A 223380-nucleotide genomic window follows, 5' to 3' on the forward strand; every position below is an offset into this window, starting at 1 on the left:
AATATGGCAAAAAAAATGCAGCTTATCATGTTATTGAGAAACTGTATAGCATAAACTCCTCTGTCCTGAAGACTCTCCCATGTCAGAAAACTCACTGACTGTTACAAAGTGCTGACAGTGCAGACTAATTCCATAAGTATTAAAGAAAAGAAAGAAAGAAAGAAAGAAAGAAAAATGACTGAGGAAGGGATGAAAAAAGAGAGGACACTGGGTCAAACAAGGTTCATAAATGGACATATTATAACGGTGAAAAGATGAATTGCTGTATGTTTGAATTATCACCCCCTGTCAAGCAACTCCCAGTGTTCACTGGCTTTCCAGTGACATTCAAGGATGGTCATTTTTGTTCCAGCCTGGCCTGAATTAAATTAGTCCAATAAAGGACATTGTTACTGGTGCATTTAAGAGAGTCTTGACCTTTCGACATCTTGTATATGACCATAATCATACTTTCTAGGGCCTTAAAAAATAAAGACTTTTAGTTCTGCCAAAATCTGTACATCCTGTGAAAGTCTGGCAAAGACATCTTTTCATATCTTTCAAAAGCCTTTGTGGGTTATGCTCTTGAGCTGTAAAAGGAGCGCAATAAAGAGTATCTGGGTGATCAAACACTACAGGTCTGGCTTGCACTATAGCACAATGCTTAACTTAGTTTCTTTCTTCTTTGTTAAGTTATGAATCAAAGTCATGAAAATGAGGAATGGGATGTTTTGCTCATTTTACGACTTGTAGATAATAAGGTGAAAATAAATCTTGGTTTGTTGTCTGTTGCGTCTTTCTTTAGTTTTGGATATCAAGCCACATCCGTTTTTTAATAAGCAAGTAATAAAACAGTTGGGAATCATCTGTTATAGGAGAATAACCAACAATAAGATGATGTCAATCCAATGTGAAGCAGAGTTACTGTTACCACTTCGAAGTCAATTATTTGCTAACAACATCACATCCCAAGTCTTTTACTCTTATTATACTACAATAATCTGCCGATTTTTGCTAACTTTTTATTTATCAAAGGATGACACATCATATCAATTTATAATTAAATTTATTGTTGTGGTATATCTGGGAAACAGGTTAGTTCCTGTTATCACTTATGTTATAGCAGCCATCATTCCCTCACCAGCCTCTGATTATTTTTCTCTCCCTTAAAGTTAATAAGTCAAAAAAAAAATGCAGCTTCTCACATTACTGAGAAACTACAAAGCACAAACTCTTCTGTCCTGAAGACTTTTCTGTGTTGGAAAACTTAAAGTTACAGCTATAATTCTGACTGTTACAAAGCACTGACACTGGAGACTCCTTCCATAAAGGTTAAATAAACATTGCCTTACAGTAAACATGACCATATCAATGATTACACATATTTTTTCATCTGTTTATGTAGAGTGTCAGCCATATACGCATAATCTGCTACTATAGAAATGATAATGTTCTATAATGAGTGCATTAATATAAACTTGTCACTTGCACCTGCAATACTGTCAGAGCTGCTGTTATTGAGAATTAATCAATACCTTCTGACCAATCAGAAATAAAAATTCAACAGCACTGTGGTAATTTTATTAATATTTTAATTGAAAAAGTTTTACATGCAAAGAAATATCTATGATTTCTTACAAGGGCATTTATAAAAACTGAATGAAGAAAGAATGTGAAGGTTTTGGAATGGATTAAAAAAGATATTGGATGAGACTCAGTGTAATTTCTGGCTACACTTTTGCATCAGCCCAAAATAAAGAAGAATATTTATAGACACCAAACCATCTGGGCCAAGAGAGAAAATTAAATGTAACCCTTAATGTGTGACTCATTGTACTTACTGCGACTTACTGTCAGCCAGCAACCGAAATATACAGTAATGAATATCAATTGCCGAATAAAACAAACATAAATTTTGTCATTATTGAAATATTGAATATTAAAAATTGATTGAATTGTTTTAGTTGAATCTGAAATGTACTTGTTGTACCTGAGTTATTTCCAAACCCAGATTTATTTATCCTAAAAAAAAAATCAGGAACAGTCAAGCAGACCTACCCAGGGATTACTCTGGACATTCAAATATTTCAATAATTTGATATACTTTATGTTTCAGCAATGAAACAGAGACAAGCTCTGACACTTGACAAAGAGATTTAAAGTGAACACTGGAAAACATTCACTTAGGCAAAGACAGAATGAGTCACCACAGTAGAAAGAAGGGTTATTGGATACATATTGTATAGTCTGTCATAATAAACTTCAGGATATATTTATGCATATTTATTATGATATGAAGCCTTGAACCACAGTGTTTTGGATATATATATTAGAAATTGCTTATAATATATATATATTCTTTTTTTAAACTTATTCTTTAGTTTGAGGGCATCAAAACCATCCAGACAACTGTTGGCTCTTTAAAGCCTTGGTTCTCAAAATCCATGATTTTGTTATAGTGCTAGAAATCACAACTTAGCACTGTCAAAGATATTATGCATATAAATCTATATAAATATAGAACTATTTTAACAAAAAACGTGTTCTATTGTGTTTCCAATATTAGAGTTTCAATTCCCAAAATAAGTAATGTGCCAAACTCTGAACCTGGCTCTAAAATGTTTAAGCACCCCTGCTTTAAAGGAGAAAAAAATTATATTTACCCAAATGTAGTAGATCAACCAAGATATGTTCTGTGTCTGACATTCTATACTCTAGCTAAATAGTTAGCTGTTTAGCCTAAAATGGGCTAGCACTTAGCATTATGATTATGTCATGATGACCATGTTAAGATTTGTAGTATTCATGAGTGATAGAAATTATTCAAATTTGATAGTTTACAATGATGTAACAATGTTCTCAATATGGTAGAACCTATGGAAATTTGGTGAGCATTGAATGCTAAGTGCAATTAGCGTGCAAATTCAGTCATACAGAGTCTTTTCTTAGTCATTTGCAAACATATCTGAGGAAAATGTTGACATTCCTGACAGTTCTGACATGTTTTATTTGTATAAAATACATAAAAGCTAAATTGTTAGCCTCTACTGGCTAGCCTATGAGTGGAGTCCATAATTCCTAGTGGTTTAGCAACAACAACATGGTAACCAACCATATCATGCCCTAAATTGCCATGTTCAAAATCATGAATTCATAACTTATATTTGAATGCTTCACACACGTCATGTTAGATAACTTAAGTAGCATCGTAGCATGCAGATATCTTCATTATGAAAGAAATAGTTTCAGATGTGAGCACAATTAGGCAATTATCATAAAAATTTTATAGTGGTTCAAGTCAATCTAAATGTGCTGAAATATCTCTGATCAGGATTTTAATGGTTGTTATAAAAGCCAAATTAGTAAGATGCTCTTGTGCCACCTGTGAAACCCTGTACAGTTTCCTCATCATAAACTAAACTCTAAAAAGCTGTGGTGTGTGTGTGCGTGTGTGTGTGTGTGTGTGTGTGTGTGTGTGTTAAAAGAAACCTCCCTGTCACAGTGGCTTCAAATGACACTGAATATAAACTGCTCAATCGTGAAATAATCTCTTGGTTAATCCATTTCTCACTGTGCCACCAGAACAAACTCAGCCAAGCAGGTCGACATGTTTACAGTAGGCTGTGGTGAAATGAATGCAACTGGACTCTGGTAGCTGTCCTTCAGCAGATAAAGTACAAGGCTGAGAGTAATGTCACTGAGCACAGAGAGATGATGTAGGCAAGAGTGCTGATGGCAGCAGCAACCATAACGTAAAAATCATTAGACCGAGAAATGGCATTGCACATCCCTTACTTGGACACAACACCCTGCAAGAAAGTAAACTATGATTCTAAGTAAATGTATTGCTTTAAATCATCGCATTTAGCTAAGAAAGTTCATATATATACTTATACCACAGCGCTGCTGAATTCTGGATTCTGATTGGTCAGAAGGTGTTGACTAATTTTCTATAACAGCAGCTCTGACAGTAGTGCAGCTGCAAATCAGGTTTATATTAATGCACGTGTTCTAATATGTTAGACATTTCCATAGTAAAAACTCATTCACAGGACTTGTATGGCAGGTGCTTAATTAAAGAATAAATTAAGATCTGGTGAGTGGTTAAGCCATTAAAGTACACTGAGCTCATTGTCATGTTCATGGGGCTAGTTTGAGACGATTTATTCATGATCCAAAACATGCAAGCTCATCGGACAAGCATGGTGGAGGTAGTGTCATGGCTTGGACTTGTATGGCTGCTTCTGGAACGGGCTCACTAATCTTTATTGATGATTTAACTCATGATGGTATCAGCAGAATGAATTCAGAAGTCTACAGAAACATCCTGTCTGCCCATTTACAGATAAATGAATCCCATCTATTTGGGAGGAACTTCATCAGCAGCAAGACAACGACCCAAAACACATTGCCAACACAACAAAGGAACAAACAAAAGTGAAAGGTTTTAGACTCATGAAGTCAGTTACCAGATCTTAACCCAACTGAGCATGCATTTCACCACCTGAAAGGAGACTGAAGGGAGAAACCCCCCAAAACTAACAAAAACTGAAAGAAGCTGTTGTACAAGCCTGGAAAAGCACCACAAAAGAAGAATACAACAGTTTGGTGATGTCAGTGGGTCGCTGGCTTGACACAGTTGCTGCAAGCAAGGGATATGCAACCAAATATTATGTATTATTTACTTTAGTTACTTTAATCTGGGTCCCCTGGAGGACTAGTGGTTAGGTCACAGTGCTCTCACTGCTGTGGCCCGGGTTCAATTCCCAGCCAAGGAACCGACCTCAGCCACTAGAGTTGCATATGACAGTGCACTCCCAATACCGGTCCCAAGCTCAAATAAAATTGGGGAGGGTTGCATCAGGAAGGGCATCTCTCGTAAAAACTGTGCCAAGTTAAAATGGCGGACCGATGATCTGCTGTGGCGACCCCTAACGGGAGCAGCTGGAAGGAGAACAATAACAACAGTTACTTTAACGCTATTTGTTCCTATACTCTTGCTCGCCTAATTATTGGGTGGTTTGCTACCAAAGGTTCCATGTTCCAAGTTGTTTAATGCATCTAGATGTATATATCAGGAAAGCTGAAATTCTGATCTCTTGTCTGATATTCCTCTTTTGCTCTCAAACCTAAATGTCTTCAGTGTATAGCAAAAACAAAAGAATTGGCTTTGCTGTTCTAATAATTTCAGGGGGGACCAGCTACTGTCATAAATTAAACTTTTACATAGATACTTACATACGAAATGTCTTGCCATGACACCACAAATGCACATATATAAATTTTATTAGTATATATATACAGTCATCATTATACATTTTTGTAGGTTTTGGTAAGCAGTTTCAAAAGAATAACACACACACACACACATTCAAATAAAAACCAAAACCAAAAACCTAAACACTTGAGTTTTGATAAAGTAAGAAAGACCTGAGGTGCGCTTGTCTGTTACAAAATTTTCCACTCAGCTCAAATATAGTCGATCAAACCTAGCATGATAGCTCCTTTAGCCTCATTGCTCTAAATAAGCAAATGACAGACAGCAAACAGAGCTGACTAATCGACTACATTTTGGATAAGTGGGAAATTGTCTTGTTTTGTTTTTGTCTGAACTATCCTCCAATAAATTTCCCACAGATCTGTGTACACCTACTGATCCTCAAGCTATTGTTTCTCACTAATCTGCACAACAAAGTCTACATCATGAGAACATGCTGCAATTTAGCTGCGTTTGCTGAGTGAATCTCTCTGGCCGTAGAAAAGCAAGGACCTGTGTGGTGCATCTTAATGACACAGCACTGATCACACTGAATTTAAGTTGGTATCAAAGGCTTATTTCTAATGCAGGTGCGTCTCTGCAGCGGGGGTAATTATCCCCATTATTCAAATGACGCAGAGGAGGTCGAGCAGCCCTTTCATATTTCACGGCCTTTTTGTTTTTCAGCCGCCTGTCGCCCAAGTGCATGGCTCTCCCAGCGCTCCACAAAGGCCCGATTCTGCTCTCCTTCGCCCGCTGCTCTTTTTTTTTTCTAGAGTCGCCCTAAGGCCTCGCTCTGTTTTGCAAGCAGATTGACAACAATCGGTGTCCCTGCTGATTAATTAGGCCTCGAATTGTCACAGCAAGTCAGTGTCAAAGTGCCTGCACCATACGGTGACTTCACATTGCATTAAAACCACTTATGCTTTATTAAAATCTCAGACCATTCATCGCTTTCATCAAGAAAGCTACTGAAGAGATATGCGATATGTCTTGCAGTCAACATTAGCTCAAGGAACAGAGCGGTGAGATCTTGAGGAAAGATTTGCCCCAACCAACAGCACCCTAACACCAAAGCAACCACTATACATGCAGGATAAATAATTTGTAAGCAAGCTAATTGAATAAGGGTACTGTAGGTTAAATTTCACAACACTAACTGTAAAACCAAGGTTACATTAAATTGGAATCAACTGTTTGCCAAATTTAGAAGAAAATTCCATATAAATGGCTCACTTGTATTTCTGATAACTCCTAGTTTTGATGCACTGGTTAGTGGTTGATGCTACCTGTAATTACATTGTAATTTATTAAGAAATCTGAGGAAACATTCTTGATGTTTCACCCTTGTTTTCACTGCCAGAATACCTTTACATTGTCCGTATTTAAAGACTTATCAGATAAATTATTATCATCAGTCATTATTTTGGGCATGGTGTCCTTATTTCCCAGTTACCGAGCAACAGTGTTCTCACAACTTTAACCAAGCACGCTGAACATGGGAAGGTTCATATCATCTCGGGGAGTTTTTCCTTGCCACCGTCGCCACTGGCTGGCTCATTAGGGATAAATTCACAGTGATAAATTCAAATATTTACAATATATTTTTGTGAATCCATTTATTTCTGTAAAGCTGCTTTGTGACAATGTCCATTGTTAAAAGTGCTATACAAATAAAATTGAATTGAATTGAATTGAATTTCAATGCAGCAAATAGCTGTCTAACTAGAGCAAAAAAATCAGCAATGTCAGCAAAAAAATACAAAAATAGTCTACAGCTTAATATGAAGATCCCAAGCCAGCAAGAAATAAAACAGAAAAGAAGACTATTACATTTAGAAGACAATTTCATCATCTAGTAAAAACCTCACGCTTTTTGTAAATGAAACTGCATCGAGATAGGTAACTTGGCTAGCTAATAAAGACCCTAGCTAAGTGTCCATTATCTTTGTAAAGAAAATGTACTCTTAAAATGTTTTTTATATGCACATTTTACCACTTGCACCAAAATCAACTTTTTGCATATGTATTTGATATGTAATAGTTTCTTTAGGCGAGTCATGTGATGAAAATCCTGTCACATGACACTAAATGTAACCATTTTCACTAGTGTTGATTTCACATATCAACAAAGAATTTATCTGCTAAGGTCAAATAGCAAAGACAAAGAAGTTTCTCAATATGTGTAAAAAAATTTGCTTAAATAAGAAACTGTCTTTGAACGCTAAAATTTTTCACAGCTGGATGGAAACCTACATAGTCTCACATTAGCTAACTGTAGCTAATGTTAAAGTGCACATAGCTTTGTAAGATTTGCTAGCTTGCTTTGTTCATCCACATTTAGCATTACTCTCAAATGTGCATATCTTTGGGCCATAATAAATTATTTTCCATGTTATGTATTCCAGTTTATACAAGTCTTCATATGTCATAAACATAAAGTATCACCTACACTAACATATCCGGCACATTCGGCATCACGTATGACGTCACGTAGTTGATTGATTCGACCAGGCCGCAATTATGTAAACTCAGACAAGATCAAGGCACCTCATACATACCATTAGACCATCTAATCTTCCAAAGCAGGAGTGAATCTGAAAGCCTATTTCCATTTTAATGATAAGGATCACAGCTGTTATGGATCAGAAAGGATTGGATGTGTACAGTGGATTATTTCATGGGAAGCACTGGATGAAATTATATGTATTAATGATACACAGCTATGAAAATATTTCATGATCACCAGCCATGTTTCTAAAGATCTATAAATATAATGAGATTCGTAGTAGCAGGGTTCTCAAAGTGGGGTCCAGCGACCTCCAGGGTCTGTGAAATATAAGCAGGGGGTCTGTGATTGTTTAAATTTAGTTAGAGTGGTGGAAATCACAACTCACCATTATCAAATTTATTATATTTATTATTACTGAGTTCTTATAGTTATTAGCCTATTTCACTGCAACTGAAATTGAATGGCAGTGTTAATGAAAATGTGTTGTGTAATTGAGGAATAAGCTGAGGAATAGAAAGTTGTATGGTTCAAACAAATTGTCAGAATATTATTTTACACATTTAAATGATAAGCCTAATATTGTGTTACAGTTAAAAGGGTCCCTGGCTGCAAAGAGAGAGAGAGAGAGAGAGGGAGAGAGAGAGAGAGAGAGAGAGAGAGAGAGAGAGAAAACCCCTGGGATAAGATAATGCAGGAACACAGTTTGTGATCACTGATAAAAATTAATGTGATTTTTGTAACCAGCAACTTCTTATGAAAAGGAAATTGATTCTAATTTAAAGGCATATCTCCATTTTAATGCAGTTTGTACACACCCCACCTCCGCATCCCACACACGTTGTAACGCAGCGCCCTCTGTTGGACACTTAATATAAATGCCATGTCATAGAGCTTTCACAGTCATCTGTGTCTGTCTGTCTGCCCTCTATATACAGTGACATCAGGCTCGGTGTAAACAGGATAGAGAGGCTCTATTATAACTCTGAAGCTAAAAAAATTTAAATAATAATAATAATAATAATAATAATAATAATAATAATAATAATTTCCCCAAACTCCTGCTGCCTAAAGATTTGAACAGGAATGAATAAGGATGAAGCAGGACAGCTGAGAGCTACACATGGTCTGGATATTCAGTCTTGGGTCAAAAATATTTCATCCCATTTGAATCTCCTTATAGTGATGAAACTTCTGTCATTATAAAGACAGTTAATCCACTAAAACCCCAGTAAACCTTAGTGAATGTCTGAGATAATATTATTAGAAGTTATTTTAGTTATAATAATAAAAAATAAATAAATAAATAAATAAATAGTAATAATAATAATAATAATAATAATAATAATAATACAATTAAGTAATATTGTGAGAGGTTATATTATTAGAATCTGAGGTTATATTATTAGAAATAAAGTTATTAGAAAATTATTAGATAATTAGCTTATATTATTAGACGTTTGCATAAACATCATCACTTCTCTGTCATCTTATGATGGAATTTACATAAGATGTAAGATAAATAAATAAAATAAAAGATTTAATTTTTTAGGAGTATAACAAAAATTAGTTTGCACTTTTATTATTTTATTATTAAGTCCTTTTCCCTCCAATATTTAATGAATTGCAATTATTCTGAAAGACCATTTTGCACCTTAGAACCGCTTATATGCATACATAAATACCCATATGAATAATGTAATTGTATGCATTCATATACAGAATGTTATCGTTAATAACTTTAATCACTTCTCTTTTATCAAAGGGGTGTTTATGTGGGGAATAAAACATGTTGGGGTTGGAAATAGTTATTTATATTCTGCATTACAGTTATAACAAAAACATGTAAACACAAAAGTCACAATAAAGGTAGTTTTCTCTGGTATATTTACGAATATTAATTTATACTATTTATATAGATATTTATGTATATAGTTTGATGTTTAGAACTTATTGTGTGTGTGTGTGAGAGAGAGAGAGAGAGAGAGAGAGAGAGTCAGCACAGCAAAAGCAGCCCTATTTTTATATATATATATATTTAATTTTTTTAGTATTTGTTGTTGTTGTTGTTGTTTCGGTTGTTTTGTTAAAAGATAACTGCTGTGGCACTTTCAGATGATGGGTTACTCTGCATGCAGGCTCTGTCTCTATCTAAGTGGCTTTATATCGATTATATGGCGATCATAAACAGATTATAAGCGGCTTACATAACTGCACAATTTACAGAAGCGTGATTATGGGATATTAGCCTGAAAGCCCATCTGAGCAATATGTTAGCCTTGTTAATTAGTGAAGAAAATGTAGCTAGATTATAAAAGGCTTCTTAGCACCTTAGATGGATTGCGCCTGCGATCTTTGAAGCTGTGTGTGAGGTGGGAAAGCTGGAGTCGGAAAGTGTCCGAAAGCATCGATGAGCGAGGTATAGAGCCTTTAACCACAAAAAAAAAATAATAATAATAATAAAATTAAAAAAATCATTAGGCTGCTCTAAACCATTTTCCCTCCTCGTCATCTAATAAGGTGAAAAGTGATGATTGCACAAAAAAGAAGAAAAAAAACCGACTTCCTTTATTTTCATTCAAAATTCAATTGCACTGGATTGACTTTTCTCCCATTAATCAGAGTAACGCGCATGAATCCATCTGCGCCGCTAATGGTATTGTTTACGGCGCAGCAGAGCGTCAGTGCGTTCACACCTCCGCGCGCTCTAAAGGCGGCTTGGTTTCGGTGCGCGATGACCTTGACATGGATCACACGCGGCACTTCAAAGGCAGCGCGCGCGCTGCGGATCATCAAACGGCGCTGTAGTTTCTGTAAGTTTTGAAAGGAGCTTAATTAAAGAGGCTCTGCATCAGCGAACCCAAGTCATTCCCTCCGAGGAGCGAGCAGAGAGCAAGACCAGACCGCGGAGCTGTCTGTCCTCGTTCTCTGTCCTCTGCCTTATTCCTGCTGGTATTACTATGAAACACTTGGTGTGCGGGATTTTGTGCGTGGCGCTGTGGGTGCGCTCGGTCTCCGCCACTGCGCTCGTCAGCAGGAAGCGCGGATCCGCTAAAGGACCGTATCCGCTCTACATGATGCACCTCTACCGCACTTTACTGGCCGGAGACGCAAAGAAATTAGCGGGGACTTCGAGCGCGGGGATCGGATACGAACATCCATCTCTGCACCACTCCGACTCGGTGCTCAGCCTCGTCGCCAAAAGTGAGTATTTTTATGTATATTCGAGGGTTTGGAACCAGAGAGTGACATCTGACACACTGTGCATGAGGAGGGAAACATAATCCGAGCTTTAATCCTTGCGTTTTGAGTTATGGAGTTATAGGGCTAAATATTAGATAGATAGATAGATAGATAGGATTACATGATGCAGCGTCAGAGGGAGAGGATTTTACGCATGCCATCAGGATGTTATTCTGCTCCATCTGCTAGCTAGCAACTGACTTGTTATTTACCAAGTCGTTTATTATGCTCAGGGTGTGTATTAGCTACAAACTTCACGACGTCTGCTTAAAAGTGGGAATACACAATTAGACAATATGAGTCTTCGGCTTTATTAACTGCGCCTGGCTGCAGATGTGTGAAGGCTGTTACCCGCCAAACATTAATTAAAGATCTTTGCGCGTCTGAATTTGCATTGTTTATGATGTTTTTGACATGTCCTAATGTCTGTATTTCTGTTTTGTTTTTTTTTTAAGGTTGCTACCAGGTGGGTGACAAGTGGGCCGTCACGTTTGACATGTCCTCCATCTCGGCGAGCGACGATGTGCAGCGCTCAGAGCTGCGCCTGCGCCTCCCGGACTTCTCCGCCTCTGAGAACCCCGTGGTGGACATCTACCACGCTCCCAAAGGCGCCCAGGAGCGTCTTCACCTGGGTCGCATTGACGCCGCGTCGAGCACGTCTCCATCCTCACACTCCTCTTGGAGAGTCCTGAATATCACCCAGCTGCTGAAGTACTGGCTGCACCAGGGGGGTCTGCCTCCCACCCAGGTTCACTGGGACGAAGGGGCACCCCAGGACCTTGAGAATGCCATCCAGCATCCGACAGCCAACAGCGTCATGATGGTGGTTTACTCCAAGCAGGTGAGGACAGAAGCGTCTACGCTGATCCGCACAGCTGAGCACTCCAAGTATGTGGCTCAGGATCGGGCGCTGTCTGAGCCCGTGGCCCGGAGACACAAACGCAACCACCGGGCGCACAAGAGGGTGAGCGAGGCAGCAGGGGACAGCGCGATCCCAGCACTCACACAAGTCGAGGGTGAAAAGAAGACCCTGTGCCGGAAGGTGGACATGTGGGTGGACTTTGACCAGATTGGCTGGAGTGAGTGGATTATTTATCCAAAGAGATACAACGCATACCGCTGTGAAGGTGGCTGCCCTACGCCGGTGGACGAGTCGTTCACTCCGACGAATCACGCATACATGCAGGTAAGGAGAAACAAACAAACAGATTTATGCCTTGTGTCCAAAATGGTGCCCTACTCCCTGTTCCCCTAGGACATAGATTCCCATCTCTGGCTCTGGAGAATCCCCTGTCCTGCACATTTTAATGTTTTCCCTGTCCCCAGTGTTCCCATCTGATTCATCCACTCGTATTAACAGCGCTTCCTGAGTTGAAGTGTGAGATACAGCAGGGAAAACATTAAAATGGGCCCTAGGCAGAATATCTCCCCCATACCTCCCCCAACATACAGACTTTCATTAATATGATGTTTTATTACTAGCTGTGATGTCAACCTTATCTCTTCTTGTTACTGATGTTATTCTTCATCTCTTTATTACAGAGCCTGTTGAAGCTGCACCAACCGGACCGCGTCCCGTGTCCATCCTGCGTACCTACACGCCTGGCTCCTCTCTCCATGCTCTACTATGAGAATGGGAAGATGGTGATGAGGCATCACGAAGGCATGGTGGCGGAGGCATGCGGCTGCCACTGATCTAACTCTCAAACACCGAGCCAAATCGACTTCAGCACTTACGGCGTCTTTACCTGCCCATCCCCAACAACGAGAGACTGCCAGAGAACTTTAGCACTAAGCAGAGAGACAATGTAGAAATGTGGACAATGCACAAAAACATTTCTTCACCATTGGTCAGAAACTTAGCCCTTTCATACACCAGTGATGGACGATTCGTTCCTTTTAAATGATTCAGTTAAGTGAATCGATTCTCAGGGATGCATGAACCATTTTTTAAAGATTGACATTTGATATTGTATCATGCTCAGGGTTTTAAGACTAGCCATTCTGACTGGCTAATAAATTTATAGATTCACTTGAACAGCTAGTTCAAAAGAATCGAATCAGTTAAGTGAATCACTACACTGTGTTATACTTAGAATAAATAACTGCTCCTATGAGTTAGATACTCAACAGCTAGATATTATCTCCAGTGCCTTACTTTTTCGTGTTTATAAACTGTATAATGTTTGTACATATGGGATCTGACAAATGTAATGAAATATATTTTATGCATATTTAGTAAATCTTGGTTCTTATTCAAATGTTGCTTTTATTGTGAGTCATTATCACATCATCAAAAAACACTGAAGCCAAAAGATGAATGAATTCTCTGATTTTTTTAACTGCTCATTCACTGCATTTTTCCATGTTTGGATAAATCATAGGGGAGGATTTATTCCTTAGAGATTGTATAATTGACGAGATTTACACAGCATAACCAAAACCATAAAAAAAAAAAAAAAAAAAAAGACATTTTACATTTTGTTGAATGACACTTTAGGTGAAAAAGAAACAAATTCTTACATTTTCATTATAAAAAGGTAACACTGTCACAGGGCAAAGGAAGTGTGGGAAATGTTTTCTTTGTTATCTGACTCAACACTTTGACCCTCTCCAGCACCAGGTACAAAAATCAAAATCAAAACGGACCACTGCTCCTCCCAGTGGTCATGTTAGCAAACTACACAAGTTGTAGCAAAAAGTGTTGGATTTCACACATCTTGAGCAGAAGCTTATGCAGCAGCACAGGCAGTAACTCAAGTGCATTTAGGCACAGCAGTGTGTGCTGGTGTTGAGGCTCGATGGCAAGTGTCTTGTGCGTGTCTGGAATGACAGCATCGATACAGAAATAACGGGGAGGAAAACAACAGCAGATAATGAAAGAACATAGATGACAGGAGAAATCTTCTGTTTCATTCATCCTTATAGGACTGTCATCGCCGTAATGTTGATGTTTGAGGTTACTAGATGTCCATTTCAAACTGGGCGTCTTCACCTGGACAGAACAGACACAATAAATCTACATTATAGTGTGCATTATATTATTATATTGTGCACTGAATTAGTGTTAGCAGAGCTGATACAAGATTACAGTGACTTGTGTTTATATCATTTTCCATCAATACAGAGCTGATGCTAGTTTCGGTTCTCCTGTCAACACCACTCTATCAGATATGAGCATTTTCCAGTCACTGAACAATTACAGCAGAAGAGCTGCAGGCACCAGCATAAATGTAATCTTTATTTTTATAACAGTGCTGTTGAATTCTCGATTTTGGCTGGTGTTGAACAGCAGCTCTGACTAGCGCAGCTGCAAATCACTGTTTTATACTGATGCATGCTTTCTAACACATTATCGCTTCTATAGCAATAGCTCATTCATAGGGACTTGTATAGAGGACGCTCCACATAAAGAGATTTGAAAAATGTGAGTAATATGGTGAAGTTTTTTGTAAGGAGACATTTATTTAACATTTATGGAAGGAGTCTCCGGTGTCAGTATTTTGTACCAATCAGAGGTGAAGCTGTAACTAAGTTTTACAACACAGGGAAGTCTTCAGGACAGAAGAGTTTATGCTTTGTGGTTTCTTTATAACATTATAGGCTGTGATTTTTTTTGTCTTATAAGAGAGAGAGAGAGAGACGAGAGGCTGGTGAACATATGACATAAGTGATAACAGGAACTTTTTGTTTGTTTGTTTGTTTGTTTTTCCTCCTGTGGACATTCCATAACATTAAATACCATTGCTGTGATATACGAGAAATAACACACTTCAGGACATGCTGTTATAGGAAAATAATCAGCTTCGGTGTGATAACAGTAACCCCACTCATCATGATTATTTTTAATTTCCTCACTATATATAAAGGATTAAAAAAAAATTCAAGAATTTTTGGTAAAAGCACTTTAGCAACAACTACAAATCTCAAAGGGAAGACTACAAATTACAAAGTGGTGATAAGAAGGAGGACCTAGGGCAAACAATAAGTCCAAATTAAACATGTACAATTTTAATCTGCATTTCGAAACATCTACAGAGGTAAAGACCAGTCCTCCCTTTTAAAATTTTTGTGTGAGAAATACTTTGCAGGGCAGAAGTCGTGAGAGAAGACTGAAAGGTATGAGTTTACAGGACCCCTGAAAGAAGGAGTATGCATTTACCATCTAAATCTCTGGCAAAAATGGACTTTATTTTTAGATGGAAAGTACCCTAAAACTGTACTGTAAATAATGTATTATTGTGTCCTATATAAAGTGCAAGCTAAGAGGACAACATGTACCTGTGGCCTTGTCCACAGGGGCGATGCTGTTGTTGCTGACGCTCTCTTGAGGGTGGGTTTTGTTGTTGGTGACAGTGTTTGTAGGAGGGCTGGTCACTCCAGGGATGTCCGGCAGGCAGGTGGGGGGCGTGTGGGCCAATGGGGAGCTGCGACAGTCTAGCAGGAACTTCCGGTCATAGATGATTCGGGTTCCTGCAGGGCCAAATCAAGAGCTGAAATCAGTTCTCTGGTTACTGAATACCTTCTATTACAGTTTACCCACTACTGTCAGTTAAAATAAGGACAAATTACAAATTAAAGAAGCATTCCCACACCTACAAAATCCCTAAATCTTTGTATTTAAGGTCTTCTTAATTTTCCACTCTGATATTGGAATGGGACTCTATATGAGTGTTTGATTAAAGCTGAGTATACCCGTTTAGTGAAGTTGTTACTGTAAGGTGAGATTTGTCTTACAGACGATATTAGACAGTGTTAGTACCAACTGTAACAAATATATGTTGTGTGTTATGAGTGACTAATTAAAGCAATCCAGATCAGCCTTTTCAAGTTAGAGGTACATTTTTTCCCTAATAAAATATAAAAGTCAAACATTTCTCAGTTCACTTATACCTGTTTGGTGCTTTTTGTTTGACATGGTTTAAACACTGCACTAAATAAACAAAAAGCAATGAACAAAAAGCAAAAAAAAAAGTCTCAAGGGCATGCAGGTCTGAAAATATACTCATTAAAACACTTTTTCTCATTCATTGGTCAGAGACAAGATGATGGAGAAAGGTGAACACAACAAAAGGGTGCAGCATTTGCAGTGTTTAGTCGGTTTGAACGGAACCCTGGTGTGTTCTCCCCTCAGAGCGGTTCTTTAGGCAGGTGAGAACACAGCAATCACACTCGAGAGTGTCTCAGTGAGGTGATCTCAGCCCGCTCTAGTGAAAAAGTGATTCAAATCTGAATTGAGCCAGCTGCAGTAAGTGACCAACATGCCGTGTGTTTGAGTTGCAGCAACTTTTTGTAGATGTGTGCTGCTAAACTGAGCCGTGAGGCGCGAACTAAGCCAAAGAACAGAGCTGGAGTTCTACAGAAATGCCATGTGTTCTGGAGATTAGAGTACTGGATTAAGAGAAGAATGCTGGATGTGATATACAAAATGTTTTAAACCAGACATTTATATAATTATCTAATCATTCATTTAACATCGGCTCTGTGGTCGCAGTGATTTAGTCAAATCCATGAGAACTTGGTGATGGTTTGTTTACCTTTTCCAAATGAATGAAAGAGTTTTACAAGTAAGTTTTCAGTCCTCCCTATTCTTCATACGTTTTTTCCTCCTTTAATGTTCCTTTAATAATGTGGAGTGTGAAACGAAACCAAATATCAAACAAACTAAAAGTATCAACTGATGCAGGTTTAGGTGCAAAAGCACACAGTACCTCATCTAACACACTTGATTCAAACAATCAGCTCAATCAGCATTATCACAGCATTTTTGTGAGACCAAGACCAAACTGTGTTAAGGCTGCTGTCCTCCAGGTCCTGAATGTGACACTGCCCTAAAGAGAGATACTGTCACATGACACTCTGACAAGAGCTCTGCATGTCCAAACATGCCCTGAAGGTGTGTTAAGCTGTGGTATATACACAGCATGTTCAGCTTTTACAATTTCTTATAGTGTCTCGTCAGATACTATGTTTGCACCACTTTTTACACCACTTTTGTGACCCTTTTTTAAGGAAGAGTACAGTGACACATTTGTCCATGTGTGCAATTCTTTGTTCCTCATTTTAAATACTCTTGGCGATATTTACAGTAATAAAAGCAAGTCATTCCATCTGTAAACATTTACTTTGTGTCTGTTTCCTAACTCCTCATTACCAGACTACTTCATTTTGTCTGCATTCTTGATAGAAAATGCAGAATTTTGTTAATATGTAAATAGCTATTTTGTGGTACTGTGACCAAAGCCAACTTCTAAATAAATTCTAAGAAAGAAGTTACAATCTATTATTTTCTATTTTGATAAAGCATTTTGATATGCAAATGGTCACGATGAATCGGCAAATTAGTCTAAGGTACAGCACATTCTGGCTTTTACATTTTCTCATTTTCTTATACAGTATCTCGTCAGATATAACTCTTTCAGTCTTTCTGCGAGCACTTGAATGCTAGCTATGTTTACTATACACTGATCAGCCACAACATTGATTACCTCGTTACAATGGCACCTGAGCGACTTTGACAAGGGCCAAATTGTGATGGCTAGATGACTGTGTCAGAGCATCTCCAAAATGGCAGGTCTTTTGGGGTGTTCCCAGTATGCAATGGTTAGTACCTACCAAAAGTGGTCCAACAAAGGACAATTGGTGAACCAGCGACAGGATCATGCGTGCCCAGGGCTCATTAATGCGCTTGGGGAAAGAAGGCTAACCTGTCTGGTCTGATCCCACAGAAGAACTACTGTAGCACAAATTGCTGAAAAAGTTAATGCTGACTATGAAAGGAAGGTGTCAGAACACACAGTGTATCGCAGCTTGCTGCGTAGCCGCAGACCGGACAGAGTGCCCATGCTGACCCCTGTCCACTGCCGAAAGTGCCTTCAATGGGCACGTGAGCATCAGAGCTGGACCATGGAGCAATGGAAGAAGGTGGCCTCTTCTGATGAATCATTTTCTTTTACAACACGTGGATGGCTGTGTGTATGTGCACTGCTTACCTGGGGAAGAGATGGCACCGGGATCCACTATGGGAAGAAGGCAAGCTGGTGGAGGCAGTGTGATGCTCTGGGCAATGTTCTGCTGGGAAACCTTGGGTCCTGGCATTCATGTGGATGTTACTTTTACACGTACCACCTACCTAAACATTGTTGCAGATCAAGTACACTCCTTCATGGCAACAATACTGTTGGCAGTAGCCTATTTCAGCAGGATAATGCGCCCTGCCACACTGCAAAGATTGTTCAGGAATGGTTTGAGGATCTTGATAAAGAGTTCAAGGTGTTGGCTTGGCCTCCAAATTCCCCAGACCTCAGTCCAATCGAGCATCTGTGGGATGTGCTGGACAGACAAGTCAGATCCATGGAGGCCTCACCTTACAAGGACTTAAAAGATCTGCTGCTAACATCTTGGTGCCAGATACCACAAGCACACCTTCAAAGGTCTTGTGGAGTCCATGCCTCGATGGGTCACAGCTGTTTTGGTGGCACAAGGGGGGAACTACACAATATTATGCAGGCAGTTTTAATGTTATGGCTGATCTGTGTATAAACTAATAATATGACAATTTGACTGACTGCTCAATTGAAACAAACAAACAAAAAAAAAACCTTTCAAATACAAGTGTGATTGGGCATAGGGTGAAATGACTCAGGTCATTAAATTTTCAGCTCAGCTAGTGAAAACTCAGTTCTGTGAGATTTGCGGGATTTATCACCTTTGGCTCTTTTAATGTCTCTCGATAAAAGCAACAGCTATGTGAATAAATATAAAATGTAGATATTTTTGACAGACCCAAGCGAGGTCATCAGGCATAGAACAGCCGGTTAGAACATGATATCAGTCATGCGGCTATCAGGCAGCTGAGTTCAGTGTCAGGCTTCCCACCTCCATCTCACACATATTCTCTCTCTCTGTCACACACACACACACAATCTCAGGTCCTAATGTACCAGTAAACCAAAAACAATCTGCCTTACAAGGCCAAACCTCCCGCATTTACAGCAGCTCAAATAAAATATCCAGTGCAGATGTGCAAGAATTGAATCCTTGCATTGACATCAGTGCAGAAAGAAAACCAAGGGAGTGTGAAATGAAGGCATGAATTTAGAGCAGCACAAAATAGTTTGTTTACAACATGCAGGCTGTTACTCTGCCGTTGCATCAATGCAGTAAATTCTAATAAAGCACTGTCCACATTTATCACTGTTTATAGTTACACAGCACACCACGGGAGAATGTGAAGCCTATAAACAGATGAGCAGCTTATGCATATGACACATTACATACACAAAAGTAGGTGTGTTTATTTTGTGTATTGATGTCCTATATTCGTCCCATATTTCTTCCCATATTCATCCCATATTTTATTCAAGACTAGATGAAGTACAACTGCACAAGACCATGCTGGGAAAAACAGAAATTCCTCTTGCATTTATTTTTGGGATCCTTAAAAAAACTACATAAAACTGAAATAAAACCCCTGCACTGTGCAGAGTGAATTCTGTTATGACCAGCGCTGCATGAAATCCCACTCACAGCTTAGAGTCAGCTCAGTGACGCATGCTAGCTCAAAGAGGTCGATCCAGACTTGTTTTCCGACACTACTGAGGCTGGAGTTGAACATGGCAGGAAAACCTCCCAGATGCTGCTGTAGATTTTCAGTCCACCATTAAGCTATATGGAGCTTCTCGGTTTCAAAATCAGCGATTTCATTTGAACCATCAGTTTGTTCAAACAAGTGCGTTTTAAGCATTGGTACGTGTTTGAACAGTGTAATATGATGCACAGATTTAATATTTTGCACATTTATTGCACCAATTTGTTTACTTTCATCGTTACCAGTGTAGCCTAAAAGAGCACTGAAGCTGGAAATTTAGTCTGTGTATAAGTGTTAATTGAAGTGTAGTATAACACATGTTCTTAAAACAGCCGAAAAATAGCAATGACCAGAAACAGTTTTTACTTTAACTATGGAAAATATTGCCTATTACTTTTCTGAGTGACTGGTAAAAATTAGTACTGCAACTCCTAGTGTGTATGTTTGTACCGTCAGGTCCATGAATATTTGGACAATGAGAAAGTTATTATTTTAGCTGTCTACAACAGCATATTGGAATTGATATTAAATAATAAATATGAATTCAAATGATGAATATGAGCTCGAACTGCATCTGCAAAATATTTGAGGGTATTTACATCCAAATCAGGTGAACAGTGTAGGAATTACAGCACTTTTTTGTGGTTCCCCCTTTTAAGGGACCAAAAGTAATTGGACAAACTAACAATTATAAATTAAATTGTTATATTTGATACTTGGTCACAAATCATTTTGACTTCAGCGAGTGAAATGCATGCTCAATCAGATTCAGGTCTGGTGATTGCAGAACATTTCACTTCTTGGCCTTAAAAAAAAAAAAAAAGCCTTGGGTTGTTTTCGAAGTATGCTTTGGATCATTGTCCATCTGCACTGTGAAGCGCCGTCCAATGATTTTTGAAGCATCTGGCTGAATCTTAGCTTATAATATAAGCCTATACACTACAGAATTCATCCTGCTGCTTTTGCCAGCAGTCACATCATCAATATATACAAGGGAACCAGTTCCATTGGCAGCCACGCATGCCCACGCCATAAGATAAGGTGGCATGCTTCAGATCGTGAGCAGTTCCTTCACTTCTGCATACTCTTCACTTACCGTTTCCCAGAAGTTGTCTAATCTGGTCTTTCTGTTTTTGAGGCTTACCAATGGTTTACGTCTTGTGGTAAACCCTCTATATTTACTCTGGGGAAGTTTTGTTGACACAGATAGGCCTACCTCCTGGAGGGTGTTCTTGATCTGGCAAACTGTTGTGAAGGGGTTTTTCTTCACCAGGGAAAGAAGACTTCTGTCATCCACCACAGTTGTTTTCTTCAATTACTTTTGGCTCCTTAGAAAGAAGGGTGTAGGGCGGGGGGGCACATATTAAAAAAAAAAGTGCCGTAATTCCTACAGTGTTGGATGTAAATACCCTCAAATTATTTAATTTAAACTCCAATATACTCTGGTACATAGCCTAAATAACTTTTTCAACGTCCAAATATTTATGGATCTGACTGTATATAGGTATAACAATAATAAAATGTAAGTAATAATATAATTCATGGCATGGAGATAGAAGGGAAGCAAAGTAAATAAATAAATAACAGTGCAAAAAGAAGAAGTGAGGAAAACCATAATGCATCACATGCCACCAACAGTCACCCTGTTGGTCTCTTATTGTTAAATGTTATTTACAAATAAGTAATGTAGCCATCTTCTTACTTTACCACAAATGTTCAGTGTTCAGCATTTGTTTCTTTAGTTTTGCACTGGAGAGAAGAGGCTAATGTTTCTAACGAATAATGAAAGTCTGTCTCATGCAAGTACAAAGTGTAACTTTGTCATCAGCATCATCTTCAGTTTTCAGCTACAATTCAGTCTTCAATCTTGGAGGTGGGGCCTGGAGGGGTGCAGTGTAGTAACCATGATAACTGTGGTGTTCCTTCATGCCAATCAGGTTACCCTCTGACCTCATCTTTACACTTGACCCTTGAGGACCTCATCAGAGCTACAGTCTTGAACTAGCTAGATATGTAGATAATGTTTAAGTACCTACATGAGGTATTAACTGTATAATGCTGTTGTTCTTTCTGTTCGCTACAGCGGATCATTGGTCTGCATGCTTGATCTGGCACAGGTTTTATGCCGGATGCCCTTTCTGACACAACCCTCCCATTTAATCCGGGCTTGGAAGCGGCACTAAGAGTACACTCCCAGTGCTGCTCAGGAATGATTAATTAATAATGAATTATTTTATTTCCATGTTACAGCACAACTGTTGTTTACTATTTATGATCAGCTTATCCAATAACAATCCTTCAGATGAATGTTGGACAGCTAGCTATAATTAGTAGCTACAGCACTATAAGGTAGCTATAGGCCCTTGTTGCACCACTGTGTGTCACTCTAATACAATACATTTGCAAAGCCTGATGATTTTTCCTGTTCTCTGAACAGTGATGTGTGTTGACAATAAGCCAGGCCCCTGTTCATGTTAATGTCACAGCACGAGACTCAAGTCTAACCTTTTTACTTTTACTCATTGGGCCAATGCTTTTATCCGAGACAAGATACAGCTACGCAGCTGAAGGTTGAAGGAAAACTCCAACCTGAAACACATTAAACAAGTTTATATTGAAGTGTGCGTGCGTGTGTGTGTGTGTGTGTGTGTGTGTGTGTGTGTGTAGAGATTCTGGAGCTAATTTTTTAGTCATTATTACTGTGAGAAGTTGGTGGTTGTGCGTCATGCAGACGTCACAGGGCAACATTGTTATTCCTAGTGCAGTTACAAAATTTCAAACACGAGAGATAATGGTCTGGTTTTGCTGTTGGCTCCCAAAAATAAAAGAACATTAGCTTCTTTTTTCACCCACCATTTTCCAGTGAGGCTGAGCTATACGATGCAGTTTAACTGAGTTACAGCAGAGATTTGGCTCAAGTAGTTAGTGATTTACAAGATGATGACCTATCATTGTTAGTTTGGCACTGCTGGGATTGGAAATTGAAAGCTTCTGATCAGCAGCTGTATTAAGTGAACTGTAACCTATTTTTTTAAAGAATAAAGAGATGATAAAGTTTTAGGTCTTTCATTGGTGTTGCTCTTGAAGCTATTAGCTCTGTGCATGAGAATGGTCGGGCTATTCTTGGCTCTGAAGATTGCATGCAGGGTGAGAAAGCTGCTCCTGCCACCAGGCTTTGATGACAGCGGTCACATTCCAGTGTGCTGTAATCACTGAGCGTGTGAGAAAATGGGCACAGGAATAAACGTAAAGGACAGGCAGGATGAGAACGTGCAAAACATGCAGCAGCAGTAAAGGACGATGACATACAAAATAAAAAAAATTAAAAAAACTAAAACAGAAAGCAGGAAGGATACAACGGGGAAAGAGTGCAGAGAGGAACTAAGGAAACACAAACAATGCATGTGGCTAAGCATGTGACAGCCACTCACTGCTGCAGTGCAGTCATTTGTAGGTAGATTAGTAAAGAATAAAACACTCAGTGTTGTGCTGTTCTAGGAAAATAATCAACGGTGAGCTGGTGCGATGAAGCACAGTTACTGTTACCACCTGAAAATGTTTATTTTCCTAGAACAGCACGTCACCATGTGTTTTATGACAAGTCATACTTTTTATCCCTCTATAGCTTAATTTAATATTTGGAAACATCTGTGAAACAAATAATTTCCTTTTATCACTGACGGTACAGCGTATGTCATGTTATAACAGTCGTTCCCTCACTAGTCTCTCTTTTTTCTCTCTCAAAGTTAATAGGACAAATTTAGCCTGTGATGATACCAAGAAACCACACAAGGAATAGGTCTGTGGTGAAGACTTTCAGGTTTAAAACAAACAAACAAACAAAAGCAGCTTTACCTCTGACTGATACAAAGCACTGATACTAGAGACTCCATCCATAAAGGTTAAATAAACGTTTCCTTACAGGACACTTCACCATATCAAGGATTAAACACGTTTTTAATCTCTTTATGTGAAGTTTATCTGTAGCATAATACATGTCCCTGTGATTGAGCTGTTGCTATAGAAACGATAAGGTATTAGAAGGAGTGTATTAATTTAAACCTGAGGCGAGGTGCTGCACTTGTACAGAAAATTAACACTTTCTGACCAATCAGAGTCGAGGATATGAATGTGTACCTCCGGGAGTGGTGCTAAACAGAGTTCCTCCAGGTGTGCTGGAGTAATCATGGGGTAGATGGGCCGCGTCGCTGATGATCACCCGTCTGGTGGCAGGGATGGCGCGGCTGCTGGTCTTCTGTCTGCTTAAGGACATTTCTGAACCGTGTTTACATCCAAAACCTTCACCGCTCTGCTTTCAACCCTAAACCACAAACACAACTTCAACACCGCTATCCACAACACTGGCTGTCAAACGCTTTGCTAGCTCGCCAGGAATCTGTGAGCTTCTTAGCACCTCAAATCTGTTTACCTTCTCCGTCTTCTTTCTATAAAAAAACCCCAAATATGACCATATACAAAATACAACCAGCCGAGATTTTATATCATCTCATTCACGCGCTCACACTTTCACGCTAGCTAAATATGCTAAGCTTCTGAACAACCACGCTCTCACTCACACTTTCTCTCTCTCACACACACACTCCACACACACGCCACACAACACTAGGAAAAGGCTATTTAAAACAGAGCCCGTGACGTTATCATGGCGCCCTAATTATGCGTCACGAGAGTGCCAGGGCATGACGGGAAATGTAGGTGTATGGCTAAATACGCTAAGCTTCTGAACAACCACGCTCTCTCTCTCTCTCTCTCTCTCTCTCTCTCTCTCTCTCTCTCTCTCTCTCTCTCTCTCTCTCTCTCTCTCACTCACTCACTCACACACACACACACACACACACACACACACAACCCTAGGAAAGGGCAATTTAAACCAGAGCCCGTGACGTTCTCGTGGCGCCCTAATTATGCGTCACGGGAGTATTACTAAAAATTAAGCATGAAAAATGATAAAGTTTACTTTGAATAATTTTGTCTTCAATGTTTGTCATTAATGTCAAACCCAGATAGCAAAGGCACATTGATTCAACATTGAATCGTTGTCAATCCAACAACACAGAAGCGTTGATTCACAGTCAAAGCATATAAGCTGTAATCAAAAGTGTACTTTTATTCAACCCGTTTTTAACCATTATCTAACCATTAAACTAAAGTCTAATAAATCCTCAGAATATCAACCATATTTTATGCACTCATACACTATATGGCCAGAAGAATGTGCACATCCATATGTGGGCCTTCACCAAACTGTTGCTGCAAAGTTGGAAGCACACAATTGTCTAGAATGTCTTTGTGTGCTGTAGCTTTAACTGGAACTTCATTAAAAACTAAGAGGCCCAAACATGTTCCAGCAAGACAATCCCCCTGTGCACAAAGCAGGGTCCATAAAGACATGGTTTGCCAAAGCTGGTGTGGAAGAAGTCTGACCTCAGTAATGCTTTTGTGGCAGAATGGGCAAATCACCACAACCACACAACAAAATCTAGTGAAAAGCCTTCCCAGAAGAGTGGAAGTTATTATAACAGCAAAAGGGGACTAAGTCTGGAATGGGATGTTCAACAACCACATATGGGTGTGATCGGTCAGGTGTCTATAAACTATAAACTGGTAAAATGAGTGACAAGTTTACACACCCCAGCATGCATTATTTTCATACAACTGCAGTCTGTCATGTGTTTGTATCTATTTGGATTTTTTTTTTTTTACCTTACCACTATATGCTGTGAACACTTACAAGCCCTTAAAAAAACAGGTCTGATGGAAAAAGAAGTTATTTTTTATTCACAAATCATAAAAAAAACATAGCAATTTGCAGAGCATTGCAGAAGTTTACTCAACTCCTGAACCAGAAGCTTTCTATCTTCTATTTAACATAACTAAGTAAGCAAGCTAGCTATGTTTCAAAGCATTGATATTCCCAAATAATTTTATTATAATGACCATCTTATATTCCAAGATTGTCTTTTAATAACAAAGGAGAACAATCATGACACGTGCAATGAACATACGATAAGATTTAAAATTAATATTTTTACTGCCCTGTGCACAGTCTGTTGGCTATTTTTGTAAAGACCTTCTGAAAGCATATTTCTTTTGTTTTAGGCTACTGGAGGAAACCACTGATGAAAAAAACAAACAGGGTATCTCCTATTCTTTCTTATGTTTCATGTTCTTATGTTAATGAACCTGGTATTTGTCCCTGGAGCAGGCCAGGTTACATGCACAATGGATACATATTGCAGATACTGCAAATTAGAAATGCACACCACTGTTAACTTGTTTCCCACAAAAAGACTGAGAAAAAGAAGAAAAAGCATCTATGAAAACAGATACGAATATTTTGAGCACTAAACAGAAACAGATGCAGATACAGACAATGGCATTGCGCTTCACCCCTGAAACCTACCCTGGTCTCAGAGATCACAGAATGCCTGGAAAAAAAATAATATGATATTAGGCATAAACAGTAGGCCATATCATTGGCAACAGATTATTCTTGTTATCTTCTCGCAGCTCCTCCAGCAGTGATCAATTTAGGAACCTAAAAGTATTAATAAGCATTTCTTATACATAATGCTTTGCTTGAGCAGTGACAATTGTATTTGAAAATATAATAATATATAATTTGGGTGGTGAACCGACAACACATAAACCAATATGCAAGAGAAACAAGCTTCGTTAAGGCTTGGCAGTGCTCTTTACAGCAGTTCTGCAATGACAGACTCACAAATTGTCAAACATACACTGAAAGATTTTATTCCACATTACAGGGCAGGACTATCAATCATTCCAGATTCACTCATCTGCTGTTTTTTTTTAAATGAAAAAAGTAGGCTGATGTTAAAATGTGGAGCTCCTACACAAAATGTGTAAAGGATCGCCAGTCCGACACAGTCATTTAAATATTAATTTTTTGGTAAATATATCAAACCCTTATCTGTGTCTCCCCCATCCAACTGCCTCACGGTATGAATACCTCTGGTCTATGTTGTTTTTTAAGGCAGTCAGCGCAGTGAACTTGTCCACTTTGAACAAATGTTGAATTAACCACCATTCTACGTTGATTCAGTGCCATATTTTCAATGTGTATGCAACATTAATATTTCGACCATGATTCCACATTGATTCAATTGTGACATTTTGTTGCCAACCAGAAACCTATGAGGATGACCATGAATGTATGTTGAATCATCATTCCTTTAATATCTGGGAAGCTTTTATCCTTTATAAGTAAGTAGAAAGTAAGTAAGTAAGTAAAAAAATATGTAATAACACAATATATTTAACTTTCCTGCACAAAGTACACACTAACTTAATTATGGATATCCAAAAAAACTAGAATTATCTAAACTGAAAATGAAACATATCAAAAGTAATTAGAAAACTTAAAACTATATGTTAATGTGTTGTTGTTCTTTAAGCTGATCCCATTAGGAGTCACCACAGCAGATCATTGGTCTGCATGTTTGATTTGGCACACATTTTACACATTTGGCACACAAACCCGGGCCATGGCGGTGAGAGCACGGGAGCCTTAGCCGCTCACCAGGGACCAAAACTATATGTTAATACAAAATAAAAATTTAAATTAAAATATATATTGCATGCAAAATAAACATTAATTTTAAAAATCCAACGTGTAATAGCACTGACACACATTTACACAACACCAGACCACATCCAGTATGTCACATGTTTCTTTATTAATTTCTGTAAATGGTCTGAGCTGGTGTGCAGGATAAATGAACTATACATATCCTTATGTCAGAATGAATCTGATTAAAAGGCTTGTGTACATATTCAGATTTTATTTTTTTTCTCTCCATAACAATAAAAAAAGAAAAGAAAACAAGTTCAAAGCTACAAAGCCTCTACATTCCCCATGTTCATGTATGGGCATGTTCTTGTTCTAGATAATATGCTTAAAATACATCCATAACAACTCTAATAAGGGTGCATAGCATTCTAATCAATGTATATAATTAGATTTCTTGTCATATATTTGTACATATATTCTTTATTTAAAAACATATTTTCTGTGCATGTGCGCAGTTGCATTCCTTAGTACAGAGTAATATGATATTGCGTTAATATTGTCATTTATCCACTCTAAAGGAGTACAGGTGAACTCTAGGGTTTCAAGAGTAACATTTTACATAAACTCATCATAATACACTGTAATGGTAACGTCCTTGCGTATTTATTTAGTGGGTGCCCTTTTTTAAAAGGACACAGTGTGCGCAGTGTCCCCCCACCTTCCTCTCAGACTAGCTCAGTGTCCTTTCGGCTAATAAGTCTGAACGTTATGGATCTTGTTTTATCATAACATGGTTGCTGTCCATCACCTCACACCCCAATGTCCCTGAACATCTGTAGACAGTTATACTATCAGAACGATCACTGAACCCTGTCAGAAAATGATGCTCAGGTACAATTTTAATTCCCTGAAAATAAACAAAATAAATATTTACTCACTGGAACAGTTTGACAAAACACCAAATTTGCACATTGTTTTCCCTTTAATGCAAATGCAGTCTATCAGATAAGACATGTTTGGTGTCCAACAAGTCCAAGACTAATGTAGCTCTCAAGTATTGGAAGTCTATCACAGCCATTTTTTTTTAATATTCACCTAAATCTTTATATAATTGCTTCAAACAGATTTTTAAGATCTATCATCTAAATATACAAAATTAATTATGCAAAAAAACCTTTAAACTTTGCTAATTCGGCAGGGCCTAGAAACCGCAAAGACAAAGTGCGCATAGATAAAAAAAAGTGATTTTGTTTGTCCAAGATGGCCAACTAGATCTTTGACAAGCTCTCTTGACTAAGAAAAAGAACAAAAATACCCCCTCAGCTCAGTATTCCTACTTGTATACTTGAGGATAGCCTCTTCAACCCCAAGACCAACAAGTGATGGCTGCAAACAGCATCAACGGTAAACAAAGTAGAACTTCTTACCTTTAAATGAGTTACGCTGTATATACAAGCATTTGCTTTAGATAAACCAACAGAAAGATATATTCGCTTGTTAAAACTATAACACTGACTCTACAGTTCGCTGTCTTGAAGAGGTAAATATACATGTTAGCTACATTAGCCTCAAAGCTTGTTGGACACTATAAATGTCCTGACTACAATTTGGTGAGGGGGGAAATTGAATGAATTTGATTTGTCACTGAACTGCTACTTTAAAGTTCACTTATGTACATTATATGAGTTTTAGAGATTATTTCGAGAACTGACTGTGGAAAACGGAAGAAAAATCATTGGTTAAAACACAAAACCTGAGTGAAGTTTAAAGAGTTAGGAGAATCGGAGTGAGCGGAGGTGAGGGGTATAGAGAATACGGGTTTCACTCATCCACAGAGAAATCTTTAACAATAAATATACAATCACTGCTTTTTCATTACTAACATATTCACTGATTATTTACTTCGCATCAATACAATCATTCATTCATTTTTGTAATCATTCATGCCAAAGAGTCATAAATATATATTTTAAAACCTCTTTTTCTTTTTAGAACATAAATAACATATAAGATTGTGTGCTACATTTGAAGTGAGTCTGTCAGACGTCAGTCAAGCATCAAAGATTGCAGCTTTCAGACAGCGCCCCTGGAGTTCATTTTGACAAACTTGAGTTGGTTTGAATGTCACACTCTTGCACACAGTGCAACTTTAATACTTATAATGTCTATTTATACTCATATGTAATGTATATACTCATATTATATCAACAGAGTCGAATAGAAATGCTACTAGGGAAAACACTGAACACACACACACACACACACACACACACACACACACAAATGCCAAACTGTCACCATAATATTGATATTATTTGATATTATTGCTTTGGTAGTGGAAGCGTAAATAGTTTCAGTCTGATTGGGAATTTGTGCATGAACATAAAAATAAAGATGATTAAAGATGCGCATAGATATTAGTGTTGGATATTTACTGTAAATTAAAAAGTATTTATATATGTATGTGTGTGTGTGTTATATATAAAACCAACAGAGGACAGACAGTTGTCACAGTTCAGGGGTCAATTAATTTCAAGGTGGACGATCACAGTGCTGTCTGTATAGATTTTATCTGTCTGTGCTTTACTGTACACCTATAAGGATAAGTTTAAATGTTTAATTTTTTAATAGAATTAAATGCCATCCTGTGTCAGATGTATCGCACCAGCAGTAACTCAGAGTGTAATCAGTAAGGGGGCAAATTGGATCAAACGCCCTGAAAATTTAGAATGAACATAAACAGGACAGCAAAATGAAAGCAGCATGATGTGCTACATCATTCACCAGGAGTCCAGAGTGGGCGGGGCTTTAAAAGAGGTGGCGCTATAGACATAGAGAACATAGAGTAAAAGATAGAGAAGATAAAGAGTGGGTGCTTCCCAGTGTCCTAATTGATGCCTCCTTGATCAGTCAGTTCTACTGTCCATCTTTACGGACGTATCAATTCTTTAAACATTTCAGATAAGCAAAGAGGCTTCCAGAACAAGTATAAAAAAAAAACATGTCCAATAAATGATACAGAAACAAGAAGTAAAGGAATTAAAAGTGTAAAGTATAATATGTGTACTTGTATAGGCTAAAACAGTGATATTTAACCATGCATATGTTCAATGTTTTAGTTACTGGTTGGTGTGTGTATGGAAGTCCATTTTAGTCAGTGACGGATAACTCTATGTTCACACTAAAATGTGACAAAGGGACAGGCGACCATTCATTTTCTACATGTGTGTGCAATATGAAGCCACAATTTCAGTGAGAGCGAAGCGCGACAAACAATGTCTGAATTAAGAGTTTCTCAATTCTATGCAAATTAGATATGACTCTAGCTCGAATGATTCCTCGGCCCAATCCGATGACGCCTGTGATCGATGCTTCTTCAGTTACACACTCACAACTTCAGTTCCTACCTGCAATTAGCTCTAAAAGTTTTATTCATCTTATCTTGTCATATATGACCTCTCATTAAGGACATAACAAGTAAGTTAAACTACCAATTTTCACACTTATTAGTGCGTTATTTAATTTCTAGTTTAACTAGGTGGCTTTAGAAGGTTTATCTCTATAGTTACCACTGTTTCACACAGGAACTAAAAAAAAGGCCAGACATTGCACCCCTACAAGAGACAACAATAGCGGTCGCTACACGCCCACGAGCCGCTTGTCACTTGCTAGTGTGAACGTAGTGTTATATGGCTGCGCAGAAATTCAGAAATACATTTGCTACAGATTTCCCCTTTCCGAGTTTCCTTTTCTTGCAGCCTTTCCTTGTATCCTTAGAGGAAGAAGCCAAAATATTAGGAAGGGAAGCAAGGAAAGGAAACGAGGAAGCACACAATTTAATAAATGGGAAGCACGAGTGTGTGTGTGTGTGTGTGAGAGAGAGAGAGAGAGAAAGAGAGAGAGAGAAATTTTCAGAGACAATTTTTCAGTCAAAGGTCCTCAATTATGTTTGCAAACAAAGTGCTTCTGCAGCTATAAGAGGTGAATCCTGTTGATATTTGAAATTAGATGTTTAGATGTAGAAAATTCATTCCATGGGGTTTTAATACGGATGGCCAATATGCAAAGGGTGATGTGATGTGGCCCAATTATTTTTCTATAACAACAAATCCCGAAGTGTTTTATTCCTCTCATAACACAACAATATGCCAACAATTAAACTGTTTTAAATTACAGAATGGCACGTCATATCCACGTTTTTATCCAATTATAGTGACATTTAATGTCCGTGAAACGTGTTAGTTCCTGTTCTCACTTAGGTTATAGCAGCTGTTAACAGTTGTTCCCTCACCAGTCACAATTTCTTGGCTCTTTTGAAGTCAATAAGACAAAAAAATGCAGCTTGTCATATTACCGACAAACCGCAAAGCATAAACTCCGCAGTCATGAAGACCTCCCTGTGTCGGAAGACTTAAAGTTACAGCTTTACCTCTAGACCCTCCTTCCATAAATGTTAAATAAACGTCTCCTTACACGAAATATCACCATATCAAAGATTACACATTTTTAATCGAGTTATGTAGTGTGTCCACCTGCACATCCCTGTGAATGAGCTGTTACCATAGAAACAATAACATATTGACATAGAATGAGCGCATTAATACTGTATAAACCTGTGATATGCAGCTGCACTATCGTCAGAGCTGCTGTAATAAACAATTAATCAACACCTTCTAACCAATCAGAATGGACAATTCAACAGCACTGTGGTATTAAACTATATAATATTAATTATATCAATATACACACCTCCTCTCACAGGTCTTTAATCAATGCCTAAATAGCAATTGCTTTCACCTCAGCTTTAGGAGCACTTTGCTTACACAGATTCTAAAGGATTTTTGGCTGAAATGATCTGTTTCTCTGAATATGCAATTTTTACCTCCTCTACATATTACTGAGCACACATACATACAGCATGTCTCTAATAGAAGGGACACTGGGGTGTTGCGCTGGCACACACAGACCGACAAAAAAAAAAAACACAACCTCCAGCTGGAGAACCCGATTTCTTGAAATATTCCCACTACGCAGGGGGGATCCTCCGATTCCTCCCGGAAGTGACAAAAACATGGAGGACTGTTTAAGGAAACACAAGCACATTTCACAACAAAGAACAAAAGTCCATAATCTCTCACACACACAGACACACACACACACATACACACGCACACATACACAGCAGAGCACAGCAGGCTTGCTCTCAATCTCCTTCACACACTCAAGAAAAAAGTGTCACAGCAGAAAAAACAACATTCAGCAGCCGGAAGCGAGTACACATGCATTATATACGGACACACACTCACACACACACACGACAACGTTCGCATAGCATAGAGTGCATATATCACATTTAAGAACAGGATAAAGGGCCTGTGGAGATGAAGCACTGATGGGTTCAGCGTAAACTTTACGCTGTGTCGTGTTGTCAAACTGTTGCTTTTTTTTATTTGGCTGTGTTGTTCCAAATCCTTAAATTCTCCCCTGATCCTGCGACGGCCCTTTTCCTCATCCAGTTTTTAGTTGATAGATAATGACAGCTCAAAGGTCATAGGGCATGCACCAGCAGTCGATCATGCGTTTACAGTTGACAGGAAGCACTTTTTGTATTTTTTTTTGTTTTTTTTTTTTCATTGTTTTTTCATGAACTTTTATACAAAAAAGATCATGCCCTAAGCTAGTTGTCCTCTTTTAATCACTGTTGTTAAAAATGTTACAAAAGTACAGGTAGATCTCCTTAGTTTTCTCCTCCCTTTTCTCAAGTGCTGCTTGGTCATTTCTGTTGTTTTTTTTATTTTTTTTTTTCATGTGTTGGTGGAGTTGTGGTTCATTTTCATTCGCCGCCTCCCATTTTCTTCCCATCATCTTGCCTTTCGTGCACCTCTTGTCTCGTTCTGTCTCCCAAGTGTATTTGGGTGAAGGATGGTTTGGCAGTGAACGTCCGGCCCTGGAGGACAGCAGAAGAGAAAAAAAAATACACATTATACAAAGAAGCAGTTCATCATGCTGACCTGAAAAACCCACCCTGATTAATGCTCAAGTTACAGGTGAATAATTATCACATGCTGTCACCTTTATTGCCTTTAACTTTGTGCTCATATATTGTGCGTGTTTTTTCTCCTGTGCTGCTGAATTCTGGAATCTGAATAATCTTCTATAACGGTAGTTCTGTCAGTAGTGCAGCTGCAAATCACAGGTTTATATTAATGCGCTCTTTCAAATACACTATGATTTCTATGGTAACAGCTCATTCACAGGGAATTGTATCACGGATGCTCCACATAATCTAAGACTCATAATAAACAGATTTTGAAATTGTGCTTCACTATTTAACAAAGAAAAAGTATAATTGTTGATATGGTGAAGTTTTCTGTAAGGAGACTGTTAACATTTATTAATGGAGTCTCCAGTGTCAGTGCTTTGTAACAGTCAAAGATAAAGCTGTAATTGTAGGTTGTCTGACACAGGAATGTCTTCAGGACATGACAAGAGTGTTTTTGACACTTCACTACAGTCGACATCCTGAGTCAATGAGCAGCAATTAAAATCAAGTATAACCCCAACCGAACCCAATCTACTGTTCAGAAAGCCAGTAAATGCTCAGGGATGTGTAAAAATCACTTCAGGCATTACTGAGAAGCCAAAATTGCGGAATATGACTCAGGTCCTGCTCTGTCTATCCCATACCTTTAGGACAGTGTGTGTTAGTTTCAGTGCTTTACACTCCTCAGACTGGCGTGCTTCACTGCCTGCACTCCTCTCTTCACATCCACACCCAGCTGGAGCAGGGAAGGAGGGAAGAGAGAGGAGGAGGAGGAGGAGGAGGAGAGGAAAGAAGGCCTCAGAAACACTGATTCAATCCCTCTAAAGCTGGGGTGTCAAACTCATATTCTGCCCAGGCCACATCAGCATTCTTGTGAGCCCTTGAGGGGCCATTATTTAAGACTGTTCATATTTTATTTAAAAAGAATTCACCCCCCCTGGAATATATCAGATTTATCTGAATAATAAATGATAAATACACATATTCTTCCTGTCATTATTTAATTGCAAACCCATGTTCTCTCACAGTGAATTTTCAAAGTCAGATGAAAGATATTGTCTTTAATGAGGATACAACTCACTTATGATTGGCCTTCACATGTGAAATATTAAAAAAGCTCCCATTATCTGAACAAAAACCACCTCAGTTGAACTGTCAGTGAAGCATCTGTTGGTCTGAATGAAAGGAGTGAAAATGAAGGCTAAGGAGCATTCAATGGAAGTTAAAGATAAGGTAATATAATTTCATGGTATGAAATTATATCTAAAAGGTTGGACATCCCAATAAGCACTGTTGGATCAAGAGTGAATAAGTGGAAGCTGCATAACACCACCCAAGCACTATCTAGCTCAGGCCATCCCTCAAAACTCAGTGCAAAAACAAGACAGAGATTGGTGAGGGAAGCCACAGTGAGGCCAACAGTTACTCTGAAGGAGTTACAGAGTACGGTGGCTGAGAGTGGATTGAAGGTGCACTAGACAACTATTTCATGGGCTCTATACAATTGAGGACTGCATGGCAGGGTGGCTAGAAAGAAACCATTGACCAAGAGGAGCCATATGAAAGCATGAGAGTGACCCAAAGAAGATGTGTTTTTTGGTGTAATGAGGCCAAGATTGCGATATTTGTTTGAGACAAGTTTCAAAGTGCTATCTGTGGTGCATACCTAACGCAGGGCATACCTCAATTAACACCATCCCTACAGTGAAATGTGGTGGTGGAAGCATCATGATCTTGGGATGCTTTTCATCCTCAGAACCTGCACTTCTTGTCTAAATTGAAGAACAGATGGACGGGGGAAAATACATGGGGATATTACAAGAGAACCTGCTTCAAGTCTGCTAAAAAAAAAAAAAAAGAAAGCTTGGGAGAAACTTCACCTTTCAGCAGGACAATAGGACTTGCAACCCGAAGGTGAACCTGAAGGTTGTGGGTTTGAGTCTCAGGTCCGGCAGGGATTGTAGGTGGGGGGAGTGAATGACCAGCGCTCTCTTCCACCCTCAATACCACGACAGAGGTGAGACCCTTGAGCAAGGCACTGAACCCCCAACTGCTCCCCGGGTGCCGCAGCAAAAAAAAAAGGCTGCCCACTGCTCCGGGTGTGTGTTCACGGTGTGTGTGCGTGTTCACTACTGTGTGTGTGTGCACTTGGATGGGTTAAATGCAGAGCACAAATTCCGAGTAGGGGTCATCATACTTGGCCACAAGTCACTACACTCACTTCACTCAATAAACAATAAACAACATACTGGCTGGAATAATCTGTGTATGTGCGATTTGTAATCCAGACGAATCTGACAACTTTTAAGGGGGTTGAATACTTTTGCAAAGCACTGTATATATTCTCGATTAACACCAATAACTGGGTCTGAAAGTAGAATAGGATGCTCCTAGGAAAAAGAATTGCTAACAGAAACTATTCAAATGTATGCACTTATAGGTCTAGGTGATAACATTTATTATATTGATTAAGTATTTTTAATATAAATATGTATATAATATAATATAAATCTGTCATCAAAAATATATAATGAACGAGATCAGTATGCTATAGTTCTGGTGTGTAATTTAGATAGTGTAAATGTTGGGTGGTAAGTACTATGAGCTGTTTCACCATCATGTTTTGCAAGTTTGCCATGGCTGAATGTAATGTGGCAGGGCCGTGAGTTTCACACCTGTGCTCTAAAGTGAATGGGATCATAACACCAGCGTGTTCACTGAAGCTGTAACCGAGTGAGGCACCCACCTTGGTGACCACATTTCCGTGTTCGTCAGTGAACTGCTCCTCATTCAGACGCTCACTGGGGAAATCGACTGGCTCGTCTTTCTGTGAAGAAGAACAATGACATGTCACATTTCTCATCAGTGAACAGAAATACAAGGATTTATATAAAGCTGGACAAGCCAGAGGACACGATGGAACGTACCTGTGCCTTGTGTGCATCCTGATGGGAGAAGCCGAGCCCCTTCTCAAAGGGTTGAGTGCCCATAAATCTCCCACGCAGGAGCTCTGACTGGCCCGAGTCGCGTACCGGAGTAAGCAAGGCTTCTTGGGCCACACGGGCCTGGCTCTGCTCCATCACGCACTCCATGGCCTTCTCCTGGAGGAAGGGCTGAAATGCACCGCTACTTAACCTGAGACACAACACACACACGCACATGGGTGAGATTGTGAATATGCCTGGAATAAAAACAGTAAGACAAATATTATTCCTTTAATCAAAATTCCCTTTAACCAATCACTGCCTTTTTATATCCACAGTGTCCGCAAATCATACAGCACTGTGTTTTTGAGTGCATTAAAAGAACATAAAAATTAGAGCAGCTCAGAGTGGGCGTGGCCACAGGGTCATTGGTAATGAGTGGGCGTGTCTTTGAGTCCATCTATGGAATCTTTGAGTAGGAAGAAGGAAGTCAGCGGCATTCATTCATATACAGTGGATTCAGAAAGTATTCAGGCCCCTTCAGTTTTTTCAGGTTTTATTGTGGATTAAATTTACTTTTTGGCCATCAATCTATAGCCAATAATCCATAATGAATAAGTGAAAACAAGTTTTTAGAAATCTTTGCAAATTTTTTAAAGATCAAAAGTGGAAAGATCTCATTTAGCTGAGCATTCAGACCAAGCATTCAAACAGGGTGAATCCTGTTTGCTTTGATTATCGTGAGATGTCTCTAGAGTCACTTTGTCATTATGGATTACTATGTGTAGATTAATAACCAAAAATAAATTTAATCCATTGTAAATTATAATACAATAAAAAATGCAAAAAGTGAATACATTCTGAACTTACTTTATGTGTCTGTATGTTCACAGACCTTATTATTTAGCTAGCAAATATGAGCTACCATGGATTTAAAGTCAGTATAATGTATGTTTATAATCTTCACTTCTAACCTTAGCTAGCTGGTTATATTAAGCCTGAAAAAGGCTTAGTGTTTTGCAGCACTTAACCTGCTGAGCTAGGTAGTGCTAAATATAGCCAGCTACACATACAAGCTATTAATCTGTGGTCACACTGAGTGCAAATAAAATTTTCCTAAAGAAAAAGCTAAGTGTCTGAATGGGAATTGATGTAGTAATATGAAAGAAGAATAGCGAGGCAAAAGTCCAGTGTGGCTCCTGGTCAAGAACGCTCAGGTTAATTATTCAAGCGCAGGTGAAATATGCTCAATGTTTAATCATTTGAACAAATAAACAGAGTTGTTTAATTATATGAGTGGAAATGCAGAGTGACAATACTATTACTTGTACTAGGAGGCACACACTAAAGACATCCCATGACAGTGAATGGTTAAAAAAATGTAGTTCCAGGAATACGTTCAACATGTTCAACATGTTCAGTGTTAGGAGACGGTGAAGTGGTCTGTCACATACCTGTCTCCGTTGTGCTCGAGTGCTCGTGTCAGGCCAGTTTTCTCACGCAGCTGGGCATAGATCTGTTGCCCTGTAAGAACAGAAAACTTTTCCCCTGAGCTTGCGCCTAATCCAATCCCTCCACCTCCTATTCCTCCTCCTCCTCTAGCTCCTCCTGCCATGCTGCTGCCTGCCGCCACCTCCACCCTCCTGTTCTCCGACCTCTGACCTCCAACTTGCCCATTGTGGTTGGCTTTGGGGATGGCACCACTGGCATGGACCCTCTCCTTGTCCAGTTCATGTGGCATGTCCTCTTCATATACCTCCTCTTCCTCCTCCTCTTCCTCTAACTCCATGATGGAGCCGCTGGCCCCACTAGCTCCACTGCTGGGCCGCCCCAGGCTGCTGCTACAGGGCAGACTGAGAGTGTTAGGCTCCGAGTCGTCTGCTCGACTGCTGCCCTCTACAGATGAGTCTTCCACCGTCACCAGGGACGGGCTGATGCCTGCCGGCCACACCTGCACATCTGACATCTCCATCATGGTGTCCTCCTCGGTGGTGGCAATTGGCGCGCACTCCAGACTCGACACTTCCTGCCAGTAGGGCTCGGGGCCGAGCGGAGAGGGCAGGCTGTACTGCACTGAGGCCGGAGACAGCAGCTCCTCCTGCGCCAGCCCATAACCTGAGAAACGGCCACACAAAAGAGGCAACACTAACACCACACAGACAAAAGGAGGCGATCTGGACCTCTCAGTGCTGTGATCGATGTGCTTACAGCCTGCTAATATACTGTATTATGTGCACATGCTTTGAAGGGAAACTACAAACACTCAGAATATCAGCGGTGTCTAATTCATCACACATGCAAGTGGCCTCAAATAGCTTTTGCGGATTTGCTGGTGTGGTTTCTGACACTGTATGATACACTGGTATGCATAAACATGTACAAAATGTTGACTCCAAATCACTTTCTTCTATAGCACATAGCTTGGTGTCACTCCACACTAAGCTTGTGCATTCGTGATTTTTCCCTGCTTGCAATTTTCCATTTTTAAATATTGCAGTAAACGATATAATCGTCCAGAACCACAAACCACTAGCCTTAAAAAAGACAGGAAAACTAGCATTTTAGGTTTAAAAAGAGTATGGGAGGGTGTAATAACATATCATACTAGCTTACTTCAATTTTAAATTGAGGAGCGCCTCTGTAAAATGCGTAAAGCTTGGCAGTTCTGGTAATATAATATAATAAGCATATGTGACTTTATATCTTGCCAGTATAATATCATGTATGGATGATAAAATTGTTATATCGCACAAGCAATGTAACCATGCTAAACTGGTAGATTCATTTAAAGTAAATTCCATTACTTGTTAGTAAAATTTGTGTCATAGCTACAGGGCAAAACAAAAGAAGGAAACTTCCTACATCAGATATGACTTGGCTAATCAACTTGTGAAACGGTTTAAATTGAATTTGCTACTTTAAGTAAAAAGTGAAAATGTTTTTAATCCTAAACAAAAAAGAATGCAACCCAACTCACAACACAGACATACCTAACTCACAACCTCATATCATTAACATACCAGTTAATCCAGATCGCAGCAGCCCGAGATCTTACTAAAATCAGAAAGTTTGATTATATTACAGATTCTATCCACACTACATTGATTCCTAGACTATTTTACTGTAACAGCACACCCGCAAGTGTTTTATTCCTATTATACCACAGCAATTTGCTATTACAATTCTATATATTTTTAAAGAATGCCACATCATAGTTTTTATCTGTTTATAGGTACATCCGAGAATTCCTGGTATCACATAAGTGATATCACCTAAGACAGATAAAAACTGTCTTTCCAATATAAGCTTGTCATTTTACAGAGAAACCACAAAGTATAAACTCGTCTGTCCTGAAGACTTTCCCAAGTCAGGAAACTTAAAGTTACAGCTTTACCTCTGCCTAATACCAATCAAAATCACTGGAGACTCCTGTCATAAATGTTAACAAAACTCCTAACAGAAAAGACATTAACAAATGGCCCTATTATCATAAGGCTAATATAAAAATAATATAACAATAGTCATAACAATAATGATGATAATAATAATAATAATGAAAGCACTGTAATAACACAATGATGCACAAAAGTAATAACATGAAGGCAAGATAATGCAACCCAAGGGGGTTTCTATAATTAAAGACCTCACTAATAAAGAATAATTATGTTAGCTTAACCTAAATTTATTAAATATAAAATAGATATTAAAATATATTTTTAAAAAATATATAAAAAATATATATAAAAAAATATAAAAAGTTAAATATCCTTTTAGTGAAACTTGTTTCTGCCACTAGTTTAATTCCAATAGTGGTTCTTGGAAATGTAATTAACTTAAGAATATTAGCAGTGTTACATTATACTGCAACTCACAGGAGTCCCACAGGGGGCGATGTCTGACTGAAAGTCTGCAGTCATTTAGTGTTAGATAAAAGTATAAGCTAAATATGTGCATGCAGGTTTGGGTTAAAGGTGCCATTTGTAAAAGTTTTTAAAAGTTTTTCTATTTGTTTCAAAAATACCTTCAAAACTTTCAAAAATACCTTAGAAGATACTTTAGCTCACAGGTCCCTTGGAAAAACTGATTTCCAATATCACCATGCAAATGACCATACAGGCTTTTTTGACAGTTTTTATTATTATTATTATTATTATTATTATTATTATTTTAGACTTTGGTTTACAATTTTCTGGCCCAGAAATTTGCTCCAACCCCAGCCAGAACTGACCCGCCCAGCTCCTTCCTTGAAAGGTCATTTGAAAGGTCATTTCAAGGGTGGAGTCAGTGGTTTCACTGCACTTCATCTTACCATATTTGGTCTTGTAGGGCTGCAAGAATTCCAAACTGCTCTTTTAAAATGTTGTAGGATCTATTTATTTTTAAATTGTAAGATTGACATTACAGGCTGTCTGCACCAGTAAATAAAGAATAAGCTCTATTCTCATTTAAAGGTGCAATAGTCGATATATTTTTATTTCTTACTAGTAGACCTAACCTGGGAATATATATTGAAAATTATTTTTAAAAAACGATGGTGATAGGCCATGACCTTAGCTACATGGCTTAGAAAACCCGTTTAGAGAACTGCTTTCTGGTCTGTAGTGCTTGATTGTGTTTGGATGGAGCTCCTGTCAGTCATTTTATAGAGACTCCCCATCTCAGGCCCCATTCACACCTGGCATTAACATGCGTCTTCAGTGACCACTTGTGATCAGATTTCATATATCGTTTCACATTTATAACATTATTAGTCTTCCACTGCATTTATGTTCAGGTAGAAATGTCCCATGAATCATATCTCATCTACCTGTATGGACAGTTTTAATCGCATGGTCTTCCGCTGTGTTTATTTTCAGTCAGAAATGTCCCTCAATTTCCGTCTCAATCTCATGTTTTAATCATGTTGTCTGCTAACGAAACTTATAAATGAATGAGAGATGAGATGAATGAAGCTATGAAAAGCAGCTTCTTTCATCTCTGCTGTTATGAAGTTGTCTATCTATCTATCTATCTATCTATCTATCTATCTATCTATCTATCCATTAGCTTAGCAGCAGAGGACTCTACCATTCAGCATGATTTCCAAACAGTTTTGCAATGATTACATTTTTTCTGGCTAGGGCAATGATGCAGGTGATTAATGACACAGTCCAGTGTGCATTGAGACACATTCACATTCACAGTACAAATATGATATGGACAGATGCGTCCCAAACCACCTCTGAATGTGGTCTCAGTGATCGGCTCACAATGCACCTTTGAAACGCATTTGACCCCATTCACACCTGTACTTAGCGCTGTCCTCTTGTGATCCTATCTCCCAAGATGCATTGTAATGCCAGGTGTGAAAGGGGTCTCAGTGTGAAATTGGCAAGAGCCCAGCACAGCCAGGTAATTCTCCTGTGAGCAAAAAAATCACTCTATGCTTCAAAAAAAAATTTATGACAAGAAACATAGATAAATTCAGAATAAACACTTGCCCAAGCCTGACAAATCTTGCCTAATGCACCTTTAAAAAACAAACAGTAAGATTTATTCATGAAAGAGAACCACATTGAAATCACTGTCAATCCACTGACGAAAAAAAAGAATAGTGTGCCTTCAAATCATGTCATGTTAATGAACTTGGCCTTTGTACCATGAGCATCACTTGCACCGTTCAAGCAAGAGCCCACATTGCACAAGTAAAAACTTCCTAAAAATAAAAAAAATTGTATGTCTATTCCTATTCATATCTCTATTTGTATCTGTTCATAACATGCTGTCTGTTCAGTCCGAATGTATTCGTATTTGGTTACACCTTTAGGTAGAGGCTACTTCACTCCAGTTCATAATTTGTCTCTATAGAAATATACACAGAGCTTTTTAATCTTGCTTGCACAGTTATTACATGTGTTTGTACCTGTCCATGATATTTTGTAATGAATTTAGTTGGTTCCATTTCCCAACATATAAAATAAACATATAAATATAAACTAGTAGCTAAACTGCACAACGTGACCTTGACCAGTTAGTAAGGACCGCTTCAAGCTGTGTACTTGCACTTGCCTAAGCCCACATCACAGGAAAGTAAAAACCTCCCATCCACTTGTGCAAACAATTTGTTGCTTCACGGGATAAATCATGATGGGATCTAGTCTGCCTTTTCTGAAAAGCTTTCCAAAAAAAAAAAATAGTGAGCCTCCTGTTCATATCTGTATTTGTATTCATTTATACCACATTATCAGTTCAATAAAAGTCTTGTATTCCTATTTGGTTATATCCCTTATCTGCACGGTTGTAGAGTGACATTGTCTTATTTTGTGTGCTCACGAGCTCTTAAGCTTATTTGCTGTGTAGGTGCAGGACAGCTGTGAATTGTGATTGGTTGGCACATATTTCATTTTAAAAATGTTTGATTACATCTACTATTTTTAAACATGTACATCTTGTTATTAGTTTTAGCTGAAGCAGATTATATTAGTTGACGAAATTAAATATGACTAATTTTATGCAGTCCCTTGCCATCCCCCTGTGGCCAGTTTGCAAACTGCTAAGTTAATGTAACTGTCTTTAAGTAGAATTAGGGTTCTGCTTAAGCCTGCTTCATTTAATGTGGAATTACAGCCTACATGTCCCTGATTTTTGCCATGGTACATCATTCTTACAGTGGCTTGCATAAGTATACACACCCCTTGAACTTTCCCACATGGAACTGAAATGGACTTATCTGGCATTGGGATGTCATACATCTACACAAAATAGCACATCAGGTTGAAGGGGGATCAATAAAGCTTTCAAAATTATTGACAAATAAAAAGCATAGTTGTGATCGTGTGATTGTGTGTTCTGGTAAAACCCCTAAATTAGTTCTGGGGCCATCAGCTACCATCAGACGTTACATGATTAGTTGAATGAAGTGAGCTATGAGCAATTAAAGTGTCATGTGATCTCTATAAATTCACCTGTACTCGGAAGGCATATGCATCTATTAGAGAACAGACCTAAACAAACAGCATCATGAAGACCAAAGAGCTATTAAACCAAGTTCCAAGTTTTGGAGAAGTATAAACCAGGGTTTGGTCAAACTTTGAACATCCTGCATAACACCATTACGTCCATTATTAAAAATGGAAAAAAATATTGCACATCCATGACTCTACCTAGAGGGCGCTGACCACCAAAAGTAAAGGGCATTAGTCAAAGAAGCATCCAAGAGGTGAAAGGTACCTCTGAAGGAGCTGGAGAGATCCACAGCTCAGATGGGAACAGTTGTTCATAGGACAACCATAGGCAAGACTCTCCAAAACTGGGCTTTATAGAAGAGTGGTGAGAAGAAAGCCACATTGAAAAAAAAAACATATGAAATCAATTAGAGATGCAGCAAACATGTGGGAAAAGTTCTCTGATCTCATGAGACCAAAATTAAATTTTTTGGTCTTGGTACAATGCGCTATATTTGGTGGAAACCCAGAACTACTCATCATCGTGAGAACACCATCCACAATGAAGCATGATGTTGGCAGCATCATACTGTGGGGAAGCTTTTGATCAGCAGGGACTGGGAAACTGGTTGGGGTTGAGAAGAAAATAGATGGAGCCAAATACAGGGTAATTATAGAAGAAACCCCGTTCTAGTTTGCAAGAGACTTGAGACTGGGGCAGAGGCTTCTCTTCACTTTCCAACAGGAAAACAACCCTAAGTATGCTGCCAAAGCTACACTGGATTTTTTCAAATCCAGGAACTTGAATGTGTTAGGACGGCCCAGTCAAAACCCAGATCTCAATCCAGGTGAGAATCTGTGGCAAGACTTTTGCCTGTTCACCTACAGTCTCCATCCATCATGACATATTTTTGCTAAGAAAGATCAGTAAAAACAGGCTGCTGTAATTGCACCTAAAGTTGGTTCTATCAAGTACTGGCCCTGGGCAGGTGGGGGTGCACCAAGAGTGGAGCTTGTTGTGTAAATCAAATGGTAAAAATCCCAATTGAGTCCTATTCATTTCCAGGTTGTAACATTACACAATGTGGAAATGGACAATGGGGTGAATGCTCCTCTGTATTCAAACACTGAATATTAGTACTAAAGAAATAAATGAGGAGAAACAGAAACGGATGTATGAGGATGAGGAGGAAGAGTGTGAGATTCTTTACAGAGACCTTCAATGTCCTTCCTGTTATGACAACACACAGGTGAGCAAGAAGCACTGCATGGTGTGAGGCACAAGAACCTACGTCAAATACTCCACTAACTCGCACCACTACACTTTAACAGACACCATCACACACCTCCACACACTAACACGCACACCCCTACACAGTAACATACACCATTACACACTAAAACACACCATCACACAATAACACACACCACAATATGAGGGTTAAAGCATTAGTGTACTTGTGAGACTCATTACAGAATTCACTCAGTCACATTACTGGTCTTTAAATACAGAAACACACACAAACACAACAACATTATGGGGTTAAAAAGACACAGGGCACACACCACACCCACCCACACACCCACACACCCACACACACACACACAGGGCTGTATTAACATGTCACTGTATTTGTATCAGGCTGCTTTAACAAAAACATTGTGGTATCTGTAGGTAACCAATATTTTAAATAATTTTCCTAATTATTTTCATATAAACTACACAATAAAGACCAATACAGACCAAGCACCGCATTTTAACAGCTTATGACCCCAGGATATGACTGTCAGTGGTTGCCCCCTAGTGGCACATCTAATGTTTTTGGCAATGTTAAACTGTCCCTGGTCAGACAAAGAGTAGATCCTGGTCTGGGGTTGGGTTTCACTTGTCACTCTCATCCAGAGCCCTGCTCTGAAAATGTTCTGAACATTTTCATTTTTTTCATTTACCATATTAATTGAAGATCCGAACGAATAAATGTGATTAAATGATACACTGACATAAAATTTTTTTGGATTTTATACAAACATTTTAACAACTTAAACAGCATGTTATGTTCTTTATTTAGTCGTTGTGTGTACACAAAAACGAATGTGAAGGAATTTTTTTTTCTAACAAGCATCCAAGTATGAATCAATTTAAATAAAATTAGCAAAATAAATTATTACATTTTCTAATGGACACCTAAACATCCTTATAGCAGGATAGCAGCTTCAGTTTGCAATCTAGATTTATAACTAAACAGGTTTTATGTTGTTTCATTCAGTGACCATGTTAGTACAACCATGAATATCAGCTTTGCTACCCTGCTTTCTAAAGCATGGACACACACACACACACACACACATAATGTCAAAACACATCATCTTGCACATAATGTTCTCAAAACGCTTCTGCGACATGAACTGGTCATACAGAGAGGCATTTTTGGAGAGCGTTATGCGCCGTTCATATGAATCACGTCAAAATGTTCACTGATCGTTAATACTGTTCATAATCAGACATTTGACAAAGTCACTATACACGAAGAGAATCTCATACATAGAAAGCATGCCATGCAGAGCCTACACAGGTTGGCTACAGAAAAAAAAACAACAAGAACAAAACATTTTTATTTGTAGTGGTGTTTCCCTGCGACATAACACGAGTTGGTTCAAGCAGCATGCACATGCGCACAGAGGAGGAAAAAAGGCCCTTCTTTTCCACAACACAGGACCAAGAGAGGAAAGCAAAACTGAGATGAGAGGAAGGAGGAGGCCCAGAGGAGGTCAGCATGAGGTTGTTATGAGGTCAGAGGTCGTAGAGGAGAGCTGTGAGGAGGAAAAGTAGGGCGGCTGGGCTGCAGATGACATGTCAGTAGAAACATAGAAAGAGAAAGAGTGAGAGAAAGAGAGAGCGGCCTGCCTCATCATCGTATGTGCAGTAGAATATACACTGAAGTGCCTGTTTATCAGGTCCAGATACCATATAGGTCACTTTGTAGGTGTACAGTTACAGACTGTAGCCTGTCTTTTACTATACTGTATTATATTAGCTGAGGTTTTAGCACATTCGGAGGAAATTAAACAACAAATTTGCTGACATCATATGATTTATGGTCGTGGTTTATTCTGAGTAACACAGAACAAGCCTGAGATTCTCCTGCTCAACCTGTTGGCCCATGAGACTGCAGCTAGACACTACTTTTGGTACTGGGTCAGAGCTGAGGGGCCGTTATAGACATTCAGTCAGTCAGTGACAGGCTCCTTTCGCTGACCCACTGGGCAGCAGTAGCTCAGTTGTTAAAATGTTGGCCTACCGATCAGAAGGTCATGCGTTCAAATCCCAGCACAGCCAAGCTGCCACAGCTGGGCCTTTGGGCAAGGCTCTTAACCCTCAACTGCTCAGTTGTATAAAATGAGATAAATGTAGTTCCTTCTCGATAAGGGTGTCTGCCAAATGCTGTACATGAACCCCTATAACACTATGTGCTCATGCTAGAATCAGTCAGTCCAGAATTCTGCAAGGCTGAAAAGAACTTGCATGGCAGAGACCATCTCCTTCACATCACTAATTTGTTCATAACATCTCTGGATGCTTTCACATGTGCAGTGTTTATTCTGTTTGAATCAAGCTCTCGTGTGTTCTCCCGCTCGGTTTGAGTCTTTAGGCAGGTGAGAACACAGCATCCACACTCAGCGTCCAAGAGCATCTGAGCGAGGTGGTCTCAGTCACTTGCAAGTGAACTCTAGTGAGAAAGCGATTTAATTCTAAATTGACCCCACTGCAGGAAGTGAACCAAATATGCTGTGTGTTTGGAGTTGAAGCAGTTTTTTTTATAGCTGCTAAACTGATCCACGAGGCGCAAACTGTGCCAAAGGACAGAGCCAAAGGAAAAGAGAAAATAAACACTCGGTGTAATACATAAAATGTTTTAAACTAGTTATTTATACAATTATCTAATCATTTATTTAGCTCCGCTCAGTGCTAGGGTGATTTTTGCATTGAGAAAAGGTTGGCTTAACTTTTTCTTTTGTCATATCCAATGAATGAACAAGTTTTTAGAAGATGTTTTCAGTTCTACCTGCACCTCAGATATATTCTTTTGTTTTTTGCTTCCTTTAATTATATAGAGTGTGAAACCAAGCCAACCCAATCAGCATATGAACCAAATTTATTAATTTCTCTGATTCAGACCCTGCCAAAAGACTAATAGGTGTGAAAGCGCCCCCTAGTGCTTGGGGACTAGAGTGCCCATGCAGATTCTGACCCAACACATGCACTTTTGGTTAAGGAGTAGAGCCATGGACCACTGTACTGAGTATAAAGCACTGTGGTGAGGAATCAGCTCACTGCGCAGCCTGTTCTTACCATTAACGACACTGGGAGAGAGCAGGGTGGAGTCACGCTCGGCCAGCCTGCAGGCCCCCTCCTCTCCCGCCTCGGGTATTGCCTGTGGCACTGGATCCTCCAGGGACTTCACAATGTCCAACCGGTCAATGTTCTTCAGCGCACCATACAAGTTCTCCACTGCTGGAAACATAAGTCAAGCAGGTTACACATACAGAATCCTGTAGTATGTGTTAGCGTTCAGAGAGGTAGTAAAGAGGATGAGGAAAATAATGTAACAATAATTCTGTATGTCAGGATCTGTACTAACCCCTGAACATACACACTGCCACTGCTTTACAAAAAAGTCTCTTTTTTCTATATAAAAGATTAAGTTTTGAAAAGAAACTGCATAATATTTTTCATCTGTTTTTGGCATCAGTATGTCACAATTTTGACTTATTATATGTTAGGAGTGACTTATTATCTCAAAGTAATGATTTATTATGTAAAAATAGTGTTTTTATCTCAAGTGATTGATTTTTTGGTATAATAAAACATTTTGACATAGGTCAAGATTTTCATTTTGATTTCAATATTTTGAAACAGTGTAATTATTTTGAGACAAAAAGTCAAAATCTTGGGATAAGTTTAAAATTTTTTAGATAATAACATTTTGAGGCAATATAAAAAAAGATTTTAGAGATAATAGTCCAAATTCTGATTATTATTTTGTTATTGTTATGTTATTATTATTTTGAGAAAGAAATCACTGCAATATGTTGAGATACGAAGTAAAACATTTGCGATATTAAGTCAAACGTTTGACATACATCACTTCATGAAAGCATCATATATTACCAGCCTACAGTCAGAAATATAAAGATATACCCATGTGGCCACTTTTAGGCTGAGGTTCAGGTGTTACAGGGTAAACAAACAGGGAGATGAGCAGTATAATGAGAGATGCTCACTCTGGGCTCTCTTGCCCTCTCGGCTGGTCCACAGGTTGAGCAGAGCTGTACTCTGGTCCAGGAGGGAGTTGGGATTCTCTACTCGTATCCTGTTAATGTCATCAACACCAAACTGCAGCTCTCTGGCCAGTTCTGCAGAGGCAGAACACAAAGAGAGGAGATAAGAAAAACAGTGATAAAGATAGGGAGAGAGAGAGAGAGAGAGAGAAAGGGACACGGACATAAACACACACACACACACACACACACACAAACCCATACCAGTCCAGCTTAAACCCAGCTGCTCAGCAATCAGTGTGATCTTCAGCTCTCTCCTTTCGAAGGCATTCACAGCAGCTGAGAACAAAAAGACAAATGTTAATTTATTACATTTATTTAAATTAATCCTAATTATAATACTATACAATAATTAAAATAATAAAATTATTATTCACATACACAATTATACACATATACATTACAGTTAATTATATATGAAATATTGATTCATTCATTCATCTTCATGAATTGCTTTATCCTGATCAGGGTATAATTGTTATTATTATACATCATATATAATGCATATAGTGTATATACCACATATAACGTATACATATTTATAAACTTAATTTAATGTACGCAGTAAGTTTTTAAGGTTTAGCCTACAAACTGTGAGCCTGAGTTACACACGGCATGTTCGGATTTTCCCAGATAACAGGCATTCCTGAGTAACAAGGGCAGAGCTTAAGTTTTTTATTAAGTTAAATATATAATGTAATTACTAGCATTTTTTTCCCATTTTTTCCATAGCATACTTGCTATCTTGTTCATTAGTGACTAACTATTCTATTTAAAAACAAAATTGCATGAAATTATATACTGATATACATAAAAATATAGTAACAGCACTGGGTTATATTACAATTAGACAGGTTGAAGGAGATTTTGACTGCAATTCAAAATTCTGAATTTTGCAACAAACTTTTTACACAATATTCAATAACACAGAAAGCTTTTTTGTAATGATATGACAAATCACTGAAAGCTAAATAAATAGTGAATGCTTTAAAAATGTAAGTCTTTGGGCCTTTTATTCTGTGATAGCATCATACAGGATTTTAAAATTGTCTATTGGTTTTACTTATACAGTAAACTGTGGTTAAACTGAAATGGCTTCCATTTTGATATATGCAATACAAAGGGTGTAAAAAGGGGTTAGGTCATATGTAGTGCACTATATAGGAAGAAGGAAGACATTTTATATCCAGACATAGTTTAGTTGCTGGATATAAAATGCCTGGATAAAAATTGCTTAGCTGGCAGAACTGAATAGCTACAAAACAGGGAGGTACAAAAAACAGGTAGCTGGATAAGGTTAGTCTATATTGCATTTAGGAAGCTAGCTATTTTAGTTATGCTGCTAAAATATGATATTGTATAAATACAGCTGTGCTAACCAACATGTTGAGCTGAAGAAGAGAAAAGAATCTGATCAAATTCAACTTAAGCTCCACCCTTATTAAGTAAGGGACTACGGGACATCTGTTAAGCCGGTTTTACACTGTGCGATTTTAGCTGTCTTTTGAGATTACTACTGGTCACACTATGAGATATAAGATTAATAAATTCTTGGCTGAATTCTATAAAAGACTGTGAGATAACATGTTTCTTCATGGCAGATTATATACTATATGGCCTAAAGCATGTGGACACCTGACCATCACATCCATATGTGGGTCTTCCCCAAACTGTTGCCACAAAGTTTGAAGCACACAATAGTCTACAATCTATTTGTATGCTGTAGCATTAAGATTTCCCTTCACTGGAACTAAGAGGCCCAAACCTGTATCACATTGCCCCTGTGCACAAAGTGAGATTCGTGAAGACATGGCTTGGCAAGGTTCTAGTGGAAGAGCTCGAGGGGCCTGCACAGAGCCCTGACCTCAACCCCACTGAGCACCTTTGGGATGAATTGGAACACGAGTGAAGTCACTAGCCAGGCCTTCTTGCCTGACATAAATGGCTGACTTCATTAATGCCCTTGAGGCTGAATCCCCACAGCCACATTCCAAAATACAGTGGAAAGCCTTCCCAGAAGAGTGGAGGATATTATAACAGCAAAGGGGGACTAGATCTGGAATGGGATTTTCAACAAGTGTATATAGGTGTGATTGGTCAGGTGTCCACATACATTTGGGCATATAGTGTACAATGATACAATAATAATACCCTAATAATAGATCCACAATTAAAGAAAATTACTACGTTCTGCTTACATCATCAACGTTCTGCTTACATCATCAGTGTGATCTGGGTTCATGCTGAAAATGGGCTCTCATAAACACAAACATTCTTCAAAGTGACCTTAAGGTAACAAGGATTTTTTTTTCTGTCCATTAGCATGTTTCGTTAATATTTTGCCATCACAACTACCGTATTTGTGGCTGTCCCATGAGTTTGACATCATCCTATGCCGTCATCCTTTTGGTGGCTTTTATACAAGTGTAACAGCAAAGCTCACACTCTGAGATTTTAATTCAAAAATTCCTCGTGATCTCTTCACATTATACATTCTAACACTGCCGATCTCACGATCAAAGAATTGTTTTACAATGTGTGATTTTCGTCTACAACAGCAAAATCGGCCCAAAAAATTTTCAGTGTAAAGCCGGCTTTACTCACTTAAAAGCACCGAGGCTGGAAAGTTATCAGTAAAAAAGGTAAATATTTTTTAAATGGTTCGAAGAGTGCTAGATAATCTGTACTTACCCAAACATGACTTGTAAAGACTTGTATTGTCTTCATCTGCTTTAACCTGCTATTATATAGCCTGGCCTGTAAAGGGTCCTCACCCCCACCCCAATCCATCCACCTACACCCTTCAAGTCTGTCATACAGCTGTGCAGCTTCAGCTTCTTTACAGCGGGCATCGTAGCAGCCCTCTCCCCTCGCTCATTCTCTTGCCATGCTAATTAGGAATTCTGCACTTGGACCATATCAGATTCAGCAGCATGCACTACATTACTGCTCATTCTCTGGGTGGACGCAGGGAAGCCCTGACCCCACGGAGCTACCTCTGATTGATTACGATTGGCCCTGCATGGCAGAGCGAGGTGTCGAGGACAGGGCTTGGCATCCAGAGCTCAGTCAGAGCCATGCATGAGTTCAGTAGGAGCCAGAGAAAGCAGGGGATACGGCATTCAGAGAGAGCGCCCCTGTGTCCTCCCGCAGCATGGGGGCGCTGTGTCTTACCCAGGCCCGACTCGCTCAGGGCGCTGTACCTCTCCCTCAGGGCCAGTGGCGTCAGAGTCCTTCTGCGCTCTTCACCACCTGCCACCTGAATTATACAGAGCACAAAATGCAGGTTACCTGCTTTTATCTGTCCTGCTGAGACATGAATCCTATTTGCCTGACACTTCGAGCTTGTTGTTGCTAGAAATAACTCCAGGATCTGTCATGGAGGAAAATAATGAGAAGACAACTGGAGTTTTAAAAATGTCTTTCAATTGTTTGTCTGCCCACCTTTGTTCGACAGAAACTATTACTCAGCAGTTTCGTGACAAGTAATATTTTTGGGGAAAATATATTAATATAGTCAGTAGTTTTGCTCAACTGTGGTAGAAACTGTATTTGAAAATACCAGTTCCTAAATTTTACCAGTATTTTGACCATCACTAGAGTAGTCACAAGGAAAGACACGTTCCTCGTCAGTCACAGAACACATCAATTCAATGTGATGCCACAACTACAGTCAATAAAATACACCTTTTTCAAAGTGAAAAAATACATGACAATTTATTCTTTCATCTTCAGTTGGTGGTTTATGCCGGTCAGGGTCATGGTGGATTCAGAGCTCATCCCTGGAAGACTGGGCATAATGCAGGAATATACACCCTGAATGGGACACCATTCACACACACCCATTCACACACTCATTCACATCAAGGGGCCATTTATCTTAACAAGTGGCATGTTTTTTTGGGAGGTGGGAGGAAACCAGATAACTCAGAGGAAACCCTTAGATGGACACGGGGAAAACATGCATAAGTTCACACAGACAAATCTAGTCCCTGGGGCTGTGATGAGATAACACTATCCACTGCACCACCTTGTTGCCCCAATATGTGACCAGTCAATTCCATAAAATTAAAGATCACTCTTTTTGCCCACAAAAAGGTGGTGGATCTATACACAATGCAATGCAGCAAGCAATAATTCAGGCAGCAAGACAAAATATATTTTATATATAGAGCTTTCTAGTTAGCCTTATAATTTTAGTTTTTCAAAGAATAAGCTGCATCTCTCTTTCTCACTTGAAGAACTGAGATGCAGCAATGCTTTAAAGCAACAGGGATTCCATACCGGCAAGACTTCTGGGTTAATATGTTAAATCTCTCAGCTGAATTAAATGAAGGTTAGATTTTATAATGGGTCTCGCTGGAGTGTTCAATTAATTCAAAGGTGAATGTATAAGCTTACTTTAGACATAAAGTACACATACATAAGTGCATGCCTGCAATGCAGTCAAAGATATTTAATGTTGATCAACTGATTTATTTTGTTCAATTGCAAAGCAGTATACAGACTTTAACCAAAAACTGGTTATATTACTGACATGAAATAAACAGGTCAATAAATCAATTAACTTGTCTGTCTAAATAGAAATATAAGTTACTTAATAATTGAAAAAATATATTCAAAAGAATATTAAGTATACAACAATGAAAGTTATTAAATGGTGACACACAATTCACCCTGTAATTGTTGGTCGACAATGAAATGCAAAATACTTTTGCTCTTTATAAATAAAGCACATTGCTACCTTTTTGCATGCAGTTAATATAGTCAAATCTATTTCAACCTTTTTTTAGTAGTGCTTAGACTAACTGACTATGAGAATATAGGGGTAGCATTTCCTATTTTAATTTTTTTCAGATATGTGTCAAAGCAACACTAAAAAAAACAGCCAAAAATGCTGTCCATTTATTTTTACTGACCAGACTGAGGCTCATGAATTCACAGGTTGAAGTTCACCTACATAAATTCAGTGTGAAGCAAATATAACCACTACTAAAAACAAATGAGCGTCTTTCAAGTCCCAGCGTGAATCTTATTCACAGTTGCTTTAGCTGAGAAAACAGAAAAGAGTAGCTTTCGGGTGTCTCCTAACACCAAAACAATGGGTCAATAATCATAAACTCTATGCCTAAATCATAAATGTTGGCAGGAGTAGCCTTAGGAGTAATAGAGGATTTCAGTAAGTGAATCTATCCTGGATAAGTTAAGTGTGTGAGAGACTCCTCCTAGTATTTGGCTTGGATGGATCCCAAAATAGCACTAGCTATTTTTCTGGGGCTAAAGCCACCCATATAAGCTGTGCGGGCGAGTTGTGTTAGCTCCTTAATTTTAACCATGAAATGACTGCTTGCAATTTACAGGTATTAGCTACAAGACAACTAATTACTTCTAATCATAATACCTAGCAATACCTAGTATTACTAGTATTACATAATACTTAGTAACCATAACCATAACCATGTTTGGAGCAGCCGTTTGATTATAGGGTTATAGGAGGTCATGGGGATTGCTTTTTCCAAGAAGAATACCTGCAATGCTGCCCATAAATTTGGACAAACTAAGGAACTCAGAACAACAAGGGAGCAAATACTGCCCCAAAGAATGCTGCCTTTTCATTGGAATACGCTTATGATAGAGTCATTTGTGGAAAAGTACCATAATCAAAGAAACAGTACCTTAACACAAGGAGGCATGGTGATGTTGAGGTTACACAGCACATGCTGTGCATCCTCATATTTGGTGGACTTTCGGAGGAAAGACAGGAACCCCGTAGCTTCCTTGTTGCTGTCTCTCACCTGAGAAGCCGAGACAAGAGGACAGGGGGAGGAATAGATGGAGAGAGAGAGCCAGACACCCAAAAAGGGAGGGAAGAGATGTCCGAGATGACAAAAGAGTGAAAGGATGTGACAGAAATGGACAGAGAGAGAGAGAGAGAGAGAGAGAGAGACAGTAAAAGGCATTAGACAGGTCAGCCGCACGGGGATGACTCATACAGGTAGACGGGGGACAGGGGACGGGGAAGGGATGGAAGCAGTCCATAGGCAGGCCAGAGAGAGAGAGAGATTTACCTTCACATTTACCTTGTCGTCTGTGTGATCAGACAGTAAGAGAGTAACCGTGAGAGAGAAAGAGAGAGACAGTAAGACAGACATATCGACAAGCAGGCAGAAAGGTAGGCAAGCAGGCAAGGCAAGACAACGTTTACAGCTACACCATGGTCACTGAAAGTACCACAAGAAGCCACAATAACAGACAGAAATGGACAGGGAATGTCACAGAGAATGAAGCTGGAAAGAAGGATAAGGCTGGTGGATGAAGAGGGTCACGATAATAGATGGTTGTAAGAGATAAGAAATAAAAGTGTGCGCACAAAATGAATGAAAAAGATAATTCATTCATAATAGACAGGAGATATGCTGTTGGGATATATTAAAGACCTTTCTGACACAGACAGAAACAGATAAACGGACCTTCACTGAGACGGGCAGTCTGTTGTCTCTGAAGGCCTGAAAGCTGAATGTGCGAGGTTGCTGCGTGGCCTTCCTGACTGGCACAAGGTTTCCGGAGCATTCCAAGTGCAGCGGCATCCCCTCCATTACCTGTCAGAAGAGAAACAGAAATAATAAAGTAAAAAAAGCAAAGAGAGTGTAGCGCAAGCCAATGTGAGTCAGAGACTACGTGTGAGTCACCCATTTAATATATATAAACACACAAATACTGCCAACAGACAAATATGATTCATATAATTCATCCTGGAATTGCATAGCCATTTATTATATTAGCATTTGACACCCATTATACAAAAACGATCTGTTTGTATAGCAACATACAAAGTGATGGCTGTGCCACAATAAAATACATTCATTCTCCTAAAGTTGCTTGAAACATATCTTACAGGAAGAAAATCAGTGTTGTTAGTCTATGCCAACACAGTGTTCTTTATGGTGCACCACAGGTTTCTGGCGCTAGGACTATTTTCACTGTACAGGGAACTTTATTAAAGAGCATGAGTTAGATTTTAGTTTTTCTGTCCTATTTTGTGTGTAAGGAATAAAACACTTAGTGCTATTATAGAAAAAAAAATCAAAGATATCCACATAGTGTGTAGGTCTTGCTTTTTATTTTTTCATGTTTTATGGATGTCACTCATGAAAACTGCATGCTACATTGTTCTATATAGCGACTGTAGTTTAATGTGCCACATTTTCTCCTCTACACCAAAAAACATGGCAGAAGGTAAGTACTAGTCAGTAAATAGGCCATGTGTATTATAAATATGACAAAAGCCCTAAGCAATTTTCTAATCCCACATTGAGCTGACCTCTATGTCTCGGCTACGTGCCACCTCAGTGAAGTTCTCGTGCAGCTCCAGGGTTTTGTCCATTTTGTCATCGGTCATGCAATAGCAGCGCAGGCGGCCCTCACGCGCCTCATTCATTTTAGCAAACACCACAAACTTGGCCATGTAGGGCACAGCCGTCAGCTCACGGTACAGCAGATTGGCAAAGGTCACGGCCTCTGCTGTCCGAGGACAGTCGGCCAGCCAGAACCTGCAGCAGAGTGGAGGGGTAAGAGGATATGGAGCTCCGATCTTTCAGAGCGCTCAGCTCCAGTTTGTTTATTTCTATACAAATATAACAATAAGCACACAGAATTTTGAAAACAAAAGATTCTTCTTCTTAATAAAATTAGCAGATGAGCTAACTGTTATAAATCTGGAATGACTGACAGCTCCATAGGTCTTTTCAACTCTCTGATTTTAACTGACCCCCTGGAAGCCCTGTCCCCCTCCCCCACATTAGTAATCTTTCAGCCAATACTTTTGCCTTCACTTGATTTTCCTGCTTGAAAGCTGTGGCTCCCTCGCTGTCTGTCATGTTAAATGGAGAATGTTTTGAGATCATTATTGTTTCCACATTAGACATATGATTTGTAAAAAAAAAAAAAAAAAAAAAAAAAAACGAAATAGAAAATGTGGTGTTTTTAATCTGCCCTCAGCAGGTCTACACATTATTTCTCTTCATGGTTGGCAGGTCTGGCTTTAGTTCAATGCCTTCTGTCAGCTATTGAAGTCTCCAAAATTGATATCTATAGACTGGTTGTATTTACTGCAAAATGCATAGTTGATCTAGTATCAGTGTTTCTAAGTGAATCTTACCTTGCTGACACATTGGTGGTGAAGTTGGCACAATTGTTGGAGTACATGAGTTTGGTGGTGCCAGTGATGTCCTCCCACTGAGCTGGGGCCGTACCACCTGCAAGAGGGGTTCACAGCTTTTTCAGAAAGTCTGAGCATTTTGTATCATTCGTTTCACAACCAGCACCATCTGGAATCACTGTGTGCAGGCTATCTTTATCCCTGCACCCTTTTCCAGGCTGGATGGCAGTCTGTTTCAGCCTCATCCAAAGCCTTGGCAGGGTGAGCACATCAAAGCTGGCTAAGGCTGATACACACTGGAATACAAGCTAATCTTCCGTTCATACATCCGCAAATCCTTTTAACAGAGAGCATAACATGGGAACATATGTCAAAAACCAGACTGTACCAATGACGCTGCAGAGGAGGCGCAGACTGGTGGTGTCCCCTTCACCAGCATCGCGTGGACTTTCCCTCCAGGAGGGGGGCAGGGGGATGCGCAGGCCGATGGGCCGATGGAACTTGCGTCTGCGCGGCTCCACCGTCACCACAGGGCTGAACGTGGCCTGGTTCCCTAAGTGCCGAGTCAGCAACTCGTCTGGGATGGGCTGAGCCTGGAAAGGAGAGGAGAGAAGAGAAATGAGAAGATGAGATGAGAAAAAGAGAGGAGAGGAAGAGTAGGGAGGAGATGAGAAATGATCAGATCACATGAAAGGCACCTTGGTACAAATGAAAACAGAGAGAATGTGATTTTGTATCCTTTGAGAGTGAAGATAAGATAAAATGTCAAGTTCAGTATATTATAAACTATGTTAGTTGTATAATGTATTTGACTTTAGGAAATGTATTTTTATATTGGATTATGTTGGATAAATAAACACAGAGTTTCTGTATTAAAAGTGTACAACATGATGATGAAGAGCTTTTCCACCATGTTCCATGTTCACCTGAAAAATCATAGCTTATAATGAGCAAAAGACATAAAGACTTCCAGTTTAATGTTCCTGATGAAAGATAGTAAATAGTCAAGCTGAGAAATGTAATATTCAATACACAAAAAAGCATACAGTAAAGAGACTTAGTTAAACACATATATTCCTTCACTGTATTCACATACTGTATATTCACATGTATTCTGTATTCCTTGCTCACTGACATTTATTTGCATCATGTTTTGACAGAAGCAAACAGCCAAACTGCTTAATGGAGGAAGCGAAGGGGAAACTATTATGCAAGCAAAAGTTATTACATCAATGGAACTGAACAAAGCAAATTAAAAGACCAACTAGGCTGATTAAACTTTTCAGCACAAAATGGAGAATGGAGAAAACAGAGATGAATGAATACACAAAGACACATATTGTGATTGATGCGAAGCAGTAGTCCTCCAGAACCCTCTCTACACACAGCTGAAAGGCCACAGACTAAAAGGTCAGCACACTTACATGAAAAATCCACCCTGAATGACCAGCATCGTAATCTTTATAACCACATGTGAAGTTCAGTGGTGTCCAAGATTTATTTTGTAATAAAAATTATTCTCTTTTGTTTGTTTTAAACTGCTTTGATCTAATGTTGGTCTGTTTTCACTTTGTTTAGCAGTAACGATGCAGTTGAACTACCTGCAGTGTGGGAAGATGTGATTTAGCCTTCGCTTCATCTCTACATAAACAGAGTGATGCAGCAGTGCCTTAGCCTTTTAATGTATCCAGGTCTCTCAGCTCCTCATCTGTACACTCTGCTCAGACAGATCAGCATCCAAAGCTTCAACTTTCATCAATGCAATCAAAGGTTTCTTGAATGGTTCTTTAATGGTTTCTTAGCTTCCTGTTGAGTGTAATTCATTTGAATGTAAACCATTTTAGGTTTCTACATGGAATTTGTAAGGGCTTGCCCAAAGGCACAAACCAAAGAAGCCATCAGGGTACTAGACTGACTGTAGTTCACCAATACACTCTTAGACAAAAATGGCAACTCTTGAATGGTTCCTTCCTTTCAAAAGAAGCTTTAAAGTAGAATCCCTTTAAGAAGTTATCAACACTTATCATAAGAACCCTTGCACGGCAACCAATCCAAAAAATCTTTTCATCTCACCTGCAGGCCCAGTCGCACTCGTTTGGTGACTGCTGTCTCAGGGAAGATGGCCTGAACCTGGGGTACCAGCTTACTGATCAGCTGACCACCCTCTGGACCAATCAAATCACTCTCTTGCTGGACACGCGACACCACCGCAAAATAAAGGGGAAAGTCGGTGGAGATGATTCGGCGGATTCTCTTCTTCTCTAGCTCCTCCTGACTCTCCAGATCTGAGCAAGAAAGTCAGGACATAAGGTCTGCACTGATACATGTGATGCACTACACTCAGTGTTTCTCTGGCATTCTTTCTACTTGGAATTGTTTTTAGAGAAACCCTTTGTTATGCAGGGGTCTGCATACAACCTTTATGGATTATCCTGGCAAAACACACTTAAATATTCTTTAGGGAGTTAGATGAACAAGGCTGCAGTGGGGATGCATAAATAATGAGTGAGTCTTACCTTCATCCATACCATTCAGTACAGTCTCCAGGACGTCATCACCATAGCGGCAACGGTGCTCTTTCCAGACTGAACCATTCTCACTGCGCAGCACCACCAGTTCTCGATCGCCCCTTCCCAGTGAAGCAAAGTGAGGGATCTCCACAATCACTGGCCTGAAATGCAGAATCCTAAGCAATGCACCTATGCATATTGTGCCAAACATTTGCATATATGTAGCAATTTTAATGATTTTTTTTTTAGTCCATCTTTCATACTTGCTAAGACATAGCTCTATTTCTTATGAAAGTCAGGCTCACCCCAGGAACTGCATGCTGGAGGGTCCCAGGGAGATGATGCGGGAGGCAAGGCCTTCTCCCTCCACCAGGGGGGGAGGGGTCGTTAGTTTTTGTGGCTTGACCAGACGACAGGTGATGCGTGTAGGGGCAGCACAGGTCCTAGGGGGTATGATCACCCGGAGGCCATTGTGTCTGCTGCCACGCATAGACCCGCCTCTTGCATCTACCATAAAACTCACCAGAAACCTGTCAAGCAGCAATCAATCAACCAATGAACAAACTGGTCTACTTTTTATACCACTATAGCAACATATAGCAACATATAGCGTTGTTAAATGTATGATCCAGTAATGTAGCATGTATCCACTGACCCAGTGTGGATAGGGCTGGCCACTGGGCTAACGTTGTCTGAGGTTTCTGTGGCAGGACTACTGGGGATAAGAGAGTCCTCATCATACTCCTTAGGCAAAGGGATAGGGGTGTGCTGCAGAGACACAACACAACATGCATCACATACACAGCAATAAAGAAACCGACTACAACTGTACAAGTAGACCTGGATCAGTCAGACCATCCAGTCTGAAAATGAACATTTTCTGCCAGTGTCCACTCTTTTTTTGACCCATGACTCCTACTCTGTGAAGGAGTGAAAAAAAAAGCAAGCAACTGATAATGCTGACATGGACTTTCTCAAGTGGCCACACCTACCATTTATGATATTTATTTTTTATTCTTGAAAATGCATATTTTAAAAACTGAAAGTCAGTCAGTTAGATATAGTCAACTACTCACCCTAAACGTTAAATGCACCTAGAACTTTTATTTATAGAAACTTTTTCAGAGCAGAAATTATAATGATTGATCTATTCTATCATTATAAGTAGCTACATCAGCTACATTGTGCTCAAAGTAATATGGGTGATTTTAAGATTGGCATCAACCTCTGCCTTCATTCCACATAGTGCACTCGACAGTTCTAGTAGTGTGTTTTACAATGGAAAATTCAATAAAGATGTAGCGTACTCATAATATCCACACTACATAGCAGAATGGGAGCCATTACAGACCACCAGAACAAGCAAAAATGCAAATACAATGCCAATAAAGATTATAAACAAAAAGGTTTGAGTGTCCTGTTTTGGATTTTTAAATCAGTAGTTAGTTTTTGTGGATGCTGTTCTGGCGCAGAACGACACTGTGAGGTACCACATGGTATTTGTCATTTACGGTTAGTGCAAAACAGTAGTGTTTGATCTGAGACAGTAATTCCATATACCTCATATAGTCTAAGAATATAGTGCAGTGTGTGCAATTTAGGTTAAAGCTTTGATCTAGTAATAGAAAAACAAAGTTTCATTTATGATCATTACTGTCAGCTCCAGAATTATTGGCACCCTGGGTAAAGATGGGTAAACAAGGTTTGGCACCATTGTCCTGGCACCATTAGGACGAAGCAGGAGAATTCACCCCAGTCCATCGCACAGGGCCATTCACATATAGTACATTCACATACTCATTCAGACCTAGGGACAATCTAGTAGCCCCAATCTCTCTACTTGCATGTTTTTGAACAGTGGAAGGAAACCAGAGAATGCGAAGGAAATGTGAAATTCCACACAGACAAAAATCCCACCTTAACAATACTTAACATTGGGGATTAGGTTATTTTCTGTATAAGCATCCATTTTACACCCTGAGAGTTAGTTGCCAAAGAGCTCAATTTTGATTGATCTAACCATAGAACCGTATTCCAGTCAAAGTTCTTGTAGCATCTAGAAAACTCCACATTTGTGGTTAGATGAAAAAAGACTTAATATTTTTACCCATCTTTATTAAGGGTGCTCATAATTTTGGAGCAGACTGTAAGTGTTAATTCCAAAAAGATTTACAAACCAGTACCTGGTCAAGCATGACAGTTTCTGGAGATACACATGGAATTCTGGGAATAGCAGGTGAGTAGGGTCTAAGGAGAAGTAGAGATGTTACTTTTGTTATTTCTAGCATTAATATGGATCAACATGTGTGTATTTTATTAACTAATATTAGATGTCACAGATCGATCTTATGCTTTTTTTTTAGCTGCTCTTTTTGACTCAAAGCTTACGTTGTGCCCATCCCACTCTCAAACTCCCGTAGAGATTTCTTTGGTGAAAGGAAGTCATCATCTTGATCCTTCAAGTCATCCAGCTTCAAGTAGCGAGCGCCATCCATTCCCAACAGCTCATCACCTACAAATTAGCACAACAGCAGACGTCAATCTTCTAGAGGAGTGAAGGAAAAGAGGGCAGGAAGAAGACAAAAAATGAGAAGACTAGCGAGAAAGGTGGAGAGAAGTGAGAGCCGTGATTTAAGGAGAGCTCAGTTGTTATTCCAGCATTCACCACTCGCCATCTTTCAGACACAAGCACACAAGCAATGGAGTCATACACACAAAGAACCAATGAAAAACATGGAGAAAATCAAGACACTGCATTCAAGAGAGATTAGTTCCTGCTAGAGTGGTTTAATCATGGAGGTCCATAAGGATGGGAATACAGCCACTTGGTCTGTTCAATTCCTAGGAGCTTTCTGTTGAGTCAAATGAAGACCATTAGTCAATTAGGCATTATATGTTCATTAGTAGATTTACTGTCGGTCCTGCAATGGTGAGATAAGAGGCAAATTTTGAATGATGGTCCCACAAACAGGTGTTAGTGCTGACAAAGAAAAAAAGCAAGTCATGACCACATGGTGATGAGAAACCCACACTGTTGTAACACCGAGCGATAGATCCCAAAATAGAGCAGCTAAAACTCAGCGCCAAACAGAATGAGGGTGCTCAAGATACAGTCACATAACGTCACGAACCACCGACAACTGGACAATCAAGGCAGAGACGGTTAGACAATCCTACCTAATGTTAGCTGTGCAGCTCCTGGAGAAGAGATGGAAACAGCATGGTTCAGAGTAGATCATTAGCATAGAATATCCTGATACTGTACACTAAGTATAAAATTCCACTGTGTTTGCTGGCTGCATTTTTAACAATAGTCTTCTCAGGCAGCAAATGAGAGATGGTCCAGTGCTCGTGTGGTGATCATACAGGTCCCATTTGCCGAGATGGTCTGGATGTTGAAAAAAATACCTTTCCATTCATACTTACCCTAATTTGCTCACAAAAATATCAGATGTTAAATCATTAAAAAATTGATTAACTATTTACAAATGCTTCCAGTAAGTTTCCATCTTTTGAGTATTAGCATTAGCACAAGCATAAATAGCTAGCATTACACCAAGGGGTTGTCACTGGAGTAGCTAAACATAAATGTGTAGCGGTTTTAGAAAACTCTTCATATGATGACATTTTCTACTATATAAAGTTTTGAAAGTGACAGGTTTTCCAGGACTGAAATATGTTTCTCTGGGCTATATTTGGCCCAGATTCCAGACGCAGTGAAACACTTCTATTTCTAGAAAGTGTTTCTAGAAATGTAATATTCTAATCATTTCAAAGACAAATGACTATAGGCAGTTTCTTTATTTCAGGCTTCTCTTTACATTGTATATTTAGGGCCCATAAATGAGCTCCACCTCCAGCCAGAATAAGGCTGCTCAGCTCCATCCCTTCCCCAATCAGTCAACCCACAAAGGCATGCTTAGTTCAACAGAGCAGGTGGAGTCAATTTGTCATGCCTTTGTTGCATTTGAAATGTATTTTGCAGGCAACAGACGGCGCTAACAATTTCAGAATCCTCTTTTAAATGCTTCTGGTTACAGGTGGGCCATTTTTGGCCTACAGTTACACTATGGCCCATTGCCATAACAGACCCTTGCGTATCTAAAGCAGGGGTCTTCAATCTTATCCGCAAAGGGTCGGTGTGGCTGCAGGCTTTCATTCCAGCCAAATAGGAGGCACGCTTGATAGTTGATTGGAGATCAAGATGAACTGATTAAACAAGTGAAATCAAGTGTGGCTCCTGCTTGGATGGAATGAAAGCCTGCAGCCCCTCCGACCCTTTCTGGATAAGACTGAAAACCCCTGCCCCAAAGGGACCCAGGCTTTAAATCAGGGGTCTTCAATCTTATCCAGAAAGGGCCAGTGTGGCTGCAGACTTTCATTCCACCCAAGCAGGAGCCACACCTGATTTCACTTGTTTAATCAGACTGCAGCCACTCTGACCCGGGGATCCGAAGATTGAAGACCCCTGCTCTGAGGCATCAGTTCGGCTGAGGCCCTGTACGAAAGCACTGCTTTACCAGTATTGGGGAGTAGCTAGCTACTAGTACTCCTACTACAACACTACTAGCTTAACGATTGGTTAGTGTCGCTCTGATTGACAGGGAATAGGGTACCGCCATTTGAAAAAGCATCTTGAGTAAGTATCACTAATTTGCTAACATTAACTGGCTGTATTTAAATAAGTTAACCTGTTTTCTTACTAATGCCAGGTTAGACTAGTATTGATTCCATACCGAGATTGAACTATGTTTGCTGTTGCTTATAAAGGAATAGCTGCTTATAACAAGTTTAGGTAAGTAATAAAAGTTTGCTTTCACATGAAAACATGACAATACTTAATTTCGTCTGTTAAAAAGTTTTTAATACTTGACTAGCAACTTTTTTTTACTTTTTTTTTTACTTTAACTTGAGATCATTTTCGGCTTGGATTCTTCCACTTTTAACTGAGTGAGATTTTGACACATGATCTCTACTTTCATTTAAGTATAATTTCTCAGTATGTTTTCCACCCCTGAAGAGTGTTTTACAAATAGAATACCAAAATCTCTTTGTTATGGGATACCCTGTACAAAGCATGTACATTTTATTTTGCGCAATAAATTAGCTGCACAATAAAATGAAAATATTCTTCACTTTTACAAAGTAGCTTCAATGTAGTTAGCTACTTTTTCTTAGTAGCTTGTAGTGTAGCTAACTACTGTATCAAAAGTGTTGTTTTTTTTTTTCTGAAACTTAGCTAAATCATGAGTAGATTGTAGCTTGACAAGTTACAAATGCGCAGTAGCTTTCCCAACACTGTGCTTACCACCTTGCTAGCCTAAATCCATGTAAAGCAGCAGCTTTACTCACCCTCATCCTCTGAGACATCCAAGATCTCATCCACCGTCTCTGGGAAACTCATGCGATGCTTATCAGTGGTGATCTGAGAGAAAAGAGAGAATAGAGAGAGAGTTCTAAAAAACAATGGAGTAGAATTCACAAAAGAGGACAAGATAAGCAGAGATATGTGGGACTTTTCAAAATCACAGCAAGTCACTGATGGAATAAATAACTTCAAATAACTACTCACTACAGACACAGATTCCTCAGTCACCAGCTTGAGTACATCAATAACAGAGATGTAGCCCAGCCGCTTAGCGATGCCCAGAGGCGATGTTCCGTTCTGCCTCAGACAACACACACACACACACACACACACACACACACACACACTGGTTAGACACTGTGTGGCCGTCTCTGATAACAACTCATATAGCAGCATCACACCACACCACATCTCTAAATATTCAAACCATCTCCACTCGCTAATCAAACCCCATCAAACTGATGTAAAATCATGGAAACCCATTTCAGAATATGAAAAAAAGTCAGAATATCCAACAGAGGCTCTCTAGTGTACTGGTGTTTGCTGAAATCTAACAGCTTTTCAAGCATCTTTTTTTTCATCTAAACACTAGAATATTTTATAGTCTAAAGTCCAGAACATCAAGCAGAATTTTCCAAAATCTGACAAAGTTTGAAATACAGCATATAGCATGATGACTGCAATAAGATAGTAGCTAAATTGTGGGGAAAAAAACACAAATCTAACAAGCCCTTACAGCTGTGATCTCATTGGGCAGGGCTCCATGTTTCAGGAGGAGAGTGACAATGTCTGTATGGCCTTGCTGGGCTGCCTGATGGAGTGGTGTATATCCCACCTAAGAGACAGAGAAACACAGCAAGAACGAATATAAAAAACACTAAGAGGCTTTTTAACTTGAGTCCAGCTTCCAAGTAGTAGATAAAGTATTATGGATTAAATACATTAATTTCTTAGTTTATTCTGTTTAAAAAATGATTGTTTAATCTACAGCAGATTGTAGCCAGATAAGATTTTACACACAGAGATGTGTCTAAAGTTAGCAGGATTGTAACCTGTTTGCTGTAACGTGTAAAAAAAAAAAAAAAAGCAAAATGTTGCATTATTACATAATCTGTTGGGAGGTTTTGATGCAATGTACTGGGAGGGGTTTGAATTATGATATAGTGTATTGGAAGGGGGTTGAGGTATGACGTATTGGGAGTGGTGTGAGTCAGAATGCAGTGCATTGGAAGGGATTTGAGTTATGACGTAATGTATTGGGAGCGGCGTGAGTTAGAATGCAGTGCACTGGAAGGGATTTGAGTTATGATGTAATGTATTGGGAGCGGTGTGAGTTAGAAGGCAGTGCATTGGAAGGGATTTGAGTTATGATGTAATGTATTGGGAGCGGTGTGAGTCAGAATGCAGTGCATTGGAAGGGATTTGAGTTATGATGTAATGTATTGGGAGCGGTGTGAGTTAGAAGGCAGTGCATTGGAAGGGATTTGAGTTATGATGTAATGTATTGGGAGCGGTGTGAGTTAGAATGCAGTGCATTGGAAGGGATTTGAGTTATGACATAAAGTATTGGGAGTGGTGTCAGTTATAATGTGGTGTATTGGAATGGATTTGACTTATGACGTTGTGTATTGGGAGGGGTTGAGTTATAATAATGTAAATTAATGGAAGGAATTTGGGTTACGATGCAATGTAATGGGAGGGGTTTCAGTTATAGCGCAATGTACAGGAAAGGGTTTGAGTAATGACGTAATGTCTTGGGAGGGCTGGAGTTATAATGCATACAATGCTGAGTTATAATGTGTGTTTAATAAGGTGCTTCAGCGAGGCCACAAGACTTACTCTGGTCTTGCTGTTAACGTGTGCCTGCTGCTGTAGAAGGAACTTCACCATCTTTATGTTGCCATAGTGACATGCTACATGTAAGGGTGTGTATCCCATCTGAGACAGAGATAGTAAAAGAAAGGTTTATAAATATAACATATAAAATAAAAATATACAAAAGAAAAAAGCTATACAGACAATTCAGCAAAGGAGAGAGACAAGGAAAAAGTAAAAAAGCAGGAATATCAGCCGCCACATCTCAGTCTCTCCAGTGAGGAGAGACAGTGGAAGGTCAGTTTTGGCCGATATGACAGCGCCTTAGGCGGGGCTTCTATTTTGAGACCATTGATCGAGAGGTCAGGGAATCCACTAGGGGAATGAGAGGTGTCTGATAAAGGGTCAGAGGTCAAAGCTGAGCTACTGCTGCTTGTTCATCAACTCCAAGTTTCACTGAGCTTCTTAAATGCTGCACTGACTCAGGGGCTCTTTCTCACAAATTTCATTGCTGAATGATACAGGTTTGTGAAGGCAACACTTTGAAATGCATTGTAGATTTGTGTGTGTGTGTGTGTGTGTGTGAATATTTACCCTTGAGGCTGCATAGACTGAGGCACCCTGCTTCACCAGCATGTCTGCAATGCCCACATGCCCCTCCTGAGCCACCAGGTGCAGTGGCGTCAGACCGCTCTACACACACACACACACATACACACACACACGCACACACACACACACACACACACACACAGATATTGCATTACTGCTACAGCAACAGAGCATTGACTTGCATTGAAATGAACTTGCAAACAAACAGAATATTTATGCAGACATTGATTTTAGGCAAGAATTTCTCAAAAACACACATTTTTATAATCAGCTAAAGAAAACACTTCTTAGTTTTAGACTTTTGGACACCATATGAGAGAAAGACACCTAAACTTCACATTAATTACTTTTTTCCTCACTTACTTTTTCACTAATCCTGTTGGGCCAAGAACCAGCTTAAAATGGACCAAAAACAATACTGATGACAATTTAAGATAGGGCACTTGGAACAAACATGTACTTCAACAAGTAGAACTCGTCGCCAAAGGTATCACTGGCGATGCCTCCACCACCAATAAGTCTAGTGCTTCTTGTTACTAATTTGTATGCCTCAAATACCCTTATAATATAGAAAAACAGACATTTGGCCTTGCTGTAACCTTGACCCTGTTTGTATCAATTCTCAGCTCTTCTGCTGGTTACAAAGAAAATTAGACATAAATCCTACAAAAAACGTTCAGCCACTCCTTCTTGAGATGGACTACCAACCACACTAACAGGAATGTAGGACAGATGTACGGACAACCCAAAAACATACTGTACTGCCTCCGACACCTAGTGAATAAAACATTTAAATAAAATTTTAAAATTAAACAATCAGTGAGTAAAAAAAAACAAAATAAAAAAAATTTATGTGAAGTGATCAGCATCACAGTGAATCAGTAAATATCATGGTTAGGTTTGGTTATACATTCATGGAGCACCTTATTAGGAACACTACACTAATACTGGGTAGTGGTTATACATTCCATAAGATGTTGGAAACATTCCTTTGAGATTCTGGTCCATGTTGACATGATTGCATCACACAATTCCTGCAGATTTTTCAGGTGCACTTTCATGCTGTGAATCTAACATTCTACCACATCTCAAAGGTGTACTATTGAATTCAGATCTGGTGACTGGGAAAGCCACTGAAGAACAGTGAACTCTTTGTCATGTTCATGAAACCAGTTTGAGACGACTTTTGCTTTGTGACATGGTGCATTATCATGCAGGAAGTACCCATTAGAAGATGGGTAAATTGTGGCCATGATGGGATGCACACGGTCAACAACAATACTCAGATAAGCTGTGGCATTCAAGCAATGATTGATTGGTATAAAGGGGCCCAAAGTATGCCAAGAAAACTTTCACCACACCATTACACCACCTCTACCAGCCTGGACTGTTGACATGAGGCAGGCTGGGTGCTTGGATTCATGCTGTTGGTGTCAAATTCTGACCCCACCATCTGTGTGCCTCAGCAGAAATCGAGATTCATCAGACCAGGTTACGTTTTTTTCCAGTCTCCAACTGTCCAGTTTTGGTGAGCCTGTGCCCATTGCAGCTTCAGCTTTGTGTCCTTGGCTGACAGAAGTGGAACTCAACATAGTCTTCTGCTGTTGTAGCCCATCCACCTCAAGGTTCGATGTGGTGTGCATTCTGAGATGCTTTTCTGCTCACCACAATTGTACAGAGTAGTTATCTGAGTTACTGTAGCATTTCTGTCAGCTCGAACCAGTCTGCCCATTCTCCGTTGACCTCCCTCATCAACAAGACATTTCCAAACAAAATGTAAATGTGATAAAATGCTGCTTAAGCACCAGCTGAACTTGCTGATCAGATCAAATGGGTCATAATGGGTGTGGCCCAGTACTATAATAAGTATGCTTGACTGACATGCATAGTTTTACTAAACCAATCTGGGTGAGACAACACATCTATCTCATGACTTGTGAAGAGAGATTTAATTTAATCTAGATTAGTCCCACACACTTTACACACTGTAAGGAGAACTTTTGACATCTGAAATTCATCAATTATTCTAACATTGTATTGCATATTAAACATCAGACCAAGACAGGATTTTATCTGTAATTGGATTAAACGTTTGCACTCTTCATTGTGGTTTGGTGGTAAACTAGACTGGTGTGTGCTGAGACCTTGTTGCCGAGGTTGACGTTGGCCTGTTTGGAGATGAGCAGGGCCACCATGTCGGGTCGTCCCTCTTGAGCAGCCAGGTGGAGTGGCGTGATGCCTTGCAGGGACTCTGCATTGGCATTGGCTCCGGACTGTAGCAGACTGCTGGCCACCTCCAGCTGGTTCTGCTTAGCAGCGATGTGCAGCGGCGTGTAACCATTCTGAAAAAGAGAGAAATGTATTATGACTTAACATCTGTGGATTTCTGGATTTCGAAATAAATTTCACTGTTTGAATACTTTTTGGATTTTCATATTACATGTACATATATATATATATGCAAAGTATATTTTCAATGTCTTTACCGAGACTTTTGTTCTGTGTTTTGATTTCCTGATTCTCAGTATTGTTCTGTTTCCTTGTTAATGCTCTTTGGATTACCTAGTCTTTGTTGTTTCCAAATCGCCTGACCCCTGCCTGTTTCCTGTTCCCTGAGATTGATTCACATTTTGGATTTGTCTGCCTGCCTCTCTAATAAATGCTTTGAACAGCACCTGCATCCGCCTCGCCTCTCCTACCATGACAATTTTTAGCTACCAAACAGAAGTCTATCAAAACACATTTGCTAAACCTTTTGGCTAAATGAAACTTGTTGCAGTAAAAGGGCTCTAAATAAATACATGACATTTTTAGTATTCTCACATGTATTCAAAATCGAGCTAAATATCAGCACCAAGAAATTAGCTTTCTGATACGAACACACAGTGTAGCACTACTATTAGTGTTCACTCTGTGTCTATTTAAATTTACAGGCTTGTGCATTTGAATACTAAATCTTTCACATAAGCTTATTTTACTTCATGTGAGGTCAATGTTATGTACAGCATGTAGTGTGTGTGTGTGTGTGTGTGTGTGTGTGTGTGTCTTACTCTAGCCGTGCTGTGTGGAGATCCGCCCTTGCTGACCAGCAGCTTGACCACATCCAGGTTGTTGTGATGGACAGCTACATGTAGAGGAGTTAGTCCATTCTGCGAGGATGGAGGACAGACACATGTTCTCAGGCACCTACTGCTGTCGGTTACAGGTTATACACACACACACACACACATGCCGAGTTCCTTGACTGCATTACCTTTCCTGCTGCATTTGGGTTTGCTCCTCTGTCCAGAAGCAGCTCTGCCACATCCACTTTCCCATATTTACAAGCCACATGGAGAGGAGTGAAGCCTTTCTGTTTGACCAAAAGGATGAGAAAATAATAATTTTAAAAAATGCAAAAAGAACCCACCCTAACTTTAATGCCCTAATATAGCAGTAAAATATGTTGAATTGATCACAATTAACTGTGCAGTCACAATGTGAGTTAAGGGAAAACAATACATTTACAACATAATTAAATCATAAAAATTGAAAGGAAGGGGAGATGTGTGTTCTGTGAATCCATAAGCAGATATAAGAAAAAAAGAGTATAGACAGAACAAGGCTGACCTTAGTCATTTTGATTTGCTGAGCATTGCCGTCTAAGAGAATGCGTGTTGTGTGGGCGTGTCCCTCGCGGGCAGCGATGTGCAGAGGGGTGTGGCCAGCTGTAGTAGCTGAATCAGGATTGGCCTTATGTTCTAACAGCAGCTTGACCAGCTCTTTATGTCCCATCCGAGCTGCACAGTGCAGTGGCGTCTGATCATCCTGCACAGAAAGAAAGAAGTTGAAGGAGATTTATAAAATCTGTTCTAGATTTTATATAAAGTAGCTATTCGAAGAGAATTAATTAATGATGTCCTTCTTTGTGCTAACCCTTGCCTACCTTAGCCTTAGCGTCCACCTGGGCTGAGTTTTGCAGCAGGAACTGAGCCACCTCACAGTGCCCTGCCCGAGCAGCCATGTGCAACGGAGTCTCCACCTTCTACAGGGACATAAACATTGCAGTGCAATCAATAGTACATAAATATGAAATTTAAGACACAACACTCATTTGTTTAGTCAGTTGTCAGTTGTTTAGTCAGGTGCTATACTGCCCCCACTAGTTACTCTCGTATTGCACCACACAGACAATCGTGGAAAAATATGGAGAACCTGCAAATGATTTAAGCCATGGCCAGAGCAAAAGTGTTTTAGGTGGCTGAATAAACGCATTTGGAAAATGACTTCCAGTCCAGAAGGCTTGTTTGGATGGGCCTCTTGTCATTCATTTTATAGACACTCACTCACAATCACTCTGTGCTTCAAAAAAAAAAAAAACTTAAGGACAAGAAAAACAATAAAACCAAAATAAGCACTGGCAGTGCTTTTCCAACATGGAGTAAGTAATTTACCTCATTTGGCTTTTATCCAAAGTGACTTAGTGACAACTGAGACAAGACACAACTGAATAGTTCAACTTTTGTACACCATCAATTTATAAACTTTTGGCACTAGGCCAGAGTTCTATGTAAGCTTGTCGGCCCAAACCTTTTTTCTCTACCAAGGATTATGTTTCCAACTATAAATAAACGTAACAGTATTTGTGTTTGTAGATTGACAGAAGTGGTTTCATGGCTATATTTAACTTCACAAAAACTGTTTGTTAGCTGCTACTTACTAGCCACTACAACTAATTTGCTATATGATTCAGCAAACAGCAGTCTAGTGCAGTCTAGCAGACTAGTGCATGCTAAATAAGTATGATGCCTGATAAGGAAGGCTCCTTTTGGTTAAAATGCTGCCCATTGAGAGAGAGAGAGACCTTCAAAGAATGAGGATACTGAAGCAGCTGCAGCAGTTTGTACAAGGATCTTGATACATCATGTTTATATGTGTGTAAGAAGTTACTAATACACTGAGACCTGAAGAACCTGCTCACCACATTAGACGCATTTGGAGAGGCTCCTCTCTGCAGGAGACACTTCACTATGTTGAGGTGCCCCATAAATGCAGCCACATGGAGTGGAGTTAGACCAGACTGAAAGAGAGCACAAACAAAAAAATCCTCACTTTTGAGTCCTACAAAAGGCCTCTGCAGGTTTTAGTTCTATGTCAAACAGCATACACTAGAAGGTAACATTACTGTTGCAAAATTATCTCCGCCACATCAGTGCAATTTAATATCTTCAGAATTACATCATAATGGTCTAGATGATGTGGCATTATATCATATTGTTGATATCTGACCTCAGTCACTGCCTCTAGAGACGCTGAGTGCTTGAGCAGTAGGTCCATGGAGCGCATGTGGTTCTTTTTGCAGGCAATGTGCAGGGGTGTGAAGCCATTCTGAAAATGTAAGCGATGCAACTTAGATGGGGTCGTCAAGGAACTCTTTGTAAAGTCCCCACACAGGTATATATAAAAGGAACAGGAAATATATAGCACAACTTACCAGGGCACGAGCATTGGCCTTGGCCCCCTTGTCCAGCAGCACCTTGGCCATGCGGTGGTGACCACAGTGTGCTGCTACGTGCAGCGGCGTCAGGTGGTCCAGAGTGATGTCGTCAATCTCAGCATTGTACTGCAGAAGCTGGCGGACACAGTCCATGTGATCACCTTGTGCCGCCATGTGGATGGGAGACAAGCCATTCTGCATGATGACAGCACAGACAAACCAGATCAGTGGAACACAAATACTACCATCAGCTTCTCAAATGCAGAAGAACCCTAATCTATCACCATGTAATACTTTACACTTTTCCAAAGGGTTTATGGTATTCATGCACCATCAGAGCCACACATATACGCTGATATCATTGTCATTACCACAAATTCTTCCTTTTAAAAATGTTCAAAATGTTGAATTATACAAATGTATAGTTTTATTTACAAGAATTTTAGAAAAATATATGAAAACATTTGACAAAAATTTTTCATAAAGAAATGCCCTTCCATTATGCATTTAATAGAAAGTGTAAAAGTGTAAAGTGTAAACTTTTTTCAGTATATAGTGTCAAAATTGTCCCCACCCAATTTTTCCCCAATTTGTTCTTGCCAATTCCCACCAACTAGCTAACTCTCCCTATTGCAATACAGCTACCAACCGGGGTAGGCTGGGGCAAAGATGTGAAGCCATCTTCTGTATCTTCACAAACTGCTGCTCATGTTGCGTCACAGGGCAGCATAACACACTCAGAGGAAAGCGCTCTCTGTCCTCTTCTGCATACATGAGTTCACAGATGCTCGCAGAAAATTTGCTATTGTCCTAAAGACAGGACAAATGCTTCTTTTGTCTAAATTCTTGACTGTGGTAATTGCACATAGACTACAGATGTGTTCATTAGAGATGAGACGGAAAAACTCTAATACGAACACCATAATGGTATAACTCATGCAGATCCAGAGTCAATCCCATGAACACTGGGTGCAAGGCAGGAATATACACCCTGGATGGAGAGTCAGTCCATCACAGGGCACTGTTCACACACATTTACACCTTGGGGCAATTTAGCATAGTCAATCCAACTCCTAGCATGTTGGGAAGAACCTGGAGAACCCAGAGGAAACCCACACAGACATGGGGGAACATGTGAAACTCCACACAGAAACCAGAGCTCAGGATTGAACCAGCGACCCTGGAGTTGTGAGGCAGCAACTCCACCTGCTGTTCCACCATTCTGCCCTTAATGCCTATAATGAAACACTAAAATTGGCTTGCTCGGATGAAGCTTTAATTTCAAAACATTTATGTGTATCATGTACTGTTTTCACTCACCCCAAAACTTCTGCACAGAAGGAAAATTTTTTGGTCATATAAATGAAAACATGCCTACAATATACCAATAAGTGTTAGCAATAGATGCCAGATTGTCCTTGTGAAAGCAGCTTAGTCCTGGATTGGATGCAACCATCAGTAAGGAGCACCTGATACTGAATCACCATATGCTCTCCCTGCTGAATCACCTTAGTTTTGGCCTGGATGGGTGCTCCCTGGTCCAGGAGGATCTCGATGACCCGTACATGGCCGTTCCTGGCAGCACAGTGCAGTGGGGTCAGCTCATCCTGACAGGAACAGAAAAAAAGACTGATGAAGATATATATAGCTATATGCTGCAGTTCTCCTTTACAGTTCCACTGCACCAGTTTCCTTAAAATAGTTTGTATGTAAACCCATTGACAGTATAGTCTCAGAAGATTTCATGGTAAAGGAAAATGTGAACTTAATTAATCATCCAAACACACCATTTGGCATTTGAATACCAGCTTGAACCGTACATACAAAATACCTGATTTACTCTCAGGAGAACATAAATAGGCCATCCTCTGTAAGCAAGACATAAATAACCCAGCAGTCTACTTTGCAGAAATTTCATACTGTATCTGATAAATGAACCCTCTGCAAGACTGCCATTGTTGGAGGCATAAGCAAAAATGAGCAAATAGATACTGTACCTTTGTCCTGGCATCTATCTGTGCTCCTCTGTCCAAGAGTAGTCGAACCATAATCACGTTTCCCCTTCGGGCAGCTATATGCAATGGAGTGATGCCATTCTGAGATCAGCCGTGTAAAGGACATAAGAAGTTTCATTTAGTCATCACTTAAATCAACTTTAATCGAACAACAGGGTCTATCAGCAGATTGTAGGCATTTTTCTGAGTTTCATATACGAAAATAAAAAGATAAGAGTGCACCTCAGGTAGGAATGTGGGTGTGTCATTTATCCATAAATATAAAATGAAGATGGAAGTTATTGGAATTCATTTATCTATTTATCATTCAGAAATTCTCTCACATTAGCTTATGCTAGCTAGCTGTTTTGTCTAATCCTGTCAGCTTAGCTCAAGTTATAAACTTGTTATAAACTTTATGAATATGACTATAAATTATGTACCGCACAGTAAAAGGTGTAAAAGCCATTATATCAAGCCACATGTGAAATGCATTCCTAAACCCTATATAATTTCAATTCAACCACAGATTTTGTTAGCCAATTAGCTAAAATGCTCTGACAGGATTTCTAAGAGAGTTCTAAGTCATATTCATAAATGTTTATAATCTTCACTGCTAATGCTAACTAATAACTAAGCTACCTTTACAGGATTTCTGAAAGGCTTTTGAAATCACTTTCAGAAGTGTTTATAGTCTTTGCTGCTAATGATAATTAGATGAGTAACAATAAATTCACAGCCAGACTAGCCAGCTAACTAATATGAGCTAACATGACAGGATTATCATAATTGTTCATAAACGTAATGCTGAGCTAAACTGACAGGACATCTGAGAGAATTTACAGGCATATTCATAAATGTTTGTAATTTACACTGTTCATGCTAGCTAGCTGACATGAGCTAACTTGGCACCCTGCTGAAAAAGAATAAATAAATAAAACAGCCTGGGAAAGTTAGCTGTTCTCAGCTGGTCCTCAGCTGGTCAGGTTTGATGGATTTAGAGGGGTTTCAGGCTGGTTCTAGCTGGTCAGGTTGGTTCTAGCTTGTCAGGCTGGTTCTAGCTAGTCAGACTGGTCAGGTTTGATGGATTTAGAGGGTTTTCAGGCTGGTTCTAGGTGGTCATACTGGTTCTAGCTAAGTAGGCTGGCCAGATTTGATGGATTTAGAGGGGTTTCAGGCTGGTTCTTGCTGGTCATACTGGTTCTAGCTAGTCAGACTGGTCAGGTTCGATGGATTTAGAGGGTTTTCAGGCTGGTTCTAGGTGGTCATACTGGTTCTAGCTAAGTAGGCTGGTCAGATTTGATGGATTTAGAGGGGTTTCAGGCTGGTTCTTGCTGGTCATGCTGGTTCTAGCTAGTCAAACTGGTCAGGTTCAATGGATTTAGAGGGGCTTCAGGCTGGTTCTTGCTGGTCATGCTGGTTCTAGCTAGGTCATGCTGGTTCTAGCTAGTCAGGCTGGTCAGGTTTGATGGATTTAGAGGGGTTTCAGGCTGGTTCTTGCTGGTCATACTGGTTCTAGCTAGTCAGACTGGTCAGGTTCGATGGATTTAGAGGGTTTTCAGGCTGGTTCTAGGTGGTCATACTGGTTCTAGCTAAGTAGGCTGGTCAGATTTGATGGATTTAGAGGGGTTTCAGGCTGGTTCTTGCTGGTCATGCTGGTTCTAGCTAGTCAGACTGGTCAGGTTCAATGGATTTAGAGGGGCTTCAGGCTGGTTCTTGCTGGTCATGCTGGTTCTAGCTAGGTCATGCTGGTTCTAGCTAGTCAGGCTGGTCAGGTTTGATGGATTTAGAGGGGTTTCAGGCTGGTTCTTAATGGTCAGGCTGGTTCTAGCTAGTCAGGCTGGTCAGGTTTGATGGATTTAGAGAGGTTTCAGGCTGGTTCTAGCTGGTCAGGCTGGTTCTAGCTGGTCAGGTTTGATGGATTTAGAGGGGTTTCAGGCTGGGTCTAGCTGGCCATGCTGGTTCTAGCTAGTCAGGCTGGCCAGGTTTGATGGATTTAAAGGGTTTTCAGGCTGGTTCTTGCTGGTCAGGCTGGTTCTAGTTTGTCAAGCTGGCTCTAGCTAGTCAGGCTGGTCAGGTTTGATGGATTTAGAGGAGTTTCAGGCTGGTTCTAGCTAGTCAGGCTGGTTCTAGGTAGTCAGGCTGGTTCTAGGTAGTCAGGCTGGTCAGGTTTGATGGATTTAGAGGCCTTTCAGGCTGGTTCTAGCTAGTCAGGCTGGTCAGATTTAATGGTTTTAGAGGGGCAGGATTTATTAGAGGATTTTAACATCATAAATATTAATTTTCTTCACTGCTAATTTTAGTCACCTAGCTACCATGACCTACTGTAACTTAACATGATTTCTGAGAGTTTAATCATACTTAGAATGCACTACTAATGTTAGCTAAATATCATGTATTAAACCTGAGAGAACGTATAAGAGGATTTTTAAGTCATAATCATAAATGTCCAAAGTCTTCACTGTTAATACTAACTAATATAAGCCATCTTCAAAGGATTTCTGAGAGGATTTTGAAGTCACATTCAGAAATAACTATAATTCTCACTGCTAATGCTAGTTACATGGCTAATACAAGATAATGTGACAAGACTAATGTGAGAAGACCATAGAAAATATTCATTATATTTCCTGATCACACTAATCAGCCAGCTTACATGAGCCAACAGATATTACAGGATATCTGAGAGAAGACATTCATAAATAGTTATAATCTTCATTGCAGATGCAAGGCTAATATTGCCTAACATACCATGATTTTTGAGAGGATTTTTTCTTCACTAGTCACCTAGCTACCATAAGTTAATATAACATAATTTATAAATAGTTATATTCCTTGCTAACGTTAGCTAACGTGTGCTCTCATGGGAAGATTTTCTATAATGGGAGATAGGGCAGTGGTAGGCCTCTTGATTTTTTTACAATCAAAGCAGATGAATGGTAACATGAGATGAGAAGAGAGAAGAGCACCAACCTTTGGCGTGAAGTTCACATTAGCTCCCCTGTTTAACAACAGCTGTGCAACACTCAGATTCTCATAATGTGCTGCGATGTGGAGTGGGGTAAAGCCAGTCTACAGGGAAGAGGGTGAGGGAAAGGAAACAGACAGACATAGAAAGACAAAAAGTTCATAAATACTTTAAAACCAGAACCTTATGAGATCGGGCTAAGGACGAATATCAAATGATACTGTTTCCTAAATTCCTGCATCAGCAGCTATGATCAAAGTACACCTGTTTAGAGGATCTTGATCAAGGTCATAGTTTTTTATTGCCAAGCTCTCAAACTGTCAAACACCTGCAAATGGATCCACACACAGACTAATGCTACCTTGCTAAGAACGTCGGGGTTGGGGTCATTCTGTAGCAGCACAGCTGCAGTGCGCGTGTCGTCATTGCGGGCGGCGATGTGGAGAGCAGGCAGGCGCACTTTTCCCTTGGTGCCATAGTTAATGAGAAGAGCCACCACGTTCTCGTGACCTTGCTGCAGAGCCACGGCCAGTGGTGTGAAGCCATCCTGCATGCCACAGAGGAGAGTAAAAATCATGTATGCATGGAAAGTCTTAAGAGAACCTACTGTGTTGCCAGCTCATTTTAGGTGAAAGTAGCAAATGTATGCTTAAAAAAGTAGCTAGAAGTAATGAAGTAACATCATATGCTAAGTTGCATATTCAATGAATCATAATGATCATTTACATATCAAAGAAATATTTTCTGAAGATCCTTGAAGGATTGGTAGTGAGGAGTCAGGAAATAGACACAAAGGACACAAAGGAAATTGTTATGGATGGAAAAAATCTCAATTTTATTACTTGTAAATATAGTCAAGAATAGAACAAAGAAGTGCACAGGTGGACAAACAATGGTGATCAGTGGTTGCTCATTGGGAACAATGGTAATCATTGATTGGTCATTGTAAAATAATGGTAATCAGTGATTAGTCATTGGGAACAATGGTGGTCAGTGATTGGTTGTTGGGAACAATAATGATCAGTGATTGATTGTTGGAAACAATTGTGATCAGTGATTGTTGGAAACAATGGTGTTCATTCATTTGTCATTGCAAAATAATGGTAATCAGTGATTAGTCATTGGGAACAATGGTGATCAGTGATTGATCACTGGCAACAATATTGTTGGAAACAATAATGATCAGCAATTCAGCTCACACAAGCACAATGCAAGAAAGTGGTAAGTGCTTATTAGGATATTGAGGTGTCTCTCACCTCAGTAGGGAGGCTCTGATTGGCTCCGTTCTCCAACAGGAACTTCACTACCTCCAAGTGGTTCTCCTGTGCTGCCATGTATAAGGGACTGAAACCTTTCTGAAAGATTGACATTAAAAATAAAACAAACATCAGCACCTCATATATTGAGACCAGCCCAGAGGCACAGTTAAATTAGTCTGGGACTTTCAGAGACTGACCTGAGACTGGGCATTGACATTGGCACCGTAGTGTACTAGCTCGGCAACAACCTTCTCTTGTCCAGCCAGTGCAGCAATATGTAGTGCAGTATTCCCTTTCTATGAGGAAGAGAAAAGTATCATGTAGTCATACAAACATACATCATCAAACTAAATGCATATGCAGTGTAATTACCGTATTTTCCAGACAATAAGTTATGTTTTTATTGAGCAGATTTTACTTGTGTTTACTGCAGGCGTGCATATATAGTACTTGCCACACTATAGCATGCCACACTAGTAGTCACAGCAATTTGCCCATTTATTAGTAGTTTTTGGTGTGTGCACTACTCCGATAACATGGTAATTTCTTCAGTTACAGGGCTTTTAAGGTGAATGTGCTAGTTCAGAAGTTACAATAGTTTACTTGTCACTTATTGTTTTTTTCAGTAAGTGTGCTACTCAAGGATTTTTTGGGGATTTTTGGGGGATTTTTACAGTAGATGTGCCATTACACCATTTACAGTAGTTTGAACATTGGTTGTCATTTTTATGGCAGACATGCCATTCCACCAGTTACATTAGTTTGAGTTGTTATGGCAGGCACTGTGCTCTACCAGTTACAGTAGTTTGCCCATTTGTTAGGGTTCTACAGTAGGAATACTACTCTAGCAGTGACAATATATTGTCCATTTGTTATGGTTTTATGGTAGGTGTGATACTCTAGCAGTTACAGTAGTTAGGTATTTATGCTATGTGTGCCATTCCACCAGTTATTATAGTTTGCCTGTTTGATGGTGCTTTACAGTAGGCATGTAATGTAGTTCTACCAGTTACATTAATTTGCCCATTTGTTATTAATTGCAGGTATGCCCTTTCACCAGTTATAGCAGTTTGCTCAGCAGTCAGGGGTTTTAGTGTAGCTGTACTACTCTAGCAGTTTCTTGGCAGATATACTTAATTTAAGACTTACTGTAACAATGGGACATGAGATAGAGTAATACATTTTGTTTTACTCATATTGCATGCTTTATATTTATTAACTGAGCAGTGTTAGAATACCTTCGTTGTGCTCTCTAGGTCAATCCCATTGTGCAACAGCTCCAGCACCATCTTAACATGACCTTCTTTCGAAGCCAAGTGCAACCCATTAAGTCCATTCTGTCAACAAACAAAAGCATATCTGTTTAAAACCTGATCCGTTCAGCAGGATGCATCCTTACCTCTGCCACTGTGCCATTTAGATATCATTTGAGTCAGAGTCAAAAAACATCTAGCTGTGGAAGTGAGGGTTCTCATTAAGTAGTGAGTAGAAAAGTGCTTCTCTCTGAGATGGAAAAGACAGATGGATGAGCCTGTTTTATGTATAGAAGGTGAGTGAAGACATTTGGCTCTAACAGGTTGTGTGTGTGGTGCTGGCTGGCTGTAAAGGAGCCCTGCTCTGCTGACTGCACTAGAAGCTCTTCATACCGCAGTGTCTCACAGCACAGACAAGGTCCATACAACAGCTGTGATGCGTGTGTGTGTGGGTGTATGTGATCAGGCTATGGCCACACGCACTCATCCATTCACCAAACCATGATTGTCAACCATATCTGTGTGGATGCCAGGGCATGGCTAATTAGTCAGGGGAAGAAGACGTGCTTATATCATCATTAATTACAGCCATTTCCTCATTACGGCACAGCAATGACATGGTAAACACAGCTGCACTCATACAAACATGAATACACAAATACAGAGACACACATTCACACACACAAGCTGATTTTTTTTAATCCTGGAGTTGATCAATTAATAATTCTTATTGCTCATTTTGTTCTGTGCCACCTGAAAAATTAATTACTGTCATTAAATGTGCCAATATAGCTTCAGTTCTCAATATTCTCATGAGCAAATCAACATTTCATCCCATGAAGCAAAATCGCAGCACAGCAGCTATGCACATGCAGGTTGGCATGATGCTGGGACACCTGCTCCTACCTGATTGGCTGTATTGATGTCTATCCCATTTTTGATGTGATCCAGAGCCTTGTCCAGATTACCTGAGCGTGCTGCACGCAGAAAACTGGTCGCTGCATCCGCCTGAGGGAGAGAAACACAGAGGGAGTAAGTGAATAAAGAACAAAATGCATCACTGCTGACATTCCAGCAGAGTCAAGGAATTTAATAGTAGGATCTGATCAAAGGTATTACACTAAATTGCAGTTATTCACAATAAAATTACTGCAAACTTTCTCTTTATTCTGGACTTTCATGGCTCTTTTAGTTATGTAGCTAAGGGTCAGAGCACTTGTCACTGAGACAAACTCCACTTGACCAACAGACAGCAGAAACATCAACATGAATATCTCTATCTCATGTACATCTTGTCTCAACAAGCTGTACTTTCTGATGTGTATTTTGTATAATTTCTATAATCTACTTCCTGTCTAATTCGTCGATATTTCCTTTCCATCTGGTCTCAGGTCCTGGTTTAGGTTCTCTGGACATCCTTCTCTTTTGTTTCTCTTTATCAGTGTGCAAGACAGTTAGAAAATGTTGGATTGTTATGCTGCTACATACTTCAACCCTCAGAGATCTGTGCCTGCATTTTTTGCCTGTTTTTTACACCTAGGTTAACAATCAATAAAAATGCCCCATTTCAAATAGTTATTTTTTTGGCAATTTTTTCCCATTATGCCATATATCTCTTTGGCAAAACACAACTGAAAGTATGCAAAATTTATTATTAGGCAATATACAGTATCTAAAGACATACTTCCTGGTGTGGGTGCCATCACAAATGTTTAAGGAATAATCAGGCTTTGTTAAAAATTCAGCAGTCTAGAGATTTCATCAGAAAGATTTTATGATTACCAGTTCACCACTGCTTGCTGCATTCATGCATACACACTAAATTATACCCTGCTATGAGTGTTCCGTCTGATCTTGTGCAGTTTCATATCTTTACTCTCTGCCCTGAGTGGTTGTGTCGTTCTGGCTGGAATAATAAGATATCATTCAGCAGCACGATGAAATCACAGGTGAAGCTGCTAGTGTGTGCTTTCTTTTCTTCTTGAAAACTACAGCAGGAACACAACAGAATATCATTTTAGCCCATTGTCTGCTGCCTTGCCATGTCAGTGATGGTGATTTTCTTTCCCTTTTGCTTCTTTCTCTCTCTCTCTCTCTGTCTCTCTCTCTCACTCACTCACTCACTCGGATGTAAGTCTATTTCATGGCTGTTTATCAGCCAGTCATTTATAATTGTTATGCGTAACTGGGCTGTCACTTATGAGCTTTTTTAGCTCCCTCTTACACAACAGTTTTGCTTCACTCCTCAGCTTCCGAATGAATGAACGAACCTTTACATTTGTAAGCCCCAAAGACCCAAAGTAATATGTGTTTTTTCAGCAGGGATGAACTTTCATATCACTCCATCCCTTATGAAGGTATTTATAAAGAACAGCCACATCTAATCTTCTCATGAGGATGAATCATTGGAATCGAAGCAAGGCAGGAAGTTAATAAGCAGAGGGAGGACAGAGTTAGCCCATATCAAGTCAGGGGGAGGTTATGGTCAATAAAAGCTGTAGTGGCTAATTTGGCCAGTAAGGTTAGTCAACACCTCCACATTTCATGACAAATATTGTGAGATTTTAGAAAAGCTTAGTGTGTGATAGCTGTATTTGCTGTATATTACACTCATTCACTGTTAAGGGCTCCAAATATGATTCATTCCCATAAGGGTTTTTATGCTAATTTTCACTCAAACTGAAGAACAATACTTTGGATCATGACCAAGTTTACTTGCCTGGTGAATGCATCATGGTGGAGTTAATTCCAGAATTAATCCCAAATTACATTTTTTAATCAGGTGTTAAGATTTTAATAACCCATGTTTAAGCTGTGCAACACAAAATTTCTAACAATTAATCTTTGATGTAATACATGCAGACTGCAGGCACAAACGGGAGAAAAAAGCGTAGTCATGTAGAGCATCAGAAAAACCCACTGAGCCCACAGACAATGGAGACAGACACGATATTCACTACCCAAATAAACCAAATGCTATCTGTCTCATCATCATTAGACTATATACTGTTGTGCTGATGTGTGCTTAAAGGCACAGTCAACTCATTTTAAACCCACCAGGCCTTTCTGTTTCATCTATGAGTCACACAGAAGGCTGAAAGAATAAGGAGATGAAAGAAGGCCAACTGCAGCACAATCAATCAGGTAGCCTGGGGGAAATCTCTGAGAAAAGCTCTAATAATACACAACTTCAAGTGCAGGAGAAACACAACACAAACATCAACAACTACACACTGACAGATAATTTCATATCAGGACACAGATTCATACAATTCACAGTAACTGACAAGTTGTGTAGGGTAGCAAGCACATAATGACATTATGCTTTTAATGACTAGCTCTTAATGACACAAGTGAGTAAACTCAATTCGTTTTTCATTTTGGGCAATCCAGATATCGTAGTCATTGTCTGTACCACTGGTCAAAACACAGGCAGCAGGCTTTACACAGAATAATCAATAATCAACACACAAACAACAAGCATGTGTTAGAACCAGAAAATAGAGAACTCGAAAAACAAGGTTTGAACTTAATAGGACAAAAATCAACATAAAGCTTTGCAACCCAGAACTGAAACAACAGGGCAGATATGACCAACTAATCAAGGTGAGACACAGAAGAGGTGAACACAGTAGGGTAATCAACCTGGTAAAAATGGAGTGGAGGCAGGACTAAAACCAAAACAAAAGTCATAACATAAGTAAAGGCACATGGACTGAACTCAAAACAAAACAACATTCATGCTGGGAAATGTGCCACACGCTGAGAGAGAGAATTCATGACATTACTGTATTTTATAGCCCTGTGAAAAAAAAGGCCTATGGGACTTTGTTAGTATAGGGCCCTGGAAAAATAGAGCTAAGAGAACATACAACTAAGGAAAGCTAGTTTCTTGTGAATATAGCCTATAGGGTCATGGGACCACAGAGAAAACATATGGAAAACATATGGCTCCAGGTATACTGTATGACTTACAGGGCCTTGGGTTAAGGTCTAAAGTGCCAGTGGAACACAAAGCTAAAAAAAAAAACTACTGCCTTGGAATATAACCTAACCTGTCCTAGCTAAATAGGGAACATGAGGCCTTGGGTAAATAAAGCCTAAAGAACATAGAAACCTGGGAGGATAAGGTTCTGTGAATATAGACTATAGTACAGTTTGACCATAAGAGACTGGGAATATAGGACTCAATGATTGACCCTCTAAGGATGATAGCCTAGTATATTCATTAAACACCTTTTTACACACTATTTTGGTATTTGCTATAAATAAATCGGCTTAAATATACAGTCAGGTCCATAAGTATTTGGACAGTGACACAATTTTCTTAATTTTGCCTCTGTACACTACCACAGTGGATTTGAAATGAAGCAATCAAGATGTGATTGAAGTGTAGACTTTCAGTTTTAACTCAAGGGGTTTAACAAAAATATGGCATTAACCATTTAGGAATTACAGCCATTTTTTTGCAGTCCCAAGTAACACAAGTAACTGGGCAAAGTAATTGGACAAACTAACATAAACATGGACATCACAAATGCTGTGTTTCCTCCTTTAAGATGCATTACCAGGCCTTTACTACAGCTGCCTGCTTGTTTGTGGGTCTTTCTGTCTTCAGTTTTGTCTCCAGTAAGTGAAATGCATGCTCAGTTGGGTTAAGGTCATTGGACATTTAAGAACATTTAATTTCTTGGCCTTAAGAAGCCCTTGGGTTGCTTCCGTGGTATGTTTAGGGTCATTATCCATCTGTACTGTGAAAAGCTGTTTTGCAGCATTTGACTGAATCTGAGCAGAAAGTATAGCTTTATACAATTCAGAATTCATCCTGCTACTTTTATCAGCAGTTACATCATCAATAAACACCAGTGACCCAGTTCCATTGGCAGCCATACATGCCCATGCCATAACACTGCCTCCACATGTTTGACAGCAGATATGGTATACTTTGGAACATGAGCCCTTCCTTTCCTTCTCCATACTCTTCTCTTCCCATTATTCTGGTACAAGTTAAACTTGCATGAGAACTGGTCATGCTTTTTTATGGCCTTTCTGTTCTTGAGTGTTACCAGTGCTCTGCATCTTGAGGTAAACTATCTGTATTTACATTCATTAAGGCATGTCTTGATTGTAGATTTGACAGTGATACGCATACCTCCTCGAGAGTGTTCTTGACTTGGCTAGATGTTGTGTAGGGGGTTTTCTTCAACAAAGAAAAAATTCTGTATTCATCCACGTTAGGTGTCTTCTGTGGGCTTCCAGGCGTTTTGGTGTTGCTGAGCTCGCCAATGCATTCCTTCTTTTTAAGAATGTACCAAATTATTGATTTGGCCAGTCCTAAAGTTTCTGGTTTCTGGTTTTTGTTTTTTCAGCCTAATGATGGCCTTCTTCACTTACATCAACAACACTTCTTTGGACCACTTCTTGAGACTTCCCATGAACAGCTACCAAAAGCAAAAATCTACTACCAAAGCTACCAAAATCTCCTTAATTTGTCATAAAATAATGTGGAAACAGGCCACACTTGGCCATGAAAATGCTTAGGAGTCAATTGTCCAATTACTTTTGAGCCTGTGAAAATGGAGTGACTCTGTAAAAAATGGCCATAATTCCTACATGGTTAATCCAATCTTTTTGTTAAACCCCTTGAATTATTGCAGAAAGTCTACACTTCAATCACGTCTTCATTTCATTTCAAATCCATTGTGGTGATGTACAGAGGCAAAATTACAAAAATTGTGTCACTGTCCAAATACTTATGGACTTGACTGTAGGTAATAAATAATGTAATGAAACTTTTTTCCCAATTTACACACATGTACTGTCTCTGTGTATGTGTATGGAGTATAAACACTAAGCAGACAGGCATGGTTTGTATGACAAATCCACACACTGGTTGTGTGATGATTCCTGAAACTGTAAATATGCTGATGTGGCCCAAGCTTAGATTTCTCCAGATGATTCAAGCGAGAATGAAACTCATCAGGGCTCTGGGGAGGGGTGATGTGACACCAGCTTCTCTGACTAGGCAGATATCTGTATATGCCTATAAATATATGCTAATTGACCAGTGCTGTTATGAGGAATCAGCTTGGTCAGCTCTACCAAGAGAGACAGAAAAAGAGAGAAAGGTATTATCTGTAGTGTATAAAATAGAATAAGAAAATAGAACATACAGAATTGAAATATGCTTTCAAAAATGTCTATTTGTGATTATCAGAGACATTAATTTAACATTTAACAGCACACCACCAAGTGTTTTATTCCTTACTCAATATGCTGGTAACACAAAATCTCCTCTCTGAAAAAACAATCCTGTCTCTAAAAGGATAAATTATCCAGATTTATTTCTAAATATCTTTGACTAAAGAGTTCATTGAAACATTCTACAAAAATATGTTTCATATAAATCTTTATTAAGAGGATTCGACAACTGCCCTTAGACTTCATTATGAGTGGGGTTGGAGTTTGGAACAAGTTTTCTGTTCTTTTTTCAGAGCAGGGGAACATGTTAAGGTTATTACCTGTGGTAATCACACATATTGATGTGGTAGATACACAAAGCTAGACTAAGGAAGGATTTGGGGGAATTATCATTGCTCACAGGCATCTTCTGTACAAAATTATGCTATCTGCCAAGCAAGAAGTATTTAATTAAATTGTATTCATGGTATGGAGACTGAGTTCCATGACAGAGGAATTACCTTTCATGTCATAACTCTGCCTGTGTAATTAAGATAATGTTAATCTAACCAACGAGCAGCCCAGCTGTGAATAAAGATACATTGCTACAAGATTTCACTTAAACACACATGCACACACACACACTAAAAATAGTGGCCTAAACGTCACAGCTAAGCAACAGTAGAGTGAGTGTGATGAATCTCAGTAATGAACCCTCCTGGGTTTAACAATGAGACCCACTTCTACAGAAAAAGGCACCTCAGTAGTTCACACACACACACACACACACACACATCTGTATCTTTATTTAAAACACGGCTGTCTAGATGGGTGTTTTTTTTTCCATGGTGAGCAACCGCAGGCCTGCAACAGTAGCATAGAGACACAGAGAAGGTCAGAGCGTTCAGCAGATCTATAAATACAAGATCTATGATTATCCCCACTATCAGCTACCACCTCTGTAACACACAGACACACACAAACACACACAGCATGCTGTGCCCATTCTGTAAGAACACTAGGGTATAACATCACCTTTGTGTAATCATGTTACTCTAATACAAATAAAAATGTACAAATAATGATATATACCTATATTTAAATTCCTAATAAAATACAATTCCTTCTGGAATATGCAATGTTCAAAATGAAAATTCAATTTCAATAATGATATTTGCATGTGTCATTCTGTATATTAATACTGACATTTCATTTACACAGAGACTCAGACACTTGGTAATGAGCTTTATTTAAATGAAAGTACAAACCATAAAATTAAAACCTATTCCGCAAACTACGTAGATGTGTTTATTGTGATTGTGCAGTTACAGTTTTAGAATGATAACTGAAATGTCATTTAGTTTTTGCAAACATTTGCACCATGTTGGATTTAACTTTTTTCTCCCAAGGTTTTCTTATTCAAGTGTGTTACAGAAGTGTGTTATAGACCGGCACAAGCAGGAAAAATCAGGATTGTTTAGCTGATGTAAAGCCTACAAACCTAATAAATTATTTACTCTTAAGGAATTATTTTCCTATAACAGCATGCCCCCATGTGTTTTTATTCTTCCTATAGTACAGCAATGTGCCAGATGTTACATTATTATTATTTAGTAAAGAATGACACATATGTTTTTTTTGTGTGTTATTAACTTCAAGAGCGAGAAAAAAGAGAGGCTGGTATGAGAAAGACTGTTTATAACTGTTATAGCATAACTGATAACAGCAACTAAGTTGTTTCTTGGACATTCCACAACATTAAATGTAACTATAAATGGCTAAAAAGTATGATGTGTCATGACTATGCCAGGATTGGTACCTGATTACTGACTACTTTCACCTGGACTCAATCACACAGGCACACACACACACACACACACACACACACACTATGTAAAGGACTCAAACACACGATCACCACAAAATATCGACCAGTGTTTCTTGTAGCTTGATATACCAAGCCTTGTATCTCATGATCGCTTACCAGGGTTGTGATCTCGGTTATTGCTCTCTGGTTTTTGGATTTTGGTTTTGTCTTTTCAAGTCTATTTGCTAATCGCCTGACCCTAATATTGTTTTTGATCTAGCTATTGTCTATCAAATTGGATTTGTCTGCCTGTTTTAATCATAAAGCCTGTACCTTCAACCAACCATCTCAGCTGCCTGACAATATGTCATTCATTAAAATTTTTTTTAAATATTGGCAAATTGTTATGGTATAAGAGGAATAAAACACCTGGGGATGTGCTGTTATAGGGGAAAAAAATCAAAGCACCCCGTCGTTGATTATTTTCCTATAACAACATAAACAGCATTCGAGCATAAACATGTAACACTGATAAGTGAGTGAACAGAATTGTGATTTGGCAGGGTGTAAAAATACAGAAAAAATATACTTAAATGAACCTAGGTTTTACTGTGTCAAAACCTCAAGAAGTGAAAGTCAAAATTACACTTCAGTGAAACTTTGAAAATGTTCTTACTTGCTGTGCTCACACCCTGGCAAATCTATAAAAATTTGCATCACTTAGTCTGTAAGCAAAGTTATAAAGTATAGGATTAGGGGTGGGGTTGGCATTCATATTTTTTCTTGCCACTCTATATGTAAGAAATTCCAAACCTATTAATTTTATTCATTTAAATTCCAAAAAAAAAGAGAGCAGCTTCATGCAGATCTGATTGGTATTTTCAGTAAAGCTGGAATTTAGAGAAGGTTTATTGAGGTTCAGGAATTAGAAAAGATTTATTCAGGTTCAGATACCAGAGCAGAATTACTATTGAGCCGGAAGTGTAGAGGCACACCTCGAGACTTAGAGAGGGGAATCTCTCAATAAGATTGTGACTTGGGGAGTCAGTGACCAATAACACTATCCCTTGTTAGTGGGTGTCTGCAAACACCATCACCTAAAGGAGCATTTCAAGTTTGTTCCCCGCCTCGCCACTGAGCTGGAGTGTTCGAGCATAAGCACCATCACACTCACACTCACTATCCCCCTCAGTTTGTCCAGTGGTTAGTGTAGTGGGACATGGAGCCACAGCTCCCCGGTTTTGGATAAAGGGTTTAGTGGCCAGAACGCACTTCTCTGTTTGCTCCAGTCCCGCACTTGGTTCCGACACGCTATATATGTGGGCCTTATTCAGCACTTCCTACTCGGCATGCCATGCCCACCATAACAGTATGTCCACACCAGAAAAGGGACCGGCGAATCTGGAGCGGGTAGGGGAAACTGTGGCCTTGGGAAACTGCCCTGGGGAAACAAGAGCAGGCCTTGGCGGTGCTGTTTGCAGATATTCAAGGAGTGTCTGAATGTGTCAGCCAGATACAGGCCCTGTTACAGCCCCAGCCCATTTCCCCCGTGGAGTCGAGTCGTGTATCGGCTCGTGACTCGACTCATCAGGTCCGATCCATGTTACTCCCTCCCTCTGCACACGCTGAGACAAGATTACCACCCCCTCAGCCCTACGCAGGGGAGGCAGGCAGAGGTAATTCTTTTGTAATGCAGTGCACACTGGTATTTGAGATGCAGCCATCCCAGTACCCCACGGAATGACTAAGTACCCCACGGAATGACTAAGTGGTGGAGTTTAGAACCCTCGCAGCGAGCTTGGGCTGGGATGCTAAAGATCTCATAGCCATCTATGTACAGAGCCTTTTGGAGGAATTAAAAGATGAGCTAGCTACTCGTGGTCCCCCCGGGGGTTTGGAGGCCCTGTATGAGCTGTCCATCAGAATTGACAACTGCTTGCAGGAACAGAACAGGGAGTGCTGATGGAACAAGGTGGACCTGGACCAAGTCTGACCGTGCCGCCCTGACTTGCCTCAGTTGGCCCGAACCAGAAGAGCCACCACCCAAACCGATGCAACTGGGCACCACTGCTCTCTCTCTTCGGGAGAGGGAGTCTCGGAGGTGGGAGAACAGGTGTTTATATTGTGGGCAAACAGGTCACTAGCGTTCGTGTTGCCCCCGTCTGACGCCAAAAGGAAGGGGTTGTCCCAGGAATGGGGATCTGTGATGGCCCTAGACCCTGTCCCTTACCTGTCTGTACTTTTCCTGCACTCACAATTTTTTGGGCAGCTGGAAAAGAAACTAATTTGCAGGTCTTCATTGACTCAGCTATTAATTTTATCTACGAGACCTTGGTTTGAAAGATAGGGTTGCCGGTGAAAACCACTCTCCCATCCATTACCAATCTCTGCACTTGATGGACATCCATTACGCTCGAGTCCCATAGCCACTCAGACGTCTGTGGTCACCCTTCGCTTGGGTCACCATACCAAGCGACTGACCTTGTATGTGACCCTGGTGTCTGAGCTACGTCTGGTCTTGGGATTCCTGTGGTTACAGCAACATAACCCTCGTATCGACTGGTCCACCGGCTCTATCTCAATTTGGGGTGCCCAGTGCACCCAGAGCTGCCTTAAAGGCATGGTCGCCCCTCCGCCGACCAAGGTGGAACCGATGGACTTATCCCATGTGCCTCAAGACTATTGGGACCTCTGTGAGGTCTTTTCTAAATGCAGGGCCCAAACACTACCGCCCCACAGGTTTGATTGTGCTGGACTAGGGAGGTGCAACAGGTGTTTGAAGCCTTAAAGGGGAGATTAACATCAGCTCCCGTACTGCAGATGCTGGACCCTGAGGTTCAGTTTGTAGTGGAGGTCAATGCCCCGGGGAAACGGGTGGCACCGTTCTCTCCCAGTGTGCGGAACCCAACCAAAAGTTGCATCCATGTGCATAATTCTCCCACCAAGTGACCCTGGCTCAGTGAAATTACGACCTGGGGAACCGAGAACTCCTGGCCATAAAGTTGGCCTTGCAAGAAAGGAGACACTGGCTGGAGGGGGCCAAACACCAGTTCCTCATTTAGACGAACCATAAAAACCTGGCCTACATTCAGGGGGCCAAGCGTCTGAACCCACGGCAGGGCAGGTGGTCGCTATTTTTTACACGCTTTGATTTTGTGTTGTCCTACAGGCCAGGTACTAAGAACCTGAAGTCAGATGCCCTCTCCAGCCAGTGGGACCCACCCTTACAGGAACCCGCCCATGAGCCTATAATCCCCTCCCTCCAGATAGTGACTCCATTGCGCTGGGGCTTAGAGGAGGCCATCTGCGAGGAACTCGTCTTGGGGCCATACGTCCCCATTTGCTGGACATCCCAGGGCAGTCAGAACACTGGAGTTTCTCCACCGACACTTTTGGTGGACCAATATGGACAAGGACATCCGGGCTTACGTAGCGGCCTGTCAGGTTTGCACCCATGATAAGGAGCCACGTACGTGCCCACTGGGTTTGTTCTACCCCCTCCACGAGGCTTCCCACCCATGGTCACACCTCTCTTTGGATTTTGTTACAGGCCTGCCTACCTCCCAGGGTAAGGTGGTCATATTGGTCATTGTGGACTGATTTTCGAAGGCCTGTAAGTTTATTGCCTTGCCTAAGCTCCCTTAGGAGCTTAGGGAGATGGTGGATCTCCTGCAGCACGTGGGTAGGGTGCATGGTTTTCCCACAAACTTAGTCTCAGACTGAGGACTCCAGTTAAAGGACTCCAGAGTCTAACGGTCAGACTAAGAGGGTCAACCAGGATCTGGACCGTTGCCTCAGATGCCTGGTCTCCTCCAACCCCTCCATTGGGTTCAGCATTTGATATGGGTGGAGTAGTAGGAGGACTTGTGGACCTTATTCGGTGCTTCCTACTCGGCATGCCATGCCCACCATAACATCCAACATGCCTAACACAACCAGAGCCATACCAGCCTCCACAGTGACTAAGGCTGCAGCAAGCCCCACTGACACCATCAATGCATGCTCAGTGCCACTGCCACTGGTTGCTTGCACTGGTCTCTGGCACTCTGCCAGATACTGGTCTCTGATGCGGTTCAGTTCAGGAATTACATAAGTGCCTGAGAGCGTGTGTTCTTTGAGAAACAATGGCACATGTTTTCCGAAGGGGAAAACCAAAAACAATATAATTTAAAACATATATTTATAAAGCTGTGTTCACATGTAATCACCCGCTTATACTTATAGCATACAATGGTGTGATATAACCAAGAACATGGTGCAGTTATGTTGTGAAATGTGAAATATGCATCAGTAACTTTTGAATGCATGCAGTGTTTCACACAAACTCCTGCACAGACATTCAAGCTGCCCATGAATATTTGAACATCCCCCACTCAAGAGCACCTCTTATTGATTTTATATTCTCTGTGTGGAGTGAATTTCTCCAGGCTGGCTCATGGAAACTAGCTTTCTCAGAGAACAAGAATGAAAAGGTAAGTCATGCCATTTTATACACGGCATGATGTAGAAATGCACTGAATTTTCCTGAGTATTAGTGCAGAGATACAATCATAGAATGGACACCAGTACCTTGCAGGACACTATGCATACACATTCATGCACTCATTCAAACCATACAGATGGGTGACAAATTAAGAGAAAAACCAACCAGAACTTCAGTTAGTCTTGGCACAGATAATACAAGTCCAGAAACTGCACTGGAGCGATGAACACCATTGTTCCAAAAGATATTCCCAGAGTTAGTGCTGTAATGATTGTGTGGAAAGTGCTGTCTAACACATCACTACAAAAGTTCCCACGGGTGTTCAGATCTGGTGAATTTCATCAGTGTTTCATAATAGGATATAGGTGATCAGTCTGAAGATTTGAAATGATGCTTCACTTTGAGTTGACAAGTGGAGCCAAAATAAATGCCCCTGCAGCATAACAGAGCTATCAATGCAGTATGTAAGTTCTTTAAATGCAAAGTGAACTCAAAACTGATTTTTTAAAATTTTTATAGCTCATGTTAATTATAAAACATGTAGACCCAAGCTTCCTCTTGTTTTCTTTACTATTTTCCTTTTCGTGTTTAAATGAGAAGCTCTGAAATATTGATGGTATGCGTCATGCCCTTGCATTTGCAATCCTTTAGAAATATGGTGCACTTTATCTTACTTTAAGATCTAGTGGTCTGCCTCAAGTCTCTCACAACACACTCTAAAGACAAGAAGAGCCAAGCTGAAACACACACACAACTGAAATCACACAGTCACACACTGATACTCATTAGATGCCACATTCAACTTCAATAAGAACCACTTCATTAGAAAACTAGTAATCACTGGATTACACATTTAAGACACATGGAATTTGTATGTTAGATAACTATAAGGGGAATGAACAGTAATCAGCTGGCAGGAGAAAGAGCAACAGCTCACTTTGATTTGAGTGATTTTGAGCTCACTGTTTGGCATCTCCAGCATTCAGTTATCAGTTATGGGTAGTTGAATTTTCTTCAGAGGCTTATTAACAACTTGATGTTTAATATTTAATGGAATAAGCGTAGTTTGATAGCTGCCAAATCCCCATCGAAAAACCACGCCCCCTCTCAACTAATTACTGGCCAATCACTTTACTAATTACAGAAACATTTTTGCCAAACTGTCCTGAAGAGGGCACTAACACAACAGGCTGATTGGTAAGCACCCAAAAGAAGGAAGTCACATTGCTCTCATTTGCTCCTGACTTGTCTTTCGTAAGCTTGTTCTGCCAGCTGTAATTACAATACCTTAATATGTTACATGAGACAGTGGGACAGTGAATTAACAGTATATTTGTGTTTGTTTCCTCATGATGGTATAAAATGAGTATCATAGCATACAAACACTTTGCTATGCAGCTACAGTTTGCACAATAATGACATCTTTGTAGATGTCAAACTAAAACCAAAATAAAAATATTAATGGGTCATGAAAACAAACAAAAAAATGGGTGGTGAGACTAAAGAAAATGATTGGTGGGGAGACTAAAAAAAGATTAACAGGTGTTGAGACCAAAGAGATAACAAAACAATAAAAGCAGATGAGACCGAGCAAAAATATATAACGGGTGGTGAGACAATTGTTTTAGAATGGGTAGTGGAAAAAAAACTCAAATGGATACTGTGACCAAATAAAAACTTGGTGATGAAAACAAACAAAAGTATAATAGGCGGTGATGCCTAACAAAAATGAAATGGGATATTTAAACCAAACAAAGCAAATATAACAGAGGGTGAGACCAGAAACAAAAAAATGGGAGGTGAGACTAAAAAAGCTATTTATGGTGAGTCCATAAAAATATGATGCATGATAAGCCCAAAAGCAAACAAAAAAAAATAATCAGAAGTGAAACCAAAAAAATATATATATAATGGATGGTGAGACCAAACAAAAATGTGAGGTGAGACCAAACAAAAAATATTGGTAAGCTCAAACAAGAAAAAGAAAGAAATTGGGGTGAAACCAAAAGCAAAAAAAAGTAATAGGTGCAATGTAATGTTGAGACCAAACATCAAAAAAATACTTGGGGTGGGGGGAAACAAACATATTGTAGGTGAGACCAAACAAAAGGCCAATCAAAAAAGATTAATGGTGAGACCAAACAAAGAAATATAATGGGCACAACTGAAAGCAGGAAGTGGGAACAAGACCTGAGGCAACAGTCTGGAACTTATACAACACAAAAAAATAAAACAAATGGCATATTAAAGCTAACTAAGATTGACTTTATAAATAAAATGTGTAAGTCAGGCCTTATTGGCCTTTATAACCATAACATATCAGGAGATACAGTACTTTTCCCTAAAAATGATCGTTAATTTCAGTCTATGGCCTCTAAAAGAAAGGTAACTGAAATAATGCACATTACCACCAGAGCATAATCATGTAAATTATGTAGTTATAATGTTTACATTTTTATTTTAATTAGTAGCTTTCATTCACATCAATTTTAAATGCCCTCCCTGGGTCTTAACAATGAAGTCTGGCAATTACAATCACACTCCCTTCATTCAGATTCTCCTTGTGTTTCTCCAGCTTTCTCTCACACCTCGTTCCACACCTTAATCTCTTCTCTCATTTCTTTTATAGGAGCAGCAGCTCTTCTCAGTCACATTGCAGCAGTTGGATCTCTCGCTTTTCAATATTTATGAGGAATTCATAGGGCCTAGGCTGCTAAACATGCTGAAGTTCTCCCAACTGGTTTAATTTCCTAATTTAATTTCATTCCATGTTAATATCATCCTCTATTATAGTCTACACTATTAGCACCGTGCATTTTGACATTTAAATTAGTTTGCATCTAAAGTGCAGTACACACCCCTCAATCTTTTCTTTACATATCTCTTAATCTTTCCTTCCCTTATTCTATTTTCTATTATATCTATAATATCTATCTTTTATTCCGTTATTATACACATTCTTTTATGCATCATACATTATACATGTTTTTCCTTTATACATTCATTATTATAAATTTTTTTCCTTTATGCATCCCCTAATCTTTCCTTTACATATAATATTTTTCTTTTACAAATCCCTCAATTTTCCATTTAAAATGACTTTTATTTACACATTACCCTGCATTCACACTAATAAGCCACCATGTCCCTTATATTTTGTCACTTGTGGGATTTTGCTCTAAAAACATCATGTAATATGTGACTTTATACCAAAGTACTGTTAAATTCTGGATTCTGATTGGACAGAAGGTGTTGATTAACTTTGTATAACAGCAGCTCTGACAATAATGCAGCTGCAAAGGTTTATACAGGTTTATATTAATTCACTCTTTCTAATAATTTTTCATTTCTATAGTAACAGCTCATTCACAGGGACTTGTATGGAGAATGCTCCACATCATCTAATATTAATAATAAGCTAATTAAAACATGTGTTGTTATTTAACGATACACCCCCAAGTGTTCCTTATTCAATATGCTGGAAACACTTAAACACAAATTCTCATCTCTGAAAAAGTAGTCCAGTCTTTGACCTCAAGTCTCTATGGCAGATGCACCATAGAACCAAACATGTAATTCTTGATATGGTAAAGTTTTCTGTAAAGATACATTAATTTAACATTTATGAAAGGAATCAACAGTGTCAGGGCTTTGTATCAGTCAGAGATAAAGCTGTAAATTTTAAGTTTTCTGCCATGCCAAGTGTTCAGGACAAAACAATTTGTGGTGTCTCAATAAAATGATATGCTGCATGTTATTTGTCTTATTAACTTCAAGACAGAGTGAACAAAGTTCTGTTTATAGCTTATATAAACATAATAGATAACAGGGACTGTTATAGTTTATATGTTATAACATAATTGATAACAGGAACTAACTTGTTTTGCAGATGTTTCAGAACATTAAATGTAACTATAAATGGATAAAAAGAATGATGTCATTCTTTAAGAAAAAAAAATTGTAATCATTGGAAAACTGCTGTGGTGTAAGAGAAAAAAAAATTCGGGATGTGCTGTTATACAAAAATAATCAACTTTGGGGTGGTAACAATAACTCTGCTTCATCACGTCAATCTGTTGTTGATTTATTTTCCAACAACAGCACATTCCAAAGTGTTTTATTCCTCTTATACCACAGAAATACGCCAACGTCTACACTTCAATCACATTTACTTCCTTTTTATAGTTTCACATTGCTGTTGGTGTCATGTCAGTTATAATAAACTTGGCAATTTACCAAAAGACTGTACATTTAATTACAGTCAATGATATCCTGCTGTCATTGCGCCCTCAAGTAGGATGTGCAATGCCAGGTCCTGGAGGGGTGTCCTGTGTTGCTGGCATCAGTAAATCACCTTGGGCCTCAACTAAATGGCAGTAATGGGTAATGTGGTGATTAATTAACGATGGAATGGGGAAAATAAGTGGGCTAGAGAAATTTAATGAAATGAACATTTTTCCTGCTCATCCCAAGGGATAGAGGGCTAAGGGAAGTGTATAGCCACCAGTTTTGCCAAATCACATACTCGTCTTAAAACGTGTTGAATTGTTCATCATCTCAAATGGACAATCTTGCTAATGTGGTTCCTGACACTGTATGACAATGTTATTTATAAAATGGATAAAAGGATGTCTCAGATTTAAAAAACATTCCTATCTTCATTTTGAAGACAAATAGGAGGAATCACCTAATTTAAAGGTGAAATTGTGCATTAGAAGAGGCTCAGATGATAACATAGTCCCAATATGATTTCTATATTTAATACCTTTTAATAACTTTTAATAGCTATCTATCTATCTATCTATCTATCAACTCTCTGAATAAGGCCATTAATTCATTCATTTTCAGTAACCGCTTCATTCTGGTTAGGATCCAGAGTTTATCCTGGGAACATTGTGCATGAGGTGGGAAGACACTATGAACAGATGCTAGTCCATCACAGCGTACCACCAATTTATTGCAGCCAATCCACCTACTGGTATGTTTTGGGAGGTGGGAGGAATTTATAGAACCTGGAGGAAACCCATGCGGACACTGGGAGAACATGTGAAACTCCATACAGAGAATAACCCAAGCTCAGGATCAAAACAGGGACCCTGAACCTGTGAGGAGTCAATGCTACACACTGAACAACCATGTGAATAAGACCAGCAGCTCCCATTATGTGTCTGTGAAACACGTTGAATGCAAAAGTAAAATTCTAAAACTTGTTTATAATATCTCATCTTTTCTGCTTTTACACTTAAATGAATTTTGTCTCTTCTCTGGGTGAATGTTAAATTAAAGCCAAAATACCAAAGCAAGGCCTTAAAAGATATACTATTATAACCTGTACTAAAAGTCTTTTCCATTAATCTAATTCAAGACCAAATTATCAGCTTTAGCTCAGTTTCAAAACATTGAACATTAAAGCTGCATCTTTTGAGGTGTCTTTTCATTCGTGAAGAACTCATTCATAGCCACTGAGCCATGCTGACATTTCCTGTATGAGTCTTTTCACCAGAGTGATTCTCTGTTTAAAAAAAAAAAAAAAACAAACAAATAAAAACCTTAAGAAATGAAAAATAGAAAGGCATACATGTCCAGAAGGGAAGTGAGCCATTAAAGGAAGCACAGGTCTGTAAGTCCTGAGGCTATCAATACATTTTCTGTGCACAGAAATAGAGCTACATGAGTATGAATAATAAAGTTATAGTAGCCTTGTGCATATACAGCTATCCTCTACCCCAGTAGTGTTTCTAGAGTCCACATGTTTCCAGTATAAGTCTTGGGCAGTTTGACTCAAACAGCAGGACTTGAAAGTACAGCCACTGATGCAGTATTTGTTAGTTAGCTAGTTATCTAACCAAAGAAGTAAGTAAGTAAGTAAGTAATTTTAGGCCAATAATGTACATGTAACACAACTTCAGTGACATATGTGACACAAAAGGGGCTTCATACTGTAAATCTCTCCAGGCTACCTGTTCTTGTCAAGTTTCCCCACTTTCACATTGTGGCTCCCACAGCAACAGATGTTTGCTCATGTTTATTTTAGTTTTACAGTTTTATTACTTATTTATTATTTTACTTTTATTTTAGGTTACTGTCTTGTCACTGGTTTGTTGACTGATTGTAATCACCTGTTTCATGTTTCTCCCTTATTAGTTTGGATATTTATTTATGCTGTAGTACATTTAAACAACATATGTGGCTCTTCTGGTGGAGGTCAACCAGCCTCCAAGCTCCAAGCAGACAGTTGGCTGGGATCAGGAACCCAGGAGAAGGCACCACCACCTGTGTTCTCCAGAACACCACCTGCCCACTGTGACGTCAACTCTGAGGCCTCTATTGCTTCACCTGAGGTCTGCACCAAGACATTTACTGCTCTTCCTGAGGTCTGCACCAAGACTTCTACTGCTCCACCCAAGGTCTGCACCAAGACTTCTATTTCTCCACCCAAGGTCTGCACCATGACTTCTACTGCTCCTCCTGAGGTCTGTACAAAGACTTCTAATGCTCTTCCTTAGGTCTGCACCAAGACTTCTACTGCTCCTCCTGAGGTTCACATCAAGACTTCTACTGCTCCTCCTGAGGTTCACATCAAGACTTCTACTGCTCCTTCTGAGGTCTGCACTAAGATTTCTACTGCTTCTCCCAAGGTCTGCACCAATACTTCTACTGCTCCACTTGAGCCCCACAGCAAGGCTTTTCTGCTCTGTAAAATGATTGGATATAATTTTTATCCAATATAAAATGATTGGATATAATTTTTTTTAAAAAATCAGAATTTAGAGGCAGGAAAAGGTCGCTGCACATTATTGGACTTTTATGGACAAAGAAGAATTTTGTCTTTTTTATTACAATAAGCAAGTCAAAATTTTACTTCTTCAAAAGTATTTTTTACCACAGGGAATTTATTAAATTCTTGCTGTGTTTTCCCTTAGCAATTCTAGCACTGATAAGCAATCCATTACATTTTGTAATACCCAAAATATATATTTCAAATATGCATAATATTTGTAGATCTGTATCCCACAGACAGTGCAAGTAACAAAGCACATTAGAGTAATATGAGAATCAGACTCCATGCATCAGAGCCATTGATTTGCCTGTAGGTGTGCCTGAAGTGTGCACACTCAGCCCAACATGGACTATCTAACATTTACTAACACAGCATTTAGATACCAAATGAACATGAGTAAGAAGACGTGTAAAAAAGGACATGCTGGAGGACACGAATGTATGAACATCATCCTGCTCTGTGCTGACACTGACTGAGTCTGAAATCCACCCTGTCATGAATCAGCACTGTCAGGGCTCTCTGAAGCTGACACATGCAAATGCAAATGCACACGCACAAACACACACACACACACACACACATTTTTCTTACTTACCTTCCACTGACATAATCATTAATGCAGCTAATTAATGCTATGCTACACATAACTCCAAACTTAACCTTAACCTCAGTAATGAAAAACAAACCTTGGCTCTTTAACAAAAAGAAAAAACAAATTCCTATCATTGTTGGGACACACACACACACACACACACACACACACGCACACACCATTTTGCTGTGTTGATCTTCGTCACTAGGCAGACTCTGTTTATAACATATGTCTCACACGGCATGGCTGTTTAAGTGTGCCCAAGTGCGCAATAACTATCTCTCTCTCACACACACACACACACCCAGTGCTTTCTGCACAGTTAGCCGGAAGTATGAGTAAACGTGTCCTGAGGTGTGTGTGTGTGTGTGTGTTATTGTGTGTGCGAGGCTGGCAGTCGTGTGCCTTCACTCTCCGTCCCTCCACCTCTCCCTGCTCGAAGTCCCCGCTGCATGACCTGCTGGCCTGCATGATGAAAGATAGCCTCGTTAGTGTCTCCTCAAATGAGCCACAGGGAGAGAGGAAAGTGCACAGTTTGCCTTCATGGATGGACCACTAACAGGGACGAGTGCTGAGTGAGAGAGGGAGGAATGGGCACAACTGGATGTGTAAGAGTCACAGCTGGAGGAGTACAGTGTCTGAAGTACAGTACATTCAGCTAGGACTCTGTCCCAAACCACCATTTAGTGTTCTTGCTAGAACACAGATTCTGAAATCCATCCAATTATATACCATGTTTTTAAAGACAACCTGAAATCAAAACAGACCATTAATACATTTTTGAGCTAATAGAAAACCATGCATGCTGTTTCCTTTCTTTCTACTGACAAACAAACAAAAACCCTAAAAATTTTGTTTTGGCAGCAAATGATAGATCAGAGAATATACTGAAGAAAAAGCACTAAACCTTTTTTCCCACAGGATATAACAGAATCTTTACCAATGTTTTAATTCTTATGGATATATTAACTGGATACTAAGTATAAGACAGAATATTCTTTCTAGACATGGGAAAATAAATAAAACTAATCCAGTCTGAATAGGACTTAAGATGGTGGAATACTATTCATTAACTATAAACAGTGTAAAACATTACAAGTACAGTGCAAAAAAACATTCTCTCAAATCCAGCCCTTTTCAAAGACCAGTGCAAACACTGGCTCACAATGCTCACACATGCTCACAGATACGAGGATGCAGACGTGTAAATCAGGACTTCAATCTCATCCGAAACCGAAGGCCATAAATCAGTGGAAATGAGTGTGTTCTTCAGTGAAATAAAGGGCTAAATAACACATGAGTGTTCAGACCCCAGAGCTGTGTTAAGGCTAATGTAAGAGGAGAGAATTACTAGAAGAGTGGTGGATCTCCCACAGAGTGTGTGTGAAGCTCTGTCAGCAGGTCATCTCTAATGCCCCAGAAGGAGCCGGATACACCACACACAGGTTCCTGTCCCCCCCAGTCAGCGGTCTCCAAGCAACACACACTCAGGAAAGATGAAACAGCACATACACAATTATTTACTTTACAAAAACACAGACACAATTATTTACTTATCACAACCTTCTCTTCACAATTCCTTCCAAAGTGGCATTCTTTTGACTGTGAATTAGCAAGACTTCAGTCTTTGCCTCAACATTCAGGGAAGCTACTCTTACCTTACCAACTGTACCTTACCTCAGAGTGCTACGAGGGTTGAGACAGACGTTTGGGGTATATATGGTTACATTCATGAATTATTAATTTCATTATTATTTTTATTCATTTAGTAAAAGACAAAGAAAAAATCAACATTCTATTGGATGATAGAATACACTCATTATTTATTATTTATTATTTAAATTATACAACTCTTTGAGGTCATAAATTTAGTTTCCCAATTTCATTTAAAACAATCTGTTCTTTCTCAGATTTGAACTCATATGTTCACAGAATTTTCTCCATATTCCTCCCTGTTGAACATTTATGTCCAAATCTATTCTCTAATTTTCATTATGAGTGTTATTACACTAGAGAAAAAAGAAGTGTATGAATATATGTTTGTACAGAGAATATGTAAGTAAAGACTATTTTTTAAATGCTCTCAGGAAAAGGGAAAAGGTCATGATCTATATCACTGTAAATATATAACTTTTATATCTAACAGAATAAATGTCCATTCAATGTATGCAGGAGTTTATTGAACAACAAAAGAAAAAGAAAGTTTCTCTTTAGACTTGTCTCCTCACACTACTCTTCACTCACTATAATAACATTATATTACATTACCCATTACCTACCATTATCTTATGGGAAAATAATTTGCAAGTTAAATGCATTAATCCAGACTGTGGCACATCATGTTTGCAACCTCAACAAGCAAATATTTGGCTATGAACTTTTGGCAAATGCTTCAGCTATGAGCTATGGTGTTCTGTGCTCATGTTTCATATAAAAGATCTTATTAAGATCTAAGTAAGGCTAGTGTCTTTATTTTCTCTTGATATGGTTAACTGCGAGGTGACGTGTCATGCTAGAAAGAGAGTAATATGACAGCTTTTCACTGTGCTTTATCTTTCTGTTTTGTCAGTGTTTCCACACACCTGTATGTTCATGATTCTGTAATTAAGCCGAATAGTAAAACCATTCTACTGATATCAGTTCACACCTCAGCCAATGTTTGTAGTGCAGCAGATGGAGGGATTCAGAACGAGTAGTTTGTGCAATAGTTGCAGCATCGAGATGTGTCACATCACTATGAAGTATATTAATTTTAAAAATAAATACCAAACCAAAACTTTTGTTTTGTGAAAGCAACTATAAATAAAAAAAATAATATTCTGCACATGAAATCTGCTGAGGCTAGTGATTTGTCCATGCCTGGTTCTGAGCCTTTGTTTCCTTTTCCTCTGGTTTTTAACTCCCTGTTTTACAATTATGGATTAACCTTCTGTTTACCTCCCTGGCTATGCATCATGAATAACTAAGATGCCATGAATAACTATAGATGACCTACAATATAAATGCCTCGACATATACTGCCTTTCAGCCTTCCATGTTACATCTAGTTGTTGTCATGGTGATAAAATAACCCCACCCACTGGGTACTGATGTCACCAGTTCCAAACAAGCCATGTTTGTGTGACAGAACGGAAATGATTTTGGTACCTAGGGCCCAGTACAATATGATCTCAGAGTAATAATCGCCACTCAATTTTTTTCTCTAAATTATTTTTATACATTTTCTTAGAAGGCCAATTATACCACATCTGCCCTGGTCAGTGAATAAAGAAGGTATTGCAATGGACCCAGTGTTGAAGATGAATTAGAGCAATTAGTGGCTTTTTCAGTGCTGAAAGCACTCTGAGTAAGCTTCTGGCACTTACGATGAATATGGAGAAGTGGGGTGAGTCAGAGAAGGAGTGAAAAAAATGAGGATGACCAGGATGAGTCAGATTCATTATCCTACAGTAGTACTCATACCAGCCAGTATATCCACAGCTTAATCCTCCAGACATGGACACAGAATCCTGAATGTTCATTCCCTACACATGAATCAGGGAGAAATACTCACAGCCAACCCACCCTGTTCTCAAACCAAGCCATGTACATCCTTTAGCGTGTTATAGACGTAGGCTAATAAAAATAAATAAATAAATAAATAAAAAAGTCAAGAAGCAACATTCACATTTTCATCATGAAAAAGTGACAACATATTACATATTTAGTTTGTTATTTTTCCCAATCATCCATACAGAGCCAGCATTACATACAGTGTTAGCTTAGACATAATCATGTGTTTGTGAATCATGTGCAATGAAATGAAAGGAAAAGTGACTTAGTGAGCTAACAAAATACAGCTTTTTTAAATCTGTTTATTTGAAGTTTCTCAATAGTAAAAAGTTTTGCTGAAAAGCACTTGGTCTCACATGCTACATGCTGCTAGCCAACAAGTTTATTATTGATATGGCGAGTGGAAGCTAATATTAGCTCTAAAGCCAGGTTAGCTATTATGGCTAAACAGACTACAACTACATAGACATTGTAGCTTCCATGTTCTTAGCTAGTTGCTAAACATCATGATGGATTAGCAAATTAGATTTCACCATTTCTCATTTAGCTATTTATAGCCATTTATAACACAGCACTGCTGAACTCTCAGTTGTGAGTTTGCTGTTTGTTAATTTTATATAACAGCAACATTGACAGTAGTGCAGCTGCAAATCACTGGTTTATATTAATGCACTCTTGTTCTAATATGTTATCATATCTATAGTAAAAGCTCACTCACAGGGACTTGTATGGTGAACATGCCACATAATCATAATAAACTAATTAATAATAAACGGATCTGAAAATTCTTGTGTTGTTATTTAACAAAGACATATAATTGTTGAAATGGTGAAGTTTTCTATGTGGAAAATTATATGGAAGAAGTCTCCATTTTCAATGCTTTGTAACATTTAGTCAGTTTTCTGACACAGTAAAGTCTTCAGGACAGAGGAGTTTACACTTTGCGGTTTGTCAGTTACTTGACAAGCTGCACTGAAGTTCATTAACTTAAAGAGAGAAAATGGGTCATTAAACTTGTTAGATAACTTAGGTTATATGTTACGCTATAAAACATTGTTTTCTAATCTCTTTCTAGTCCAATTTAATTTAGCAAAAGAATATAAACTATTATGGCTAACTGAATAAGATGTATATGAAATTGCGAACAACAGAAGGTTATCGAATGCATTTTCACAACAAGAAATATATGTTCGCTTTATTGCCGCATAACATGTGCAAAGGTCTGATTGCAGGGATTTGCAAGTTGCAATTCTTACAGTCAGGTCCATAAAGAGGAGCCTATGAAAATGGAGAGACTATATAAAACATGGCTGAATCCTAAACGGTTAATGCAATATTTTTTTTAAACCTCTTGAATTAAAGCTGAAAGTCTACACTTCAATCAAATATTGATTTTTCATTTCAAATCCATTGTGGTAGTGTATAGCTGCAAAATTACAAAAATTGTGTCACTCTCCAAATACTAATGGACCCCACTGTATAAAGCAAAGTTTGTGAATCATCATTTCACTATCAAGAAATAAAGTGACTATGGCATGAAATAAGGATTTTTTGCACAAATATATCACAAACTGGGATGATACTTGGTTGTCGTTTTGAATAGTCTTTGTTTAGCTGTTGACTGATAATTTAAGCTTGCAAATTAGCTTGCTAGCTGTGTTGATCCTTGCTGGAGCTAGCATACCTGTTAAAGCATACAGGAACATGCAGGTTCTATATTAGTATAAACTCTCTTTCCAATTGGATTTTAAGATAAATGTAACAATTTTTAAAGTCACCATTGAAGAGAGAGAGAGAGAGAGAGAGAGAGAGAGAGTGCAAGTCTGTATCAATTTAGCAATGGCTAGGTGTCATTTTCACCTTCGTTGTTTCCATGAGGGCCTGCTGTATCTGGTGACCTTCTGCCACAGGCAAAAACAGCTGAGTCAGACAGAAAGAGCGAGATAAAGGGCAAAAAAACGTATGTTCTTTTCCCTTTTCCTATTTGCATAGTTCAAATTAGCCAGCAGATAATCCTGGCTGCTATATTTCTGGCCAAGTAACATAGCTAAGCACACTCAGAGTAAAACAGCCATAAAGTTAGATTCCTGTAAGGTTCACGATCTTACAGTGCATAACACATTAATAATATATGCTATAGAACGAGTCAAACGTGCACCTAACCTTGGAACAACACTCATCAGGCTATGACTGGCCTAAAGAATAGCATACACTTAGCATCATACCTTGTGGCTTCGCGCAATATTTGCAATATATTTCTTTCTGATTATGTCACCTTCACAATCCCTGACCTTGATATACTCTCAAAAAGAGTCTATCAAAAAGACTGTAGAATACTAATAGAATATTTAAATTTACAAGCACATTTTTACAGCTCACAGCAGTTAGGCAACAGATTAGCACACACACTCACACATCCAATAAATTAATGCATCATCCATTTTTATTCCTCTATCTATTCCATCTTTGTCAGTTTCAAAGTTAAAGAAGGCTTTGTTAAGTCACAAAAGCCTCTATTACATTCCTTATTATTTACCAAATCCCTCTCTCTCTCTCTCTCTCTCTCTCTCTCTCTTTCTTTCTCATGTATACAAAGGCAGAAAAGGAGCAATGATACCTATCAGCGATGTAACCAGCACAATAGAATGACTCACACCACATTAATCTTATTTTAACTCTTACTGCTGTATTTTTCAGACTATAACTCACATTTTTTCCATCTCTCCTGGGTTGCAGTTTATATGCCAAATTTGGGATAGTTGCAAGCAGGTTCCAAAAATGTCCACGGGTGGTGTTTCAGATGTCCAAGGGGTATTTCAGATACTGCAAATGAGATGTGTGTGCAGCACTGTGAACTTGTTTCCAATGCAAAGCCTGAGAAAATGAAGAAAATCTGTCTCCAATTTTCCAGTGCACAAACGTTTTGGGCTACTTTCAGGTATATTTGTGTTGTTTTTGAGATGGAGTTGGGCTGGAAAATTTGCTGAGACCTGGCAACTATGCCTCCAGCAGATGCACCATATCTGTGGAGCTTAATTTTAAAATACCCATTTAGTAGTGTATTTACAGTATGGTATATTTATGCCCTTCAATTTATATGTAATGTCAAAACCCGTTGGGAGGGCAGAACTTTTTTTTTTTTTTTTTTTTTGACTGCATGGCAAATCTTTTAATTTTGATGCCATGTGAAAAGACTAGAATCTTAATCTTTATGTATTATCAAAAATATGAACATGTTTATTAGTGGTTATTGTTAGTGGTGTTAATCTAGAAAACTGCTCAAAAAGCTGCCTAGCCTCAAGGTATATAAACCATAAACTCTTTTCATTGCTAACATCAGTTTGTTAGATAGTCGAATCGTTTTCTGTTTACTAGAAACATTCTTGATAATTAGCATGTTCATTCATTTTAGTAGTGATGTTAAACTGCAAAACTGCTCCGAAAGCTACCTATGCTTCATACGGTATATACAGGTATACCATAAATTCTTTTGATTAGTAACATTAGCTTGTTATGTAGCTAGTTAGTGTTACAGTAGCTAGAAACTTTCTTGCTATCTAGCATGTTTATTTGTTTTTAGGAGTAGTGTAAAACCAAAAAGATTACTGAGCTACCTAGCGTGAAGGCATATATAAACCATAAACTCATTTCGTCACTAACCTTGTTAGCTTTCTAGGTAGGTTGGTGGATATTTAGTGTTACTTAGAATCTTTCTTGATAACTAGCATGTTTGTTCATTTTTTAGTAGTGGCGTTAAACTAAAAATTGCCCAGGAAGTAAGCTAGCTCCATAAGTTATATACACCATAGTGTTAGCTTGTTAGCTAGCTAGGTAGCTAGCTGGCTAGTTCATTTTCGCTAACGATTTTTTGGATATGTGTCTTGCTGGTAGTATAAACATTTTATTGGAGAAATTAAATGGTACTAGTGGACCAGTTATGCTGCGTCTGAGGCAGTTTGTTTTAAAAAGCTCCACCCACAGGTTGTTCAGTTATCTTCAGTGTTGTCTTCAGTAAACGCTTTATCCTGGTCTGGTGTGAGGTGGGAATACACCCAGGATAGGACATCAGTCCACTGCAGGACACTATGCACACACCTTCACACCCATAAGCAATTTAGTGTAACCAGTGCACCATCTGGCATGTTTTAGCGGGTGGGAGAAAATCGGAGAACCCGGAGGAAACCTATGTGGACATGAGAACAAGTGATACTTCACACAGACAGTAACCAGAGCTCAGAGTTAACCCTGGAGCTATGAGGTAGCAAAGCTAGCCGCTGTATCACTGTGCAACTCCTTTTTTAAAGGTAAAAGTAGACTTTATTACATGCTATATGTTTTACCTATTGAAACCTTCTATACATGCACATAAGAAGGTGATGTCTCTGCAGTTCATAAAGACAGAGCAAATGAGTATTTCTCTTTGACTCTAACACCTCATGTCTCGCTGTACTCCACTGAGGCAGTGAACTGGAAAACCCGCACTGCACTCCTATAAATCCTTCATCCTTAATTCAATTTTAGACTCAGGATGGAATAAAAAATGAGGTGCCTTCTCCTGCAGCTTCACTTTACTTCCATTAGCCATCATTTGCACCCCTCTTGAAGTCCTCTCCCCTAATGGAAGAAAGCCATATTGGAAAGCCTGTTTCCCAGGAAGAGGTTTCCCCAGTGGATGAATGAAATGGGATATATTGCATTAACTATATTTGCTCTCATGGAAATCCTGAGCCTGTAGTTCTCCTGAAGCAGATTCATCTGAGGAAGTAAGGGTATGTTTCTACTCAGCTCTTTAGTCAAGCCTCAGGATGTGACTAAGCCTTCCAGACATGCTGCAAATGAGAATAAAACTTAGACATCTTTAGGAGCCTGTATTTTTCTCTGTAGTGATTTGATTTTAGTGATGTTTGTCTTCATGACTATCTGGCTTCAGCGGTTCAACATGGAACCTGATTCTAAGTGCTTCCTAAATTACGTAACTAAAATATTACATATTATTTTGTATTTTGTGGACAAAGAAGTTGGTCTAAAGTATATGAGACCATATAGCACCTGCTACATTACAAAATAACATCTTATATTCTAGAAAATATGGCAGATAGTTCATCTAAAGAAATCTAATAACTACAGGTTACTTAATAAATGCAAACATCTTCCCTACAAAATGTTGAAATAAAGACTGCTGAAATATTTTAATAGCTTCATACTTTAGAGGGCAACAACTGTTTAGGAGTAAGTGAGAAACAAGTTTTTAATTAGAAAAAAGTAATAATTAATTGAGATATTTAATAATATAATATATAGGAATGCTTTTCAATATATTATCATACAGTTATATTACATTATTGTTAATGTTATTTGCTATATTATAGAAAATTATAGAATTTATGTCACTTTGCTTTGTAAGTCTCAGCTCCTGCTACATTACATTACTACACACAAATAATACAAATAAAAAGGGTCTTATAGTCCAGGAATTACGTTAAATGGTTAATTTGAAGAAATTTAATACAACTATAACCATGTTTTTAATAGCGTTTTTTGCACTACAGAGAACATTTGTAGTATTTGAATATACAAATAAAAGCTGGATTTATGTAACAGACATGAAGTTCTGGAATTAGGAGGACAGGAAGAAGCCCTAGTAAGATGTCTTTCTTGGTTCTGAAGGACATTCAAGATGATAAATACGAGTCTTGGGAACTGTGTAGCGAGGATGGTTAAGAATTCCATCACAGGCCAGGGAAGACGAGACTCGCCCTTATCCATCAATATCAATGCATCACTGCTGCGCTGCTGAATAAGCACAGATGAGGTAAGGACGTGTGATGAAGAAACCTCAATTTCTCCTTTACACCCCAGCAAGGGCATCACTGATCTCTGCCACATGCAGCAGGGAAATGGACATGAGGAATGCAGCAATAAGGACCAACAAGAACTAGAAACCATCCAGCCCTGACTTACATAATCGTCCTAGTGAGAACTCGTCTAAATGTCAGAGAGCTCATGTTCTCTGCGACAAAGAACAGTAACCTGTTAAAAAATATGGGCCAGGGTCAGAGGGAAATACATGATAGTGAAGCTGATAGCAGTGTGTTTTTATAGTTTACAGTATACCACAATGCTGTTGAATTCTGAATTCTGATTGGTCAGGAGGTTTTTTCTTAGATTAATCACAGGTCATAACTGCTCATTCTAATACATCATCGTTTCTACAGCAATGCCTTACACAGGGACTTGTATGGCAGACGTTCCACATAAATGGGTTTAAAAATGTGTGTACTTGTTGACATGAAGAAGTTTTCTGTAGAGATACATTTACTTAACATTTATTTAAGGAGTCTCCAGTGTGAGCATTTCCCCCATGGCAAAATCTTCAGCATTTCTGTAATTTTTGTCTTTTTTAAAATCTTTTATTTTAGAGAAAAAAAAATAGAGGCTGATAAAGGAATAAGTGTTTATAGCTATTATAACAGGAAATAAACTGTTTCACAGATAATCTATAACGTTAAATGTAACTAAAAAGTACAATGTATTGTTCCTTTAATGAAAAAATTGTTGACAAATTGCTGTGGTTTAAGAGGAATAAATATTCTTAATATTCTTTGGGGTTTTAACAGTAAATCCTTTTCTCTTCAGGGTGCACATCACATCACACCATCATTGATTATTTTCCTATAATGGCACACCTACAGTTTTTCCTACAGTTATCCCACAATCTGATGCCAACCAGAGGACAGCTTCCTCTTTTAGAGTTCCTCTCAGCGTTTGTACCTAATGTTCTTTGTGAGTTTTCCTCATCACGGTCTCCTTTAGTTCACTTATTAGGCCGTTATTCTTATATTTCTGTAAAGGTGCTTTGTGTTAACAACTAATTTGCAAAATAATTGGAAATGAATTCATTTAAAGGTTAACATCTGCAAAAATTACATATAGGGAAAGAAAGTCTTGATGTGTGTAAGTCATTTCTACTTCTTCAGTGGTGTCTTAGTTCTTGCTATTCTGTCTCACATCATCATATAGCCCCCAAGGCTGACATCATTCACTGGAGCTGACCTTTAAAGCAGAACGTATTTTATATCCAGATTTATAGTTCTGGCCCCCTCTGCTTTCTAATACGGCCTTGTCAAACTGAGAGCACCTCAGAGGACGACACACACTGCTGAAATATCTCTCTCACCATATACATCTAATGGATTGGTCCCAATCTAACAAAATGTAGAAATATGCAGATGCTTCACCAGTGCTGGTTCTTCCTGTATGCAGATATAGAAGTTGCAGGGCCCTTGTTTTGCTGTGGGTCTTCAGTACTGATAATGAGGTCACGACTTGCATTGTTCTTATTTTGCTAAACTAGTTAGAACTTGAGGTGGTGTACTGTGTCCAGAACAAAATCAGGTTTTTTTACTGTAAATATGTATCCTCATATGAACATTTTTGTGCTTATCTTGTTGAGTTTGGTGTTCAGCATTGCTGCAATGCAGATCTGCTCCATTAACCTTGCTATCAACTGTCTCCTGCCATATCTTTTCATTTAACAAATCCTATTACAATTCCTAGCAAAGTTTACACAGTACCATGTGATGCTACTTTTGAGTTCAAGAAAAGCTCTACTGTTAGAAAATCCCATACAATTTTGAGATTTTTTTTAAACATTTTGGCTGGACCACTGTTTTGAATCTTAAATAAGAAGGATATGTCTGGGAAAAAATGGATATCATAAAACATTCGCATAATATAAATGAGAGCTATTGTTTTCAGATAGCATTAAATATAGAAAAATCATCAATGATTATAAAAATCATAGCATGATCTGCTAATTAATGAAAAGAATCAACAGTCTGTCTGTCTTGTACACTGTACAAGAGTACAAACACACACATTTGTAGACATTTCCCTGAACATATGGACTGTTAGCATTTTATGATGGAATTATTGTAATATGCCCATTTTTGTGTATTCCCATGTACACGCTACTCCAGAATTTTTGGGGAAGGTACATTACCATTAAAAATCCCAGGCTTTGGACTGAGTGTAATTCTGATTCCGATGAGTGTAATTCTGATGTAATATTGAAAATATTCAATAACACAATCAAGCAAATGAACAGCAAAGCTAAACACAGTGCAAAAATAGCTAAGGCACGTGCATATACAGACCTCAAGGGCAGTATAACACACACAGATTCTTTTCATTCTCTTCTTCAAAATGCTTTCATTTTAGCCTCTCACCCCCTCAAGCTTATAGCTGTCTTATTGCCCGTGAAAAATGATAAAAACTGAAGACTCACACCATTTAACATAATGACAAGCCTAACCTTGGGCCTTTCTAACTCCACTTAATCCAAAGAGGTGCAAGACAAAGCGTGCTGTAATTAATTTGAATTATTTCATGTTTCTTATTCTCAATTACATATAAAAATAAATCAGTTCTTGTTTATATATATATATATATATATATATATATATATATATATATATATATATATATATATATATATGCAGTGACTTGACTGCAGTGCAAGCTATATATATATATATATATATATATATATATATACACTCTGAGCTAGGAAGTTATGGAAGCTTAAATAGTTTGAAGGTGCTGTGCACATAGGGACACAGCAGTGCTCAGAATATTACATTTGTTTGGTATTAAATACTTTGCAGCAGATGTTCATTCTGATATGGCATTATGAAAGACAAGTTGCTGTCTCACTGTACTCACTGTCAGAACTAGATGCTACTGATAGATGAGGAGGAATGAAGAGCTACACGAATTTGAGGTTAAATTCTGCCGGTTGGCTTGCGAGTCTGTCAGATTAGCTTTGTTCACATAGCAAGCCATTTCTTTTTGCCCTTAATCTCTGCTTGCGCTCTACTTAAGCTTGCTGTACCAGAAGTAAAGTTACTTACAGCGGCAAAAACCCGGAAGTATAAAACAGGGCCCGTTCCAGCTTCACATTTTAGGGGGTGGGCCCTGGGGGACGGAATAATACCAAATCGCTAAGGAAAAATTGGTCCAAGATGGCCGCCCCATAACACTCAAATACAAAATTCAAGAAGCAGCCCTTCAACCTCAAACACATCTTGGCTCACTGACTACATTTAGGGTAAGTGAATAAATGTGTACATTAGGTTTTTTTTTTTTCGTAAACCATTTTTGCTGACCTTGCAGTCTGACCAATCACTTTAAGCACTTTATTCTTGTCCCAACAGATTTATTGTAGTATTCTGTAAATTGACGACACCTCCCACTGCCAGTCGACTTGACATTTATTTCAGAGAGCTGATAGGTGTTTGATATTGAGCCAGCGTGGCTGGGAACTGAGAGAACGTGTCTGAGTGGAGTGTTGATGTCTATTGTGTCTTCCCACCTACTGCTGGCTCGCCTCCGCTTTGTCGAGTCAAGGATGGCAGAACCCGAGAGGTTTCAGCAGACAGTGATGCTCTACAAATACCTTCAAAAAAATTCAATTGAAACACGAGACTCTGCTTGCACTGCAGTCATGTGCAACATTTCCATTTTGACTGTGTATTGTTGAATTATTTTGTTGTTGTTGTTAACAAGCAAGATTCATTCTCTCACAGTTAGCACAAAGGCTCTCAGGATCAAACCATGAATAATTTTTTCATTGCTTTGACACGAGAAGAAGAAAGGTTTTGTTTGTTACATAAACATTATAATACGGTGAAATTCCTTTCTCAGCATATCCCAGCTTGTTAGGAAGTTGTGGTCAGAGCACAGGGATAGCTATGATACAGCACTCCTGGAGCAGAGAGGGTTAAGGACCTTGCTCAGGGGCCCAACAGTGGCAGCTTGGTAGTGTTGGGGCTTGAGCCAACCAACCTTCTGATCAGTAATGCAGAGCCTTAACAACTGAGCCACCACTGCAACATTTAATCAATATTAATCAATAATCTATAACAGCAGCTTTGACAGTAGTACTGGCTGCAAGGCAAACCACAGATTTATATTAATGCTGTCACTCTAATATGTTATCATTTCTATAGTAACAGCTCATTCACAGGATCATATGCACATACGTGGTGGATTCTTACAAAATTTACTGATTGGATTTTTAAAGTAGCATTTTAATGAAAAAAAAGTATAATTGTTGCTTTGGTGTAGATTTTGGAAGGAGCCTCTAGAATCAGCGCTTTGTCAGAGCTAAAGCTATAAGTCTTTTTTGTTCACGCTTCATGGTTTATAAGTGACCCATAATAATAATTAAAAAAAAAAAAAAAACATTTAAGCACTGCAAAGAAATCACTTTCCATGTTTTTTTTTTCTTGCTGAGATTGTTAAAGGGTTAATCTCAAACCTAACACAGCTTCACATGATACAAATGGGCTCTGAAAATGGGCTTCTGTGTGGCTTTTAAGCCACCATTATGTACTTGATCCTGAGTTAAAGAACACTAGAGCCCTGGAGGCCAACGATAAGCAGAGCTGCATTAATTGTGAAGATGCTGTATAAATGTGTCCATGTCCTAACTGTAAGGATTACAAGAAGATCAGGGAAATTAGATCTCTGAACCCACTGAGAACTGAGACTGGAGGAGCACTATTAAAGTCCTTTCATATGGTTATAGTTATTAACCTAACTGTAATTTTTTATTCTAAATCTAAAACTAACCTTTACCTTTAAGATTAGTGGGGGTTTTTTAGTAGTCATGTTTGTGGAAAGGAATCTTTTAGCTACCAGTTTACCATTCTGAAAGCTGCTTAACCACCATACACTCTCCTCAAAAGACATTTGCACTATTTGCACTATTTGGGCTTCAGCCACTTTGAAGTGTTGTCCGAATTCAAGGTAATTTCTAACTTTTGAATTGTTTATCTAATGGCGGGTCATGATGCTGCATTTCTGGAGCACTCACTAGTAGGCGTTGTCTAAATTCTGCCTGGTGTTACTTGTGTTCTCTACACAGTGCTCTATATAGGACAGTCTATATAGAAAATAGTGAGTGAGGGAGCGATTTCGGACACCGTGATTTTCTTGGCTCTAACAGAATGATTCTGTTAGAAATACAAATAAAATTTGTACTATATTCTCATCTGAATTAGCGATGTGTCATTTGCAAACGAGTCAGCTCTTTGAACCAGCTCTTTGAGAGCCAACTCCCATATATGAGCCATTTAACCCTTTTTGGTAAATGTCAAAATGTTGCAAAATGTCTGGTTAAAAAATTGGCAATAAGCTTCAAAATTCAGGAGCCAAAAGGGTCAGCTCTATAGGGTGAGCTGAGCTGAACAATCTGAATCACTTCCAATGTACAATTCCATCTTTAAACTTTAGGCCACTCCGCCTACTTCAGTCTAATACTGTTGCTACAGGTCTATGTGCTCAGAAATAAATGGATCTATGTTTTACAATGTCCTTTTATCCATGTTTATAGATACCAGTGTGTCATACAGTGTCAGAAACCACATCAGCAAGGAAGCAAATCGTACATGTCTTGGCTCATTGTTAACATGTGCAGTAACTGGGAAAGATGTTAAAGCATCTAGCAGTGCATTTTTTATCTTTCTCCAAAATGCACACCACTGTTAAAAGCATGACAGAATAACGATCCTAATGAACTGCATGGTGGTCACGCCATAATGTTACCACAGTGGACATTTCATTTTGGTGCACTTGGTTAACCTCAGTCTCTGACCTCCACACACTGTATATCACCCACTGAATATCTGTTCTTCACAATTGTTTTTGGATTGTTATTGCACACTGTGATTCAGAACAGTATGTTTAATAGATCAGTTTAAGAATTGCTTTGGAAATACAAATACTGTTTCGTAATTTGTATGTAAATTGTATGCAAATGCTGTTGTGTTCTGTATTTTCATAAAACAGAAAATACTGTGAGGTGACATCATGTAAAATGACACTATTGCCTGGATTTTCGAGCAAGTGTTTGTTCCCGAGCTCTTATATGCAGATGTTTCATCACAAGATGAAATGTAACTATAACCAGATAAAACATATTGTGTCTTTCCTGACTACCTAAAAAATGGTTAGCCTTGGCAACTTGTTGTATTATAAGAAAATAACATACACCGTGCTTGTTTCATGTCAGAACACATCACACCAACTCTTCATTGATTATTTTATCTCTAAGGGTTGTAAGCACTGTGTTTGCCATTTTGATGTCAATATTTCATTTTGATAAAAGTGTATACGAAAGGATCACTGGACAAAGTTGTCTATTATTGGATCACCCAGGTCTGAGTTAGATTTTCCTCAGCTGCTTCTAAGACTGTAGTTTACACATTAACATACACTTTAACATCCTTATATAGTGATACACAGATTTATTATTTTGCACATTTATTGCACCGATTAATTAATTAATTTATTTATTACTGTCTTTGTTAACAGTGTAGCCTAAAAAAGCACTTTAAAAGATTTTTTTTTTTATTTAATCTGTAGCCTGTATATGGCTGTTAGCTGAAGTGTGGTTTGGTTTTGCTGCACAAATGATACAGCCAAAATAGAGATGTCTTATGTCTTGATATTTTGCTTCAACTATCGAAAACTTGACTAGTCAAATACGTTTTCGAATTACTGGTCAACTAGTAAAAATTAGTAGTTGTGCAACCTACACACAAAATACTGTTCTCACTGAACTCTTTCTTCATTTGTGCGTTTCACACTTGAGACATTTGTTCATTGCTTAAACCATTGCAATTTAAACAAAATACTATGCGCAATAAGCATGAAAAAGAGCCTGAGATTGCAGTGAGTCATTTTCTGGCAATTGATAAGCAAAGTGCACACCTGCTGTCAGCACACAAGTGTACACGTGCACACTGTTAGGAAAACCACAATCACAGAGAAATGTTAAGGTTTTCAGTTCACAGAGTAGCTGAGTGAAGCAGGAAACAGGTGACGCAGAACCCAACCGTGCAAACAACAACTGGCAATCACACCCATGAACATCCTTTATGAACATCCCATTCCAGATTTAGTCCCCCCTCGCTCTTATAATAATCTCCACTCTTCTGGGAAGGCTTTCAACTAGATTTTGGAGCGTGGCTGCGGAACTTTGTGCCCATTCAGCCACAAGAGCACTAGTGAGGTCAGGCGCTGATGTCAGGCGAGAAGGCGTGATGCACAGTCGGTGTTCCAGTTCATCCCAAAGGTGTTCAGTGGGATTGAGGTCAAGGCTCTGTGCAGCTCACTCGAGTTCTTCCACACCAAACTTGGCAAACCATGTCTAATGGACCTCGCTTTGTGCACTTTGTGATGAAACAGGTTTGGGCTCAGCCCCTTAGTTTCAATGAATGGAAATCTTAATGCTACAGCATACAAACACATTCTACACAATTGAATGACAACAGTTTGGGAAGACCCACATATTATATAGTGTAGGTTACTGAGCCCAGAATTGCTGTAATGACATTCTGCAATGCACCATTTATTGGTATGCTTTGAGTGTAAAAAAGGTTCCCTGGTGGACTAGTGGCTAGCATGCCGTACTCTCACCACTGTGGCCTGGGTTTGATTCCTGGTCAGGGTACCAACCCCAGCCACTGGGGTGTAAGAATCGAAATATGCAGACGGACGACCCCCAAACAAGAGCAGCTGAAAGCAGAGGGGAAATGCTTTGAGTGTTAAAAAAAAAAAAGCAATCATGAGTTTTCACAGCCGTGATACCACAACTATAAACCTTGTAAACCGGATAAACCATAAGACTTAACAGGTGTGCGTTTTGTAATCCTCACCATACCAAATTAGCTAGCAACAACCTTCAATAAACTCCAATATAGTGTGGTCTCTGCTAAATTCTGGATTCTTATCAGCCAGAAGTTGTTTATTAATTTTCTATATCAGCAGTGGCTCCGCAAATCACAGGTTTATATTAATGCACTTGTTCTTATACATTATCATTTCTATAGTAGCTTATACACAAGTAACTTATAATATAGCTGTAACTTATAGTATAACTTACACAAGGACTTGCATGTCACTCTACATAATCTAACAGTAATAATAATTAGATTTGTAAGTAATGTGTTATTTATTAAAGATGAATGAGATTTCATAAAAATGAATAATATTTGATATGTTGAAATTTTCTTTATTTAACATTTATGGAAGGATAAAAACAATTATAAAAAACACACCACCACAACACAAATCCTGGTTAGTTGGTGGATTTGTGGAAGTTTTATGGATTTGTGGTGCTGGAATGAGGAAAGTGTGAAGAATAAGAAGATACTATAAGAAAAAGTCTTGTTAATAATTCAAAGCAGAATCCTTCACCTACGACACATGTGGATTGGGTCTCATCTTTAGCAGCTTGTGGAACTGTCTCATTTGTCTTTATTGATGAGGTGACTGTCAATGCCAGCAGGTGAATTGTGAAGTACAGCATCTCAGTGGAGGCTTCACCTTGAAGAAGGGCAATGACTTAAAACATGATATAAATCCATTGACTGTTTCCTGCTTCAAACACCTCATCGTGTCACAGGGTTGAAATGTTAGTTTTCCATCATAAACCAGCAACAGACGTGTGTATACACGGAAGTGTGTCAACATGAATGTGAAGTGAGCCAATCAAATTGCAGCCAGCATTCTGAAGCTCGTGGCCAAACAAGTGTACAAAAGATTCCCAGTAGACTCTGATTCCCAGAGTGTCTGAGGCGGAGACTATCACTTTTAACCTCATGGCCATTTCACTTTGGTGGCATGTACAATTACTTTATTTGTGGTTTCCACTTTATTTGTGTCTTCTACTTGAGACAATTGTACAGTTGTCTAATCTAATCTAATATAACATAATCAGGGGAATTCAAAACATTTTGTTGTGGTGGGGTTGGGTTCAGAGGCGTTGGAGATGTAAAAGCAAGCCTAGTTAGCTTAGCTAGCAAGTTTTTTTCACCAAAATGTCATTAGTTTGCTCTTGAAAGGCCCTGAAAAAGAATAGGAACACTACTAGTCTATCTAATAGCTTAGGAATAACAGACTTAGGTGATAAATGATACATAGCAATATGAAACCAAAGAGGATAGAAAAGGGGTTGATTTTTGTCAAAAAAAAAAAAAAAAATCCAATCAGGCCCTGAATAAAGTTAGGAATAAAATACTCAGGAATATGCTTATAATATATTGCTTATAATATATTGCCATAGAATGGTGCTATGGTATAACACAAGTTAACCTAATTTAATATGATACTATTTAGTCTGGTGTAAAGTATGAAGTCTGAGGTCTGTGACTTAGATAATGTAAAATTTTAATTCTGTCTATAAATTATATGCATTTCATTTACTGAGAACTAGAAACGAAACTGGACAGTTACACTGGGTTTAGTTAAAATAAGATTATCAAAGCATTCACTTGTGTTTGGTTCTGTCCCCCTGCACAGGACACGCCTGGCTGCCCTGACATCTGCTACTCCAGGCGTCTCACTCAAGCATCTTAAAATTACTTCAAAGCCCTTCAGGGATACGTTTAATGCTTGAAAAATCATTTTAGCCCAGACTTTTGTTTTGAAGAAGTGAAACTAATGTAATATTTTAAGAGGTATTTTGTAAGAAAGTACACCCTTTAAATCAAATTAAATTCTAGACAATGATTTAATGAACATGATGGTAAAGAATCCTCCCCTCCAAAAAGTGACATCTTAGCTAGCGTAATCATTTTGAATGTAAGCTATGATTTTCTACGCCCCTAAATTATTATTATCAGATCATTAAACCAATCAGGTGAAATTATTACTATGATTGCACTGGCAGATTTTCTCTTTATCACCCATGATAAAATCACTGTCACACATGCCCTTGAGTGACTTTTATAAAACAGCGACAAAAATAATATGATAAAATCCATATTTATAATTAATAGTACTAGCAATAAACAATTCTTTGGCTCCACAATATCAGTAACAGTAAGCTTTGTTTGCTAAGCATCACAACAGACAAACATTTGGGTATGAACTACTTGCATTCAGTGCTATCATGCATTTCCGTTTTGAAAAAAGGCGGCTCTCGCATTTCCAGCAGCATTGTTTACACTAAACAGTGAGACAGCAACTTTCTCTAACACTACATCACAACGTGAGTCTGCCATAACGTGTTAGTTCAGACAGAACATTATAAAAACAAGTGAAGAAATATATATTCTGAGCAATGCTTCAAAATTTAACAGCTCGAATGGAAAGTAAACCGTCGTGACCATTGTACCAAATTATTATTTTTCAGTTATCATAATTACTCAAATAGTAACCATACTAGCATTTATTTTTCAATTAGTAAACACAGTAGCTCTTTTACATGCCGATAACATGTTAGTGATATTTACGTTATAGCATATGGTTTATGTGACAGAATTCAATTAGCGTGACGTTGCCACAGGTGTGTGTGTATTTTAAGGATTAGATTTTAAAACCAAAATGTTGAAATTAGTTGTAATAATTTCAGAAGTTGTAATGAAAAATGAAATCTTATAATGATAAATATTAGTTTACACCATTATTTAAGATGTTGATGGTCAGAAGTCACCTAGTTGTGGAATAAAGCAATCAGAATTTATACTAGTTGACTCCACTAGTTCCTGTAACATCAAAACCACTTCCGTTATCTCAAAGTAAAAAGTAAAAAGCCATGATTTTGCAATAACTGAAAGGAAAAGGAAAAATATATGCCCCTACTGGATTTCTGTAGTATCCTGTAGTAGCATTTTCATATTCATATTTTTATTGAGTTTCATATCGCCTCTTTTATTGGATAAATGCTGAGAAAAACAGTTCCATTTTCCTTTGACCCAAACAATCTCAGTTTTCTTACTCAACAACCCCCATGCTGTTCAGCATGATTTATTAAGGCAGCGTGAAATCTGTTAGATAGTGGAGTGCAAAAGTTAATCCTTAGCACAAAATTAAATGCACCCTTATCACGAAATTAAAATGAGAAAGAAATATAATATACACCAACAAGATTTTTTTTTAGGATTTTCTAGTTTCTGCACAAAACGTTCAAATAATGTATATTTGGACATGAATGAATATATTAATATTCTCTTTTAACATGTTTGCCCACGCTGTAATGAATTTCTGTAATTACTACACCACAATAATGAGTTCAAACCAGTAAAATACTCGTACAATACTAAGTACTAAATGAGTTTTCCGATTTGATATTGTAGCCAAGCTGGTATTCTGGGAAAAGCTTTACAGTACTTCAGACTATACTGTATCAAAGCACCTTGCTGTACAGTATCATTTACTTTACTGTAAACCTAGGCACCAAAAGAATTGACCTGAGGCAGCAAATCTCATCTGCCATTTTCTGTTTTCATTTCTGGCTCTCATTTGCCAGCTAGCCTGATATTTTAAATAGATAGCTCATACAGCTTGTTTCCTTCATGTTTTTTCTGTGGTATTGAGGACTGTGACTGATTGTGTCACTGTTTTTTTTTTTTCATTGTTTATTTCTTATTGCGTAACCTTTGATTTTAGCTCTTTCTTGTGTAATGTATTCATTTAAGCAAGACAATGGAATTTGATAGCTTTTACCTGTACATAGGTTTTGCACTCTATGCTTTACATTACACAATCTCATCATAGCATTATAAGAATGATGTGGGGAAAACTATTACACACACACATTTAAGGCAAATAGACAGCTGCATTCGTGATTTCTAATATTGTACGTGTTCCAAGACCATAAGACTCAACTTGCATCATGCTATGTTTCCTCTGAATACCAAACAAGGTAAACAGAATAGTTGTAACTCTTTTATTTTAACTGAAAAACACTAAACGTACACATCTGTCATCTGTCCTTTTGTGTAATTTGTAGACGATAGAGTAAATAATCCACCTCATTCATGTTCATTAAAGCCTTGACTGTATTTTACATGCGCCATCTCAGTCACTGCTGATGACCTGTTACAGATGTGTGTGAAAAATATCACCCCAAATAGAGCTCGAATCTAAGGGGCTTGTCACTCTGTGTAATCACCTGACACAGGCCATCACTGATAGGCTGCATGAATCTACAGTTTGGGCTAGAAAGAAATCAGCACCAGCCTCGCTTCCTCATAACATATAGTGTGTTTTGCTTACACCCATTGGTGGTGCTGTTGTGCTCAGTTCCAAAAAAGTCCACAATAATCCGCTTTAGGAAATTTGTTAACCAGAAATACTCTTATGTGGATGTCAGGAATGAAACGTTATATTGATGTCTTTTTATCTTTGACAGCTTAGCCCTGCTAGCACATTTATACCACCTTCAGCATCTTTTATATACTCTGAGCAGCTTTTCGATTCACTTATCTTATTTTGTACTTCGGTTGTACCATTTTATTGTTGATTTTGCCTTATGTTTCAGATTGTTGCCTTGTTGCAGAATACACCCACATTTCATTTTTCAAATTCTGTTGTTTTGTAAATTGAAGAGATACATTCTTAAAAAATTTCCATTTAAACACCTTAGGGTTACAAACTTTTGCACACAGTTGTAATTAATATTTTATTACAAAACCAGCAAGCATTGCCACTTTAAACATCTAAAAATAAAATGTACACCCCTTACCCTAAATGAAGGGTTGAGTTGGGACATGTTTTGTGTCTGAAGTTTGCTTCTTCAGTTTTGCACTGGTGATGAAATCTCCATATGCAAACTGTTTAATCATCACACAGTTGCCTCAAACTGTGTCCCAGTTGTTCGGTGTCTCAAAGAGACTTGCTTATATAGTTTCTAGTACAGCATGACACACTGTTGCGTAGCTCAGCACTGTAGTAGCGGCCATCTTGGATCCTACTCTCTCACCCCTCACACTCTGCTAAGCATTTGTATGATTTTCACAAGCTTAGCACAAGCCAATTCTGTTCTAAGATGGTGTCAGTGTGTGTGAGTGTGCATGTGTTGGCATAATAACAGTGGCTGGAAATACATAATGTTGAACATTAAAATTCTAAGGATGTCATGCAAGTTCTTGCACCATGACAACATTAGCATAGTTAGATATGCTAATAAATTAGACTAATCTTAATCAAGGTCTTGCCTGGCTACTGTGATATCTGGAGTCATACTGACGATGAAAAAGTCCATGTCTTTAAATTGCTTTTGCTTCCCGTGTGTTGAGTGGCTGCATGTGTGTGAGACTGTTAATTAGTACAGCAGTGACATTCCTCAGCCACCCCGCCCTCAGAGCTCTGTCTGCTCGCGTAGTGGAGTGCTGGCGTGATAAATGCTAGCCTGACAGATCAATCTAGTCGAAGCATAACAGTCGTCGTGGATTCCTTCCTCCGGTCACATGCACAGAAATCATGAGGCTTTATCCCACTAGTGAAGAGCTGAAAAGAGTGTATCCCAAGCAGCTCTGCTTTTACAGTATAAAGGCATTGATGGGGAAGCAAAAGAATCGGGGAAGCAAAAGAAGTCTCTGAAGGATTGTGCACATACTCTAGAACTGGACCTGCATACAAAGAGCTCAGGTAGATGCTTAGGTAATAATCACACACGCTCACTCACACACAAACACACATACACACACGCACACACGTGCAGAGCTTGTGGAAATACTGGGATATACCGTGCTGAAAGAGGATCAACCAAACAATAGAGCGTGTCGAAGGTTCCCTGTTGCCTTCATAGCAGCTGAATACATAAAGCATGCAAACAGAACAGAGGTGTAGGGTGCATTGCTCATTCTGCAGCCTGGGATGTAAATGACATCAGCTTCAAAAGAATAAAGCATGCTCTTGAGTCACAGAAGAGCCAAGCGCTTACTTAACCAATCATCTCCAAGTCCCCACTGAGCCCCCTCCTCCTCCTGCATCTCCTGGCTGAATGAATTTCGGACTAATGCAGCTGCAGCACGATCTACAAACCAGTCTGTGCATGTCTGGTTAATGCGTCTGTGATGTGCCTCCTCGGATTTCGCAGAAATAACGGAAGAAAGCCGAAGGCTCTTTACCTTGCGCCTGCGGTCCTTCGAGCGGTTCCTCTTCTTGATCTTCTCCTCCTCTTTCTCCCTCTGCTCCTGGGCCGCGGCCTCGGCTAGGTCCTTGTTCTTGCGGATCTGCTTGGCGGCTTGCGCCATGGTGACGCTGTGCCCGTATGCCTCAGTGTCCTCGTGCCAGTCCTTGGGCCAGTGCCTGCACCAGTTCCTGCAGGTGCCAGTGCGGGAGAGATGGCGGCGCTAAGCCCCTGGGAGGGAGCGCCTTGCGAGGTGGCCGGTCCCAGGCAGCACGCCGCAAAAAAAGAGCTGCTGCTGATGCTGCCGTTGCCGCCGCCTCCTGCCTCTCATCCGCACAGGAGTCTTCCCCTCCCCCTCCTCTCCCTCTCTCTCTCTCTCTCTCTCTCTCTCTCACACACTCACTCTCGTGCTCTCACCCTGTCTCTCTTGCTCTCTCGCTCACTCGCTCTCTCTCTTTCTCTCTATCAGCACACACCAGTCAGTCACGCAGTCTCAGGCTCAACACTGTGAGGATGGATACTGCAGCAGCTCCTTCTCTCTCTCTCTCTCTCTCTCTGTCCCTCTCTCTCGCTATCTCTCACCCTCTCTATCCCTTGTTCCTTCCATTTGTCAGCATTCCTTCATGCATAGCTCCAGAATACATACAGTATACACACTGTATGCTTTTGATGTACATCCAGATCTAATCAGCTTATTTTTTATTTCACACCTTCCCTATGATTAGCAACAAGCTAGCACAGATGCATTTCAAATCAGGATTTCCATTTTTATAATGTAACCCTTTACATTCCAGCCTTAAATCGGCTTTACACTGTATGATGTTCATCCTGATTTTGCTGTCACCGACTAAAAAGGAAACACATTATAAAAGAATTCTTTGGTCATGAGTTGAGATTGGCGGTCTTAGAATACATAATATGATGTGTTTACCGGTGGCTAATTTAGTGCCACAACAGCGACAACAAAATACTGGCAGTGGGAGATATTTTTTATTAAAATGTCAGATTAGGAGCAGTGCTACAATGTTCATCTAAAAGCCATGAATATGTGAAGAGCTTAGGATGATGCAAAGCTTATGGGACAGCTACAGATATAGTAGTAGTGATGATGAAACGTAAAAGAAACATGCTAATGGACAGGGAAAAAAAATCCTCATCACCTTAAGCTCACTTTGAAGAATGTTTGTGTTTATGCAAGCCCATTTTCTGCACAAGCCTGGATCAATCTGATTGATGGCATAAGCAAAACGTAGTAATTTTCCTTAATCAGTGGTCTATCGTTAGGGGATGTTCATCATATAATCTGACATGTAGAACATGTTATCACACAGAGTGTTTTAGAATTTGGCCAAGGTTTTACTGGGATATATATCTCATAAAGTGTCATAAATAATAATCTTAGGGGGAAAAAAAACGCCGATATCACACAGCCTATAACCAGCTTTATTCACATTTCCAGCAGGTCCTCAGCCGAACACCACATGGCCTGAAATTCATAAATGGCCCACAGACACCCCGCAGTGAAAAGGAGGCCAAGGAGCACAAAGAAATGCCTACAGCATCAGTTTCCACAGGCAATCTCCAATCGCAATTCAACACACGCCAACTTCAAAAGAAAAGGGCTCAGAAGCAATAACCGTCCCTGCTCCCTAATGTCACTGTTTACTGCTCAAAACCAACGCCTTAATAACAGGCATGCTGATTATAGCACTGTAAGGAGCATTGCTTGCACCTGATGAGGAATTAAAGACACTAAGTCTGGATCTCCAGCAACATGCTCAAGAGACACCGCCGTGCAAATGTGTGTTTCCCACTGAGACAGATCTGTGGGGTCACATGACCTGCAATATACATCATCTTTATTTGTGGTCGTTGTGGCATTGAGCCTCAATGCCAAAGAGTCAATCAGTAACTTTAACAATAAACAGCTGAACTAAAAGTGGTCTCTTCTTAAAGGAACAGTGCTAGACAAAAACGAAATTGTGCTCAAGTTGATGTCTGAAGCTTTATCAGATTTCAAGCTGGCTGATGGTGTTTGGTGAGTTGTAACAGTGTACAAAAAAGAGAGTAACAAAAGATTAAAAAAAAAGATTCCACATACTTCCTGGAAAACGGATGAAAAAGGATGACACTCAAAGGCCAGAGTATATCAGATTATATTTGTCAGATGTTACAACCGACTTCATTCATGATTTAATTTAATATACACACACCGTATACCTTTAATAGGAACACCTGTACACCTGCACATTTATGCAGTAATCCAATCAGCCAATCATGTGGCAGCAGCACAATGCATAAAATCATGCAGATACAGGTCAAGAGCTTCAGTTAATGTTCATATCAAACATCAGAATGGGGTGCGGAGGGTGCAGAGGGTCTGCAGGCTGAAACACCTTGTTGATGAGAGATTAGAGAAGAATGACCAGACTGGTTTGAGCTGACAGGAAGTCTATAGTAACGCACTTTTTACAACTGTAGTGAGCAGAAAAGCATCTCAGAATGCACATCAAACCTTAAGGTGGATGAGCTACAACAGCAGAAGACCACATCAGGTTCCACTCCTGTCAGCCAAGAACAAGAATCTGATGCTATCATGGGCACAGGCTCACACAAACTACACAGTGGAAGACTAGAAAAAGACCAGGTGTTTTTTTTTTTTTCAATCATTAACTGTCCAGTTTGGGTGAGTCTGTGCCCATGATTGCCTCAGATTCCTGTTATTGGCTGACAGGAGTGGACCCAGTGTGGTCTTCTGCTTTGTAGCCCATCCAACTTAAGGTTCAATGATGTGTGCATGCTGAGATGTTTTTCTGCTTACCACAGTTGTAAAGAGTGATTATTTGAGATATTTGAGATTCTTCCTGGCAGCTCGAACCAATCTGGCCATTTTTCCTCTGACCTTTCTTATCAACAAGGTGCTTCTACTCACAGAACTGTCGCTCACTCAGTGTTTTTTATTTTACACACCATACTGTGTAAACTCTAGAGATTGTTGTGTGTGAAATCCCAGGAGATCAGCAGTTTCTGAAATACTCAAACCAGCCCATCTGGCACCAACAACCACGCCACGGTTAAAGTCACAGAGATCACACTTTTTCCCCTTTCTGATGTTTGATGTGAACATTAACTGTAGCTCTTGACCTGTATATGCATGATTTTATGCACTGTGCTGCTGCCACATGATTGGCTGATTAGATAACTGCATAAATGTGCAATTGTTCATGTATTCCTATTAAAGTGGATGGTGAGTGTATATCTTCTGACATTAACATGAAAATGTTATTTTTATCATGAATAGTTAACAAATGTACCTATTATGCGTAAAAACCTACTTCCTGTTCCTGCTATTCTGATATCATCTGTGGGAGGTCATGTGATCAGAAGGTGCTCAACATTGGATACATATTGCACCTTTAACCTACATCGTCTTTGCACATAATCATTCCAGCTTATTTTTATTTTTCATGCACAAAAACAGTTATACATAGACAGTATACACAGAGCTGAGTTGTTAGAATGAGAGAATAACTCCATCTGGTGGGCACGTTCAGAACCGTGTGTTTAAGGGCTCTGTTGCCCTGCGTTCAAAGCAGCAGATGATCAGTTTAGTGCACAACCAGTGATTGTACATATGGGTGGACGTTGTAACAGGGGTTTAAATGTGAAGCTAGAATGTTTCTGAGACCCTCTAGAGGCTGGCTGCTGTACAATTTTTAACCCCACCCATTCCCAAGTTAGTGAATGGGACATGACCCAAACTTTCATTTATGGTTCTATCTCCACAAATTATTATCAGGAATAGGTTCAGTTGACCCTGATATATATCCCTCACTATTATTCTTTTAAAATAAATATGTTTTATAGGAGTTATTTGGTGCTAATAAAAGGGTGTGATTGAGGAGGTGAATGACAGTCTTGGATGTGACAGTCGAGCCTCATGGACACGCACACACCCCAACATGAACCTGAAGCTCTTGACAGTTCTGGAGCAAATCCATGTCTCAGGGTTCTAACAAACCCTCAGCGGCAAGTTCTTTGCAGTTTTTACGAAATGTTGCTCATTTTGATGTCTGATTTTTTTTCCCTCAAAAAATAGGTTATGTTGAGGGTAAATGTTGACCAGTAAATTTTCAGTTGGTATATTACATTAGCTGCTTATACTTACATTAATTTGATTAACATAATTGATTAGCCAATGTCATCTAGCTAGTAAACAGTAGCACAGTGAGCCATGAATCAAAATCTTTTACTGACAGCACTAAAATAAATCTGCTTGTGCAAATTATACAACTACCATTTAGCATTTTACATATTAATTCATTAATAATGCTGTACTTACCACTTTGAGATATTGTTCAATGCGCCATCTTATGTTGCACTTCAGGTAATATCTCTCATCATGAGAGCATGAAGCAGGAGTGTGTCCCTGACCAATATACGCAGGAAAGAGGTTGTCTTTACTGCGCCGACTTTGGCTCCAATTTTGACCTACTGTGCAAAATCAGTCAAGTGACTTTCAATTTGAACAAAAAAGACTTCTCAAGTAAATGACGCTATGTTGTCCACTCATATATACAGTCATTGTGTGTGACACAGAGCTAAGATTTCAGAACAAATGACACTGGAATTAGAATTGAGGCTTAAATGATTCCTTGGACCAATACTATGGAATGTGTGCCAATGTTTTTCAGTTCCCCAAACAAAGTGTAGTTCCTACCTGCAATTACTGCACATTCACATTTGTTTGACTCACAAAAATGGAAGAAAATATAACCACAGTTTCATCTTATCCTGGCATATACAACCTTTCATTAAATAGACATTACAAACAAAAATAACGTCTAGAAGGATCCAATTTTCACACTGATTGGTGCATTATGTAATTTGTGTTTAGATAGTTAGATTTCAAAGCTAGACTGTATATAGCTACTACCTTTTCTCATTGCAACTATAAAACCACTGGACAGTGAATGCCCACAAGTGAAAACAGTAGTGGTCGCTACAACCTGTCCCTTGCTAGTGTGAACCCAGGGTCAGTTTGTTTGCCAAGTCTGAATAAGAGTAAAATTAATAATTTTGTTTCGTTAATTTTGTTAATTTTTTTTCTGAACCTAAAGCAAAAAAGAAAAAAAAATTGAGATAAATTTAGATACTGTGATTTGCATTATTGTCATGCAGTAGAAAAGATTATACATATTAAAGTTTAGACACATAGTCTATAAAAAGTTAAAAAGATAATAACATACAGACAGGTCGATAAGTATTTGGACAGTGACACAATTTTCGGAATTTAGCCTCTGTACACCACCACAATGGACTATCTGCTTTAATTCAAGGGATTTAACAAAAATATGGCATTAACCATTTAGGAATTACAGTCATTTTTTGCAGAGTCCTTCCATTTTCACAAGTAATTGGACATACTAACAAAATCATAAATATTAGGATTATTTTAGCACTTGGAAGCAAATCTTTTGCAGCCAGTGACTGCCTGAAGTCTGGAACCCATGGACATCATCAAATGCTGAGTTTCCTCCCTTGAGAGGCTTTGCCAGGGCTTTACTGCAGCCGCCTTCAGTTGCTGCTTGTTTGTGGGTCTTTCTGCCTAAAGGTTTGTCTTCAGTAAGTGAAATGCATGCTCAATTGGGTTGAGGTCATTGGACATTTAAGAACATTTAATTTCTTTTCCTTAAGAAGCCCTTGGGGTGCTTTCGTGGTATGTTTTGGGTCATATATATATATATATATATATATATATATATATATATATATATATATATATATATATATATCTGTACTGTGAAGTTTTGCAGCATTTGACTGAATCTGAACAGAAAGTATAGCTCTATACACTTTCACTACAGAATTCATCCTGCTAATTCTATCAGCAGTCATTAAACACTGGTGACCCATGCCGTAACACTTCCTCCACCATGTTTAGCAGATGATGTGGTATGCTTTGGATCATGAGCCCTTTCTTTTCCTTCTCCATACTCTTCCCATAATTCTGGTACAAGTTAAACTTGCATCAGAACTGGTCAGGTTTTTTTTTTTATAGGTTTTTTTTTTTTTAGCAAAGTCTAATCTGGCCTTTTTGTTCTTGAGTGCTACCAGTAGTTTGTCTCTTGAGGTAAATCGTCTGTATTTACATTCATGAATGCAGCGCCTGATTGTAGACTTTGACAATAATACACCTACCTCCTCCGGAGTGTTCTTGACTTGGCTAGATGTTGAGAAGGGGTTTTTCTTCACCAAGGAAATAATTCTGCAATCATCCACTTTAGTTGCTTTCTGTGGTCTTCCAGGCCTTTTAGTGTTGCTGAGCTCACCAGTGCATTCCTTCTTTTTAAGAATGTTTATTTGGCCACTCCTAAAGTTTCTGCTATCTTTCTGATAGGTCTGTTTTGTTTTTTCAGCCTAATGATGGCCTCTTTCACTTGCATCAACACCTCTTCAGACTGCATATTGAGAGTTCCCATGAACAGTACCAAATGCAAATTCAACACTTGAAATCAACTCCAGACCTTTTATCTCTTTAATTTATCATGAAATAACAAGGATACAGGCCACATCTGGCCATGAAACTGCTTATCAGTCAATTGTCAAATTGTCAAATTGTGAAAATGGAGGGTCTCTGTAAAACATGGCTGTAATTCCTAAACAGTTAATGCAATATTTTTGTAAAATGCCTTCAATTAAAGCTGAAAGTCTACGCTTCAATCACATCTTGATTGCTTCATTTCAAATCCATTGCGGTGGTGTGCAGAGACAAAAGTACAAAAAAATGTGTCACTGTCCAAATACTTATCAACCTGACTGTATAAAAAGGACTCTACAAAAAAGTGATTTCCAGTTGAATAAGCAAATGATTCAGTCATCAATACGAATTTCATTGGACTCCTCAACATTATCCCCACGGTCCAGTTGTGGAGTGCCGTGGTCCGGTGTATTAATCACCACTGTGGCGTATTCAGTTTGTGGGTCAAACTTCATCAAATGATCAGAGTCTTTGGCTGCTCCGGTGAACTTCACTGTGGCGTACCATAACTCCTCTTCACCTGGCTGAAAGGGCACAGAATTTGTGTGTTAAGGAGCAATTTGTGTTATTGTCATATTTATTGTAGTAGAAATAAGAGACTGTACTACCACTCTGGTCTGCTCTTTGTCCTCCTTGTGAGGAACAGGAACTCTACGTTCAGCTTTGATAATGAAGAAAAAAGAAAAAATATATTTTGTTAATTGCTATTTTTGTATACACTTGAGTGCAAAAGTTTGCATCCACTATGGTTTTTGAATGAAAATAAGAAAATGTGCCTCTATTTTACAATTTATCTACAAAATAGAATTCTAGAATGATTAAAAAAATTAAATGTGGGAGTATCCTGCAACAAGATATTATTCCAAAACATAAAGAAGGAACAAAAAAAGTTTTGCCTTCACCCTCTCAGTCTCCAGACCTGATCTGAAGAAGGCAGTGTTTGATAAAGGTATAACAGAAATACACTATATGGCCAAAATTGTGCTTTTTAAACATACCATTTCAGATTTAGTAGCCTCTATGCTGTTATAATAACCTCTTAGAGGTTATTATAAAGGCAAATACTGGACTAAATCTTCCTAAATCTTCCTCTTGGAAGACTTTCCACTAGATTTTGGAGCATGGCAGTGGGGATTTGCCCAGTGTTTAGTCAGTGTTCCAGTTCATTCCAAAGGTGTTTAGTGAGGTTGAGGTACAGGTCTTCCACGCAAACCTTGGCAAACTATGTCTTCATTGAGCTCGCTTTGTGCACAGGGGCATTGTCATGCTGGAACAGGTTTGGACCCCTTAGTTCCAGTGAAGGAAAATTGTTTTGGCCATATTGTGTACCAATCCCTAAAAAGTGATTCATAATTTCCCTGTTGTTCTCTAAACTTAGAACATAATATAGTAACAGTGAGCCATCAAGGTCATACCTTTTCTGGACATAATGTAAATACATGTTATGCAGTGACAAGCCAAAGAGAGGACGATCAGGAGGCCCACCACAGTCAGTCCAATGTATGCATTCTCAGCTGTAAGAGGCCAAACGGCAATTATTAACTATTTTTCCTTTCCAGGCCTGTGTACTTTCATAACACTGATAAAACACAGTTTCTATAAAGAATATTACACAATTCTTACGTATCATCTCCACTGCTTCTGTTGCATTTGGGCTGAAAGAGTTATTGCAGTGGGAGCTCACAGGAGAAACTCCATCACTTCCACCTCCAAATATGTGAAATAAAACCACACCTTAAGATCAGCAAAGTCAATCAGCCACATCGTGTTTGCTATTCACTTTTTTTTTGCACTGGAGCTACAAAGAAACCTATCTTCGGTGATGGTACCCGCTGTAACACTGGTTCACACAAAGAAGTCCATGTTTCCTGAAATCTTTTGTCTATATATCCACCTCAAACCACATCCAGTTCCTGAGGGTTGTTACACAGACATGGTGATGTGGTTTAGGACACAGTATAGGGGAGAGCTGGCACAACTTTTTTGGTCTGAGTTATATTACTCAACGATGGTTTAAATTACAGACTTCATACTTTGCACATAACATCATGCATATGCTTGATTCATTTATAATGTGCAAGTTTCCCCATATGAGTACTTTACATTTTCACTGAAACCTAAAGGAGTCTCGTGTTACAGTTTTACTGTCAACATGGAATGCGTCAATTATCAAAAAATACTATTAAAAAACACTGTAAACTTACATGTATAGTACTGTGCAAAAGTCTTAGGCACATGCAAAGAAATGCTGTAGAGCAAAGATGCCTTCAAAAATAATGAAATTAAATGTTTCTACATTTAAAAAAATATTATAAAGAGCAGTAAACAGTAATAAATGAAACAAAGTCAATATTTGCTGTGACGATCCTTATAGTAGTCTCAGGTACACTCTGTGCACTTTTATAAGGAAATGAGCTGTAAGTGTTTCTGAGCATCTTGCAGAAGCAGCCGCAGTTCTTCTGGAAACTTTGACTGTCACACTTGCTTCTTATTTTTGCAGCAAAACCCAGCAGCCTTCATTATGTTTTTTTGTCTGACAAGTGGTCTCTTATGTAATCTGCTGCTTTCTTTACTGACATACAAGCATTTTTCTGTAACATTTAATTTAGTGCTGGAAAACTACTGCTTGGAAATCTAAAATGTTTTTGTACTGAATCAGTAATGTAGAAGTCAGAAAATAAAAATCTATAACAAAGTTTGTACTAAAAATAATAGGGTGCCTAAGACTTTTGCATAGTACTGTACATCAAAAAAAACCTATATAAACCATCATACATTCATAGCTCCATGTGATATACGTTTAAGTATACCTTGGAAAATGATAATTAGCTAAAGAAGATCAGTGGATGTCTATTACGCACATGCACATGCAAAAAAAATCACCCATTTAAAGACATGATGACACTGATAAAACTGATAAAGACATTATCCGTTTAAAATTGTTTTCCTTATTTTTTTGGTTGTTATTATTGTATCATAGTAACCATGATGGTATGGCATATACAGTAGTTACTGTGGTTTAACAATAACCTCTTTATGCATGGCGAAAAAAAAAAAAAAAAGACATCTTAGCAAGTGAAATTATCTTGAATATAGTCAAATTTTCTAGTATGTCCTATTATAAGCTTGCCTTAATCCAAATAAAAGGTTTTTAAACCTATTTCTAGATATTTTTATTCCATTTCAAGCTTGAATTTTTCTTATTTTACTTTCACACATTTTCTTTCTAGAAATAAATGCTTACAATTAGCAAAATTATTTTCTAATCAAACAAGACTATTTCAAGCTAAATCTTTCTTATAATAAGAAATGCTAGACAAGTTTGACTATATCCAAGATATTTTTACTTGATAAGTATTTTTGCAGTGTGAGCCCTGCATCCATTTCAGTTCGTGCTCAGGTGCACGGTAATGCACAGTAAGTGCTACTCTAAACAGTTTTAGATCTTTGAAGCAAGATGCGTATGCACAGATTTCAGTTTTTGAACGTGTAAGGGAAAAAAATATTGATTTTTGTTTGTTTGTTTTTTTATTCATTTATTTTTATCTTGGCACAAAAATAGGTTTTTCACAAATATCACCAGAAAGAGTGGACGAAACGGAATTGATGAAGTTGTATATGGACAGAAGTCACAGTTGCATTCTTGCATTTAGAGAGACAGTTTGTTATAATTCTCCTTCTTAGACCTCACCTCCCAAAGTTTAAAGCCTGAACTGTACCAGAAAGCTGGAAGTGAATACTGACTGTCCCTGAAGTCAGATCACATATCTTAATCACGTCTTTTGAATCAGATATATATGAATGTTTGGGTGAATATTTACAGGAAATTATTTGGCTAGATGGATTTCAATTACCTCGTAGCTACAATAGTTTCATAGATCCAGTGCAAAACTACACAACTAACATCAGACACAAAACTCACTTGACTGATTTGATATCATTTGAGGTAAAGTGGAAATCATGTACATTTGATTTTTCACTGAAAAGTTCCTTTAAATGTGCTAACAGTAATGAAGTATGAAAAATAAAAAAGTATATATAGTGCCTTTCATTATGGGTTGATTAACACAAGAACTAATTGTGAAAGTTATATTGTCAGTCCCACTGAAATATAAACAACATTCATTATCTATATTGAACTCAGATGCAAAATTCTGAACTGATATCATTTAGTTTTTTCACTATTGATAGTTTAACCTACACTATTTAGCCAGTTCAACGCAATAAAGGAAAATAAGGAAAATGTTTCGTACTTACATAAAATGTGCTTGCACATCAGACTGCCCATGGCTGAGAGTTTCTGGTAGTTTAGCAGCAGCACAAACACCTTGTATGTAAACCAGCAAACAGGAGAAGTGAAACAAGAGATATGGAAATAAGTGTTATATTCTGCTTCACTGTTTCAAGCCCTACACATTTTAGGTATGAGTATCATGGACCTCCCTGTTACACTCAGTGCTCAGAAGTTTGAGAATTCTAATAAAAATCCTATATTTAGTCCTCTATAAACATTTGGACAATACCTGTGATTTAAAAGCTGTGTCACAAACCACATACTGCAAAATTATACACTCTTTATGGTAACAGGTATTCTATGGGAGTGTATAATTTTGACATACTATTTAGTGCCCTGGTATGCGGTTTGGGATTGATATGGTATTTATGACTCTTTTTAGTGAATCACATTAATCAGCTTATATCTCCAATAAGATCGCACTCTTTCAACTTCCAAAAGGCTCAATGCCAATTTTTTTCTAAACTGTCTAATGTCTTAAACTGTTCAATGAATTAGATTATAGTATCATTATATAATTATTCAATACTTTGTACTTTGCATTTCATTACTATATCTCCTGTATCTGCACTTAACTTTCATTAACATAGAATATAAAGACAATTTCACAGTCACACACAGATGAATCATGACTTAACGTAAACTGAACTGTTATGCTGAATATTGTATATATGCCAAACACCTCAGATGAGTTACTGAACCAAATGAGTCACTGAACAACAACAGCAACATCAAACCAAACATGGGAGTCGGGCTAAACAGGATCTATGTACACGATATGGCCAAAAGAACGTGGACACCTGACCATTACACCCATATGAGGGTCTTTTCCAAACTATTACCATACAGTTTGAAGCACAGAATTGTCTACAATGACTTTGTATGCTGCAGCATTACAATTTCCCTTCACTGCAACTAAGATGTTCTATCCCAAACCTGTTCCAGCATGACACTGCCCCTGTGCACAAAGTGAGGTCCATAAAGACACGGTTTGCCAATGTTGGTGTGGAAGAATTTGAGTGGTCTTCACAGAGCCCTGACTCAACCCCACTGAACAGCTTTAGGATGAATTGGAATGCAGAAATCCCAACAGCCACATTCTACTTTCTAGTGGAAAGCCTTCGCAGAAGAGAAAAGGAGAGCAACTCCATATTAATGCCTATGGTTTTGGAACAGGATGTTCAACAAGCATATATGAGTGGGATGGACTGGTGTCCAGATACTTTTGCATACTTTTGGCCATATAGTGTGTGTGTATGTATGTGTGTGTATATATATATATATATATATATATATATATATATATATATTATATATATATATATATATATATATATACACAGAGCAATAATCTGTAAATAGACTGTACAGTATAATATACAGAATACTATGCAAGCATACTCATGGCCAGTGTATGCAACTGGCTTTAAGTGTTCGTTCATTCATTCATTCATTCGCTCATTCATTCGAGTACGTGCTTTATCCTGGTCAGGGTGAAGATGGACCCATAGTCTGTGCATGAGACTGGTGTCCCATTCAGTGTGTACTCCCATCTCGTGCCCAGTGTTCCTATAGATTCCAGATTCACCAAGACCCTGACCAGGATAACGCACTTACTGAAGATGAATGAATGAATTAACAAACAAACATTTACATAAGTTATTAAGCACCACGGCAGCAATTATTACATCTTATAAGATACTTATGATGCTACAATCTTGGCACAACTGGATTGAGATTCTTTCATTTTTCTCTGCTGAACCTCTCCAAATTTGTCCCACTGTGTCAGGAGTGTTGTGTTTATAACATACATCAATTTCAATAAATGCACAATCCATTTGGCAACAGCTGTAATTACTGAGAGATATGGCTAAGTGTCACAGTAAGTCATGGTCCAACAAGCAAGTGAGTAAAAGAAAGGAAACAGACATTACTCTGCTTCCTTAAACAAATAAAATAAAAAAAAACCCTCCCTAAAGTACCTTCCTAAAAAGTCCCTAGAGACGAACCCTGCTTTTCAAGCTTATTATTCCTTTGTAGAAACCTTTGCCATTCTCAGTCATGCTCTGGTTTAAATATGGACAGCACTTTTACCCACATAAAAATCAGACCATGTGCACAACATCGCGTCTACATACAATGTCTATCCAAAGTGTATTCTACTTTTATATGCATCTTTCTATTCAAACAATGACATGCAATGTATCAATATAGTTATCTATATGCAATATTGACATATACAGTGTGTGTGTAATTTATATATATATATATTATAATGTATATACACACACACACACACACACACACACACACACACACACACACAAATACATACATACACACGCACACACTTAATTCCTATATTTCTCATTTATATTCTTAGTATGTAAGAGTCTCTGTGGTATAAATGCCACTATAATGCCACTATAATCCCACTATAAAATCCACCATGTTCATCTTTCACAGATCACTGTGGTATAACAGAAATACAAAAAAATCAGAGATGACGGTTCAGATGTTTAATTGTGAAAAACATAAAAACATTAAGATCACTAAAATCCATGATATCCACATCGATATTTATAGCATTGAATCATATCCATCTAAAAAAATTTAATTAATGAAATACCTTTCACAGACCATGAATTCAATTTGAATAAAATGTCTTTGAGACAATGAATAGTGTTCAGTGAGTTTCAGGTGGGGAAGTTTCCTGTTCAGCTCCAAGGTTCATGGTGGAAAGAGCACCATCTAGCAGGGCAGAAGGCGAGTCCTCTTTGGCCAGCAGGTTGTTTTTGCGTAAATGACAGGCTTGCTGATATGGGGGTCGAATCGGAGGCTGTGTGGGCGGCAAATACTCATACTCCTTATTAGGGTCCAGCTGCACGTAAACACACACAGAGAGGTTCAGAATTATCTGATAACTTCAGATAATCTGATTCATTAACACATTAGCTACATTTATATGCTTAATAAGCCATAAATAATCTGACAGAGAGTTAATCAGAATAAAAAAAATAGATTTATGTAAACACCTCAACACCTCAATCGTAATAGATTAAACAGATTGAGGCCAATCCGAAAGAAATCTGATTCTGAAATATGAACTCTGGGTAAATCTTCTTTTAATAATCTGTTAAATAGGAGAATTATAGCAGTAGAAACTTTTGTGTCATTACTTTCACTATCAGAATTGTGTTTGTGTGTGTGTCGCAATGCACTCCTGGTCCAATAAAAATGTGTAAGAAAAACACAGTTCATGTTACACATGTCAATCTATTTAAAATAAGTGTTAGGTGTGATGAGCGTCAGAGTAATATGTTGGTAGATTCAGGACGGGAACTGACTAAAATTCAGTGTTTAATATTCTTCAGAAATTCAGCAAGAATGTTATGTTCTTGTTATGTTATTTTCAGTATCCTTGTTCCAGAATATTACGGAAATATAAAATGTGAGGTACTTTACTGCACTCCCAATTTCTTCTTCTTTCTGTCTGTTTAATAATCACATTTGGATGACATTTTGCTGAGACAGAAATAATTTAAAACTTGTTAAAAACTCGTCAAAAACGCTGTACATGCTGACCAGACGCATGCGCTTCTCATCGCCATGGTAACATTGACACTAAACCTTGCTCCACATATGGGCATAATTCTGGATCAGATTACATGCAGCTTGCATATAAACGCAGATTTTATACTGAGTGCCAGTTTAGGATGCATATAATCAGTTTATTCGGAAGCTGCAGTCAGAATGAACTCATTCAGACTGGTGAAAATCTTTGTATGTAAACACAGACATTTACTCTGTGTGTACTAGAGCCAGTAATCAGGATACTTTCTATGCACCTCTAACCCTGCTATAAAATTTCTAAATAATGCTGTGCTATGTAACATGGAGTCTGGGTTTTATGGATGCAAACTGCGCATAACGCTGTACTTTGAGTTGTTCTTTGAAAAGCCAATGAACTACACTTTAGTTCTCAGTAGTGTTTGTGTCAGATGAGCACCTGAAGTGGGTAGGTCCTGTCCGAGTCGAAAGCACTGAGGTCTCCACACGCCAGAAAAGGAACAATTATCCTGTTAGGTCCCTCAAGCTGGTTAAAATCCACATCTGACCAAAAAAAAAAAAAAAAAAAAAAACAGGAATTCTTTGTTTCATACCTGATACTTTCAACAAGTTTATTAAAGGTGTGGCTCCGACAGTAGTACATTTATATCACTGAATTTTCTGGACTATGAGTTGCTCAAAAAACCCAATAAACAGTGAAGTGCATAGTTTTTGAATAGCTATGAAAGGAGGAAAATGTACCTTCATTTCTACAATGGATCAACAAAACAGGTACATTATAATTATTAGTATAATATACACCCACCATCCACTTTAATCGGAACACCGGTACACTTGCACATTCATGCAGTTATCTAATCAGCCAATCATGTGGCCGCAGAGCAAAGCATAAAATCATGCAGATACAGGTCAAGAGCTTCAGTTAATGTGCACTTCAAACATCAGAGTGAAGAAAAAAGTGTGAGCTCTATGAATTTAAATGTGGCATGGTTGTTGGTACCAAATGGGCTGGTTTGAGTATTTCAGAAACTGCTAATCTCCTGGGATTTTCACACCCAGCAGTCTCTAGAGTTTACACAGCATGGTTTGAAAAACAAAAAAACATCTTGTGTGCAAGGGGTGGAAGGCAGAAACACCTTACTGATGAGAGAGATCAGAGGAGAATGACAAGACTGGTTTGAGCTGACAGGGAGTCTGTAGTAACTCAAATAAAAACTCTTTACAACTGTAGTGAGCAGAAAAGCATCTCAGAAAGCACAACACATCAAACCATGAGGTGAATGGGGTATAAAATCAGAAGACCACGTCAGGTTCCACTCCTGCAAGAATCAGCCAGGAATCTGAGGCTAGTCTGTGCCCATGATCGCCTCAGATTCCTGTTCTTGGCTGACAGGAGTGTAATCCAATGTGGTCTTCTGCTGTTGTAGCCCATCCACCTCAAAGTCTGATGATGTGTGCATGCTGAGATGTTTTTCTGCTTACCACAGTTGTAAAGAGTGATTATATGACATACTATATTCTTTCTGGCAGCTCGAACCAATCTGGCCATTTTTCCTCTGACCTTTCTTATCAACAAGGCGTTTCCACCCACAGAACTGTTGCTCACTCAGTGTTTTTGTTTTTCGCACAATTCTGTGTAAATTCTAGGGATTGCTGTGTGTGAAATTCCTAGAAGATCAGCAGTTTCTGAAATACTCAAAACAGCCCCTCTGGCACCAACAACCATGCCACGGTTAAAATCACAGAAACATTTTTTCTTCATTTTGATGTTTGATGAGAACATTAACTGAAGCTCTTGACCTGTATATGCGTGATTTTTTTTTGTAGTGCTGCCACATGATTGGCTGATTAGATAACTGCATGAATGTAGTCCTAATAAAGTGGACAGTAAGTGTTTATCTCATCCAAATTGTCACGTTGGTGAAGATTGTGTTAAAAAAGGACTGATGGATGTGGACAGGAATAAAATCCCAGAGATACTCCAGTAATAATTACATTACCCACCTCCACATGTAAAACTAATTCAGTTAGAACAGGGCTTTATAGTCCAGAAAATATGGTAAATGATTCATCGCCAATAGAGTGAAGAGTTGGTTTAGAAACAGCAGGTTATGTAAAGCAGCGTGTTACCATACGAGTGATCCAGCAGTGGGTTAGACATGTTGGGGACGTAACCTTCAGGGGGTGAATAATTCTGACACACCACGAACGCCTCTTCAGGAAGAAAACACATGACATCATCAATCTCACACATTTGACTACATGATTCAGATTCAAGACCTTTAGTTACACATTCTGATCCTCTGTGGTGTGACAATTTAAGTCCCAAGAAAAATAATGCAAAATATTTACTTTAAAAAAAGTGTCATTCTGATAGTAAATAGTAAAAAAGAACATCCAACAAAACTTGAATGAAAATAGAAAACAGAAATGATAAAATGCTGCTCTAACAGCAGATAAATTCACCGTGGGTGTGGTCTAATATTCTAATGAGGTTAGGTTAGCTTCAGGTTGATTGATTAGGTTTCAGTAGCTAAGTTGCTTCCTGGTTTAGCGTTTGCTTTCTCAGTTCTTTTTGACTCTCTAGGTTAGCTTTGGTTTAGCTTTCACTCACTAGATTAGATTTAGCTTCCTAAGTTAAATTTCAGTTAATAGGTTTGCTTTGCTAACTTTGTTAAGTTAGCTCTGGCGCACTAGGTTAGCTCCGACTCACTATGTTACTCAGACTCAAAAGAGACCATTCAAGCAGGAACTCAAGAGCCAAAAAAAAGGCATGTGGGCCAGACAAATTACAAAAGCCCTGTGATTGGTGAGGGTGGAGCTTATGTAAGTTTGACCCAAGGTTGGCTCCACCACCAAGTCAACAATTATTCCGAATTTGTACCGCAGATTGTGACACACGCCAGAAGTCTAAACTACAGCTACACTCTCTCCTATCAGATCCTGTTCTCACTCTCATGACCTGCTGGACGTAGGTCACTCACCAATGCTGGAGTTGCGGCTGCTGCGAGGTTTGGCACAGGTCACCGTACCAAAGAAGATTTTGAGCTGAGAATAAAGCAGCGTTACATCCTTCCCTCGAAAGATCTGCACACAGATAAAGACTTTATAAACCACTCACACAGGTCTTTAAAGGACAAATCCACCCTGACTGACTCAGTATTTAGGTTTGTTTATTTTAACTTTGTTTAATGGTTTCCTACATTACCCACAAGGCCTATGACTACCTGCTGATAGCGATGCAGTGGGATTTAATCCTAACTTCATCTCTAGCTAAAGAGACCGATTCAGCAGTGCTTCAGTTCTTCAGTCTGTCTAGCTCTTTCACCTCCTCATCTCTGGCATTACGCAACTTAACTTCGTCATGTAGCTGCACGACATTCTGCAACTTTGAGTTTTTACTGCTCCACTACTTCTATGCTGGATTTCTCATTAATATGATATTGAACATCGCTGGAAAATAAGAGAGTGAGAAAAGAAGCTCTTGCTCTTTTGTTTTTAGAAACTCAGAAACGTGAGTGGTTTACATGTTTTCTCCTATTAAACACCATTTTAATGGCAATAACAGCGTCCCCCTGTGACATCAGCACGGCATACATCTGCTAATGTCTCATGGGAATAAACAAATTAGCACCACAATCATTAAACAAATCACAAACATTTCAATATAAACATATTCAGTGAGTTATATTTGAATTATTAACATATGATTTGACATGAGGAGGCATGTAAATAAGGCTTGTGAGCTCGTGTGAAATATACCTTTGCTCAACTGCTTAGAGTTTCGGTCACTGCAGTTGCAATGTGACAGACGTCAGTGATTCCCACCTGCCTTATAAAAACCATTCTAAGCAGAAATTCCTGCTTATGCCTATAAGAGTATCTTTAGACATATAGAAAGGTTTAAATTCTCATGTAGGCTTACCTTCGCCACAAAGTTTCCTCCAGGTTTTAGAACGTGGGTTGTGATATTCAGAGCCTTTAAATAAAATGGAAAATCACATTAGTGAAGCAATTAAAAGTGAATAACACAAAAATAAACAATTACAAAAAAAAAAAAAAAAAAAAGTCCTGCATGGGATTCAGCACAAAGTCAACTGATGGTTTTTTTTCTTTCAGAAAATTCAAATTTTACTTTTTAAAATGCACGATGGTGTAATGAACGTGTCACGTGCAGGTGGATTGATACGTACGGCGAGAAGGAGCTGCGCTTGAATGTACTCGTCTACATCGTGCAGTCCCGTAACTGCAAATGCAAACAACCCGAGTCAAAACTCCTGATGTTCAATCAGCAGGTACAACATACTGTTCGCTGTTATACAAGAATTCTTTTACATTCTAGTCATCAAAATATGTTTTTCTTTCTGCAAAATAAAGTTCTAAAAAAATCTAATATAGTTTTTTTATTAGGAAGAAGTTGGCAGCATTACAGATGCAGCATGTGGAAAAAAATCTGAAGAAACTGAATTAAGGATTAAAAAAAATAATAATTCTGAATAAGCAATTTTTGGCCTGTAGATATCCACCATAAACAATACACAGCAGATTACTGAACTGCCTCAGTAAAAGCACTAAATTCAGGCAGTCAAAGCTACAAAGAAATGTTAAATGAAGCAAATAATAAAGAATAAATGAATATAAATACCATCAGGGGCACCGTCACACACCACCAAGTCTGCAGCCTGTCCCTCAAAGTGCCTGATAATCTCCTGAGCTGTGGAAATCTACAACACGAAAGCAATAAATGTGGTTTAACCATCATCATGAAAACTGTACAATCACTACGAGATCACAGACAAACATCACTACTATATGGTATTTTCTGGCGTATAAGACAAATACCACTATATTCTGTCTAAACTGGGGGAAATAAAGCTGCATTAATGTAACTTTTTTGTAATTTGCAATGTTTTGACTAACTAGAATAATCTTTAAATTAAAAAAGGCCCAGAAATGTATTTACAGCAAGGCGGTCTCAGGAACCTGTACAATTTAGTTCTACATTTTGCAATAAATAAATGCTTTCAGAGTTTAGCCAACTAAACTTGCTGTTGAATTCTGGATTGGCCAGAAGGTATTGATTAATTTCCTTTAACAGAAGCTCTTGCAGTAGTGTAGGTTTATATTAATACACTCATTCTAATACATTATCATTACATTATGACTACACATTATGTGTTGATTGGTTTTATAGTTTGCATTTCGGCACAATAAATAAGCTGATGGCTGTGAATGAGGGTTTATAATGTTTGGAACTTGCTAGAGAACTATATTATACACGGTGATGCTGCTGTACCTTAGTAATATCGCCCTGAATCTGTGTGACTCCGGGGAGAGGCGCCATCGCCTGCAGATCCACTGCTACAATCTTCACCTCTTCACTCGACTCTTTCCCTCTAGAAACATCATACGAAGGACCTTGAATTCATTATATTTTTGTGTGACATTTGTGACATTGTGTATCGTCTCATAACTGTTAATAAAGATGAAAGTCTTTTAATAAAGAGGTTATTTTTATTTTAAAAAAATTTCATACAAGATTCAAAATTTTAAGATTCAAGATTTGTCACATACACAGTTATATACAGTATATAACTCGCAGTGAAATAAAAACCTGGCCTACTCCTCTTTCAACTGTGCATTTAAATTACTAAATTAAAAACCAAACATTAATTAAAAATACGAAATAATAAGGAATAAGAAATGTATGTACAGGAATGTGGGAAAAAAATGGATGTACAAAATATGCAAGTATGTTATGTGTAGTAGGAATACAAAGTGCAAAGAGCAGTGTGCGTGACTGGAGAGTCTTTATGGAGTCTTAAGGAATCTGTGTGGTGGATAGATCTGTATTGAGGAATCTGATGGCCTGAGTGAAGAAGCTCCTCCTGAGCCTTTCAGTTTTAAGCATCAGACATCGGAAGAGCTTGCCGAACAGACAGCTACTGGGGTGGGTGGAGACCCTGATGATTTTAGCAGCTCTTGTAGCTGGTGTAGAGGTCACACAGAGAGGGGAGAGCAGACCCGGAGATGCGCTCAGCTATGCGCACCACTCTCTGCAGGGCTTTGCGGTCCTGGGTTGAGCAGTTTCTGTACCACACTGAGACGCACTGAGTCACTAAACTTTCTAGAGCCCCTGGAGAGAACGTTTTCAGGATTGCTGGAAAGACCCTGAATTTCCCTTGGGGCAAACTGTAAATGTTCGTGAGAAGATTAAAGTTACTCACCGGAGTTTGCGGCTCAGAACCTGACTCCAGCTGCCGGGAGCTGCACACAAATCCACCGCTCGTCTCACACCTGCACAAAACACACTGTCATAGCTACTCTGTGCACTTAAACACACAAACACAATATATAAAGTTTATATAATGATAAACTTTCAGAGATATTCATTTTATTTGCCCTTTCTTATATGATTAGCAAACTGACAACAAAACTGCATTAATGTAGCTTTTTTTTTTCTTAACATTATATTTAATTTAAGATACGCCCAGAAATGTGTTTACAGCAAAGTTGTCACAGTAGCCTGTACAAATTAGGTCTACATTTTACATTGCTTGTTAAAAAAATTATACACACACACACACACACACACACATACATACATACATACAGCTGAGGTCAAAAGTTTACATCCCCCTTTCAGAATCTGCAAAATGTTTATTATTTTACCAAAATAAGAGGGATCATATAAAATGCATGCTATTGTTTATTTAGTGCTGACCTGAATAAGATATTTCACATAAACGATGTTTACATATAGTCCACAAGAGAAAATAATAGTTGAATTTATAAAAATGACCCCGTTCAAAAGTTTACATCCCCCTGATTCTTAATACTGTGTTGTTACCTGAATGATCCACAGCTGTGTGTTTTTGTTTACTGATAGTTGTTCAAGAGTCCCTTGTTTGTCAGAGATGCTACAGAAGGAGAAACCATGCATTAAGAGCTGGGGGGTGAAAACTTTTTGAATTTGAAGATCAGGGTAAATTTAACTTATTTTGTCTTCTGGGAAACATTTAACTATCTTCTGTAGCCTCTGAAGGGCAGTACTAAATGAAAAAATACGATATTTAGGCAAAATAAGAAAAATGAACACATCTCAAATTCAAAAAGTTTTCACCCCCCGGCTCTTAATGCATGGTTTCTCCTTCTGGAGCATCTCTGACAAACAAGGGACTCTTGAACAACTATCAGTAAACAAAAAAACACAGCTGTGGATCATTCAGGTAACAACACAGTATTAAGAATCAAGGGGATGTAAACTTTTGAACGGGGTCATTTTTATAAATTCAACTATTATTTTCTCTTGTGGACTATATGTAAACATATTTTATGTGAAATATCTTATTTAGGTCAGCACTAAATAAACAATAACATGCATTTTGTATGATCCCTCTTATTTTGGTAAAATAATAAACATTTTGCAGATTCTGAAAGGGGGATGTAAACTTTTGACCTCAACTGTATATATATATATATATATATATATAATGTTGGCTGTTTTACCCGCTTTTACACGTAAGTGAGAGTGATTAAAGACGAGTCTTGCCTTTAAACAGGTTGAACTCTTCATCCAGCTGCAGCAGTTTGAAGGCGCTCCTGGCTCTCCAGCCCTCCTCTTTAGCCAGTCTGTAGTAAATATCGCGCTTGTCTTTGGAGGAGCGGCCCATGTTTCGTCAAGAGTCCTGAAAACAAAGGAAAACATCTGTTACAGGATTTGATGAGTTAAAAAACTTTGCTTTTTTTGGTGAAGTATGCAGAACAGGATAGCTGTCTATTTTACAGTAGGATCTGTCTAATTTACAGTAGGATACAGTAATATGTCTACAAGCCACTGAAGCAAATGTTTTTAAACAGTTCAGCAAAAAAAAATATATATATATATATATATATATATATATATATATATATATATATATATGGAATTTTAGCCAAAATGTAGACAACTATGGAGTTAAAATCCTTCAACATTTAATGCAGACCTTCATACATTTTAACATCAGAAAACAAGTTATCACTTGAAAATGTGTCGAAAGAGCAGCCAACTTTTCACTCAATATAAACAACAGATGAGCTATTCGACATATCAATCTGAAATGGCTGATAGTTGTTTAGGTGTTTTGAAAGCTCTCTCTTCTCCTCTCCTTTCCTCTCCTTTCCTCTCCTGCTCTTTCTTCTCCTCTCCTCTCCTGCCCTCTCTTCTCCTGCTCTCTCTTCTCCTCTCCTCTCCTGCCCTCTCTTCTCCTGCTCTCTCTTCTCCTCTCCTCTCCTGCTCTCTCCTCTCCTGCTCTCTCCTCTCCTGCTCTCTCTTCTCCTGCTCTCTCTTCTCCTCTCCTGCTCTCTCCTCTCCTGCTCTCTCTTCTCCTCTCCTTTCCTCTTCTGCACTCTCTTCTCCTCTCCTGCTCTCTCTTCTCCTCTACTCTCCTCTCCTGCTCTCTCTTCTCCTCTCCTCCTCTCTCTTCTCCTCTCCTCCTCTCTCTTCTCCTCTCCTCTCCTCTCCTGCGCTCTCTTCTCCTCTCCTGCTCTCTCTTCTCCTCTCCTCCTCTCTCTTCTCCTTTCCTCTCCTCTCCTGTGCTCTCTTCTCCTCTCCTGCTCTCTCTTCTCCTCTCCTCCTCTCTCTTCTCCTTTCCTCTCCTCTCCTGTGCTCTCTTCTCCTCTCCTGCTCTCTCTTCTCCTCTCCTGCGCTCTCTTCTCCTCTCCTCCTCTCTCTTCTCCTCTCCTGCTCTCTCTTCTCTTCTCCTACTTGCTCCTCTCCTGCTCTCTCTTGTCCTCTCATCTCTTCTCCTCTCCTCTCCTGCTCTCTCTTCTCCTCTCCTGCTCTCCTCTCCTCTCCGCCTGGTTGAAAGCTGAACTGACTCTCGCTTTCTGTCAAGTTTTGAGTTCATTAATATGAATTAATCTCTAGCCGTGTATATTCCACTTAGTTTACATATAAATAACATGAGTTATAGCAGTTATATCAGTTATATTTGGAAGGCCACCGAACCTTTTAGTCGAAGACAGTGTAAACACACAGACAGATAGCTCACCATGTACCTCTATGTAATTAGCGAGTTAGCAAGCAGGCTAATTAAGTAGCCTAGCTAAAGCTAACCGCTGCTAACCAAGCAACCGGAAGGTGATAAAAAAGAAGGTGATAAACCAACTTCCTTCTACTTTAATATAATTTACAGTTAGGATACATTCATACTTCTCTGTTAATATCGTTTCTCTCCCTGTCCACAGCTGAAGCGTGAATCGTCTCTTATCCCAAATGACACTGAACCGGAAATAAAGTGCACTACTTAGGGTATTACTGCTAATTACAGGTTACCCTATATAGTTCACTAATATACAGAGTAGTCAGTCATTTGGGATCAAGCCCATATGAGTGCTGCTGTGTGAAAGATGTACTTCTTCTGGTTTAAAGAGTAGTTAAATAAAAGGAGCATTACTGCCACCTACTGATCACACAGGACAGCTGCATGCTTACTGAGCCTTTCACAAACAAACAAACAAACAAACAAACAAAAATAAACTCAACAATTTAATATTCAATTAAAAATCAAATATTAAATTATAAAAAAAAAATAATATTCAATTAAAATTGAATTTAAAATTAATTACAAATAAATGATAATATAATATAATATAATATAATATAATATAATATAATATAATATAATATAATATAATATAATATAATATAATCAATATAAAATACAATTTTATTTGTATAGCACTTTTAACAATGGACATTGACACAAAGCAGCTTTACAGAAATATATAAATTCAGGATATACATTTTAAATGTGTGAATTTATCCCTAATGAGCAAGCCAGAGGTGATGGTGGCAAGGAAAAACTCCCTGAGACGATATGAGGAAGAAACTTTGAGAAGAACCAGACTCAAAAGGGAACCCATCCTCATCTGAGTGATAACAGATAGTGTAATTATAAATAAATCCCTTCTATAACTGTGTACTACATGGACAAATAGTACAATTGTGTAACCAGTAATTTCATTACAGTTTACACATGAAGTCTGTTCTGTTGAAGTTATGAACTGTTCACTGATGGAGACTTGAGTGCAAAACTGTTTGTGGGAATTGCAGTCCTAAAGCTATCAAAGTATCAGAGTCCTAAGCCATCGTAGCAAAACTGTTCATATCAGTTGAAGTCCAAAGCCATCTTCATGGTTTCTATGTGGGACCATCCACAGTAATCTCATGTAACTTTAGGCTGTCCGTGTGGGGCTATACTCAGCAGCAGCGCACGATCTCAACCGATGAGAGCTCCAACCAGAAGCAGGGCATCAGGATGGGTCAGCCAGGTCCAGAGAGCAGAACGGGTCAGGATCACTGGTGTCTCAGGTGTAGCATATGTAGCTCGACAGAGAGAGAAACGGAGATATATTTAATTCATATCATCTAAAAAGTTGCCTAAGGCTTTAAGGAGTATATAATCATGAATCTGATATATCACGCTCATATACAGCCAGCAAAATCTAACTACACTGCCCACCATCCATGTGCTGTGTAGTCAGTGAGGGGGGAAAAAAAAGCTCATAAACAGTCTTAATAAGCTTGATTAGCAGGGTTTGTCAACAAATTACTCTGGAAATACACTAAAGCTATTTACAGTGAAAAGAAATCTAAAATTCACAATAAGTATAAAGATAAAATAGCTTGAAAATAAAAGATTTAAAATAGGAAAAAATACAAAATAAATAAAAGCAAAACAAAGAATAGTGAAGATAAAGATGTTACTGCAACAATCAATTAATAAATAATAATAATAATAATAATAATAATAATAAACCACAATTAGTAAAACAAAGTACACTTACTAAGTAAAAATCTCAGTAGACAGGAACTATGACTAAAGCAGTTTGAACAGGTAGGTCTTTAATCTGAATTTTTAAAACATTGACAGATCCTGAGGAAAGACACTGGAAGTAAACACAACAATGATGCTCAACTGCATCTATGACATGTCTTAAATGTTTTAAATTAAACTGCAGCAATAAAAAAAAATCAAAACTCAGCTAAAAAAAGAGTTTATTTCACTGTTTATTTTGTCCACTGCATTCTCTGAAACTTAGCAACTTTGAAGAAGGCTATAAGCTCCACCCACTTCACATCACACATCACACATCCCTGAAAAGCTTGTTCCCTGATATTACAGTATGTCATTATGGTCCATTTCATTTATAAACCTTATAAACCAGAGTGCACACATATTAACGCACACTGGATCTGAAACTGGGTTTGTTTTTGATTGTCTGTGTTCAGAACCAAAAATCGCAGTTCCTAGATGAGTTGCATTTGTTATTGGATTTACACTAGATTTTATTCTGAAAAATAAATTTTCCAAAATCAAGCAAAAGAAAAAATCCTAATATTGGATACAGGGTAAGAAAATACAGGATATTTTCTTGATTTAAAAAAGGAAAAAAAAAACTTTATAAAAAAAAAATCCAGCAAACTCTTCTGTAAACATTTTTCTCTTGAAAGCATCAGTGAAAATTTATATTTTATTTCTAACAACATCAAAAGATTCTTGTTTTTATTAAGAATGCAAATTTATGCATATTTAATTAGACAAAGCTTCATCTGATAAATTTGACAAAAATGATCCAATACAAAAACAAGAACATTGCAAGAACATCAGTAATAAACTGGCAAAGACTGTGATATTTATTGGTTTAAATGACTTGTCTTGTGTCTATCAATACAATCGTCTGTGTAATTTATTGTAAATATGCCACTTATGCACTTCTGGTTAGATGCTAACTGCATTTCATTCATATACATTGGCTTTGTATATGTACTTTGGACAATGACAATAAAGTTGAATCTAATCTAATCTAATCTAATCTTTTTACTGAATTTCAGCATTAACATCAGAATTTAATACTGTGACGTTTATTTTTTTAACCAAAAAAAAAATCTCACAGATTTCCTATTTAAATGACGTGTTTAAATGACATTTTTAAATGTCGCAATATCGGCTGTGGTATCGGGTAAAAAATCGGTAGTATCGCCCATCGCGCGTGTCGAACGTCCTGAACAGTTCTCGCGCCGCTCGCGTTCCATTCTCGCGATATGTCGCGGTGTTTCCGGTGTTGTGAATTGTCTCTGGAAAGATGGCGGTTAGCATCCGAGCTCGTCCTATCCGAAGTATACGGATGCGAGGTGAGATTCGGCCGCTTTCCCTCACGCGGCTCTCGCTTTTAGCGTGTCCACAAAGTGTGCTTGTTATCTACCAGCTGTTTTGGGGACATTTTGTTTATGCTGACGGCTGTTTTGTGGTTTTTATGCCGACAGGTCGGAATGACAGCGGGGAGGAAAATGTACCACTGGATCTCAGCAGAGGTGGGTTCAGTCCCGTTAGCAACATGCTAATACTCTTCCATATCCGGAATTTTCGGCTTGTGTTTTGAAACCGAGGCGGTTTATAGTTACGCTTTATGTTGTTTGTGGACGCTTTTGATGGTGGTCATTAAAGCATCACGCAGACTGGGTGGTATTTTAGGGGTTAAGTTAGTCTGTGCTTCAGGACAGGCTAAGCTAACTTAGCCACGGGCCACAAATGCAAAGCTATCACTTCTGGATGGGGTCCAGCTGCTTTAACGATGTGGAGGTGATAAACAACTTGTTGGGGTGTTATTAAGCTTTATAACGCTGCTGCACATCCGTGACATTGTTTATAGCGCGTTATTGCAGCCTGGTTAGCCGGCTCTGCTCATCCTGACGGCGGGGTTTGTTTTGGTGTGTGTGTGTGTGTGTGTGTGTGTGGAGTAAAAGCCATGAAGTGTATCAGGTGCTTCATCACATATCTGTTCTGACACTAATGCTGGGAGATCAGAAATGTGCAGCAGTGCAGAAAGTACAAACACACTGTCCTTAGGCTTATAAACACCAATATGATGGTATATAAAAAATTATTTTGGAGATATTTGCATTTCATAATTCTTCATGTCTGGGGAAAGAATTACCTTTTTTTCTTTTCTTTTTTTTTTGATGATGATGATGATGATGATTCATACTGTACTAGTCTTGTGTTCATCCAATGAAATGCTCTTTAGAACACACACATGTCCCGCCCCCCTGGGACTGTGTCTTGCTCTACAGTAGCAGCTTGTCAGCATTAAACACACTTCGCTGGTGTGTTTTTGGCTGTACGTCTTCACACACTATTCCCTCTAACAGTGGCATGGTCGAGAATAAATGATTGGTGTGTATGTAGGAACACGCTCAGAGTGGCTACAGAGGCAGCGCTGTAACGTGTTTACAGCAGCAGTGGGTTAATCACAGCCAAAGGGTTTTCAGTGTCCCTGAGCAGAGAAATGGAGGCGCTGTGGTGAGATTTATCCAGAGGGAGAGGATGTGAGATTTAGGGAAGAAGCTGCCAGACACAAAAGGTATGAAAACCACCAGAGGAAGGAAGTTCTTCAGGTAAAAATAAAATAGACTATGTTAGACAGAAATGCATTTTAATCAAACAGCAAATGCCGGACTCAAAGACCCACAATGCAGTGCAGCTATATGACGCAGAGGCTCAACTAGTCGATCACCAACGAGACGAGCGTGATGGTGTTTATGTTGGTGTTAACATAATTGTTGAAGCTTTGGAATCTTATGTTTGAGCAGAGCGTATAGAAGAGGACTAAAGCGCTGCTGCATCACTCACTTTAACTGATTACTATCAACAGGTAGTCGAACGGCATTGTGGGTAATGTAGGAAACTGTTAACCAAAGTAAACATGAGCAGCATGTTGACGTAAAAAAAAAAAACCCTTTGTTTCATTGCAAAATAAATCTTAGACACATGTTAACTATAAAGATTAATCTGTCATTCAAGGTGGATTCTTTTAAGTCGATGAAATAGAATGTAAATTCCAGAAGAGACCTGCAGCGGTGGTATGGAGCTGGACCTTTCCCCATTATTGCCATGTTTTTGCATGTGCTTTTGTACCAGTCCGAGTTCCTGTTATGGTGTCCGCTTTTGTACAGACCCCAGATTTCACTTTCTGTTTCTATCCGTCACCTGCTGTAGTGCTGCGCTGTGTTGTGGGTAAGAAGCACTTTCTTTTAGCCTGTTGTAAGTAAAGTCACCTGCTTCAAATCTCTCTTTTATATCATTTCTACAGTCTAGTCGCAGACAGTACTCGGTTGAGACCTTCAGCATTCTGTGTGGTTACTGGCTTTATCACATCACATCGCCTCTGCTCAGCTGAGGGTTTGAGAGAGGTTTGGAAAGACCATGCTGCTTCTTAAACCACACTTTAATATTATAACTGATTATAAGATGTTATACCACAGCACTGCTGAATTCTGGATTCTGATTGGTCAGAAGGTGTTGATTAGTTTTCTACAGCAGCAGCTTTGACAGTAGTGTTGCTGCCAATCACATGTTTATGTTAATGCACTAGTTCTAATACATTATTGTTTCTGTAGTAACAGCTCATTCACAGGGACTGATATGGCAGATGTGTAATCATTGATATGGTCACGTTTTCTCTAAGGAGACGTTTGTTTAAACTTATTGAAGACACAGTAGCAGTCAGAGGTAAAGCTTTAAGATTTCAGACACGGGAAAGTCTTCAGGATAGAGGAGGTCACGCTTTGGGGTTTCTCAGAAACCTGACACACTGCATTTTTTGTGTTATTAAGAGGGAAAAGAGAGGCTGGTGAGGGAACATCAGTGTATAGCTGCTATAAAGCGAGCGATAACAAGAACTAACGTGTTTTGCATGATGTTCCATAACATTACATGTAACTATGAAAGGGTAAAAAGCATGACATTGTTCTTTAAAAAAAAAAAAACACTGTAATCATTGCTGTAGTATAAGAGGAATAAAACACATCAGGATGTGCTTTTATAGGAAAATAATCAACCTCTGGGTGGTGACAGCAGATCCACTTCTTCACCCCGTCAAGATTATTGTCCACTAACATCATGCCCCAAGTGTTATTCCTTACGAATGAGGCTGTGTCTGTAGAAGGTTTGATATATCAGGCACACTTTTGACATCTTAACAGGAAATGTTCTTATGCTACGTTCATACCGGCATCGATTTTACGGATCAGTCTGTGCTGTTTGCCGGTTGCCAGTGGGCATGTGTCATGAATCAGTGTGTGGGAAAAACTGTTTCAGATGACTGAATTGTGAGCAACAGTTGCAGTTCTTTAGTAGGATAATTCCCACTGTTCAGATGGGAGTAGTTTTACATGTGGAGGTGGCTAATGTCATTCTTAACAAAGTATCTCTGGGCATGTAGTCTATCTTCTCAGTAAGTTTTTACAGGCTGCTCATGCACACGTCTGGAACGATTACTCTGTATTTGACCTAATCTGAATTGTCGTAAAGATTGCATTATATCCTGTGTGTAAAGGGTTTTTACACTTTTTTTCTCCAGGAAGCGTTCTTTTCTTCTTTTGTCCAGCGAAAAACAAACTGAAACCAAGTCCGAGTTTAAAATGCAGAACAAATATAGACTACGTTTAAAAGGACATGTCAGAGAAGCGACGCTTAGGAAAGATTTTGCGTTCTTAACACAGGCACAGGCTACATGCAGGTTATGGTCATGTGACCTACTACTGCTCGAGCGCAATCTGCGTGGCCACGCCCCCTACAAAAAGCGTGTAGACTAATAGACAAAAGAGGCAGTTTGTATTAAAATGAGGTGTATGTAAAACACGTGGAATTTTTAGTTTTACAAGCATGCGTACATTATGAACACACACCCATTTCTGATTTATACTGAGATCACTTATCCCATGTCAGTCGATTATAATGACTACAGACGTCCTCCTGCAAAATTAATTAACAGGCAGAAATCATATCCCGTCCAAACAGTAGTTTAAATGCACAATGTCTCTCATGTTGTAATGAGCATCCCAGAGTTTAAGAAGTGAAACAGTAAGTGAGCATGAGGCGCGAAAGCCGTCTTTCCTGCCTTCTCCAATCTCCGTGCTTATCTGATTCGCTAGAAGGAAACGGCTGTTTGTATTTGAAACACGTTCCTCTTTCACCGAACGTGAGGCCTGATCGTCTAACTGCGTTTCTATTTTTCTCAGGCAATACATGACCCTGAAATCATGGTTGCCGGACGTGTAATGTTGTTCGGGATAACACTAACCCCGTGTTGCTGATTTCTTCTCGTTTCAGACCCTAAAGACAACCTGCGAGAGATTCTCCAAAATGTGGCCAAGCAGCAGGGTGTCTCCAATATGCGCAAACTGGGTCACCTCAACAACTTCATTAAGGTTTGTCTCCAGGCGATTAGACTGCTGACGTTCTTCCACGCAGTGCTTTTGTATTTTTTTATTTTTTTTGCTTTTGGGGCATAAGATGTGTGTCATATCGTATGCTTCTGTACTACTGCACATAATGTTTGAGTGCACGTAATTGGCGAGTGTGTTTTCACTGAAATACAAGGATATGTATAAAAAAACGTGGATGATGGCCTACATTTACAGAATAAATTAAGGCAGTATGGAGTTGATTTCTCTGTTAAAAATAATGGTACATGAATGCAATACCAATAAGTCAGGTTTGTACCTGTAATTTAATACTATATATATATATATATATATATATATATCATTCAATATATTAGATTTGTAGCCATATGACTCAATGATTTGCAAATGATTCATTGATGATTAATAAATGATTCATAAGTTCAAATTTTAACACATGTATTAAGTTTCATTGTTCACTTGTACTCTTTTCTGTATTATGTTTTTTTGGCCAGCATTACAGATAAGTGATTTGTGAATGAGTTTTGAATGATTCATAAACGAACATTTTAACACTCGAATAAGAATTCGTGCTTGATCTGTGCTGATAAATGAGATTTTCGGCCGTGTAGCCCAGCCTTAAAATCACTGACTTATGCATGATTTGTAAATGAACATTTTAACACAGTTAGGATTCGTAGTTGACTTTTGCCCGTATTGCCCAGGTTTATAGTTATTAAAGTTTAGTTTACACTATAGTTTATAGCGACTCTTGAATAATTCCTACAAGAACACTTTTAACACCTGATTTAGTATCTGTAGTTACCATGGATTTTCAACGCCATTTCCCTTAGCACTTGAATTTTCTCCTAATCTCTAATACGTTATCGTCTAGCCTTGTTACTAATCAATGAAAGTCACTTCTTGAAACGCACTCCACTGCCTGGGTTCTAAAGAATGAAGTTTATCTTTTTTTTTTTTTTTTTTTTTTTTAATTTACCTGATCCAGACTCGTGTTGCTGTTTTAATAACACCAGCATCGTCCTGGTTTATAATTTTTGTAGATGGTTAACTCTATGAACTGTACCAGTTCATAACTGTGTTAAAATGTTCTTTTTAGTAAGAACACTAACTAGACGTGAATTACAGTATTTGGGACACACCCATCGTTGTTTAAGTTCATCCGCATTGTGTAGAATGTTCTATATATAGTGTTTTAACATGAATCTTATTTCTCACTCAGCTCCTTTGCAACGTCGGCCATTCAGAAGAGAAGTTTGGCTTTACCTATGATGAGATCATCATCTGGTGAGTCTTACCTTGAATAGTGTTTTTTTTCTATAACGCAGACCTAATGCACAGCTGGCGAGTTGTCTAACACAGCTGGATCTCTTGTCTGTTTGCCAGCCTCCGATTGGCTCTGCTTAATGAAGCGAAGGAGGTGCGAGCTGCAGGGCTACGAGCTCTCCGCTACCTGATCAGAGACAGCACCATCCTCCAGAAGGTCCTCCACTTCCAGGTGGATTACCTGATTTCCAGGTGTGTCTGCGTCATTCTAACACTGTTCCCATCATCAGGCATTTAATAAGCCATTGTTATTGTAACCACATTTAAGTGCAGCCTAATAATCCATTAAGAATCCAATCTATAAAACTGACAACTAAATGAGAAGTGAAGAAACTGAATTCAGGCTGAATGAAATTTCCATCGAAGAGTAATCCCCATATGAACATTTATCCTTCAGCTCCACTGAATTCTGAGAAAGATGTTAACTTTCTGTAACAGCAGCTCTGATGTTAATGCAGCTGCCAATCACAGGCTTATATTAATGCATTATTGTTTCTATAGTAACAGCTCATTCTCAGGGACTTGTACGATGGACGCTCCAAATAAACTAAACCTGATAATTAACTGATAAAAAAAAAAAATTGAAGAAAAATGTATAATCTGTAATATGGTGAGGTTTTCCGGAGATGTTTATTTAACATTTGTTGAAGGAGTCCCCAATGTAAGCATTTTGTAACACTCAGTAAGTTTTCCGCTACCCTAAAGTCTTCAGGACATCAGGAGAGAGAAAAAAGAGAGGCTGGTGAGGGAAAGACTGTTTATAGCTGCTATAATGTAAGTAGGAACAGGAACTAACTTCTTGGATGTTCCACAACATTGTGTAACAAGTGTAACTATAAACTAATTAAAAATATGAGTGTCATTTATTGATAAATAAAACATGTAATCATTGACAAAATGCTGTGGCATAAGAGGAATAAAACACTTGGGGAACGTGCTGGGTAACAAGAACTCCTCACACCGTGGATTATTTTCCTATAACAGCATGACACACAGTGTTTTAATCCATACTTGAACCTTTCACATTTGGATTCTTTGCACGCATTGTGTCATAAAGCTTGTTGACGAACATGCTACTTGAAAAATAATGGCCCTCTGAGAAATTAAGTTCTGATTTTGAAGGATTAGATGTGGAGCAGCAACTAAGATTTTAAAGCTGAATGAAGCTAGATGTTTTTTTTGTTTTTTTCCCCCATTCGGTCATTAGAAAGACATTTTCCTAAGATGGACATAGTTTAAGACTCGAGCATCCTATTATAGCAATGTTCACAGTAAATACATTGACCAGACTAGATGTAACATGTACAATCAACAATCTTCAAGTTCAGAGTAAAAATCTTTGCATGGAAATACATCCAGGAAGCAGGGGGCAGTGATGACAGTGGCAGAGAGACATCCTTGGATGGAGCTAGAAGGAGATATAAACCTTGAGAGCAGCCAAGACTCAGCAGGAGAGCTCATGAGTTACTTACTGATATGGAAAAAAAAAATGGTGGCTCATGCAACACACACAAACGCACACACACTCACACATTGTAACCATAACAACACTCTTACCAGTCCTAGCTAGCTTATCAGTCAGCTAACTACCTCGCCTAGCTTGCTTTCTAGTGAACGCTGCTGATGAGGATGTTGTTTGCTTTCACTGTAGCTTTTGAGGCAGAAAATCAAGAGAATTTGAGCTGCTCGTGCAACTCGACCGTATGCAGCCGCATTTAAAGAGGGACGCCACATCACGTACTGGTCAATGTCCCATACACACACACACACGCTGTATTTTTAGTGACAGTGAAGCATTGGAATATTGGTAATGAAATTTTTGTAATACATATTCGTTCACTAACAAGATTCATTTTGTCCTCCATGTTTGTTTTTCTTGCTTGTCCCCCAACTTTGACATCACTCAGTTTCCTGTAAAGTTGACCTTTTTCAGCTTATTAAAGAGCTCCTCTGAGAACAAACATAATGCTGGCTGCAACGCTTTTTGAAAGCCCTGGAGGCTGAGGGAAAAAATGGCAAGTGTGAAAGCATATATTTTTGCGTCAGATATGCCATACACCGTATGAAATAGAAGTCGATGATCAGCAAGATGCTTAGTAATATGCTAGTCATCAGTATAGTGTAGGTTCAGCCGAGGATGACTAAGCAGATGCTCGTAATCTCCATCGAGTGAAGAGGAGCTTTTCTTTTAGAGGCATGTTGAAGGGAGCAACAGGAATTCTTCATCTGTAGCTAACGCTTAGTGAAGAGTAGATCAGCTCCAGTGTGTTTGTGTGTGTGTTAAGGCTAAGGGAAGGGCAAATCAGCTGTAGTTAGGATCAGAGTGAAGGTTGGGAGGTTCTGTGGTGCAGCAACGCAGCAGGAACACGGTGTTCCCTTTCTGTGAATCTCACCCTGCAGTGGAAGCTCATCTCCGAATGTGATGTTCCCGTCACAGACACACCTCGTACAACTCAAATAAAAAAAAAAAACACACTTCTCAGCCTTTCAGCAAGCCTGGGGTAAATCCTCCCGAATGTTCCTCAGCATAACACACGTTTTATACCTTTCAGCAGGTGCTGTGACTTATACATCAGCTTTTATGTAGGACTAATATGGTTTTATAACATTAAGAAAAGCCCCTAAAGCAACTGATACATGAAGTAATCGCATGCATCAATAGTAATAATAATAATAATAATAATAATAATAATAATAATAATGATAATAATGATAGAAATAGTAATTTAATTCCGACTGGTAAAAAACACAGTTCATTTGGGATAAGGAATTCAGTTATAGTATAAAGTTATAGTAAAATCAAGATGAAAACCTTCATTCTTAGAGATGCTAAATACAATGTTACACACTTTATACCGCAGTGTGGTTGAATTCTTGATTCTGATTGGTCAGAAGGTGTTGATTAATTTTCTGTTACAGTAGCTCTGACAATAGTGCAGTTGCAAATCACAGGTTTATATGTATGTGTCTGCATTTCTAATATGCTATCGTTTCTATAGTAACAGCTCGTTCACAAAGATGGTCAAGTTTTCATGTAAACAATTATATAGTAATCTCTTTGTATGTATGCATCACATAAAACGTATCTGACTTCATACATAATCCATTTTCCAAGTATTTCTCAGAGTAAAAGCTAGTGACTCAGTTCTCTGTGCCTCTCAATCCGCTGGTGCTCTGTAGGTGGGATTATGAACATCCGTTTTCTAGTAATGGATTTTTGGCAGCAGATAAGAGGATTTTAACAGGTATTGGTCTATCTTTTGGAGATCAGTAGGAATATTGCCAAAGATGAATAACTGAAAAGGACTGTTTGAGCTACAGACTCATTGAGCGTAGTTCCCACTTTTTTTTTCCAAACAGCTGAAGATAAAGTCTGTCCCATTCGCACAGCAAATTTGAAGGAGTGTTGCATGTCTCTTTCTCAGAAAATGTAACTCCACAACTCTGTTTTGTGAAATCTGTCAAATTTTTCTTTTTCAGATAATATTGTAAACCTTAATAAAAGCTTAGGTACATATTGTGTGATGAAAATGACAAAAATCAGTCTATTCTTGCTCACAGCTATCAGCTATATAGACCACAGTATAACACTCTGTACTCTTGTGTGTGTGTGTGTGTGTCTGGGTACGTGTTTGTAGGTGCATTGACATTCAGCAGAGTAATGAGGTGGAGCGAACTCAGGCACTTCGGCTAGTGAGGAAGGTGAGTAGTAAACTCAACTCTTTCCTCCTGATGCAGTTTTAATAGTGTAGTGAGTAAAGTTTACAGTGTTTGATTTTAACACGCTGATTATTGGCTTTGCTCTCCTGCAGTGGTCATCACTGACACATTCAAACAGTTTGAGCAGCAGATCATAAGTGAAAACTCAATTCAGTTTCATTTATATAGAGCTTTTAACAACGAACATTGTCACAAAGCAACTTTACAGAAATCCAAATATAAATTTTTAATTTGAAATTTATAAATTTATCCCCTTCATGGTTTCTCTGAGGGAAATTAGACAAGAGATATGTACAATGTGTCGTGCTTGTACTTTTCAACTGTTCAAATTTCCCCATCCATCCACGTCTGTATACATGTGTGCTATTCCAGACCATTACTGAGTACTAACACTGACTGGTTTTCCTATTACAGTTAGTGTTTAAGTTCTGGATTTTTTTAGATCAGTAAATACTTTTGAGTAGTCTGTATCACATCACCCCATCATGGATTATTTTCCTATAACAACACACCACTACCCACTAGATGGGTAATTCAGTGCAAGGAATATGCCTTTGGTTTTTAGCCTTTGCTTTTTGGTTTTTAGTTCAAATACTACAGCAGTCCTTTATTTAAAAAATGAAAAAAGGCTTGGAGTCACAGAAAATTCATAATGTTCATTTGGGTTGTTTGCCCAAAAAGTTTGGGAAACCCTGCTGTGCATGTCAGGCAGTTCAATATGCTGCTGATTATCTCTTAATCACCCTTTCTCTTTTGGTCTTTCTCTTACTCTCTTGCCCTTTCACCCTCTCGTCCTTTCTCTCTTTTGCTTTCATTCTCTCTCACTCGCTCTCACTTTGTTCTTGCTCTCTTTTATCCTATTTGTTGATTTTATTGTCTCTTTCCTGCTCTCTCCTGCTCATTCGATTAATTAATTCAATATAATACCATAAGAGCAGTATTAAATATAATAATATTCCCCTCGCTCCCTCTCCCTCACTGTTCCAGATGATCACTGTGAATGCTCAGCTCTTCCCAAGCTCCATCACTAACTCCCTCATCGCCGTGGGCAACGATGGCATACAGGAGCGAGACCGCATGGTGCGCGCCTGCATCGCCATCATATGTGAACTCGGTGAGTGAATACACAGACACAAGTGCATGTCTTGTTTTTTTTTTTTACTTCTTCTGCCTAATCGGTGTGACGATTTGTCGTTTGTGCAGCACTGAAGAACCCGGAGATCGTGGCTCGGCGTGGTGGACTCAAAACCATCCTAAAGAATGTGATTGACTGCCAACTCAGCCGCATCAACGAGGCTCTGATGACCACCATCCTGCACCTACTGAATCACCCTCACACACGGCAGTACGTGCGCTCAGACGTGGAGCTGGAGGTACACACCTTCATTTCTCTAACGCTGACAAAACAGTCCTACAGATGTGAAACTATTTTGAATAGAGCTGGAGGTGCAGGCCTCCTTTTCTCTATTTCATTTCATTGTGCTATTGTGAAAAACTACATAAACACCATGTTCCACTTACCCCAAATATAGTCTATTAGCTGAGACATTGTTAGTGATAAAGCAGCGGTCAGGCTGAACATGAATAAAATTTGCCTGGGGAAAAAAAAATCTTATATGCATGTGAAAGAATGCAAGAAAGCTGAAAATGGTGTTCCTGTGGCACAGTTTCATTAAAGCGAGATTCAACACTGAACAGTTGTGCATCTCAGAGGTGTGAGCCAATGGAAAACCAGGGCAGTGGTTTGTTCTTTCTAGGGAAAAAAGTGCAGGATTTACTAATCTTTGCTTGTCACTCACAGTTGCTAAAAATCAAAAATCAGAAATTAGCTAACATTACCCCTGCGTTTTAGACTTTAACTCTAACTATTGCCGATTGACGCTAGTATCGCCTGTAACACTCGGTTTCATTTTCTTAATATAAAACTCTGTTCCTGTTCCTTTCATGGCTTTTTCTGTTTGGCAGCATGGACAGGCAAAGCTAAGATGCATCAGACAAAGATGTGATGTTGCTCTGCTCTGAAATCAGACAGCAGGCTATTAAGGTTCCAAAAATAGGTGAAAAGGAAACACCTATAAGGAAATACATCATACTTTATTTTGTGATCTTAATGCTGCAGACACCACGCTTTCTGAAAGACATTTATATCATCCGACTTGATAGACATTGTGATAGTCAGTCATCACAAGCCTGTTACATTCCTTTTAAAATCACAAGAAGATCAGCATGATCAAGTTCTCCAAGCTCAGAGATCACAAGCCACTGGAAAACAACATTGCTGAGTGGTTGTCACAAAAGATTAAAGAAAAATAGTAATTAGCTGACGTGACCAATATGTTCACCTATCATTGCCTGAGTTTTTGCTCCAGGCTGGAGAAGATATAGCGAGGTGAAAATCTAGTGTGACCGCTGCCCACAGGGTGCAACTTAATCAAATTATTACAAAAATCTACAGGAAATTATCAGATTAAAAAGAAAAAAGGCATCCTTTTCCTGCCCTGCTGACCACTGCCTCACTTCCTACACCCTATCTGTCTAGTTTATTTGAAATCAGATGTACAGAATGCAGATGTACAAGAAACTCACAAATACAAGAGCGAGATCACATGGTTTATTATCAGGATACGAATTATAACACAGACGTGTTAGCATCAGAGGGCCTGAAACCAGTGAATCAGCATACAGGAGAATTTGACTGCAGCAATACAATGCTCATAGACACTTTTTGAGGCATATATTCAGACCTTTTTCTTTTCTTTTCTTTTTTTTTTCCCCCTTAGCAAATCCTGGCACCTTACACAGACTTCCACTACAGACACAATCCGGATACGGCAGAGGCACAGCTCAAGTAAGAGTGCGATTACGATTACACCATTGATTGTTAAAGGTTCCTATCATGCTTGTTTAATGAACTGCATCTCGGTTTAACCTTTTCTGCATGCTAGGGAGGACAGAGAGGCTCGTTTTCTGGCTAGTAAGATGTCCATCGTTGCTTCCTTTCGCTCTTGGTCTGGTAAGCTCATAAATGAATATGATTTCAAACTATTTATGCAATGCAGTATCAAGTTATATCATGACATGCTTTTACCTAGTGTGAACTCCTGCTCCTGACTGACTGTGATTTTTTTTTTTTTTTTTTTTTTTTTTTTTTGGGTCTGTCTGCATCTAGGCATCATTAACCTCTGCAAGTCAGGCAGCTCCGGCATCCAGTCCCTCATCGGTCTTCTCTGTATACCGAATATGGAAGTGAGGGTATGTAGTACTGAGTATTTGAGTAAGTGACTGCAATGATTGTTCATGACGACACAACAGTAGAGTTACCAGCCTTGCACATTTGAACTTTGAGTACGGTGCTATGTGGCGTCACTCAAAAATCTCCAGAAGAGCCGTTTACTTTTAATAAGAGCAGCAGATGAGCCAATCGTTATATGGATCTGGAATGACTGACACTGTTTTGAACTCTGCGATATTAACTAACCCCCTGAAAGCCCCTCCCCCTTCCCCCATGTCACATTAGTAATATCTCAACCGGTGCTCTCATCTCAACTCCCAGTTGAAATATGTGTTGATGTGGGACCCTTGTTTTCTGTCTCAGTAAATGGAGAATGTTTCTATCAGTGTCTGTCTGATTCAGCTAGTATTAGACAAGTGTGTAGTTAACATCAGTTTACTACACTATATGGCCAAAAGTTTGTGGACTTTTGGCCGTGAACCATCACATTCACGTGCTTTTTGAAAATCACGTTCCAGATCTAGTTTCCCTTTGCTGTTATAATACAGCACTCCACTATATATAACCTCTACTCTTCTGCGAAGGCTTTCCACTAGATTTTGGAGCGTGGCTGTGGGGATCTGTCCATTCAGCCACAAGAGCATTAGTGAGGTGAGGCACTGATGTAGGGCGAGAAGGGGTTGAGGTCAGGGCTCTGTGCAGGCCACTCGAGTTCTTCCAACTTTGGCAAACCATGTCTTCATGGACCTCGCTTTGTACATGGGGCATTGTCATGCTGGAACATGTTTGGGCTAATCCCCTTAGTGAAGGGAAATTGTAATGCTACAGCATACAGCATGATACTGCATGCTACAGTATGTAATGCTGTTCAGTTGTGTGCTTCCAACTTTGTGGCAACAGTTTGGGGAAGAACCACATATGGGTGTGATGGTCAGGTGTGCACAAACTTTTGGCCGTATAGTGCACATTATATAGGGATGCACAAATATTTCGGCCACTGAGAATTTTTCTGGTTTAAAAAAAGCATGGTGAACAATGAAGATTTTAACCAAAAAAGATCAAATAGGACTATAACAAATTATAAAATCTAACACTTTACAAATAATTATAATGGAAGCCTAATGATAATTAGGAAGTGATTAAAAATGCTTTTTGTTTTCTTTGCTCTCAACAGCAGGTCAACTGTGAAAATATCGGTCATGTGGTACCATTTCCTGGTTTCTGTTAGACAAGTGCATTTGTAAAAGGACTATATAGAAAATGAACTGTTATGTTTTTTACTGTTCAGTGTGTTTTTACATTTATACGGGACAACACATTATTCCTCTTAGGCAGGTCTGAAGTGCATGTGTGAGGCGATTATTACATCAGCTGTCCTGTAGTGCTGTACAGATAAAATTGGTTGGCATTGTATTTATTAAAAATAATAATAATAAAAAAAAAAACTATGAAATGTTACGTGTATATTCATAATAGAAATATAATAATCAGCTTGTTTATCGTTAAATGGATGATGACACTTCTGTGCTGCAGTAGAGCCCGGACAGTAATGCTTATACTGAGTGTAATAATAAATGGTTTTATTTAAACTGATTGCTTTAAACTGTGCCTTAATCATCTCTCAACAGAAAGGCCTTCTTGACGTGCTGTATGACATTTTCCGACTCCCCGTTCCTGTAGTTACACAAGACTTCATTGAAGCGCTTCTTAGCGTTGGTGGGTGGTGACATGACGCAGTATGGTTTACAAAAACCACTGACTTTTACTAGATTATTAAAAGTAAATTTGTCTGGAATAGAAGAGTTAATGGATTACAATAACTTACATATTCCTCTGTCTCTCCCTCTGTAGATCCCAGTAGATTTCAGGACAGTTGGAGGCTGTCAGATGGCTTCGTGGCCTCGGAAGCCAAAATTATCCTCCCTCATCGGGCACGGTCGAGGTAAGGGCTCTGGAGAGAGGGGGGTGATACAATGAGAAATGTTGTACTGTCAAAGTTTTGTGAATCTTGTTTTATTTTTAATTGCCTCTTGAAATGCACAGTTTATGTTTAAGTTTTATGCTTTCTTCATTGGATAATCTTAACTGGATCCTGTAGACTTGTACCTGCTGCTGTGTACATATAGACTGTCCTGTGCTCATCCCAGGACATTTTCAACATCCATTTTCTAGTTCACCAGCATCTTCTTGACAAAAAATAAAGAAATTTCTGTTTCAATAAACTGGAAGTCTTTCACTTAAGAAGTGTCTTCACAGTGAAATAAACATTTTAATTCAAACACATTTTTGTTTTTGAGTGTGAAAATGTACACATATTTAATTAGACAGAGTTTTATTTGTATAAATAAATGTAAATATAAAAAAAATTAAAAACTTCTTAAGAGTATCAGCTATCACTTAGCAGAGATTGGTTGTAATGTCTAAATTTACTTGAATGCCTTTATTACACACAAAAAATGAAAAGTGCTAATTAAATTATGTGTTGTGTTTCTACAGGCCTGACCTGATGGATAACTACCTTGCACTTGTACTGTCTGCCTTCATCAATAGTGGACTTTTAGAGGTATTATTATTATTTTTCTACATTTTTCTTGACACTTCAGTGAGAAGTAGATGAAGTTTTTTTTTTTTTATGGAATATTAACGTGGAAGCGCTCTGAATATTTTGACTCCAGGGAAGATTGTGTGACCGATAAAAATACTTATATATGCGATGCATGCTCATTTAAACCTGTCTGTGTCCTCAGGGGTTGGTGGAAGTCGTGACTAGCAGTGATGATAACATTTCAGTATGCGCCACCATCCTCCTCGGAGAACTCTTGCACATGGTATCTTTCCATTTTCACTTCAAACAGCTAATGCTGACTTGCTCTGGCTAATGCTGACTTGCTCTCTGTTTCTGTTTCCTGCAGGCCAATACCATCCTCCCTCACTCCCACAGCCATCACCTGCACTGCCTGCCCACTCTGATGAACATGGCAGCCTCGTTTGACATCCCTCAGGAGAAGCGGCTGTAAGTCTTCTCATAGTCTTAAGCAGGTCTGCTGTGCATCCAGCTTAGGCCCGGGACAAACCATTTAAAAAGGGCCTCATGGAAACCTACCCACATTCACACATACATGTAAATGGGTATAACACATAATCAAACAATAGCTCATTCTAATGCGATATTCAATATTGCCTTAAGAACTTTGCCATACACCAGCCTTCTTCTCTTTTTTTATGAGAAAATGTCTGTGATTAGCCATAGAAATTTCTGTAGATGTGGAAGCTCGTACCATGAAAAGCACCACAGACCAAAACAAAATATGGGAAATATTAACTTATCTGATAAGTTGAAAACAGTGCAAGGCCCACATTTCATGCGTTTCATGAATCTCCTTCCCCCAATTCACACAAGAAGCCTCAAATCAAGACCTCATTCAAATCTGTTTTGACAACCTTTTCAATTCACACCAAGAGGCCAAGAGGCACATCAGGCTGCCCTTGCTTTATACTTCAGTTTTTTTTCCACTCCTGTAAGTGATTGAAATCACAAAACCACACTTTCTATACATGGTGCATGTTACTTAATATCATAATCTACAAAAATGCCATGATTTTGTAACCTGTAGGTGTATAGCAAACTGTTTGTACACTTCGATACTCCTTTTACATTAACGTGGAAACAAACACAAATATACCAGTTGTTCTGGGTCTCAGGGATGGACAGAATAGTCTTAGTAATGAAGGCTCAAAAGAGCAAATAAGATTTAGGAATGTGAGTTTTTCATTATTTTGTGGCACTTTACATCCAATCCATTGTATTACCACCTTCTTTATAACAGTTCAGTAAAAAACATTGAAGTAGCTGTGCACTATGGTGCAGTCTGGAGCAGAGTTCCTCATCGTGTTCTTGTATAACATTTTATAATATATAGCAATGTGAGTTATATACTGAGGTGCATTTATACAGGAAACCAAGGAGATGATGAACAATAGTTGAGTGTGATTATGCTGCATTCAGCTTTCCTCATAAGTGCCAATTCGCAGGTCAGAATGAAGGTTTTGAATGTGATGCTTGACATGACGCTTACTCAACGTGTCTGGTGTAAATCTGGGTTTTTATCTTTCTCTTTCTCTCTGTCTCTTTGTCATTTTCATGATGCTGTGTTAGACGTGCGAGTGCTGCAGTGAACTACCTGAAGCGCTTCCACGAGAAGAAGAAGCGAGGCCCCAAACCCAACAGCCTTTACCTGGATCACATCATCCGCAAGTCAGCTGCAGCCCAGTACTGTCGAGACCAGCACCTACGGCCCCAGAAGGACATCTACGTCATTAAGGTACTGAGAGCAAATCCTCACTCAGGAAGTACAATCATATGCTGTTTTATTTCCTATTCAGTATGGTTGGGTGATGAAAAATATCAGATCAAAATAGTTTTCTATAATAACTTCTATGATGCACGATATGTATCACAATATTCAGATATTTATTTAAAAATAAGTCTTTAAGTAATGTGTTGGATGATTTTTTTTAAAAAAAAGTTTTATTTAATGACTGCAAAGTCAAATTATTTAACAGTGGAAAGGGGGGTGGAATTTTATAATTGATCACAATATAGATATTATATAATTTATAAATTTTAGAATTTATCGCAATATAAATAGTATATCTCCATATTGCTCAGGCCTACTATTGAGATGGGATGGTTATACATGGGAGGTGGGATAACTCAGTACTGGTGATGTACTGATGTTTATCTCTGTTTGAATGTGAAAATTCCTGCCCAAAATACCTGCTGATTTTAGATTGTATGTAATACACTACATATTAGATCCAAATTTCTCAGTAGAAGGTTTTTGAAAATGATCTAAGGGTTTCAGTGCTTTTTTTAAACACATCATTACAGCGGTTTACAGTTGTTTTAGTTAGTACAGCTCTGAGCCTGTTTGGCTGGCCACATTAATGAAATGGGTTTAATGTTCAACAACTCAGAAATCTAAAACAAGTCAGCTTGAATCTTCCCGCAGTTTTAATTAAACTAGGGAAAGTGCTGTAAATAACGTTTACATTTATTTTTAAATCTATAATTTAGCTCTGTAACTGGTTTGGGAAGTTCACTCTTAGCTCTAATAATTTGCCTAATTTGCCTGATATTTAATCAGTTGGATTATGTTCATAATATTAATCTGTATTGTAATCATAAGGGGGGATTTTTTTTTCCCCACTGAAAGAGCTCCCTGGTTGTAAAAAGTTTGAGAATTCCGTGCATTCGATCATGTTTAATAGTTTATGTGGATATCCAAAGGCTGTTTTCTGGCAAACATAAAACAAATCGATGTTTTAAAGCATCTCTTAAGCATTCACTGGGAATAAGCCCATGAATGAGCAGACTGTTAATTAGTAACCACAGGTACAGTTATAAAGCCTCACTTTATATATGCATTTCCACAATATAATGAGCTCATAGCCTGATATATATTGGACAGCATTTTGCTGATGAAGTTTTATCATGGTGGAGACAAACAAATTTTTTGTACTGAAAAGAAATCATTTGACGTGGACTTTCCACAAAAAAAAAAATATTACACAAAAGATTACCCGCAGAAGTTCCTACACTTAAACACTTGTTATGAAGTTCAATTTTTAAAATGTAAGTGTAAACACCTCCCCCTCTTCACATGCCTCACCCCTTCTCCTGGAAAATCTTTGTAATAACAGAAGATATTTGCATAGTACATGTACAGAACATGGTTGGTGCTAATATTCTATCACACAGAAACACTTGCATGTCATGTGTTTATCACAGACTCAGAATTTCCTGTGTTTTTTCAGCTCCTACTTGCAAAAACCACTGCAGTGACAGTTTTCACACTTTTGCAAGTCTGCACAGAAAATTAATTCCCTGAAAGATTTTAATTGTTAAGAAAATATGCTTGATTAATGCAGATTATGAATTAAAATATTTACTGTGGCATTTACATTTGGCAGCATTGTTTGAATACTAAATTCAGACCAGTATCCCTGCAGACCAGTATCCAGTAAAAATGCTCCTGCTTTAATTTGTCCATATGCTTGCGTGTTGTTTTGTTCCCAGGACACTGAGGAGGCTCTGATGATGAATCTCAGAGACAGTCACATTCTCAATCACAAGCAGAACCTAGATTGGAACTGGGTTCTTATCGGTACAATACTAAAGGTCAGTAAGAGGGAAGAGGATTAAATGACAGGATTTTAATGAGCAAAATGGTGTGTAATTTACTGTGTTATGTTGCAGTGGCCAAATGTCAACCTGCGCAACAACAAAGATGAACAAATGCACAAGTGAGAACTTATTCAATCTTCATATTTCATGTATCTTCATACTTTATAATAATGTTTTTTTTTTTTTTTTTTTTTTGTATGGTGCATTTGATGATGATCTGGGGTTGCTTTTAGGTTTGTACGGAGGCTCCTGTTCTTCTACAAACCCAGCAGTAAGCTGTACGCCAGCCTGGAGCTGGACCACAGCAAAGCCAAACAGCTGACTGTCGTTGGCTGCCAGTTCATCGAGTTCCTGCTGGAATCAGATGAGGTGAGGGAGGGGAAGCGCTCATGCTCTCAGGCCTAGTTGTTTTATTTTTTTATGTGTTTTATTTGTATGCCTGCTTATATATTCATAGTTGTTTAATCTTGGTTTGTTTGTACCTCTCTCATTAGGATGGCCAGGTTTACCTGGAGGACCTGGTGAAGGACATTGTGCAGTGGCTGTCATCATCCTCTGGGCTCAAACCAGACCGTAGCCTACAGAGCAACGGTCTCCTCAACACCCTCAGCCAGCATTACTTCCTCTTCCTGGGTACTCTCTCTGCCCACCCGAGCGGCGTTAAGTTGCTGGAGAAATGCAGTGTCTTCCAGTGGTGAGTTAAAAGCAGTTGCTGAGGTTTGATGAAGGTTTGTTAAATACAGATGGAGCATTGTTCGATTACATATACAGTTAATATTCAGGGACCCAACAATTTTAGATCACTTGGAATCACACCTGATGTTAAACCTTAGTTTTTAAAATGTGTTTTGTTCTCTTAGCCCACACACACACGCGCACACACACACACACACACACATATAGATTGTTTTCTCTGTGTTTTGGCTTCCTGTACATGAACTTTTGGGTGACTGAAAACAAAGCTTTTTGAAAATGCCCTCCAGGATAGAGAGATTTTAAAAATGTCTTTTCACTGTTTTTGTGTGGGCACAAACTTGAGCATGTCCATTGCAGTTTTGTGTGTGTAATGAATGTGCTAGCTGACATGTGTCAAACACCAAGGCCCAAAGACTTGTTCCATTTGGCCCACATGAACTTGGAAAAATAATAGTGAAACAGCCAGCAGTAGGCCTACACTACTGCTCAGCATTTTCCACACTAATCCAGAATTCACAGCAGATCTGTAGCGTAGCGACTTTCATTGTACAGTGAGCACAAACTATTCGAATTGTGATCCATCATCCCATATTTGTCTCATAACAAATGCCATTCTAATACTTGAGGAGGGGACTGCATGTTTTATATTAGGGCCGTTGATAAATTTTAAAAAATGAACGAATTAATTGCACAATGTGTTGCGATTAATCGCTTTTTTCCGTGAGACTGAAGCTTGTAATATTAAATTTTTAAATGTAAAATCACCGAATTACTGTAGAATCAACACAAAGGAAGTATATTTAAATTCAAATACTAATCGATTGTTGGCTTGAAAGGCGTATTTCTTACATGCACTAACAGAAATAATAATTAAGAACAAAAAAATTGTTCTATGTTCAAGTGCCAGTTGATTTTCAAAAAGCTCCACAATAGTCCATGCAGATTTGGAAAAAATGAACAAAGAAATATTCTGCTGAGATTTCAGAATGTTGACTCTTTTTCACTCCACAGAAACAATTCGGCTTAGTCCTCCTTTACATTCAGCCAGTTACTGAGCCAGACCAGTCTGTTTAATGGAACAAAGCAGCTCTCTTCCTTTGGATGATGTGACTCTGAGAGTGAAAACCACCTCCATCGTCTTCCACTATGTTAACTGAGCAGCAGTTTTTAACTATCCAATTAGCCAAAGCATTAGTTACCTTCTCACTTACAGGGTTTGTTATTCGACTACGAGTACTTCACTCCTGTAATATAGATTGGTAAGGCCCTGTAGAGATAGTTTCGCAGGGTGTTTTGCTTTGAGGTGATATGTCAAAGACGAATTACTTCTGTGGTAATTAAATTCGGCTTTGCAAACTGTGCAGATTCTAAAACTCCTTCCTTGTCCTTATCCATCTTTAGCCAGGATGGTTCGGTTTGCAGGTGCACACGTCGTCCCAAGTCATAGGTCAGCCGCCACAGGAAGTAAAGAAAGTGCAGCTGCTTTAATTGCATAAATTTTTTTAACGTGTTAAATATTTTTTAATATTTAATGCGTTAATCTTGAATTACAAAAATTAACGTGTTTATATATCCACCCCACAAGACTTGCTATTTTGGAGATGCTCTGACTCAGTTGTCTAGCCATCACAATTTGGTGCTTGTCAGAGTCGCTCAGCCCATTTTTCCTGCTTCCAGCACATCAACTTTGAGAACTGACTGTTCATTTGCTTCCTAATATCTCCCACCCCTTGAAAGGTGGCACTGTAAAGAGATAATCAACGTTATTCATTTCACCTGTCAGTGGTTTTAATGTTATGGCTAATCAGTATGTATACATAAACTTATACACACACACATGCGTGTGTGTGTGTGTGTGTGTGTGTGTGTGTGTGTATATATATATATATATATATATATATATATATATATATATATATATATATATATATATATATATATATATATATATATATATGTATATGTAGATAAAAATATATATATATATATATATATGTAGATAAAAATATATATACACACACACACACACACACACACACATATATATATATACATACATACATACATACATACATACATACATATATATATATATATATATATATATATATATATATATATATATATATATATATATATATACATACATACATACATACATACATACATATATATATGTGTGTGTGTGTGTGTGTGTGTGTGTATATATAGCTGTTGATCAGGATACTTTGTGGTCTGTAGTTTCCTGTTTGATAAATTGTTTGTAATTTAATTTTCTTTTGACTTTTTATTACACCTTCAAATGTCGGAGGCAAACTAAGGTCTATGCTGTACTGTTCCTGAATCCCTGGCTCCAGGGCTACAAAGCACACTGGGAAAAAAAATAGACATATGTTACTTTAAGCAGTAGTTCTGCCTCATCATCAGTTCACACATATGAATCCTTGTGTTGGTCATTTTTTTTTGTTTTTGAGTTTTTGACCATGGCCCTGGTCAGGATAGAGCTATAGTTTTAGCCATTTAGCCATGTTGGTGTTTTTCCACTGTTCCCCTTCTCTGCTGTTCAGTACACAGCTCCTAAAGTTATTCCTGAGGTGTTTGATATAACAGACATATTATCGCCGCCTAATTGGCTGGTGTGCTCCTGTAGGTGTTCCCATTTATTTATTTTGCATTTTTGCATATTTGTGTCCGTGTGGATGGGAATTTATTTGAAAATGGAGGAGTAAAAACTCTGCTTCTTAAACAGCTATCTGTGTTCAGTGTTATGTGCAGTTTGTGTGGCTTAAATACTGCACTGTCGTCCTGCTCCACTTTGTCTCTACAGCCTGCTGAACCTGTGCTCCCTGAAGAATCAGGACCATCTACTGAAACTGACTGTATCCACACTGGACTACAGCCGAGACGGCTTAGCGCGAGTCATCCTCTCCAAAATCCTCACTGCTGCGACTGATGTAAGCCACATGCTCAGAGCGCTGATCTTAATCTTGAAATAAAAGGCTCCAATATATATAGCTGGAATATTGTAGTACACATTTTAATAATTGGCCTAATATTTGAATAGTTCATAAAATAAATCTATGCCGAAGAGTTCCTTGGAATGTTTTTTACTTCTAAAGGGTCCCTGGGTTCCCTGGTGTTAAGGTAGATAGATATAATTACATGGTTCTAAAGTGTTAAGGTAATAGAAATGATTTAAAGGCTTAAACATTCCCGTACAGCATTACTCTCTCACTTGTGTAATTAATTCCCTTGATTCCCTCCGATTTTTTTTTTTTTAGTTTAGAATTTGTCCTATTAAATTAGTAAAATTACTTGCTTGATGGGATCAGCTGGTAGATGTTGTAGTACTGAACCCGTATTTGTGTGTGTGTGTGTGTGTGTGTGTGTGTGTGTGTGTGTGCGTGCGCGCTTGTTTGCGTCCATGCCTGCAGAATTGTAGGCTGTATGCTACCAAGCACCTGCGTGTGTTACTGCGTGCCAACGTGGAGTTCTTCAGCAACTGGGGCATCGAGCTGCTGGTCACTCAGCTCCACGACCGCAACAAGACCATCTCCATAGAGGCCCTGGACATACTGGACGAGGCCTGTGAGGACAAGGTGAGAGATCAGCTACAATAAGGATTTAATTACAGATAAACTCTATAGGTTTGTATTTTTCAAGACATGAAATGTAATCAAGTATATTGAAGTGAGAAAGTCATGTGATCTGATTCCAGCATGCTGGAGTTATTGGTGTTGTACCTCATTTGGTTAAGTCTTGTACTTGTGCATGCTGTTATAGGAATATAATCAATGATGATGATTATTTTCCTATAACAACACAAGTGTTTTATACCTCTTATACCACAGCAATTTGCCAATAATCACAATTATAAATCACTAATTATTAATGACATTTATTTTTATTCATTAATTAAATTAATCATGATTATTTAATTTTGTGACACATGAGCAAGACAAGCTCCTGTTATCACTTACATTATCGCAGGTATAAGCAATTGTTCCTTCAGCAAAAGACTTTCTCTTGTCAGAAAATTTAAAATTGCAGCTTTACCTCTGACTGTTACAAAGCTGACACTAGAGGCTCCTTCCATAAATGTTATGTAAACGTATCTTTAAAGAAAACCCTAACCCTTTTTTTATTTGTTTTTGTGGTGCATTCAGCATATTAAAATGAGTGCATTAATGTAAACCTGTGAATTACAGCTGGCTGAAATACTGACAGAGGAGCTGTTATAGAAAATTAATCAATACCTTCTGACCAATCTTGTGAACTACCTTTATGTTCTTCAGGCAAATCTTCATGCACTGATTCAGCTGAAGCCGGCACTGACTCACCTCGGGGACAAGGGTGTGCTCTTGCTTTTGAGGTAAGCTGTGGATCTGTTAATTTATTAAGCAGCATATGTTGGGGACAAGGAGTTCAAACGGGAAGAGACATGAAATCTCCTCCCTGCTGGCAGCTTAATGAGGATTTAATGAGCAAAATTTGATCTGCATTACACAGTTCTCAATAACAGCACTGCGTTGTTGAACTTAATAAAAGAGAGTGCAGTTTCCTTATCGTACTTGATCTGTTCTTGTCTCTCCAGGTTCTTGTCCATTCCAAAAGGTTTTTCCTACCTCAATGAGAGAGGCTACGTCACTAAGCAGCTGGAGAAATGGCAGAAGGTGCTTTATCTCTACTGTTGCTTACACTTATGTTTAAGGGACTAAAGCTAACAAGCATCATAGTTTAAAAGGACATGCACTTTCTGTTAAGATCCGACCAGTATGAAAACATTTCATATGGTAAAAAAAAATAATAAAAATTAAAATTAAGCAGATATTTTAAAAAAGGGGGCTTTACTGAGAATTTGTGTATATGATTTAAGTCCTTAAAAACTTACAAAGTGCTTAAAACGTTAAAAATAAGTCAGTAACATGGCATTGTGGATCAGGAATAGAACACTTGGGGGTGTACTGTCATAGGAAAATAATCAAAGATGGGGTAGTGTGATGCAGCCCATCACGAAGTGAGACTGGAGCCACCGCTGCTTATATAAATTAACACATAAAAATATTAATAAGCCTGTAGTGAAGGGGCTCTGTTATACTATGTTAGGGGCTCAGAAGCTGGGCTTGTGTATCGCACTGAAGCTGATCAGAGTCAGGGGATGTAGCTGACAGAGCACATCTCAGCTGTGACATCTATCCTACATCACTATTTTGATTTGATGTACACAAGTATGCTGAACCCTGGGTCTCATAAATAACTGCTAGCAAATAGTTGGGTTTCCTAGTTTAGTCGGGTTCATATATTGCATTTCACATAATGTCTTCATGAGTGTAAAGCTCAGTTTACACCAGAAGCATTGCAGCCTGTGTGCGTTGGAGTGTGGAGCATTCATTACTGTGCTTTCACTGTTTTAGTAAACATAACATGTACTACACTCACCATCCATTTTAATAGGAACACCTGTACACCTGGTCATTTATGCAATCAATTATCTAATCAGCCAATTATGTCGCAGCAGCACAGAGCATAAAATCATGCAGATACAGGTCAAGGGCTTCAGTTAATGTTCATATCAAACATCAGAATGGGGGAAACGTGATCTCTGTGAGTTTAACCATGGCATAGTTATGGTGCCAGATGGGCTGGTTTGAGTATTTCAGAAACTGCTGATCTTCTGGGAATTTCACACACAACAGTTTCTAGTGTTTACACAGAATGGTGCGAAAAACAGAAACATTGAGTGTGTGACTGGTCCGCAGACTGAAATGCCTTGTTGATGAGAGAGATCAGAGGAGAATGACCAGACTAGTTTGAGCTGACAGGAAGTTTATAGTAACTCAGATACGCACTCTTTACAACCTTGGTTGTAAATACCTGTTCTTGGCTGACAGGAGTGGAACCCGATGTGGTCTTCTGCTGCTGTAGCCCATCTGCCTCAAGGTTCAGTGTGTTGTGCATGCTGAGATGCTGTCTGCTCACCACGGTTGTAAAGAGTGCTTGCATGAGTTACTGTATCCTTCCTGGCAGCTTGAATCAATCTGGCCATTTTCCTCTAACCTTTCTTATCAACAAGGTGCTTCTACTCACAGAACTGTCGCTCACTCAATGTTTTTTGTTTTTTGAACCATTCTGTGTAAATTCTAGAGACTGCTGTGTGTGAAAATCCCAGGAGATCAGCAGTTTCTGAAATACTCAAACCAGCCCATCTGGTACCAATATCAATGCCACAATCAAAGTTACAGAGATAACACTTTCTTCATTCTGATATTTGATGAGAACATTAACTGAAACTCTTGACCTGTATATGCCTGAGGTTTTTTTTTTTTGCACTGTGCTGCCACATGATTGGCTGATGAGATAACTGCATGAATGTACAATGTCCTAATAAAGTGGACGGTGAGTGTAGATCTGTAAATATTGTAAACTTGCATTTACACTGTAAATTATCATGGTTTGTAAATCCAGTGAGCTTCACTTCTACACTCTGTGGCAGTTAGAACTTTCAATAAGGTTACACCAGAGGGGCACTGCTGCAGTAAGCTGCACACTAAAATATCACCCATGGGCTGTTTAAATTATGAGCAAATTTATTTGTATTTATTTAAGCATGATGTTTCCCTGGGGTAGTGTGACTTTCACCACCGCAATGTGGGGTGACTGTTACCACCCTGAAATTTATTAATTTCCTATTACAGCACGTCCCGAGGTGTTTTATTCCTCTTATACCAAGCAGTTTTCTAACTGGCTGGTATAATTGCAAGAAGACTTTCTTGTGGTGGAAAACTGTTACTGACTGTTACAAAGCACTGCAGACTGCTGTCATAAATGTTACATAAACGTCTACTTATAGAAATCTTCACCATATCAACAATCTTTGTTAATTAACGGCAAGTTTTTTAGTACTTTTATTATTAGTCTTAGATTAGGTGGGACATCCACCTTCGACATCCCTGTGAATGAACTGTTACTGTAGAAAGTATATAGTATTAGAACACATTAATATAAACCTGTGAGTTGCAGCTGCTGTTATAGAAAATTAATCAACACCTTCTGACCAATCAGATTTGAGAATTCAACAGCGCTGTGAGGCATTATAGTAGAAGGAGTGATTAGAGAATGAGGCAATCATGTGAATTAAAGCTTTAGCAATAAACATTGCTATAAAATGAGTATTCTTCATCTCTTAGGTAATCTTTTTTTTGGTCTAGTTTGAATAATCACTCACTTATATATAACACTAAAAATGTTTAAGAAATTGTTCAGTTTTGTCTTGAGTGAAAGAAACCATATTCTTTGAAGTTGTTAACAGTGTACTGTGAATCTTGGTTCTGCTCAGGAATATAACCTCAAGTATGTGGATCTAATAGAGGAGCAGTTAAATGAGGCTCTTACCACATACCGCAAACCAGTCGATGGGGATAACTACGTACGACGGAGCAACCAAAGGTCTACACTTTGTCCACGTTTTCTTTGCTCAGAATTTCCTCCTCACTATTGTTCTAAGAATTGTGGTTTAAATTGGTTTGCAGGTTGCAAAGGCCAAATGTCTATCTTCCTGTGCATTTATATGGTCAGCTTGTGCATGACAAGACAGGCTGCCATCTCCTAGAAGCTCAGGTGAGAGGGGTTTTCCTTAGGAAATTTGATCTGTGTTCATTAAATTTCCTTTTGTGCAACATGTCTTTCTCTTTTTCTGACAGAATATCGTACCTGACCTAAGCTACACTGTGCGATCCCCAGTGCTGGACACATGGGAAGGCATCAAACAACTTAAAGCTGCTCTCTGGGCCTTGGTTAGTACAATTTTCCAACATGGGGGGAGGGGGATAACTGCATTTCATCGGGTCTGTACTTATACTCTGCACAATAACAAAGTGAATCTAATCTAATCTAAAATAACATAGTTGAAAAAGACTGTTGGTGCTGATCATTCTGCTTATGTCCAGGGTAATATTGGCACGTCCAACTGGGGTCTGAACCTGCTACAAGAGGAGAATGTGATTCCAGACATTGTGGCTCTGGCCCACCACTGTGAGGTTCTCTCCATCCGGGGGTGTGTAACCAGTAAACTACGCTGATAATTTTGTGTATGGTTATAATACAGGTTGTATAAGTTATATAAATCATTTGAGCCCACCTTTAAATCATGTTCCACTTTGTTCCCTGTCTCTTTCAGTACATGTCTGTATGTACTGGGTCTAATCTCCAAAACAAAGCAGGGCTGTGAGCTGCTGAAGCTGCAGGGCTGGGACGCGGTTCGACACAGTCGTAGACAGCAGTGGCCCGTGGTGCCTGATGAGGTGGAGCAGCAGCCCCCGCCTCCACCCACCCTGCTCTCATCAGTGCCCAGTACCCTCAGCCTCAACTCTGAGTCCACCAGCTCTAGACACAACAGCGAAAGTGACTCCACCCAGCCCAGTAAGTGCTTCTCCAACTGCTTCCTGAGCATCAGACGCACATTCAAGCACATTAAGCACAGTATTTTTTTTTCTTCTGATAGTTAGAGTAATGTATTTGTGGCATTATATGCAGAATCAAACTTCATTTGTGATTCAACCACAAAAGAGTGACTCCAGTAAAAAAGCTACTTAATGTAATCGCTTTAACATCACTTTTTAAGATGTATTTAATTGCATCAAAGAACATTTAGCCAAAAAAATGTTATGTTATGTGCTTAATAGACTTATGTTAAGTGTTTAATTTACATTCAATCTGAAAATATAAATAATATTCAACAGCCCTAATTTCTGGCTGTTATAATATGAAAAGCAAGTATTGACCCTAAATCTGTTTAAAAGTACTTTTAGTTTTAGCTGTAGTGTTTTTGATGCATGGTTTGCATCAATGGTTTGCATACTTTGCAGGCATGTACATCCTAGATGATGATAAAGATGGCTCCGAGTTGTCTGAGGAGCAGTCACTGTACATCAGGCCCAAGCTGCTGAAGGACCGCAGCCCCTTCACAATCCTGGCATCCAGCCGCTTTGTGCGCAACCGTTTCATCATCTCTTTCTCCGGAAAGAAGCCGCGCAGCACTAGTGACCCTAAAGGTAGCAGCAGCAGCGGCAGCAGTCATAAGCTAAGTGGAGAGCCCAAGCTGGGAGGCCTGAGGAGGAACCGCACAGTAACAGAACCCTCTGTTTACTCCCCAGGTCAGGGGGATGTGTTCAGCCCGGTGTTTCCTGACCTGTCCAAGAGCCCGTCAGTCACCCTGGAGACCTCATTCATAGGGAGTAAAGGGGATGAGCAGCAGGATGGCATTGGGGAGACGGAGTCACGTCTGCCACGGGTCACAGAGCGCAACATGGCAGGCGGAGACATGCAGCGTGAGCAGACCAGTCGTGAGAGGCTGGCAGGTGATGGACCTACCTCTGGAGGCGGGGCTCAGTTCAAGAGCCGAAGCCAAAGCTTCAACACGGACACGACGACCAGCGGAATCAGCTCTATGAGCTCCAGCCCATCCAGAGAGACGGCAGCAGGCACCACAGACTCGTCCGCCATCGACACGGACTGTGTCAGCCTGAGCACGGTCGTCAGTGCACAGACCATCCGGACCCTACACTCACTCACCCCCCAGTCCAATCACCTCCCCCTTTCCAAATCCAACTCAGTGCTGCTGGTTCCACCAGGCTCATCTCACACTCTGCCACGCCGGGCGCAATCTCTCAAATCGCCCTCTGTCACCACCATCACCAGCCTGACGGACTGCAGCTTCATGTACACAAGCCCCAGGGACGCACTGGGCTATGCTACGCTCAAGAGGCTTCAGCAGCAGCGCATCCACCCATCCCTCTCCCACAGTGAGGCGCTGGCTTCCCCCGCCAAGGACGTGCTCTTCACCGACACCATCACCATGAAAGCTGGCAGCCTGGACTCCAGGCTCACACCGAGAAGGTCTGAATGTCCATAACACGCATCACTTTTTCAGCAGCTCTATATAAACCTTTTATATTATATGCTTTTGCTCCCTTCAGCACCTAAGTGATTTGGAATTTTTGTATTCTTACGCTAACTGATTTTATGGATTTTAAATTTTTTAAATGGTCAGACAGCCAATATATTTTTACATTTTCAAAAAAATTAAACAAACACCAGTAGTCTTACTTTAACAGCACTCAGTTAAACTTAACAGCAGAAAGAGCAACATGCATGTAAAAACAAGCCACATATGTATTATAGCCTTAATCAAATCAATGAAATGAGCTCTTTCATTATTTAAATGTGCACATTAATATTTGGCTGTTTATTGCAGCTATAGAGCTTTTTATTCCTGAAATCTCCACAGACAGAGCACATTAGGTCCTGGTTGAAATATAGGTCTAATATCTTTTGAGTTATAGGGGTTTTGGATGTGACCAATCAAACAGGCCAATAACTACAATCAAACAGTCTAAGAACTCAATAATACAATAATAAATGTAATATTAATGATGATAAATATAATTAATAATGATGAGGGGGGGTTGTGTTTGCCAGTGCTGTAACAAAGTTATTAAAAAAAAAAATTGCAGTCCCCCCGGTTATGCTTCATGAACCCCAATTTGAGAACCACTGTTCAAAGTTATCGCCAGAATTGCAAGTTTGAATGAATTTTCATATATAACATTTAAAGACATTTATGGGCCAGAGAGTATTCTAGAATGTCAACTCTAATTATATTCCTCAAACACACTTTCTTGATTTGTAAAGTGTCAGGTCACAAACAAGGCTTTTTAGTGGGCTGTATTTCTGACTCAGTTTCCTGTTCTTCGTCTGAGGCACAGTAAACGAGACACTCCTTAAAGAAGATTTTGTAATAGCTTTCTCTTATTAAAAATGAGTCTACATTTTCATAGCGACAATATAACACAAAACTCCCAACAGACCCAGCTGCAAGGCAACACACAGGGTATATCAATGCGTTATCGTTTCTATCGTTTCGTTATCGTTTCTATAATAACTTACCAGAGACTTGTGTGGAAGATGCTCCACATAAACAGATTTAATAATGTGTGCATTATTATTGATATGGTGAGGTCTTCTGAGCAGAGACGTTTATTTAACATTTATGGAAGGAGTCTCCATTCAAGTCATTGCTTTGTAACAGAGACAAAGTTGTAACTTTCAAGTCAAGTCTTCAGGATAGAGAAGTTTACAGTTTCTTGGTAACATGATGACAGAGAAGTAAGCGTGATGAGGGAGTGACTGTATATAGCTGCTGTAACATGAGTGATAACAGGAACTTGTTTTGTGAATGTTCCACAACATTAAATGTAACTATAAATGGATAAAAAGTACTTTTAATAAAAACATTTTTAAATAGATGGCAAATTGCTGTGGTATACTAAGAGTAAAATAGATTGGGGAAATGTTGTTTTAGGAAAATAATCAACTTTGGCTGCTTTGCATCGGACTGCTTCTCAGTAACTCGTTTTTATTTTTCCTGTGACACCATTCCCCGTTATGTTTTATTCCTAATGTATCCAGCTGTTGTAGTTTCAATTATTTTTCATGGTGTGGTGTTGTGTTAGAGCCACCACAAACCCTTCCCTTTAAAAGCAGTCTCATCTTTAAAAGGTTTAATTATACATACAAATATTTAGAGCTTAATTTGTTTATTGAAAATAAGCATAAATGTTTATTGATTGAGTTCAACTGCTCTTAGACTTCAGTTATAAGTGAGAAGGGAATGAGTGAACTGTTCTCTCTTCAGTACGGGGAAACACACCAAAATTCAGGCTAATTAAACGTACTATATTAAAACGCTAGAATATTCCTTCAACATGGTCAGTGTCCCTGATGTAAGCCCCTTTGGGAGTCCACTTTGAGAATAACGTGCACTGTTTCTGGTGGTCCCTCTCAGGTATTCTAAAAAGCGCTTCAGCTGTCTGGGCCAAGGCTCAGGCGGGCGCCGTCGCCGATCTCTCCTCCCGCGGCGCGTGGATCACCCCGGGAGCTGGCAGTTCTCAGTCATTTGGAAGGACCGGTTCTGTCCTTTTATTTTTTTTTAGGGGGAAAATTTTCACCCTTGCCTCTGTACAACCCTAAAAACCTGCTTTATCAAAAGTGCTTGGACCTCTTTGATTTATCATCATCCCTGTTTCTGCCCTATTAATGCTTCCTCAATCCTGCAGGCAAGACGATCCGTCCCTCCTGATAACCTAACTGAGCTAGTATAGAACAACAACTGAGCAGAACCTTATCCTCTGTGCCTTAGACATTCCCGCAGAATATGTAGTACAGATTATCAAAGTTAACCCTATTTTTCCTGTAAGCTTTTCCGTATCTGAATGCGTGGCATGTGCCGCCTTTCACAACCCAGTGAATGATTAGCAGCTGTGGTAGTCTCCTGAGTAAGCTATTCTTAATGTAAACAAGCGATTCAAAATCGGTTTCTTTAAATCAGGTATTGATCATTTTAATCACCTCTCTCTCTCTCTTTCTGTCTCTCTCTCTCTCTCTCTCTCTATGTATATATAAATATATATATATATCTGTCTGTCTGTCTTTCTCTCTACTCTTGATGTTTCTGTTCTGTCCTGGCCCTGACTGGGTTCCTCTGTGTGCACAGGTTCCTGAAGGCACTGAGCTTTGCGTCTTTGGATAAGGAGGACTTGTTGAGCCCCATCAGTCAGACGACTCTGCAGCGCTCCTCGTCTGTGCGCTCCATGGTGTCCAGCGCCACCTTTGGCTGTTCGGATGACTACATTGGCCTCGCTTTACCCGTGGACATCAACAACATGTTCCAAGTACTCAGCCTCTTTTTCTTATTCCCATTCTCTGTGGCTACCAAGTAGGACTGCATGATACTGGCTAAAATGAGCCTACAAGTTCCCCTACAAGTCCCTGTGAATGAGCTATTACTATAGAAATAACATTAAAACAAGCATGTAAACCCTGTGATTTGCAGCTTTGACTGTGGAACCCAAATATCTCATTTAATCCTTAGTTATGATATAGTGCATGATGTAGCGTATCAGATGTGTCATTAAAGTCATCTGATGATTTGTGTTTTTTGCTAATAGATAAAAGAGACTCCATATTTCCAGAAGAGGACTAGCCCACCTTCAGAGGACAGATCTGCTAAGTTCTTCTCTGGAGATTCTGATGGTAAAAACACATATCTGCTGCTGATCAACCGTGATCGCATTGAACCTCCACAGATGTCACATAAGTGCACCACTTTCTTGATTCCCCTCTCTACTGACAGGTTCTGATGGCTCACGGCACGGCGTACTGAAGTCTCAGCTCAGCATTACAGAGCTGATGGCAGTGAGCCGAGCAGATCAGCAGCAGCTGCTGGGCTCAGAGGAGACGGGTCTGCAGGAACACACAGAGGAGAACTGCCTCTACTGCGTGGGCTGCAAAGTGCTGGGCTATAACACGCACACCCCCACGCAAAGCCGTTCAGGTGAGCCTGAGAATCAACTTTGGGTCAAGGCTGATGGCTTTCCAGGCACTATATTTTTTCATATAATCTTTTATTGTAAGTCACCAAGAGTTCAGTGTTTTGTTTTTTTGTACATTGTTTAACAAGTATAAGACAATATGATTGTATGCCATGTCTGATAATGGTATTCCAAAAAAAAAAGGTTAGTTTTGTTTTTCCACTATATGTGTGAACTTGATTAAAAATCTGGATTAAGTGATTGACATTGATGAGAATTGTACACACCCCGAAGAGGCCACTAAAAGATTGACTGAGTTTAATATGGCAGTCAGACACAATTTGGAGGTCACTAAATCATAACGCATGTGCACTTTGTTCGTTCTTTTAATTCTGTGTTCTCAAGCTAATAAAATTAATTTTACAAACTAAGAATAAGATCACAGTCTGCCAGGACAAGTACAATCTTTTTGGCGTACACTTCTTGAAGAGGAGTCAAATGTTTTGATGAAACATTCCACTGGAATTTGCAGGGTGCTGTAGTTATCCTTGCCAGAGGCCACGTAAACACAGTATAACTGTCTGTTTTCTCTAATTCCCAGAATTTGCTGATGCTCCATACTCAGAGTGGTGCAGTCAGCCTGTGCACAACCACCTTGAGGTCATGCCCCACTCCAAGTTCTCCGGAGTGTCTGGGTGTAGTGACGCTGTGTCTCAGGGCTCTGCCGGGAGCACCCGTAGCACAGAGCTGGTTCTAGGTAAGGCTGAGTCGGCTGATGGTTTTTAGAGCCATGGTTTCTCTTTTTTCGCCTAATTTAGAACAGGTTCTTTCATATAATTTTGTGTGCCTCATAGATCTCATAGTAGAAATTCTATTAAGGTAAAGATCATAAATACAGATTCAGAAACAGCTTAAACACTCATCACATGCAGGTGAATTGTTGGCAGTGGCAGGGGTAATCAAATCATTTGCCACCTTGTCAGGTAATAAACTGAATTTCCTTGGCTCTAAAATCATACTTTGAATCTTCCATGGTTCAGTTTAAAGTTGATTCAGCTAGCTGGCCCTAATGTCTATATTTGAAGGTTCTCCTTTTTTCCTTCCTCTTTTGCTAATTATTATCACATAGCCTGTAGCAGGCTTCTGTATGTTTGCGTAAACAAAATAAGAGCTCCACTCTTGTGATGTTATGATATTACATGATCAGCAGTTTGATAAGGTGCACTGACTTCATGTTTAACTGAGACTTCCCTGCCTGGGAGCCTGGTTGTGTTATTGGGAATTTATAAAAAAAAAAAAAAAAAAAAAAATCTTATTCTCTCTGGCATTGAACTTTTTAATCCATTATTTATTATAAGTGAGAATAAAAATACCCTGTCCTTTCTGTCTCAATGTTAAATGCTAAAAGGATGCCAGAGTAAAACAAAGATGAGGTCCGGTCAGCTCACATGACAGTGCAGGTAGTTTACCAAATGTAAACCTCCAGCAAAGAGATGTAAATTTGATGACATTTTCAGTCAAAATGGTGATAGAATGTTTATAATTCTAACATTTTCAACCTGGATTTCAGTGGCAGGTACGAAGCAGCCACGGCATCTTTTTTGAACTGCTACCTCACAGGGCAGTTGAACACTCTCAGAGCAAAGCACAAACTGCCCTCTTCCACATACATGAGCTCACAGACACCAGTGATTGGTCAGTGTAACTCTGATTGGCAGTGGTGGCTGAACGGTTAAGGCTCTGGGTTACTGAACAGAAGGTCAGGGGTTCAAGCCCCAGCACTGTCAAGCTGAGCAAGGCCTTTAACCACATCTGCTCCAGGAGCGCCGTATCATGGCTGACCCTGCCCTCTGACCTCCGCTTCCACCAAGCTGCGATATGCGAAAACTGCATTTCATTGGCTCTGTGCTTGTACTCTGCACAATGACAATAAAGTTGAATCTATTCTGAATCTAATCTAACTCTGACTGACAGGAGAGAGTGTAACACCATCCCTCCCAAACCAGAGAGCATGGCCAGTTTTGCTCTCTTGGACTCCTGGCCGTGGATGTATAATTGTTTCTTGTCTGAGAAGTCTTGACTTGGTGCAGATAGCTGGGACTGTATGAGGCTGTATCTCTGTAAGAGCTTGTGTTAACATCTTGCATTAATATGGCCTTTGCCATGGCTTTTTTTCAGGAGTTAAGACCATTCCAGAAGACGCTCCAGCCTGCAGAGTTCTGCTGAGGAAAGAGGTGCTGCGTCTGGTCATCAACCTCAGCTCATCAGTAGGAACCAAAGGCCATGAGACAGGATTGCTCACGTAAGTAGATGCTCTAACTATACTCGCACAACACCCTCCTGTTCTGTTCACGGTCTTCTGTCTTACTTTACTTGCTCTGCAGCCGTGTAATGTACCTAAAAAATAATGCAAACATATAATCGACAGTTATAATCGTAAAAAAAAAAAATGCACCTCAGACACTCTGCATTATGTAGTTTCAAGAAGACTTATCCATGTGGTTTCCCTACCCTATTTTAGAGGATACATTTTTTTTTTAAACATATAAAAATTTAATAATAATTATATACACTTACCATCCACTTTATTAGGAACACTTGTACACCTGCACATTCATGCAGTTATCTAATCATCAGCAATGTGGCAGCAGTGCAGTACAAAATACCATGCAGATACAGGTCAAGAGCTTCAGGTGATGTGCACATCAAACATCAGAATGAAGAAAAAAGTGTGATCAAAGTCACAGAGGGGCTGGTCTGAGTATTTCAGAAACTGTTGATCTCCTGGGAATTTCACACACAGCAGTCTCTAGAATTGACACAGAATAATGCGAAAAACAAAAGATTGCGTCACTGACTGTTCCGTGGGTAGAAGTGCCTTGTTGATAAGAAAGATCAGAGGAAATGGTTTCGAGCTGCCAGAAAGGATATAACTCATATAACTTATATGATCACTTTTTACAACTGTGGTGAGCAGAAAAGCATGCACAAAACATCGAACCTTGAGTTGGATGTGCTACAACAGCAGAAGACCGCATTGGGTTCTCTTCTGATCTCTCTCCTCAACAAGGCGTTTCAGCCTGCAGACCTTCTGCTCACAGTTTGTTTTTTGTTTCTCGCGCCAGTCTGCATAAACACTAGAAACTGTTGTGCGTGAAAATCTCAAGAGATCAGCAGTTTCTGAAATACTCAGATCAGATTACTGAGGTCACATTGTTTTCCCCATTCTGACCATTGATGTGAACCTTGATTTTATGCATTGTGCTAACGCCACATGATTGACTGATTAGATAACTGCATAAATGTGCAGGAAAATAAAGTGGATGGTGAGTGTATATTTAATGTATATTTAATTATATAATTTAAAAGTAGTATTTTTGACTCCAGAAATGATGAAATTAAATGTTTCTACAGAAAAATATAAAGAGCAGTAAACAGTAATAAACTAAACAAAGTCTTTTTTTTTTTTTTTTTTTTTTTTTTTTTTTTTTTTTTTTTTTACATTTTAAAAATGCATCAGTAGTCTCAGGTTTCATAAGTAAATTCACTATTAGGTTTTACTGAGCATATTACAGAGCTGTTATAAAAGTAAAACCTGTCATGCACATAAAACCTGACAACCAGTATTCTTTGTTTTGTCTGAAGAGAGGTGGATTACGTAACATGTTAGTTGAAACATTTTTCAATAGCATTAAATATTTTGTTTGGAAAGTAATGTTTGGAAATCTAAAATGTTTTTTTACTGACTCAGTAATGCAGAAGTCATAAATATCTCAGACAAAATTCGTATTTAAAAATGCATGCATTATGTAAAAATGGTGTTACTGAGGAGAGTGTGTGATGATTTTGATTATTGAGTCTTTGCTGATGAACTACATTTCCAGTAAAGTGGAACATTTTTGTGCATGACTCAAGCTCAGGTTTGATCCCTTTTTCGCTCGAATACATCTGCAGGATCAAGGAAAAGTTTCCATATGCGTTTGATGACATCTGCTTATACTCTGAAGTGTCCCACCTGCTGGCTCACTGCATGTTCAGACTCGCCTCTCGACGCTTTATCCAGGAGCTGTTCCAAGACGTTCAATTTATTCCGGTAACCTTCCTCAGAAGTTTTGCTTGTGGCTCAACAAATAAACTTGAACCAAATGTTTATTCTTAGTCACCCACCAGGCTGTGCATACTTATTGTTATCATTATTGTCTTTTTTTTTTTCCTTCATATCCCGCAGCTTTATGAGGAAGCCGAGAGCATTTTGTCGATGCCGTCAAAATCTGTCACTGTAAATTGTCCACCAGAGTCCTGATATTGTAAAGCCCGTGCTTGCTGTTCCCCCACCCACCCTTCTCCACCCAGACCTCCTCATTCATTTTCGCCTGGCCTGGCTGAGACTTTATGGAAGATGGAGGCAATAAGAGGTAACGTGGGAATATGGAGCAGGTGGAGAGAAGAGACAAAAACGATAGAAGGCTGAAAGAGCGTCTGAAGAGGCATTTGTAGAACGTGTCTGTGGAGAAAAAAAGAATCGGTACGGCGCATTTAAGAAAAGATCAACGGAAACATACTGCCTGAACAAAACACAAAAAAAAAGCCTGAAATCAAGACAGAAATCTGTTTAAACTCCGGCAGTTGGAGTTACAACCAAAATATAGCTTTTGACTGACAGTTATGTGTGTAAAAGCACTGACAGTGTGGTGACAGTAAGAAAACAAAAATCCACCGAAAGCTGTACAAGATGCTGATTTTTTTTTTTTTTTTTTTTTTTTTTAATTTCTGTCTCAGTTCTGCACAGTCATCATGAACGCATTCAGATATGGACTGAAATAACAAACGCATGTTTGCTCTTCTTCCCTCTGGATCCCTCAAGTTTTGATTTTTAACACTACAAGATTGTGGTTTGTATCACTAACTTAATCCATGTATATAAAGAAATAAGCAGCGAGCCTGTAATTGACTTATTCATCCAGAGAAAGCCTCAGTTTTTGATCCACACCCACACGCCCACATGTGAGACAATCATCAGTTAAAGACCCAACCATCTGTATGGCAGTAACCACCTTATCATTTCTGCTACATATTAGGGATTTATCTGTTCTGAAGCACTGAATTATGATTCATATTTAAGCTTAAACATGCTCCTCTCACCCACAGTCTGGATGTTTCTGGGATAATTTGATGTAACATTAGCAAAATCAGTTCTTAATTCACTGGACAAGATATGACAAACATTGTGAAACAATGTTCCAAATATGTTTTCCAGGTAAGGCTGCTTATTTTCATCCTTTCCTTTTCATCCATTCACTAGGCATCAGTTCTGCTTTGACTGGCTAGTTTACAGCTACATCTCTCATGTAGGTCACTCTGTAGGTGTGCAGTTACTGACTGAAGCCTGTCCCCTCCATATTTATATATTACAGGGTTTTTAAATGCTGCAGTGTCACTGCTGGATTGAGAAATACTCCACCAACCAAAAATCTCCATCAGTGCTGTAGTCTGAAACTGACCCTGATGAAGGCGTTGTTAGGAATACTTACTAGGAGAATAATCAACAGTGAGGTGGTGTGATGAGGCCTGACGTGAAGCAGGGTTACTGTTACCACCTTAGAGATGTTTATTTCCCTATAACGAGAATGAAACAGAAAAAAATGATTCCTCTTATACCACAGCATATTTTTTATTAATCGAAGAATGACATTTCCATGTTTTATCCTTGCCATGTTATAGTGTAAACTATCCTGTTCTGATCTCTGTCCCGAAGACTTTCTCATGCCAGAAAACTTTAAGTAATAGCTTTAATAACTTTACCTCTGACTGTTACAAAGTGCTGACACTGGAGACTCCTTCCATAAATGTTAAAGAAACATCCCCTTACAGAAAACATCACCATTTCAATGATTACAAGTTTTTAATGCGATTATGGATTTGTGATCATGTATTTTATATAGAAACCTGAGATTTTCAGCTGCTGTTATAGAAAATTTATCAGCACCTTCCGACCAATCAGATGCGAGAATTTAACAGGGCTGTTAAAAAAATAAAAAAAGACGAGCTTTAGCCTCTAACTGAATACCTACAAGGTGACCAACAAGCTAGGAGTGTGTAATAAAGTGGCACAATGTAATGTATTTTAAAGTATTAGCACATTTAGGAGTTTACTGCTGTACTGAGTCTCCTCACAAAACCACTGTGACAGTTGAGACAGGAGCTCCCTAACTGCATGTTTAATATCGTTTGACAGTCTGCTTCCTTATAAATCCTGATTGTATCAACTGTCAGACGACTGCGTTTCCAGCTCTACTACTTTAAAATTCATTTGAAAGATTAAAAATGTCAGTAATAATATCAGAAAGGAGTTCAAAATTCAAGCAAATTCAGTGCAATTTACTGCTGCCACATTCATCCAAAGTGACTTGGGCGCATTCACACCTATTAGTCTGTGTGCCGAGTCTGAATCAGAGTGAGGTTCATACTGCTGGTTTGTTTGCTGTTTTCAACGAACTTTAATGAACCAAAAAGCAAATAGAAAATGTCATCCGAGGGGAGTGTTGGGCTGAAGCCTTCCCCGTAAAACTCATTCGTTGATCAGAAATACAGGTGACAAAAAAGTGAACAAACATTTACCCATTACACACAGAAGTCACAAGCCAGTGCAAAGTAAATGATAAAGTACTTATATAAATAACTAGTTTAAAACAGTTCTGATATCACATCCAATGTTTATTTTCTCTTTGTGTTTGGCAAACCAAATCTACAGAACATGTGGCATTTCTGCGGCTCTATAGCTCTTTATTCAGTTCCTGCAGTCGGGTCAGTTCAGAGTCCGATCTCTTTCTCACTAGAGTTCACTTGGACCTTGCTCTGATGCTCTTGGACCCGAGTGTAATTCTCACCTGTGTAAAGAACTGCCCTTAAGGGAGAACACATTAGGGGGCTGTTCAAACTGATTAAACACTGCAAATGTGAACGTGCCCTTTAAATTGAGCAGTCATGGGCAGAAGGTTTTGTCTAAGGACCTAACGGCTGCTTTCTGGCTTCCAATCTTGCTAACTGAGCCACCTGTTGTTTTAGGACGTTCCATCTCAGTTTTGTGAGGAGACTCAGTCACAGTAAACTTTCATACAGGTCAGACATTCAGGATGCACAGCAACAAACGATCAGCAATTTAACAATGACTAGATGATGGATTTGCTTGCTTTTGGGGAAAAAAGAAGCAGGTGAAAAAAAACACCATCTACTGAAGCTTCACTGCTTCACTCTGAGGAGAAGGTTAAGGGTTTTTCCCAAATCTCACTTCTGGTCACTGTCTTGGAACATTTCTGTCCACTATCATCAGATGTAATCAATAATAAGTGCATGTTTGGTGTCCAAATTTTGTTTCATTATTTTTGCATTATAGCGATGAGGCGAATGTAGCTAAAGGAGGTCCATAAGTACCAAATAGCATCATGCAGACTTGCTACTCAGCCGTGACCCTGACTGCGATTGAAAGATAAACAACAGGAAACACAATTAAATTTGTATATTCTAATTGACTAATGTACAGCAGAGAGAAGTGTATGCATGTCTTTTTTCTTCATTCCCTCTCCCACTAAATCCTTCAAAAAAACCCAACAGTTCAAAACCATCTTCCAGCTCTACTCTCTTCCAAAAGTATAAAATGGTCTGATACATTTCTATTGATTAACTTTAGCTGAAAACAATTAGACTTTTCTGACACGCACCTACACTCTTAAGGAACTTTCCATTCTAGCACCCGTAAAGTGGTTCTATCAGTTTGTCACACTGGCAGAACCCTTAAAGGTTCTATGTGTCCTTCAACATGGAGTTTTTCTGTGTAAAAGGGTGCCAAGGAAGATAAAAGAACTCTTAACTAACCAAAAAACCCTCAAGTTTTGTCTGAGTGTTTTTTGGAATAATAAGCTATAATGTGAGATGATGATGATGATGATGATGATGCAGATGATGCAGCGTTTGCTAGGTTAACTCCAATGCTTCCCCACCATCTGAACATCTTTAATCATTACTTTCAATGCTCTGAGCTTTTTGCTTTAAAGGGATAGTTTGGCAAACATAATGGATGAGCCATGAGACATGTTTGGCCCCAAAGTTTACTATAGTTTTGGTCATGGACAGAATATGCAATATAAAAATTCATAATGGAACTATGTACACTTCTGTTTTCAAACTTTGTGACACAGGGCTTAGGGAAATTATTGCATAGTTGTCCAAGATGGTCACCTCCATAACAGTTCTGTGTTCAGCTACACTGTGAAGTTTCGTTCATATTTATAGACTGCAGTAAGACTGCTTTCACACTTGGCATTTGTTTCCTCAAACACTAGTGTACGTTTTACGTGTAATCCTATGGATACGTGGCTGCCTTTAAAAAGCATGGCCCCTGCCATTTTTTTTTTTTTGGTCACAGTGAAGCTTCCAAACAATGCCATGTGACATCCAGTCAGGTCAGGAGTACGGGGGTAAGCGAGATAAATAAAATAAAACATGGAGGACAAAGTGCAGATGAAAAAATGAGTCTTGTTAGTGAGTGAATGTGAGATTTATGACACGTTGGATCAAAAATAGTTTGTTGCCAATGTAGGTGAAAATAACAGCGTATTTTTTGGGACATTCACCGGTATATGATATGACGTCCAATGTAACTGTGTTGCATGCAGTCAAGTTACACAAACAGCTCAAATTCTCTTGAATTTCTGCCTCTGAAACTACAGACAAACAACCTGCTCATCACCAGGGTTACACCAATCTTTATTTCATCTGCATTACTCGTAATAATACAGCTGATCTAGAGAGCAAGCTTGGGCTTGTTAGTGAGAAAATACTACCTAGACCTGGTGTCATCATGGTTACAGTGTGTTGCATGAGTCACTTTTTTTCCATATCAGCACAAAAGGCACTGCAGCTGGTGTGAAAGCAGCCTTAGTCCTTTTATGTCCTAAAAAAAAAGTGGGTGTGGTTTGAGGCTTGTATTTACACAGAATATTTGTGCAAAGTGTAAAGAAGCAAAAGTCAGACAACCAATATGTCTTGATATTGATCTTTTTTATTATTATTATTATTATTCCTTTAAAGCAGGTCCACAGCATTTGTCCTGGCCATTACATAAGCATGATGCAATAAATAACCCACTCATGATGAAGCCACAGCAATGCCTTTTCTCATTCTAATCTTTAAGCTGTTCATCAGATAAAGGTTGATCGTTTATTCGGTTTAGCCTTTATCTGTAATTATAAATTTGAGGTATTGAGATATACTTTTGTTCAATGTGCCTGTTGATTCCAAATAAATTATTTTGGTGTCATAATTGGTTTTATTGAAACGGAGTGATGGATTTGTTTGCTTCTTCTTGGCTGGACCAGTCACGCTATTTAGGCAGCTTTAATTATTTCGCCTTATATGTATTTTTTGTATTAGCATTAGACTTAATGAAATTGTCACAGCTTTTTTATTTATTCTAGATCCTAATAAATCCGCATCTTTATCTGCCTTGGCTTTTCCCACAAACACAAGGTTTTATTATTATTATTATTATTATTATTATTATTATTATTGAGTTTTTCTTTAAGATGCATTGTAAAGAAGTTATGGCTCTAAAATGACTGGCAATAACAGCCCATTCTTGTGTGGTTTTGAGAAGCAGCTGATTTTTGTTTTCTATTCTTTTTTTTGTTTTAATATGTGTATGTGACAACCCCCAATCAACTTGTGTAGGCTAATGAGATAGGCGAGCTTGGATGAACCGAGGCTGTTTGATAATGGCATGAAAATGCTGGGGATCCTGTCACAATGCTGATTTTCTCCTCTGTTAACCTCATAATTGTGTGTGAACTGTTAACATTTATTAACACGCCGCCACTCATCATCTGAGCATGTGAACATGTGGACTTCTGCTAACTGATTCACTAGAAAAATATGTTCTTGCATCAACGTTCATGATCCACATTGCCAGTTGACCAGTAATGCTGCATGAGCCATTTTTGAAGCATGATCAGCGCTGGTGGTTTCAGTGCCACTGTAAAACAGTGTACTAAATTCTAGTGAACATTTTGCTTTTTTAATTTCTGTGACCGCATTCTTTTCGAAGGGGTGTGTTCTCCAACACCATTCACACCGAATAGTTGGGACTGTTTTAACTGTACATCTGTGTCATGTAAAAACAAAAAGATGCACCTTCCATTCTTTCATTTTTTTTTTCTTCTGAAGTGCACTCATGAATTTGCAGAGCACTGTATTAAATTTATTAAGAACCATTTAATATTGAGATTGCAGAAATGGATGCAAAAGAAGTGTTATTTATATTTTTCCTTGAGGAAAAAAAAACATGTCTCAGAAAAGTTGTACATACTTGTAATGTTTTCTTTTATTTTCCCTAATTGTGGTCTCCCTTGTATAGTTCAGTGTTTGTTTTGGGCATTAGAAAAGAGCCTTGAGAAACAATCGTATGAAAGGGATGCATTGTTAATAAAAAAAATAAAAAAAAAATACATGAATTGTGTTAACTGTGATTAATCCATCTTCAGCAGCCCAGGGGCCACAAAATGAATTTAGAATACGTGTTCCAAATTATAATACACCAGTCAACATTTGAAGTGGATCAAAACCTTTTGTCAAAGTTGTCCTAAAACCAAAATGTGTTTCTTTCACAATTCATGCATAACATGTAAGTCTGTATGACTTGTGTGTTGCATTTGTTAAACCATGCAATTCATGTTTGTGTTACAGTACGAACTCAGATTTTTGATCTGCTGTAACGTGTGCAATAACATCTTGTTCTGTTGAACTGGAAAAAGCTTTCTTTCCTGTTTTGGGCCCTGCTTCAAGCTCTGATGCTCTGATGCTCCACACAGAGTGACTACAGTACAGTACAGTACAGTATTGCACTGCAGGCAATAATGTTTAAGAGGCATTTCCAGTCCATTGTGACTTCAGGTGAATCACAGAAGTACTGAGCAACCAACAGTTTTTTGGTGCACTTGTCTTCACGAATGTGTGACAAGCCACTTCACACCTTGTGACAAACAATCATGTCTGGGCACCATCAGAAGAGATGAGGCATGAAATTCCACTGATGACAACATTGATTAATAGCAGGCTTACATGTTATACGTGAATTTTGAACAATACCCATTCTTGTCTTTTTTTGATCCACTTCAAATGTTGACTACTGTAGTTTTGTGGCTCATAAGATTAAAGAACGAGCTATTCCCTGTTATCCCTCTAGGGGGCAAAACAGAGAAATAAACGCAGGGCCATAAACTCAGCTAATGACAAAATAAAATGTGCTAATGTACTTAATTAGCAAGCTAAAACTTATCCCAATGAAGTCCATTTTAGTTTGATGTTGTAACACCACAGAATGTGGTAAAGTTCAAGGGTGGGTAAATACTTACACAAGACACTATGATGAAACCATAAGTTGGAAAACTTTGTCTTGTAATGAATTGCAGTGTTCTTGTGTGGTTTGTAGGTGATATGCACCAATCAGCCATAACATTAAAACCTGCCTAATATTGTGTAGGTCCCCCTTGTGCCACGACAAGACCTCTGAAGGTGTGCTGTCGTATCTGGCACCAAGCTGTTGGCAGTAGATCCTTTAAGTCCTGCAAGTTGTGAGTTGGGGCCTCCATGGATCGGACTTGTTTGTCCAGCACTTCCCACAGATGCTTGATTGGATTGAGATCTGGGGAATTTGGAGGCCAAGTCAACACCTTGAACTCTTTGTCATGTACCTCAAACCATTCCTGAACAATTCTTGCAGTGTGGCAGGGCACATTATCCTGCTGAAAGAGGCCACTGCTATTAGGGAATATCGTTGCCATGAAGGGGTGTACTTGGTCTGCAACAATGTTTAGGTAGGTGGTACGTGTCAAAGTAACATCCACATGAATGCCAGGACCCAAGGTTTCCCAGCAGAACATCACCCAGAGCATCACACTGCCTCCACCTGCTTGCCTTCTTCCCACAGTGCATCGGGTTGCCATCTCTTCCCCAGGTAAGCGACACACACACCCCCAGCTGACTAGCCTTCGCTCCCCACGCGCATCATTGTGCCTTGGGTGTCCACGACCCTGTCACCGGTTCACTGGTTGTCCTTCCTTGGACCACTTTTGCTAGGTACTAACCACTGCATACCGGGAACATCCCAAAAGACCTGCCGTTTTGGAGATGCTCTGACCCAGTCATCTAGCAGTCACAATTTGGCCTTTGTCAAAGTCGCTCAGAGCCTTACGTTTGCCCATTTTTCCTGTTCCCAACACATCACCCTTGAGAACTGGCTGTTAACTTTCTGCCTAATATATCCCACCCCTTGACAAGTTCCACTGTAAGGAAGTAATCAATGTTATTCACTTCACCTCTCAGTGTTATGGGTGATCAGTGTATGTTAGACTCGTTTGTGCATTCAGAATGAACATGTTCAGATAAATGATGGTAAATGAACATATTTAAGAGGAATTGTTTAATTATTTGAGGAATTAATTAAGAATATGTTTTATTGATCACCAACCTGTTTGTTTGTTTGTTTGTTTGTTTATTTATTTATTTGGTCCGGCCCACTTGACATTGACAAATACAGTGTGGCCTGTTATGTAAAATGAGTTTGACACCCTGCAATACAGAATGTGTTTTAAATAAGAGCATGTTTTTAAAGCACTCTCAGGGGTTTTACTAATTTCCAGGCTCTGCGCCAGTGCCATTTCTTTGATGCATTTTCCAAATGAAGAACAATTTTGAATCTATCTAGGGACCCGGGGTAGTGATTCCACTATTCCCCTTGGTGTGACCTCTTCAACTCGCTCCCACAGTTTAATAAATCCACTGGTGTTATTCCCTAAAATATAAACCAAGTAAAATGAGTAAATCGGATGTTGTTGTGGCAGAGGGGGCGTGGCCTAGCGTCAGCTGTGGACTGAGAGGAGGCAGGTTGAACCGGCAGGTAACACATGATGATTCTCACCTGTGTCTTATTACCACTAAGGTTTCTTTGTGCTTTCAGGGAGTGAGCCAGAGAGCGTGTCCTAAATGGCCACTCTTATAAGTGATCTTCAACATTGAACTTGAGCAATGCTGCAAGCTAGTGGCTTTTTTTTTTTGTTTTTTTTTGAGTTTTTGGAAAGTGGAAAAACACAGTTCTACAAGTTTTAAGAGGTGCTTCTTAGAGTGGACTCTGACTCTGAGAATTTCCGGAATGGAAAGTTCTCATTGCATGAATGAATGAATGAATGAATGAATAAAGTAAACAGTTGTCTAGCATCACAAATATTTAAATAGTTTTAAATATTTAACCTGCCTAAGTGGGTTTTTCTTTTTAATGAACACAAAGTAACTGATTTTTAATTCTATAATTTATACAAAATAGGCTTCCATTATAGGATTCTTACAGCCAATATGGATAACTAATGCTGTGATGATGATGATGATGATGATGATTATTATTGTTGTTATTATTATTATTAATTAAATACTGCTATTGACCTATAAAGCACTGAATGGTCTCATGCCACAGTACCTGAACGAACTCCTGGTCTTTTATGATCCGCCATGCCTACTTGGTGCAGGCTGTTTGTTGGTACTTTGAATAGTGATGGCTACAGCAGGGGGCAGAGTTTTCTCTTACAAAGCCCCACAGTTATGGAACAGCCTTCCAATTAGTGTTTGGGACTCAGTCACAGTCTCAGTGTTTAGTCAAGCCTTTTATTAATAGTTTTTTCTTAGGTAAAAGGGCAGATCTGGAGGGATCACGGGCATGGAGTGTTTTGGTGAACTGGGAGGTTTGGATGCTGTCGACCCCCAGTCTCACGGGTTCACTCAGGTTTGTTGATGGTGTTGTGTCTGGCCTCTTTATGTCTCAGGGCACCCACATGTCTGTCTTACCTTCTGGCTCTCCATTTTAGTTATAGCTAGCCTTGCCGGAGTCCCTTCTTGCACTCTGCAGACAATGTACATTGTCTTTAACCATTACATGACAATGAGCATACCTAATAATTTGTGTTTCTCTCTCTCCCTCTCTCTCTCTCTCTCTCTCTCTCTCTATCAAGCTACACATGCTACTCCTGAGATACCAGCGATCCTGACCCCTTCTGCCCTCTGGATCTGCCTGATCCATCTTGATGCCCTGCTTCTGGTTGGATTTCAAGTCACCTGAAAACCACTCGCTGCTGTTGAGGATGGTCCCATATGGACAGCCTAAAGATCAATGAGATTCCTGTGGATCGTACCACTTGAAAACCATTAAGACGGCTTAGGACTGTGTAACACTTCTCCTAGGTTGGGTTGGGAATGAGGAGGCAGGAGGCAAGCTGAGGACAACTCAGAAGGGCTCTTTATTCTTTTTATTTTTACTTTCGCTTTTCAGTTGACTCATTCAGAGACGAACACAAACACAGCTCTGCGCGGTCGGCTCTCTCCCTCGAAGCCCTCGTCTCTCTCTCTCTCTCAGCTCCATATGCTTGCCCATTTTTCCTGCTTCCACAACATCAGCTTCTGTTCAGACTGTTCACTTTATGCATAATATATTCCATTCCTTAACAAGATAATCAATGTTATTCATGTCAGATGTCAGTGGTTTTAATCTTATGGCTGATGGGTATAAGCATGTCTCCTTACAAAAAAAAAAAACAAAAAACTATCAACCGTATCAGTGATTACACGTTTTTCATCTGTTTATGTGGAGCATGTGCCATACATGTCTCTGTGAACAAGCTGGTGGTATAGAAATGATCATTTCTTAGAACTGGGAAAGTAATAAACCTTGTCAGCTGTATTTTAGTGTCAGGGCTGCTGTTATAGAAAATGAATCATAAAAATCAAAAAAACTATTTTTTTTGAACACTTCTTTACTCACTATGCTTAGAACAGGAGCTGTGGGTGTGGAGGTGCACAGAGCTGTTGCTCAACACACCGCCGTTTCATTTTCCCAGGAACTGCACCGTCCTCTTCCAGTATGAACCTCCTCTCACTCAAACACTCCCATTTCTGCCTTCCTCTATGGAAGCGCGTTTTCCTCCACTTCAGCACTCACTACTAGTCCACACACCACTCTTCTGCTTTTCTTTTACTTCTATATATTTCATTTCAGGAAGAACCATTCTTCAGCTTGCGACATCTTAAAGAAGAGGACCAACTTCCCGGTAGGTCAGTTGTTTAAAAAAAAAAAAAAAAAAAAAGACACACTTGGTTTCAGAGCCGGATTTTGGTGCTTAGTTGCGCAACACGAATAGTTTATTAGTGTTAAAGACTTTTAAAAATCTCTTTTAAAGTAATCTAGTCCTAATCAGGATGTTTAACATGATGTTTCGATTTTCCAGTGCTGTATGTAACGAGATACTTAACATCTAGTCTATATCTGTGGCTCAATCATATGAGTCTGTTTTATTCCTAGAGCCATTAGACTTGACAGAAATGACTCCTGCTGTATTTGTGTTATCTTTTACCTGGAAAGGTGCATGTTAATGCACATAAAGGGATAAGAGTGGTCCTTAATGTCCAATTATGTACCTTAAATCATTTTTTTAAGATAAACTATAATCCACATTATCATGTAATACTCTGCTGAAAAAAAAAAACATTAGAAACCCCTCAATAAATTTGTAATGGTTTTAATGGTTATAATGGGAATTATATTGGTTTTAACGGAAACTCTAATGGTCCCTGTGGGTCTCTACTGGTAATTTGTTGATTTCTATTGGTTTAATGTTATGTCTGGATACCATTAAGGACCAGTAATGGTAATGGTTTTAATGGCTACCTGATGGTTTGTAATGATGTTTGATATTTGTAATGCAAACCATTCGAATTTCTGTGATGATTTCTATCGTTTTAAGACACAAGATACAAAATACTAGATATTAAAGCTACAAAAGATGTACCACTTTAGTGCCAAGGTACAGTTTAGTGCCTGTTTGTTAGTATATAAAGTGCTTTATACAGTATGTGTAACAGCCATTTAGAGTTGAGCCTGTGAGTAAATAAATAATATGGGAGTTTACCTCAGAATGATCCAGAGATGCTGTGGTAGATTGTAAGGTACTACTGTAGCAACAGCTTTATTGATTAAGGTGTTATTAGGTCATACTGTCAGTAATCCATTTTGCTCCCTCAACAGCACGTTTGAGATATTTAATATTTTTGAGTAGAGTAGAGTAGAGAGTACTCTATTGATCCCCAAGGGGAAATTTGGTGTCACAACATCCATAACACAAGAGCAACAAGAAAGACTAAGACTTACCAGTTCACACGATTTGAACAGTGCAGAATATACTCACAATATACAACAAAAAAGAAGGAGAATAAATATACATATAAATAGCTCTGCTAGTTATTTAGAGAACTGAAATTTTTTGTGCAGAGTAACCCTGGACTGTTGACTGTAACCCCCAAGGACTGCGGAAAAACCCAATATGAAAAGTGTTTATTTAAAAAATTCCAGACAAAATCAGTAGGAAATGAACTACTGCTAAGAGAATGTAGGAAAAAAACATTCAGGTTTTTTTTCCCACCTGCTGACTTTTTAAAATTAGAATTAACATTATTAAAAATTATTATAATTACTATTATTATTATTATAAAAATTTGAATTAACCCTATCTGTTTTCTCAAATATTATGTTTCCCAGTTGTGTCAAAAAATAGCCAGCATTTTCAGAAGTAAGCGTACTAAACCGTATCTAATCAACTGTAACTGTATCTTACTCTATTCTTGTCATATTTTCCTTGTTTTCTTTGTACCTTTTATGTTTTACTCTGAACACTAATTACACTCCATATCATTTTAAAAGGTACACTATATTCACATATACAGGTGAACGATGCATATTAAGGTTACAAAAGATCTGTCGTTTAAGGGTACCATGCCAGCGACAAAGAAAGGTTTAGTACTATTTTTCAGAGAGAGTGCAGACTGAAGTTGGACCAACCTTAGCTATACTCAAAACAGATGCTGGGTCAATGTTGGGTCAACACTGGGTCAGTCAGCTGCTTGGGAGACCTGTAATGTGAAAAGTCAAAACGGTTTGAGAATTAGCTAGCTAGCTTGGTCTTGTAGTTTGAATATAATGTAGACTTCTTGTTTAGTGTTCCTTGAATATATGACAGTATAAATTTTAGTTGGTTAACTTGGCTAAGGGTTGATAACTAGCGCCCCCTACTATAGTGAAAAATGTTTTCTTTTCTAGCCAAACTACTGTTTAAAAAAATATATTTACTAAACGCTAGCTAAATCCGCCAAATGTCATTGTATAATGTCACATTCTGCTAATGAAAGTTATGTTTACTTCCAAGTGTAGATATAAACCACCTAGCGATGCACTGTTCCTGCTTTGCTAATGCAATACTGATCTCAGTGTATCGTCTGATGCTCAGTATTGCTCATCAGCTGATAGCTTTCCGCAAGCTTATTTTGCTATGTTATGTGAAATGTTGTGTGATGGTGCTGTGTTTCAAGCTAAGTGTTCTAGGGTCGTGTGGAAGATCCATACCAAGTCATTTAATGTAACACATGCTCACATCATAAAATATGTAAATGGATTTGACAGATACCATCCAGCACTTCAGATCAATATTGTTTCTAAAGCAAACAGCTGTTTTGCATGAGTTGTTTGTGTGTAGCAGTGAGCATGAACAGTGTAAGTTGTTGCTGGCCAAAATCCAAACTACAGCAGGAAGCTCCAGACAATAGGGTGTTGTGGGCTTTTCCCTATACTCCTGACCCACTAAAACCCCTTGTTTTTATTTCTCCAGGACATCATTACTCATGAACTAATCAGACCTGCGTGAGTCATTGCGTGCGCCGTCCTGTCATGGCCCGTGTATTTGTGTGGTCTCTATGTGCTGTGTTCTCCGTGTTGATTGTGCGAGGAAGACTGAATGGTGAGTCTGCACCACAGCCGATGAAAAGAAACACATCGAAAAATCCAAATGCACACATTATTCTAAGCTTCTACTTACTTTCTACTTTCAGATGGTACTGGCCCCACAGACTGAGCCCCTTTCGTAAAAATTATCCAAAAAACTGCTTATTCACATAATTATTATGTTTTACATCCTGTACAGATAGTGAGCTGATTTAGTTGTTAATTACAATCAGGTTAATATTATTTAGTCCACAGCAGTTAAATTCACGATTCTGATTGGTCAGAAGGTGTTGATTAATTTTCTATTACAGCAGCTGTGACAATATTGCAGCTGAAAATCACAGGTTTATATTAATTTGAATTTGAGGATCAGTTCACAGCTCATTCACAGGGACTTGTTTGGTAAACGGTTCACATAAACATATTTAAAATACATGTAATTGTTGATATTGGTGAAGTTTTCTTTAAGGAGACATTTATTTCATATTTATGGAAGGAGTCTCCAGTGAACTGTCAGAGGTAAAGGCACAGGACCCTGCCTGTGGGTTTTCTAAGCGCAGTTTTATGTGAAGGAGCAGTTTACTTCAGGTGGGCCAGCAACCAGACTTCACATTGTCAGTCTGTGAAACTGCAGCTACAGTATGTGCTGTTTGGCTCTCTATCCTTCATTTCCCAGCTGCTCTGAATCAGCAATGTGTGGTTTTCTCCAGCCATCTTTTTTTTAACTCTTTTAGTTGGTTTCCGTCATTTTTAGAAGGAAACAGTAAATGACATGCAATGTACTGTATACTGTTAGAGCAAGATGCTGAAATTCAGGACAGGAGCATATATAGGAAAATCCGACAAAGAAGGAATGAAACTAAACAAAGAATACAATAACAATAAAGAATGTGATTATAGTATGATTTATAGGCTGTGTTGTGATACATTTTCTCTGTATAGGTGTGTGTAATGTGTACCAAAAGGGCAGGACCTGGCAGAAAGTTTACTTACTTACTTACCTACTTACTTACTTACTTGCTTACTTATTTGCTTACTTACTTGCTTACTTACTGGATGTGCTCTTTGACATGCTGCAAGAAGGAGTCCCATGAATTAATATACTGTTCAGCAGAACTTTATTATTATTTAATAGAGGTGAATTGATGCATTGTTACCTTGTGATGCAAAACTGTAACAATATACATCATAGAAATGCATAATTAACTAGGTCCTGATCTGTGCAACCCATAGAGTTAAGATAGATAGATAGATAGATAGATAGATAGATAGATAGAGCTCCAGATCATGACCGACTCGCATTAAAGGTTATATGGTCATGCATAAATGATATAGCTAATAAAAAAATAGCTCTTCCGTCACTTTCAAATGACAGCTCTATGTCTGCTACATAGCTCATTATGTTTCAACTGATTTGGGAGAATTTATAGTGGATTTATAAGTAAATGTATGAGTTTTTTTTTTTTTTTTTTTTTTTTTTTTTTTTTTGGAAGATATGGTGTAGTATATTTTGTTTACAATATCACACCTCTGTTCATAGCAATTTTTGATTTATTAAGGATTATACAGACAAAAATGCACATTGTTTCACATTGTTTATGATTCCGAAATAAAAAGGAATCTTTTCACTCATAATTTTTCCAATTGGATCGTGAAGCCAGTATCATGAAGCGAATTGTGACTGGAGTATATCGTTACACCCCTATTATTTAATATTGAAGTTAATTCATGTTAATTTGTTTTTCCAATTTTAGAAAGTAATGAACATCTTGCACTGAAAGAGCACCTCCTACGTGTCATGGGTGCTAAATCCTCCAGTTTTACGGCTCAGCCATTGCAGCACATTGGCTACTCTAAACATGCACTAACACTTCCTCCTTTTATAGGGTGCCATTACTTTTGTTGAATTGAATGGCTAGTCTTATTTGTCATAATTTACGGATTTATTTTGAATTGCTTTCTTTCAAGTCATTAAATGAAATGACTGAGTTTCTCAAAATGTCCATTAACTTGGTATGTGTAAGCCATAAAGCCATTTAAAGTCAACAGAACAGTCATTGTTCAGTGTGAAGCCGATTAACTGAGGTTCAAATTTACCCAGACTAAGAAGCTTTTCTACATTCTGTTTTCTTCTAACAGCATACTACTAAAGATAGTGAGATACAGTAATGTGACCCATAGTTATGTTTGAGACTTTTCCAAAACATTACTATATAATTGGTTGTAAACATACACATGCAAAAAAAAAACGACTTAACGCAGTGTGTAGCAGCAATCAGACTTGTTTTTCCAGCACAAGAGGAAACATCTGCTTATAAAATGGCAGAGACATCTATCAGAGCAGGACTACACAAGTAGCCTGGCCTTGAGTTCTTGAAAGAAAAAACAAAAAGTAGGCATTATGGGGCAGGAAGTCTCTCAAGGGTGGAGAAAAATTACACAGAAGGCATCACAGAAATAAATCTATCCTGTCCAAATGGGGCTCATTTATCGTGTTTAGGAAGTTCATGTACCAGTAGTGTTGAATTTCCACTGGTCGTACTTGTTATTTTGCTTTGACCCAGGAAAATGTCAGCAGGTTTCATGTGCCAACATGTTATTGTTTGTAAAAATCCTGTTAACAGCACAGCCACTGTCTGCCCCTGAGGAGGTGAAAGTTTACACAGAAGATGGCGTGAAAGATTTCGGTGCTTGGGAGATGAATATTGAGTGGAAGGATGGTTTCACCAACAGTATCACACCAGACAAAGTCACCTACGACATTAAGATTTTCTATACTGAGCAGATGAAACTGGTTCATAATGTAAGTGGATGTTTATTTAATAAAGCTATTTTTATTCTCATTTCAATTAAGAGCCAAATAGAGGCTTTTCCCACAAACCATGTCATGCTTTTTATATCATAGAAGAGCCACTTATGAAATCGATTTGATTCCAGCACAAAAATGTGGCAGCTCAGAAACCCACAGCCTGAACAAATTTACAAAATTACAATCCTGTTACAATGAATGCTAAGTTTAACAACAAAAAGCTAGCTAGCAAATGTACCCCAAAGCTAATTTAGCTCAAAATGTTTCTTTAGATTTGATTGCCTTTGCTCAACGACAGATTATCGCAGTTGTGCACAGTTTAGTTTCACATTGATGTCAATTTAATTTTAAACAAATTTTAAAAATAAAAAGCTGGGCAAGAGAGAAATAGAATTAGAAAAAAAAATCTGATGGCATAACTTGTACATTGAAGATCAAAATGAGTAAATCTCTTGTAAATTTACTTCAGTAGTTTATGTATATTATGTATATTATGTGCTGTAATGAAGTACAATTTCTCAAGTATTTTCCACCCCTAGAAATTGCTAAACACAATGACATTTGACAAAAAAATCATCAGCCAAAATTTCATAATTATGACAGGCCTAATAATAATTTGGCTCTAAAACTGGAGGGAAATACGAGTCGCTTTAAAAAAAAAAAAAGGTGTGCTGATTCTTCCATCAGCTCTGACACTTGGTGAAAAAAGTAGAAGCTGTTCAAGTACACTAAAATGTGATGTAACGCTTTGCTTTTTCCATCTTCTGCGTCTGTTAGGAGACAATAGAATTGAAAGCAAATCAAACAGGCCATTATAAGTGGAGCTGGATTTCACCATTACCACTGCAGTGTACATCACATTCTGTTCAGCTGCGCTACAGAGACCGTGACCTCACCAGTGCCTGGACACCTCTGACAACTTTACCTGGTGAGTATTCATCTCGAAATCTCTGAGAAAGAACTGTAGGAAAAGCCTGACTTGGATCAGTTTTTTTCACAAATACACAGTGGGCTATTAAAGGTGATGTGTTGCTCATGAGTGAGTCAGCTCTATGTCAACTCTTTTAGCTGCAGGCTGAGAGTCGACACTCATATATAAGCCTTTTTTTTTTTAAATGTAATGGAAACCTCTTTTCAGTGTCTACAGTGTTCTATTGTTCATTAGTCAATGGTGTGTTTGTCTCTTACCTGTGTGTATGAGGTAGTATGGGGGAGGGAGGATCTGCCTGCTGCTTGTTGAAGATGTACTGTATGTAGTCGAGTGTAGTAGTGAACAGTAAACAGAATAAACAGGATTTGGGTCAAGCCTTGAAAACGTTTATTTCATCAATCCCTGACTGCAGAGAATGTGTTTTTGTATCCAGATCTAAAATGTTCCTCTTAACCTGGGGAAAATGCTGGCAATAAAGATTTGCACATAAGCTTTCACCATATCACTGGGAGATCACGAGTTTGAATCCTGATGATGCCTCACCATCCTAAACGGAAGGGACGGCACATTCTTTCTCCCATATCAGAGATATGCTAACCAATCATAGGTGTCTGTGAGCTCATGCATGCAGATTAGGGCAGATAATATGCTGATTACAGACAAGTTTTATAAGCCTCATTGCCTGCTATAGAGAGAGAATGCTATAGCCAATTTACAAACAAGTCAATCATTGACTAAGCACAAATAATAAAATATAAAATAAAATAATCCTTCCAATAGCCTGCATTATCTACAGAACAAACCAACACCCAACAGAAGCACACAGCAGTATGTGAAGTGTATCTCAACATTATATTGAAAATGTATGTGTAACTCAGGAACCTTGGAGGTGAATAGAAAATAAATGTATTTTTAAGAAAAAATAAACGTAATGTAAACTTATGCTGAATGACTCTCTGTCTACACTAGATCGCTTGTATATAAGTAGAGGAAATCTCTGGGCTAAAACAGCGCTCTGTTTACGTCCAGGGTTTGCTGCGCTGATGGTGATTTGCAGACAAAGAGAAAAAAACGACAATATGAGCCTTCTGACTGGTTGATTGATTTGCCTGATTAGTTTTATAACTTATTATAAAGTTTACAATATAGGCAGCAACATTTTGGATGAGTTGAAGCCTGAGGAGGAATTTATTTGGGATGCCAGAGAGAATAGCGTTACAGTAATTGATCTGGGATGTTTCTAATGCGTGGAGTTGTATGCGCTGAGAAAGAGCCAGGTGTAGTCTGGCAATGTTGTGGAGATTGAAGAAGGCAGAGATTGTTTCTGATGTGTGGCTCGAAAGTGAATATATTGTCTTGGATAACACCAAGGCTCTTGCCTGGTATGGAGAGATATACAAAGCAGCCATTGATGCAGATGTTAAAACTGTGTGCTTTGGATAGTGTGTAGCCAATGAGAAGAACCTTGATTTTATTGCTTTTTAGTTGCCATCCAGATTGCATTGTCTTGGAGGGATTTGGTGAGTGTGTGTGTGTATATATATATATATCAATATGTATATATACCCTCACCAAATGCCTCCAAGACAACGCAATCTGGATATATACAATACTGTGGAAAAGTCTTAGGCACCCTATTTTTTCAAACTTTATTATAGATTTTTATTTTCTGACTACATTATTGATTCAGTACAAAAACATTTTAGATTTCCAAACAGTAGTTTTCCAGCACAAAACTAAATGTTACAGAAAAATGTTTGTATGTCAGTAAAGAAAGCAGCAGATTACATAAGAGACACTTTTCAGACAAAAAAACATAATGAAGGCTGCTGGGTTTTGCTGCAAAAATAGGAAGCAAGTGTGACAGTCAAAGTCTCCAGAATAACTATATCTGCTTCTGCAAGCTGCTCAGAAACACTTACAGCTCATTTCCTTATAAAACTGCACACACTGTATCTGAGACTACTAATTTTTTTTAAAGTGAAGGATCGTCACACCAAATATTGAGTTTGTTTCATTTATTACTGTTTACTGCTCCTTATAGTATTTTTTAATGTAGAAACATTTAGTTTCATTATTTGAAGGCATCTTTGCTCTACAGCATTTCTTTGCATGTGCCTAAGACTTTTGCACAGTACAGTATATATACACCTAGTTTTACTGCATTGTTGTTGGTTCTCTGCACACAAGAATTTCACTCACCTTTCATACTTTCTTAGTAACTGTGTAAACTGTGATGTGACAATAAATCTGAATCTGTATCAGAATAATTATGACAGTATTAATATGAATCCAGCTCTGTAAATAAAATATTATTCAAATCCACAAATACTGTATTTTTTTCACCCTACAGGAAGAGACATACCTGACATAAAGGACATAAGGGTGTATCCTCAAAACCGTGTTGCACTGGTTAGTGAGGGCATCAGGTTCTGCTGTATCCTAAAGCCGGAACACGATGGACAGTTCAAATCCTCTCTTTTCACACTTCGGATCAGCAACCAGACTTATGTCACAGAGCCTATTCGACATTCTCACCCGTCTCCACCAGAGGGGTTTGATATAATCTGCGAGGGTGAAGGCTCCACTTACTACACTGACTGTAAGTATAAACCAGGGAAGGATGTTTTCCTGTTTACTCCAAGTTACCTTTTGAATCTGACCCATGAATGGAAGATAGTTTGTAAGAGATTGAGATACACACCCACACACACTCACACACACCCACCCACCCACACACACACACACACACATATATATACAGTGGATATAAAAAGTCTACACTCCTCTGTTAAAATGCCAGGTTTCTGGTGATGTAAAAAAAAAGGAGACCATGATAAATCATTTCATAACTTTTTCCACCTTTAATGTGACCTATAACCTGTACAACTCGTCTGAAAAACAAACCGAAATCTTTAGAAGGGGCGAGTAAAAATAAAAAAACAAAATAATGTGGTTGCATAAGTGTGCACACCCTCTTATAACTGGGGACGTGGCTGTGTTCAGAATTAAGCAATCACATTCAAACACATGTTAAATAAGAGTCAGTACACACCTGCCATCATTTAAAGTGCCTCTGATTAACCCCAAATAAAGTTCAGCTGTTCTAGTAGGCTTTTCCTGACATTTTCTTAGTCGTATCTTACCGCAAAAGCCATGGTCCACAGAGAGCTTCCACAGCATCAGAGAGATCTGATTATTAACAAGTTATCAGTCAGGAGAAAGGTACAAAAGAATTTCCAAGGCATTAGATATACCATGGAACACCGTGAAGACCATCATCATCAAGTAGAGAAAATGTGGCGCAACAGTGACAATTCCAAGAATTGGACGTCCCTCCAAAATTGACGAAAAGACGAGAAGAAAACTGGTCAGGGAGGCTGCCAAGAGGCCCACAGCAACATTAAAGGAGCTGCAGGAATTTCTGGCAAGTCCTGGCTGTGTAGTACATGTGACAACAATCTCCCATTTCTTCATATCTCTGGGCTATGGGATAGGGTGGCAAGACGGAAGCCTTTTCTTACAAAGAAAAACATCCAAGCCCGGCTAGATTTTGCAAAAACACATTTGAAGTCTCCCAAAAGCATGTGGGGAAAATGGTCTGATGAAACGTGGGAAAATATGGTCTGATGAAACCAAGGTTGAACTTTTTGGCCATAATTCCAAAAAGTATGTTTGGCGCAAAAAGAACACTGCACATCACCAGAAGAACACCATACCCACAGTGAAGCATGGTGGTGGCAGCATCATGCTTTGGGGCTGTTTCTCTTCAGCTGGAACTGGAGCCTTAGTCAAGGTGGAGGAAATTATGAACAGTTCCAAATACCAGTCAATATTGGCACAAAACCTTCAGGCTTCTGCTAGAAAGCTGAAGATGAAGAAGAACTTCATCTTTCAGCACGACAACGACCCAAAGCATACATCCAAATCAACAAAAGAATGGCTTCACCAGAAGAAGATTAAAGTTTTGGAATGGCCCAGCCAGAGACCAGACCTGAATCCAAATGAAAATCTGTGGGGTGATCTGAAGAGGGCCGTGCACAGGAGATGCCCTCGCAATCTGACAGATTTGGAGCGTTTTTGCAATGAAGAGTGGACGAATGTTTCCAAGTCAAGATGTGCTATGCTGATAGACTCAAACCCAAAAAGACTGAGTGCTGTAATAAAATCAAAAGGTGCTTCAACAAAGTATTAGTTTAAGGGTGTGCACACTTATGCAACCACATTATTTTATTTTTTTTTTTTATTTTTACTCGCCCAACCTAAAAGATTTCAGTTTGTTTTTCAATTGAGTTGTACAGGTTATAGGTCACATTAAAGGTAGGAAAAGTTCTGAAATGATTTATCTTGGTCTCATTTTTTTACATCACGCCTGGCATTTTAACTGGTGTGTGTAGACTTTTTATATCCACTGTGTATATATATATATATATATATATATATATATATATATATATATATATATGTATATATGTATATATATATATATATATGTATATATATATATATATATATATATATATATATATATATATATGTATATGTATATATGTATATATATATATATACATACAATACATACAATATATAGTGCAAAGTCTAAAGTTATGAAGGGAGTTTATAGCTAGGATTACCGTGTGCTTGGAGCAAATGAGCATTCAGTGTTGTTTGTCTATGACACACTGTTTTAAAATAGATGAACTACACAGTCATCATAACTTGTATATGTACTGGAAGCTTCACTTACCAAGTCAAATTCCTTGTGTGTGAGCACACTTGGCAATAAAGCCCTTTCTGATTCTGATCCGTCAAATGAACCTCCAATCAGTCAAATTCACGTGGGGTCACCTGTTTTTTTTTTTTGTTTGTTTGGGGTTTTTTGGGTTTTTTTTTTTTTTGTAATTTTGGGGCAACAGTAAGGATCGAGGATTACAAGTAATGAGCTAGAAAGAAGCGTACTTTTATAATATTTTCTCTTCCAACCATTACTGTGACCCAAAATGTGGTTAAAAGCCAAAATGCAATGGTGCGACAGAAAATAAACGATGGGACAGCTTGCGAGCAGTCCAGTGATATATGAGATATTGGTAACATCTTGTGTTAAGCAGATCGGTTAGTTCATAAGCACTGGTCTTGAAAGTCCTGACATCAGTGGTTATTGCAGATGCTCCTGATGACCACAGCATTACATGTGAGACTCGAGATCTCAGTTCCGTGGAGTGTCACTGGATTAAAGGGCATCGAGCAAACGTTTCAGAAGAACTCATGCAACCACAGTACTTCATCAATGGAAGGTAGGAAGCTAACAAAGCTGCAGTATAAAAATAATTACTGTGATTTTGCTCCCTGATTACTGGTTACTATTATTCAGCCAAGTGAGGGAGAATATTGTTTTATTGCCTCTTATAATTTTGTTGGTGAGCTCGAATGCATTTATAAGATGCTTAAAAGATGTCTTTGAGGTTTATGAACATCTAGATATTTGGATGAAAGATTTTAATTCAATTCAATTCAATTTTATTTATAACATTTTTATTTCTTTTTTTTTTTTTTTTTTTTTTTTTACTTTTTTCACTTTTGACAGTGGACATTGTGACAAAGCAGCGTTATAGAAATCTGGATATTTAGATTGTCACATCAGTGGATTGATAACGGCTAATTTGGAGAATTTAGGTACATAGTCTGTTGCTAAGGGCAGTATTGATTATTTTTAATAGACGTTTGATTGCTTCTGGTAGTATTTGTTTAAGGAAGTGTGTAGGCAAGGGATCTAGTACACAAGCTGATGATATTGAAGAGGAAGATATATAATATATCAACATAATTAGTTATCAGATTACTACTGATAGTATAAGTAGTAATAAGAATCTAGGATTAGTTTCATTTTCTTTAATTAGAGTGGAGAGAGATGCTGATCTAAGTTAAGTAAGTTAAGAAGTATAGTTAAAACAGCTCTCCTTCCATGTAATTTGGAATACTACCAATTTAGTTTGACACCATTTATGTTCTAAGTTTCCAAGAGTGTAATCATTATACCAGGGTGCTATTTTTTCCTCTATTTGTTTTTCTTTTAATTGGGGCTACATTATTTAGAGTGCAGTGGAACGTTGACTCTAAGCATTCAGTGGCCTGATCGAGCCTGATCAGATGGTGAACCAATCAAAGATGATCTGGGTGATTTTCAACAAAACCGCGTACAGTAGCTGGTGTTGCACGCTGATTGCAGTAGCATGGCGATGTGCATATATTATATGCACTAAGACACATTTTAAATGAAATGAGGTAATGATGTGAGAGTTTCAGACTGGGGAAGTGTGACTGTTTTCTATATTTAATCTAAACGTCAGTATTAAATCAAGAGTGTGTCTGTTGTAATGAGCATGTTCTATTATATTCTGACTGACCCCTACTGAGACACAAGTGCTGCTCTCAGAGGGTATTGCAGCGTATCAGAATAAATATTAAAGTATCCAAAATGACTGCTTTTTCTACTGAAACAAGCAGGTTGAGACAAAATCTGCAAATTCCAGTAGAAATTCAGATTAGGGCCCTGGTGGTCTGTAAATACTAGGGATAAATACTAGAACATCATCCCGTCCTCTTTGCAATTATTGCATATCTCCGTATTCAATTTCTGCTGCTATAAAGATTTATTATACACTGTATATAATCTTTATACTCTCTACCCGGCTGCTACTCCTTATGTTCACATTTATAGCAACTTATATTGTTACTCTTTTGCACTACTGTCATCTGATTCGCTTTCTACTAGTATATCTGTGTACTAGTCGGCGCTGCACTGTAACTTACTGTGCCCATTGTCTTGTTTTGGTAGATTTGTACTGTCTTGTGCTGCCTGCACATGTTTGCACTGTGCACTTTATGTAAATATATGTAGTTTCCTGTAGTTCTGTGTTTGTTTTATGCAGCACCTTGTTCCTGCAGGAACGTTGTTTCGTTTCCCTGTGTACTAACTAGCTGTGTATGGTTGAAATGACAATAAAGCCACTTGACTTGACTTGGATGTAACGATACACTGTGGTGTGATGCATCGCGATGCAAAAATCTGATGATGTGCATTGGGGAAATGTGCAGTTCCCCTCATGCTACTCGGCATTCTTTTAATTATGCATGTAATGCACTTGCATTGCTGGAACACCAGAGGTTCCAATCTGCGCTTAGAAATAAATATACAGAGTGCACACTGGTCACATATTAGCGTTCTTTCATGGAGAGTCTGTGAGATTTGCACTTGTGAAGTCTGGTAGCTTGATAGTTCTGGATTGCAACAACCAACATGCATATATGGTTATATATATGTTATATGGTTACACAACCATGTTATAATGGTTAAAAAGAGCTCTTCAGTAGCTTTCAAACAAAACCAGAGGCCGTGGAAATCGGGCTCTAACATTTAATCCTTGGGTTAAAATAATAACACTTCTTGTTGAGGACAAGAATCTAATCTAACAGCTGATAGATAATATCTATCAACAATGTAAAATTACATCTATCAAAAGTAAAATTACAGATGAAGAAAATTATGGCTATATGAGTGTCACCTTGTGAAAAGCTACCTGAATCATTCATTTACAAATTACTTTACATGTCCACAGTTGACACAACTAATCCAAAAATGTTCTATCTAAGGAACACATTTTTGAGCAATTAAATGAACTAACCAAGTGAGCTGTGCTGCAGTGAACACTGTCTCGATTATCACCAATATATAAAGAAAGGTAACGTTAGCTGGCTAGCTAACTTAGCCAAATGATGTTGGGGTTTCAGTAGCTTGCTAGGTTTGTTAGCTAGCTGCCTCATGTTAATTCATCCATGTTTCTATCTAGCAAAGATGCCCCTTAAACATAAACCTAAGCCTTACATATACACTGAAAAAAGTTCAATGAATTTACTTAATTCAAATGTGTACATCGGTTCCACATGAATAGATTGCGTTGAATTAGCATAATTTGTTTTTGTTCAGCCAACAAGATTTGATCGTGTATATTGAAAGCCCTAGAATAAAATCAAAGGCTGCACACGTACCCAAGCTCAGAATCAAGCCCGGGACCCTGGCGCTGTGAGGCAGTGATATTACCCACTGCGCCATCATGCCACACGTGACTTAGTGAGGTTAATTTAATACTAATTTTAATTTCTTCCTGTCAGTGCCAACAGCCTCACGAGATTTTATCATATAATTGGATTGTGTTAAGACTGAGAATTGATCACACTCAATCTACATAAACTAAATATGTTTATGCAAACTATAAATAATAATTTCTCTTAAATCTGACTGACCACATATTCACTTTTTTCAGTGTAGGCTATAGCAGCACTTGGATGCATTTAATACAACAGGCATCGCTACTGAACATCAGCATGACATCTTAAGTTTAATACAGAGCTTTCATACTGTAAAACACAAGCGAAACACTTATTATCACTTTATTATCAAATCAGTGAGTGTAGCGCACTCAGTTATGCCTGGACATGTTTCCACAGGTTGGATGTTGAGCTGTGAAATGCTGATAGTGTTTTTGCATATTTTGCAGATCATTATCACACTGCTTCGTTTGAAGAATTTAAATAGGAAGATTTCCAATAAATTGGCCCAGGGATACTCCACTGACTAAGCATTTGGCACCTGAAGCGTAGCATTTAGGAAGCTGATTTATTTTGATTTGGTCTTGAAATTTAATTATTTTTGTATTTCTGTATTTTCATTGGCTTACATTATTCTGGAGTTAAATGCATTTTATATATATATATATATATATATATATATATATATATATATATATATATATATATATTTTTTTTTAACTTTGTAACAGTGATCAAAAATAAATGTAACAAACTTGAGTACTTATTTTATTTTTTAAAAACTCAAGTAAACATAAAACTACTATGATTTAACTATACTTAAAAAAGTACTGTTACAGTGAACCATGTACTCAAGTACTGTAACAAGAGTACATGTAGTTCCTTACTTTCCACCCCTGTTGATTGCATAATAAGAATAATGTACAGCAAACTATTACACACACACACACACACACACACACTTAAAGACAGACAGTTTCATTTGTGATTTCAAGTCGATAATATTTTACAAAACATTTGAAAAGTCCATAATGCTCGACTGGGCTCATGCCATGATTCCTCCAAATACCAAACGCACTAAACAGTAAAGTTTTAACTCATTCACAACAAGAAACACTATAAACATGCAGTTCTGTCATCTGTGCTTTTGTATAATTTTTACTTTGATTGTGTTGCTCCTTCAAAGGAATGTTCATGGTGCTTTATTGTGTGTCTCATTTAGGAACTGTTCACCTGGGTTTTGTGTTCTGGAAAACACCATAGACACGGGGTTGGTGAACTGGACCCTAACTGCCAAAAATATCCTTGGCACAAAAATAATCTTTGACACAGCTGATCCAAAACACAGGGGTAAAGTACAGTATATGATTCTCTGGATGGTTAAATCTTAGTTTAAAGGCTGAGCTATTTCTCAGCTTCATTCAGTAATAGTACCTAACGTTCCATCTTTTCTGTAGTGCACCTGAAAGCGCCAACGCTTGCCCCCACCACTCTGTTTACTGCAAGAAATGCAACGCTTGAGTGGAAATGGCACGGACTGTCGAAGTGTAGCTCCTTTCCAATGATATGCCAAGTGGAGGTCAATGGACGCATAATTAATGTAAGCGTTCTCATTCTATTTAAAGGAATACTTCAGGCAAAATTAAAATTGACACCATTTCATATTTACTTCAAATGTAGTCACAGAGCTATAAGTCTAGGCAAGTAATGAAAGCTTATAGCTACCAGTTTAGCGTCGTGCATCACACACTTGTCTCAAAAGACAAGTTGCCTGGCTCAGTAACACTATTTGTACACGAAGCAGAATAACTTGCATTAAAAACTGGAACTGTTTTTTTCATTTGTATCACTTCTATCATGCAATTCCGTTTTCAAACTTTGAGCCACACGTCCTACCTGATTCTGATTCTGACATGGAGTGACACCAAACTTCTGCGAAACAAAGTGGTTCAGCTTAGTATTGGAGCTATGAGTGTTTTTAGCTCTGTGATGTCCAACGACAGTGTCAAACAAGCAGGGCCTCAAAGCTGTTTGAGGAGATGCGAACTATTACTTAGATTAAAAAAAAAAACTTGATTTGAAAGAAACTTCAGACCCGAAAATGTCTTGGCAGATTGGCTACATCTGAAGTGATGAAGAACACTGTGTGCATTAGATTTTTGACTGAATGACTAACTTGGATTTTGGAGATGTTAAATGTAACTAAAAATGAATAAAAAGTATGACAGGTTGTTCTTAGGAAAAAAAAAATTGTTGGAAAATTGCTGTTTGTAAGAGGAATAAAACACTTGGGGATGCTGTTATAGGAAAATAATCAACTTCAGGGGGGTAGCAGTAACTGCACTTCATCACACTACCCCATCAATGTTTTATTTTCCTACTCACCTCCAAGTGTCTTATTCTTACATATAGTATCATTAAAATATCTTTTCTCTGTAGGAAACTTTTAATGGAACAGGACTGACCTCAGTGGTCTTGGCAGATCTGCAGCCCTTTACTGAGTACAAAGCTCGTGTACGGTGCGGATCTCTCGAGCATTTTTATAAATGGGGGGACTGGAGTAACCTCATCACCTTCGTCACCAAAGAAGACAGTAAGCACTAAAAATATTCACATTTTGTTTTTAACAAGTCGAATAAGAAAAAAACCCTCCTTATAGTAATTACTTACCCTAAACAATTCATGGTTTTATTATCATCAGAGGAAATAACTCTATAGGCTATATAGACTGTATTATACTTGCTGACTGTACACACATTTCTATTCTATTTCAAAAGCTGTTTGGGGAAATTTCAGCTTTAGAGATGTGACATTTTGACAATTTACTTGCAAAATTATCAACAATGAGACAGTGTGCACACCCAATCATGTAGCCATTCATGCAGAAATCAGAGCTTTGATTAAAAGTAAGCTATGGATTTGCTGATGTGACATCACATGGACAGCATCTAAAAAGATGACACATTTCAACAACCTGTGAAAAAAAGACACTTTACATGAAAAATGCATATTACAAATATTTTGATTTGTACTGTGGAATTTCTAGTGTTTAGGATGAGATGTGTGAAACGGTTCATTACAGACTGTAGAGAAAAAGTGAGAGAGAATAAAGAGAGGCTTGTGAGGAAATGATTCACGATATTAAGATGATTACTTGAGGAACTAACTTGTTTTGTATACGTTACACAACATCGAATGTAACTTTAAATGGATAAAAAGTCTGATGTCTCATTCTGTAATAAATAAAAAATTGTAATCATTGCTAAATTGCTGAGAGGAATAAAACATATAGGGATGCACTGTTACAGGAAAATAATCTCCTTCAGGGTGATAATAGTAACTCTACTCCATCACACCACCTCGTAAAGTTTTTCATTTTTATATTAATTGAATAAGGATTTTATAATGGTAAATTGTAGCCTTTTTTTGTATTATTATTTAATGTTTTATTCAATATAGAATACAAGCTGTATTCTCATAGATTGTTTTTTTTTTCAGTTCCAGAAGCCTTAGATGTGTGGATGCAGGTTTTTGGTGAACAGACTTATGTTGTGTGGAAAGTGAGTACACTTGAAGTTATTTGTCCTCATAACAAAGCCAAATACACTGGCATTAAGATTGTATATATTTTGTTTTCTAACCATTCCATAGAATCTAACTAGAGCTCAGAGACATGGGATCATTACAAGCTATGAGCTGGTTATGGGAAGCTCTAGAGACAGGAATGAAGAGACAGTCGAATCACCAGCAAACTGCCACAAGCTGCAAAAAACATATCACGTCATTTCCGTATCTGCTAGGAACTCTGCCGGTGTCTCTCGTCCCTCCAGCATCACCATCCCCAACCTGTCTCCAGGTGAAGAGAGGCGTTGGACATTGGTTGTGCTTTGAATATACTGAATATCAATCTCAACAAGGATGTGATTTTTAGTACCCTCATTCTTTTCACAGATGGTGGTGTTAACATCAGTGATATTAAAGGAAATAATGGAGCTTTTGATATGGTCTGGGAACCGAGCCCTAGGTCCAGATGTGGCTATGTGATAGACTGGTATCCAACTTACGAAGCACAGTGTGCTGTAAAATGGATAAAAATCCCCTCTGATGTCTCCAGTGCAAAGATTTGCTCAGGTCAGTAACTGGAAAATTAGTGCTTATACCGTATACTCAAACTATTACCATCTAGCTGGTGCTGTAACTTAAGCCAGTTTTACACTGTAAGATTTTTTGCCCGCTTTTCCTGTAGAAGACAAAAATTGCACATTGTAAAAGAATTCTTTGGTCGTGAGTGGAGATACTAATGTGACATGCTCACTGGTGATTCATTTAGTACCAATGTGACCAAAGCTAGCCGGTGACAAAGTTGTGCTGACAGTGTGAGAAATTTTTTTACTGAAATCTCACAGTGGGTGCACTGCTACAGCGTTCATGTAAAAAAGCCATCAATAGGATCACATACACAGGAATGACACCAAACTCACAGGACAGCTTGAAATAACAAACAAAATCCTTATTACCTCAAGCTGTTTATGTGAGCCAACTCTTTCTGACCAATAAGATTTGAGAATTCAACAGCAATGTGGTAGAGCATACGTTGTTGTGACTTGTACAGCAAGCAGCTCAAGCAGCTGATTTTTAGGTGTAGTCTCTTACCTGCCAAAGCAATTTCTTGTCTGAAAATTGCAGTACTTACAGAGTGCATTAAGCATTTTTGCTTACATAAATTGGACACATTACCCAATTAATCTGCCTGATTGTAAGCACTACACAATATTAACATAGTAAAAACATGGTGATGCTAAAATTATATTTTCTGTACATTTATCATGTTTTTCACCCTTGTTTATACTTTGTTACAGACAAAGATTTTAAAGAGGGAGTGAAATACACTCTCTCGGTTTATGGCTGCCCTTCAGGAGCACCAGAATTGTTGCAGAGGAGAGAAGGCTATATGACAGAGCTGCGTAAGTACTCAGTATTTCTTTGCTTTTAACCTTCAATTCAAATATTCTGCAGAGGAGGTGTGGCCTCTGCATCTGTCAGAATCACTGAAGGAGGTGTGGCCACTGTGCAAGTGTCAGAATCAGTGAAGGAGGTGTGGCCTCTGCATCAGTGTCAGAATCAGTAAAGGAGTTGTGGCCTATACATCTGTCAGAATCAGTGAAAGAGGTGTGGCCTCTGTGTCAGTGTCAGAGAAGGAGGTGTGGCCTCTGTGTCAGTGTCAGAGAAGGAGGTGTGGCCTCTGTGTCAGTGTCAGAGAAGGAGGTGTGGCCTCTGCGTCAGTGTCAGAGAAGGCAGTATGGCCTCTGTGTCAGTCATGCTAAAGGAGGCATTGCTTCTGTAACTGCCGGTTCCAGAGATGGAGGTGTGGTCTCTGTGACCATCAAGCCTGTCAGCCCCAGTGAAAGAGGCGGGGCAACCCACTCCTCCAAGCTATAATTATTTATCTTTGAAACCTCACCTCATCATATTTAATTCTTTCTTAATAAAGTCCTTTATCTACCTTGGATAGGGCATGCACATCATATCTTCCTGGATGGAGAGATTTTGACCCTTGTTTATTCTTGTTTATCATTTAATGGCAAATTACACTGTATATTATGAGCAAATACAATGATGTCTCGTTTTGGCATATTGCTTCTATCCTGTGCTTGTACTCTTTGTCATATACTTTTCCATGTCATCTGTCTTTTTTTTCCAGCCCCATTAGGAGCAGTTCAGAATCTAAAAGCAGAGCAGGAGGGCTTAAATATTTACCTCTCCTGGGGAAGTGTGCGTGAACAGGAGCAGAGGGGCTTTATAAAAGGTTATATTGTGTCCTACAGTCATGCTGGCAGAGAAGAAGTCAGTGTCAATATATCTGGTAAGTGAGATTAGCTCTCACATCTACTTTGTAAAGAACTTTCTACTATGTAAAGAACAAATGTCCTAAAGAGATATTTGTATAGAGAAGAATCAATATTTGCATTGCTTTTTGCAGTTTATGTTGAACAGCACAAAAGTAACATGTAAAATTTTATCCTATTAATTTCAGATCCCAGTACTCAAAAGTACAAGTTCAGTCTTCCTGTGGATACGTACACATTCACAGTGAAGGCCTTAACATCTGCAGGACCCAGTCCTGGATCTGTGATCACTCTGTCAATGGATCCTCGGGGTATGTGTGTACAATAGCTGAGGCTCATATTTTACCTGTACAGTTATACGAATACAAATAATCCCTGTCCTGCTGCACACTACAAGCAGTGTTAGACCTGTTGGTTTCAGCCCCTTAATTTCCAGACCAAGAAGGATCTACTTAATTTAATGTATTAGGAAATATGTGATTTATTCAAGTAGTTACAAATTGGAAAACATGTTTGAGTTTATGTATCGGCGTATTAACTATCTGCCTGACACCAGCTTCATCAGCTTCAAGCTGGAGGCTCACTTGCAGTTAAGAGGAATCGTGCTCATGTTTAGCCAAGACTTGAATTTTAGTACACTTAGAACCATATTTACATTAGAACAGTAGTAGTGGATTACAGTTCTCTTCAAATCCTGAACTTTCTCGTTAGGCATATGACTTGGTGTGTACTGACCCCTAGTGTTTGTCTTTTTTCCAGTGTCAAAAATCATTTTATTGGTAAGAAAAACTGTGACAGACAATAAAAACAGCTTCCACCACTATTAACTGTGCATCTGACACAAATTTAACTATGATAATAATATGTCTTATCACTAGGAAACAGCTTAAAACTGAAGAAAAAAACTTTTTTAGTAGTAAAATTAGAGAATGATGCGGCACTGTCGTTTTCCTAGAAAACATCTTGCAGTCTGATTTAAAGGCTGGGATTATTACTGTAAACTGTGTTAACCTATAGAATAGAAACACTTCTAGCACATGACAGAAATGAATTAGCTGGACAGTTTACAGCTCTTTGAGGGCACATAACAAGCAATTAAGCAGAGCAGAAATTGCATTTGGCAATTTGGGCTGAGTTTTGGAATTTTTTTAATCCCACTCCTAAAGAAATTTTGACTAATCCCACCAGCTCCTGCCATTTTCTAATGAACTATAAAGCATTTACAGAAGATAAGCCTGCCTCTGGCACATATGATTTAGTTACACCTCTATGCTGTATCTGTTGGGCTTTTTTAGTTATTAGTCAGCACTGAAATGGTATATGGTCCTGCTTTAGTGTGTTTGTCCTGAGATAAAACTAAAGACAATAAAATATTTGTGTGGTTGGTTGAGAAAAACTGTTGTATCCAAAAATTTGGAAAAAAAATTGGGTTTTGACCAAAATTGAGGGTTTTTTTTTTTGGCTATATGGCTATATGGCCACTATGTGGACACCTGACCATCACACCTATATGTGGCCTGCACAAAGCCCTGACCTCAACCCCACTGAAAACCGTTGGGATGAATTGGACTGCTGACTGCGCCCCAGGCCTCCTCACGTGACATCACTGCCTGACCTCACTAATGCTCTTGTGGCTAAATGAGAAAATCCCCAAAACCACATTCCAAAATCTAGTGGAAAGCTTTCCCAGAAGAGCGGAGGTTATTATAATGGGAAGGGTTGTTCCCATGTGGGTGTGATGGTCAGGTGACCTCATACTTTTGGCCATATAGTGTACATTTCACCAAACAAGGTGGAAATGTTTTTACTAACTTTCTAAACTTGCCTAGGCTTTCGGGAAACATTACATTAGGTTGACAGTAAGCCAAGACAAGGAACAAATGTGGCATAAAGATAGACAATCTTCAAGGTCATATTTATTTTTTATATGTATTTACTAGACATTACATTAAGTGCAAATGAAATCAATAAATAGCAGTTACTTTTAGACAATCAGTGTGTTGCTGTCTTGCAGTGGAATTGGAGTGGAATCTTGAAATGAGATTTTCTCCCTTTTCACTTCTGGGAGTAAGCTGATTATAAATGCTAGAACTTTATTACTGATTGAAAAACATGCAAAAGAGAAAAAAAAATTCAGTTCAGGAAAGCCTGTAGTTTTTAGAACTATATGTAGTAAAAATTTGACCATGTGAAGGGTTTTCACACATTTCTTCCACACAATTTATTACTCTAATTGGCTAGAAAATGCCAGATAAGAGGTGTAGTGTAATGTTATATTTAGAGGGATTAACCCTCATATTTACCCTCCTGGAGTTTCACTGCAATTCAAGCACATTACATCCACCCCATTAAATGCATATGTGATAGTGTCATGAATGCTGAAGGCTGTGTGGAAAAATAACCTTTCTTTTTTTTTTCCGCAGTTGACCAGGTGATTATGAATGTTGTTCCTGTTCTGGCCTTAATGATTTTTATCCTTTGCGTCATTGCGGTCCTTGCCTACAGAAATTGGAAATGGTGTGGCACATTTCTACTTTTTTACAATATGTTTTATGAGAAAACATCATAGACAGAACAGTGTACAGAGTGATAAAGTGTTTTTTTTTTTTTCACTGTTTTTGATTGAATCTTTCAGGTTGTGGCCTGAGGTTCCCAAGCCGATGCTTTCAGAAGAATTTCTTAAAAAAGTGAGTCCTCAGTGCTGGTCTACTGCTCTCAGCACAATGAGTGTGTCTTTCTTAATGCCAAGAATGTGAAGAACTGATCTGCATTCATACAATTCCTCTTATCCCAAATACCGTCAGCCAAGACATTTTTGGTGTCTATAGAAAGTTTATAGCTGCCATTGTAGCATTGTGCAAACTCACGCTAACACAGACAGCACTGTTGAGTTTTTTAGTGCCTCAAACAGATGTGATTCCTGATGTTGTATGTTATCTGTAAACAGAGACAGAGTCACTGAGCTAAAACATAGTCACAGTCACAGAGCTAACAAGACTCTTAGCTTCATCTTGAAGCAGAATCATGTAGTCTGATTTATACATATATTAATACCAACTAATTCTGCTGTATATGTACAGGTGGTGTTGAGGTGAATGTCTGATTATTTATTCAGTACAGAATCACATCAAGTTAAAAAAAAAACTTACATATAGTTGATTGTATCTAATATTTCACATTGGGAGATTATGATATATGAATTTTTAAACCTATTATTAAACCTATTTTAAGACATTCTTACTCATTTCAGGCTTTAGATGATCTTGTTCTATTGGTAGATAATTCTGCTAATATAACAAGACATGTTCTCATAATTAGAAATATTAGACACGTTTGCCCATAAATACAAATGAGATGTTTTCACTTGTTGAGATATCATATTTTACCATATGCTGTAGGCATGCAGTTTGCACAATGGTAAACTGGTAGCCTTATTAGCCTTATATCTAAAACCTAAAACTAAAGAAGCACATTTCAAACTCCAAACATAGCTTGACTGATGGATTATTTTTGGGGTAAAATTTAATTTTTGGCTGAACCATTGCTGTTGCCACAGGACGTTATTGCTAACTGGATAACTTGGCTAATCAGAGCCTCCTTATGATGAAATTCTTCTATATTAGCTGCTGGTTAGACTTTAGTGCATTGCCTAGGTAATACTAAAAAAATAAAAATAAATAAAATTTAAAAAAAAACAGAAAACGATGGTCATTTGTCTCTTCCACCATTATAATTTTGTCACAGTGAATCATGGATCTCTCTGTTTGTTTTGATTGGCATGCCACCTAATGCATCTTCATTATGAGTCAGATCAATAATACTTTCCGGTATCTTATCGGATTTCCGTACTTGCATTCTTGAATATTAGAATTAAATTTCCAGATTGGATGATGATATTAAGCGAGAACATGAGAACACAAGAACAAAAATACACGAAACAAATAAATAAACTCCCACTGTTCATTCTTTGGTACTGCATTATGAAAATTAATTTGACTCATAACCCATTTGGGTCTTTTATTTGTAGATTGTTTATCAAGGCCAAGTGATGGATCAGCTGGTATGTGAAGAAAGTGAAGTGCTGAAAGTAAAGAGTCCAGAAGTCTGTCCTGCGATAACTGTACTAGAGCTACAGGAAGAGCTTTACGAAGCCCAGACTCTCAACAGTCCTCACTCCAAAGACTCATCATGGTCTGAAAATTATCAAACACCTAATAGTAATCCACAGACTCTCCCTCTTATTGATGTGGACCTTTCTTACAAGGAGCTTCCATGTCCTGGGATTCAAAATCCGACATACAACATGCCTTCAGTGCCTCCAGCTAAGGTGTTACCATCCGTTTACATGCCTCAGATACAGAATGGCAGTATCCCGCACCAACCCTCTGATGCTCACTGTTGGTCCCACTCACCATCCAACATGTCTGAAATGCAGTATCAAGACAATCTTATCATGTAATTCCACCTCAACCTGTGGATGTCAGATCTACCTTATAAAACTTGTATCTGCTCCCTCACTACAAATAAGTTTAGTGCACTTCAGCAGTAGCACTATTTTCAGACTTTTCAAAAGAATTTTGAAAAGCTGTGTTTATGTCAATAAACCATTTTATGATTTTTTATCATATTTTGAGCGTTAAAAAATGGTGCCGTCTGCACTTTTACTGTGAACACTGCATTATGTAAACTATTTTATTGTGATGATTGTATATCATGCAATTGTCTTGATAGATGTTTATAATCTTCAGAATAAACGCATTTTATGTCTGATGTCTGAATACTATCTGTTTATTGACCAAGGGCTCTTTATGTATTATGATTTTGTTTGGCTTTTTCAGTTAATTAAATGTATACCATATTGTTGTTGAAGTCTATGATTGGTCAGAAGGTGTTTTTTTTTTTTTTTTACTTTCTATAACGACAGCTCTGACAGTAGTGCTGCTGCAAATCACATGTTTAATAATAAAGCAAATGTGGTATTTAACAAAGAATTTCTAATCATTGAACTGGTGACATTTCCTCCAAGGAGACATTTATTTAACATTTATGGAAGGAGTCTCCAGTGTCAGAACTTTTGTAACGACTTTGTAAAGCTGTAAATTTAGATTATCAGACACGAGAAAATCTTTAGGATAGAGGGGTTTAGGCTTTGCGGTTTCTCTGTAATATGACAAGCTGTGTTTTTTTGTGTGTGTGTTAACTTCAAGAGAAGGAAAAAGAGGTATAAACAACTGTTTATAGCTGCTATAACACAAGTAATAACAGGAACTAACTTGTTTTGCAAGCATTGCATAATATTAAACATCTGTAATGTATAAAAGTACAATGTGCCATCCTTTTAATAAATTAAAATTCGAAAACCATTGGCAAATTGCTGTGGTATAAGAGGAATAAAATACTTCAGGACAAGCTGTTATTGTTATATGCACAATAACACACCACTGGGTGCTTTATTCCTTACCTAATTAATGATCTTAGCTAAAATTGGCTATTTGGCTTTTGTTAGATATAGACAGGTATTAAAGGCACATTAGATCATAGG

At 38.6% G+C, this 223380-nt stretch overlaps 6 protein-coding genes across 17 annotated transcripts; 3 read left to right on the plus strand and 3 right to left on the minus strand.

Moving 5' to 3' along the window:
* The first annotated feature begins 10362 nt into the window (after positions 1-10362).
* On the plus strand, positions 10363-13231 carry ndr1 (nodal-related 1). The gene is made up of 3 exons (XM_026941396.3): positions 10363-10949; positions 11444-12174; positions 12531-13231. Exons 1-3 carry the CDS (start codon positions 10706-10708, stop codon positions 12681-12683), a joined length of 1128 nt encoding a protein of 375 aa, XP_026797197.1. The 5' UTR covers positions 10363-10705; the 3' UTR covers positions 12684-13231.
* A 6-nt stretch (positions 13232-13237) lies between these two features.
* On the minus strand, positions 13238-24241 carry eif4ebp1 (eukaryotic translation initiation factor 4E binding protein 1). 2 transcript variants are annotated; one of them, XM_053240409.1, is made up of 4 exons: positions 23993-24241; positions 23716-23899; positions 15270-15461; positions 13238-13983 (listed from the first exon to the last, which is right to left on the minus strand). In XM_053240409.1, exons 2-4 carry the CDS (start codon positions 23849-23851, stop codon positions 13952-13954), a joined length of 360 nt encoding a protein of 119 aa, XP_053096384.1. In that variant the 5' UTR covers positions 23852-23899; positions 23993-24241; the 3' UTR covers positions 13238-13951. The 2 variants fall into 2 exon arrangements, with proteins under 2 accessions (XP_053096384.1, XP_026797337.1); XM_026941536.3 differs by having other exon boundaries at positions 24008-24236.
* Positions 24242-27384: 3143 nt separating this feature from the next.
* ank1b (ankyrin 1, erythrocytic b) lies at positions 27385-123439 on the minus strand. 6 transcript variants are annotated; one of them, XM_026941147.3, is made up of 43 exons: positions 123097-123439; positions 80683-80784; positions 79762-79860; positions 78721-78819; positions 78521-78619; positions 77626-77811; positions 77270-77368; positions 74300-74398; positions 73811-73909; positions 72300-72497; positions 72095-72193; positions 71787-71885; positions 70752-70850; positions 70436-70633; positions 70080-70178; positions 69877-69975; positions 68971-69168; positions 66809-66907; positions 66239-66337; positions 65136-65234; positions 64604-64696; positions 64384-64456; positions 62209-62229; positions 61420-61543; positions 61215-61278; positions 59687-59799; positions 59337-59561; positions 59038-59192; positions 58595-58806; positions 56910-57114; positions 56522-56618; positions 55685-55913; positions 54834-54962; positions 54039-54158; positions 51538-51622; positions 48568-48642; positions 48307-48438; positions 47375-47533; positions 37555-38215; positions 36104-36311; positions 35923-36003; positions 33821-33912; positions 27385-33080 (listed from the first exon to the last, which is right to left on the minus strand). In XM_026941147.3, exons 1-42 carry the CDS (start codon positions 123220-123222, stop codon positions 33844-33846), a joined length of 5724 nt encoding a protein of 1907 aa, XP_026796948.2. In that variant the 5' UTR covers positions 123223-123439; the 3' UTR covers positions 27385-33080; positions 33821-33843. The 6 variants fall into 6 exon arrangements, with proteins under 6 accessions (XP_026796948.2, XP_026796945.2, XP_026796943.2 ...); XM_026941144.3 differs by having other exon boundaries at positions 47375-47536; XM_026941142.3 differs by lacking the exon at positions 33821-33912.
* Positions 123440-136437: 12998 nt separating this feature from the next.
* Positions 136438-146879, minus strand: ftsj1 (FtsJ RNA 2'-O-methyltransferase 1). Of its 4 annotated transcripts, none has more exons than XM_034310987.2 (11): positions 146697-146879; positions 145056-145191; positions 143731-143800; positions 142800-142899; positions 142149-142227; positions 141697-141749; positions 141429-141482; positions 140488-140590; positions 139634-139717; positions 137943-138046; positions 136438-136814 (listed from the first exon to the last, which is right to left on the minus strand). In XM_034310987.2, exons 2-11 carry the CDS (start codon positions 145174-145176, stop codon positions 136620-136622), a joined length of 963 nt encoding a protein of 320 aa, XP_034166878.1. In that variant the 5' UTR covers positions 145177-145191; positions 146697-146879; the 3' UTR covers positions 136438-136619. The 4 variants fall into 4 exon arrangements, with proteins under 4 accessions (XP_034166878.1, XP_053096415.1, XP_053096414.1 ...); XM_053240440.1 differs by lacking the exon at positions 146697-146879 and adding an exon at positions 146543-146690; XM_053240439.1 differs by lacking the exon at positions 146697-146879 and adding an exon at positions 146536-146690.
* A 2671-nt stretch (positions 146880-149550) lies between these two features.
* Positions 149551-191602, plus strand: rictorb (RPTOR independent companion of MTOR, complex 2b). 2 transcript variants are annotated; one of them, XM_034311142.2, is made up of 39 exons: positions 149551-149681; positions 149814-149861; positions 153661-153758; positions 154978-155042; positions 155142-155273; positions 158720-158783; positions 159789-159915; positions 160005-160174; positions 161582-161649; positions 161747-161814; positions 161971-162053; positions 163662-163749; positions 163885-163975; positions 164530-164596; positions 164781-164861; positions 164946-165046; positions 166190-166355; positions 168113-168214; positions 168293-168339; positions 168454-168589; positions 168715-168914; positions 171744-171870; positions 172351-172515; positions 173212-173288; positions 173511-173589; positions 176253-176362; positions 176446-176533; positions 176617-176709; positions 176863-176969; positions 177093-177334; positions 177781-177966; positions 178069-178810; positions 181467-181644; positions 181921-182005; positions 182106-182306; positions 182885-183040; positions 184462-184585; positions 186238-186376; positions 186512-191602. In XM_034311142.2, exons 1-39 carry the CDS (start codon positions 149633-149635, stop codon positions 186584-186586), a joined length of 5025 nt encoding a protein of 1674 aa, XP_034167033.2. In that variant the 5' UTR covers positions 149551-149632; the 3' UTR covers positions 186587-191602. The 2 variants fall into 2 exon arrangements, with proteins under 2 accessions (XP_034167033.2, XP_034167032.2); XM_034311141.2 differs by having other exon boundaries at positions 177781-178810.
* Positions 191603-197255: 5653 nt separating this feature from the next.
* Positions 197256-222712, plus strand: lifrb (LIF receptor subunit alpha b). 2 transcript variants are annotated; one of them, XM_026941454.3, is made up of 18 exons: positions 197256-197430; positions 200034-200162; positions 202771-202949; positions 203733-203883; positions 206240-206488; positions 209051-209180; positions 213215-213342; positions 213450-213592; positions 214432-214585; positions 215491-215552; positions 215644-215848; positions 215944-216123; positions 216852-216956; positions 217694-217855; positions 218027-218149; positions 220262-220355; positions 220474-220525; positions 221866-222712. In XM_026941454.3, exons 2-18 carry the CDS (start codon positions 200093-200095, stop codon positions 222295-222297), a joined length of 2619 nt encoding a protein of 872 aa, XP_026797255.3. In that variant the 5' UTR covers positions 197256-197430; positions 200034-200092; the 3' UTR covers positions 222298-222712. The 2 variants fall into 2 exon arrangements, with proteins under 2 accessions (XP_026797255.3, XP_026797254.3); XM_026941453.3 differs by having other exon boundaries at positions 197256-197426.
* Positions 222713-223380: the final 668 nt, after the last annotated feature.

The sequence above is a fragment of the Pangasianodon hypophthalmus genome, chromosome 15 (genome assembly GCF_027358585.1).
Source record: "Pangasianodon hypophthalmus isolate fPanHyp1 chromosome 15, fPanHyp1.pri, whole genome shotgun sequence".
Taxonomy (NCBI): domain Eukaryota; kingdom Metazoa; phylum Chordata; class Actinopteri; order Siluriformes; family Pangasiidae; genus Pangasianodon; species Pangasianodon hypophthalmus.

Bases quoted from the DNA above. Each gene is read 5' to 3' on its own strand.
- eif4ebp1 (XM_053240409.1), bottom strand. From the start codon at position 23,851: ATGTCCTTAAGCAGACAGAAGACCAGCAGCCGCGCCATCCCTGCCACC. The intron at 15,462-23,715 runs GTACACATTCAT...TTGGCCCTGCAG, and splicing joins GTTTAGCACCACTCCCGGAG to GAACCCGAATCATCTATGAC. The intron at 13,984-15,269 runs GTACATGTTGTC...TGTTCTGTCCAG, and splicing joins CCCTGTGGACAAGGCCACAG to GTGAAGACGCCCAGTTTGAA.
- ftsj1 (XM_034310987.2), bottom strand. From the start codon at position 145,176: ATGGGCCGCTCCTCCAAAGACAAGCGCGATATTTACTACAGACTGGCT. The intron at 143,801-145,055 runs GCAAGACTCGTC...TGTTTTGTGCAG, and splicing joins AGAGTTCAACCTGTTTAAAG to GTGTGAGACGAGCGGTGGAT. The intron at 141,750-142,148 runs GTATTTATATTC...TTGCATTTGCAG, and splicing joins GTGTGACGGTGCCCCTGATG to TTACGGGACTGCACGATGTA.
- rictorb (XM_034311141.2), top strand. From the start codon at position 149,633: ATGGCGGTTAGCATCCGAGCTCGTCCTATCCGAAGTATACGGATGCGA. The intron at 158,784-159,788 runs GTGAGTAGTAAA...TCACTGTTCCAG, and splicing joins CACTTCGGCTAGTGAGGAAG to ATGATCACTGTGAATGCTCA. The intron at 165,047-166,189 runs GTAAGTCTTCTC...ATGCTGTGTTAG, and splicing joins ATCCCTCAGGAGAAGCGGCT to ACGTGCGAGTGCTGCAGTGA.
- ank1b (XM_026941141.3), bottom strand. From the start codon at position 123,222: ATGGCGCAAGCCGCCAAGCAGATCCGCAAGAACAAGGACCTAGCCGAG. The intron at 72,194-72,299 runs GTAAGTTGTGCT...TTACATTTTCAG, and splicing joins AGGCCAATGCTCGTGCCCTG to AATGGCTTCACACCCCTGCA. The intron at 47,537-48,306 runs GTGAGCATCTCT...TTATGTTTCCAG, and splicing joins AGAGGGCAAGAGAGCCCAGA to CAGTGGAGAACTTGTATGGT.
- ndr1 (XM_026941396.3), top strand. From the start codon at position 10,706: ATGAAACACTTGGTGTGCGGGATTTTGTGCGTGGCGCTGTGGGTGCGC. The intron at 10,950-11,443 runs GTGAGTATTTTT...TTTTTTTTTAAG, and splicing joins GCTCAGCCTCGTCGCCAAAA to GTTGCTACCAGGTGGGTGAC. The intron at 12,175-12,530 runs GTAAGGAGAAAC...TCTTTATTACAG, and splicing joins CGAATCACGCATACATGCAG to AGCCTGTTGAAGCTGCACCA.
- lifrb (XM_026941454.3), top strand. From the start codon at position 200,093: ATGGCCCGTGTATTTGTGTGGTCTCTATGTGCTGTGTTCTCCGTGTTG. The intron at 209,181-213,214 runs GTAGGAAGCTAA...TGTCTCATTTAG, and splicing joins CAGTACTTCATCAATGGAAG to GAACTGTTCACCTGGGTTTT. The intron at 220,526-221,865 runs GTGAGTCCTCAG...TTTTATTTGTAG, and splicing joins CAGAAGAATTTCTTAAAAAA to ATTGTTTATCAAGGCCAAGT.